The 288,358-nt window shown below is 34.3% G+C and overlaps 28 protein-coding genes and 1 pseudogene across 34 annotated transcripts; 17 read left to right on the top strand and 12 right to left on the bottom strand.

Annotated features, from left to right (window-relative positions):
* The first annotated feature begins 16,172 nt into the window (after positions 1–16,172).
* On the top strand, positions 16,173–17,959 carry LOC145643189 (polygalacturonase-like). The gene is made up of 3 exons (XM_081694342.1): positions 16,173–16,658; positions 17,127–17,645; positions 17,738–17,959. The coding sequence occupies exons 1-3, from the start codon at positions 16,212–16,214 to the stop codon at positions 17,957–17,959; spliced, it is 1,188 nt and encodes a 395-aa protein (XP_081550468.1). The 5' UTR covers positions 16,173–16,211.
* A 1,741-nt stretch (positions 17,960–19,700) lies between these two features.
* Positions 19,701–20,747, bottom strand: LOC145643188 (F-box/FBD/LRR-repeat protein At5g22660-like). Its single transcript, XM_081694341.1, has one exon. It carries the CDS (start codon positions 20,745–20,747, stop codon positions 19,701–19,703), a length of 1,047 nt encoding a protein of 348 aa, XP_081550467.1.
* Positions 20,748–25,481: 4,734 nt separating this feature from the next.
* On the bottom strand, positions 25,482–26,390 carry LOC145643186 (F-box/LRR-repeat protein At4g14096-like). The gene has a single exon (XM_081694340.1). The coding sequence runs from the start codon at positions 26,388–26,390 to the stop codon at positions 25,482–25,484; it is 909 nt and encodes a 302-aa protein (XP_081550466.1).
* A 2,687-nt stretch (positions 26,391–29,077) lies between these two features.
* LOC145643185 (F-box/FBD/LRR-repeat protein At5g56420-like) lies at positions 29,078–30,016 on the top strand. The gene is made up of 2 exons (XM_081694339.1): positions 29,078–29,798; positions 29,907–30,016. The coding sequence occupies exons 1-2, from the start codon at positions 29,078–29,080 to the stop codon at positions 30,014–30,016; spliced, it is 831 nt and encodes a 276-aa protein (XP_081550465.1).
* Positions 30,017–33,009: 2,993 nt separating this feature from the next.
* Positions 33,010–35,915, top strand: LOC145643184 (polygalacturonase-like). The gene is made up of 4 exons (XM_081694338.1): positions 33,010–33,456; positions 34,189–34,269; positions 34,363–34,467; positions 35,721–35,915. Exons 1-4 carry the CDS (start codon positions 33,010–33,012, stop codon positions 35,913–35,915), a joined length of 828 nt encoding a protein of 275 aa, XP_081550464.1.
* Positions 35,916–40,751: 4,836 nt separating this feature from the next.
* On the top strand, positions 40,752–42,025 carry LOC145641991 (uncharacterized). Its single transcript, XM_081693037.1, has 3 exons — positions 40,752–40,915; positions 41,257–41,385; positions 41,776–42,025. The coding sequence occupies exons 1-3, from the start codon at positions 40,858–40,860 to the stop codon at positions 41,946–41,948; spliced, it is 360 nt and encodes a 119-aa protein (XP_081549163.1). The 5' UTR covers positions 40,752–40,857; the 3' UTR covers positions 41,949–42,025.
* A 3,307-nt stretch (positions 42,026–45,332) lies between these two features.
* LOC145643183 (putative FBD-associated F-box protein At5g44940) lies at positions 45,333–45,863 on the top strand. The gene has a single exon (XM_081694337.1). It carries the CDS (start codon positions 45,333–45,335, stop codon positions 45,861–45,863), a length of 531 nt encoding a protein of 176 aa, XP_081550463.1.
* Positions 45,864–85,911: 40,048 nt separating this feature from the next.
* On the top strand, positions 85,912–86,551 carry LOC145643182 (polygalacturonase-like). Its single transcript, XM_081694336.1, has 2 exons — positions 85,912–86,238; positions 86,330–86,551. The coding sequence occupies exons 1-2, from the start codon at positions 85,912–85,914 to the stop codon at positions 86,549–86,551; spliced, it is 549 nt and encodes a 182-aa protein (XP_081550462.1).
* Positions 86,552–101,479: 14,928 nt separating this feature from the next.
* LOC145643181 (uncharacterized) lies at positions 101,480–102,166 on the top strand. The gene has a single exon (XM_081694335.1). It carries the CDS (start codon positions 101,480–101,482, stop codon positions 102,164–102,166), a length of 687 nt encoding a protein of 228 aa, XP_081550461.1.
* Positions 102,167–102,795: 629 nt separating this feature from the next.
* Positions 102,796–105,176, top strand: LOC145643180 (uncharacterized). Its single transcript, XM_081694333.1, has 5 exons — positions 102,796–103,109; positions 103,170–103,399; positions 103,503–103,940; positions 104,015–104,152; positions 104,401–105,176. Exons 1-5 carry the CDS (start codon positions 102,796–102,798, stop codon positions 105,174–105,176), a joined length of 1,896 nt encoding a protein of 631 aa, XP_081550459.1.
* Positions 105,177–111,311: 6,135 nt separating this feature from the next.
* On the bottom strand, positions 111,312–114,500 carry LOC145641987 (F-box/FBD/LRR-repeat protein At1g16930-like). Of its 2 annotated transcripts, XM_081693028.1 has the most exons (3): positions 114,376–114,500; positions 112,466–114,020; positions 111,312–111,770 (listed from the first exon to the last, which is right to left on the bottom strand). In XM_081693028.1, exon 2 carries the CDS (start codon positions 114,012–114,014, stop codon positions 112,506–112,508), a length of 1,509 nt encoding a protein of 502 aa, XP_081549154.1. In that variant the 5' UTR covers positions 114,015–114,020; positions 114,376–114,500; the 3' UTR covers positions 111,312–111,770; positions 112,466–112,505. The 2 variants fall into 2 exon arrangements, with proteins under 2 accessions (XP_081549154.1, XP_081549155.1); XM_081693029.1 differs by lacking the exon at positions 111,312–111,770 and having other exon boundaries at positions 112,301–114,020.
* Positions 114,501–121,796: 7,296 nt separating this feature from the next.
* Positions 121,797–129,662, bottom strand: LOC145643179 (F-box/FBD/LRR-repeat protein At5g22660-like). The gene is made up of 2 exons (XM_081694332.1): positions 129,645–129,662; positions 121,797–123,335 (listed from the first exon to the last, which is right to left on the bottom strand). Exons 1-2 carry the CDS (start codon positions 129,660–129,662, stop codon positions 121,797–121,799), a joined length of 1,557 nt encoding a protein of 518 aa, XP_081550458.1.
* LOC145643178 (F-box/FBD/LRR-repeat protein At5g53840-like) lies at positions 129,661–131,220 on the bottom strand. The gene has a single exon (XM_081694331.1). It carries the CDS (start codon positions 131,218–131,220, stop codon positions 129,694–129,696), a length of 1,527 nt encoding a protein of 508 aa, XP_081550457.1. The 3' UTR covers positions 129,661–129,693.
* Positions 131,221–145,881: 14,661 nt separating this feature from the next.
* Positions 145,882–151,517, bottom strand: LOC145643176 (protein FAR1-RELATED SEQUENCE 5-like). Its single transcript, XM_081694330.1, has 6 exons — positions 151,186–151,517; positions 148,733–148,965; positions 147,960–148,208; positions 147,216–147,880; positions 146,227–147,081; positions 145,882–146,106 (listed from the first exon to the last, which is right to left on the bottom strand). The coding sequence occupies exons 1-6, from the start codon at positions 151,515–151,517 to the stop codon at positions 145,882–145,884; spliced, it is 2,559 nt and encodes an 852-aa protein (XP_081550456.1).
* Positions 151,518–155,911: 4,394 nt separating this feature from the next.
* Positions 155,912–157,634, top strand: LOC145642517 (polygalacturonase-like; annotated as a pseudogene).
* Positions 157,635–160,663: 3,029 nt separating this feature from the next.
* On the bottom strand, positions 160,664–162,984 carry LOC145641984 (putative FBD-associated F-box protein At5g22720). The gene is made up of 2 exons (XM_081693026.1): positions 161,270–162,984; positions 160,664–161,232 (listed from the first exon to the last, which is right to left on the bottom strand). The coding sequence occupies exon 1, from the start codon at positions 162,926–162,928 to the stop codon at positions 161,369–161,371; it is 1,560 nt and encodes a 519-aa protein (XP_081549152.1). The 5' UTR covers positions 162,929–162,984; the 3' UTR covers positions 160,664–161,232; positions 161,270–161,368.
* A 1,487-nt stretch (positions 162,985–164,471) lies between these two features.
* On the bottom strand, positions 164,472–170,879 carry LOC145641989 (F-box protein At4g22280-like). 2 transcript variants are annotated; one of them, XM_081693034.1, is made up of 5 exons: positions 170,702–170,879; positions 169,414–170,412; positions 168,875–168,910; positions 168,610–168,790; positions 164,472–164,957 (listed from the first exon to the last, which is right to left on the bottom strand). In XM_081693034.1, the coding sequence occupies exons 1-5, from the start codon at positions 170,837–170,839 to the stop codon at positions 164,887–164,889; spliced, it is 1,425 nt and encodes a 474-aa protein (XP_081549160.1). In that variant the 5' UTR covers positions 170,840–170,879; the 3' UTR covers positions 164,472–164,886. The 2 variants fall into 2 exon arrangements, with proteins under 2 accessions (XP_081549160.1, XP_081549159.1); XM_081693033.1 differs by lacking the exon at positions 164,472–164,957 and having other exon boundaries at positions 168,386–168,790.
* A 1,868-nt stretch (positions 170,880–172,747) lies between these two features.
* Positions 172,748–174,432, top strand: LOC145641988 (F-box/FBD/LRR-repeat protein At2g26030-like). Of its 2 annotated transcripts, XM_081693032.1 has the most exons (2): positions 172,748–173,242; positions 173,882–174,432. In XM_081693032.1, the coding sequence occupies exons 1-2, from the start codon at positions 172,781–172,783 to the stop codon at positions 174,278–174,280; spliced, it is 861 nt and encodes a 286-aa protein (XP_081549158.1). In that variant the 5' UTR covers positions 172,748–172,780; the 3' UTR covers positions 174,281–174,432. The 2 variants fall into 2 exon arrangements, with proteins under 2 accessions (XP_081549158.1, XP_081549157.1); XM_081693031.1 differs by having other exon boundaries at positions 172,748–174,422.
* Positions 174,433–175,205: 773 nt separating this feature from the next.
* Positions 175,206–180,767, bottom strand: LOC145641983 (uncharacterized). Its single transcript, XM_081693025.1, has 4 exons — positions 178,902–180,767; positions 177,612–177,865; positions 176,242–176,451; positions 175,206–175,846 (listed from the first exon to the last, which is right to left on the bottom strand). The coding sequence occupies exons 1-4, from the start codon at positions 180,286–180,288 to the stop codon at positions 175,721–175,723; spliced, it is 1,977 nt and encodes a 658-aa protein (XP_081549151.1). The 5' UTR covers positions 180,289–180,767; the 3' UTR covers positions 175,206–175,720.
* Positions 180,768–183,937: 3,170 nt separating this feature from the next.
* LOC145641986 (F-box/FBD/LRR-repeat protein At1g16930-like) lies at positions 183,938–185,900 on the top strand. The gene has a single exon (XM_081693027.1). The coding sequence runs from the start codon at positions 184,116–184,118 to the stop codon at positions 185,649–185,651; it is 1,536 nt and encodes a 511-aa protein (XP_081549153.1). The 5' UTR covers positions 183,938–184,115; the 3' UTR covers positions 185,652–185,900.
* Positions 185,901–188,703: 2,803 nt separating this feature from the next.
* Positions 188,704–191,840, top strand: LOC145641990 (F-box/FBD/LRR-repeat protein At1g16930-like). 2 transcript variants are annotated; one of them, XM_081693036.1, is made up of 2 exons: positions 188,704–189,206; positions 191,475–191,840. In XM_081693036.1, the coding sequence occupies exons 1-2, from the start codon at positions 188,782–188,784 to the stop codon at positions 191,563–191,565; spliced, it is 516 nt and encodes a 171-aa protein (XP_081549162.1). In that variant the 5' UTR covers positions 188,704–188,781; the 3' UTR covers positions 191,566–191,840. The 2 variants fall into 2 exon arrangements, with proteins under 2 accessions (XP_081549162.1, XP_081549161.1); XM_081693035.1 differs by having other exon boundaries at positions 191,472–191,840.
* Positions 191,841–192,067: 227 nt separating this feature from the next.
* On the bottom strand, positions 192,068–195,604 carry LOC145641992 (uncharacterized). Its single transcript, XM_081693038.1, has 4 exons — positions 195,402–195,604; positions 194,053–194,513; positions 192,743–193,346; positions 192,068–192,529 (listed from the first exon to the last, which is right to left on the bottom strand). The coding sequence occupies exons 1-4, from the start codon at positions 195,483–195,485 to the stop codon at positions 192,068–192,070; spliced, it is 1,611 nt and encodes a 536-aa protein (XP_081549164.1). The 5' UTR covers positions 195,486–195,604.
* Positions 195,605–197,945: 2,341 nt separating this feature from the next.
* LOC145556255 (glucan endo-1,3-beta-glucosidase 5-like) lies at positions 197,946–204,100 on the bottom strand. The gene is made up of 3 exons (XM_081617909.1): positions 203,248–204,100; positions 198,866–199,416; positions 197,946–198,778 (listed from the first exon to the last, which is right to left on the bottom strand). Exons 1-3 carry the CDS (start codon positions 203,607–203,609, stop codon positions 198,180–198,182), a joined length of 1,512 nt encoding a protein of 503 aa, XP_081474035.1. The 5' UTR covers positions 203,610–204,100; the 3' UTR covers positions 197,946–198,179.
* Positions 204,101–206,873: 2,773 nt separating this feature from the next.
* Positions 206,874–222,255, top strand: LOC145556254 (protein arginine N-methyltransferase 1.5-like). Of its 2 annotated transcripts, none has more exons than XM_081617908.1 (23): positions 206,874–207,107; positions 210,407–210,524; positions 211,732–211,841; positions 212,594–212,683; positions 212,763–212,825; positions 213,776–213,867; positions 213,959–214,034; positions 214,114–214,200; positions 214,315–214,387; positions 215,456–215,538; positions 215,636–215,671; positions 215,820–215,888; positions 217,554–217,622; positions 217,780–217,833; positions 218,552–218,626; positions 219,116–219,208; positions 219,298–219,401; positions 219,547–219,595; positions 219,679–219,765; positions 220,018–220,123; positions 220,430–220,517; positions 221,565–221,658; positions 221,741–222,255. In XM_081617908.1, exons 1-23 carry the CDS (start codon positions 206,976–206,978, stop codon positions 221,822–221,824), a joined length of 1,932 nt encoding a protein of 643 aa, XP_081474034.1. In that variant the 5' UTR covers positions 206,874–206,975; the 3' UTR covers positions 221,825–222,255. The 2 variants fall into 2 exon arrangements, with proteins under 2 accessions (XP_081474034.1, XP_081474032.1); XM_081617906.1 differs by having other exon boundaries at positions 215,447–215,538.
* Positions 222,256–224,153: 1,898 nt separating this feature from the next.
* On the top strand, positions 224,154–228,318 carry LOC145641982 (uncharacterized). Its single transcript, XM_081693024.1, has 4 exons — positions 224,154–224,289; positions 224,586–224,961; positions 225,630–227,526; positions 228,021–228,318. Exons 2-3 carry the CDS (start codon positions 224,600–224,602, stop codon positions 227,506–227,508), a joined length of 2,241 nt encoding a protein of 746 aa, XP_081549150.1. The 5' UTR covers positions 224,154–224,289; positions 224,586–224,599; the 3' UTR covers positions 227,509–227,526; positions 228,021–228,318.
* An 11,066-nt stretch (positions 228,319–239,384) lies between these two features.
* LOC145556253 (potassium transporter 5-like) lies at positions 239,385–249,465 on the top strand. Its single transcript, XM_081617905.1, has 8 exons — positions 239,385–239,522; positions 241,813–242,038; positions 244,441–244,695; positions 246,344–246,394; positions 247,026–247,286; positions 247,803–247,970; positions 248,179–248,433; positions 248,513–249,465. The coding sequence occupies exons 1-8, from the start codon at positions 239,385–239,387 to the stop codon at positions 249,463–249,465; spliced, it is 2,307 nt and encodes a 768-aa protein (XP_081474031.1).
* Positions 249,466–249,863: 398 nt separating this feature from the next.
* On the bottom strand, positions 249,864–251,984 carry LOC145643175 (uncharacterized). The gene is made up of 4 exons (XM_081694329.1): positions 251,311–251,984; positions 250,854–251,147; positions 250,486–250,741; positions 249,864–250,382 (listed from the first exon to the last, which is right to left on the bottom strand). Exons 1-4 carry the CDS (start codon positions 251,982–251,984, stop codon positions 249,864–249,866), a joined length of 1,743 nt encoding a protein of 580 aa, XP_081550455.1.
* A 4,540-nt stretch (positions 251,985–256,524) lies between these two features.
* Positions 256,525–264,582, top strand: LOC145556251 (uncharacterized). Of its 2 annotated transcripts, none has more exons than XM_081617904.1 (8): positions 256,525–257,310; positions 258,213–258,446; positions 259,605–259,713; positions 260,650–260,695; positions 261,080–261,165; positions 262,349–262,407; positions 263,082–263,190; positions 264,103–264,582. In XM_081617904.1, the coding sequence occupies exons 1-7, from the start codon at positions 257,237–257,239 to the stop codon at positions 263,182–263,184; spliced, it is 711 nt and encodes a 236-aa protein (XP_081474030.1). In that variant the 5' UTR covers positions 256,525–257,236; the 3' UTR covers positions 263,185–263,190; positions 264,103–264,582. The 2 variants fall into 2 exon arrangements, with proteins under 2 accessions (XP_081474030.1, XP_081474029.1); XM_081617903.1 differs by having other exon boundaries at positions 256,528–257,310; positions 264,034–264,582.
* Positions 264,583–266,672: 2,090 nt separating this feature from the next.
* On the top strand, positions 266,673–272,382 carry LOC145641981 (protein FLOWERING LOCUS D-like). The gene is made up of 4 exons (XM_081693023.1): positions 266,673–268,619; positions 270,221–270,982; positions 271,078–271,126; positions 271,206–272,382. Exons 1-4 carry the CDS (start codon positions 266,825–266,827, stop codon positions 271,537–271,539), a joined length of 2,940 nt encoding a protein of 979 aa, XP_081549149.1. The 5' UTR covers positions 266,673–266,824; the 3' UTR covers positions 271,540–272,382.
* The last annotated feature ends 15,976 nt before the right edge of the window (positions 272,383–288,358 follow it).

Genomic DNA, 288,358 nt, shown 5'->3' with positions numbered 1-288,358 from the left:
ATTATAATCATAATCATGTTAATGTTAAAGCATAATAAAAATAGCAAGATCCTAGGCATGATACTAACAAGATTAATAACAAACCCTAGCATGTCACTAAACAATAAAAATCAAATCTTTAACCCTAACATGATACTAACATGAATAAATATTAGGAAGAACATAGGAAGCATCGTAACAATCATATTTAATATTAGAATTACCCTAGACATGATACTAGGAATTTAAAATAACAATCTAAACATGATATCTACATCATAATATCGATTAATCAATTAAAGTACTTACTTTGATGCCTCGTACCTCTTTCTAATAACAAAATACACACGTTAGTAACTTCAAGGAAAAAAAAAACAAACAATTAAATTAAATAATTGAAATAGAGATTTGGGACCAAACCCTCAAAAATTAAAACCTTTCACGTCTAGGGCGAAGGCAACTTCGAATATGGCTAGGCGTCTCTAGATCTTGTGAATGCGGAATTTTGTATGAAAAAGCAAGAAAGAATTGAAGAAAGAAAAGAATGCTAAAGAATTAATGTTTGAGAATTGATGAACGAGAGATGTAGATGATGAATGATTGTAGATGAAAGCTTGTGAATGAAGAGAATTCGTGAATTGGTCTATGAAAACGGAGTTTTTGATACGATGTTTATAGAGAAAATCAGCCAAAAAAGATAATTTAACCAAACAAAGTCTGACGATCGCAAAACAGGATTGGCGCCAACCCTGGCTTAGCTGGCGCTAGGCACCGGTGGCTAGCGTCAGGTGCCAATGGCTAGCGCCTGGCGCCAAGCCAGGTTCCAGGCGCCAAGGCCTGGGGTTGGACGCCAAACTGGATTTCAACGCGTTTTCGAAAATCTGATAAATTTCCCGTACTGGAAGATAAAATAATATAATTTCTTCGAAAATGCTATTTGATCTTGATTAAAACTCTGAAAAGTCAACAAAGTCAACTTATCAATGCTAATTGAATTAGGAATGAAAAGAACCTTCTAGAAGATTCTAGAAGACCAAAACCATTCCTAATTGCATTAGGAATGATAAATCATATTAGGCCCTCCCCTAGATCATTGGGTCGCACATAAAGCTCAAACCGGGCCCAGTTTAGTAAATTGGTCATAACTTCCTCAATATTCATCGGAATCGGGCTTATAATATATCGTTGGAAAGGTCTTTGAAAGCCCTATCCAACTACACCACTATTGGACCCATATCATGGACCAACCAAACTGGATTGGCTGTTTTCTTAAAATAAAGTTTTCAAAAACAGGGAGAAGAGAAAAGAAATAAAACTTTCCGCTACACTAGACCTTTCCACACTTCGTTTCATTCGATTATGATTCGACGTGAAAGGTACTCATCACCGGGTTTGGTTTTGGGGAGACACAAATGGGTGTCTACAAGGATCATTCATGAACCGGATAAACTTTGGGTTAGGATCTTGAGGGCTAGATATTTTAAACGGTCGACTTTCCTCAATAGTATACCAAGTGTAAATGATTCTCCTCTTTGGAAGGATATTCTAAAAGGAAAGGAATTACTAACAAAAGGTATATCTTATAGAATTGTAAATGGGAGAGATATTTGTTTATGGTTTCACCATTGGGTGGGGGATAAGCCCATCTACTTAATCTTGGATAAACCCATTCCTAATTCTATGGCTCATTGGGGTGTTAATCATATTATTGATAATGGTAAATGGAACACTAACAAAATAAAACACATCATTCCGGAGTACCTTTGCAAGCTAATTGAAAATATTCCCCTTCCCTTGTGTGCTTCGGTTAATGATACCCTTTGCTGGAGAATTAAGGCTAATGGCCAATTTAGTATTAGAAGTGCATACAAGTTAGCTTCTAACTTTGTGTCTCATCCTTCTTGTCCTCGTATAAATTGGAAGAAACTTTGGCATATCCCTATTCCTTTTAAGTACAAAATGTTAGTTTGGAACATTAGTCATCAAATTTTGTCTACTACTACGGTTTTGGCTGAAAAAATTCATAATTTTGATCCGGTTGTACTAGATGAAATCTTGATAAAGAAAATCATTTACACTTATTTAGGGATTGTATTAATTCTAGAACTTTGTGGTCTAGGGTCTTCACCTTAAATATATAGAATGGATAAAGAGTTTAATTACCACACTTTTTTCAATATTACTTGGGATGGATGGGTTAATTACAATCTTAATATGAGTACGACTTGGAGAGTAACCTTTTCGGTTGCAATTTGGCACCTATGGAAGGCTAGGAATTTCACGGTTTTTCAGCAAGCAATCTATCACCCACTCTCTTTGTTTAACAAATATAAGCTGGATTTGGATGCTACTGTTAACGCTTTGCAGGGTAAAGGAAAGGTTCCAGCAGTGCTCATTCTGGAATCTAGATGGCAAAAACCAAGTGGATGCTGCATTAAGATAAATACGGATGGAGCATGGAGAAAGAACGGTCAATTTGCAGGAGCTGGAGCAGTTGCAAGACTAGCAGATGGGACTTGGTTCTTTGGCAAATCTTGGAGTGTCATGGCCAATAACGCAGCTCAAGCTGAATTGATGGCTATAAGGGGTGGTATGCAAATGGCTGTCGATGCTCAGCTCAAGGAAACAGATGCCTTATCACTCAAGAAAACTATAGAGGAGGTGGAGAAATATGGAACCCATGAATTGGCTGTCATACTAATGGATATGCAAGCTCTCCTTGATAAAGGCTGCTCCTTTGACTTCAACTATGTCCCTAGGGAGGCAAATCGAGTGGCACATTATCTTGCAAAGATCGCTATAGAATCAGGAGAAGGGGCGCAATTCTTCGATGAAGCTCCTAGACCAGCAAGAGACGCGTATGAAGACGACCTTACCAGAAGCATTTAGCTGCAACTACTGCTATTTTTTGCTGTTGTGGGATGACGGATGGAACATTCAAACTCTAGTTGTTACTGCTTTGAGTTATAAGCTGTTAGATTTGGTTTTGAACTTTGGGTTTTGTGAATCTTATTTGCTGATGATCAGTGGTCAGTCTTGGCCCAAGGATCCTGATCCTATTTTTGTAACTTTGATAATCTTTATTAATTAATGAATCTCCTTCCTTTTTTTTAAAAAAAAATGTACTAGCATTGCTACGTCACCTCTAGCATTGCAAGTTTGCAACAATAACTTCACGTCATTATTAATCAGAAAAAAAAAAAAAATCGAACAATTTTCGAACACACTGAACATCATGGATATAAAATCACACGTCGTACCATCTCATTTAATACTAATTTATGTTCTCTTTATACATATAGATAACTAGTTTTGTGCCCCGTGTGATGTCTATATTGTTTATTGAATTATAAAATAAAATTTTAATCTTTATACGATTTGCTAGATTGTGAAGTATATTATTTTAACCGATTAGTATATATTATAAATGTATGTTTTACGCTTTGAACTATTTCCTTTGCCCAAAAAATATTTTGATACAAAAAATAATTTATTAATTTTTAAGAATTATAATCTAATAATATTTTTAATAAAATTATAATTGAATTTGTACATTTGAAATATTGGTATTTTATCGAAAATAAAACTAATTTTATCCAAAAATTATTTCCAAATAGAATTCTAAATTAACTTTTTTTATTTTATGAGGTCTACTTAAATCTATACAACGTGGCGCGACACTTGGCAAAAAGTTAGAACGCCAAATGTCGCAACCTCGTGACCTGGCTAAAAGAATTAGAAATAAATATGTAGCCTGGATTAAATAGATAAAAAGGATTAACCTCGATAATTTCAACACAATAGAGTTATTCTCTTTATCCTCTTTTTTTTACTAACATTATGGTATGTTTTAGAGTAGGAATCAGTACAACAACTAGGACACAAAATAGTTTGGATCTTTATTCCATGAATCATCAATAACTATATATTAAAAAGAAATCTTGTACAACAATAATTCCCTAATTTTATATAATATAATAACTTAAAATAAAAAATATTGGACTTATCTCTAACACAAATCTAATATATATATATAAACGGGAGTCCCCGAGTTTTTAGAGAGCCACATAGGATTTAATTTTCTTAGCGCCATGTAGGATTATAAATTTAAGTTGTAGCCAATTAAATAAGATATTTTTAATTTCTTTTACAATTAAATAATTCAAATGCCACATAAGCAAAATTAACGAATGAGATTTTAAAGTTTAGATTAATTAAATACAAAATATTATCTTTTGAGATTAGGAATTTTATCTAATATTTTAAAACTAATATAATAACAATTTTAATCACATATATAAGAAAAATACTAGATGAAGCCCGTGCGATGCACGGATGGATCTATTTTTTATTTTATTTTTAAAAAATTATTCATATTTATGTAATTACATTTGTTATTTTATTAGGTGTATGTAATATATCATTTTCTTCGTATTTGTTTTAAAGTATTAGATAAAATTTCTAATCTCAAAAGATAATATTTCGTATTTAATTAATGTAACCATTAAAATCTCATTGGTCATTTATTCTTATGTGGCACTTGAATTATTTATTGGATATAACTATAATTTATAATCTTACGTGGCACGTTAACTAATCTTAGGTGGCATAATCCAATTGTAGCGTTTTAAAAATATTAATCCTGTGTGGCGCTCTAATAATTTTTAAAAAATAAAAATTCTACGTGGCGCTCTAAAATCTCGGGAAAAAACTCCCCTTTATATATATAATATTAGATTTTTAAAAAAAAAAAACTAACAAACCGTGCATCGCACAGGCTTCATCTAGTATTTATATATATATAGCTATAAAATATTCTTAACATAATTTTGATAATTTTCTACATCTTTTTAAATCTTTCGTAATCCTTTATCTTGATTAAAATGATAGTTTAATAATGGTTATTGAAAGTTACCGTAAAATGACTTCCAAAACCTTATTCGATTTTTTTTTTTTTTTCTTTTCCAAATTGAAAGTGAATTTTTTACCCAGCCGGAATTTCCCCGACCTCTTTGTTTCAAAAAAAAAAAAAAAAAAGACAGAGTTGCTTCCTCTGAGGCCGTGACAATGATTGGCTAAGCTCACTTCCAGACGCAATCCTCTCCGAAATTCTCTCTCACCTTCCAATCAAATCCGCCGCCACCACCTCCGTCTTATCCCACCGTTGGCGCCACCTCTGGACCACCATCACCCGCTTCGCATTCACCTCTTTCGACGAGACAATCTCACTGAAATTCTCCACCATCATCGTTGGAATCTTACGACAGATAACCTCTCCGAAACTCCGTGTTTTTTATCTTCAGTTGGATTCGCTCTCTAATTTCTGTGAAAAGGGAGTTTCAGAATCATGCTTCCGTGAAATTTGCTGCCGAAATGTGGAGGAAATCATTGTTAATGGCCCTCATCATGTATACGAAGATTGCTTCCTTGTGATACCCGCATTTGTGTTCAAACTCCAATCTCTGGTAATTTTGGAATTATTAGGCAATCTTAAGTTTAATTTGCTTGAAAATGCAGCAATTCAACTTCCTAGTTTGAAGAAATTAAGTTTGTGCTATCTATTTGATCTTCCTCCTTGGTTAGAGATTCTAATTAGGTCTTGCACTTTATTGGAAGATTTAACTCTGTGTTTCAATTTGTCGCATTTCAATCAACTCCAGAAAACCCCCAATCAATTTTACATATTTGGTCATAATTTGAAGGTGTTGAGAATAGTGATGCATTCACATATTCCAACCCAAAGAACTAAAATATGTATTGATGCACCCAAATTGAGGGAGCTGTGTGTAACGGATCGAATCCAACTGGGTTAGTTGATGCATTTGTTGTTTTGACCCCGGATGAGGACTTTCGAGAGGGTCCGGTTTGGATGGATGGACAAGAGGATTATGTTCAACAGATGTCCATGTTTGTACGAGGAATGTCAGGTGTTAGTAAGCTTGACATTTGGGTACAGGGTCAACCCAATGTATATGATTACCTTTATTGTGTGAAGCATGAACTTCGGCCTGTTTTTCATAACTTAGTCTATCTTGATTAGGTGGAAAAATTTGCTACTTTCTATGCAATGCTTTCCCAACTTATCACAACTTGACGAGTACCACAAAATGAGAGATGTTTTAGAGAACATGAAATGGTGTGAACTAAATTTTGTGCCAGATTGTTTGGTAAGAAAACTCAAGACAATTAAAATATTAGGACTTAAAGGGATGATGATGAGCTCAAGTTGCTTGCTTAAATTCTGAGTAATGCAGTTGTTAGAGCTTCAAGTATCCATTGGTTCCGATACCAACATTCCGCAGCTCCCTGTTCAAGCTTCCAAGGGGCTCATCAACCCTCCCCCATTCCCGTCATACCCCTCCCCCTTCCCGCCAAAGGGGGGCTGGCCGGCTGGCAGTGTGGGTGGTGAAGGGGCGGCTTAGGATTTTTTTTTAAAATAAAACTTTTTATTTCAGTAATTATATATTGTTTAATTATAGTTTTCGTCAAAAAAATTATAGTTATACATTTAATTAAAATCAATAAATTATTTTTGATTATAAAATGATCTGTTTGGTAGGTTTTAGGTCATTTGACCTATTAAAATTAACCACACAAAAATTGGCTTATTTAGTTTTCCTAACAATACTTATAATAAATTAGGGTTGTGCGTGGGCTTGTAACAAAAGTATTAAAAAAAAAAAAATTGATAACAACACATAAAAAAGTAGAGAATATTCTCAAATAATAATACATTAAAATATAAATAAGCTATTAATTTTGAAAACTAAAAAAAAAAAAATACAGGCAACGAATCTAATAAAATTGAACCGGACCACTTTCAGTTATTTGTATTTAGACGCCTTACAAACCTCGGCAACCACACAATAAAGACCGAACAACGCGGCGAGACAAATATTGGCAGGGTCGCCAGGTTGATAGAGCCTAAAGCCTATAGACGCAGCTGACATGCCGCTGCACCCGGCGATAAGAATATCATCCATAGTAGACCTGTTGTTACCACGTAATTTATAGACAACGTTCTTTAATAAGCCCTCTAACAAGGTCGTTGCCCCAAATAAAAGGCCTGTTTGAATCGCATCACTTTCGGGGCTAACAGAGCCGATTTTAAACATTTCGTCTTAGATAGACGCTGGAGGCGGTATCTTTTTTTTTTCTTCCGAGTATAATTCCATAACATTGAATGGATATTTAAACATATACCATATAATGGACTTATCCAATGCTTCCCCTACTATTTCTGTGCCCGATAACCAACCCGGATATCTGCTTGCTCTCGCGTTCTCTGGTAATTGATGGCTTGAACATCTCGTATCTAATTCTCTCGTATAGGCTAAGAGTTGGATTATTCATTATTAAGGTTTTATCAATATCTAACACCTCAAACTCACAATATTTTACGGGTACTATTATTATGTTTTTTTTCTAATGTTCAATGCTCTTATTTATAGCCACAATATGCCTTTCTAGAAGAGCTAGTCCTGATAGAATTCAAATATTATCTTCAACAATAAATTAGAAAACTTATCATAAATTCATAATAGCTACCTTATCATAAAATTATCATTATTAACGGTTTGACAATAGTAAGATATTTTTAGGAAATATTATTTGATTTGGGAATATCTAGATTTATTAGGATATTATTTTCATAACTTATCTTTGGTAGCTTGCAGTATGTGTTTGCGTAGGTTTATGAAACTAAGCACAAGATTGTATTATAATGATTCACCTCTTGAGATTAATGAAAGCAAGTCAGAGTTTACAATTTCACAGGTAAGCTTTCCTATTAGGCCCAAAACACTACGGACCCAACACTTGCAATCCCGTTGTTTACACAAATTTCGAGACTATTCCGTGAATTTGCAGTGTCGAAGGTAGGGACTATATCGTACATCACATATCTAGACCAATGTGACTTGTATTTGACGATGGCAAGATCTAACCGCAGTATTCCCTATCGCAGTCTGATTGAGTGCAGGGTCGTATCCAAGTCCCAGTACATGCCAGCTTCGATCTAGTGAATAGGTCAGATTGTAGAAGGAAAACTCAAATCAATAAATTGTTGCTAGACAAAAAGTCTATTAAACAAATAACAAACCACAATAATTATATATAATTATTTTTTAGTCAATGGAAAGGAAAAGACGGATAAAGCCTAAGATATTTCATCAGAAAACCCACAATATTTAAGCAGTGATAAGGAGAAACAACAACGTGATATGTAACCCTAAATTGACTAGTTGCACGTACAATACATTTCACTCAGTTTTTATGTTAACATTCAATTTTGAACTCTACACTCATATAGGATAATCCTACACAAGACACCAAGTGAACCAACCTCTATACAGCAAGAGGACATTGAGAGTTGCATTCATGTGTTATGACTTATGAGCATGTTGCAACATCTAGACAACCCAACGAGTACTACAAATAAATAATAATGAGCTCCAAATAAAGAAAGATGAATAAGCCATTATATGGTCTCACTATAGAGTGTGGTGAAAAGTGGTGAATGTTCTGAAATTACAGCAGTACAAGACAAAGTTCATTAAGTATTAGGGTCCTCGTAATGAGGGGAGGCTGGGTATAAAATTATTATGTCTCATAAGTAATGACCTTTTGTTGCAATAATAATTATCGAAATAGAAAAAAAAAATGATAGCGGGTGAGTATTTTATGTAAAAATAATGAATGTGGAAGAAGAGATGTATACTTTCCTTGTTTTTTTGGATGCATCTCATTTTTATTAGATGCATCATTTTCTAAATGTGAAAGTTTAATTTAGATGTATTAATTTTCTTTTTAATTAATTAGAGTGTATTTGTGCTAATGCATGGGATATATATGTAAATATATATATTTAGTACTTTTGTATTTTGGGTGTGTTGGTATGGAAAAGTGAAAGCTATGAAAGATATGAATAGGTGGAATATATATATATCATAAGAGTATTCTCCCACTTTTTATAAGGTAGGGAAGTCTATTTATAATATTTATATCCATTATTTTTGGTAAAATTTATTGTCATTAGAATTATTTACGGCCGTGCATTGCACGGGGTTTAATCTAGTATATATATATATATATATATATATATATATATATATATATAATAACTCTTCTATGTGGTAACTATTATAAGGTTAGTCTCACGGAAAACATGTTTTTTTTTTTTTTTTGGTGTGTGTTAGATGATTTTTAAATCAATAATAAGATAATTATTAAATGTTTTTTGAAAATATTTGATAATGTTATGGGCGTTAGCTACATATTTTGAATGATTTTTAGAAAACAAATAGAAGATTATTTTGAAAAACAAAAAGTGGAACTAATGGAAAAAATGAAATGCTATTGAGTTTTCAAATGTTGTGTTGAAAAGTTACGAAAAAGACCAAAATTGGGTACTCAATTCTATAAATTTTCACCGTTTAGGTGAATTTCCCCAAAGAATTGAATGCGTTGGGTTAAGAATTTAGTACCTTTGGTTAAGGTATGTGGGGCCAATTTTGGTCTTTGATTTTGAGATTAATTACTCAATTGGTGTAATTGCTGTTTTCCAGTAACTCAATGAGATTTTTTTTTTTCCAATAACTCAAAAAAGAATAGACTCCTTTTGGCAGGCTCAAATCGACAAATATACAAGGATATATAATAAGAATTCGATTAATAAAGGTTTGTTACCTGTTTATCTTTTCAATAAATGTATGTTCCATGTGTTTTTTAAATATAATTGTTGGAGGTTGATTTGGAATTTCTCGCACGGGGTGGATGTAATTTATGTATTCTTTGTTATGAAATGATTTGAAGTGATTGGTCCTTGTTGCACTCTGATATTTTTGCTGGAATTGCTTTGAAATTGGATTCCGTGGAGGAAGTTATTCGTTTTTTTTTTTTTTTGAGAGAAAGGGTACTTTAATTAGTTAAGGCAGAATAAGAGTTAATAATATTTGTGATTTATACATAAGAAAAATTATAGTCTTGCGGATACTTGTTGGAATCATCTCAATGAATAGATTATTAGTTTTCAATTGTTAGAATTTATAATTATTGGTAATCATATAATAACTAATCAATTACATACTACTAAAAGCGAATCTGTAGGAACACTTAATATTATTAAAAAAATTCTCGCCAAAATTACTTTCTAAATAAAATCGTTATTATATAAAAATAAAGATTGCATTTAGATTATGACCTTTTTTTTTTTTTATAAAATCTAAAATAAACTTCCTAAAATATCAACTTGCACATTATAACTATAAATATTTTCTCTCACATGTTTTAATTGTTTTAATATATTTCATGCACTTTAATAACTGATGAATCGATTCATTAATTTTTATATTATTATCATAATTATTCAACAACCGTGCATTTGCACGGGGGTTTAACCTAGTATATAAAGCTAAACTTTTAGCCAGCTCACGACATTGCGACACTTGGCATTCTAACTTTTCACCAAGTGTCGCGCCACGTTGGAGCAATTTAAATAGACTTCTTAAGATTAAAAAAAAAATAGAATTTTAGGATAAAATTTTAAGTTTAGAATTTTATTTTCGATAAAAGATCAAAATTTATGAGATACAAATTGAATTATAATTTTATTCAAAAAGATTATTAGATTATAAATCTTAAAAATTATCATGTAAATTTAATTTTTTATGTAATAATATTTTTTTTTGGAGCGAAGGAATTAGGTTAAAGTGTAAAACATCTATTTATAATATATACTAATCGGTTAAAATACTATACTTCACAACTTATAGAATTTTATTACTACATAGACCTGTCAATTAGGGCTGAGTCATGAGTCATCTCGGATTGGGTCACTTTAGGTTACGAGTCAAGAAATGTTCAACCCTTACCCAAAGTTTTGGGTTCGGGTCAACTCAACGGGCTTTGAATATTTAATTTATTATTTGTTTATTTTCTATGTACTAAATCGAACATTTCCACCAATATTAGTATTAGTCATTACATGCCTACTAGATAGCAAATCGTCACAAAGCACATCAATAAACTAATTTTGTACCAATGGTATATCTTAAAATTTGACGTATAGATTAAAAATTTTATCTTTAAATTCAATAAATAACCCGGGCATCGCACGGACACAAAACTAGTTAAAAATATTAGTAATCAAATATTAGCACCGACATGCGTGTCTAATAAAAATATAGCAAGTATTTAAAAACGTAGAGAGTACTATAAATAAAAATTAGGTGCATAGATTATGAGAATTAGAGTACTTTCTCCAATCTAAATTAGTTAACAGATTTTGACTTATGACATTTTGTACAAACTTTACTTTTGACTATGAGTTTGTAAATAGCTGACTAAAATATAATACTTAGCTTACCACATCAAGTTCGAAAGGGATTTATTTTTCTCTCCTATGAAATATATACAATACTCTTGATATTTTTGCAAAAATACCTTCATTTTTCTTCCTTATATTTGTGTCCCCATTCACTTTCATACAATGAGATTGAGGTCATGGAGTAGTGACATTGTTTTATGTTGTATCCCCAAAGTTTAGGAATCAAGTTTTATGGGACTCATTTGAGGGATTAAAAAAATCACTTTCATAAACTAATCTTTTTTCATGTACTTATTATGTGTCCTACCCACATGTCTTAAACGCTCTTTGTTTCGTATTAATCATAACACTTTTTTTTATCCGTTTCATATTAATTGCAATACTTGTATTCCTTATAATTGGAAAAGACCCACCGTTATTTTATAATTTCTTTTTTTTTTTTTTTTTAAGGAAAAGACCCACCGTTATTTTATAATTTCTCTCTCCCACTAATTCCACTTTTATAAATATTTTATTATTTTTTTCTTACCAACTCCACTTAAAACTACTTTTTTATTATTATTATTCTTATTTTTCTCTCATACTTTGTTTTATAAAAAATCCTCTTATAAGTCCCATCCTATAAATTTTCTTAAACTTTATAAACACTACTTGTATAATATTGCAATTAATACCCAAGAAGGTATAGGTAAAAATAAAAAAATACAAGAAGTTAGGGAAGTCAATGTGTAGCACACTTATGTAGTACTCCGTATTGGATATGTGGGTAAAAGGACATAAGGTGGATCTTAGGGCAGGTATAGTGGGCTTTAATAGGTAGGTTAATTCTAACTTTGATGTGTAATACATCTAATAATGGACCAGTAAGGATATTAAAAGTTATACTTTATATTTGACATGGATCAAGAGTAGAGGTTGTTATTGGGTAGGGTAGCCCAATAATGATAATAGGGTCAAGGCCAAGCTTAAAGGGCTTTTGATGGACAGGGTATTTAATGGACTGGACCCTTATTGGACAGGGTCAATATAGGGCCAAAATGTTTTTCCAATTTAATTGATAAAGAAAATAGATAATGTAGAAATAATTTACATAGATAAATTTATATTCATATATACTTAACAATGGCTTTGTCTAATATTTTTTTAATTGATATTTCATAGGCCCGCCCATTATTGACCCACGACTCGTATTGGCCCGACCCAATATCTCCTATAAAATGTGACCCTCTTTGACCCAACCTGCACCGACCCTGACCCGACCCGCCCAATAACCAGGTCTAATCAAGGGTGGGTTTTAAAGCATTGTCAGTTTGTCACTCCTTGTATATTTGTCCTGCCCTGCCCGATTAAAAATAAATGTAACGCAGACATTCTATCTACTACTCGTAGTACATAAATTATTATAAACTTACAATGGCTACTCCAAATTATTGTTATGTCTTACCGCCTTCTTTGAATTATATATTATTCACAATTTTACATACTTCTATTTGATTACTTTAATGATTGAATATATATAATTATGTAAGATCTTGTTAAATTTGCATTAATTTATGCTCTCATAATATCATAAATTTTGTAACTTTAATAATACATTAGCAAATGTAAAAGTAGAAGTGCTACAATTGTAGTGAAATTAAAGATTTGTTTTATGTGTGTGTATGACTTTGTAAATGTTGCGTGTGGTGACAAATTGATCTTGTATAGTTGATACATCAATATAGATATGTTGGAAACTTGACACAATTGTTAGATTTTAAAATAACGATCTTTAAATTTTGATTCTGATTTGTGAATCACATTGCAAAAAAATAGTTTAAGTGAACTCATGTATTTTTGTTTGTTTTGTTCTTCAATACTTGTGTTTATTTGTTTAACAATCTAATATACTACGTACATATATCTATATGTCCACTTTTTCATTCTAATTTATATAATACAGTACACAGTAGCCAATATGTGGAGATCCTTTTACATTTACCTTTGACTATTGCTGATTGTGTTGCGCTGTTCACACTTTTCAGATTTTATCGACAACAATTCTCCTTATATGCTTGGGCAACCATCATCTAACGTGGTACCGAGTGACTCTCAATCTGAGTCACTCGGTACCACTTTGAGAAATAAAATGTTATTGCAGCGGTTTCATATTATAAGGAGGATAAGCAATGGGACGACACAATGCAATGTCGAGTGGATTTCTACTTTGTGTAGACTAACTAGATAATAAAGTCCTAATAAACTCAAGTTTATCACTGAAAATAATCAAACCTTATCTTTTATTTATTTCAGCCTAATACTTGTATTTATCCTAACTAATATATTTCCTTTGTTTTTTTAGTTGACACTATCTATTATTATGTTTGTCAACCCATGTTTTTAACGATTAATATCTCTAATTATCAACATTATAAAATTATAAAAAGTGGATATTAATAAAATATACATTGAAACGATAAACAAGATCCCATATGAATTGTTTTATCGTATCTATAAACCACAAAAGCGAGTCAAAGCATGTTGTGTGGGTAGTGTAAAAGTCAAATGATGTCAACTAAAAAAATGGAGGAAGTAGGATACTACAAAATTATATTAATATATTTTTAAAATAGATTTTAATCTATATCTATATCTATATCTATACTTATATTATTTAAAAACAAAAATCATCGTCCCTATAAATTCTTAACAAAACCAAATAACAATGTAGTAGGGTAAGTAGGGTTGAATCCACAAGGAGATGATATTCAATCTAACCTCTAAGAAATTGGAGAAACTAAACTATGTCACGAAATTGGAATTGGGATAAAAAAAATTTATCTAAATTGAAATAAGAATAAAAATCAATAAAAAAAAGGGTTATGGTTTTTTTTTTTTGACTCATCAATGGTACATCCAAGGGTATATGTTTTTTTTTTTTTTTTAACGAAAGGGTATATGTATATGTTTGTTCATTTGATGATAAAATGAGTAATAATCATCGAAATGAGCAAAAAAACTATTAAAATAAATGTTTTAGGAAATTTTAAATTTTATTAAAGAAAAGTTTAACATAAATGTTTGGGAATCTCTATTTTTAACTTTTATCTTTGGTGAATTGAAAAACTTATTATAATCATGAATTTTTAATTACCAAATATAATAGTTATTTTAATAAAAGTATTTAAGTGGAGAGCTAAACGTCGCCCTCGATTTTTCAACTAATGCCCGTAAAATAACATAAACGCATAGAGTGTACCTCTTAGCTTGTATCCGTTAAATATAATTTATTTCCTAATTTATGTTAAAAGAATTAATTTCCTAACTTCCTTTTTTAAAAAAATAAAAAATCCTAACTTCTGTAAAATATATATATATATATATATATTCCTAATTTACAATCAAAATTATACAATTTTGCAATAAAATGCGTATTTTTTAATAGGCTTGATCGCTTGAAGGGGAAAACGTGTAAAGTGTGAAAATTTGGGGGTAAAAGGGGGAATTAAGTAATTAAAGGGTCACATGACCCTCACATGATATGGCCAACGTCGGGAAATAAAAGCCTAACTAGTGAGTTGCCCGGACGTTGCTCCAGGTTGCTATTGTTGTAGACTTACAATCGATAAATTTTAATATAGGCTTTTCAAAACTGAAATCATCATTATTGAGTTTTTTTTTTTTTTTCTTCTGAACGTTGTGGGTTGTATTTATATAAAAGTTTTTATACATTAATAACATAGTGTATTTAGCTTAGATAGTTAAATGGTCATCCTTAATATATAAGGTTGAGGGATCGAATCTTCTTAACCTTATATTTTTATGCGAAATATTATTGTTGGTTTCTTGGTGACATGGCGTTGTTTTAGTGATGATATGGCACTATATGTTTCTTGGTGACGTGGTGTTGTTTAAGTGATGATGTGGCATCATAAGATGTTGGAAAGGTGATGTGGCGCACTTAAAAATAGACTACGTGGCACATCAACGTGTTTAGAAATGATGCATTTAAAAAAGTACCCATAAAAAAAAGTGATGTAAATAAAAAAAATGAAGGGAGTATCATATTACATCACAAATATAAAGGCGGGCCTCTTCTTTGTAGAATGAGAAAGTGAACGTTCAAATCCAACCAACCAAACCCCAATTTAATTGATTACATTCACTTCTTCCCATACAACTTATTCATCAATCATGAATACTAGCATAAGGAATGCTCAAGGAGCATATGATTGTTTCGGTTAGTTCGATTGCAATAATGACAATTAGTTCGGAGAAATTGGGGTTAGGGTTTGTGTGACTCAAATTGAGGTGGTACAGTGTATTAACTAAGGGGAGGGTGGAAATTAGATACATATCATCTGGTAGTTGATCACCATAAGCTTAATTTGTTATCATCTCCCTGTTATAAACTTGTACAATTAATTAATCAGAGCTATTCCCCAGCAGGGCAAAAGAATATCAAATTAAATCCTTCTTACTTCTCTGCCTTATTTCAAGTTATGACCTAGTTTTAATACTTTAGATATTTGCACACATAATGATTCAAGTTAAAAATAGAATCAACGGACGAGATAAATAAGTTTAACTTTTTTTTTTTTTTTTTACTGAGATAAACTATTTTACTGATTAATAAAAAATATATATGACTAGAATCTTATGAAAAATTATCAAATCATCTGGACTAAAAACAATATTATCCATAGTCATAAATTGTACTTCGTATGTGTTTGTATGCTTATGCAACTAGTATCCAACATCTATAAATTAATTATTCTACCTCCAAAATTTCACATATTCTCTTTCTCAACAAAATTCACATATTCTCTTTCTCAAAAAAAATTCACCTATTCTTTTTCTTATAATAATTATACAGTAGCACCAAAATTTTACGCATTCAATCGTTGTTTGTTACATAATAAAAATTATGAAGATCATAATTGTAACATTGTCAATAATTTTAGTGATTCTCAACCTAAAGTTTGTTACCGCAGCTTACAATTATTATGATGTGGTAACCCTTGGGGCAAAACCCAATTCGAATTCGGACTCTACTAAGGCGTTAGAGGCGGCTTGGAATATAGCTTGTGATTCAACGGGCGAGTCGACAATTCATATTCCTGAAGGAGAATACTTTGTTCCAAAATCCCTTAAGTTTTCTGGAAAGGGATGTCAAAGTAGTAAGATTAATTTTGTTATTAACGGAACCCTTAAAGCCCCTAGTGATTTTCGAGTGCTTCAAAACTCAAAAACATGGGTGTTATTTGAGCATGTCAATGGCCTTACACTTTCTGGTGGAGTGTTTGACGCAGCAGGAGCTAAGTTATGGAATTGTAAGAGATCTGGAAAAGAAGCATGTCCTCGTGGTGTGGAAGTAAGTTATTTATTTTCTACATAAAGTAATGCTCTAATTTAACTAGTACGTACCTATTATATATTATTTTTACATTAAAGATCTTTATATGTTATTTGATCTCAGCCCTAAAATTATTATGTCACTCGACATAGTACTCAAAATGTACTTAAATTAAAAAGACATTAGGGCCACACAAATTAATATTTAATTTTAAAAGAATTATATTAAAAAAATTTAATTAGTTTTATTTAATCTTTTACCTTCTAGCATTATTAGTTGTGATTATGAATTTATTTTTTTCCGCAAATTAATATTTAATCTGTTTAACATAACCCTATCTATTTTAATGAAAAATAACCTTTTTTATCTTTCATTTTATTATCACATGCTTTAAAATAATAAACTGATTTATTTATTTTATTAATCTATAGAATATATTAATCTGTATTATATTAATACAACGATTTTTTTTTTTTTGAATTGCAGAGTTTAGGTTTTGTAAATTCCCAAAATATTGAAATAAATGGTATAACATCATTAGACAGTCAGTTGTACCATATTGTTTTTGATGATTGTCAAAACGTGAATGTGCAAGGGGTTACGATTTCTGCCTCGGGCCATAGTCCTAACACCGATGGTATTCATGTACAATCATCAATTGATGTTACAATATCGAGTTCGAACATTGCTACAGGAGATGATTGTATCTCAATTGGACCGGGAACTAAAAATTTGTGGATTCAAGATATCACATGTGGTCCCGGTCATGGTATAAGTATTGGGAGTTTAGGAAAAACGTTATATGAGGCAAAAGTTCACAATGTCACGGTACAAACGTCAACTTTTATTAATACGGAGAATGGGGTGAGAATTAAGTCTTGGGGAAGACCAAGTGATGGATTTGTTAGCGATGTTGTGTTTCAGCATCTCACAATGGAGAATGCTCGAAATCCAATTATCATCGACCAAAACTATTGCCCCAATCATAAGGATTGTCCTGGAGAGGTATATTAGACTATATTTTTATGTTCAATATCTTATTTAAATTTTTTTATTTTAAATCTTATAAAATGATTTTTCTTATTTTTTGTAAATAGGTTTCTGGAGTAAGAATAACTGACATAACATATGACGATATCCATGGATCATCATCAACACCGATTGCTGTGAAATTTGATTGTAGCCCAAAACATCGTTGTTTGGGCATAAAATTGAAGAATATAAAGTTGACTCATGAGAACAAGCAAGCTTCTTCTTTTTGTAACAATTGCGAGGGATCAACTTTTGGAAATGTTCAACCTAAAAGTTGTTTCAATTGATTTTTATATACATTTTATAATACAAAAAAAAAATATGTAGTTTGTTTATACCTTTAATGACCCTCAAAGTTGAATACATACCCCTCTAGTTTTTATGAACTCTTACCTCACCCAAAGAATACTTTTTCATATTACATAATTTGTAAGAGCTCCATCATAACTTATTCTATTTTGATCTATCTATAAGGTTTAGAGTAATTATTTATTAGTGTGACTCTATATAATATAGCTAGTCTCAAAAAACAAAACGTTGTACTCTTTCCTTTTCAATTTTATGAAAGGGCCTGTTCAAATTAAATTTTATGAAAATTTGGAGTATATTGGCCAGTTGATATGAGAGGTCTATCATCAGGAAGAGAACTCAATTTGTCCTCCTTGCTCTCCATTCTATATATAAGCAGGGGTTAGGTAATTGTGTCCTTTAAACTACGCCTTATGACCTAGTGTTAATACTTAAGAAAAATTAAGAATTATTCAAAAAATACCCATTACCAAATTAAGAATTATGATCTAGTTTAAAAGGTAGTTTTTCACAAAAAAATCCATTACCAAATATAGAAATGATCCATTTAAAAAAATACCCATAAAAAAAAGTGATGTAAATAAAAAAAACATCACTTTTTTTTTTTTTTAATGTCACTAATCTATTTATATACAATTTAAGTAAATCATCATGTCAAATTAGAAAACCTAGAGATGAGAATAAAGGTTGAAAACTAGAAAAGCAAGCAAGTTGAAGATGAGAATTGAGGTGGTACAGTGTTTTTGGCCTTCCTGCGCCATCGTTGTCTCCTCCTAAGTGCCGGAGAAAGGTTCAAATTCTTGACGAATAAAATAATTGAAGAAGAAGATGTAGCAGAAAGTAGCAGTAATAAAAACTAGAGAAGCAAGCAAGTTGAGATAAGAATAAAGGTTGAAGAAGAAGATGTAGCAGAAGCAAGGTTGAAAACTAGAGAAATTAGAAGGTTATAGTTCTATAGTTATATCAATACAAGTATAATACTTATTTAATTACAATGTCTAGATAGTCTACAATTTCAACTAACAACCATAAGCAGAAGATATATATAGTGAGTTTAAGAGTCAACAGATCAGACCCAAAACCATCAAGCTAAGTAATTTCTCAAGAAGATTTTAATTTGCACTTGACATATTACTTTTTCTAGCTTTCTTACCAAATTTTATCAAGAACCGACCTCTGACTTCACTACTTCAGACAAACCAAATAACAAACAACAATGTTGAGATTGAACGTATACACAAACTTTGAGTTGTTATTTTATAATGAATTTCATAACCAAAAGACAGCTTACAAACTGCTTGGCTTATTTATAATAATAACCTCGTCGTTGATGAAATGAGCTTTGTTCGTAATCTGCCAGCTTATTACGAGTTAGCTTTTGGATTATCTGATCTTCTGATTTTAAGAAATCATTCAGACTAAGGCATTTGTAAATGAAGATTAACATACCCATATAGAGAAGTAAAAGGACTTTAATAGATAACACTTAATAGAAAAGAGCTAAAGACCATTACATTAATATTGCAAGGCTACATTACGGCATACCCTGATACATATTCAGCATTTCTAGAAACATTGTTAAAGCCTAAACCAAACTATATATATATTCGCCCAAATACATTTGACATGTAACGTAATTGTCTTGTATGTCATTACTTGCTGCTTCGACATGCCTAACAGAAACCACAACCTCACATGTTGAGGAGCTCCGTGGAAGCTTCAACAATGACTTACTGAACTTGCATACTTTCCCCACCGCATATGCTTCATGACTTCATCATCATGTTCATTTCCGAAATATTTCCTATCCACCCTGCCAAAACGTATGAGAAGTTTTTCCAAAGCAATTGCATTACTCAGAATGTATGTCAGAGGCCCGAGTAGTTCATCACCAATGATCTCTAGTCCCGTTATTTGTATAGTCTTGAGCGTACTTGCAAAACAATCAGGAATAGAATCTGGTGCACACCAACTTCTTTGCTCTGTTTTATCATCATTGTCTAAGCACACCTCAAGATGCTCTAAGTTGGGAAAACAGTGTAAAGAAAATATCAAATCCTTTAAGCAATTTGTATTAAGATAGGTGAGATTTGGAAAGATTGGCAGATTCACATGATTAATATATCTCAAAATATTGGTCCAACTCTCTAGCTTCAGCTCAAGGTAGGTAACACTAGACATTCCTCTAACAAACTTGGCCATTTGGCGAAGATATTCTTCTTGTTGTACATGTAACAAGTCATTATCCTCCTCTTCATCATCTAAATACAGCCAATAACTATCATCATTTATCAATCTAATATGTGCGTCGACTAATGTAGTTGGATTCCGGAGAAAGGTATAAATTGAATTGCCATCTTCAATGTAAAGGTAAGACAATTTGGGTGCATCAATTGATACTCTAAGGTGCCACTTCTTACTCGAGGATTCAGCTAGCAGACGTATAGTTAGTGACTCCAAATTAGAACCAACTATAATCACAGCATAACTAGACAAATGTGAGTCTAAATCTAGATTAAAGCCTAAATCCAAATCTTCCAAAAGTGGGCAAGAAGTAATTAGGGTTTCCAACCAAAGAGGGACATCTTTAAGCTTGTTTAGGTTAAGTATCTTCAAATTAGGGAGATTAAAACACAAATCCTCAAATTTAGGAAATTCAAACAAACCCCATAATGTCAAAGTTACTAAAGATTGAGTATTAAACAAAAAAAGCGGGTAAGAAAAAGTAACCATAATACTCTGCTTCAACTTTGATATTCTCCACATTTCGGCTGCAAACTTCTCGAAACCATGATGTTGTCGCAGTGGGTGTCGGATAATCAGATAACTTATTAGTGACATCGAGAACAAACTCGTGGAGTTTCCGACAAGTAAGTTGTCGCAGGATGTGGTTGATTATGGCGGGGTGAATTTTGTATCATCAACAACAGTGGCGGATCAGGATTTCCAAGTAGGGGTAGCGAGCACGCAGTTGTTTAAGAAAATTTTAAAATAAAATTAAAACCGGACTTTATTTTAGCTATTCATATTGAAAAATTCCCACAAAAACAATTAGCAAAATAATAAACTGAGTGGTTTTATTGATGCAATGCAATATGTTAGTATATTGTTATGCTACTTATTAATTGACAATGTGATTTTGGACATGCATACATTTGGCCGAGAACTTAAAACAATTACTAATATATATTATACTTATAAAAAATAATTACGATAAAAATAATAATAAAAAAAAAAACCTACATAATGGTATGAGGTATCAAATTAACTATTTTTAGAAATTAATACTAGGTGATAAACTTACCGCAAAACATCAATCTTGGTAAATTCTCTCTTACCACTGCAGCATTGATAAGCATCTAGTATAAATGTCCAGTATTAATAAATTTATACCGAAATTCTGGGGGTAGCATGTGCTACCCCTTGTTACTACATGGATCCGCCATTGATCAACAAAGAGTTCGACACATGTGATGCCGGTCCAGAGGCGGCGCCATCGGTGTGATAAGACGGAGGTGGCAGCAGCAGATTTGATTGGAAGGTGAGAAAGAATGTCAGTGAAAATGACGTCTTGAAGTGAACTCAACCTATCTTCTTCTTCCCTAGACTTTCTCACTTGTTTTCTAAGATTGTATTCCATAATTTTGCTCATACTCAATCTCAAATTTTCCATCACTATGAGGTCTTGTTAGGTTGAACCAAAAATTTTTATAGGCATTCAAAATTCCTAGAAAATCAGTTGTTTGGTTAATAAAAAAAGTGCAATTCAAAACGAAGGAATTAGCAATTCCAAGGAAATTTCAACTTCCCACATCATAAAACTAATAGCCAGACGTCTTGTTAGGTTGAACCAAAATTTTTTATAGGCATTCAAAATTCCTAGAAAATTAGTTGTTTGGTTAATAAAAAAAGTGCAATTCAAAACGAAGGAATTAGCAATTCCAAGGATATTTCAACTTCCCACATCATAAAACTAATAGCCAGACATTCACAGGATTTTTTTTTTTTTTTTTTTTTTTTTGAGGGAGCTGTTAGTTTAACATGTAGGATTTATTTGAATATATTTGTTGTAGAATAGGATAAAAAAGTTCAATAGATTTATATAGATTTTGTAGGATAAAAAAAAAAATAATTTTAAGTTTTATTTTCAATAAAATTTGGTCTGAGGATCAAACTTTTGGTTTAGAAACTATATTATCATATCATCATATCACTAATATATAAAGCTAAACTTTTAGCCCGGCGACGAGGCAGCGACACTTGGCGTTCGAACTTTTCGACAAGTGTCGTGCCACGTAGAATAGAGTTATATAGAATATTCAATTTGTAGGATAATTGAGTTAGTTTAGAATTTTATTTTCAATCAAACTTGATGAAGCCCGTGCGATGCACGGTTTGTTTGATTTTTTTTAAATAATGTTTTTTTTTTGTATTTATGAGCCTACAATTTGTTATATATTTAGATAAAATTCCTAATATTAAAAGATAATATATAATATTTAATTAATTTAAACTTAAAAATCACATTCGCCAATTTTTCTTACATGACATTTAAATTATTAAATTCTAAAAGAAATTAATAATCTCTTATTTATTTGGCTACTACTAAGATTTATAATCCTACATGGCACGCTGAGAAAATTAGATCCTACGTGGCTCTCTAAAAACTCGGAAAAAAAACTCCCCTTTATATATATATATATATATATATATATATATATATATTAGATTTGGATAGAATTTTAGGATAAAATTGTTAATTTAGAATTTTATTTTTTATAAAGTACCAATATTTCATATGTACAAATTGAATTATAATTTTATATTAAAAAATAATTAGATTATAACTTTCATAAATTATCATATAAATTTATTTTTTGTATCATAATATTTTTTTTTGGAGCGAAGGAATTAGTTCAAAATGTACCACATCCATTGTTTATAATATATTCTAATCAATTAAAATAATATACTTCACAATCTAATATAATTTTATTACTGTGTGTAGACTTGTCAATCAGTCGGGTCACAAGTCATTCAAACAGGGTCATTATTTCAAGTTACGGGTCAAGAAATGTTTTTCACCAATATTATTATTATTAGTCATTACACGTCTACAAGTTTAAATCGTCACAAAAACATATCAATTCCTAACTCATTTTGTATCAATGATATGTTTTAAAATAACACAGGCATCGCACGGGGCACAAAACTAGTATATACTAAAATTGATGTCATCATTGCCTACCTGTCACTTTTTTATTTAATTTTTTCCCTCTAAAATTCAATGATGATGTCATTTTTTTCCTTTATTTTTAAGCTACCCTATTTAACATAACTTTGAAAATATAATCCATTTGAATTTTTAAATTTTAAATTTTGGGTTTTCTACACATAATATGCTATTTAGTTATTTATGAGTTGTTAACAATAGTTAATAATATAATTTAATTGAAATATGAAAATTTTGCACTTTCGGGAATTGTATATTCATATTTAATAACAAATTAGTTAGGAAAAATGAGGAAGTTATTTTCTTTCAGTTGACATTAAAAGTTTATAATTCAATTCTTATTCTAAAACCGTACATCGCACGGGGTTAATCTAGTTTTATTTTCAATAAATGCCTATATTTTATATGTAGTATGTACAAGTGAGTAGTGACCAATTCATAACAATTTCCCAGTTAGCTACCATATGAAAATAGGTTTAACTCCAAATTCATTTTATGGGACATTTAATTTTTCATTTAAAATTTAAATATGTTTACTGGAAATTTCACATTTAAGTTTCAATTGTATTTTAATTCTCCAACCATCTAATTAATGACTATGTAATTCCCAAAACAAAGGAGAGAGATTAGGGTTTTTTTGGCATCGTTGTGGGTTTTTTTTTTTTTTTTTTTTTTTTTTTTTTTGCCTTTTAAAAGTATATTATATATGTCACATAATCAATCAAAAATTATTTTAACTTATTAAAATAATGATAATTTTGAAATTTGACAACGAAAAAGTGGAAATACTTTTTTCTTTTCCTGTTTTTGGTTTTTAGTTTTAAAAAAAAAAACAGAAAAATGAAAACCAAAAATGATGCCAAACAAACTCCTAGTTTATGTTTCTAAACAATGGCTTTATTTTTATCTTCTATTTTTCATATTCAACACACCTCAACTCTCCTCTCTTCTTCAACTCATAAACACTAATTCAACCCAAAATTCATCTCCTCTCATTTTTTGTTTGCCATTTTTTTCCCTTCACGTTACTCCTCTATTATTATGACCAAAAAAATTTTTAAAAACAAAATCAAACTCCCCTAGTATTTTTTAGTGAAAGGATAACTACTGAATGCGAGTTGAGCACAAAGAACAATTAGTTGGGACTTGGGATACTAATTGTAGCAATAAGAAATAGACCGGGAATTATTTACACTTCAATCTATTGCATCATCAATTGGATATGCTTCTGCATAGTCATCAGAATTTACACACCCTACTTTGATTATTTTTTGTTATAGGGGACACAAGAAATCTAAACATACAAATTTTATGAATTATGCCATACAAATTTTATAATTTACTTTGATTTATCTTCAGTCAACTCACTCTTTCCCTGCTCCCCTTTTCTCCTTCTTCATTCCCCTTAAGTCTCTCATACCAAGTCTATGAATTCGACAAATAGCCCAAACCAGAACACTAAGACAGGAGGCAAAACTTGAATTATAGAATTATAGATGTCCTTCAGAGTTCAAACTAAAGGCATTATCAAACAAAAGATATACTTGTATAAACTTAATTAATAGAAAAGAGTAAAAGACCAGTACATTGTAAGGCTACCTTTTGTCAATATCCTGATACATATCCAGCATATAGTATCTCCAATTTACAAGCTTGAATGTTGCATTTGGTAAACCATCAAGGCAATGTGTCAGGTTTGTATGCCCACAGCTACTTGAACACGTACGGTATCGAAAACTACCTGATTCTCTGGTATACCAACCAGAAACCACTTCACACGTCGAGGAGCTCCTTGGAAGATTCAACAATAACCTGCAGAACTGACATTCCTTCTGATCTTCCCCGTTTTCTTTTGCAACTTTGACATGTGCCGCCCCAGAACTTACAACAAGCTTTTTCAAAACAACTGCATTACTCAGAAAGTATCCTAGAAGCCAGAGGTCATCCTCAACTCCCTTGAGTCCGCTTATTTGTATAGTCTCGAGCTTACTTACTAAACAAACTGGAACAGAATCCGGTGCACACCAACTCCTTTGCTCCGTAACACGAGTGTGTGAGGGTAGTAAGCATAGACTCGCCTCAAGATGTACTATATTGGGAAAATAATGCAATGAAAACAGCAAATCTTTAAAGCAATTTGTTTCAAGAAGAAGACGGGTTAAATTAGAAAAGATTGGCAGATTTACAGAATTACGGTTTGCCAAAATGTTGGTGGCACTACCTAGCTTCAATTCAAGGTCGCAAACACTAGACATTCCTCCAACAAACTAGTTCATCCGATAAAGATAATCTTCTGATAACTCAGGGTCACTTTCTTCATAACTCAAGTCAATATGCGCTTTGACTAATGTAGTTGGACTCTTGACAAAGTAATAAACTGAAAAGAAATCAGTTATGCTAATGTCTGCCAATTTGGGTGCATCGATAGATACTTTAATTTGCCGGTAGAGCAATGGAATATATATAGATAATTTCTTCAAATTGGGAGCAATGATATTAAGAACAGAACTAGACAAATCTACTGGATCATCAGATTCATAATCAGAATCAGAACCAAAATCTGATTCGAGGGTGACGAAAACTTTCAAATATTCTAACAACGGGGAAGGCCTTATTAGAGTATCCAACCAGACAGGGACATCATTAACACAAAGATCAATCGTAAGTTTCTTCAAATTAGGGAGATGAATTTTCAAATCCTCAATTTTCGGCCATACAAACCTACCAATTAATTCCAAAGTAACCAAATGTTCAGAATTGAATAGATAAGCGGGTAACCAAAATAAAAAGTAATACTGTGTAAAGATTTTAATAGTCTCCACGTTTCGGCTGCAAATTACTCGAAACCATGATTCTGTCCTGGATTCCAAATAATTTGACAGATCACCAACAAAAGCATAGAGAACAAACTTGTGGAGTTTCTGAGATGTAAGCTTTTGTAGGACGGTGTCGATTAAGGCGGTGGATTTAAGTTCACGGAGTTTAATGCGGGTAATGCCGGTCCAGAGGTGGCGCCAACGGTGGGATAAGACGGAGGTAGCAGCAGCCGAATTGGTAGGGAGGCGAGATAGAATGTCAGTGATAATTGCGTCTGGAAGTGAACTCAATCTGTCTTCCTCACTTCTTGTCCTACTGCTTTGCTTTACATGGTATTTCATGATTTTGCTGTTATCCATTTTTTTTATGAGAATTTGGAGAGTAGTAGCTTTAAAAGAGAGACAAGTTTATTTATTGATATAATGCAAGTGCATATATACAACAGAACGAATATGTAAAGAAACTTCTCCTAATTTGCGCAAAATATTGAGTATATCAGTATCTCCTAATATGGTTAAGTATATCTTCTAATTTTGGGAGATACATCTTCTAGGAAAAATATATCTTCTAATTACGCAAAACACAAGTACTAAATGCAGTACAAAATAACCTAAATGCAGGAATTATTTATTTATATGAAAATAATAAAAGACTAAAATACCCTTATTCATTTTTTAGAACTCAATATATAATTTTAACTTGAACGTAAAATTCAACTTAAAAAATTCTCCATTTCTACGATCTACCTCTGCTAATCCCACGACATTTTGCTAATTCCGAAATTTTTTGCTAATCCCACAAATTTCACATTCATTTTTCCTCCCATCTAAGGTAATTTATATGTGTAATTTTGTTCTTATTGTATAATATTTCGTTCTTTTTTTTTTCGGGATTAATATTGACCCCCAGAAATCTTATCGGGGGGTATTGTTGACCCCTGGAAATCTGATCCAGGGGGTATTGTTGACCCCCGGAAATTTTATCCGGGGGGTACTGTTGACCCCCGAAAATCTTATCCGGGGGGTACCATTGACCCCCGGAATTCTGATCCGGGGGTATCGTTGATCCCCGAAAACACATCCCGACACCCTGACATGTCCTAGAATAGAATTGTATAATATGAAAATTTTATTTTGTTTGATTGTTCATCTATAAATTAGATTTTACGGAAAAAAAAAAAAATTAAAACCTCAAACAAATCGTCATAGTGCACTTCATTATTGTCCATCAATTTGTATAGTATTGAATATTACATAGGATAAAAGGTAAAATAACGGTAGGGATGATTATATTGTTAAGAGTGTAAAGAATTAAATAAAAACAAGGGCAAAATTGGAATATAATCATTTTTTAAAAATTAACTTATTCTGCATTTAGGTAAATTGTTCCTGAATTTAGTACTCCCCATGCAAAATACAGAATAATTATGGTTATCAGTCTTATCCCTGTTAACAACATTTTTGGAAAAAAAAAAAAAAAAAAAAAAAAAACTATGAAATAAAAATACCCATAATAACCTACGTTAATTTTAAAATGAAAAATAAACTTTTTACATAATGAAAAAAGAAATAAAAATGGAATATTAAAGGATACGAGTACTAATAAATTGAAAAATATAAATGGAAACTTCATTTAAAAATACGAGTACTAATAAATTGAAAAATATAAATGGAAACTTGCATCTAAAAAGTATACTTAGGCCCTGTTCTCTCCACCTTAATTTTGCTGAACTGAAATTATTTTTATTGAACTGAAATTATTTTTGCTGAACTTAAATTATTTTTACTGGACTTAAATTAATTTTACTGAATTGAAATTATTTTTGCTGAACTAAAATTACTTTTACTGGTTTTCAATTATAATTGTTCTTTAAGAAAACTGAATTTTACTAAACAGAACTTATTTTTACTGAACTGGAATTAATTTTACTGAACTGAAATTATTTTTACTTAATATTATTTTTTTAAGGTGAAGAGAACAGGGCCAAGGGCCTTAATTATTTAAAATGTACTTAAGTTTCCAAAATTTTCTCCATAAAAAATAAAAAAAAAGTTCCAAAATTGTCAAGTTTAAAAGAAAACACCTTAATTCACGTGTAACATATGAAGTAGAATAATATTATACGGTATTGTAATTATTAAGCCAAATTGACAAAACTATTGTTGACTTAATTACAATATCAAAAAAAAAAAAAAAATCCTCAATGTAGATTTGACATGAAAAAAAAAAAAAAAAAATCACATTCATTTAACAAAGGAAAGTTATTTCAAAAAAACAAACATTGGAAGTCTTCCAAAAAAAAAAGGAAAATATAAACTTTTTAATAATTTTTTAAGAATAATTTAATCAATATATAAGGTCAAGATAGTGTAATGTCATATATAAGGTAAATTATTTAGTAATGGTCGAATGGAGGGTATATTTATGGAATTTGATAGAGTATAAAAACATATTCCTGGGCCTCAACCATCAGCTTAAGCTTTTGGTTGAGATGGTCCTTTAACATAGTATCGGAGTCAGCGTTTATAAATTCAGTTTAGTTCATTTCAGCTCTAATAAGTTCATCAGTTCAGCCAATCTGATCAGACCCTAAGTTTAAAACTATAAGTCAACATCTATAAGGGTTTCAACTTACAAGTACTACAATACAGTTAATACATTTTATTATACTATTTAAGTGCTTAACATACTACAAAAGTTCAGCAAAAAAAAAACCTCGAGTTTTAAGTCCAAACCAGATCATTCCAGTTTAGACTGGGTCAAAATACCCAAAATCTTCATTTTCTTATACATAGGACCAGACTGAAATCAATTGATCTAATCCGATCCATTCCAAGTCTAAATACGGTTGGACCGATTTATGCACACCCCTAGACCCAAGTCCCAGCAGTTAGAGATCATACATTCATACTCACTTGATTTTGACTATTTGTTGGTCAAAGTAAATTGACTAGATAGTGGATACCCTCTTTTCTCTTGACTTCTTTTTTTTACGAAACGAGAAGATAAAAAAAAAATAGAGAGAGTAGTGATACAAAAATTGAGAATGGGTGATAGCAAAATCCTGAAACACTACATCAGAAAACGAACCAGAAGATCAATCGAAGAAGAAGAAACTAAAGACAGATTGAGTTCACTTCCAGACGACATTCTCACCGACATTCTCTCTCTCCTCCCAACCAATTCCGCCGCCACCACTTCCGTCTTATCCCGCCGATGGCGCCACCTCTGGACCACCGTCACCCGCCTCCAATTCACCGCTCTTAAAGCTTCCGATTCCACCGCCATCACCACCGTCGCCCACATATTCCGGCAATTAACTCATCGGAATCATCTCCGCATCATTAATCTCGACTTTTCAAAGTTATCCTACTACCTTAACTTTGATTTATTGAATTCGTACTTTCGTCAATTATCCCGCCAAAATGTGGAGGAAATCAGTATCGAGTATACAATTTCAGAAGGGTATTATCGTGTACCTTCTTGTTTGTTCAATTCCCAATTTCTGGTAGTTTTGAGATTAGAGGGTATGTTTAAGCTGGAAAAACCCCCTAATAATCTAGGGTTTCAACTTCCTAATTTGAAGAAGCTTGTATTGTGTTACATTGTTCATATTCCTTCTTGGTTTGAAACTCTATTTACGTCTTGTCCATTGTTAGAATATTTATGTTTGCATGTCGAATTATTGGAACCCAAGAATGCGCCTTCTCTGAAAATATCTGCTCCCAATTTGAAGTCATTCTATATACATATATTGGGGTTTTCGAGTATGATGAAACGTGCCAAAATATATTTTGATGCACCCAAATTGTAAAATCTTAGTATAATTGATTGCACTTCATTTTACTACTTTATCCGATATCCAACTACATTAGTCAATGCAGAGATTGACTTGAGTAAATGGATAGATGATGATGAAGTTGATGAGGTTGACGATGAAGATTTATCTTCAGCATATGTGCAAATTTGTTGGCAAAATGTTTAGTGTTAGCCATCTTAAGCTAATGGCAGACAGGGATACTAATATCTTGCCTTACCTTGATTATGGGGGTGATGCGTATCTACCAATCTTTCGTAATCTAATTCATCTTGAAACAGGCTTTACTGATGTTGGAATGAGTGGTTGGAGTGATTTGCTATATTACTTGCAATGCTTTCCCAACTTAGAGCATCTTAAGGTGGATATGACCGGTGATCCCCCCTATGCACAGAGTATATGGTGTGATGTACATTCTATTCCAAATTGTTTGGTGAGTAAGCTCAAGACTATAGAAATAGGGAGACTTAAGGGGACTAGCAATGAACTCGAATTATTGGCATACATTTTGAATAATGCAAATGTTTTGGAAAAGCTTCGGTTACATGTTCATATCGAGGAAAAATTTGATCTCAAGGATGCACTGCAAAAGGCATATGAAGTGTGGAAAGAATGTCAGTTTTATAAGGCAGTGTTTGAGCTTCCAAGGAGCTCTTCAACTTGCGAAGTTGTGGTGTCAGGTAGATCTGTATCAGCATCAGGTAATGCCTTACAAAATGGATACCTAACCTGTCAAATGTACATGGGTCCATCAACTTGATATATGCAACTCAGTGTTTTCCAGAATGACAACATATAAGCATATGGGATAACTGCTAAAGGTATTGACTACTCAGTTTGTCTTAATTTTGTAGTTTGGTAACTGTTTTTTTGAGAACTTGTAGTTTGGTAACTTTGATTCACCTAAAAGATGCCTCTTTAAATGCTAGGTTTTGGTTGCAAAGGTATTTTGTGCTGCAATGTATTTGTTTTCTAGTTTATTCTAAATGTTAACTTCTACTATTACTCTGTATAATGGTGATTACAAAATCCTAGTCCTATCACTTCTCTATATGAATATTATGAATCCCTCGGCATATTATTTGGAATTAGTTTAGCTATATATATGGAAAGATAAAAGAGTAGTGAGAATGCAAATGCACTATAGCAATTAATTATTGGATGCAGATGCTTGAATTCTCATGAAAGATCTATAGTCATGTAAGTAATTAAAGGGGGAAAAAAATCAATAAAGCTAACTGAGCTTGTGTTCACATTCAATTATGACTTTGTTTGTCGTTTTATTTTGATGTGAAGTTTGAAGGACTTTTATAAAGGCGAGGAAAGAAAAAGAGCAAGTTGAGTGCAAAGCTTCCTCTTATAATAGTTTGGTGGTTTAGAACCTTTAGATCCTTGAATTTTCTTCATATCTTATACTTTAGTTGTTTGATAAAATTGTAGACTAGCTTAGAACATCCCCTCTTTTCTTGCAATTCTGACTCTTTCCATCAGTAAAAATCACTCTTCTAAGTCTCTCTCTTTCTTTTCTCTTCTCTGTTTTGTTATGGTTGACCTTGATAATGGGTTTACCAATGACAAGCAAGTTCAGTACCATATAGCCACAGCTGAAATTTGCTATTCATGAATTGTATTATAGAGTCAAAGATGAAAGCAGTAGCAGTCATCTGATTTCAGAGGATTTTGTCGTTTAGTCTACTCTTACAACTAATCCGGAATAGAAGTTACAATTGATTGGTGAGAGTGACTTGTAGAAACAAAAAATAAGCCTATTTTACGCCATAGATTGTCTTTTAACACTGAAGTGTAACTTATGTCTTATTGATAAGGTCAGAAATCATTTTGCAGAAAATGGAATGAAACTAACTCAACCTGTTTTTACATGAACCTCTTGGTGTTAAAATGATGCATAAGAAAAGAAGTTTATTGTGTAGTTTAAACTCACCCGGTAATATACTTTGTAACACAACACAGCCTTTTTTTGCACTTTCTAAACCCCTCATAAGCAGGTTGCTATTCCTGTTATGTATTTTAAAGCCAATCCAGCACAAGGTTTTCTCTTAAACAAAAGTAGTACTTATTAATTAGCTGAGGCTTTGCCAAAATTACAGTTGGGAAATCGATTGATGAGAATATGAGATGGTGACAATGGAGCTTTTGCATGGCTTTCCAGGTTGTAGGGTGAATTGACAGTGCCTAAAATTAATCCAATTCATTCAATTGTGATACTTAAGCTGCCTTTTACATTGCTAAAAGTCCAGTTTTCCTTTGCATGTATCTTGCTAATGAGGCTAGAATGCGATATAATTGCACATTTAAAATCTTGTAAATTAAATATCCTGATTAAGCTGATTTTGCCTGTTTATATGTTTGATTGAATTTAATTTTTCTCCTAGTTAATTATATTGGCATAGAGATCAAGGATTTAGCTCAAACCGCTGACAGGGTTAGGGGAGCGAGGGGTGATGCAGAAGAAAGATTATCTTCTGAGGAAAGGGGCGGGTATCAGGGTATGAACTAAGGGGAGGGTGGAAATTAGATACATATCATCTGGTAGTTGATCATCATAAGCTTAATTTGTTATCATCTCCCTGTTATAAACTTGTACAACTAATTAATCAGAGCTATTCCCCGGCCAGCAGGGCAAAAGAATATCAAATTAAATCCTTCTTACTTCTCTGCCTTGTTTCTTGTCAATTCTTTTAAATCTCTATTTGAGTTATGACCTAATTTTAATACTTTAGACAACGGGCGAGATAAATAATATATATATATATATATATATATATATATATATATATATATATATATATATATATATATATATATATATTACTTATCATTTTATAGGAAAACTATTTTACTGATTAAAAAAAAAATATGATTAGAATCTTATGAAAAATTATCAAATCATCTAGACTAAAAACAATATTATCCATAATCATAAATTGTACTTCGTATGTGTTTGTATGCTTATGGAACTAGTATCCAACATTTATAAATTAATTATTCTACCTCCAAAATTTCACATATTCTCTTTCTCAAAAAAATTTCACATATTCTCTTTCTCAAAAAAAATTTCACCTATTCTTTCTCTTATAATAATTATACAGTAGCACCAAAATTTTACGCATTCAATCGCTGTTTGTTACATAATAAAAATTATGAAGATCATAATTCTAACATTGTCAATAATTTTGGTGATCCTCAACCTAAAGTCTGTTACCGCGGCTTACAATTATTATGATGTGGTAACCCTTGGGGCAAAACCCAATTCGAATTCGGACTCTTCTAAGGCGTTAGAGGCAGCTTGGAATATAGCTTGTGATTCAACGGGCGAGTCGACAATTCATATTCCTGAAGGAGAATACTTTGTTTCAAAATCCCTTAAGTTTTCTGGAAAGGGATGTCAAAGTAGTAAGATTAATTTTGTTATTAACGGAACCCTTAAAGCCCCTAGTGATTTTCAAGTGCTTCAAAACTCAAAAACATGGGTGTTATTTGAGCATGTCAATGGCCTTACATTTTCTGGTGGAGTGTTTGACGCAGCAGGAGCTAAGTTATGGAATTGTAAGAGATCTGGAAAAGAAGCATGTCCTCGTGGTGTGGAAGTAAGTTATTTATTTTCTACATAAAGTAATGCTCTAATTTAACTAGTACGTACCTATTATATATTATTTTTACATTAAAGATCTTTATATGTTATTTGATCTCAGTCCTAAAATTATTATGTGACTCGACATAGTACTCAAAACGTACTTAAATTAAAAAGACGTTAGGGCCACACAAATTAATATTCTAGCATTATTAGTCGTGATTATGAATTTATTTTTTTCCGCAAATTAATATTTAATCTGTTTAACATAACCCTATTTTAATGAAAAATAACTTTTTTATCTTTCATTTTATTATCACATGCTTTAAAATAATAAACTGATTTATTTATTTTTATTAATCTATAGAATATATTGATCTGTATTTTTATATTAATACAACAATTTTTTTTTTTGAATTGCAGAGTTTAGGTTTTGTAAATTCCCAAAATATTGAAATAAATGGTATAACCTGATTAGATAGTCAGTTGTACCATATTGTTATTGATGATTGTCAAAACGTGAAAGTACAAGGTGTTACGATTTCTGCCTCGGGCCATAGTCTACAATCATCGGAACTAAAAATTTGTGGATTCAAGATATCACATGTGGTCCCGGTCATGGTATAAGTATTGGGAGTTTAGGAAAAACGTTACATGAGACAAAAGTTCTATTAATACGGAGAATGGGGTGAGAATTAAGTATTGGGGAAGACCAAGTGATGGATTTGTTAGCGATGTTGTGTTTCAGCATCTCACAATGGAGAATGCTCGAAATCCAATTATCATCGACCAAAATTATTGCCCCAATCATAAGGATTGTCCTGGAGAGGTATATTAGACTATATTTTTATATGTTCAAGATCTTATTTAAATTTTTTATTTTAAATCTTATAAAATGATTTTTCTTATTTTTTTTGAATAGGTTTCTATTGCTGTGAAATTTGATTGTAGCTCAAAACATCGTTGTTTGGGCATAAAATTGAAGAATATAAAGTTGACTCACGAGAACAAGCAAGCTTCTTTTTTTGTAACAATTGTGAGGGATCAACTTTTGGAAATGTTCAACCTAAAAGTTGTTTCAATTGATTTTTATATACACTTTATAATACAAAAAAAAATATGTAGTTTGTTTATACCTTTAATGAATATTGTTAAAAACACGTTTGGATTATAAAGTTTAAACCCTCAAAGTTGAATACATACCCCTCTTGTTTTTATGAACTCTTACCTTACCCAAAGAATACTTTTTCATATTACATAATTTGTAAGAGCTCCATCATAACTTATTCTATTTTGATCTATCTATAAGGTTTAGAGTAATTATTTATTAGTGTTTTTTTTAAATCAAATTATTTATTAGTGTGACTCTATATAATATAGCTAGTCTAAAAAACAAAACGTTGTACTCTATCCTTTTCAATTTTATGAAAGGCATGTTCAAATTAAATTTTATGAAAATTTGGAGTATATTGGCCAGTTGATATGAGAGGTCTATCATCAGGAAGAGAACTCAATTTGTCCTCATTGCTCTCCATTCTGTTTATAAGCAGGGGTTAGGTAATTGTGTCCTTTAAACTGCGCCTTATGACCTAGTGTTAATACTTAAGAAAAATTAAAAATTATTCAAAAAATACCCATTACCAAATTAAGAATTATGACCTAGTTTAAAAGGTAGTTTTTCAAAAAAAAATCCATTACCAAATATAGAAATGATGCATTTAAAAAAATACCCATAAAAAAAAGTGATGTAAATAAAAAAAAAAACGAAGGGAGTATCATATTACATCACCAATATAAAGGCGGGCCTCTTCTTTGTAGAATGAGAAAGTGAACTTTCAAATCCAACCAACCAAACCCCAATTTAATTGATTACATTCACTTCTTCCCATACAACTTATTCATCAATCATGAATACTAGCATAAGGAATGCTCAGGGAGCATATGATTGTTTCGGTTAGTTCGATTGCAATAATGACAATTAGTTCGGAGAAATTGGGGTTAGGGTTTGTGTGACTCAAATCGAGGTGGTACAGTGTATGAACTAAGGGGAGGGTGGAAATTAAATACATATCATCTGGTAGTTGATCATCATAAGCTTAATTTGTTATCATCTCCCTGTTATAAACTTGTACAACTAATTAATCAGAGCTATTATTGGGAGCATGATTCTCAGATAGTGGCTCGTTTGAAAAATGATGTATAAGATAATAGGAAAACAAAGGTAAAGGATCAAATTAAACATCAAACTGTGAAAACTTGCTGCTTTTCTTGTCTGTATAGTGTTTGGATTTTATATTTAGATTTCTGAGAATAGGTAGTGATGGGGGTTTTCATCTAACATTAAGAACTCCGAAGACGGTGCAGAAGCTATACTTGCTGATGATGGAGGTTAGGGAAACCTCTGATTCCCTTTTTGTTCAGACTGCTAGGGCAAGTGAAAGCTGCTTTTGTTTAGTGCACGAACTTGCAAACTAGTATGGCTTGAAACAAAAGTAAAGGTACCGAGACTCACATATGGCATTGCCAATCTTCTGTCAAATTATTTGTAAAAATTAAAGTTCAGGTAATTTAAGTAGGAGTGTAGGACATCTTTCAGAAAAATTCTTCATTAATATTTATATGGCTAGTTTGTTTAGCACAATACTTGATCACAAGTGATAAACGGACTCCTTCCTCTGCTCCACTTTAAAGTCATGTTGAATTACCGCAAACCTGATGTGCAGCATCAGCCATCACTATCTAGTTAGAGAAGTTTTTCTGACTACGCTGTGTTCAAGATTGTCATGTTAATTACTTAACCACCAGTACATGCAACCTGAAATGTCTACCCTGTTAGCACATCCACGGCTATGATTGTGGCGCTGCAACCACCAATCAGGATTCCCATCTAAACTTTAAAGACATTAATAGACAAAGCACTTGCAGTGAGCTCAAAAATGATCTGCAGTGTTTGCATTATGTCCTGTTGATGCTCTGTCTAAACCATCATCTGTAACTTGCTGTCCTCTGCTGGTTTGAGTACCTCTAAATAGTTAAAACCTCACTCTTTGTTTCTTTGTTTAACTTGATGTCTTACTTATTGTTTGTGGAACCATGTTCGTAGCAAAGTCAGACACTCAGACTACTGTGCTATTCATGTTGGAGTGCATATAGAGGCGCATATATAGCACCTATTTGTATGCATGCATATAGGAGGGTATTATGGTTTTTTTTTATTTTTTGTTTTTTTTTTTTTTCAATTTGATGTTTTTCTACGTGGAACATTTTTATGTGCTATTATGCATGTATAATGTACCATTAAAGTTTTAAGTTGTCTTAATAGTATTTTTTGTGTACTATTATGCATGTAGTGATACTTTTTGTCATCTTATGTCGTTGATTATTTTCTCCTAAAATATCTGCCACTTGTCACCTAATGCATGTAGTAGTACATTTTATCATTCTACTCGTATTTGTTTCTAAAGCATATAGGTGCTATGCGCCTATAGTTATTGTTCATGTTGCACCAACATTTCAGCACTATGAGTTTGACTATTGCTGGAAGTGCAGTTACACGATTTGTAAGAGCATGAATTATATACAAACTACAAAGTATATAGTAAGCTAAAAATATCATCTTAGTAAGATAATACATAAGATGGTGAAGAGTATCATGATATTCGTGGCAACGAGTTGCACAAAATCATTTACTACGTCTACAGTATGTTTAATTGTTTAGGCACCATACTGACATACTGTACATGATTCAATATTATGCATTCTTTTTGCCTATCTCTTATGAATAGAGGTGTCAATTTGGATATGGCCTGTGAATTACTGCTTGCAAGAATAAGATTAAAACACTTCTAGTAAAATCTTACAAGAATTATTTTGGTTTAAAATTTAATCATATGTTAAGAACATCTTGCAAGTATTAAAAGGCGTCAATTGTATTTTGGTTTAAACTTAACATCCTTTCGTTTTGTTCAAGGAGAGTAAAGGTAATTGTTATTAGGAAATATTTTAAATTACCACCCAAAAATGTAACCATTTTCAAACTTACTACCTGTTTAATTTTTATTTAAATTACCACCCCTTAAATTAAATAAATTCTTAGATTATCACCCAATTCAAAAATCTGGTGGATTTTCTGTTTGTGGGCCCCAAAATAAGTTTTAGGTTGAGCCTACAGACGAAAAATCCACCGGATTTTTGAAATAGGTGATAATCTGAATATTTATTTAATTTAAGGGATGATAATTTTAAAAAAAAAATTAAACAGGTGGTTAGTTTGAAAATGGTTACATTTTTGGGTGGTAATTTAAAAATTAAACAAGTAAAAGCCAGGCAGACCCAAACGCCAAGCTAACCGATAGCCAGGCTAACCCGTATAAGCGTGGATGCTCGACAATTAATAGGTGCAAAAGAAGCGACTAATCGATCGAGCTAGCTACATTATATTACTCCCCATTGAAAAGCGCAACCTAGCTAAGTGTTAGAGATATGATATATCGAAAAATATATGTGATATATTTTCCATATAGATATTGTTATGAGAATAATATATTTAATATTATCTTATGTTAAGATATTATTTAGAGAATATATATGTCATTAGGATATATGATATATCTTTTAGTAATATTATATCGATAAATAATAAACAAGCCATACAAGCCATTCTATTCTCTCTTCGCACAAATTTTGTCACTAAGCTTTTGTACAACTAAACCATTGAGATGATGAACGTAATGTACTGCTATTTCTGTTTTGAAATTATGAAAAATCAAAATAAAACATGCATGTGTATGACGACCTTGTGTTTGTACGTCCTCTTAAGCATGAGATTTTAATTGAAATTAGAAAAAATTATAGTGTATCAATTTAATTTGTGGTAATGTTACTCTGCAAAACTAAATTACACTTGTTTCAGTTTTGATTTTTGAATGATATATAACGATTTGGTCGATTATCCCAATTATGAATGATTTGATTTTGTTTTACTTTCACTATTTTTATTTAGTCACAACACTTTCATTTATTGCACTATTTACTTATTTAGTGACTTTTAATTTTATTTTTGGAAAAATTGCCCGGAATAATCCGACCTTTGCCTCATCCGCCCAAAATAATCCCACCTTTCGATTATTTTTTAATAATCCGACCTTTTATACCAATCCGCTTTAAATGGTCCCAACCGGTCATTTAACTTGTTATAGCAAGTTACATGACACGTGTCGGCATTTGATTGGTTTAAAAAAATTAAAAGAAAAAATAAAAAATTTATAATTAATAATTAATTAAAAAACCACTTGTTTCATAAAACTAAAAAAAAAAAAAAAAAAAAAAAAATCACCCCCACCACGGCCACCAGCCCACCCACCATCCACGGTTGTCCACCCCCACCAACCCTCCTCTCTGCCTGCCGCCCGGCGCCGGAGTGTCGCGCCGACTTCTCTCCCCTCTCCCCGTTGAACCGCCGACTCCTATCCCCCTCCCCCTAAACCACCAACCACCATCGAAAAAACCCTTCCTCCCAATTCCGACCTTCATTCCCTCCTTCCCCTATCCCTTTTCTGACTCCATTCCCTTCCCCTATCCCTTTTCCGGCCCTTTCCCCTTCCCCTCACCCCGATTTCGGCCCCCCTCCCCTTCCCATGCCCTAGTTTCGATTTCGACGACCACCCTTCTTTTTACGTAGTGCGCCTTGGTTTGGACGTTTGGTGGCTTAGAATTGACGAAATGAGCCGGGGTAGGGGCGTCGATCGGCGCTGGGCTGATGACCGATCTGGGCGCCGGAGTTGGGGTCTGGAACGATGATGGGCGGGGAGGTTTCTGGCTCAGGCTGGTGGTGGTGTTAGATTTTAATTATTTTTTTAAAAAGTTAGTTTTAAATTTGTTAATTAAAATTAATTAGTAATATCTTTTCTTAAATAGAATTAAAATTGAAAGTTATAATTTTAATCAATCACGTTGTGACAAGTGTATATTAAACTTAATAAGAAAAAAAAATTACCTAATCAACCGGTTGCAGGTCACTTGGGTCCATTTGAAGCAGATTGGTATAAAAGGTCGGATTATTAAAAAATAATCGAAAGGTGGGATTATTTTGGGCGGATGAGGCAAAGGTCGGATTATTCCGGGCAATTTTTCCTTTATTTTTTGAGGTACTTAATCATCTAAAGTACATCTTTTTAGTTTAGATTTAATTTAAGAAAACATTTTGTGTTGTAGTTAGTTTATACTACGGAAACTGCGTAATACTTAACAAATAGCAACTGCAAAATTATAAATAAATACACTCTCGTGGTCTACATTAACTATAGGAAAATTTTTAAATTACCACCCAAAAATGTAACCATTTTTGAACTAATCATCCGTTTAATTTTTTTATTTTAAATTACCACCCCTTAAATAAAATAAATGATCAGATTACCACCCAATTCAAAAATCCAGTGAATTTTTCGTTTGTGAGCCCCACCAAACGCTTATTTTGACCCTTTTGACTGATTTTTTCCCCTGATTTTTCTCTTTAAAAACGCTCTCCTACATTTTTTCTATTTGAAATTTGGTTGAATTTGGTGAAGGAAATGTGAATTAAAGTTTAGAGAACATTTTTAAAGAGAAAAACCGGGAAAAAAATCTGTCAAAAGGGTAAAAATAAGTGTTAGGTGGGCCTACAGATGGAAAATCCAATGAATTTTTAAAATAGGTGATAATCTGAGCATTTATTTAATTTAAGAGGTGGTAATTTAAATAAAAAATTAAACGGGTGATTAGTTAAAAAATAATTACATTTTAAAGTGGTAATTTAAAAATTAACCTTGTTATTATATGTTTTTGAGAAATAACAGATAATTCGAAACTATTACACCTGCGTAATTGTTCCCGAATCTTCTAACTAAATACTCAAAAATGATAATGATTTGATTATCGAATCCATTTCCAACAAAATACAAATACTCTTATCAAACATGAAACATGTTTTAGGCTTTTCTCAAAAAAAAAAAAAAAAAAAAAAAAAAAAAAAAAAAAAAAAAAAAAAAAAAACCATGTTTTAGGTCGGTAAAGGAATCGAGCACAAGACAGAAGCATCCAAAATCAACTAAATCATTAATAATACAAACTAGCTGGATGGTTAACATAATGAGGGTGGTGGACTCGTGGTGTTATAACAGTGGATAAGGGTTGAGTGGTTAACAGTCTTAATACTGTTACAAAAATATCAGGTTGGTAGGTCCTTAATAAGGTTTTAATGGTCATTTACTATATCCATGTCGGCAATCATTTAAATATTATAAATTTTCAGATCAAAATAATGGGCCGTAGCTCCACAATAAGCATCATAAATACTGCACCTTAATTCATATTTATATTGAAAGCATACTTTTTTCTAAATATTGTGTTTTCTTTGTCTTTATATCAAAAATAAAAAAAAATGGCAATTGGTAACAAGAAAAATCTTTTGGCCATCTTTGCCATCCTTGCATTATTAGGTAATTAAAATCCTAGTTTTTTTCTTTAATTATCATTATACCGCCTAAAGATTAAAAATTTTGTTATTATATTTTTGCATTAAATCTTCAATTATGACTAAACCAGTTCTAATTATAATTCGATAGAGACATGTTTTAATGTTTAAAACTGGAGACAAGTTTTTTAAAGCAAATCAAAGTCGGTCAAAGTTGTAATTTAATAATAGCATATAAATGCTAAATTAGTTTACTTTTAAAGGAAAGTCAGGAATCACCATTTTCTATTTTTATGTAATTCGACATTATTTCTTTTGGTCATTTAATTAGTAGATTAATTGTAATTCATATTTTGATTTTTGTAGTGCAAGTAATATCCGCTGAAAGGACTTTTGAGGGAAAACTACAATGTAGAGTTATCGGAGAAGAGTGTGGACTGGTACATCATTGTTGCAATGGTGGAAAATGTTCTGATAAAGGAACATGCATATATGGTAAGTTATATTATCCTACATATTTTTGCATTTAAAAATATACGTTATTTTCTAATCCAAAAAATTAATCATATTATTAATATGATCATATCATATGCATTGTTACTATAACGTTTCATTTGTTAAATTGTTTCCAAGTACTATTTTGCATTGTATAAGGAATAAACCGAAAGTTGTAGAATTAGTGAAGAACACACTTAAACATAACATATACTTTGTACTCCCTCCGTCTCTTTATTAGAGACCCCTTTCTAACATTTATTACTTACATAATAAAGAGAAAGGAGACGGCAAGAAAGGGGACTCTAATAAAGAGACGGAGGGAGTATATGTTATTGAATTACACAATATTTAAGCTAATTAATTATGTTTCATTAAAATTGTTGACAGATCCTAGCAGTAGTTGCAAGGGTGTAGGAGAAAGTTGTGGGCTGTTCGATGACTCTTGCTGTGATACATTAGTTTGTTCATCCACTTTTTCTCAAGGCAAATGTGAGCTGCCAGAAGACAAGATGCAGGAAATTCCCCACATTGTTATGGGCCGTTTGTTCAACAACATTTGAGCATATTATGTTTTAATTTGTTGCTTTAATTTTCAAGCATGGTTTGGAAATTAATTACATGTTTTCTTCATTATGTTTAAAATGGTGTATAATTGGTCCTTGATCCAAGTTTTGTTGCTATTACAATAATAAAAAAAGGTTACTTCATGTTATTATCTTGATACCATTTCTCACAAGACTAATTAATCCATTCACACAGGTCAACATTTTTTTGTTTTTTTATTTGAAGTATGTTGGACCTTAATAAAACGACACTTCTTGTAAGACATGTTAATCCACTTACACAGGTTAACACTAGAGTGAAAGGTAAACCCCCCCGCCCCCCCCCCCCCCCTCGAATTTGTAAACACAAAGTCACATACACTATGTATAAGAGTTCTCCACCAAATATGACTAGTTTCATACTAAATTTTTAATAAACTATCCATATGACTATGTTTATCTTAGGTACAAAATACAAATATTTATCAAAGCAATACATTTGAATAGTGCAAAAGTAAAAAAATAAAATAAAAAATGAAATACTCGAGAATAGTGAGATTGAGGGATAGAGGTGTCAATTCAGGTGTCCGAATCGGGTTCGATAAAGTCCAGTCAGATCTATTATCTGTTCAAGTTGAAATACAAATCGGATATTTTTCGGGTCAGTTTTAAGTTGGGCCTGGTGTGATTTTAACACCTCCACAAGTGAGTATAACGTTATAGGGGTTGGCCCAAAAAGAAAATTAAAAGGCCCATATTTCTGTTTAGCATTCATTCTTCCATGAAAACCACTCCACTAGTTCATCTTCATCTCTTTCTCCTTCTCCTTCGGCGCTTTGTAATTTCAAACCCAAAAATAAAAAACCTTGAAAACTCCAACAATGGCGGCAGTAGCAGAAGCACCAGGTTGAAGAACAACAACAATGGCGACGATCGACTCAGCTCACTCCCCGACGCCATCCTCACTACTATTCTCTCTCTCCTCCTAATCAAATCTGCCGCCGCCACCTCCGCCTTATCCCGCCGATGGCGCCACCTCTGGACCAAAATCACTGACCTTCAATTCTATTCGGAGCCTTCCTCCGTTGTCGACTGCTTCTTGGGGCAGCTCACTTCTCCGAAGCTCAGAACTTTCAGGGTTAAAACCAAATTAGTTGCATACAACTGGGAATCAATCTTTGCTCATCTTTGTCATCGAAAAGTGGAAGAAATTAAGGTTTGTGATAGATATTATATTTACGATAATATTTGTCACAGATTAGGATAATATTGTATATATTTGTGATATACTTTGTATCCTTATCATAATAGGATATGATTACGACCCTTGTAAACCCTTTTATATATTATTCAATGGTACACACTCCAACCAAATGAGTTTTCCCGAAATCTAACATGGTATCAGAGCCAACGTGACATAGAGGTCACGGGTTCAAATCTCATCCACCCCTTCTTCAAAGTGGAATTAATTCGCGTAGGTATGGGTGGGCCTGTGTTGCATCCACATTTCAAGCCCAAAGGGTCTTTCATGTGAGGGGGAGTGATAGAGTATAAAACATATTCCTGGGCCTCAACCATCAGCTTAAGCTTTTGGTTGAGTTGGTCCACTAACATGGTATCAGAGCGTATAGGGATCATCTGACAGGTTGCGTACAGGGAGATGATATGGCATATTTGCTTCTATATGTTGATGATATTATTTTAGCTACCTCATCTGACAGGTTGCGTACAGGGATCATCTCTCAGTTGCAAACTGAGTTCCCTATGTCTGACTTGGGGCCTCTGAGTTATTTTTTGGGTATCGCAGTAACCCGAAAACCATCTTATTTGCTACTTTCACAGGAAAAGTATGCCCAGGAGATTTTAGAGCGTGCAGGTATGGCCTCTTGTAAACCTGCAACCACTCCAGTTGACACTAAGTCCAAACTTAGTGCAGATGCAGGACCACCTTTTCGGGATCCTACTTTGTATCGCAGTTTAGCAGGTGCTCTACAGTATCTCACTTTCACCGGCCAGATATTTCTTATGCGGTACAACATGTGTGTCTATTTATGCATGATCCTCGGGAACCTCATTATGAGGCACTGAAACGCATTCTGCGTTATGTTCAGGGTACCATTGATCACGATTTACATTTATATCCTACTGTTTCTCATCGCTTGATTACTTACACTGACGCTGACTGGGGAGGTTGTCCAGATACCCGACGTTCCACTTCGGGCTACTGTTGTTTTCTGGGGGACAACCTCGTTTCTTGGTCATCTAAGCGTCAGCATACATTGTCTAAGTCGAGTGCAGAAGCAGAATATCGAGGCGTCGCAAACGTTGTTTCTGAGGCATGTTGGCTTCGGAATCTATTACTTGAATTACATTGTCCTCTACGGCAGGCTACTATTGTTTATTGTGATAATGTCAACGCTATCTACCTTTCTGGCAACCCGGTACAACACCAACGCACCAAGCATGTGGAGATGGATATTCATTTTGTTCGCGAAAAGGTTGCGTTGGGGCAGGTTCGGGTCCTACATGTCCGTACTCGGTATCAGTTTGCAGACATTTTCACCAAAGGCCTACCTCGGGAGTTATTTTTGGAATTCAGGTCCAGTCTTAGCGTACGACCTCCTCCCGCTACGACTGCGGGGGTGTGATAGATATTATATTTACGATAATATTTGTCACAGATTAGGATAATATTGTATATATTTGTGATATACTTCGTATCCTTATCATAATAGGATTACGACCCTTGTAAACCCTTATATATATTATTCAATGGTACACACTCCAACCAAAGGAGTTTTCCCGAAATCTAACATTTTGTGTTGGTGGTGTTGTAGATATTCCTGCACCTTTATATGTACCTGCTTCTTTTTTTATTGCCAATCTTTGGTGAAATTGGATTTATTTTGCATTGAACTTGATTGTTCATTTACCTCAAATGATGTTGTTAATCTTCCTAATTTGATGAAGCTTGGATTGAGGCCCAAGATTTGATGAAAACCCTGTTTAGGTCTTGCCCAATGTTGGAAGATTTATATTTGTTGTTTGATTTTTATGGGGATGATCATTTTGTTGATATTGCTGCTCCCAATTTGATAACCTTGTTTATAGAAATAATGTCTGAAAGGGAAATATCACTTGATAAAGTCCTGATAAATGCGCCCAAATTAGTGAACCTTACTATAATTGGATCGTATGGGTTTTATTGTTTCGTTGAGAACCCTACTATGTTAGTCAAAGCATCCATTGATTTGTTTTTTGGAACAGATAATAACAATATGGGTATGCAGGGAGAAGCATGTTGTAACCAGATATCGAAGTCTATCAAAGGGATGTCTAGTGTTAGCCACCTTAAGCTAAATAGTTTTATCAACCTATTTACTTACCTTAATTCTGTAGGTAATGGGGTTTATGCCAACATTTCATAACTTAGTCTACTTGGATGCTAACCTTGCTAATCTTAGTGGTTGGAAGGATTTGCTTCTTTCTTTACAATATTTTCCCAACTTAAAGCATCTTGATGTGAGTAAAATAGGGTTTGAATCAGTGGAGCAAATGGATTGGTGTGCACCTGATTTTGTTCCGGAATGTTTATTAAGTAAGCTTAAGATAATAAAGCTTGAAGGGCTTGAAGGAAAGGACAAGGAGGTTAAGTTGCTAGAGTTTATTCTAAATAATGCAATTGTTTTGGAAGAGCTTCACGTACACTGTAATCACTACCATTCACTTAAAGAATCTCGACTATGGAATGAATACAAATTTTGTGAAGCCTTGTTCAAGCTTTCAAAGAGCTCCTCAACTTGCAACGTTCTGTTTGAAGGTAACTATATCAATGCATCAAGAAATGACTTCAAGAATGGGGTACTTGATTGTCAAGTTCGCTACGTTGAATCAAGTTGTGCACTGAATTCTTCTGGTGCCAAAGACCGATAGTGACGCATCTGGGTAGCAGGTATTGATAATCAATTTCTTTGGATGTTGTGTGTGTGTGTGTGTGTGTGTGTGTTGTATTTCATCATATAAAAACCTTGTTATGTATTAGTGACTATTACATGTTAAATTGTTCCATTTGTAAATATGGTTTTTGCTTTTGGTTTTGGTGTATCCATCATCTAATTGAATCTGGTGACCTGAAATGTGATTGTAGAAAAGACACTTTGGGAATTCATGAATCATAATTGACTAATTGTACAAATGACATTCTGGAATTCAAGAATCATGATTGTAGAAATAACATTTTTAGACTTTGTAGTAATAAATAATCTGTTTCAGGGAGGATTTTTGTTTTCTAGTCTTCAACTCTTTTACTACTATTTGAAACAAGAAATTGGTGTTGATTAATGACTTTGTAGAAAGCCTATATATGGAGTATAATTCTTGAAGAGAAGAGCTTCTATATGACTGATTTTATGGCATATGTTGGCTTAAACACTAGTGTAAGCAGCATTTTATGTGTCTTATCAGTGAGACAAGAAAAATTTTCACCTTTTTTTTTTCTTAAATTTTTAAATGAAGCTAAGGTCTTTGTTGGGCAAATTGGAATAAAGGGCCTATGTAAATGAGAGGCAAAAGAAAATTGGACATGGGACTAAGGGAGGACGCATACTTTTGATGGATCTGAAGTTGGTTTATGTATTTTTTGGCTGTTTGCTTCAAGTTAGTTGATGAAATCACATAATTGGCAAGGTGGGAGAGATTAATTGGAGAGAGATCAAGGGTGATAGCTCTGCTGATGGTGTTGGGTGAGGATATAGGAGATAGTCGGGTGAACCGGTGAAAGAAAATAGTCGGGAGAATAGGTGGCTCATAGAAGATAATTTTTTTTTAATTTTTGTTATTATGTGAATTCAGGCTCCGGTCTCCTCACCTATTTTTCATTTATTTTAGGCGTTCAATTAAGATCGATAAGGGCTATTAATTGAAGAAGGCGGGGATGGGCTCTTCATGTAACTTGCAGAACTCAGAATATGACTTAAAGAATTTTTTTATATTTATTTCATCGGTAATTTTTAACAGATGGAGGGAAGCTTGTGGATTTCCCTCTTTTCAAAGTATAAAAGCAATATGCAACTGATTTCATTGATTTAATGGCGATTGGTAAGTGGAAGCTGTCCTTGTTTTGGGGGAATTATTAACTAAAATAGCTTTTAACTGAAAGAGGAAAGTTCCTATTTCTTTTTAATAAGCTAAAGAATACCTCTGTTGGTGGGAAGTGTTAAAAAGTATACTGATATGAATATTAGTTTTAAGTAGTAAAGAAGAAAGTGTTTGGTAGATATGAGGGAAAAGAATCTGTCTACAGGCGCTATCCCAACTGCATTTGCCTGAATTGTGAGCTTCATGCTCCTCACTGACGGTTTGAGGCACATGTTTTACAAAGTTTGAGCTGCAGGTAAAACGAGTGTTAATGCTTGTAGGTTGGTCTCAAGAGGGTTTGTTGAAATTTCAATTTCTTGTAATTAATACAACTTTGACTCATGAGGATGGAATTGGTCAGTGATAGAAATGGTGGTAGGATATGACATCTTAGGCTTGCTCCTCATGGATAGTCTTTTCTTGAACACCTTGTACATTTGCATCTCTCATCAGATTAAAAATAAGTAAACATTTTGATATATATATTTTCTGGATGAAGCTAATTGAGTCTGTGTTAAATTTTAATTAAACTTGCTCATTGATGGTTAATTTGGAACAGATAGTTAGGATTCCACTTTTCTGATCTGCTAACAGGATTAGGGGAGGAGGTGTGAGGCAGAAGAAAGAATATCATCCTAACAAAGGGTATTGGAAGGGGAGAGTAGTGACTAGAGAATAGCTTCTGGTACTTATATATCTGAAGATTATGTTATAAGCTAAAGCTCGTATCAGTACCTAACTCATTTGAAGTCAAAGAAAAAGGTTTTTTTTTTTTAATAAATAAATAATAATAATACTAAGACAAAGGCAAAGGATCAAAGTGATAATAACCTGTTTGCTACTTCTCTTTATGCAATTATGCCTGATATAGCTATACCTTAAATTACCAGAGATATTTGCTATTTATGGCACAGTCAATGTTTTTTTTTTCAGAATCCACTGAGGGGCTGTTTGGTATGAGTTTTTGATATGGGTGGAAACAGAATCAACTTACCGTTTCCCTTACCATGTGTTTGGTTGACAAGTAAAGAAACAAAATCCGTTACCTTGTGGTAACCGTTTCCACCCTTTTGTTTGCAGGGTAAATCTTGGGGAAACGATTCACGTTACTTGCCTCTATCACAAAAGACAAATTATTTTCTTTCTCTCTCCTCTTGATCTTCATTTTTCATGAGAATTTCCAAATTTTTTTGACAATTCAGTTGAGAATTCTCCTAAGAAAACTGCTATTCTTCATATTTTGCTCCATTTTTTACAATCTTCTACCTCAAATTTGAAAGTATTTTTTAATTTGTAAGTTTATTTAGTATGATTGTGTGTTGACATTTATTCGACACTAACAATTTAATTATACATTAATCTAAGATTGATGATGTTAAAGGAGTGTAAGTTATCTTGTCAATCTATATTGTGTTGCACACAAAGTGTTGGATGAATTGTTTAGCTCAGAAAACTACGTGTCATAATTGCTGCGATTATGATGAGTACTTTATCTAGTGATAGTGTGATACTTTTATTTATGCACACAAGCTGTGATGAAATGTTTAGCTAAGTTGAGTTTATCATCTTCTTGTTTTATTGCCCTTATTTGATTACTTGTATATTCCCAGATGTTGCAACATCAAGTTTTCCAAATTCACTATATTTTTATAGCAACATTATTCTCATCTTCGGATCTTCCCATTTCAATAATTACACGACACTACTTTTATAATCTCGGGACTGGCTAGTGCATGGTCTAAAGCGGAAGAAAGGGAGCAAAGAATGGATGAAAAAGTGAATAAGGTTTTGGATGAGGAGATGACATTAGATGAAATTTCTCCATCCAAAACTTTAGAGAATGCTAGAATTCTTATGGCAGAAGAACATAACCTCCGCATCTTCTATCAAGCGCCAACTAATATAAAGAAACAATATGCAATTGATCTCCTTAAGAAGAAGTAGAAAGTTTTGTCAAAAGTTGTTATTAGAGTTAATGTTTCAATGGTTTTTAAATGTTTTTATATATATATATATATATATATATATATATATATATATATATATATATATATATATATATATATATATATATATATATATATATATATATTTATTTTATTTTAAGAATACTATAATTTCAATACAATTGTGATCAATAATTTATATGACTTTGCCTATATCTAGCATTTTTATTTTATTTTTTTTGAATAGATCTAGCATATGATATATTATGGTAATTGTTTATATATATATATATATATATATATATATATATATATATATATATATATATATATATATATATATATATATATATATATATATATATATATATATTAGTGTTGCTCTACATTGCATAATGTGTAGTAAAAATTAGCCAAGACAACAAAAAATAAAAGGATAACTATTTGTTTCCAAGTTATCTATGCCAAACAAAAGGAAACGGATTGGTTATAATTGTTTACGTTTTCTTAGTAATACCAAACAACTAGTAAGGGTAACACTATATATTACCCTTTCCCCTCCTAATTTGTTTCCATTCCCTTACATTTATTAATTTGCTACCAAACACCTCCTGAAATGTATATTCCCTGAGTCAATATTTCAATCTTACTCTGATCCCAGTTGAAAAATATAAATTTGAATGTTTGACATTTGCTGCTGCTTATATAATAGAGATTTTATTTTCATAAACAAGTATGCTATAGAAATACCAATTAAAAGAGGAAAAGTCAAGGCAGAAAACAGAGTTTAACAAAAATAAGAGAAAATACAAGTTCATCAAATTGATAAACTTGTAATGTTTATCTAAGGGTATAATTGTCACATTATGCATTTAAGTATGGGTAAGTTTGTACTTTCACTGATAAAACAAGTTAACATTGTTAACTTTCATGAACACTGCTGTTAATTGAGGACAGAGTATTTGAAGAACGTTAATGGCGAAATCAGCAATCTTCAATGGTGAAACTGAAGCTTGCGAGCAGCATCAATGGAGGAGGATGATACCTCTTCCCTTTGGGGTTAACCATGCCCATTAATTTTCCACTTTCTACTAGGGTTTTCGTTTTATCGAAAATATGGTGATTGACATTGTGGTTCATAAGCAGCTTCAATGTAAGAAAGAAGAATGCATCAATGGAGGAAAGAGGAAAGCATGAGAAGCTTCAATGGCAGAAAGAGGGAAACGGCGTTAATGACGGTTTCTTGGGTAGTTTACAGCTGGATGTTGATGTGGCCCATTTACTGTTCGAGTTATTTACTAAATAGCCATTTGATAAACATAAAACATTAATCTTGAAGATCAATGGGGGCCGGCTCCAAAAATAAAGGAAAAAATAATACAGGTATGCAGAAAATTACTAACCTTTGGCAAACCAAGAAAACAGAGAAGAAATAAATTAGAAAGAAATCAGTTATTATCAGGGCAAGGAGAGGGGTCATGATTTGGAGTTGGGTGATCAAAGATGTTTTTCGAGGTTTGCCATATTAGGGGAGAGGGGTAACAGTGAGTTAAGTTATAAAAAAGTTGTTAGTAGCTTGAAGGAGAACTTAGTTTGTTTTTTTAGGGAAAAGCCGAAAAGCTCTTTAATAAATTGAGTTAATTAGAGAGAGATAATCATGTTGAGTATTTTGATGAGTGATTAGTTGTAGTTTTGGGAGAGTGCCCTTCCCCTTGAAAGATTGGCAAGGCTGTAATTGGTGATTACATTGATTAGCAGTAATGCATATATATCTCTGATTGTTCTTCCTGTAATTTTCTTCTTCCTCCCTTCGTTCCTGTCCTTAATTTCGATGTTTGGTCACTTATCTGAGCTGACGACTGATAGCATTTTGATATTCCCCAGCAGGGCAAAATAATATTAAGAGTGAAAAGGGTAGCAAATAGCATATGTTTGTTGCAGAAATGCTCCCAGCTGCCTGATGTCAAGGATCCAAGACGGATTTAATTGAGTTGCCTTTTTGTAATGCTGCTTACTGACTAGATTTACCTGGTTTAAAAGCTTCAAACTGTCAGGAGCTAATTTGATGTTTGGTTCAGGTTTTGTTTGTAAGTGCATGTTTTGATCCATGTTATCCTTGTTTCATGCTTGTTGCTTCTATACCTTACTTTGCTAGTAAATTTTGCTATTGTTTCTGCACTTTCTACGAACTGGTTAGTGTCCACTAAGGTTTGCACCTCCTGAATCAATTTTTCCATATACTCTAATTCTACTTGAAGGAACACGTACAGTACAGATTTAATTGAAGGAACAAATTACAGATATGATTGCTTTAATTATAGTATCAGTAGCTGATATTCACTGAATCACTGGTGCTTGTTCTTTACTGATCACAAAAAAAATATGCTAGGGAATTAATTAATTAAAAGAGGATCATAAAAGTCAAGAGGAAGGTGAATTGCTGAAAAAAATTATGATGAATTCATCTAGGGGAGGGGTTGGCATTGATGAATTAATATCGAAGCAGAGAGATTAAGAAAGGGTACATATTAGCTTCCGGTTTGGATTGATTTCAATACTTCGTACTCTCGTATTAAGGCATTCTTGTCACAGTTCGTTCCTTTATATGAACAGAACCACAAGGAAAGGCTTTAATATTACAACCTGCATTTGAGTATTTATGTTTTATGACTCTAATCGACGTATCATTTTGCCATTTTGGTTGTGCATTCGACTAAATTTAGCCTGAGGATATTATTGAGGGGTTTGCAACACCTAATGCCTAGGCTTCCTTGGTCTACATATGGTTTCTAGCTATTTTGTTTCAGCCTAATATGTTATTAGGAAATAATGGTGTAATTGTGTTTGATTAATGCAGAACAAGTCAATGAAATTAAGAACGAGAAAAACAATAAAGAAGATAAACAAAGAACACAAGGATTTACGTGGTTCGGTCAAAATAGATCTACATCCACGGGTGGGGGATTCGAGACCTTCTTCACTATAATGGAGAAAGAAACAAGAGAATAATACAAGGAGTCCTAAATCTAATGGCTCAAAAGGTATGATCTAATTGATCAACTAAAGGGTCCTTTTATAACACAAGGAAACCTAATAAAACTCTAAAATTGTTCCCCAAGTATACTCAAATAGCCGTCATAGAAAAGATATAATTTTAGGAAATATTCCATAAATTATCCTAGAATAACCTAACTACCGAGCTATAGCTCGGCAGCTAGCTCATACCTACCGCAAGTCTTCATAGGGCCGAGCTATAGCTCACTCGCATACTCGCATAGAGCTATAGCTCGCAGCCTCGTTGCAAATTTCCAACTTCGTCAGGTTTTCCTAAAACGGTCATAACTTTCTCGTTTCTTATCGAAATTGGGCATATGACCTATCGTTGGAAAGATCTTGAACTAAAGCATAAATAAGGGAGAGGTACAACTCACAAAGGGGTGGGTAAGCGAAGGGAGCGTCAAAAGGTATAGACACCTCCATCACAATCGGTTGTTGAAATTCGGTAGCCGACATAGCCAAGGAACTTAGCTATGTTTGTACCTAGCAACAAAGTTCATCACTTGAACACACACATTAGCATTATTATTTAAATAACAAAAAAATGAAATAAAAAAGGAAGTAGAAAAAAAAAACAAAAAGAAAATTGGGTTGCCTCCCAATTAGCGCTGGTTTTTAAGGTCCCGCACGACCCTACTCAATTCGTCAATCGGAAGAATCCAATGCCTTGAGTAACTTATCATATGCCCCTGCAAACATATCATTGAGCACCACATATGGCTTGATAGCAAGCACACAAAACTTGAAATACAGGGGGTTAGAAAAAATAAAAGAAAAATAATCGGAAAAAGAAAAGTTAAAATAAAAAGGAAAAGAATGTATATACCTTACCCCTGCTTGCCCCTTAGGCAATGTAGACATTTTTGAATAATCATCAAGGTCCACATGACCAAGTGTATCATGAAATGGAGACATTTTGAGAAAGTATGGAGGATTTGACATAATGAATGAAGGAACTAGATCAAGCCTATGGGTAAATGGGATATGAAAGGGAGATGGGTTAGGCTTAACATAAATGTTTTTACCTTCAACTTCACCCTCATGAATAAGCTTGTCAACAAAATTTTCGACTACCAAAAGATCCAAAACCATTGGTTTCTCAACCAAGGACTTCACGATAATTGGTTGTTCTTCCTTCTCCACTACCTCTATATCATCATTCCAAAAACTTTCACCATCAGAATCATAAATAGATGGGAAATTATTCTCCTCTATTATACTTTCATTTGACGGGGAGTAAATATCATGAGTCAAATTAGCGCTTTCCTCCACTGAAATACAATCCTCAAAACCAATATCATTATCATCATGTATCACCTGTTAGTTAGTATATTGTTGCACAACAAGTAATTCAATAGATTTTGAAATACGTTGACAATCATGCATCAATTCATTAAGCTCCTCATGCTGATAAACAATAAACTCATTCATCATATTAAAAAGTTCCCTACACTCCGATAAATTGGGTTGAGCATAATTATCCACTTGGGGTTGGTAAGAGGAATTAAAATCATGCATATAAGACTCACTAGGGTAATAAGAATTTTCACAGGAATTCATGCATATATTTTGTGAATGTTGATAATCATACGATGCATCAAACATAGAAACATTAGCATTACAATACCCAGAATTATAATCATATTGCCCTTGATAATTCAGATCATTCATCCCATACGAAATATAATCATACCACTCCATGAAAACACAATAAGAGTAAAACAAAAAGTAAGTATATACACAATAAAAATAAGAAAAAAATATATATATACAGATTAGTCTCACCAAATAAGAAGCTAAAAAAAATTAAGCTGTCTCCCCGGCAACGGCGCCAAAATTTGATAGGTTGTCGTACACCTGTCAAAAATAAATTCCTAACAAAACCAACTAACAATGTAGTAGGGTAAGTAGGGTCGAATCCACAGAGAGATGTCTATTCAATCTAGCTTTCAAGGTATGGAGAAACTAAACTATGTCACGAAATTGGGATAGAAAAATAGTCTAAATTAAAAGAGGGATAAAATAATTAATAAAAAGACCTAGGGTTATGGTTCACCATGTTTATAGTTCTAAATCTATCAAATATCAATAACAATTCAATCAATCAATTATCTAGAGCAATTGCTAAGCCTACGGTCGGTTCTTAACGCTCTCAATTCAACATATGCAGTTCGGTCGCTAACATAATCAGAATTGCTAATTGTAGGTAAGCCTCTAAAAGTAAGATCTTTCGACTCAAACTCTTATTAACAAGAATTAATCAAACAATTGATCAGGTTGCAAGATTAATAAGAAAACACTATCAATTAGAGATATCAATAATCAAATCATAAATAATATCAATCAAGAATTAAAGTATAAACATGGATTCCCAAACCCTAGAAATAAACTACTCTAGCATGAAATAAATAATAAAAACTAGAAATAATAAAGAAAGCATGATTAAAAGTAAAGAAGTATAATTACCTCTATAAATTAAAGTAACAAATTCAAGGACAAATCCATGGAGGAATCCATGGAGTTGTCCATGAAAAACTAGGTCTAGAGAGAAACTACAATGAACGTAAAATAAAAAGTATAAAAAGGCATAAGGGAAAAATAATATCCCTTGGAGTATTTAAATTATCCTAAAACTAACTAAAAATAATTAAAGAAAAGTAAAACATAAATTACACAAGTTGTCAAACAATTGGACAATAGAAGATGACGAGGCACGAAGATGCTCGATGGAATCGAGGGCCAAGCAAAAGACGTGCTACGATGCCCCTTGCTTGCTGCTTTTGTGGGTAAACTGGAGCTATAGCTCCCTGGTCGAGTGAGCTCTCGCTCGGGGCTGCTATTGCTCGAGGCCTATGCGAGCTACCTTGCGAGCTCTCGCTCGGGGCTATTGGGCATTGTGTCAACTTCACAGGCTTGTAACTTCTGATTTATACGTTGTATATAGGCGTGTAACCTACTGTTGGAAAGCTCTTCAAGTCTAGTTTCCAACGCAACTTGAATCACTTCAATCCAATTTGTATAACTCAAGTTATGATCAAAAGAGTGAGCAAAGGTCAGTTTTTGCCACTTTGTAAAACACCGTTTTACTTCGTTTCTAGCTCAAATTCATTTCCGAAAGATGCATAGCAACCCTTGTGGATATTATATTCATTCCTTATGCATATAAATCTCAAAATAATATTGCACAAATATATATCCTTCATTGAACAACCTCGATTCATCGACTTTTCATCCTTTCATTGTCCTATTCAACTCCAAACACTACGAAAGCGTCCAAATGTCTATCAAATCACCTGAAACATTAAGAAAAACACAACCGGAGCGTAATAGAGTACAAAATAAACAACTTATGTATTTACGACCTAAAAAGCAACAAAAGAACTAAAAGATACTATAAACTTAGCATAAACGTGCCTATAAACTCTATATAAATATGACTCATCATTGCTTTGACTAATTTCGTCGAATTTTGGATAGAGTAATAATCTGAAGTGAAGCTACTTACTGTAGGGAATAAATTCAAGCCTTAAAAATCCCACTAGCCTGAACCCCACTGTGATCATACACTAAAGTACGGTGGCGTCCAAAAGGGAAGAAGATAGAGAAAAAGAGTCGCCAACAAGTTTTTTAAAGAACTTGTAAACCGTTCATAGGATGAAGGTTACATCCCTTAACGATCCAAGAGATCGTCAACTCCATAAGGTCTAGAACCAAATAAGGGTTCGGGGATGAAGGTACAAATCTAACCTAAAAGAGATTGAACCTGCCCTAATAATAGGCCTCTACTTTATTCTGATCGTATTCATGTGCGCTTTCTGATTAACACGCAATCAATAGGATTAACCTTAAACATGTTTAATCTATGTTGGTTGAATATTAATGCACAAATAAACTATTATTGGTGATCACTTGAATTATAATCACATTAACCCTAACAAGATTATTAATTATCTTATTAAGCGTGATTGCAAGTACAAATTCCCTTTAAACATGTAATAAAGGTGATCAAGCAATAATAATAAAATATCAAGCAACATAATCAATAATAATAATCATGAACAACTATTATAACAAATTATAATTAAAATAATCATGAACAATAACGAATATCATAATCATAGCAATCATAATTAATAATGATCATAATAATCATAATTATAATAATATTCATGTTAAAGCATAATAAAAGTAAGATCTTAGGCATGATACTAACAAGATTAATAACAAACCCTAACATGTCACTAAGCAATAAAAATCATATCTTTAACCCTAACATGATACTAACAATCATAAATATTAGGAAGAACGTAAAAGGCATCGCAGGAATCATACTTAATATTAAAATTACCCTAGACATGATACTAGGAATCAAGATAACAATCTAAGCATGATATCTACATCATAACATCAATTAAAAACCATTAAAGTACTTACTTTGATGCCTCGTACCTCTTTCTAATAACAAAATACACGCGTTAGTAACTTCAAGGAAAATAATAATCAACAATTAAATTAAATAATTGAAAGAGAGATTTGGGACCAAACCCTCAGAAATTAAACCTTTCACGTCTAGGGCGAAGGCAACTTCGAATATGGCTAGGTGTATCTAGATCTTGCGAATGCGGAATTTTGTATGAAAAACAAGGTTTAAAAGAAAAAGATGAAAGAAAGAGATGAATGAAAGAATGCTAAAAGAATTAATGATTGTTGATGAAAGCTAATTAAAACTAATTGTTGATGAGAATTCGTGAATGATAGATGTAGATGATGATCGTAGATGAATGAATTGTAGATGAATAAAAACGGAGTTTTTGATATGATATTTATAGAGAAAATCAACCAAAAAAGATAATTTAACAAAACAGAGTCTTATGCTCGCAAAACAGGATTAGCGCCAACCCTGGCTAGCTGGCGCCAGGCGCCAATGGCTAGCGCCTGGCGCCAAGCCTGGTTCCAGGCGCCAAGGCCTGGGGTTGGACGCCAGTCTTGATTTTAACGCGTTTTCAAAAATACGATAAGTTTACCGTACTGGAGGATAAAATAATATAATTCCTTCGAAAATGCTATTTGATTTCGATTAAAACTCTGAAAAGTCAACTTATCAATGCTAATTGAATTAGGAATGAAAAGAACCTTCTAGAAGAATCTAGAATACTAAAACCATTCCTAATTGCATTAGGAATGATAAATCATATTAGGCCCTCCCCTAGATCATTGGGCCGCATATAAAGCTCAAACCGGGCCCAGTTTAGTAAATTGGTCATAACTTCCTCAATATTCATCGAAATTGGGCTTATAATATATCATTGGAAAGGTCTTTGCAAGCCCCATCCAACTACACTACTATTGGACCCACATCATGGACCAACCAAACTGGATTGGATGTTTTCTTAAAATAAGTTTTCAAAAACAGGGAGAAGAGAAAAGAAATAAAAACTTTCCGCAACACTAGACTTTCCACACTTTCGTTTCATTCGATTATGATTTGACGTGAAAGGTACTCATCACCGGATTTGGTTTTGGGGAGACACAAATGGGTGTCTACACTTACATAAAATGTTTCCAAGTTGGGTGCATCGATGAAGATTATAGGCCGATGGAAGTGCTTAAATGCCATCATCTCTATTCGCAATGACCTCAGATTCGGTGTTGATATATTTAGAACAATCTGGGGTTCGGGTTGGTTTATATAGTCCCAGAATATCAAATCTGCTTCTATCAATTGTTTCAAAGACTTAAAAAGACTCCCCATAAACTGATAAGGACAAGTGTTATCAAGATAGTCTAGATCAATCTTCTTCAAATTAGGAAGTTGAATATCTGTATTTTCTGGTAAATTAAACTGAATTACACCTTTTAATATCAAAACTACCAGATTCTTGGAAGAAAACAGAAACGAAGGAATAGGAAAGCAATCCTTAGAATCAGAGAGATCCGATTCAATGATGATTTGCTCCACGTTTCGGCCACATACTTCTCGGAAACATGTTTCTGCAACACTAGGTTTACATAACTTAAACAACGAACGTAACTGAAGTTTGAAAACATGGAGTGTCTGAGATGTCAGTTGTCGGACGATGTCGACAACATCGTTGGAGATTATGTTTGAGGCTAGTTCGGAAACGTAAAGTCCATCATTGTCGAATTTGAAAGAGGTGACACCAGTCCAAAGGTATTGCCATCGATGGGATAAGACGGAGGTGGCTGCGACGGAATTGATTTTGAGATGAGAAAGTATATTGACCAAAATATCATCTGGAAGAGAACTCAAATGATCTTCCTTACTCTTTATCCTCTCGTAGACTTTAGAATTGCACATACTGCAGAATTTCTCAGTTTCTCTCCCTTGCTTCTTGTCGATATAAGAGATCTATTATATAAGTTGAGGGCTAAGGTGTAGGAGTTTATAGGTACTACGCAGCGGAAAAACATGAATCATATTCAATCAAGTATCAATCCCAAGAATCACATGCATAACACACAAGACACATAATCATACCTTTGACGCGTGAATTCCACAAAGCTATTTGACAGGCAAATCAGGGAGAGAATAGATCCCCAAGCGTTGCTCCTGTACTTAGTCCATGAGATTTGAACGAGCCGTCCACCAATACTAGATTGGTTGAGTGATTGAGGAAAACCGCGATCACCACCTTTATGGACAACCGACCACCGCACGAACCACCATCACCGCGAGACACCATCGACGCCAATAAGGAGGAGGAGAGCCGTGTGAGAGAGAGGACTTTGAGAAGGGTTGGGTTTCGTGTTTGCTAATTAGGGTTTGATCACACTGATCAGTTAATTCCTTCCTTACTGCAAACCTAGGCACCTAGTCTATTTATAATCTCATTATAATTAGACTAGGGCACGAAGCCCAAAACTCCTACTAATCCACTACATGGTCGGCCACCTAGAGTGATGAGGCCCGTGATGGGCCTCGTCCTCTAATCTCGATCTAGCCCCTTTGTGTGACCTTATAAGATCCGTCCAATTGGGCTTTGGCCTATTTTACTAGTCCAAAGATCGTTAGTACCTCTAGCTATGGCAAAACGACGACCCAAAAGTACGAACTTAATTATCTCCATAATTTGATCCAATTATATATCTAGTAATTGCACACGACGAAGACACAACTCCTTCAATCTCCCACTTGTCTGAGACAAGGGTGCAATATTCAAATTTTTCTTAAGTCAATATATGTGTCGATTTGATAATATGATTGCATCACATGTCGAGATCATATTAATCTACAAATCGTTTCTTGAAATCTGAGTTAGAATTACAAAACCAAATGATTACTGTGTAATGCATTTGAACGCGGCCACGTATTTTCTGAATTCTCCCTCTTCAAGCGGCCATTACACATTTCCTAATTTAATAGGTAGACTCTATCCAATCTTGTGGCAACATGACTCCCACTCAACTTCTGAAATAACCGGGAAACACCCTTTATAATCTCCAGTTACGGCTAGACGTTTGAGTGTACCACAGCCACAACATCCATTGAATGAAATCAATGTTCCACTCATGTCAAAGGAATCCACTAATATATACGGAAGCTCTATACTTGAACTTCAAAGTAGGTCAATAGTTCGATCATGCATCATTCATGCATATCCAAGTGATTGACCGAGTATCACTATGCCCCTATAGCCCATGAAACTGCTCTATCCAATCAATCTTACATGCTAGTTCATTTATTGAAATCATTTATGTCCACTTTAATGATCTCGAACTAGGAACTTTAAATAATATATGAATTTTGTTCACCTGTGGGGTTTCAATTCACCAGGTCATCAACCTGATGAGCCCATCAATTCATAATTATTTTGGACATTTTATTTAATTTCCAAAACCATAATTAAATAAGAGAAATAATAATTTCTATTTAAACATAATTCTGCAAATTAATGTATTTCTCATGTAATATGCTTTCTCAAAACATATACAACTTAAATTTCATAACTTGCTTCAATCCTAAGACTTTAATATGACTCTCATATCTTAGTCCATGGAAGGGGTTTAGTGATTTCTCACTCATAATAAAACTTTGCAGAACATGACCTTCCGCTGGTCAATGATCTCATAATTGAGGTGATATCTCATATCCTTTTGTTTGGATTTGTGATGTGACTCTGGCTCCTTTGTTCTTGGGCAAAGGTGACCTGTTAGTCACATGAAATTTCAATTCGAACTTCCTCTAAAACTATCTAACTATAGTTTAATACACATATTCTAACATTGAGTATGCAACAATGCTCTGCTTTGAACTCTTCAAGCTCACTGTCCTTTTCCATCCAGATACAAATATGCATTTAGATCACCATCTAGAATCATCTTGCCTGTTTGGTACTTGCATTCGTGTAATCTTTTGACAACTTGCTTAAATTACCATTTAACATAATAGCTAGAAGAGTTCCTTTTAGTGCTTCTCAAGTACTCAAGGATCTGTTCTTGGTAATTCTCCGTATGCTTATTCTGAATTTGCTTGAAAATTGTTACATATGCACAAGTCACATGCAACATCTTGCTTTTTATATTTCATGGCACATATAATGAATCCTTTTGCAGAAGCATAAGGTACATTATCCATACAACTCAACTCTATTAGCTTTTGAAGGCACTGAGTCTTACTGAGTGTGTTACCATGAAACATGGGAAGACATCCTCTCTTAGAGTCTTGCTTCATGAACTTGTCAAGATCCTTATCAACATAAGTCTCTCGATTCATTCCAATCATTCTTCAAGATTCACTTCATGGATCTTAATTCCTAATATGTACTCAACATCTCCTAAGTCTATCATATTGAAACAATCTTTATAACCACTGCTTGACTTATTCAAGCATTGATATATCATTTCATATGAACTGTATGTCAACTACATACTAGACTAAAAGGATCAATTGCTCCCACTAAACTTCTTGTCTCTACAAGAATTCTTTCATTCTACTAAGGAAATCAAACTGTTTGATTGCCTAATCAAAACGAATGGTCCAACTCCTTAATGTTTACTTCAATCCATAAATGAATTTCTGAAGTTTGCAAAACTTTCTAGGAATTTCTGGATTTCAAAACTCTTAGGATGTATCATATACATTCTCACCATCAAGAACATTTCATGAAAGTGATTTTGATATCTATAACTAGAATAATCCGAATAGGCTTACCCAACTAATAGGTTTGACCCTATTTGTAAGACTATTATGGACTAACACATTTTTACAAACATGGAGTCCATATTGGATTTCATGGCTTTAAGCCATTTCCTGAGTTGGCACTTATCCAAAGCTTGCTTGTAGGCATGGGTTCCAACCATTCCAATAGGAAAATTTTATAATCCACCTTTTCTCAGAATTTCAACAAACTGTTTGTTTTTTTATCCCAAGTAACCTACAATAGGTATGAGCGACAATAGAATTATTCTCTTCAACTCTTTGAAGCCTTTCATTCTAGTGGGACAATAGAAGCCTCGCTAGTTGAATTAGCTTGCTTCGACACATGTTTTATCAAATCAGCTGATTCCATATGTCTTCGTCTCTGATGTAGTGTTATCCACATCCATTTGTTGCTCGTCTCGAATCTCATCGAGATCTAACTTTACTCCCACTTGGCTTTGTAGGAAGACATTCTTTCTATAAAGACATTATCGCGAGAAACAAACACTTTGTTCTACGCGATTGTAGGAATAATACCTCTTAGTTTCCATGAGAAAACCCATGAAGAACTATTTTTCTGATTTAGGGTGTATTATGTTACCTTTGTAAACATTTTACATTGATTTCATATCCCTCAATCCTGTTTAGAAAAGATAACTTTTGGAACATTTCCAAATCATAACTCTTATGACATCTTTTCTACTGCTTTGGTCAAGTTTCTTGTTTAGTATATTCGCAGTTGTTGTTGTTCTAATGCATATCCTCAAAACGATATTTGTAAATCATTAAATCTTAGATCGAACAATGGCAAGCAAAGTTTGATTCCTTCTTCATAAACATACACTTTAATTGTAATGTTTCTGGATTGTGAATTTAATTCAACAATTCCCTTTAGATGATCATTCCTTTTTGAGTTAAATATTTATCACAACAATCATATTGTGGTGTTAAATTGTTTTATCTCAAACTGATTTTACATTTCATTTTGGAACTTTGAACATTTCAATGTTTCCAAGCTTTACTTCATTAAGTAATTATCGATATATTTACTTAAATCGTTAGTAAAAGCAATGAAATAGTTAAATCTCTTTGCTAATTTTGAACTTATTGGTTCACATACATCATATGTATGAGTACCAAAAGGTCATTTTAGCTTCTTTTATCCCTTCTACTAAAAGGCAACTTGATCATTTTAACTTTTATCAAGCATGACTTCTAATTCTCAAGTGATTCATAATCATATAAGAATATGAGTCCATCCATAACTTTGGATGTGCAAATGGTTAATGTGACCTAACTTTACTTGTTGTAAGTAAGTGTATTTTGAATCATCTAAACTTTTATTTTTGTGATCTACTTATATCAATGTCATAAAACAAAATTAACTCATATCTAGCAAAATAAATGAAAACAATTTATTACCTTGGTCATGGATCAACACTTGTCCAAGCCAAGTAAACCAAATTCAGTATTCAAAACAAGAAAACCGAAATATTGTCTCATCAAAACTGGAAATTGTTCTAAAATCATGATAATTAATCAAAATTTAAAACTATGAAGCTATCTCTGGCCACTTAAACACTTCTAGTGAACCTTCAAGCTCCATTTCCATGCTAGCTTCACTTATTTGCAGTTCCTGCGCAACATCACTATGTTAAGCACTGCAACTTGGTATCACATACCTAAGTGAAAGTTAAATGTTTATAACATCATACCTGAGGTTGATGCTCCATTCTTCTTGAGGAAGTCATGGTATTTCTGGAAATTTCGCTTCCAATGCCCCTTCTTCTTGCAGTAAAAGCATTCACTTTCACTTGCAGCCTTGGGCTTTGGAGTCGTCTTAGGCTTTTCAGGAGCCTTGGCAACTTGCTTGCCCTTGCTCTTGGCACTAGCCTTTTGCCCCTTCTTCTTGAAACTCTTTCCCTTTTGAATCATAAGAACTTCCTTCTTAGGTTCCTTAGGGATTTGTTTCTCAGCACTAACCAGCATTGCATGCAATTGATTCATAGTCTTTGCAGTGGCAGTCATGTTAAAGTTCATGATAAACTAGTTGAAACTTTCTGGCAGTGAATGGAGAATGATGTTTGTTGCCAAATCATCGCTATATGGGTGCCCCAGTTTCTCCATACTTTGAATTAGGCCGATCATTTTGAAAACATGATCATGAACTGTGGCTCCCTTCTCCATCCTACAATCCAGAATCTCACGATGGAGCTCATACCTTTCAACTCTAGCTTGTTTCTTAAACAAATCTTTGAGTTCTTGCATGATTGAATAGGCATCCTGGTCCTTAAAACTCTTTTGAAGACTAGGATCCATGGTAGCAATCATTAAGCAAGTGATAGGTATAGCTCTGTCATGAGCTTCCTTGTGCTTCTTGATCTCTGCCGCAGTTGGATTTTCTGGCAGAGGTCCTGGTAATAGGGTATCAATGATATCCTCTTTACCCTCAGATTTCAGAACAAGTCTTAGCATTCTTTCCCAAGTGGAAAAGTTCTCCCCTGTCAACCTATCCTTCTCAAGGAATGGTCGAAGGTTGTAAACGTTGTTGTCATTGTGGTTACAGCTACCCATCTATGTCAAAATAAGGCAAAGTTTAATAATTATGTTTAATTTAAAATTAAAGTACCATAAATGCATTCATTTGGTAACTTTAAAACACTTTATTCAATAATTAATTGATCCCAATTGAATTTAAGTGATTCCAAGATCCTTTATTAGTGTAATAATTGACCGGACTTTGGCCCTACCATCAACCATTACATTTTCAAGGTGAGTAAACTCTTTACTGATTACAACTCTTGTAACTCTTGGTTGAATAATTAATCATCACATGTTTAATTATTACCCTTAGCTTCAAGGTTCTAAACTCTTTAGGTAACCTTGTTGAGCATAACCAATTAAAAGTGTAAAATTTGTTTTACCCCCACTCCCCTAAGATATAATATGACACCCAGCTTTGGCATGACCCATCATAAATATCAAAGGTTTCATCGGGTTTTTAATTGGAAAAGCAATCTCAATATTACTGGGACCTAGATTTATTATGTTGTGATTATTTAGTGAACTCTAGCGCATCATCAAGCAACATAAATAAAATCTAACATGCATAATCTACTAATGCAATAAATCATGACATAGTATGGCCCCTTAGTCATGAAAAAGCTCCCACTTGAATCATCATGGATCTCCATCCACCTTGCTCCTTTGGGCCTTCACTTCATGGGCTTCTTTGGACCAACACTATTTAAATAACTATTCTATTTACTTTAAATAAAAGTTACAAAAATACTTAACGGTACGCAGACCGTAATTAGATTACAAAAATACATCACGATGCGCAGATTGTATTTAAGAATCTATGGGCCATACTAGTCTATATATAGCAACATAATATCATATATTATAAAAGTGCCATATAATAAATCACTCAACATGCTTGTCTAAACTACAATATCGATTGTTCATAATAAAGTCAATGCATTTCCTAAAATATCTCATATTTAAATCATAATTAGATAATATCATATATTATTCATGACCGTTCATAAAATATCATATAATTAATTTAGTCATGATCATGAGATAGAATCAAATCATATTTTAATCTAGAAAGATAAATCATATTTAATCTTTCATGATTATCCTAACAAATTTAGGAGATTCTATCCTAATTACTAGCCAATCAAATAATTTTAAAATCAATTATATCCTAATCTAATTATGGGATAATCACATTATTTAAATCAATTATTATCCGTTTGGAATATGCTCAGAATATATATCCTAGTCAATCTTATCCAAAATTAACCACTTTAATTAGGATAATTACCAATTTAACAACTTTAAATATGGATAATATCAAATATAACAACTTTTGAATATTTGATTTTGTCCTAAAATAAGAGATTTTATCCAAATAAAACCAATTTTATCTTTTAAAATAAAAGATCATATTTTCAAAATATTTTAACTTATCTAAAATAAAACTGATTTTATCCCAAAATAATTCATACTTATCTTGAAATAAATTTAAAATAGGATAACTTTTTTTTTATTTTTGAAAAGCCGCAAGCCACCACCGCCGGCCACCGTGGTTGGCTAGCCGAAGCTAGCCACGGTGGCTGGCTGCCATAACAGCAGCGGGCAGCTGCTCTGGCAGCCGTGGCAGCAGCCGTGCAACACTTGCACGCTGCTGCCCACAACCACCCCGACCGCCTGCCCTCCCTCCCTCCCTCTCGGACTGCCACCTGGTCGGCAGCCGCCGTGGTTGCGCCACCCAGCCGCGTTTGCCGGCCACCTAAAATAATTTTTTTTTTGTTTTAATTTAATTAAAATAACACTTATTAAAATTAAATTAAATCAGTCCAAAAGATTAAAATTAAATCACATTCAACTTTAAAATTAGGGTTCTTCATAAAACTAATCCCAATTTAATTCTAACTTTTAAAATTAAATTGATGATCATACACAAAACACTTTTATGCATAAATCAATCCGATTAAAATTATGAATCATAAAATAAATCGAATTAAATCAAAATCAAGCACAAAAATCATATTTTAGGGCTAGAATTTTCGAAAAAATCGAAATTTTAGGGTTAGGGTGTTCGAAATTTTCGAACAATTCACTAGTAGAATAAATGTGATGGGAAGCGGTTATAGGCAAGCGGTTTACAAAATCCGCTTCCCATTAGATTAATAAAAAAATAAAAAATAAATAAATAAAAAAAAAGGGAAGTGTAATGGCAAGCGGTTTTGGCGCGAACCGCTTGCCTTTTAACTAATGGCCAGCGGTTTGGCCTTGAATCTCTTACCATTAGTTAAATTGGCAAGCGGTTCAAGGCTAAACCGCTGGCCATTTAAAAAAAAAAGCGGGAAATACCCTTTTCTTCTCCTCCCTGCGAAATTTCAGCGCACTTTACTTCTTCGTTCTCACTTCACTCCTCCTCTCTGTCTCCCGCCTTCACTCCTCCTCTTTGTCTCCCTCGTCCTCACCTCTCTTCTCACTTCTTCAGATTCCGGCCACCACCACCACCACTCCATTCATATTCAATTTTTTTGTATTTGGCTATTAATTGAAGCTGCTTTTGGGGGTCGTGGGTCGAGGCTGCTAGTGGCTGGTGGTGGGTCGAGGCTGCTGCTGGTGGTTGCTCGAGGCTGCCGGTGTTTGGTGGTGGTGCATGTTCGAGGGTGTTGTTCAACCGAGCCCAAGCACGCATTCTTCAATCTTCAATCTTTGTCTTTCTCACTCTCAAATTAGGGTGAGTTCTTGCTAAATTTTAGTTTCATATGTATTAATTAGTATTAATTGTTTGGTATTCCAAAATTTCAAGTTAGGGTTTCAAGTAGTTAATCCAAGTTTCATATGTATATATATATTGTTTGAATTTGAGTAGATTTGAATGAAATTTATGAATAGAATATATATTAGTTAACATTTTAGTTTGTTAAATGTGGTTGGTAAATTGCAATGTATGAATAGAATATATATATAAGTAAATAAACTTAGTTTGATTTTGTATGTATGTTAATTTAATTATTAGCCCTATTTAAATTAATGAACTTGTTTATTGTTGAATGTCAAATAAATGCAAATAATATTGAACGCTTGCATCATCATTTGCCTAGATACCCGTTTGAGTCTTTCTCAATAGGAGAAAGTCTTGAATAGTCCCCAGTTGGGACTGTTCTTGGACGTTTAATCTCACTTAGGTAGTGAATGTATGTCTCTTTTTCGATTTTAAGGAATATCCGGGCTTCTCATTTTCTCACCATGTTCTCTGGGTACATATGTAGGTAAGTTATTACCTACATCGTGTACTTGGAGAACTGGGGGGAAATGCTGTCGGATTTTCCTTAAAATTGAAAAGTTGACATACATTCACTAGTGAGATTAGACGTTCAAGGATGGATTAGGTTGGAGTGATAAGGACCTTTTGGGAGCATTCATTTTTACGATTTATGGATGATATATATGCTATGTACTTTGATTACATAATATATGTTACATTTATCATTGATTGAAATGTGTTGGTATGTTTAAAGGCAATTTAAATCGTCAATGGATCGCGGTTGGATGTATGGTAGACGTGATATATTGGAATTTTTTAATGGGGTTCAAGAGTTTTGCAAGAGTGCTTCACAGTATCAGCTTAGAACGGGTGTCAATTACCTTTATTGTCCTTGTGTCAATTGTAATAATGTCATAAGGGTCAATAGTGTGGATACCATCATGGCTCATGTACAATGTCATGGGTTTAGGCCTCAATATCATGTTTGGGTTTGGCATGGTGAGAAGGGATCGTATAGGGAGAATGTTGTTGGCAATGAGACGCATGTTGAAAGTGCCGAGATTCATGTTGAAGAAGAAAATGGGAGTGATGATGGTGGTGAAGGGGATGACACCGAGGATGGTGGTGGTGATGATCACTTGGATGAGATGATGCGTGATGTTGAAGGTGAATTTGGTGACCGACCTGATGTATTTGAGTCATTATCAGAGGCTGCCAAAAAGCCTTTGTATCCCGGGTCCAAAAAATACACAAAACTCTCAGCCGTGCTTACACTATTTAACATTAAGTCTAAGCATAACTGGAGTGACACTAGTTTCACTTCTTTGTTGACTGCGTTATGTGATATGTTGCCAGATGGGAATGAACTTCCTAATTCCTATTATTATGCAAAGAAACTAATGTGTCCATTTGGTTTGGAGTATAAAAAGATACATGCATGTCCTAATGACTGTGTTCTGTATCGAAATGAATATGTAGAGTTGGAGGAGTGTCCACGTTGCGGTAAGTCGCGTTACAAGCGATCAAGCTGCAATGCTGGTAGTAAAGGACCTCTTGCCAAGGTGTTGTGGTATCTTCCTATTATTTCAAGGTTAAAGCGTCTATTTTCAATACCAAAAGACGCCAAGAACCTGAGATGGCATGCTGAGGGAAGAAAGAAAAATGGTTTGTTGAAGCATCCTGCTTACTCTCCACAATGGAAGAACATCGATATGAAGTTTAGGGCATTTGGTGGTGAAGTCAGAAATTTAAGGCTTGGGTTGTGCACGGACGGTATGAATCCATTTGACACTCTTAGTACTAAACACAGCACATGGCCGGTACTTTTAGTGATCAACTTGCCTTCGTGGTTGTGTATGAAACGAAAATATATAATGCTTTCACTTTTGATAACGGGGCCAAGGCAACCTGGAAACGACATTGATGTTTACCTTGAGCCCCTTATTGATGGTTTGAGAAAGATGTGGGACGAAGGTGTTACCGTTTATGATGCCCATAAGAACGAGATGTTTCTTTTGCGTGCTGCCCTTATGTGGACCATCAATGATTTTCCTGCATATGGCAATCTGTCCGGGTACAAGAACAAAGGGCATAAAGCATGTCCCATTTGTATTGATGACACACCGAACGTGTACCTTGACCACTATGGCAAAGATGTGTACGTGAGGACCCGAAGATTTCTTAGGCGCGATCATCCGTATTGTAAGCAGAAAAAGGCCTTCGATGGAGAAGTTGAGGAGGGGGTTGCGCCTAGGCCATTGAGTGGAAAGGAGGTTTATGAGAGAGTGAAGGGTATTCCATGTGTTTTTGGTAAAATAACGAAACCAATTGACCCACACGCTCTCTTTAAAAAGGAATCAATCTTTTGGAAGCTTGAGTACTGGAAAGAACATGATGTTAGACATTGTCTCGATGTGATGCATATAGAGAAGAATGTTTGTGATGCAATTCTGGGGACAATTATGAACATTCCTGGAAAAACGAAGGATGGCAAGAATGCGCGGTTAGATTTGCAAGAGTGGGGTGTTCGTCCGGAGTTGTGGGTTCAAGCTAAGGTAGGGATGGCAAAGGTTAATGAAAAGGGAAACGAAGATGGTGGTCAAAACCGTAAGGGGAAGCGCAAGGACAAGGCCACGGGTATTGCAAAGAAGAAAGGTGATGGAAAAGGAAAAAACCAAAAGGTGTATTTACCTCCAACTTGCTACACATTATCAAAGGAAGAAAAACGGAGGTTTTGTGCTTGTTTGTATGACATTAAGCTTCCTTCTGGGTTCTCGTCAAACATGAAAAGGTTTGTTTCCTTAAATGGAGAATTGAAGTTGACAAGTATGAAATCCCATGATTGTCACATGATGATGCAAGTTTTCCTACCGATTGCACTTCGTGGAATTTTACCAAAGCACGTGAGAGAAGTTATAACAAGCCTTTGTGGGTTTTTCAATACAATCTGCAGCAAAGTTCTTGATCCCTTTACACTTGATGCTCTCCAGGCGACTGTTGTGGTAACTTTGTGCAAATTTGAGATGTTTTTCCCACCTTCACTTTTTGACATAATGGTGCATTTGATTCTGCATTTGGTCCGTGAGATTAAGTTGTGCGGTCCAGTATTTATGAGGTGGTGCTACCCTTTTGAACGACACATGGGTACACTGCAAGATAAAGTAAGAAATCCAGCCCATCCGGAAGGCAGTATGATACAAGGAATTGTGTCCGAGGAGATTGGGAATTTCGTGGCAGAGTATGTTGCCGTTGCCGTTGTCGAACCTATTAGGCTTCCTACATCCCGACATGAAGGGAGACTTGATGGTCATGGCACAATTGGGTCAAAAAGGATATGGGCTGCTCGAGATCAAATCATGCAAGCTCACTTATTTGTGCTTCATCATATTGCGGAGGTTCACCCATATTTAGAAGAGCACATGGATAGTTTGCGTGTTGAATATCCATCAAAAGGGGAAAGAGCACTAATGCAGTTGCATAATAAGATGTTTGTGAAGTGGTTCCATGATCGTGTGATGCGTCAATTGGATGAGACTGTGTCTGATACAATAAAGTGGCTAGCTTCTGGTCCAAAGGAAGATGTTCATTCATTTGAGGGATTTGATATAAATGGGTACACATTTTGGACTGAAAGTCGGGATCAGAAATCCTCATCGACTCAAAATAGTGGTGTCACTCTTGTGGCTTCATCAAGAGAGTTTGCAAGTGCGAAGGATACATCACCAGTTGACGCACTATTATCATACTATGGACGAATTCAGGAAATATGGGAACTAGATTACCGTGACTTCAAGGTTGGTCTATTCAAGTGTAAATGGGTCGATAATAATAGGCGCAACGTGAGAAATGATGACTTCACTCTTGTAGATCTTGGCCACTTGCGGGATAGTCTTGAACCATTGATCCTTGCATCTCAAGCTAAGCAAGTGTTCTATGTAACTGACCCGTCCGATCCAAGATGGTCCATCGTCCTGTCTGGCAAAAGGAGAATTTTAGGGGTTGGAGAGGTTGAGGACGAGGAAGAATATGATGCATTTGATGATTCTCCCCCTTTCACTGCTCCTACACTTGATGTAGCAACTGATGTAGATGATGATGCTACTTATATTCGATCTGACCACAATGAGGGAATACACGAATGAGGTACTTTTATTAATGCATGTTTTATTTACTAAATATCTTATGCTCCAACAACTTTGTTTATTTCGGGAAGTGTTTTATTTTTTTGTATTTTCAACGTATAAGCATGTAATATGAACTAAATATATGAATTGTTTAGAGGATTATATATATATGTGAATTTGTTATGAAACCAAAGAAGTTGGGTAAGTGTTTGTCTTTCATCAAGCCTCAAAATTGATTGTCATACTGATGACTAACAACATGCTTTGCTTGTTTACTGTAGGTGTGCGCATATCATGGATCCTGATGAGAACCTTCATTCTGATGAGGATATAGATGATGATGATGGTGACGAGTTGTATGATGTTAATAAGGAGACGGATATGGGGGAACCGGAAGACCAAGCTTATGACCAGTTCCAACATAAGCTTGATGAATTTGAGCGTATAGCTGAAACTGCCCCACCTATTGATGATAATGTGGTTACCGAAGTTGTAGGTGATTCACATTGTGAAACTCAAATGCAAAGGCAAGTGAAAAAAACCGGTGGTGGAGAAGGGGTAAAGCCACCGGTGAACAGAAGGAGTAGGGGCGCAACTAAAGCTTTCAAGAAACCCGGCATTCCTATGGTTCTTGAGTTTGATGAGTTAGGTCAACCTACTGGCCTTGATATATTGATTTATTTAATAAAATTGCCTTGAGTTTTATCATAGCATGACTATTTTAACTTTGTGTCATTTTAGTGTGCGCAACAAGACAACGGCGTTAACTGTGGCCTATACGTGATGAGGTTTATGCATGACATAGTCAATAGGTGCACTGAAGCCCAACACATTGAGGAGGTACTTGTTTTTACTTTTTTCCGATTTGATTTCTGGTAAAAGTCGTCCTAAAACTAAGTATAATGATAATTTGCTATGATTCCAAACATTAGACACCTAAGACAAGTTGTAATTGACATGTTATGATAAAGAAATAGCTCATTAGATAAGAAATGTAGAAATCGGGCAAAGTAGTAGTGAAATAGGCGATTATGGGTAAAAGTCGTCCTAAAACTTAGTAGAATGCTAATTTGCTATGATTTCAAACATTAGACACCTAAGACTAGTTATAATTGACATGTTATGATAAAGAAATTGCTCATTATATAAGAAATGAAGAAACCGGGCAAAGTAGTAGTGAAATAGGCGATTTTGGGTAAAACCCGTCCTAAAACTTAGTTGAATGCTAATTTGCTATGATTTCAAACATTACACACCTAAGACTAGTTATAATTGACATGTTATGATAAAGAAATAGCTCATTAGATAAGAAATGTAGAAATCGGGCAACGTAGTAGTGAAATAGGCGATTTCGGGTAAAAGCCGTCCTAAAACTTAGTATAATGGTAATTTGCAATGATTTCAAACATTAGACACGTAAGACTAGTTATAATTGACATGTTATGATAAAGAAATTGCTCATTAGGTAAGAAATGTAGAAATTGGGAAAGTGAGCACCCGAGGCAACTACAGCACTCGAGGCAACAACCTCGGGTTATGCCAGGCAGTTGCAAGCAGCCAGCCACCAAACTGCAACAGCTGCCAGGCAGCCGCATCAGCAGCAGCAGCAGCCTAGGCAGTTGCAGCTACAGCAGCAGCAGCCTAGGCAGCTGCAGCTGCAGCAGCCACCAGGGAGCTGCACAGGCAGCTGCAACAGCCACCAGGCAGTTGCCGCAGCCACCAGGCAGCTGCCTAGGCAGCTCCTGCAGCAGCCCAGGCTGCATCTGTTCGAGAAACTGAGTCGTTCATGCAATTTTGTGTAATTTTTACGTACTTGCATTGTTAGTGTATTATGGGCAATGTTTGTGAAAAAAAATTCCAAACGGAAAAAATGTAAAAAATGGGCAAGTAGAAGTGGAATAGGCGATTTTGGGTAATTGTCGTCCTAAAACTGAGTAAATTGATCTTTTGCTATGATTTAAAACATTAGACACCTAAGACTAGTTGTAATTGACATGTTATGATAGATAAATAGCTCATTAGATAATAAATGTAGGAAACGGGCAAAGTAGTAGTGAAATAGGCGATTTTTGGTAAAAGTCGTCCTAAAAATTAGAAGAATGATAATTTTCTATGATTTCAAACATTAGTTGTAATTGACATGTTATGATAGATAAATAGCTCATTAGATTAGAAATATAGAAAACAGGCAAAGTAGTAGTGAAATAGGCGATTTTTGGTAAAAGCCGTCCTAAAAATTAGAAGAATGCTAATTTGCTATGATTTCAAACATTAGACACCTAAGACTTGTTGTAATTGACATGTTATGATAGATAAATAGCTCATTAGATAAGAAATGTAGAAAACAGGCAAAGTAGTAGTGAAATAGGCGATTTCGGGTAAAAGCCGTCCTAAAACTTAGTAGAATGCTAATTTGCTATGATTTCAAACATTAGACACCTAAGACTAGTTATAATTGACATGTTATGATAAAGAAATTGCTCATTAGATAAGAAATGTAGAAATCGGGCAAGTTAGAAGTCAAGTCGGCGATTTTTGGTAAAAGTCGTCCTAAAACTTAGAAGAATGCTAATTTGCTATGATTTCAAACATTAGACACCTAAGACTAGTTGTAATTGACATGTTATGATAGATAAATAGCTCATTAGATAAGAAATGTAGAAAACGGGCAAAGTAGTAGTGAAATAGGCGATTTTTGGTAAAAGCCGTCCTAAAAATTAGAAGAATGCTATTTTGCTATGATTTCAAACATTAGACACCTAAGACTAGTTATAATTGACATGTTATGATAAAGAAATTGCTCATTAGATAAGAAATGTAGAAATCGGGCAAGTTAGAAGTCAAATAGGCGATTTTTTGTAAAAAGTCGTCCTAAAACTTAGTAGAATGCTAATTTGCTATGATTTCAAACATTAGACACCTAAGACTAGTTGTAATTGACATGTTATGATAGATAAATAACTCATTAGATAAGAAATGTAGAAAACGGGCAACGTAGTAGTGAAATAGGCAATTTTGGGTAAAAGCCGTCCTAAAACTTAGTAGAATGCTAATTTCCTATGGTTTCAAACATTAGACACCTAAGACTAGTTATAATTGACATGTTATGATAAAGAAATTTCTCATTAGATAAGAAATGAAGAAATCGGGCAAAGTAGTAGTGAAATAGGCGATTTTGGGTAAAAGTCGTCCTAAAAATTAGAAGAATGCTAATTTGCTATGATTTCAAACATTAGACACCTAAGACTAGTTGTAATTGACATGTTATGATAGATAAATAGCTCATTAGATAAGAAATGTAGAAAACGGGCAAATTGGTAAAAGCCGTCCTAAAACTTAGTTCGTTGAATGCTAAATCGGGCAAGTTAGAATGATGTTTGAAATATTTAACATATATATATTATTATTTTTTAATTATTTGTTTGAATTTTATGTAATATATGAATGATGTTTAATGTTTGGTATTTTTTTCTTTTCAAAGGTTTGTAAGATTCAAAGGGAAGGCCCTTTGACAAAGGAAGAAGTTGATGAAATTCGCGACATGTGGGCTTTTTTTGTGACATTCGATGGCATCTAGGTAGAATATATAATATATATGTGTTAGTTAGATAATGAATTTGATTGAGTTTTTTTTTTATTTTTTTATTTTTTTATTTTTTTATTTTTTATGAACAATTAATATTTAATTAATTAGTTACCATATATATCTTTTTTATTTTTAGTATGTAGTAAATCCATATGTACATTATATTACTTATTTGTAATTAGTACTATACATTATTTATGAGTTTTATATATGTTATTATTATTATGCATTTTATAGTTATCGAATTATTATTATTCCAAAATTTGTAATATTTTTAATTAATTATTATTAATTATTAATATTAATTAATAATATTAATTAATAATAATAATATTAATAATAATAATAATTTTTAAAAAACTGGATTAATGTGCATATCAAAACAGGTCACTAATAATATTATTATTATTAATTATTATATATATTAAAATAAATAAATTAAAAAAAAATACAAATGGGAAGCAGTTTGGCGCCAAAACCGCTTGCCATTTGCACTGCACATAATCTAATGTGAAGTGCAAATGGCAAGCGGTTTTGGCGCCAAACCGCTTGCCATTCCCCCCAAATGGGAAGCGGTTCTGAACCGCTTGCCATTTACATGGCAATTGGCAAGCCCCCCAAACCCATGCGGTTCAGAACCGCTTCCCATTTGGAGGTTTGAACCGCTTCCCATAATGTTTTTTCTACTAGTGATTAGGGCTAAAATTCGGTCTCTTCATGGCTATTTTGAGCATAATTAAATCATATTTAATTGATTTCAAAAGTTTAATCACATTAAATATAATAATTGAACCATAATTAAATTAATTTCTCCCTCTTAATTGATTATAAAATTAACGTGGACATCAAATAATCGTATTATTATGATCTAGCGCGTTCATGCAAGAGGCTAACTGATACCACTGTAGGAGTTTATAGGTACTACGCAGCGGAAAAACATGAATCATATTCAATCAAGTACCAATCCCAAGAATCACATGCATAACACACAAGACACATAATCATACCTTTGACGCGTGAATTCCACGAAGCTATTCGACAGGCAAATCAGGGAGAGAATAGAGCCCCAAGCGTTGCTCCTCTACTTAGTCCACGAGATTCGAACGAGCCGTCCACCAATACTAGATTGGTTGAGTGATTGAGGAAAACCGTGATCACCACCTTTATGGACAAACGAACACCGCACGAACCACCACCACCGCGAAACACCACCGGCGCCAATAAGGAGGAGGAGAGCCGTGTGAGAGAGAGGAATTTGAGAAGGGTTGGGTTTCGTGTTTGCTAATTAGGGTTTGATCACACTGATCAGTTAATTCCTTCCTTACTGCAAACCTAGGCACCTAGTCTATTTATAATCTCATTATAATTAGACTAGGGCATGAAGCCCAAAACTCCTACTAATCCACTACATGGTCGGCCACCTAGAGTGATGAGGCCCGTGATGGGCCTCGTCCTCTAATGCTCGATCTAGCCCCTTTGTGTGACCTTATAGGATCCGTCCAATTGGGCTTTGGCCTATTTTACTAGTCCAAAGATCGTTAGTACCTCTAGCTATGGCAAAACGACGACCCAAAAGTACGAACTTAATTATCTCCATAATTTGATCCAATTATATATCTAGTAATTGCACACGACGAAGACATAACTCCTTCATAAGGACTTAGGTGTTGGTATTGGTCCTTTTTTTTACAAAAAACAATGGTATGGATGCTAATACCTGAAAAATAATCGAGAATTATTCAAGATTAAATTTATAAAATTATAAATGTTTCATAGCATGGTTAACATAATTATAATTATTGATATAAATAGAGAATATACGTAGATATGACAAAGATATTCTCAATTCTCAAACAAATATATCTCCTATACAAAATATTATACGGATATTCTTTCAAAAACAAATAAATGACAATTTTTTTTATAGTAAAAAGGGGATTTAAATAATTAAAGAAGATCAATTTTCGCCAAAATTGATAAACTTTGAGGAAAAGGACCAATAGATAGAAATTCATCCCATCCCCTAGCATCTCACTTTGCCACAATTTAAATAATTAACATATTTTTTATTTTTATTATTTTTTTTTACAAAAACAAAATCATCATAATATTAACCAATCCAAAATTAACAAATAAAGTAGTTGAATTAATCAAATAATTGAAAAAACTTAGCCTCAGAAGAAAAAAATATATTTTCCTAATAAGGTTCTTGAAAAATAAGAGATAGACTTGCAAAAAGAAAACATCAAGTCATGAAACTCAAGATATTACGTACAAGAAATATAAAAAATGTTTATTAAAAAATATCGTGCATAAGCCTAGTCACATTTAATCTATTTAGAACCCATAATCAAAAGTATACACGATGTAATAAGTAGAAAAATCCTTCAAAAAATAAAAGTAATAAGTATATGTATATTAAAGAAAAAATGAGTTGCAATAGATAGACTAATTATTATTGATCAATAGGTATACAGAACTTATGCACAACAGATAGGAAACAATATTCCTAATATATATATATATATATATATATATATATATATATATATATATATATATATATATATATATATATATATATATATATATACACACACTACGTCGTATCTAAAGCTTTTCCAAAACAAGTGCATTACTTAGAATGTACTTTAGCAACCTGAGTTCATCATTAACAGCTCGTTGTTCGGTTATTAGTTCTATCGTCCTGAGCTTACTTAAACACTCTGGTACAACCATTAATTGCAAAACAGAAAATTAATTAAAATAATGTCACATTACAACTATTTAGGGATAATTTGGGAATATTTGATAAAATTTCACTTACTAAAAAGAGAAAGTAGAATTGTAATTTTAAAATACCCCAAAAAAATAGGAACGAATGTAATTAAGGGACGGAGAGAAGAGTAAACTATCCATTACTAATCAGTAATTAATTCTCACGTTATTCCGAAAACAAGATTGATGATATTTCCAATTGAATACTCTAATGATCCACCTTCCTCTCTAATTCAATGGTTAGTTGTGAGTATGTAGTACTTTTTTTATTTATTATTTTAATAAAAGAAAGTACAACCAAAAGTAGGTTACTATGTTTTTAATCAATATGATATGCCATGAAGCAAAAAGGCACAAAAACTTAGCGGTTTCCAAGCATCAAATTAAATAAAGCTCTCGATCAAATGGGTTTGTTAATTGCATACTACAGATTGATCAATTGCCATCAAATTTGTTCTCGATCGATCACTAATAGCAGACTAAACGAACAAATCCCCTGAAACAAAAGATGTATAACTTTGATATCTTCTTAATTAAATTCAATAGACTGCTTAGCTTAGCTTGTGCAGTCACTGTTATATATACATATATGTAGCAATTGTGGCCGCAGTAGCAAATTTCTTAATACTCAAATAGTTCAACAACATACATAAATTAGCTAATTCTAAATATAAAGCATGATAACATTTTGAGTCATATACACACCATAATAACATGTCATACTGAGCACATGAACAATTAAGCTACTATTAAATTAACAATGTATGTTGACAAAGCAATAACGTGAAATAAATAACAAGGTTTTAGGCCGTTGAGACTAGGGCTGAGCAAAACTACCCGAAAAACCGAAAACCCGAAAACCCGTTCCGTTACCGTTCCGAAAATTAGGGTACCCGATCCGATAACCATAACGGTTCGGGTACCCGTTCCGATAATTTGTTATCGGGTATGGTTTTTGGGTATCATTTTAAAATTAACGGGTACCCGTTCCGTTCCGATAAGCAATTATATATTTTGTTTTTTTTCCTACTTAAAAATCTATCTTTTCAATATTTAAACTCTTACATTACTTCATAATCACTATAAATATCAATAATTAGTAATGTTATTAATAATTTGGTCAAGATCATGTGGTATTGTTGTTAATTAGTGTTAAAAAATATCATAATAACTAATTATTTAAGTTTAATTATCACTATTGGATACTTTATAGGGTACCCGATAACCGTTCCGAAAATTCGGGTACCCGAAATCCGGGTACCCGAACTTATCGGTTCGGGTTATGGATATCACTTTTAGTGATATTGGTTATCGGGTACCCGAACCGTTAGTACTAACGGTACGGGTACCCGTCCCATGCTCACCCCTAGTTGAGACACATCGAGCACTTCTGAGAAGTGATTCTAAGCATAAAACAAATAAAAGAGAACGAAATTATTAGAAGACAATACCTGTCATGCCATATCAAATGGGCTTTGGGGAAGTCTGATCCGATCGAGGTATAAGGGTAATTCCATTTTGCCATTCCTCACTTGATACTTCAAGTCCACAATCGAACGCAATCTTACAAAGATTTGCAGAAATTACACACTTCCCATAATCGAACAAAATCATCTTACAACTTGAAGATGCCTTGGCTAGAAGGAAGAAAGACTTGCAGAAATTACATACTTCCCATAATCGAGCATCTTCCTCGGTAGTGTACTCATGGGATCCATCATGGGATCTTTAAGGTGCCTAAAGTTAGGAAAGCGTTTCATACAAAGTAGCAAATCCTTCCAACCAACATAATCCAAATCGTTAATAGATGTTCTAGATTAGGAAAGGTTATCATACGCCCGAGATTTACATAATTAAGGTAACGATATACATTGGTCAGCTCATCATCTAGCCATAGACAAAGCTCTCTAACACTAGACATTTGCCCGACTAACTTGAATGTTGTTGTGGTTCCAGCCCAATTTGCAATATTCATATATTGCTTTTGGACTCATGTATTATGGGCTCTTTTTCATGGACTTGTTAAGTCTTATTTTTGGTCCATATTTTGCATGACATTTGTGGCTTCCCTTGGAAGCTTTAGTTGGGGTAATTTTGTGGCTAGCAAGTGCCCAAGTGAGCAGCAAGTAGCTGATCATTCATTCACACAAAATAGAGAGAAAGTGAGGGTTTGAAGAAGGGCATCCAACTTCGGAGTTTTTTGGAAAGCTTCTTGTAAACTGACTGTTGCCGAAGTTTCCACCGTTGGATCGTGCTAAAATTTTGACAGCTTAATCCTGACATCAAGGACTTTATTTTGGACGGTTGGATCGTTGTTTTAAGTTCTGTTTTGGTCAGAATCTTCTTCGGACTGAATTGATGTCTTTGGGTGAGTTCTACTATGTTGCTCTCTAATTTTGATCTCTTATTGTTTGTTGTTGTTTGTGGGTTGTTAAATCTTTTGTAGACTGATTTGAGTTTATTTTACCCTCAATTATCAATAAGAGAATCTAGGGTGGACTCCTTAAACAATCCCGTGGTTTTTATCCTTTACATTGAAGGGGTTTTCCACGTATAATCCGTGTGTGTTGATTATTGTTGTTTCTTCCGATTATTGTTGGTATTTTTGTTCATTTGCTACTGCTATATTGCTGTCTTGGTGTTGCTATATTGGTTGTGTGAGTAATTGGTTTGATTGGATTGAATTTTGGTTGATTGTCTTGGTTGTGTGACATAGTGGGTGTCGTAGTGACCCCTTTCCGATCCCTACAACTTGGTATTAGAGCCGGAATTTATTTTGTCATGGTATGGAGTTGACTAGTGGTAGTTCGATGGTTAAATTGACATCAACCAATTATTCAATTTGGAGACCTATGATGGAAGATTTGTTATATTGTAAAGACTTACATGAACCAATAGAAACAACCACAAAGACTAATGGTAGCATTGTTAAACCAACAAAACCTGAAAAGATGGATGATAAAGATTGGGTAAAGTTGAAAAGGAAGACTTTAGGGACTATTAGACAATGGATTGATATTAGCATATTCAACCATGTGTCACAGGAGTCCGACCCATATGATTTGTGGAAGAAACTTGAAGGTCTTTATGAGAGGAAGACCGCTCATAACAAAGCTTCATTGATTAAGAAACTTGTTAATTTGAAATTGAAGGGTGGAAAGTCAGTTTCTGAGCATCTTAATGACTTCCAGGATATTATTAACAAGTTGACTACTATAAAGATTGTTCTTGATGATGAATAGCAGGCTTTGTTTTTATTGAGTTCTTTGCCAGATAGCTGGGAAACTTTGGTTGTGACTATTAGTAACTCTGCTCCGAAGGGTGTGATATCATTGGATGTGATCAAAGAGAGCATGTTCAATGAAGAAATCAGAAGAAAGGAGATGGGAGTTGATAATTCACAAGCTCTTGTTATTGAGAACAGAGGAAGAGGCAAGAGTAGGGGTCCCAAAGGTCGTGATAACTCAAAGAGTAGGTCCAAATCCAGTGATTGAAGAAATGTGACTACATGCAACTACTGCATGAAGCCTGGTCATATCAAGAAGTATTGTTTCCGTTTGAAAAAGGAACAAAGAAAGAAGAATGATTCACAAAAAGAGGGAGATGATAAAAACACTGCAGCAACAGCTTCTAAGAGTGATGATGAGGTCACTTTGATTTGTGCAACTAGTGAGTGTCATCATGTTGATAGTTTAGACACAGAGTGGCTCGTAGATACAAGGGCTTCATACCATTGTGTTCCCAGGAGAGAGTACTTCATGAACTATAAGTCTGGTGACTTTGGTAGTGTGAAGATGGGAAATCAGAGCTCAGCAAGAATTGTTGGGTTAGGTGATATTCGTGTGAAGACAAGTGTTGGGTGCGTGCTTACATTGAAGAATGTGCGCCATATTCCAGATCTACGCCTTAATTTGTTGTCTGCTAATGTTCTTGATTTAGAGGGCTTCCGACATACTTTTGGTGATGGTAAGTAGAAGTTGTCTAAGGGTTCGATGACAGTTGCTCGAGGCGAGTTGTGTTGCTCTTTGTATAAGACATACTTGACTGTATGTTCTGGTGAGCTGAATGCAGTTGAAGAGAAGAATTCTCCTAATTTGTGGCATCGAAGATTGGGACATATGAGTGACAAGGGATTGAAACTTTTAGCAGGTAAAACACTGATTCCTATTGATAAAACTGTTTCTCTTGACCCTTGTGATCATTGTTTGGCAGGAAAGCAACATAGAGCTTCCTTTTCCAGGAAGTCTACTAGAAAGCAAGCTAAGTTGGAGTTAGTATACTCCGATGTTTGTGGTCCCATTGAAGTTGAATCTCTTGGTGGCAATAGATATTTGTCACTTTCATTGATGATTCTACTTGAAGAACTTGGGTGTATATGTTGAAGACAAAAAGCCAAGTGTTCAAGGTCTTCCAGAAATTTCATGCCATGGTAGAAAGGGAGACAGAAAGAAAGCTGAAGCGTCTTCGAACTGATAATGATGGTGAGTATACTTCGAAAGAGTTCAAGCATTATTGCTCCCAGCATGGCATTAGACATGAGAAGGCAGAGCCCGGTACACCACAACACAATGGAGTTGCAGAAAGGATGAACAGAACCATAGTGGAGAAAGTGAGATGTATGCTTAGAATGTCTGATCTTCCTAAGACATTTTGGGCTGAAGAAGTTCAGTGTGCCGTGTATTTGATCAACCGTTCTCCATCAGTTCCTCTTGGTCTTGACATTCCTGATAGAGCATGGAAGGGGTGTGATCCTTCATATTCACACCTGAGAGTCTTTGGATGCAAGGCATTCATGCATGTGCCGAAAGATCAGAGATCGAAGCTTGATTCCAAGACCAATTCATGTGTTTTTGTTGGCTATGGTGATGAAGAGTATGGTTTTAGACTATATGATCTTGAAAAGAAGAAGGTTGTGAGAAGCAGAGATGTAGTATTCTTTGAGCATGAGAAGGGTGCAGATCTTCTGAGTACGAGGTATACTCCTACTTCAGATTTGACTTTTGATACTACTGATGATGTTTCTTCTCCTATACCTCCTGTAAATCAGCCAGCAGATGAGAATGTTGAGGAGAATCATAAAGATGTTGGTGAGGTACAACCTGATGGTGATGTACCAGTTCATGATGATGTTGATCTTGATGAGTTTTCATCAGATGAGGAAGAATTTCATGAAGAAGAGGTTCATGAGCAGGGGGAGCAGCCTACCCCTCAAGTTGAGGATACACAGGTTCAAAGGTCAACCAGAGAGCGTAAACCTTCAACAAAGTAACCAAGCTCAGAGTTCATTCTACTCATCGATGATAGAGAGCCAGAAAACTATCAAGAAGTGTTGTCTCTTGAAGAGAAAGATTTGTGGCTCGATGCAATGAAGGAAGAAATGGAATCCTTACAGAAGAATGAAACTTATGAGTTGGTGATGCTTCCCAAGGGCAAGAAAGTCTTGAAAAACAGGTGGGTTTTCAAGAACAAGAAAGATAGTGAAAAGATAGTGAAGCGCAAAGCCAGATTGGTGGTTAATTAAGGGATGTAACCAGAAAAAGGGCATTGACTTTGATGAGATCTTCTCCCCTGTTGTCAAAATGAATTCTATCAGAACTGTGCTAGGATTAGCTGCAAATCTTGATCTTGAGTTGGAGCAGCTTGATGTTAAAACTGTTTTTTTACATGGTGACTTGCATGAAGAAATCTACATGGAGCAACCTGATGGATTTGAAGAAAAAGGGAAAGAAAAGTTTGTTTGCAAACTGAAGAAGAGTCTTTATGGGCTTAAACAGGCACCAAGGCAGTGGTACAAGAAATTTGATTCGTTTATGACAAGCAATGGTTATAAACGAACTTTGGCAGATCCTTGTGTGTATATTAGAAAGTTCCCTGGAGGTAACTTCATCATCCTTCTTTTATATGTGGATGATATGCTGATAGTTGGACAAGATATAGAAATGATTCAAAGTTTGAAGAAAGACTTGTCCAAGTCATTTAACATGAAAGACTTGGGTCCTGCAAAGCAAATCTTAGGCATGGAGATTGCTCGTGACAGGAAGGCTGGAAAGCTGTGGCTTTCACAAGAAAAGTATATTCAACGGGTGCTTGAAAGGTTCAATATGAAGCATGCCAAGCCTGTTAATACACCACTAGCAACACATTTCAAGCTAAGTAAGAGAGCTTGTCCAAACTTTGTTAAGTCTTATTTTCAGCCCAATTTGCAATATTCATATATTGCTTTTGGACTCATGTATTATGGGCTCTTTTTCATGGACTTGTTAAGTCTTATTTTTGGTCCATATTTTGCATGACATTTGTGGCTTCCCTTGGAAGCTTTAGTTAGGGTAATTTTGTGGTTAGCAAGTGCCCAAGTGAGCAGCAAGTAGCTGATCATTCATTCACACAAAATAGAGAGAAAGTGAGGGTTTGAAGAAGGGCATCCAACTTCGGAGTTTTTTGGACAGCTTCTTGTAAACTGGCTGTTTCCGGAGTTTCCACCGTTGGATCGTGCTAAAATTTTGACAGATTACTCCTGACATCAAGGGCTTCATTTTGGACGGTTGGATCGTCGTTTTAAGGTCTGGTTTGGTCAGAATCTTCTTCGGACAGAACTGCTGTCTTTAGGTGAATTCTACTCTTTTGCTCTCTAATTTTGATCTCTTATTGTTTGTTGTTGTTGGTGGGTTTTTAAACCTTTTGTAGACTGATTTGAGTTTATTTTACCCTCAGTTATCAATAAAAGAAGCTAGGGTGGACTCCTTAAACAGTCCCGTGGTTTTTATCCTTCACATTGAAGGGGTTTTCCACGTATAATCCGTGTGTGTTGATTATTGTTGTTTCTTCCGATTATTGTTGGTATTGTTGTTCATTTGCTACTGCTATATTGCTGTCTTGGTGTTGCTATATTGGTTGTATGAGTAATTGGTTTGATTGGATTGAATTTTGGTTGATTGTCTTGGTTGTGTGACACAGTGGGTGTCGTAGTGACCCCTTTCCGATCCCTACAAATGTGTCCCTTAGACAATAATTTTCTTTCCCAATAGCCTCATTCCAAAGCATGACAATCGATACTTTGACTAATTTCGTCGGATTTTGGATAGAGTAATAATCTGAAGTGAAGCTACTTATTCCAAAGGCCTCCAAGTTGGGTGCATCGATGAAGGTTTTAGGTCGTTGGTTGTGCTTATCTGCCATCATCAGATTTGGTGCTGATATATTTAGAACAATCTGGTGTTCGGGTTCGGTTATATAATCAGAGAATTTCAAGTCTGCCTCTATCAAATGTTTAGAAGAATTAAATAGACTTCCCATAAACTGATGAGGCGGGGTGTTAACAAGATAATTCAGATAGATCTTCCTCAAATGTTTAGAAGACTTAAATAGACTCCCCATAAACTCAACCGGTCTTCCCTGCTCAACCTCCTGGTACCACCCATTCTCCTCAATGTAGCAATGCGGAGTTGAATAGATGTATTAAATCCTTCTTACTTCTCTACCTTGTTTCTTGTAAAATTCTTTTAAATCTCTATTTGAGTTATGACCTACCTTTAATACTTTAGATATTTGCACACATAATGATTAAAGTTAAAAATAGAATCAACGGGCGAGATAAATAAGTTTAACTTTTTTATTTTTTTTTATATATATATTTTTTTCTTATCATTTTATAGGAAAACTATATTACTGATTAAAAAAAAAAGTGACATATGATTAGAATCTTATGAAAAATTATCAAATCATTAAGACTAAAAACAATATTATCCATAATCATAAATTGTACTTCGTATGTGTTTGTATGCTTATGGAACTAGTATCCAACATCTATAAATTAATTATTCTACCTCCAAATTTTCACATATTCTCTTTCTCAAAAAAATTTCACATATTCTCTCTTTTTATAATTATACAGTAGCACCAAAATTTTACGCATTCAATCGCTGTTTGTTACATAATAAAAATTATGAAGATCATAATTGTAACATTGTCAATAATTTTGGTGATCCTCAACCTAAAGTCTGTTACCGCAGCTTACCATTATTATGATGTGGTAACCCTTGGGGCAAAACTCAATTCGAATTCGGACTCTTCTAAGGCGTTGGAGGCGGCTTGGAATATAGCTTGTGATTCAACGGGCGAGTCGACAATTCATATTCTGAAGGAGAGTACTTTGTTCCAAAATCCCTTAAGTTTTCTGGAAAGGGATGTCAAAGTAGTAAGATTAATTTTGTTATTAACGGAACCCTTAAAGCCCCTAGTGATTTTCAAGTGCTACAAAACTCAAAAACATGGGTGTTATTTGAGCATGTCAATGGCCTTACACTTTCTGGTGGAGTGTTTGACGCAACAGGAGCTAAGTTATGGAATTGCAAGAGATCTGGAAAAGAAGCATGTCCTCGTGGTGTGGAAGTAAGTTATTTATTTTCTACATAAAGTAATGCTCTAATTTAACTAGTACGTACCTAGCTATTATATATTATTTTTACATTAAAGATGTTTATATGTTATTTGATCTTAGTCCTAAAATTATTATGTGGCTCTACATAGTACTCAAAACGTACTTAAATTTAAAAGACGTTAGGGCCACACAAATTAATATTTAATTTTAAAAGAATTATATTAAAAAAATTTAATTAGTTTTATTTAATCTTTTACCTTCTAGCATTATTAGGATTTGGGGTTGTTATTTTTTTTTTCTGCATTTTAATATTTATTCTGTTTAATATAACCCTATCTATTTTAATGAAAAATAACCTTTTTTTATCTTTCTTTTATTATCACATGCTTTAAAATAATGAAATAATTTATTTATTTTTATTAATCTATAGAAAATAATAATCTGTTTTTTTATATTAATACAACAATTTTTTTTTTTTGAATTGCAGAGTTTAGGTTTTGTAAATTCCCAAAATATTGAAATATATGGACATTGCTACAGGAGATGATTGTATCTCAATTGGACCGGGAACTAAAAACTTGTGGATTCAAGATATCACATGTGGTTCCGATCATGGTATAAGTATTGGGAGTTTAGGAAAAACGTTACATGAGGCAAAAGTTTACAATGTCACGGTACAAACGTCAACTTTTATTAATACGGAGAACGGAGTGAGAATTAAATCTTGGGGAAGACCAAGTGATGGATTTGTTAGCGATGTTGTGTTTCAGCATCTCACAATGGAGAATGCTCGAAATCCAATTATCATCGACCAAAAATATTGCCCCAATCATAAGAATTGTCTTGGAGAGGTATATTAGACTATATTTTTATGTTCAAGATCTTATTTTAATTATTTATTTTAAATCTTATAAAATGATTTTTCTTATTTTTTGTGAATAGGTTTCTGGAGTAAGAATAAGTGACGTAACAAATGACAATATCCATGGATCATCAGCAACATCGATTGCTGTGAAATTTAATTGTAGCCCAAAACATCGTTGTTTGGGCATAAAGTTGAAGAATATAAAGTTGACTCACATGAACAAGCAAGCTTCTTCTTTTTGTAACAATTGCGAGGGATCAACTTTTGGAAATGTTCAACCTAAAAGTTGTTTCAATTGATTTTTATTTATACTTTATAATAGAAAAAAAAAATATGTAGTTTGTTTTCATATTATAAACTTTAAACCTTCAAAGTTGAATACATACCCATCTAGTTTTTATGAACTCTTACCTTACCCAAAGAATACTTTTTCATATTACATACGGAGTAATTTGTAAGAGCTCCATCATAACTTATTTTATTTTGATCTATTTATAAGATTTAGAGCAATTATTTATTAGTGTTGACTCTATATAATATAGCTAGTCTCAAAAAACAAAACGTTGTACTTTTTCCTTTTCAATTTTATGAAAGGGCATGTTCAAATTAAATTTTATGAAAAATTGGAGTGTTTGAGAGATAGCCGGATATCATCACGAAGAGAACTCAATTTTTCCTCCTTGCTCTCCATTCTCCTATTGAGAACTCAATTTCACTCCTTTGTTTCTTCTAAATTCTCCAAAATCTCTACTTCGTACTACGTATTACATAAGCGGGAGTAAGGTAATTGTGTCCTTTAAACTGCGCCTTATTACCTAGTGTACTCTTAATACTTAAGAAAAATTAAGAATTATTCAACATTATATTACTATAAAATCTATTAAAAATAAAATATTACTATAATATTATTGACTACCATACAATAAACATAGGCAATTAACGTAAAGACACTAATAATGGTTATAACAATTTTTTTTTTTTTTTTTTGAAAGAAATGGTTATAACAATTTGATATGGAAACAAATAAAGACCTTAATATTTTTCAAAAATTTAGGGAAAAAAAAATCGTAGAATACTATATTTATAAACTTAAATATCTTACCGTATCTTTGTATAAATAATTTCTCATATTAGTAATTACTTTTTGTAATGTATAATCATTAAATATAGTAAGAAAAAAAAATACATGAATATGTATTTTTCAACTTAACATAGTTGGTGAATGAAAAAATATTATCTTTGAATAAAAAAAAAAATTCATCAAGGTTCAAAATAGAAGAAAGCAATATAATATGTATTAAAAAAAGATTAAAAAAAATTTGTTCAAAAAAAAAAAGATTATAAATATATATATATATATATATATATATATATAGCTTGATTTAAGATGAAATAAAAAAAAATAGATTTTAAATTAATACTCTGTGACAAAGATTGAAAAACCGTGCATGCATGACACGGGATCTAACCATATATATATATATATATACATAAGGTAATATTATACCTAGCCCTTGTGTAGTGAGTGTATTTTTGTCATGCTTTTATAAATTTATACAATTTTCAAGAGTGTTTTTAATGTTTATATGTAGCCCTAAGGACTATGTATAACATTTCAAAAAAAAAAAAAAAAAAAAAAAAAAAAAAAAAAAAAAAAAAAGCCAATTTATAATAATATGAAAAAGATCGAGATAGTTTTTATCTTTTACTAAAACGGTACAGCTGCCCATACTAAATTCTAGAAGTATAATTCTGCATGAAAACACCAACAGTGACTCGCTAGGATATACACAAAATAAAAAAAAAAAAAATCAAGTAACAATACGAAGTAACAGTTTTACCTATGAAAAAGTACAAAATTGATAAGAATCTAATATATTTTGGAGTTTTTTTAAGATAGTTGTTATTGATAAGGATTGTACAAAATTCTCCTTATGAATCATGGGGTGATAAAGGCACAAGTTTGTTATCACCTACCTTCACAAAAATAATAGAGACTGCAAGAGAAGAGACCAGCTACACTGCCACCCTTTCTACAAGAAGCAGTGTCACCTATTACTCTTGCATACAGTGTATTGACAAAGGCGAACTATAACACAACAAAGGCCGGTAATTTTCGGCCTAATTTAACTATTTAGGTAGCTTATTGCACCACTAATTACCTTAGGTAACTCTGACTTCACAAAATCCTCATATGGTTATTAATACTATGAGATTAAAATTTCAACTAGCTCCTCTAAGTCCAACAAATACAAATTAAGCTTAATCATCAACCTTCATTTAACATGTAGGTCAAACTTTATAAATAATAAATCTTGAGCATATGTTGTAAAACAAACTTACTCTATTGACTACTACTGTTTGATTCTTGCATATTCAATTTGAAGCAAACTTTTAATACTGATGTCTTATGGTTTTGACTTTTGAGACCCTCAATTGTCACAATAAATCAAAGGCTTAAATGACAACAAACAAAAATTATTTTATATTACATCACAAAAGTTAAGGAGTTATGTCTTCGATAAGTGCAATTACTAGATATAGCAAGGATCACTATTATGGAGATAATAAGTTCATTCTATAGGGTCGTCAATGTTTGGTGCTAGATATGACAATTGATCTTTGGGCTAGCTTAATGGCCCAAAGACTTATAGAATGGATCCTACAAGGTCACACATAAGAGTAATGGGTTAAACAAGTTAGAGGCCCATTATTGGGCCTCACGAGTTCATGACACACCATGTTGATGATTGGGCTTGAATAGTTAGAAAAGTCTAGTGGGTTTTGGACTTGACATGGTTTATTTCTAGATAAAATCTATAAATATAAACCATGCCTAGGGTTGCATGATATAACAATTGATACAGTAAATTGTCACACAAGCAACCAAGTATCCCAAAACCTTAATTCTCTCTCTCTCTCTCTACTCGGCCCTCTCTCTCTCTCTCCTCCCTGTCCGTACGGCTCTCCCTTGTGGGCGGCGCGTGTGGTGGCACGTGGGTGGTGGTGTGGTGTGTTCGTGGCTCGGATCTCCGTTGAAGGTTGATTGAAGCGTTCAGTCACAACTAACTAGCATTAGTGGAGGTTTAATCCGTGCTCGTGGACTAAGTAGAGGAATCACACGTGGGGTTCTTGTTCTCCTTATTGTTCTTGCTTGATCACTTGTGGAATCACGCTTCAAAGGTATTATTCTTACTCTTTATGTGTTATGCATGATATCCTTGGTTAGGTGCTATATGAATATGATTCATGATTATTTCCGCTGTGTAGTACCTATTTTTCCCTACAGTGGTATCTGTTAGCCTCTTGCAATTACATATATTGAGTATTAAACCTTTGTTAATCCACAATTTTAATTCAATTAGGAGGGAGAACAATTTAATTATGGGTCAATTATTATATTAAATGTGATTTAACAATATAGAATCATTAAAAGTTGTTTAATTTGCTTCATATTAGCCCTAATTTGATCCGAAAATTGCCCTATGAAGTTCAAAAAATTCGAACCCCCCCCCCTAATATTTCAAAAATTTCGAAATCAAGAACCCTAATTTATGAAATTTGTGTTTTTTGATTTTGATTTAATTCGAAAGTTTTATGTTTAAAGAATTTAATCTAATTGATTTCATGATAAATTGTGAATTTTTCATGATCAACCTATTTAGTTTAAAAGTTAAATTGAATTGGGATTAAATTCATGAAGAACCCTAATTTTAAAATTGAATATGATTTAATTTTAAAATTAGATGGACCACATTAATTTTAATAAAAATGTTTTGTTTTAAATTAAAAATTAATCAAAAAAAAAAGGGATTGAGGTGCGGCGGCCGCGGCTGGGTGGCGCAGCCACGGCGACTGACGCACCGGTGGTGGTCCATGAGGGAGGGTGGGCTGGGCACAGGTCAGTCAAGGGGCAGCGCAGCAGTGCACCACCCCGATGTGTGTGCTGCTGCTGCTGTCCGCGCGTCGCTGTAGGGGCAGCGCACACCGCAAGGTGTGTGGCCACCGTGGCCGGCTTCGGCTGGCCACACCACGGTGGCTGACGCGGCTTTTTCAAAAAATATATATATATTTTATTTTATTTTGAATATAATCAGTTTTCAAAATTAAAAAAATTAAAAGATAAGTTTTGACTTTGAAAAGATAATTAACAAAGTTAAATTTGTTAATTTTGTTAAGAAAGGATAATTATGGAGCAAAAGATTCTATTTGGATAATAATTGATTAAATAATGTGATTATCCCATAATTATTTTAGGATATTAATTGATTTAAAATATGTGATTGGCAAGTAATTAGGATAGAATCTCCTAAAAGTTAGGATAATCATGGAAAAAAAATATGATTTATCTTCCATAATTAAAATAAGATTTGATTTTATCTCATACCTAAATTAAAATATATGATATTTTATAATTGGTTATGAATAATATATGATATTATCTAATTACAGTAATTAATTAAAATATGAGATATTTTAGGAGCCATGTTTCCTTTACTGTGAACATTCGATGTTGTAGTTTAGGAAAGCATGATGAGTGATTTATTATATGGCATTTTATAATATATGATGTTATATATATTGCTATATAGACTAGTATGGCCCATAGATTATAAATACGATCTGCGCATCGTTTCGTATTTTTGTAATCTAAATACGGTCTGCGTACCGTTAAGTATTTTTGTAATTTATTTTATTTTATTTAAGTAGTAGATAGAATAGAATAGTATTACAGGTTGCAGTTAATCCAAGAATCCATGGAGTGGAGGCCTAAAGGAGCAAGATGGATGAGATCCATGAAGGTTCAAGTGGGAGCTTTTGCTTTATTAGTTTTCTTAGGATTAAGGGGACATACTATGTCATGTTTTATTTATGCATTAGTAGATTATGCATGTTAGATTTTATTTATGTTGCTTGATGATGCGCTAGAGTTCACTAAACAATCACAACATAATGAATCTAGGTCCCAGTAATATTGAGGTTGCTTTTCCAATCAAAAACCCGATGAAACCTTTGATATTTATGATGGGTCATGCCAAAGCAGGGTGTCATATTATATCTTAGGGGAGTGGGGGTAAAACAAATTTTACACTTTTGATTGGTTATACTCCACAAGGTTACCTAAAGAGTTTAGAACCTTGAAGCTAAGGGTAATAATTAAACATGTGATGGTTAATTATTCAACCAAGAATTACAAAGAGTTGTAATCAGTAAAGAGTTTACTCACCTTGAAAATGTAATAGTTGATGGTAGGGCCAAAGTCCGGTCAATTATTGCACAAATAAAGGATCTTGGAATCATTCTATTCAATAGGGATCAATTAAATTGAATGAATGTTTTAAAGTTACCAGTTTTATAATCTCTTATGGTACTTTAAAAGGTTATTAAACATAATTATTGAATTTTGCCTCGTTTATTTTTGTTTGTAGATGAATAACTTATACGACAACACAATTTTACCAATGAAACTAAACTTAAGGCTGAATCTCATAAACTTCAGAGAATGGGAAAAGGAGTTGAGAAATGTTCTCACAAGCCATGGGCTTGAATCTCGTTTATACATTCCTGTTGAGAGCAAATACACAGAAAAGTATGGAGCTGAAAGGCATGCTGAAATTGTTTCAGCTGCAGAGAAAATCAGAGAGCTCATTTTAGAATCTATTCCAACTTGTTGGAAAAGAAGATTCATGCACTATGAGCTAACCATATTGTAAAAATGTCTTCGTGCCATCTGTCGAGGTGGCATAGGAGCACTAGGAAGTGGAGGCATAAATGATCAAAATGTAAGAGAGGTCGTTAACTCGATCCCTCAGATTTACTATTCCTGGACTGACAGTGTAAGGTATGAGGCTTACAATGTTCATTGTAAGATAATGGCTAAAAGACTCATGCCTGGTCAGTCAGTAAGGGCCCATGTAAGGGAATTGATTGAAATGTTCAATCAAATGGATGTCCTTGATTGGGAAACCGATCGATGATGACTCTGCTCATGATATTATTTTGTTCTCACTCTATGATGGTTTTGACATTGTCAAGCTCACTCATAATGATGAGGGATCTTCAGTGACATTGATCAATCTGTTGCTTAACCATGCTGAAGAGTTCCTGAAGAGGAGAGGAAGCGAATGCTTCTTTTGCGGTAGTTGGCCATGCCATACACCAGGGTGTCCCCACTATACACCAGTGAAAACAGAAGGTAAAGAGTTACTTGATGTTTTCGTTGTAGAAATTAATCTTACTTCATCTTCCACTTGGGTATTTGATACCGGATGTGGTGCTCATATCGTTAATAACGTGCAGGGCTTGAAAGAAAGTAAGAAGTTAGCAAAAGGGGAAGTAACGCTTCGAGTAGGAAATGGAGCAAAAGTTGCTGCACTTGCTATTGGAAGCTATCATTTAAGACTTCCCTCTGGACTTATTTTGGTGCTTAATAACTGTTATTATGTACCAACAATAACTAAAAACATTATTTCAGTTCCTGTTCAGATTCTGAAGGATTTTCATTTGAAATAAGAGACAAGTGTTGTTTTATTTCAAAAGAAAGTATGTTACATGCTAACGCCAAATTAATTAATGGTTTGTATGTGTTAGAATATACAACCCATGTCTACAATATTGATCATAAAAGGCAGAAAACAGATGGTTCAAACCTAAACCTATGGCATTGTAGGCTTGGTCACATCAACCAAAAGCGCATCCAGAAATTACACAAGGATGAACTTCTTTCTTCATTTGATTATGAATCATTTGAAAATTGTGAGTCATGCTTGCCTGGGAAAATGACTAAGTCACCCTTCACGGGTATAGGTGAAAGAGCTAGTGACCTTTTGGGACTCATACATACGGATGTGTGTGGACCAATGAGTTCAAAATCAAGGGGTGGGTTTAACTACTTCATCACTTTTACTGATGATTTAAGTAGATATGGATATGTCTACTTAATGAAGAACAAATCGGAATCCTTTGAAAAGTTCAAAGAATTCCATAATGAGGTACAAAACCAACTTGGGAAAACGATTAAAGCATTACGATCAGATCGTGGTGGTGAATATTTAACCCAAGAGTTTGATGAACATCTGATTAATTGTGGAATACTTTCACAGTTAACTCCTCCAGGAACGCCACAGTTGAATGGTATGTGAGAAAGGAGGAACAGGACTTTACTTGATATGGTGAGGTCCATGATGAGCTTTACTGATCTTCACATATCATTTTGGGGATATGCATTAGAAGCAGCTGCCAGAGTACTAAACAGAAGCCCGTCCAAAGCAGTTGAGAAGACACCATATGAGATATGGACTAGAAAAGTTCCAAAGTTGTCTTATCTCAAGATTTGGGGTTGTGAAGCCTATGTAAAACGTTTACAAGGTGATAAACTACAACCTAAATCAGACAAGTGTTTCTTTGTGGGCTATCCAAAAGAAACAAAAGGGTATTACTTCTACAATCGCGAAGATAACAAAGTGTTTGTTGCTCGCGATGGTGTCTTTCTAGAAAAGGAATTCCTATCTAGAAAGCCAAGTGGGAGTAAAGTAGTTCTCAAAGAAATTCGAGACGAGCAACAAATGGATGTGGATAACATCACATCAGAGGCGAGGGCGCATGAGTCGATTAATCATGCGTCGGAGCAAGCTAATTCGACTAGCGAGACTCCTATCGTCCCACTTGAACCTAGTTCATGCGAAAATCTTCAAGGAGTTGGAGAGAATATTTCTATTGTTGCTCCTACCCCACGTAGGTCTGCCAGAATCAGAAACAAACAATTTGTTGAGGTTCTGATAACTGAGGATTCTGAAACCTTCTTATTAGAGAATGAAGAACCCACAACCTACAAGCAAGCTTTGGCGAGCCCCAACTCAGATAAATGGCTTGAGGCCATGAAGTCCGAAATGGAATCAATGTCTGAAAATGAAGTGTGGACCCTAGTTGACTTGCCTGATGGGGTAAAACCTAATGGTTGCAAATGGGTTTACAAAATTAAAACAGACAAGGATGGAAATGCCTACATCCATAAAGCAAGACTGGTTGCAAAAGGATACAGACAGATTCATGGTATTGACTATGATGAAACCTTTTCCCCAGTAGCCATGCTTAAGTCCATTTGGATTCTTCTAGCGATTGCTGCATTTTTCGATTACGAAATTTGGCAGATGGATGTCAAAACTGCCTTCTTGAATGGGTTCTTGACGGAGGAAGTGTATATGATACAACCTGAGGGTTTTGAAGATCCAGAAAATCCTAGAAAGGTATGCAAACTTCAGAAATCCATTTATGGATTGAAGCAAGCATCCAGGAGTTGGAATCTTCGTTTTGACAAAGCAATCAAACAGTTTGATTTTGTCAAAAGTGAAGAGGAACCTTGTGTATACAAGAAGTCTAGTGGGAGCAGCATTGTTTTCTTAGTCTTGTATGTAGATGACATACTACTCATGGGAAATGACATACCAATGCTTGAGTCAGTCAAGGAATGGTTGAAAAGTTGTTTTTCCATGAAGGACTTAGGAAAGGCTGAATACATATTGGGGATCAAGATACATCGAGTCAGATCTCGAAGGATGATTGGATTAAGTCAAGAAACTTATATTGATAAGGTTCTTGATAGGTATTCCATGAAAGACTCTAAGAGAGGATTTCTCCCCATGTCTCATGGCATTACGCTCAGTAAATCTCAATGCCCTAACACGCCAGAAGAGATGAGACGTATTGTTGATAAACCTTATGCTTCGGCAATAGGGTCAATCATATATGCCATGATATGTACGAGGCCGGATGTTGCATATGCTCTGAGTATGTGTAGCAGGTTTCAGGCAAATCCAGGAGAAGCACACTGGACAGCTGCCAAGAACATCCTTAAGTACTTGAGAAGGACTAAAGGAATGTTTCTAGTATATGGTGGCGAAAATGAGTTGGTTGTCAAAGGTTATACAGATGCGAGTTTCCAAACAGATAGAGATGATTTCAGATCACAATCTGGATACATTTTTTGTCTGAATGGAGGAGCAGTGAGCTGGAAGAGTTCGAAGCAAAGCATTGTCGCAGACTCTACAACAGAATCAGAATATTTAGCTGCTGTTGAAGCAGCTAAGGAAGCAGTTTGGATTAAGAGGTTCCTAACTGAGCTGGATATCATACCAAGTGCTCAAAAGGGAATCGAGTTGTATTGTGATAATAATGGCGCCATTGCTCAGCCAAAGGAGCCTAGGTCACACTTCAAATCCAAACATGTAGAGAGGAAATATTACCTCATTCGAGAGATCGTTGACAGAGGAGATGTCAAGATGTGCAAAATTCATACGGATGAGAACATTGCCGATCCACTTACTAAACCCCTTCCACTTCCAAAGCATGAGAAACATGCTAGTGAATCTGGATTGAGGCAAATGATGTAATTAGAAGTTGCATTTATTTTTGGAGAAAAGTAAGTTACATATGTAATACACTCATTTGCAGAATTATGTTTAATCAGAAATTTTATTATTTCTCTTATTTAATGATGGTTTTCAATATTAAATGAAATGTCCAAAATAATTATGGATTGATGGGCTTATCAGGTTGATGACCTGGTGAATGAAACCCCACAGGTGAACAAAATCCATATATAATTTAAGTTCCTAGTTCGGAATCATTAAACTGGACATAAATGATTTCTAATAATGGACTAGCATGTAAGATTGATTGGATAGCGCAGTTTCATGGGCTATAGGAGCATAGTGAGGCTCGGTCAATCACATGGATATGCATGAATGATGATCGAACTACTGACCTACTTTGAAGTTCAAGTATAGAGCTTCTGGATATATTAGTGGATTCCTTTGACATGAGTGGAACATTGATTTCATTCAATGGATGTTATGGCTGTGGTACACTCAAACGTCTGCCTGTAACTGGAGATTATAAAGGGTGTTTCTCGGTTATTTCAGAAATTGAGTGGGAGCTTTGGTTGCCACAAGATTGAATTGAGTCTACCTATTTAATTAGGAATGTGTCTTGGCCCCTTGAAGAGGGAGAATTCAGAAAAATGCATGGTCGTGCTCAAATGGATTACATAGTAATCATTTGTTCTGTGAATCTCACTCAGTTTTCAAGAAAATATTTGTAGACTAATATGATCACGACATGAGATGCAATCATATTATCAAATCGACACACATTGACTTAAGGAATTTGAATATTGCGCACTTGTCTCAAACAAGTGGGAGATTGAAAGAGTTATGTCTTCGATAAGTGCAATTACTAGATATATCAAGGATCACTATTATGGAGATAATAAGTTCATTCTATAGGGTCGTCAATGTTTGGTGCTAGATATGACAATTGATCTTTGGGCTAGCTTAATGGCCCAAAGCCTTATAGAATGGATCCTACAAGGTCATACATAAGAGTAATGGGTTAAACAAGTTAGAGGCCCATTATTGGGCCTCATGAGTTCATGACACGCCATGTTGATGATTGGGCTTGGATAGTTAGAAGAGTTTAGTGGGTTTTGGACTTGACATGGTTTATTTCTAGATAAGATCTATAAATATAAACCATGCCTAGGGTTGCATGATATAACAATTGACATACAGTAAATTGTCACACAAGCAGCCAAGTATCCCAAAACCCTAATTCTCTCTCTCTCTACTCGACCCTCTCTCTCTCTCCTCCCTGTCCGTACGGCTCTCCCTTGTGGGCGGCGCGTGTGGTGGCACGTGGGTGGTGGTGTGGTGTGTTCGTAGCTCGGATCTCCGTTGAAGGTTGATTGAAGCGTTCAGTCACAACTAACTAGCATTAGTGGAGGTTTAATCCGTGCTCGTGGACTAAGTAGAGGAATCACACGTGGGGTTCTTGTTCTCCTTATTGTTCTTGCTCGATCACTTGTGGAATCACGCTTCAAAGGTATTATTCTTACTCTTTATGTGTTATGCATGAGATCCTTGGTTAGGTGCTATATGAATATGATTCATTATTATTTCCGCTGCGTAGTACCTATTTTTCCCTACAAAAAGCATTATCATGTAGTTCATGTCCAGTGACATTTTAAAATTGACTTGCATATATAAAACAAAACAATTTAAGCAAAAAAACACATCATAAATCCATAATCCCATATAATATAGATAAGCAAAAGAACCTAACTTTACAATAACCATTGTCCTAGTAGAAGATAGGCATTACAGTTTCAGAGCAAGCTAAGGCTTTGTACATAGACACAAATCTAGTATATAGACTATAGAGAGTGGTTGTAAGCATAAACCAAACTAAATTAATAACAACAAATTCAAAAGGACGTTTAGTAGTTAGTACCTGCTCGCCATATGCATCCTTAGCTTTAATGTTGGAAGAACACTAGAATATATTAATCTGTTTTGATTATTTGTATTAACCTTATTTTTTTATTTTATTTATTTTATTTTTTTATTTTTTTATAAATTGCAGAGTTTAGGTTTTCTAAATTCCCAAAATATTTGAAATAAATGGTATAAACTCATTAGACAGTCAATTGTACCATATTGTTATTGATGATTGTCGAAATTAAAAAGTGTAAGGGGTTACGATTTCTGCCTGGGGTCATAGTCCTAACACTGATGGTATTCATGTACAATTATCGATTGATGTTACAATATCGAGTTCGAACATTGATATGGGAGATGATTGTATCTCAATTGGACCGGGAACTAAAAATTTGTGGATTCAAAATATCACATATGATCCGTTCATGGCATAAGTATTGGAAGTTTAGGAAAAACTTTACATGAGGCAAAAGTGCACAATTTCACGGTACAAACATCAACTTTCACTAATATAGAGAATGGGGTGAGAATCAGTCATGGGGAAAACCAAGTGATGGATTTGTTAGCAATGTTGTCTTTCAACATCTTACAATCGAGAATGATCGAAATCCAATCATAATCGACCAAAAATATTGCCCCAATCACAAGGATGGTCACTAGAGAGGTATATTAAACTATATTTTTATGTTCAATATCTTATTATAATATTTTTCTTTTTTTAAAAAAAAACTTATAAAAGGAAATTTTAGAATATAACACCACAAAAATAACAGAATTTTGATTATAACATTATAAAATTTTAAAGTTTTATTACAACACCACCAAAACTCCTATAAATTAGATTTTACCATCCACTAATGTTTAACGTATTTTTGGATGGAATCCATTAATGAGACCACTAGGGACACGTGTCAATCATGTATTAGTTTTAAAAAAAAAATTAAAAAAAGAAAAAAGAAAAAAGAAAACAACACTAACTCAGCCACTAGCCTACAACCGGCTGCCCAATCCTAGCCGCTGAACGCCAATCCTCAATCGCCGGTACCCTATGTCCCACCATAACCAGCGAAATCAAGCTAACCACCACCCTCATAACCGGCAACAACCATCGCGAAAGCGAAATCCACTGCAAAATTCGCCGCCAAGAAATCGATTTGAGTATGGGTACGGGTTTAAGTATGGGCGTGGGTTGGGGTTTCTGTGGTTTGGCGACGGTTTTGAGTAGGGAAGAGGAGTTCGGGGACGGTGGTGGGTGTAATGTTGTTGTTTCGGCTGGTTTAGGTAAGGGTTACGGTGGTTCGGCGACGGTGTAGGCTGGGGTTTTGGCTGGTTTAGGTTGGGGTTACTATACGGTGGTTCAGCGAAGGTGTGGGTTGGGGTTTCGGCTGGTATAGGCTGGGGGTGAATCTGCTGCAATGGTTTCGGAGCTTCAACGTCGATTTCGGCGGTTAAGGGGCTGTGTATGGCTGACGGCAGTAGGACCGGCGCCGGTGGTGGAGGTGGTGGCTGGGGTAGCATTTTAGGGTTTTTTTTATTTTTTTTTAATCCAATATATGATTGTCACGTGTACATTGTGGGACCCACTTAACGGTTTTTTTGGACGGCAAAGTTAAATGGTGGTGAAACCAATTTTTTGGTTTTTTTAGTGGTGTTATAATAAAAGTTTTTTTTTTTTTTTTTTTTTTTTGTGGTGTTATAATCAAAATCGTGACTTTTTTGTGGTGTTATTTTCTAAAATTTCCCTTATAAAATGATTTTTTTTAATAGGTTTCTGGAATAAGAATAAGTGACGTGACATATGATGACATCCGTGGATCATCTGTGAAATTTGATTGCACCCTAAAACATCGTTGTTCGGGCATAAAATTCAAGAATATAAATTTGACTCACAAAAACAAGAAAGCTTCTTCTTTATGTAACAATTGTGAGGGATCAACTTTTGGAAATATTCAACCTAAAAGTTGTTTCGATTGATTTTTATATACACTTTATAATACAAAATTGAAAATATGTATACACAATAGTTTGTCTAAAACCTTTAATTAATATTGTGAAAAAACACGTTTAGATTATAAAGTTTAAACCTCAAAGTCAAATACAATGATTTACTACTCTAATTTATATGAACTCTTACCTTACCCGAAGAATACTTTTTCATACTCGTATTACATAATTTGTAAGAGCTCTATCATAATTGTTTTGTTTTTTTTTTTAAAAAAAAACACTTAATCTATTTTGATCTAGACAATTATCTATACTTATTTTTCTAGCTTAAGATAATAAGGTTTAGAGTAATTATTTATTAAGGTTGATTGTAGATAATATAGCTAGTCTAAAAAAAACGATAAGTCTTGTATAAGGCGGGCTTATACTCTTATATGATGAGATGGAGACAATTTGAGATAACTATAACAAATTTTAGAGTTAAGCTGACAAAAGGGCCTATTTTCTTAAAATGTATAAAGTCTAGGAAAAACGATAAGTCTTGTATAAGGTTGGCTTATACTAATTATATGATGAGATGGAGACAATTTGAGATAACTAAAACAAATTTTAGAGTTAAGCCGACAAAAGGGTCTATTTTCTTCATTTTTTTCATCTTTAAGGGTTCGTTTGACATTGTTGTGGTTTTCTGTCTTTTGAATTTTTTTTTGTTTTTCTAAATCATATGATATATGTCACATAATGAATAAAAAATTAGTCAAACTTATTAATATTATGATAATTTTGAAAACTGACAACAAAAAGTGAAAACACCTTTTTTCTTGTTTTTCGTTTTTGGTTTTTTGTTTTGAAAAAAAAAAAAGGAAACTGAAAACAAAAAATAATGCCAAACATACAAACTCTTAAATATACTTGGTTCACACTAATTTATTGTGGACCACTTATAATAGAGATACTATGGTCGTTTTATTATTTTAATAAAAAGGTCTTATTAAAATAATGGTCATTATGTTAAAATAAAAGTAATTGTATTTAATAAAGGTCATAAGAGATAAAAAATTTTAAATGAAAATTTAAAAATACCGGTCAATATGAATAATATGGGTCACTAGGTTAAAATTAGGATCATAACATCATACTTTAAGTTTGCAACAATATTAAAAATCACACAAATTTTATTAAAGGTTACTATATTAAAATTAAGGTTACTATATTTAATATAAGGGTTACTATGTTCAATACAAAGCCAGTTACGCACATATAAAACTTCAGGTCCATAATAATATTACTGTGAACCAGGTTCATACAAATTTTTCTGTGCCAAACAAGCCGAGACTATCCGTTTTTTTAAAGAAAAAACAAGTGAAATCATTACATTTGGCACAAATTTTTAACAATTACAAATGTTTATAACTATCCGTTTTAGCCGAGAAAACTTACTCCTATGAACTTTTTTATAATTACTCACGAATAAAAATTTTACTATAGCAATGCCTCCAAAAAAATGTTCCTGATCAATACTGCTACCAAATAATAATCTTAGTTATAATGGAAAAACTAGTAATTGTAAATGTCTTCCCCGATTTTCATTCAAAACACATCATTATAATCAAACCCTACTCAACGACGAAAGATAATAACTGAATACCCAAATGGTGAATAATTGAAAAAGATAAGGCTTAACTCCCTTTTTACTTTGATTCCTTTAACTTTTAATTTATAATGAGTTTAATTGTGTTTAATTCTGTAATTTCAATTTGATACATATTGTTAAGGCTAATATGATTAATTCAATATACTACCTATTACTACGTAGTACATTATAAATGCTTTTAAGGGTAAATTATTCGTTAGGAAAATGATAATTTTTGTAATATATATAAAAGTTCATCTTTGTGTTTGGACGATCCAAAATAAAAACGACAAAATACTCCCTCGAAAGAAAGGGCGAAACCTACCTCGAGAGAAAGGAGCGTACTACCTCGAAAGAAAGGCAATTCTCCGGCCAATATGGCCGACGAACTAATTGATCAATGTGCAAACTTGCGAATCAATGACCTGGAGAATGAAATTGTTGATTTAGGGGATGTGGAGGACAGTGAATCGGAAGTGCGAGTATCCCTAATGTTGGTTGGGAAATTAATTTCTGATCGAACGATTAATGTGGAAGCTTTTAAGGGAACTATGATTCATGCTTGGGCAGTGTCGAAAAGACTGGTAATTAGGGTAATTGGGGAAAATTTGTTTGCTTTCCAATTTTTTCATTGGAAAGATAGAGAGAAGGTATTGGAGGGCCGCCCATGGTGTTTTGAAAATAATTTACTGCTATTGAAAGAAGTGAAAGGGGATGAGCAACCGACGGAGGTGGTATTGACCCACTCTCCTTTCTGGGTTAGATTGGAAAACCTCCCTTTCAACCGTCGCTCTAATGCTGTCGTTGCTGCTTTGACGACGTCTATGGGTGAATTAATGGAAGTGGAGGATGATGACCTTGGACTGGATAAATACAGAAGAGTGAAATTGAACCTGGATGTAACAAAACCTTTGCGACGTTTCTTGAACATGAAAGAGAAAGAAGGGAAGGTGATTCGAATTGACATTAAATATGAACGATTGTCGTTCTTCTGTCTTATGTGTGGTGTAATGGGGCATAGCGAGAAAGATTGCCTTAATATTTCTGAAGAAGAACAGAACTAACCAGGGGTTGAGATGGAGCTTACAGCTGAGAGTAACTCCTAGAAAGGGTCGTCAGAAGTTAATTGAAGAGGTGGAAGAAGTTAAGGCGAACAGGAGGGTGTTGTTTGTGAATAAAAAGAGTTTGTCCAGTGGGGGGGGGGGAAGGTGAAGAGTGTATGAGAGAGGAGAAGCTGGTGGGGTCTCAGGTGGTAGGGGTGGGGATTATAAGGGAGGAAGGAGTCCACTTGTTGGGTCTTGAAGGAAGACAGGACAGTGAGCTCAATGTTGAGTTGAATGAAGAGCATAGGAGTGATGGTTGTGTTGTTGAAACAGAGGATATGGAGGTGGGATATTGTGAGGGGATTAGTGGAGGGGACCAAATTGTTAGTGCGTGGGGCTGCAAGCTGTTCCTTTTTGTTCAAAGTAGGGGAGACTGGTAATAAGAAGCTTGCTAAAAAAGGAGTGAAACTCAAAAAAGATGAGGGGGGGACTGGACAGTTGGGGGGTGAAGGGGTTGGCAGGAAAAGGAAGGAGAGTATGGGGGGTGATTACTTGAATGATGAAGACAATAATAAGAGGGCTCGTAAGGCACACACATTGACCATGACTAAAGTAGCTGGTGTTGGTGATATCCAACCCCGCGAACAACAATGAAAACGCTAAGTTGGAACTGCCGGGGGTTGGGCAATCCCCGGAAAGTTCAAAAACTCCAATCGTTGTGTTGGAGGGAACGCCCAACTTTTGTGTCTGTGATGGAGTCTATGATTGACAGTGGTAGATTGGAGAGTATTCGCAATAGATGTGGTTTTGATGCGGGATTGTGTGTGAGTAGTAACGGGAACTCTGGTGGATTGGGTTTGTGGTGGAGAAATGTTAATGCCTATGTGATTTCTTATTCCTTTCATCATGTTGCAGTGGAAGTGAGAAATACAAATAATGAGCTGGTTTATGCAGTTGTAGGAATGTATGATTGGCTGGAATGAGAAAATAAGTATCATACCTTTGAGCTTATGAAATCTTTAAGGGAGTCGATACATGTTCCTTTACTCTATTTTGGTGATTTTAACAAGATTTTGAGTGAAAAGGAGAAGTACGGTGGTGTGAGAAGAAGTGATAGAGAGATTGACTTGTTTCAGGATGCGGTGGAGGTTTGTGCGTTGAATGACTTGGGGTACAGGGGGAATGTTTATACTTGGCAGAGAGGAAATGATCCTCAAAGTGTTGTTCGAGAGCGGCTTGATAGGTTTATGGCTTGTGATGATAGGTGCAACTTATTCCCACATTCGTTAGTACGACATTTTCCCATGTATTTATCTGACCATGCCCCAATATTGCTCCAAACTGATGGGAATACAAGACGAAGGAAAGGAGGGAAAAAAATTTCATTTCGAGGCCATGTGGCTTGCAAAATCCGAATGCCAAGAGGTTGTGAAGAATGCCTGGGAAAGTAGTTATGGGCTTGCGGTGAGTACGAGGATTGCTAAATGTGGCATGTCTTTATCTACTTGGGCGGAGTCCTCTTTTGGTGACACTAAACGGAAAATCAAGGAGAAGGAAGAGGAGTTGGGGGAGTGGCAAAAAAAGGTGGCTTATGCAACCATGCTAAACAAATGCAGGGAGATTGTTTCTGAGTTGGATGAGTTACATAGGTTTGAGGAGTCCTACTGGCATGCACGTGCTCGTGCAAATGAATTGAAGGATGGGGACAAGAACACATCCTACTTCCACCATAAAGCTAGTCATCGTCATTGTCGAAATCATATTAGTCAACTTGAGGATGAGAACGACATTTTACGTGATGATGAGTTAGAGATGAAAAGAATTATATCTGACTATTTTTCAGATTTTTTTCTTCTTCTTTTCCGACAGATTTTGATGAGGCTTTGACCGGTATTGAGCGTCTTTTTACGGAAGAGATGAACCAGTGTTTGCTTGGTGAACCGACATCAGAGGAAATATTTTATGCTTTATCTCATATGCACCCGAATAAGGCGCCCGGTGTTGATGGTATGCATACATTACTTTATCAGAAATTTTGGCATATTGTTAGCTTTATTAAGGATTGGTGGCATAATGATCGGAACCTCTTTGATATTAATAGAACATGTGTTGTCCTTATTCCTAAATGCAATGAGCCCCGAAAAATGACTGAATTTCGTCCCATAAGCCTATGTAATGTTGTTTATAAGCTGATATCTAAAATGCTTGCTAATCGACTAAAAATAATTTTGCCAAAAATTATTTCCCATCATCAGAGAGTGCGTTTGTTCCTGGGAGATTGATAACGGACAATGCCATTGTAGCTTTTGAGATCTTTCATGCTATGAAGAGGAAGAGGGATGGTAAGACGGGTATTATGGCTCTTAAACTGGATATGAGTAAAGCGTACGATCGGGTTGAGTGGTCGTTTTTGGAGGCCGTCATGAATAGGCTTGGGTTGGATGATATATGGATTAAGAAGGTAATGCAGTGTCTGTCGACAGTGAGGTACTCGTTCAAATGGAACGGAGTGACGGATGGGTGTGTGGTCCCGGAGAGAGGGTTGAGACAAGGCGATCCGATATCACCGTATTTATTCCTACTTGTTTCTGAGGCTTTTTCAGGGCTACTGTGCAAAGCAGCGAGAGAAAAAAATGTTCATGGAGCTCTAGTTTGTAGGGGAGGGCCGAGGATCTCACACTTGTTTTTTGCAGATGACAGTATTCTGTTTGCTAGAGCTACGCTTCAGGAATGCTCTACTATTGCTAATATTATTAGCATTTATGAGAGAGCTTCTGGACAAAAGATTAATTTTGAGAAATCTGAAGCAACGTTTAGCAAGAATGTTGAGGCTACTAGAAGGCGGGATATCCTTAATGTTTTAGGGGTAAAGAGAGTAGCGAGACATGAGAAGTATTTAGGGCTGCCGACGATTATTGGGAGGTCAAAGAAGATGGTATTTTCTTGCTTGAAGGACAGAATTTGGAAAAAGATGCAGGGTTGGAAGGAGAGGTTACTTTCTCAAGCGGGGAAGGAGCGAGGTTCTAATTAAAGCGGTAGCTCAGGCTATCCCGACATATATGATGGGTTTATTCAAAATTCCGGATGGAATTCTCGATAAAATCCATTCCTTGCTTGCTCGATTTTGGTGGGGTGCTAATGGAACGACTCGAAAGATGCATTGGGTTAGTTGGGAAAAATTATGCCTCCCTAAAACTCTCGGTGGTATGGGCTTCCGGGATTTGAAGGTTTTTAACCAAGCCTTGCTAGCTAAACAAGGGTGGAGATTGATGACCAATACAAAGTCCCTTGTGTACCAAATGCTAAAACCAAGATACTTCAAGCATGGGGATTTTATTTCGGCTCTTAGAGGATATGACCCGAGTTTTGTATGGAGAAGTATTTGGGGTGCTAAGTCACTGCTCCTTGATGGTCTAAAACGGTGTGTGGGTGATGGCGAAAGCATCAATGTCTGGGATGAAGCTTGGCTGCCGGGTAACTCTGTGACTGTTGTCCCATCTCCGAACTTAACAAGTCCGGTTGATCTCCGCGTGGCAGATTTGATTGATAGGAACGTTGGAGATTGGAATTGGGATATAATTAATGCTCATCTTGCTCATGATGATGTGAATCACATTCAGGGCATACCGCTAAGTATGAGATTTCCAGCTGATTTTCGATATTGGTGGCCGAACAGTGATGGAATTTACACTACGAAATCGGGGTATTGGCTTGGTAGATTGGGTCACATTCGGGGTTTGGAGCTTCACTTTGGGGTCGATAATGATGCAATCTGGAAATTGGTCTGGAGTATGGATAGACCACCCAAGCTTTGCCACTTTCTTTGGCGTGCCTGTTCGGGGTCACTGGCTACTTTGGGAAGGCTCAGGGATAGACATGTTCGGGAGAGTGGGGTCTGTGAAATTTGCCATGGTGCTCAAGAGTCCATTTGTCACGCAATTTTTGAATGCCAAAATGTAAGTCCACTCTGGAATCCTTCAACTTTTCATAGCTTACTGATGGATGCACCAAAGAATTCGTTTGGTGAGTTATTTCTCTGGATGAACACCAAGTTGAACAAGGATGAACTGCTATCTTTCTGTGCCCTTGCTTGGGTAGCGTGGTCATTCTGTAATTCTGTTGCCTTCAATAACCCTTGGAGATGCATTATTAGTGGAGCATTGGGAATTACAAAGCTTGCGTGTGATTATAAGAAATACAATGCAGCAGTAGGTGGTGCTCAGTGTGTTTGCATCTCGCAATAGCTGGCAGCTGCCTTCTTTGTGCAGGGTGAAGGTCAACACAGATGCTGCTATGATCGCAGGGTTTGGTGTGGGGCTGGGTGCGGTGATTCGTGATGGTGGGGGGCAGATTTTGGCAGTGGGTGTGAAGAGATATCATGGTGAGTTTGCTGTGAAGTTGGCTGAAGCAATGACAGCAAGGTGGGGGTTGGCGCTTGCACAGAAGCTTGGAGTAAGTAGAGTGGAGCTGGAAGGTGATGCGAGCTCGGTGATTACTGCTGTAAAGCAGCAGCAGACTGGCAGATCCCCGTTTGATCTTGTTATTGATGATGTTAAGGAGGCAGGAAGTAAGCTTGTTAGTTTTGTGGTTTCTCATGTTAAACGTAGTGGTAACGTTGTTGCTCATTTTGCAGCACATTTAGTTCCCCCTAGTGGATCGAAATATGTAATGTTTGATTTGTTCGGAGGCAGGAAGTAAGCTTGTTAGTTTTGTGGTTTCTCATGTTAAACGTAGTGGTAACGTTGTTGCTCATTTTGCAGCACCTTGGCAGAACTTGATTTGCTTTGATTAATAAAATTCCCGATCCCTATTGCCGTTCAAAAAAAAATAAAAAAAAAACAACTTTGTGTTTGGACAAAAAAATTAAGAAAATTGAAAAGGAAAAAAAAAAACAAACAAACATCAAATCCGCTGAGTTACATCACTAATTTGAGTAATGTTATTCCTCTTTTCTCCTTATTCTACAACTAAACAGATCCTTTATATTAAGCAACAAAGAGAAGTTAAAAGTCAGTTGATGAATGATACATGGATTATTGCAGATTATGGGCATGAAACAAAAGCAAGGAATCTTTTAATTGAGAAGAATAGGTGCTAAATGATAGAATGTTTCTCACTTACAAAAGATGATTAAATCCACACTATTATAATTAGTGAAGGTGAAGCTTGTTATTATATATTCATAGAGATTCTTCATAATTCAATCCAATTAAATCAAGAAAGAGCAAGGTCGTAAATGAACACAAGCTTATTTAGCCTCATGTAAATCTACTTTAATTTTTCATTACGACATGCCAAAAGATGATGTTAAATTTAGAAACAATATGAAATGGGCCTGGGCAACCCAAACAAGGAGGAGGAGAGTTTGGTCCACAAACTAGGCTTTGGAGCTTCCATACTAAAACCAATTGGCAATAGTAGGAGGTACTCCTCTACCTTATAAAGTGAAACCATTTCTCCTCTTTCTCCAATGTGGGACACTCATAAGTGGGCTACAATGGGCTTCAACACTCCTCCTCACTTATGAGTGTCCTTAGAACTTCAGAGCTAACTGGATAAGGCCAGATCAATAATCCTCTTAGGGGCTGGACATCCTGTCGAGGTAAATCCTTATCTAGTAGCGATTAAATACCCAGTTTAGAAGAGACCCACAACCTGGGCTCTGATACCATGTTAAATTTAGAAACAATATGAAATAGGCATGGCAACCCAAACAAGGAGGAGGAGAGTTTGGTCCACAAACTAGGCTTTGGAGCTTCCATACTAAAACCAATTGGCAATAGTAGGAGGTACTCCTCTACCTTATAAAGTGAAACCATTTCTCCTCTTTCTCCAATGTCTTTCTCCAATGTGGGACACTCATAAGTGGGCTACAATGGGCTTCAACAGATGACTTGTTTACTTCACCAATTTTCTAGTCTCGACGATGAGACTTGGACAGATAAATACACTAATGTTCAATCCTCAATGTAACCTAAGCCATTAAATCAACCCCATGAACTTTTCTACCTAGGTTTTCTATGAAATCATCAATCATCATTAACTTTGGTTCTTTATCAATAAAAAAAAGACTAAATCACCAATCCCCTAAAACAGAGGATTAATCACTTCCAATTACTTCAAAGATGATTTTTTTTTTCTGCTAACAAACCAGCAGTAACTATCTAAAACAATTGTACTAGTAAAGGTAAATTATAAAATAGATATAACCAAAAAGATAATGAATAAATAATAACAAGGTTCTAAGTCGCTGATACACATCAAACACTTCAAGAAGTGATTCTAAGCATAAAACAAACATCAAAAGAGAATTTTAAAAATCAATACCCTGTCAGTCTGTCACCCATAAGCTTGATTAATGTCGCGTTTGAGAAGCCAAGAACTTCACGGAAAGTCAAATAATAGACTGGAGATTTCACATATCAGCTTTATCACTTGTCAATTCTCCTAAAACTCTACATAATGATTAAAATTTAAATTAGAATCATCAGATTTATCACTTGTAATGGTAGATAGCTCTAGAGATAAATAAGTTAAATGTTTTTTTTTTTTTTAATCTTTTATCTTATCAATTTATGGGAAAACTAATACTTCGTATTATGATTAGAATCTTATGAAATCAAATCATCCAGACTAAAAACAATTTTATCCATGATCATAAATTGTACGTGTTTGTATGCTTACAACTAGTATCCAACATCTATAAATTAATAATTCTACTTCCAAAATTTCATATATTCTTTCTCTTGATAATTATACAGTAGCACCTAAATTTTACGCATTTAATCGTTGTTTGTTACATTGTAACATTGTCAATAATATTGGTGATCCTCAACCTAAAGTCTGTTACCGCAGCTTACAATTATTATGATGAGGTAACCCTTGGGGCAAAACCCAATTCGAATTTGGACTCTTCTAAGGCGTTGGAGGCGGCTTGGAATATAGCTTGTGATTCAACGGGCGAGTCGACAATTCATATTCCTAAAGGAGAGTACTTTAATCCAAAATCCCTTAAGTTTTCTGAAAAGGGATGTCATAGTAAGATTAATTTTGTTATTAACGGTACCCTTAAAGCCCCTAGTGATTTTCGAGTGCTTCAAAACTCAAAAACATGGGTGTTATTTGAGCATGTCAATGGCCTTACACTTTCTGGTGGAGTGTTTGACGCAGCAGGAGCTAAGTTATGGAATTGTAAGCGATCTTGAAAAGAAGCACTTCCTCGTGGTGTGGAAGTAAGTTATTTATTTTCTACATAAAGTAATGCTCTAATTTAACTAGTACGTACCTATTATTATTTTTACATTAAAGATCTTTATATGTTATTTGATCTCAGTCCTAAAATTATTATGTAACTCAACATAGTACTCAAAACGTACTTAAATTAAAAAGACGTTAGGGCCACACAAATTAATATTTAATTTTAAAAGAATTATATTAAAAAAATTTAATTAGTTTTATTTAATCTTTTACCTTCTAGCATTATTAGGATTTGGGGTTGTTATTCCGATATATAGTCATATATTGTACACCGTGGTAACTTATTCTAAAGAGCTCGTGATTATGAATTTATTTTTTTCCGCAAATTAATATTTAATTTGTTTAACATAACCCTTTGTTATCTTTTATTTTATTATCACATGCTTTAAAATATTAAACTGATTTATTTATTTTTATTAATTTTTATTAATCTATAAAATATATTAATAGTTTAAGTTTTGTAAATTCCCAAATATTGAAATAAATGGTATAACGTCATTAGACAGTCAATTGTACCATATTGTTATTGATGATTGTCAAAACGTGAAAATGCAAGGGGTTACGATTTTTGCCTCGGGCCATAGTCCTAACACCGATGGTATTCATGTACAATCATCAATTGATGTAACAATATCGAGTTCGAACATTGCTACATGAGATGATTGTATCTCAATTGGGCCGGGAAATAAAAATTTGTGGATTCAAGATATCACATGTGGTCCCGGTCATGGTATATGCATTGGGAGTTTAGGAAAAACGTTACATGAGGCAAAAGTTCACAATGTCACGGCACAAACGTCAACTTTTATTAATACGGAGAATGGGGTGAGAATTAAGTTTTGGGGAAGACCAAGTGATGGATTTGTTAGCGATGTTGTGTTTCAGCATCTTACAATGGAGAATGCTCGAAATCCAATTATCATTGACCAAAAATATTGCCCCAATCATAAGGATTGTCCTGGAGAGGTATATTAGACTGGAAAGGTATATTATACATCAATGGCTGTGAAATTTGATTGTAGCCCAAAACATCGTTGTTTGGGCATAAAATTGAAGAATCTGTGAAATTTGATTGTAGCCCAAAACATCGTTGTTTGGGCATAAAATTGAATAATATAAAGTTGACTCACAAGAACAAGCAAGCTTCTTCTTTTTGTAACAATTGTGAGGGATCAACTTTTGGAAATGTTCAACCTAAAAGTTGTTTCAATTGATTTTTATATACACTTTATAATACAACAAAAAAAAAAAATATGTAGTTTGTTTATACCTTAATGAATATTGTGAAAAACACATTTAGATTATAAAGTTTAAACCTTCAAAGTTGAATACATACCCCTCTAGTTTTTATGAACTCTTACCTTACCCAAAGAATACTTTTTCATATTACATAATTTGTAAGAGCTCCATCATAACTTATTCTATTTTGATCTATCTATAAGGTTTAGAGTAATTATTTATTAGTGGTGACTCTATATAATATAGCTAGTCTCAAAAAACGAAACTTTGTACACTTTCCTTTACAATTTTATGAAAGGGCCTAGTTCACATTAAATTTTATGAAAACATGGAGTGTCTGAGAGGTTTGTTGTATATTGGCCAGCATATCATCAGGAAGAGAACTCAGTTTGTCCTCCTTGCTTACCATTCCCCTATTGAGAACTCAATTTCACTCCTTTGTTTCTTCTAAATTCTCCAACATCTCTATTTCGTACAACGTATTATATAAGCGGGGGTTAGGTAATTGTGTCCTTTAAACTGCGCCTTATGACCTAGTGTTAATACTTAAGAAAAATTAAGAATTATACAACATTATATTACTATAAAATCTATTCAAAAAGAAAAAAAAATATTACTATAATATTATTGACTACCATACAAGGTAAAAACACTAATAATGGGAGTTAAGATAACAAATGGTGTTAAAATTACATATATAATGGGAGTTAAGATAACAAATGGTGTTAAAATTAAGATAACCCACTGGAAAAACACAATATCTGAAGTTAAGAAGCCCTTCAGAAACTTGAATTTATATTCCTGCCATACTAGCTTGAGCTTTTTTACATACATTGTTGGTTCGAACATCTATGAACCAACAATGGTGTTCCTTCAGACCCCCAACCATAGTCTCTTTCCCCAACCTCTCTAGCACAACAATTTCTAAATTTTTTGCTCCTCCATTTCTTGGCAACAATGGTGTATTTTTTTTGTATACACGAAGTACTAGTACTACAAGCATTCTCTTGTAGAAAGGCAACAAAACGAGAGGAAAAAGGCTTTAAGTTCAGTATATGTGAGTTGTAGCAAAAGAGCAATTACAATTGATCAAAATAATAGAATTTCTCCTATTATTAGTAGACGAAACCTGTGGGGATAAAAGCGAAAGTTTGTTATCTTAATTACAAAAAATAACAGAGAGATTGCAAGAGAAGAGACCAGCTACTGCCTCTCTGCCACCCTTTCTACGAGAAGCAGATCCCTACGCAGTGTTACCTAATACTCTTATATATCCCCTACATACAGTTTATTAGGCGAACAATAACACAACAACAGTGATGCTTGGTACAATTTAGGTAGCTAATTGCATAGAACTCTGGCTTCACATAATCGTCATATGGTTATCAATTCCATCAGATTAATATTTCAACTAGCCTCCCCTGAGTCCAAATTAAGCTTAATCATCAAACATTCATTTAAAATGTACCCAAGACCTTTCAGATACAGGGAGTAAATCTTGACATTCAAATTAACCTTAATCATCAACATTCATTTAAAAAAAAACTTTATCTACTGACTAGTACTGTTTTTAACCTTGCTAATTAATTGGAAGCAAACTTTTAAAGGAGTCCTGTGTCTTTGAGACCCTCAATTGTCCTGACAAGCCAAAAGCTTAAGTGACAAAAAACACGAAATATTTTCTTGTACATTAAACAAACATTATCATAATAGTTCATGTCTAGTAACATTTTAAAGTTGACACAAATGTAACACATTGGTTGAAAGCAAAAACTAAACTTGATTTGTTAAAACAAATTCAAAAAGAAATCTAGTAGTCAGTACCTGCCAGCCATATGCATCCTTCAATGGTGGAAGACTGCTGTCAATGAACCTTACAGATAAGCTTTCCGTTTTTGAAATCAAGATCACTTGATGACCTAATAAATCTGCCAGAAAACTCAACATCACAAGTTGATGAGCTCCTTGGAAGCTTAAACAAGGATATACAAAACTCACGTTCCTTCCAGAGTTTTTCTTGTTCGGAATGTCCATCAAACCAAGCATCCAAGTAAAGCTTTTCCAAAACTTTTGCATTACCTAGAATGTACCCTAGCAACTTGAGCACACCAATACTCCCACTAAGTCGTAGTCCCTTTATCTTTATCGTCTTGAGCTTACTTATCAAACAACTAGGTACAATATCTGGTGCACACAAATTCCTCTGCCCCATTTTGCTACAATAATCCATATCATACAGCTTTACCAAAAGATGCTTCAAGTTGGGAAAGCATTGCAGCGAAACCAACAAATCCTTGCAATCATTAAGATCAAACTCCAACAAGGTCGTTTTAAGACGCACTAGATTAAAAAAGATGGGCTGATTCACATTCACACAAAGATAAGCGAATATATTAAAATGCCTCTCCACCAATATCTTAAGGTTGCTGATACTATACATTCCTCTAAAAAATTCGGAGAACCGGTGAAACTCCTCCTCATCATCAAAATCAAATTCATCCTCTTCTTCCTCCCTCTTCAAGTCAATACAAGCTTCGACTAATGCAGTTGGATTACTGCGAAAGGTGTAAGGTAAAGTGCAATCATAGCTATGACCTATTTCAAGGTGTGTCAATTTGGGTGCATCAATAGATATCTGAGAAACACGCGATGTACTCATAGTGCGAACCTCTAACTTCAATGTCTTTAAATTTGGGAAATTAAGATTCAGAATAGGCATTCCAAAATAAGGCTGGTCGAGATCAAACATCAAAGTTAAGTCTTCTAATAACGGCGAAGATTCAGATAAAGACCCCAACCAAGTAGGCACTTCATGAAGAGAGCGTAAAGAAAGTTTCTTCAGATTAGGAAGTTGAAGTTTAACAACTCTATCTTTATTCCAACGCTCAAAGTCAAGCATACCAAATAATTCCAGAATTACCAGAGATTGGCAACTAAGCAAACAAGCAGGTATTGGAATGTAATATTCATAATCTTCCCCATTAAAGATCAATTGCTGAACATTTCGGCGGCAAATTTCATGAAAGCACGATTCTAATTCATCAGGTAGATATGAAGAGTTTATGGACCTGACCTTAATTTTGAATGCCTCGATTTTCGGGGAAGTAAGCTGTTGTAGAATGTTGTTAAGGAAGTCGGTGGGGTTTGGTGTTTTGACATTGTAGAGATCAAAGCGAGTGACGCCGGTCCAGAGGTGGCGCCAATGGCGGGATAAGACGGAGGTGGAAGCGGCGGAATTGATTGGAAGACGAGACAGAATATCGGTAAGGATTGGGTCAGGAAGTGAACTCAATCGATCTTCTCCATCATCGGTTGAACTCCTGCAATGTCGTCTGACAGGGTTGAGGCTATGCCGGTGCATATTTTCGGCCATATTTTCCTGAATTGGAATGATGTATGAATTTCAGGCTTATAATTACGGAAGAGATCAATCATTAATGCTAAATCTTCTACTAATAATTGAAATGATGTATGAACAGCTCTTTTATTATGCCAATCATACTCAAACTCAAGAACACCAAACAATATCAAAATTACCAGAGATTTGCGATTAAGCAAGCAAGTAGGTATTGGAAATAATTCAACATGTTCATTTTCCGCATTATATATAAATGAATTGCTGTACATTTCGGCGACAAATTAAGATTCTATTTCATCAGGTTTAAGTAAGTAGGTTATGGAATCAACCTCAATTTTAATTAACAATTTACAATTAAAAAAATTAAAAACTAAACCTGAATCGTCGTCTGTCGAATTGAAGAGAGAAGGCGAGCAGCCGACTGCCGGAGGACGGCCAACGGCGGATCTTCAATGAGAGTGAGGAGAGAGGAAGAAGTTAGGGATTTAAACTTTTTTCTGAAATTAAATTGGGGGATGAATTTTAAAAGAACAAAAAAAAAAGGTGCTGGGTTTCGAACCGCTAACTTATGGGCGTGTTCGGCAAAATATAGCTGTGAAGGTAGCTGTAGCTGTGGAGGTAGCTGTTAGCTGTGTAGGTAGCTGTTAGCTGTCAACCTGTTAGCTGTGAAGATAAATAATTTAGATATGAGTGTTCGGTAAAGTAGTGTTTGACTAGCTGTTACATATAAAAATCAATTTTTTATTTTTAAAACTATAGATTAAATTTTCAACAGCTACTTGAAAAGCTACCTCTAATTTCAAAAGCTAATGTTTCTAACTTTTCACAAAAGCTACCTCAACCACTAAAAGCTACTCTAACCACTACTTTGCCAAACACTCACATTTTTTGTTGAGTAGTGGTTTGACTTGGTCAAACCACTAAAAGCTACCTAAAATCTACTCAAAAGCTAACGTCGAACACGCCCTATGTCTTACAAATAATAAGTAAGAAAATTTACCAGTAGAATGCTCGTTATATAGCAAGTGGGTTAGCGCAAAGTTTACTACTTATAGCTATTAATTTTATTTTATTTTTTTTAATATTTTTGTTAAAAAAACCTATTCGTTTTTTCGGATCTAATATAGGTTCAACTGGAACCGTTATTGCCATTGACATACTATAAACCTCTAAAATTTGGGGAGCAACGTTCAGATAGTTTTAACTTAGTAGTGATTTTTTCTTCAAAAAAAAAAAAAAACTTAGTAGTGAATTTATTATGTAACATTAACATACTCTCGATGCAACAATTCAAATTTACAATATAAGTAACACAGTTTTAACTTGGTGTGCCACTACTATTGAAAAAGAAAGAATATAGGCGGATTTTGGGGGTGGCCTGCCTAGGTCATCATCCGGCCCATGACCCTAAAAAATTATAAAATCACATTCTCCATTATTTATGTTATCCACCATTGTTCCCGCTCCAATTAAATTACCACAAATTGGCTTCATCACCATCAATTAACATCATTTTCAATCAATCTAAGATTAATTTCTACACAAAAAAAATATATTATTTATTGATGAATAAGGCCTTATTCACTTCACCTTAAAAAAAATAATTTCAATTCAGTAAACTTCAGTTATCTTAAAGAGAATTATAATAGAAAATCAGTAAAAATTAATTTCAGTTCAACAAAATAATTTCAGTTCAGTAAAATTAATTTCAGTTCAACAAATATAATTTTGTTTCAGTAAAAATAATTTTAATTCAACAAAAATCAGGTGAAGTGAACGGGACCAAATCTGGGTAGAATTGGTTTTAGGATGATATAAATTGGGGAATATTAGAGGAGCGAAGACGGCGGTTGCAAAGTAATTTACGGCGTCGTCGCCTGGTCAGAGGAGAGAGAAGAAGTAATGGGGATAATGGCAATAGCTTATTATTTTGTTGGAGTGGATAAATGAAAGCATTTTTATTTCTCAAGTAAAGTTGGTTAAATTACCACTTATGCCATTAATGAAGTGGGCTAAATCTCAACCATTGGATTTGACAAATTTAAGGGTTGTAATTGCTTCTCACCCTTCTCACATCAAAAATATACTTCATATACTGGTATGTAATAATGAATTTCGATGTTCAATAATAGTTGTAAAAATAAATGATTGATTTTTTTTTTAAATAAAACAATGACCCTAGATATTATTCGGGCCAAAAACTAGTACAGAGTAGAGTAAAATAATTATGAAAATTGAAAAGAAACCAAATATCGAATCCGCTTATCTGAGTTACATACTGGTTAGAGTTATGTTATTCCTCTTATCATTCCTCTTATCTCCGTATTCTACAATTTAGCAGATACTTCATATCGAGCGACAAAGATTGAAGTTAAAAGTCTTAGTTGATCAAGGACACATGCAATTGTAGAATATGGGCATGAAGCAAATGCAAGGATTCTTTCAATTGAGACGATTATAATTAGTGAAGCTTTATATATATTTATAAATATCCTTCATATTTCAATCCAATTAAATTTAACCATAAAAGAGCAAAGTCGTAAATGAACACGGGCATGATGAACATAAGCTTATTTAGCTTAGCCTCATGTATAGTTTAATTTTTCATTATGACATGCCAAGACTCAAGAGACAACTTGAATTGTTTGCTTCACCAGTTTTCTAGTCTCGATGATGAGACTTGGTCATATACTTACACTAATGCTCATTCCTCGATGCGACCTAAGCCATTAAATCAGCCCCATTAACTTTGCTAGCTAGGTTTTCTATGATATTATCAATCATCATTAACTTTGGTTCTCTGTCAATATTAAAGTAAGCTGTGGTAGGATGTTAGTTGAGGAAATCGGTGGGGTTTGGTGTTTTGACTTTGTAGAGATCAAAGCGACTGACCCCGGTCCAGAGGTGGCGCCAACGGTGGGATAAGAGGGAGGTGGAAGCGGCGGAATTGATTGGAAGGCAAGAGAGGATTTCAGTGAGGATTGCGTCTGGAAGTGAACTCAATCGATCTTCTCCATCATCGGCGACAAATTAGTGTTTGCCTAGCAAACCGGGTACCCGGTTAAAATTTTAGGACCCGGACATGGAATTGATTAGAACCAGGTCCTAAAATTCGGATCCGGAATTGGAATTGGTTCAACCGGATCCTAAAATTTATGAATTGGCCCGGTATTGGAACCACCGGGTACCGATTCCGGTTCCAGGTGTCCACTTATGTATGTAATTGTTAAAATATAATACAAATTATAATTCTTATTTTAGTTAGGTTCATTTTTAGCGTTTAATAATATTTACATATGCATTAAGCTATTTGTATTTATGTTAGGTATTAATGATACTTTTTTAATTTACAAATTAGATACATTCTACATATTTTTATTATTTATAAAAAAAATTTTAGTTTAGCATATATTAGGTAACCGGGTACCCAACCGGTTCCGGTTCCAAAAAGTTGAGAATTGGAATTGGAATTGGTTATAACCGGGTCCTTAATTTATTACCCGGAATTGGAACCACCGGGTGCAATTCCGATTCCGGACCCGCTGGTTCCGGTTCCAATTCCGGGTATCCGAAATTTTTGCTCACCCCTATAAGTGAGTAGGTTATGGAATCGACCTCAATTTTAATTAACAATTAACAATTAAAAAAATAAAAACTAAACCGGAGAATTGAGCAGCCGGCGTCGGTCGACGGCCAACGTTGATCTGAGAGTGAGGAGAGAGGAAGAAGTTAGGGTCTCAAACTTTTAATAAATTGAGTGTTGCTTTTTTCTGTGATTGGGAATTGGGGAACGAGTTAAAACATACAAACACAAAAAAAAAAAAAAAAAAAAAAAAAAAAAAGAAATTGTTGTGATTCGAACCTTTTGTCTTTAAGATGGTTTTTAACTTAATAGTGAATTTATTATGTAACATTGACATACTCTTGATGCAACAATTCCAATTTACAATATCTACAACATAGTTTTAACTTAGTATGACACTGCTATTGACATATTCTTGATGCAACAATTCCAATTTACAATAGATGTAACATATAATTATTGCTTTCCACTATCTTAATTTTCCTTTCTTTTTTTGGGTAAAGAGGACCATGACCAGACTACAACCCTCACTGTTTTTTTTCCAGTTTTTTGGGCTAGGTTTTAGGGGTAAAGAAGAGGTTAAGGGAACCGCTATCCCAACTCCCCAAGCACCCTCACTTAGTTGGAATCGAACCCCAAGCCTCTATGATCTAAGGTAAGAAACTTACAACACTTTGTTGATATCTTATTTTCCTTATTTATCATGTAAAATTGTCAAACATGACCTTCTTTTGAGAACGAATTTAAAGGAGTAAAAATAAAACATGACAGTCTACAAAATGAATTAGAATGCACTTTTTTGACACAAGAAAAGCGACACTTAAAATCAAGCAAGGTTATGTTATGAAGATATTCAAACATGAAAATGACTACTCCCTTTATCCCTTAATGTATGACATGAAAATGACTAGTACCTTTTCAGTTATATATTCAAATAACTTGCATGACTATGCAATTCGGTTTTAACTTACAGATTTTGATCCCCTCAAAAAAAAAAAAAAAAAAAAAAAAAAACAAAGATTTGGATTTACAATGTCAAATTTCAAGATTTATTAGTGTATTGTCAATCTTATTAAAGTACTTCCCTTTTTTTTTTTTTTTTTTTTTTTTGGAAACGGGTTACTCACATCATTATTGTAATTGCAGAATTCTAAACATTTTTCGAGTAGAGAAAGATTGAGATAATTTATATATAAAATAAAAAGTGATGCATCAAAATTGAAACTTCCTTTTATAAAAAGTGATGTATCAAATAAAAAATGGAAAAAAAATACTCCCTTCGTCCCCCATTGATAGTCACTTTTGCCATTTTTAGTGACCCAAAATGTTAGTCACATTTGTTTTTTTCAAGTACCATTAATATTATTTTTTTTACCACAAAATTATCTCCCTTTTGCAAAAATATTTGTGCAAATTTAACTTTTCCATGTAAATTTTACTTTCCCATGTACTTTAATTACTTTCTTTCTCTACTTTTTTCCATACCCAATGTAAATTTACTTTTTCAATGTACTTTTGCTACTTCTTATTTATGTTTATTAATTCCCGTGATTTTCTACCAAAAGTGACTATCAATGGGAGACGAAAAGAGTAATAAAATTTGAACTAGTACCCACATCATGTGCAGATATAGGGCTAGTATACACAGCTTGAAGTCTTCACATGGGCTAACTTACAAAGTTAATTACACGAGCCCATAGCCCCATAATATAAACGTTGGGCCTTAAATAAATATTAGTACTTGAAAATCCCAACAAAATTAAGCAATAAAGTATGAAGTTTATTTCAAATGACATGAGGCAAAGTGCTCTCAATCTGTTTCCAAGCTTTATGGGTAATATATGAACATGAAAACATCAATTACTCATTGGCCATATTTGGTAGTTGACTTTTTAATGGCTTTTTGGTTAGCTTTTGACTTTTTTAGGTGGTCAAACATCAAAAAAATGTGTTTTGTAATTAGCTTTTTAGTCAGCGAAAAAGCTGGCTTTTAAGACAAAATAAAAAAGCTGCTTTGAGTACCTTTTTTGTTGGCTTTTGGCTTGTTGGCCCACAAATTATCTAATAAACAGCCAACAACCAACAATTAATTTACCAACACTTTTATAAACAGCCAGCTTAAACAGCCAATTTCAAAAGCCATTATAAACAGCCAAATATTCCAGCTGGTCAAACAAGCCAAGTGAACCAGCCAACAGCCAACAGCCATTTGCCAAACAAGGCCATTATCTTACATTGCGTATAATCTAATGACTAATGATGTGTATGTTTATCTTTTACTAATACCGTTGCTCGTAACTAAATTATTAATACAAATTTTTGTATGCGACTGGCCACATGGTGCGACAGGACTACTTATAGGGTGTTACTGGTTTTGTCAGGGGTTACTTGTATTCTGGGGTTACTTGTATGAATGTTACTAGTTTTGGTCAAGGGTTACTTGTAGGGTGTTACTGGTTTTGTCAAGGGTGACTTATAGGTGTTACTTGTTTCATGAGGTTACTAGCACGGGTGTTACTGATTATGGTCAGGGATTACTTATAGGATGTTATTGGTTTTGTCAGGGGTTACTTGTAGGTATTACTTGTATTCTGGGGTTACTTGTAGGGTATTACTGATTTGGTATAGGGTTTTGGTCAAGGGTTACTTGTAGGAGTTACTCAGAATACAAGTAACACCTACAAGTAACTCATACAAGTAACCCCACGATACAAATAACCTCATAATACAAGTAACACCCTACAAGTAACTCATACAAATAACCCCATAATACAAGTAACCGTAGAATACAAGTAACACCTTATAAGTAACCCCTACCGCACTGAAAAACCTCTGAATTATTAATATTAAAGAACTAATAGAAGTACGGAGTATAATTCTGCCTGCGAGGCCAACAGTGGCTCACTAGGATGTCACTTAATCAAATACAATGGAACAAAAAAATGCTAGGGAGAACTCCGTTATAAACTTGGAGTAACAATAACAGCTAGTTCTATCAATGAACAAGTAATAATTATGAGAGCTGATTGCATAGCATGGCTTAGATGCTACTATTCATAATCACTAGAAAAAATACAATCTCTTGGAAGCTTGGAAAAGGCTTCACTGGACTTATATTTCTTCCGCCGATCAAGCTTCCTTGCATACATTGTTGATCAGAACATCTATGAGGAACTCCACAATAATTGTCGACCAAGTTCTTTTTTCCCCAATCCCTCTGCCCCTCTCTAGCGCAATATCTTTTAATTGGCTTCTTTTTTTGGCTAGTCTACTATACACGAAGTACTACTATATTAGTAACTACAAGCATACTTTTATAGCAACAAACAAACATCAAGCAACGAAAGGAGAGGAAAAAGGCCTAGTTCAGTTCAGTATGTGTGACCAGTGACTTGTAGCAAAATAGCTCGTGGATGATCACAGAGAACATATTTTTAAAGATGGTTGCAATTTATCAAACTAATAGTACAATTTTCTCCTTGGTAAATGACTCATGGTATATTGAAAAAGGGGAACTATAGCAGAACAGGGTAATATTTGGCCAAATTTAACAATTTAAGTAGCTAATTGCATCGCTAGCTCTGGCTTCCCAGAATTCTCATTTGGTTAATAATTCTATGAGATTGATATTTCAACAAGCCCGCTTGAGTCCAACTAATACTAATTAAGCTTAATCATCAACATTCATTTTTAACTTTAGCTCAAACATTTTAAATAGATAGAGTGATAGACAGAGAATATCTTGAGCATGTTTTTTAAAACAAACTGTAAACTGACTAGTACTGCTTTCTGAGTACTATGGATTTCAGACACTCTATTATCATGAAGTTTAAGCTTGGTGATAACAAAGACGAATTACTTTCTTTAAAACTGAAATTACAAGAACATTAGTAGTTCAAGCTCCTTAGCATTATAAAATTGACATGCATAAACCTAAACAATTCTAGTAAGAAAATACAGAATAAACCATAACCATACCATATAGACCGAGAAGCAAAAGATCAGATCCTGACTTTACATTAGCCATTGTCCTAGTAGAAAGAAAGGTAAGTTTACAGTTTCATAGCAAGCTAAGGCTTGTACATTGACACAAACCTAACACACTGATTGAGAAGCGTTTGTAAGCACAAACCAAATTAAATTTATCAAAGCGATTTCAAAAGGAATTTTAGAAGTCAGTTCCTGCTGCCTGCTAGTAATGTTGGAAGAATTTGTCATTGAAAGGTAAGCCTTCCATTTTTGAAAGTATTACTTGAAGATGTAATAAACCTACCCGAAAACACCACCTCACAAGTCGATGAGCTCCTTGGAAGCTTATACAAGGACCTACAGAACTCACATTCCGTCCAGAGTTTTTCTTGTTGAGTACATTCCTGAAACCAAACATCTAAGTAAAGCTTTTCCAAAACCTTTGCATTACCTAGAATGTACCTCAACAACTTCAGCCCACCAGTACTCTCAGTTAGTTCTAGTCTCTCTATCTCTATCGTCTTGAGCTTACTTATCAAACAACTAGGTACAATGTCTGGTGCATGCCAATTCCTCTGCTTCATTTGGTGACCATAATCCATATCAGCGAGCTTTATATGAAGATGCTTCAAGTTGGGGAAGCATTGCAGTGAAACCAACAAATCCTTGCAATCATTAAGATCAAACCCATACGACAAGCTCGTTTCAAGATGGACAAGATTTGAAAACATGAGCAAATTCACATTCACAGAGAGGTAAGCGAATATATTAAATTTCCTCTCCACCAATATCTTAAGGTTGATAATACTACACATTCCTCTAAAAAATTTGAAGAACCGATGAAACTCCTCCTCATTAAAATAAAATTCATCCTCATGTAGTTCTTCCCCCCTCTTCAAGTCAATATAGGCTTCGACTAATGCAGTTGGATTACTGCGAAAAGTGTAAGGTAAAGTGCAGTCATAACTATGATCTATTTCGAGGTATGTTAATTTGGGTGCATCAATAGAAATCGGAGTTACGCGCCCCAGCGAACTCACAGTGTGAACCCCTAATTTCAATGTCCTTAAATTCGGAAAATTAAGATTCAGAACAGGCATTTGAATTTCAGGACCGGCGAGATAAAACACCAAAGTTAAATCTTCTAATAATGGGGAAGATTTATATAGAGACCCCAACCAAGTAGGCACTTCACGAAGATTGCGCAAAATAAGTTTCTTCAAATTAGGAAGTTGAAGTTTAACTAATCTTGTTTTTTTCCAATACTTAAACCACCCAAGCGAAACATAATATTCCAAAATAACCAAAGATTGGCAATTCAACAAACAAGCAGGTATTGGAATGTAATAGTCATAATCTTTCCCATCAAAGATCAATTGCTGAACATTTCGGCGGCAAATTTCTTGAAAGCATGATTCTAATTCATCAGGTTTATACGAAGAGTTTATGCGCCAGACCTGAAAGTTGAATACGTCGATTTTCGGGGAAGTAAGCTGTGGTAGGATGTTGTTGAGGAAATCGGTGGGGTTTGGTGTTTTGACTTTGTAGAGATGAAAGCGAGTGACTCCGGTCCAGAGGTGGCGCCAACGGCGTGATAAGACGGAGGTGGAAGCGGCGGCATTGATTGGAAGGCAAGACAGGATTTCGGTGAGGATTGCGTCAGGAAGTGAACTCAATCGATCTTCTCCATCATCGGTTAAACTCCTGCAATGTCGTCTGACAGGGTTGAGGCTATGCTGGTGCCTATTTTCCTGAGGGGATTGGAATGATGTATGAATATCAGTCTTACAATTACGAAAAAAGATCAATCATCAATGTTAAATTTTCTAATAACGGGGAAGACTACTTCTAGAAGGAAGCTTTAAAGTAAGTTGATCAGTAAGTTGATCAGGTTTAAGTGAGTAGTTATGGAATCGACCTCAATTTTAATTAACAATTAAAAAAATATAATAAAAGAGAGAAGGCGAGCAGCCGGTGCCGGTCGATGGCCAACGTTGATCTGAGAGTGACGAGACAGGAAGAAGTTAAGGTCTCACACTTTTACTGGGCGTTTGGATTACGAGGATGGGAGTTTAAAAGGTGGGAATAAGATTGGGAATTAATTGATTGCAATAAATGAAAATATGTCAATACCTTTTTTTTGATAATGGGTGAGAATATATAGGGAATAAATAATAATTTTACAAAAATATCCTTACTAAGATTATTATTTCATGTTTTCAAAAAAAAAATATTATTTCATTCTCTTCATTAATAAGGGCAAAAATGTTATTTTCACTCTATTCTCATTCCCATCCATTTATTACTTACCCTCCCTAAATAATAAAATGGTGGAAATTCACCCTTAAAAATGTTAAATGCAACCCCACTTTACTTAGCGCAACCTTCTTTCCCTTCATTTTCTTAAAAAAAAATCATAATAATATGCACTGTACTTGTTTCTCTTTTCCTAACCTTATATAAAAGTGATTAACAATTTTAGAGAAAAGTATTTTTCTTGTGATAAGTGTATTTTAATCAAACTAATGGCTTCTAGTATATGATGATTCTGACTTCGAACACTACGTAAGTTTGTCATTTTTTTTCCCCGGATTTATCCCATGTAATATGTATGAAACATATAACTTTATTTCCCACAAATCAAATACAATAGTATAACCATTTCACGCAGATTGAACAAAATATGTAAAGCTATTTCATACATATCGAACAAAATACTTTAAATTAAGAGGGAGCCCCAGTTGATCTCAAAGATTAACATTCTAGTTTATCTCCTCTCACAATTTTATGCATTGAAATATGTGTTAATTTATTATTTTACTTTTATCATTTAAAAAATAAAAGACAATAATTAGGTTGTGAGAGGAGATAAATTCACAGAATTTATTTCAAAGAGAAATTTGAATTTACCCTTAAATTACTTTACAAAAATTGAACAAAGTAATTCAAACTTCAAACTATTTCTAAGCAGCGACAAGAAATGAAAGGAAGCACCATCATTTGTCAAGTGCTCCTAAATAAGAGGCCCAACCAAAAGCTATCAAATATGGAGTAACAATTAGAAATACTGGATATGGTTGTTGGTCATTGAAAGCTAGAATGAAAGACGAACGAGTGTTTAATTTCAATGGCGGCAAAGCTACATGGTTTTTTTTTTCATTATTTTAGAACTTGAGAAAGCTCAATTAATAATTCAACTTGTATTAATTGTTGAAGAAATCTCAAGTTCTAAAATAAAATAGCAACTTGTTCACCTCAGCACTAGTAATATACACCATAGCAAACACGTACTATATACCCCACTTTTAAGAAATTAGTAATTCTTATAATCTATATGTTTTGATTGTGTATATAAAATTATAAATATTGCTCTAATTCTTCGAATATCCAAATTTTGCTCCATTTACAGATTCAAATTTCGCAACAATTGAATAGGGAACCCAAGCAAAGGGGAGAACAGAAAATAAGCATGAATGGAAAATGAAATAGGAAAGGGTAATTTGGGTATTCCAGGGGGGTGTGTTAAGTAAGTAAGGGTTACGTTTAGCAACCATGTTAAATAATCTCATTCCCAAACCCGTTTTTATTCCCATTCCCACCAACCAAACAAGGCTTATTTTTTATATTGGGATTAAAACTCCCAATCCCGCCCTCAAATCCCACTTACCAAACACCCTTAGTAATAAATTGAGTGTTGATTTTTTCTGTGATTGGGAATTGGGGAATGAGTTAAAAAAACAAACAAATAAAAAAATTGCTGGGTTTCGAACTCTGACCTTTGTCCTAAAGAATAATGCTTTCACCAGAAAAACGCGCCTTGTATAGTGAGAATAAACGCACCAGAAAAGCGAGTACTTTTTTTTTTTTTTGTGGTTAAACCTATTCGTTTTTTCGGATTCAGTGTGGCTTCAATTGGAATCGTCATTGCCATTGACTTACCATAAACCTCAAAAATTACCTTTCAAAGGCCCCTAAACATTTCATTATAAGAGGTGTTAAGATAGTTTAACTTTGTAGTGAATTTATTATGTTACATTGACATACTCTCGATGCAACAATTCCAAATTACAATATCTATAACATAGTTTTAACTTAGTATGCCACTGCCATTAACATACTCTCGATGCAACAATTCCAATTAACAATAGATGTAATACATAATTATTGCTTTCCACTATCTTAATTTTCCTTTTTTTTTTTGTGTAAAGAGGACAATGACCAAACTTCAACCCTCACTGTTTTTTTTTTTAAAGTATTTTCGGCTAGGTTCTTAGGGTAAATAGGAGGTTAAGGAAACCGCTATCCCAACTCCCCAAGCACCATCACTTGGTTGGAATCGAACCCCAAGCCTCTATGATCTTAGCCGCTGAGGTAAGAAACTTACAACACTTTGTTGATATCTTATTTTCCTTATTTGACGTGTAAAATTGTCAAACATGACCTTCTTTTGAGAACAAATTTAAAGGAGTAAAAATAAAACACAACAGTCTACAAATTGAAGTGATGCAGTTTTTTTTTTGACACAAGGAGGCGACACTTAAAATCGAGCAAGGTTATGTTATGAAGATATTCAAGCATGGAAATGACTACTCCTTTTATCCCTTAATGTACGGCATAAAAATGACTAGTTTCTTTTAAATTATATGTTCAAATAATTTGCATGACTATCTAATTCAGTTTTAACTTAAGGGTTTGGATTTACTAAGTCAATTTTCAAGATTTAAGTTTATTAGTGTATTGTCAATCTTATTAAAGTACTTCCTTTGTTTATTTATTTATTTTTTTTTTGTTGCATCATTATTTTTTTTTTAAACAGGTTACATCATTATTGTACTTGCGTAATTCTAAACATTTTTTCGAGTAGAGAAAGATAGAGATAAAATAAAAGGCAATGCATCTAAATTAAAACTTTCTTTTCAAAAAAGTAATGCATCAAATAAAAACGGAGAAAATAGTAAAATTTTAAACTAGTGCCCACATCACGTGCACATATAGGGCTAGTATACACAGCTTGAAGTCTTCACATGGGCTAGCTTACAAAGTTAATTACACAAGCTCATAGCCCCATAATATAAACGTTGGGCCTTAAATAAACATTGCTCCCTCCGTTTTTAAATACTTGCTCCATTTCTCAATGCGCGGAGTTTTAGGAGAAATTGGAGAAAATAGTAATATATATATGAAGGTAGTGTGGTAGGTGGAAGAATAAAAAATTGTAAAAAGCAAAAGTAGTGAAGAGGATTAGAGGAGAGAAAATATGTGGTGGGTCCACTAGGTGAGAGAAATTAGTTAAATATTGTAAAAACTTTCAAAATAAGGAAATGGAGCTAGTATTAAAAAACGGTCAAAAAAGAGAAGTAGAGCAAGTATTTAAAAACGGAGGGAGTACTACATTAGTACTTAAAAATCCCAACTGTTTCCAAGCTTTATGGGTAAATATATGAACATGAAAACATCAATTACTCATTATCTTATATTGCGTATAATCTAATGACTAATGACGTGTTTATCTTTTACTAATACAGTTGCTCATAACTAAATTATTAATATTATAGAAGTATACCTAGATTATCCCCGTGCAATGCATGGTTTTTAGGGCTGCAAACGATCCAAGCCGAGTCGAGTTTTTACTTGTTCGAGCTAAGCTTGATAAAGATTTCAAGTTTTCGAACATGCTCGAGCTTGAACGAGCTTCATAATTTTGTGTTCGAGCTTAATTTGTTCATTAAGGTTTTGTCTTGTTCGAGCTCGGCTTGAGCTTATTCGTTTGTGTTTGCTTGAACAAGCTCTAATGTGAACGAGCTCAATTAAGCTAATATTAATCAACTTCGAAAAATTATAAGTATACTCCAATCAGAAAAGTCGTTTGATGATATTCATCATAACAACAAGATAGGCAGTAATAAGTATTTGATATTATAAATGAGAAATTTGAGCAAATATACTATTCATTTTCTTAACAATAATACTCCATATATTTTAATTTTATATGATACTCCGTATTATTAACATGGCTAATTTGATTATATACGATAATTGATTATAATTGATTTGGTTCCACATTAAAATTGTATTATTTTAAGAATAATTAAAACAGTGAAATTAATTGTTTCGAGCTTGAACGAGTTATAAATGAGCATATGAACGATCATATGTACGAGTTTTAACGAGCTATGAACGAGTGTTTGTGAACATTAACAAGCCGAGCACGAAGGTGTTCGAGTTGGGCTCGTTTACTTAACGAGCCTCATATTTTTGTTCAGGCTCGTTCAATACTTAATAAACAAGTTTTGACCGAACTTTGACCGAGCTTGTTCGCGAGTTGTTCACAAACGTATCAGCTCATTTGCAGCCCTAATAGTTTTAATAAAAAAAATTGTAGTGTAGCACTTGTATATACAATTAGTTTTTTCAATTTTGATATAAACTCATTGGAAGGAGATTTCTTGAAAATAAATATACGACTATACATAGTAGTTTAAATATTTCATGAATTTTTTGGACGTTTGAATATTAGTGATAAGGAATTGAGGAGAGGAAATAATACGGAGTAGATCTTCAAATCAATAGAAAGGTATAAAGTTGCTATTCAATTTACTATACTCCGATTTTCTAGATTAAAGTTGTTGAAATAATTTTTTATTTTTTTTTTGTAAAGAAGTTGTTGAAAGCATTTACTTAGCTTGTTTATGAAATATCAGAAAAAAAAAAAAAAAAAAAATCTAAACTAAAATTAAAAGTATCACAAATAAATAATGACATCATCAATGGTTTTAGGCGGGCAAAATATTTCATAAGAAAGCGACACGCGTGCAGTTTTGAGGAGAAATAATGTCAGCAATGTTTTGTTTTAGTATTAGTTAATATAGTCTGCTTGCGATGCCAACAGTGGCTCACTAGGATGTCACTTAATCAAATACAATGTAACAAAAAAATGATAAGGAGAACTCCGTATTAAACTTGGAGTAACAATAACAGCTAGTTCTATCAATGAACAAGTAATAGTTATGAGAGATGATTGCATAGCATGGCTTAGATGCTACTATTCATAATCACTGGAGAAAATACAATCTCTTGGAAGCTTGGAAAAGGCTTCACTGGACTTATCTTATATTTCTTCTGCCGATCAAGCTTTTCTTTACATACATTGTTTATCAGAACGATGAGGAACTCCACAATAATGGCGTCCCCCCCCCCCCCCCCCCCCCCCCCCGCGCGCCAAAACCAAGTTCTTTTTTCCCCAATCCCTCTGCCCCCCTAGCCCAATATCTTTTAATTGGCTCCTCGGTTTTTGGCCTGGCTAGTCTATTATTACGTTATAGAACAAGTAATACTACTATATTAGTAACTACAAGCATACTTTTATAGCAATAAACAAACAACAAAAGGAGAAGAAAAACGCCTAGTTCAGTATATGTGACTTGTAGCAAAATAGCTCGTGGATGATCACAGAGAACATATTTTTAAAGATGGTTGCAATTGATCAAAATGATAGTACAGTTTTCTCCTTGGTATATGTATCATGGAGTATTGAAAAAGGCAAACTATAGCATAACAGGGTAGTATTTGGCCAAATTTAACAAATTATGTAGCTAATTGCATCGCTTACTCGTACTAGGTAGCTATGGCTTCACAGAATTTTCAAATGGTTAATAATTCTATGAGATTGATATTTCAACAAGCCCCCTTGAGTCCAACTAATACTAATTAAGCTTAATCATCAACATTCATTTTAACTTTAGCTCAAACATTTTAAATAGATAGAGTGATAGACAGAGTATATCTTGAGCATATTTTTTAAAACAAACTGTAAACAGACTAGTGCTGCTTTCTGAGTACTATGGATTTCAGACCCTCAATTGTCATGAAAAGTTTAAGCTTGGTGATAACAAACACGAATTACTTTCTTTAAAACTGACATTACAAGAACATTAGCCATTGTCCTAGTAGAAAGAAAAGCAAGTTTACAGTTTCATAGCAAGCTAAGGCTTGTACATGACACAAACCTAACACATTAATGGAGAAGCGTTTGTAAACACAAACCAAACTAAATTTATCAAAGCAAATTCAAAAGGAATTTTAGAAGTCAGTACCTGCTGCCTGCTGGCCATATATATCCATCCTTAATGTTGGAAGAATTTGTCATTGAAAGGTAAGCCTTCCATTTTTGAAAGTATTACTTGAAGATGTAATAAACCTACCCGAAAACACCACCTCACAAGTCGATGAGCTCCTTGGAAGCTTATACAAGGACCTACAGAACTCACATTCCGTCCAGAGTGTTTCTTGTTTAGTACGTTCATGAAACCAAACATCTAAGTAAAGCTTTTCCAAAACTTCTGCATTACCGAGAATGTACCTCAACAACTTCAGCACAGCAGTACTCCCAGTTAGTTCTAGTCCCTCTATCTTTATCGGCTTGAGCTTACTTATCAAACAACTAGGTACAATGTCTGGTGCATGCGAATTCCTCTGGTGACCATAATCCATATCAACGAACTTTATATGAAGATGCTTCAAGTTGGGGAAGCATTGCAGCGAAACCAACAAATCCTTGCAATCATTGAGATCAACACTATCCAAGGTTGTTGTAAGATGGACAAGATTTGAAAACATGAGCAGATTCACATTCACAGAGAGGTAAGCCAATACATTATAAGATTTACGATACTTCTTAACCTCTAGCTCAAGGTTGTATATACTAGACATTCCTCTTAAAAATTCAAAGAAACGGTGAATCTTCTCATCCTCATCTTCATCTTCATCTTCATCTTCATCTTCTCTATACTTTATATACAAGTTAATGCACGCTTTGACTAATGCAGTTGGATTATGGAAAAATTTGAAGGGTAAAGGCGCTAAATGGTAACGAAATATATGATTTATTTCAACGTGTGTTAATTTGGGTGCATCAATAGATATCACATCAACACCCGGCTCCTTATAACAAGCCTCAACCATCAACTTCAAAAACTTTAAATTCGGGAAACTAAGATTTAGAAGAGGCATTGTGTTTGGAAGCTGCCCATAATCAAAGAGACCAAACATCAAAGTTAATTCTTCCAACAATGGTGAAGATTCAGATAAAGAATCTAACCAAGGAGGCACTTGTCGAAGGTAGCATAAAGTAAGCTTCTTCAGATTAGGAAGTTGAAGTTGAACATCTCTATTATAGTAAAGCGAACCAAACAATTCCAAAATTACCAGAGATTGACAACTAAGCAAGCAAGTAGGTATTAGTAAGTAATCTTTACAATTCTTTTCCTCATTAAAAATCAATTGTTGTACATTTCGGCGGCAAATTTCATGAAAAAATAATTCTACTGCATCAGGTCTATAATCGTATAAAGTAATTATGGACCTGACCTGAATTTTGAATACGTCGATCTTCGGGGAAGTCAGATGCATTAGGATGTTGCTGACTATGATGAGGAAGTCGGGGGGGTATCGTGGTTTGACATTGTAGATCTCAAAGCGAGTGACTCCGGTCCAGAGGTGGCGCCAACGGCGGGATAAGACGGAGGTGGAAACGGCGGAATTGATTGGATGGCAAGACAGGATTTCAGTGAGGATTGCGTCTGGAAGTAAACTCAATCGATCTTCTCCGTCATCGGTTAACCTCCTGCGCCGTCGTCCCACAGGGTTCAGTATATGCTGGTTTTCGGACATTTTTTTCTTGAGGAGTTGCAAAGGTGGATCTTGGGTTAGAGACCCTAGAATATGAGAGGATTTGGAAGATGTGTGACTTTGAGTTTGGACTTTCAAATTTGGGTTTTTTTATATAGTAACTTTTTTTTTTTTTCTTTTCTACGTTGTGCCTCAACATATATCACTTTCTACACTGTAACCCCAATATATTTTTTGTTTCCATACGATAGCCTTGCCGTTATCCTACCGTTAAAAAATTTCGTTAGTGGGGTCCACTTTTCATTATTAATATTTTTTTATCGATTTGTGCGTTGAAAAAAATATTCCGTCAAAGGTTTCGGGGGCTATTTTGGTCCTTAGGGATCTAAATTGAGCTCGGATTTGGCACAAAAAATAACGTAAATGTCTCGTTTTGTGTGTTAAACTGTGAACACGTAAATCGAGACATTTCTTAATAAGCAAAACGAGGCATTTACGTTATTTTTTTGTCAAATCTGAGCTCAATTTGGACCCTTAAGAGCCAAAATAGCCCCCGAAACCTTTGACGGAATATTTTTCAACGCGCAAATTGATAAAAAAATATTAATAATGGAGAGTGGGCCCCACTAACGGATTTTTTTAACGACGAGGTTACTGTAAGGAAACAAAAAAATATATTGGGGTTACAGTGTAGAAAGTGATATATGTTGGGGTACAACGTAGAAAAGTGAAAAAAATAGGGTTATTATATAGAAAAACCCTTCAATTTTTTTTTTATTTTTTTATTTTTTTTGAACTTTCAACTTACTACGAAGTTACGGTTACGAAATAAGGGTTTGTTCACATTTACTTCATTTCATTTTATTTCTGCTCCAATCATTTCAGTGTAACACCTAATTTCTCTCTCTCATAAAATATTCTGCTCAGCTCAAATCAATTTAGTTCAGTTTAGCTCTAATCAGTTCAGTTTAGCTATAATCAGTTCAGTTTAGTTCAGTTTAGCTCAATTCAGTAAATGTAACATGCCCTAAGAGTTCAATTCAATTTTCATATATCTTTGTTGGAAATGACTCAATGAGTCCCTCACTTACTCCTCAATCTAGGGATGTCAATGGGGCAGGGCGGGGCGGATATTGGCCTTCCCATCCCCATCCCCACCTAATATTTTCATCCCCATCCCCATCCCCGCGGCGGGTCCAATTTTCATCCTCATCCCCGCCCCACCGGGTACAACTCCAAAACCATCCCCGCCCCACCCCCACTTGGATATCCATCCCCACCTAATCCCCACCAAAGACCCGCCTAATCCCCACCCAAGATCCACCTAATATCCGTATCTCAAATACACAATCTTACATAATTAATACGAATTATAAAATAAAACATTCTATACACATTTTTGTGTTATAATATAAGTGTCGTACAAAGTATTATAATTAATATTGTATTTCGTTCATGTAATTATTTTATAAATAGAATAAAAGTATGTAATTTTGCTTTAAAAGATATATATGGGTATGAGGTGGGGATAGGGCAGGTATGAGGTGGGGATGGGCCATGTACGAAGTGGGGGTGGGTGGGGCGGTGTGGGGATGGGGCGGGTACAACTTAAAATCCACCCCCGCCCCATCACCCATGGTGGGTATGGTTTTAATCCCCATCCCCGCCCCACCACCCGCCAATCCGAGACCCATCCCCGCCCCATTAGGGCGGGGATGGGGCGGGTCTCCTACTTGACCCGCCCCACTGACATCCCTACCTCAATCGTCACAAAGTCCCCAAGTCCAAAACTTAGTTCACGATTTCACCTTATTTCCGTACGAGTATTATTTATTAGAGTGTACCATTGCATACGCGACATATATTTTATATTAAAAAAACTAAATATATAATATAAGAAAAAATATATTTCAAATAGGGAAGGTGATTTGATGTAGTAACTTGGGCCATTTTTTTAGAGCTGTTGTGATCTGATTTTCTTTACAATGCTCTGTTAAAATCTGCTCTATTGAGTATTAGTAATCTGCCAACACCAGTTTTATTCGGCTGAAATTTTATATTCACTGCTTTGCTTACCAAAAAAAAAAAAGAAAAAAAAAAGGTCTTACTCTTATATGTGGGTGGTCACATAGAGGTTACCCATTCTGTGTTATACCGGTTACTCAGATAGTGTCATAAGTCTATTTTTTGATCTTTTACAATCAGCTATTTGGTGAGGCCAATCGCGCAAATAGTATGTTGTGCTTTTGTGAGGTCAATCGCACAAATAGTGTGTTGTGCTTTTTTTTTTTTAATATGAATAGAGAAGTGGAAATTGTTTATTGGATAGTCTCCAAAAAATATGCATATTGTATAATTGAAGGGTTGGGGATTTAGAGTGCGTGCTATGGTGAATAATTGTTGATAAAGGAACTGTATATCCGTGCTAATGCACGACATATATTATACGCAGAAGAAAATAACACAAAGTGAAATTTTAGTAGTGTTAAAAAAAAAGTGAATTTCAAAAAATAAATAAATAATATAGTGGAATGGGTACTTGGGTAGTTATTGGTTTGTAAAAAAATTATACACGAAAGAAAATAACACAAAGTGTAATATTAGTAGTGTTAAAAAAAGAAAAAAAAAGTGAATTTCAAAAAATAAGTAAATAATATAGTGGAATGGGTACTTGGGTAGTTATTGGTAATTTTTCTTAAATAAACCTGGTCCACAATAACATTATTGTGGACCAAATTTATCACGTGACTTTAGTCACTCTCAGCTCAACTGATCAGCTCAGCTATTTACTCTCCTCTCCTCTCCTCTCCTATCTTTTCTTACATATTAATTGCTCCAAATTACCAAATTAATTGTTTCCTTTATTTTCTCAATTAATATGACACTTTCTCTCTCTTCCCTTTTTCCATTTTCTCTCTCCTCAGCTCGAGTTCTTCAATGGCGAGAACCAGAGGAGGTGCTACATTTCAACGAAAACGCGGCCTCCGTTCTTCTGCTACAAAAGTCGACGAACCACAACCTTCAGGTAATCTTCGTTTATATCTTTTTTTCTGCAATATTTAGTTGATTAATTGTTGTTTTCTTTAATTGAAATTATTTGCATGAATTTTGTATGAATTTTTGTTTGAATTTTGTTTCGTAGTGAAGATCTAGGGTTTTGCGATGCTTGATTGTTATTTCGTTCAACTTTGATTGTTTTTTGTTTTCTGATTCAATTTAATTGATAATGTGTTGTTGTCGATGATTATTTGTGTAAATTTGAGCTGATTATTTGTTGTTTTTCTTTAATTGAAACTATTTGTATGAATTTTTGTTTGAATTTTGTTTTGTGGTGAAGATCTAGGGTTTTGCGATGTTCGATTTTTATTTTCTTTCAATTTTGATTGTTTCCTTTTTTTCATTCAATTTTATTGTTAATGTGTTGTTCTCGATTAAGATTTGTGTAATTTTGAGCTGATTAATTGTTGTTTTTCTTTAATTGAACTATTTGCATGAATTTTGTTTCGTAGTGAAGATCTAGGGTTTTGTGAGGTTTGATTCTTATTTTGTTCAATTTTGATTGTTTTTTGTTTTCTCATTCAATTTTATTAATAATGTGTTGTTCATGATGATGATTTGTGCAATTTTGAGTTGACTAATTGTTATTTTCTACTTTATGATATATTTAAATGTTTTGGGATAGTAATTTTTATAGATTATATGTTTGTCTAATGTATCTAGTTAGAAGTTTAGAAAAGAATGAGCATTAAACTAGCTAACTGTCACTTGATTGGTTCCTGTTAGTACTAACAAGTAACAATTTGTTAATTTGAATGTAACTTTGATAGCAATATGTTTCATGTATGATTTGTGAATTGTGCTTTATATTCAATAATAATAAAAATTGTCCAACTAATGAGGCCTTGGCTTATTAGGTAAAACTAAGGAATTGTGGATTCATGCTTAATGCTTGAAATTGTTTGAATAAAATTTATGATATTATTCAGTGACAATTTATAAACCAGATTCTTTGCTAGCTGTTTATTCAACCATAATACTTGTTGAGTGCTTGTATCTTGTTCATGCTTTCTCTTTTACAAGGGAAGGGCGATTGAATGAGCTTGTATCTTGTATCTTGTATTTTCTGGTTACTATTGTTTCAGTAAGGTTACTATAATATACATTTTGATTTCTTTTTGTATACAAATGTTGCCAAAGGCTTGAAGAAGAATACTAGAGCTAAAAAGAAAAAGAATGTTCCTGAACAAGATGTTTCCAGAGAGCTTCATGAGCATCAGGTTCCTGCAACTGGTTCACCATCGTCTCAGCAAAAGAGAACTCGTGAAGATGAACCTGAACCTAGTGTTGAAGCTAATGCTCATGTTCGTGTTAAGAGGCAAAGGATAAGAACGAATAAATCAACAGTTGAAGCTGGTGGTGATGTACCTACGTAAGTAACTTTGTTTACTTTGGAGTGTTCTAAAAAAATTAGATTCAACATGCATGTTTGTGTGACTGTGCATTATTATTGCTATTTTGCAGATTGCGACCATTTAGAACTAAATGTAGGCCTTTGCAATTGGTTGACTTGATGTCTAACTTTACTGATGATCAAAAAATTTATGTGAATGAAATCGGCTTTGGAGGGTTGTTATCATTGAAGTTGAAAAGGAATCCTACTAGTATGTATAGGTGGCTAATTGATTGTTTTGACTGTGGTAGCTGCATGTTTTCAATAGACAATAGTAAGGAGTTTGTGGTCACTGAATATGATGTGTATGATTGTAGACACCTAAAAATGTCTCCCCAAAACCAAACCCGTTGATGAACAACCTTTCACCGCCACTATTGGTCGGGTTTAGTATTTAATCCCGAGAGTGCTTAAAAAATCGTATTTTATTAAATTCATATTTTTGAACAGTCCATGGATTAGTCTTGATGTTTGGTAAAAGCATAGTTTTAATTTCAGCCCAAAGTTATTAATTAATTTTTAGCCCAAGCCTTTTTTATTTTATTGTTTTATTATTTATTTTTGGCCCAAACCCTTTATTTATTTTAATTTAATTATTTTCTTATTTTAGCCCGAATAATAAAAAGTCAGAAAAGGCCCGAAATTATCAATCGGCACTTAAAGTGCTGAAGGAAATTAGGGTTAAAAATGTATTTAGACGGAAAAACAGGCTGGAATTTCCCGCGCCACGGCAGGTACCTACCGTGTCACGGGAATCCTTCCCGTCTGACGGTGGGATTTCCCGTGACACGGGAGGTCTGCCGTGACACGGGACATTCCGTGTCTTTTCCGCGTAAACCCTTAACGCGTTTTTTATCCCGTTTTCTGAAAATTTCCCGCGTCACACCAAAAATGTACCGTGTCACGGGAAAGTGTACCGTCTGACGGTGGAGCTTCCCGTGTCACGGTACAGTTTGACCGTGTCACGGGATACTTTTTTAGGGTTTTTATCATTTTAGGGTTCCGTGTGCTCCCTCAGCACAATTTCCCTATAAATACCCCCTCATTTCTGATGAACGGGGCACCGAGTAATTCTCTGATTAATTTTCTCTCTTCTATGCTTTAGCCTAAACACTAGCCTACCCCTTTTCTACTTCAAAATTCCTTCTTCGAGTACTCAAAGGAGTCCATACTTTACTCGTGGTTCTATCCTTAAGCCAAGGCGTGAAAGGTAGAACTGTTTGAGGGTTTGGTTTTGGGGAAAGCATATCGTGCTTAGCTCCTTGACCTAAGCAACGTTCATTATGCAATAATCAGTATACGTGCTTAGCTTCCAGACCTAAGTGACGTTCAAAATCGCTTCTTTACACCATATGTGATGCTTAGCTCCATGACTTAAGTTCATTCATCTATCGTGTCACATGATGTAATTGTCCTTAGCCTCCTGGCCTAAGAACATGCATCATGCATACATTATTTTCAGGACAAACAATTCAATCCATACGAATCATTTCGTCTTGCTCAAGGAGGAAGTTCAAAACTTCTCTCCCTTTTCATTATTTTATTTTGGGGAAGTTCAAAAAACTTTTTCCAAGTTTTCATCGAAGGAAGTTCGAAAATAAAAGTTCAGTTTTCACATCTTTCTTTTTCGGGAGAAAGTCGGTACCCTCCACTCATGACAAAAATTGACGGAAAATTTTTGCTTTTGCATCTTCGTTTGCTTGTGTCTACACACACACATATACACACACACACACACTCACAAGTCATACACATGTCATGTCACATCAAGTCAAACTTGGTCAAGTTAGTGGTCAAGTCAATCACAGTATATACGAGTCCATTGACAAATTTATTTTTGCAGGTCTTATCTACAGCCCACGTCCGGGGATAAACGGACCATCTACAGCCCACGTCCGGGGACAAGCGGACCATCTACAGCCCACGTCCGGGGACAAGCAGACCACCATCATTTCACGGCGCAAGGTTCTCGATACACAGAGACTTGCAATCTCATCATCTTTCGACTTTCCTCAAGCATGGAAAGTATTATCCGGTGGATTTTTCTTCAAGTATAGAAAACCGCCAAATCGGCTTTCCTCAAGCATGGAAAGTATTATCCGGTGGATTTTTCTTCAAGTATAGAAAACCGCCAAATCGGCTTTCCTCAAGCATGGAAGGCACTATCGGTGGAATTCTTCAAGCATAGAATGACACCATATTCATCAGTCGGCTTTCCTCAGGCTTGGAAAGCGTTATCGGTGGATTTTTCTTCAAGTATAGAAAACCGCCAAGTCGGCTTTCCTCAAGCTTGGAAAGCGTTATCGGTGGATTTTTCTTCAAGTATAGAAAACCGCCAAGTCGGCTTTCCTCAAGCATGGAAAGCATCATCGGTGGATTTCTTCAAGCATAGAATGACACCAAATTCATACGTCGACTTTCCTCAAGAATGGAAAGTATTATCCGGTAGGTTTCTTCAGGCTTAGAAAACTACCAAACTCCTCAGTCGGCTTTCCTCAGGCATGGAAAGCGTTTCAACAGACGTCATCCGGTGGATTCCTTCAAGCATAGGAAGCTACCAAGCTCATTTGCCACCAATACACTGGTGTTAGATAAGCATTCTATCCCTTTACTCTTTTATCTGTAGAACTAACATTATTCTGCAGGTATCGGCGTATACAGAATGATTTAGGATCGCAGAACGTCTTAAATCATTCTCCGTCCCTATCGGCTACTTTGACTATCGTTTTCGAAACTGACGTTTCTACAAACTCAGTCAAAGTGGGGGCTTCTGTAGACACCTAAAAATGTCTCCCCAAAACCAAACCCGATGATGAACAACCTTTCACCGCCACTATTGGTCGGGTTTAGTATTTAATCCCGAGAGTGCTTAAAAAATCGTATTTTATTAAATTCATATTTTTGAACAGTCCATGGATTAGTCTTGATGTTTGGTAAAAGCATAGTTTTAATTTCAGCCCAAACTTATTAATTAATTTTTATCCCAAGCCTTTTTTATTTTATTGTTTTATTATTTATTTTTGGCCCAAACCCTTTATTTATTTTAATTTAATTATTTTCTTATTTTAGCCCAAATAATAAAAAGTCAGAAAAGGCCCGAAATTATCAATCGGCACTTAAAATGCCGAAGGAAATTAGGGTTAAAAATGTATTTAGACGGAAAAACAGGCTGGAATTTCCCGCGCCACGGCAGGTACCTACCGTGTCACGGGAATCCTTCCCGTCTGACGGTGGGATTTCCCGTGACACGGGAGGTCTGCCGTGACACGGGACATTCCGTGTCTTTTCCGCGTAAACCCTTAACGCGTTTTTTATCCCGTTTTCTGAAAATTTCCCGCGTCACACCAAAAATGTACCGTGTCACGGGAAAGTGTACCGTCTGACGGTGGAGCTTCCCGTGTCACGGTACAGTTTGACCGTGTCACGGGATACTTTTTTAGGGTTTTTATCATTTTAGGGTTCCGTGTGCTCCCTCAGCACATTTTCCCTATAAATACCCCCTCATTTCTGATGAACGGGGCACCGAGTAATTCTCTGATTAATTTTCTCTCTTCTATGCTTTAGCCTAAACACTAGCCTACCCCTTTTCTACTTCAAAATTCCTTCTTCAAGTACTCAAAGGAGTCCATACTTGACTCGTGGTTCTATCCTTAAGCCAAGGCGTGAAAGGTAGAACTGTTTGAGGGTTTGGTTTTGGGGAGACATTTTTAGGTGTCTACAATGATGTATTTTGCCTTCCTTTGAACCCTAATTATGTTGAGGAGATACCTCGATCTGCTAATAAAAGTAATCCTGAATTTGTTTTCAAACATAATTGGAGGTTGAATTTTGGGTTGGCAGATGAAAATGACCAAATTCCACTTAATTTGTTAGAGGATAGGATACCTACTTTAGATCAAGGTGGAGATGAATTTAAGCAACTCTTTGTTATGCATGCAGTATCCTCTTTTTTGGCTCCTACTTCTAACCGAACTGCTGATCGTAGGATTGCTAAGGCACTTGATGATGTTGGACAAATTAAAAATTTGAATTGGTGTAAATATGTTCTTGAAAAACTGTGTGAAGGTGTTAAAAGTTACCAAAAAGGAGAAATTCAGAACTGTTGTGGTTGTATTTTGATGTTGGACATTATTTACTTTCATAGGTTGAAATTTAGGAATGTTGAATTAAGTACTTCTTTACCCTTAATTCAACATTGGAATGATGAGTTGATTAGGGACATAATTAAGAAGGAAAAATTGTCGAAAAGTTTTGGGTCAGGGATTTTGCTCTGTGATGTGTATCCTGTTAGTCGTAAGCTGAATTTTCAGGATGCTCCTGTGGGTACTACAGGGGGAAGTGTGGGAAATGTTGAAAATGTTAGGGAGGGTAATGATGTACCTGGTTGTAACACCCCAATAATTCTCCCTTTTCCAAACCACTTACTTTAAATAAAAATAGAGGAGAACCATTGGCATGTTACCGCCACGTGTTAAAACGTTAAGGCTTTATCAAAGTATTGCAGCGGAAAACCAACTTAAATATTAAAATAATATAATTTAGAAGACCAATAAGTCAAAGCTTACAAATTGGAACCATAAAGGCCCTTATTAAAACCAAACCAATATTCCAAATCCCAAAACATAATTAAAGTAGTAAAACATAAATAAGTTCAACACAAAGAACGAATACTCTCAATCACACCAATCCCTTGACAATGCGTATGTCAAATCACCGAATTTCACATCATCAAGCTAACCTGTGCAATACTACTCCCCAATAATACAAGTGTAATAATTGGATCATCACAGGGTTATTGAAAAGCGAAGGCCATGACCAAAAGAAAACACATATAAAAGCACGCAACCAACTTAGCTGAGTACATACAAGCTACAACGTACCAAACCTAGCATGCTCAACTAATTAAAGTAAATAAACATACAACCCGAATTCATTAATCAAGACTCCACATTTAAACAATTCAATCGACTCAACATACTTGCTAATCAATTCCAAAAACTTGACTCTTTATATTTAATTTAATTAATTTAATTTGGAGTAAGCAATAGACGAAGTTGTCCAATCCACCAAATCATTTTGGTCCCAAATGACCATTTAAAATAAAAGTTTAGCGCGATGCAAGAATGGGCGCGACTGCATTCTCACAAAGTTAGTCTAGGATCCCATCTAACTTTCATTATAAAATAAAAATGTAAATACCAAAAGAGAAGAGGACATGTTGATCAAACAAGCCTCGGAAAGCCACAGGCTACCACCGTGTACCCCAACCCATAATTGTCAATACTCTAGAAGTGCACGCTTTCTAGAGTTTTATTGCTCATCCATGTTTCACTTTACGTGATTACAATTTTAATTAATAGCCGACTCAATCAAATAGACCATACATAAAAATCATACATCAATTTACTTTTAATCTTATTTAGGACAATGGTGATCACATCACAAATTGACCTTTAATTTCATTAAACTTCCAAATTATCCAAATTGTTGAACATAGTCAACCCACCTAGCCATTTTGGCGTAATCCACCTTTACTCAACATACTAACAAGTCATGATTGAGTAATAAAATAAAATAATAATAACCTTGTGGAATAATTAATAAATTCATTCCACTTAAACCATTCAATTCCAATCCTTTAATAATCCAAATGTGGTTAACAAACCAATCCAAAAAAAATATGCTTGTATCAACATTCCATACAAATAATTAATCCAATATAATTCAACATACTTGCACCCATAATTCCATACAAGCATAATTAATTCACCAAAACATGCCTCATAAACATAAATACATGAATTAATTAAATATATAACCAAACAATTTTCATCCAAGTGTTCTCTAATCATGAAACTAAGTTCTTTTCTTTGGTACCTAAACATGATACTACTTACAACGAAGTAGACATGTACGTACCTCGTATAAACAATCCTTTGTGCCACTTTTAATCACTTAAAAGTCTCCTAAGAAATAATCAATTCCTAGAAAACAACCAACAACAATAAATTAATACTTAACCAAATTTCCAGCAATATAATTTAGATTAAAAGTTCTTAAAACTCCATTAAAAACATGTTTTTATGGTTAATTAATCATTATAAATACAATAGGAACAAAAGCCCCAAATTAATTGCTTATTAGAACCCTAAAATCCCAATTTGATTAAATTAAAACCCTAGGTTTATAAATTATAAAATCTGAAAATATATAACACAATTAAAATCTGAAATGATAGGTTTAAGCTATCAAAAACATGATTTTGATACTAAAAATATAATCTTTATACCACAAAATCAAAACCCAAAACAATTAAATCAATTCTAAGCAAAACTAAAAAAAAAATAAAAACAAAGGAGGAGGAAAGGGGAGTGGGCCATGGTGGGCTGTCGGTGGGTCGCCAGTGTCAGGTGGCCGGCGGCAGGGGGGTGCGCCGGAGGTGGCTGGGCGGCAGGTGGTGTGAGTGAGGGTTTCCTCACGTGAAGGAGGAGGAAAGGGAAAAAGAAAAATAAAGAAAAGAAAAGAAAAAGGAAAAAGAAGGGGAAAAAAATAAAAGAAAAGAAAAATAAAGGGAAAATAAGACAAATAAAATAAAGAGAAAAGAATTTACTAACCTTTTTGTGTCGGAAAAAATTTGGGGATGTATGGGGTATTTATAGGAGAGGGAGTGGTGTAGTTGGGCCTCATAAAATTAATGGGCCAATTAAGTAAGTAAGATGAGTTTGGCTTTGTTTATTTGGACATGAATTATAGAATGAAGGTATGTATAAAAATTTGTACCAAAATAATTTTCGACCCAAATTAAAAATTGAAACTTTTGAAATTAAATTCCGGAAAAATACAAATAAATATTATAAATAAAATATAATTTCATTTATAATATATTTAAAAATACGGGGGATTACACTGGTACAATACAGTTTAATTTCCCACCAGGTTCGATGTCAGATCATGAGATCCATTCATCTGCTATTGATGTAAGGAATAGCTGACTTTTATTCTTTTCTTTTTTTTTTAAATTATTGGATTTGATTTAAATATTTATACATGATTTTTTTTAATCTCTTTGCATCCTGTTCATGAACAATTTTTGTTCATGAAAAGAGATATGAATGTGATATCTTGTTTTTACAATGACAAGATAAAACAGATTCTTCTTTCACGCCGCAATGAGATCCACAATGCTCCTGGTATTAATGTGTCTCAGGATGATCTGTTTTTTTTGGATCCTCAAGTTCAATCTGTGATTGATGAGATCTCTGAACTTGCTATTTGGGTGACAAAAATGCCCGAGGTGTTGGATCAAGTTTCTGCATTTGACCACAACAAGACAAATGAAGGGAGGGAGGAAATTAGGGGAACTTTACCTGTGATTGGCTTTGAAAATATTATTACAAATGGAGGGTCCAGGTGTTCGATTTCTTTTAATTGGAAATCTGATGAAAGGCTTATTGTTATTTCACACTTTTTGAAGTCAAATAACAAGGAAATGAAGTTATTGGATCCATTAGTCCTAGAGATTGTTGACTATTGCATTATCAATGATTCTTGTTTGCCTCCTAAGTAAGTAAGCTTTTGTTTGATTACATTGATTTTCTTTTATTTTTTTATTTATTTATGAAACACTTTTTTAATTCTTATTTTATATTTTTTGACACAGTGAACTATTGGTATGCTTTCATGAAAATCATTTGATTCAAAGGCAAGAGTTCTACACATTAGGAGAGCCTTCTGAAATCATGAGCAATAGTATTTTGGATTGTTGGGCGTTGCTTCTCAATGAAAATCAGAAATTTCTTAAGGATGGACCTCGAAAATTGTACTTTGGTTCTTCAATTAGTGTGAGTTGTTTAATTATTTCAATGTTTATACATGTTTTTACTTTTCACTTATTTTTTTATTTGTTTAAATGTTATGAAGGTTACAATAGTAGAAGCTGCCGGCAGTGATGACAATTCACAACTAGTGGACAATGTATATCAAGAATTGGAGGAGTGGATGAAAATAGCTTGCAATAATTTTGATTTGTCAGAAGTGGTTTCTTTTTTTTATGATAATATAATTCCTTTTTTTATGTTGTAGTTACCTATATTTAAATGAGAGTGCATATTGTAAAATACTCTTAGAAAGTCTACATTATAAATTGTTTTGGTTTCTACCGGTACTTTTTATACAATTGTTTTGGTAGTTGTATTTTTTTTTTTTTTTTATGTTGTAGGTACCTTTATCACAATTACAAATGATATGTGTGTTTTTTTATTGCTAATTATGATATCTTTGTTGCAGATATTTTTACCTTGTCTTTGTGGCAATCACTATTGCTTATTTGTGGTGAATTTGACTGAAGGACAAATTCAGTTTATTGATAATCTGAATTATGATGAGGATGGTCGTAACTTCTTGAAAAAGTTATCTAGTCTCTTGGTATTACTTTCTCACTCTTCCATATTTTCACTGTTTTCTTGTCTAAAGGTTTTGATAGTGAGTTTTAGTAATTAGGATTTGGACAAATTTTAAACTAGTTTACATGTTATAATGACTCTTAATAGATCATTTAATGTGACTGTGATTTGATTATATGATTTTTTGGTAGTGTGATATGATCAGTACCTTCTTTGATCAAAGACTTACTCAATCTGGAGCTATGGTTGAATATGCTTTGGAGTTTCCTACTTTGAATTGGAGATCTAGCAGACTGTAGACAAGAAGAAGAAAGGAAAGGCTTAAGATATCATAATTTTCTAAAACTAAGCAAGGAAAGGCTTAACATTGTGTAACTGATTTTTAAACTTAGTTGTTATCATAATTTTCTGAAACTAAGCAAAGTACTTTGAAGAATGTATAGCTAATTAGTATTCATTCAACTTTTGTGTAGGTTATTGAATGAAGAATGGAAAAATATTCATTTTGTGTAAACAAGCTTTTGCCAATATTTTATGAAAATGGTATATTGTTTGTTTAATTCAATTATTAAAGATCTCTGTTATCTTATGTTAAAATAAAGTCACTATATTATTGATAAGGTCTTTGTTTGGTTTAAAAAGGTCACTTCATTACCATAGGTCACTATATGTTAAAATAAAGTCACTATATTATTTAAAAAGTCTTTGTTTGGTTTAAAAATGTCACTTCATTACCATAGGTCACTATATGTTAAAATAAAGTCACTATATTATTTATAAGGTCTTTGTTTGGTAAAAAAAGGCCACTTCCTTTTCAATATTTTATAGTGTCAAAATTAAGGACTATGTTTTAAATTAATGGTAATTATCACAGGTCACTATATGTTAAAATAAAGTCACTATTTTATTAATAAGGTTACTATTCTAAATATAAAGGTAACTAAGTCAAAATATGGACTATGTTAACTAATGGTAATAAACTAACAGTATAAGGGTATTATATAAAGATTACTATATTAAAATAAAGATCACTATATTGTAAAAAAAAGTTTACTATTCCAAGAAGTATATATCTCAAAATTAAAGGTTACTATGTTAATCATAAAAGATACTATATCATAATAATCAGTATTTAGTTTTAAGATTTGAGCATTTCATTTTCTTGATTTGTTATCTGTTGATCACAGGAAACATTGAAACAGCTTTAACAACTAAAAGGAGCCTTCTGTGTAGGACAGCAAACTACCAATTAACAACAAGTTTACGCATTGTTTGGATAGCAAAGTAAGAAGGAAAAGAAGGGGAGGGAAAATGGAGGAAGGGAAGGGAAAAGAAAGGGAGGGGGAGGTGAGCTTCATTTTCCCTCCAAATCTCTCCAATTTTGGAGAGATTATGGTTATTATAGAGAGAGGGAAAATGGATCCCTCCCTCTCCTTCCCCTTCCTCCCCCCAATCTTTTACCCAAACAAGAGATTTTGCCCCCCTCCATTTCTCTTCTCTTCTTTTCCATCCATTTCTTCCTATCCAAACACAGTGTTAGAGAAAAAAGCTTTGTGTATAAGGTATTACAATACTCATGTGCTTTATTCCTTGTTTCTTTGAAAAGCAATAAGTACAATTAAGATCAAATCAAAAGACATTATACTATAACAAAGGACACTATGTCAATCATAAAAGACACTATATCATAAAAAAAGACACTGTATCTTAAAAAAAAGAAACTATATAAGTATTTAAAAGATATAAAGTTTCCAAGAATGAAATTACAAATAAAAGGTAACCATGTAACAATTCAGGTTACTATGATAAAAAAATATTGTTCTTAAGATAAAATTTGATGTCTTAAGACTATCAGAGCATATACTTATTATTAATATTTGGTGTTTTGGCACCAAATTCTCTATGTTTCCTCCTCTTCCCCTTTTTCATGTAGTCATAGCTTCCTGGAATCCTTTTATTTGATTGGCCTCCTTTAGTTTTTGCACGAGCTGGGTCTAGTACTTGAACCACATTAGATGAAGTTGCTTCTGAATTCTCTTCTACACCTGTAGTGTTCTCAGAATGGTTGTCAGTTGACTTCATAGCAGAAATAATCTCATCAATTGCACTTGAATCTTTTGCCTAGCTTTCTTCTAAGATTTTCCTTGCTTTTTCAAACTTGTGGCTCTTAAGGATTAAACTATAATACTTCCTCACCATGTGTAGCCTCCAGGGTGTGAAGTTGTTTAATGTCCCCTTCTTCCTTTGCTCTGCCTCAATACTCTCCCAAACTTTATCCTTAGCCACTTTAGTCCACCTGACAGATATGTATTGCTCTGGGATTTTTTCAACAAAATGCATGTGTAAGATTCTAAGGCTATGGAAGCATAACCAACCTGACTCTTCAAAATTCTTGCATGGACATTGAATTGTTTGGTTAACTGGATCATAAGTTACTGCTTGAGTTGTGCCATCTCTGCCTTCAAGGTACACTTGGTAAACCATTTTGTCTCCATTAATGAATAGCAGTTTAGTTTGAGATCCAATGGCTAGGTTGAATTCTTCTTCAAAGTCCCTGAATAATGTATGTGTATAAACCTCAGCAGCATGTATTAGTAAGGCAGACATTGGATAGCTTGAAGTAGGAATCGATTTTATGCTATTGAACTCATAAAAATCCTCATTCCTTCTCCAAGTCTTCACTATCTTCTGAAATATGTTGCATAATTCTGTCAAACTTGTTTTCTTGTTTGCTTTGAATCCCACTGCATGATTTGTGCTCTCACTTCTCTGTGATGACAAGATTCCTGCGGAGAAAAAGTCCTTACTTAGAGATGTTGACCACTTGTGCTTTAGTGAGTATAACCTTTTGAACCAACTATTGTTTTTCAGTTTGTACTTTGTCATCATTGAATGCCAACATACTTTAAACTGAGCTTCATTAATACAACCACTCAAGCATTTCATGAAAGCAGCTTTGAATGTATCATCACTCTTCAAAACTCCAAATCTTGTTACAACATTTTGAATCAAGTGCCATAGACATAATCTATGTCTAGTATTTGGAAATACCTGCACATTTTTATACAGTTACTATAGTTTCAAAATTGGTTATTGCATTTAAAATATAGGTAACTATATAATTTTAGTACAAACATATTTAGATGTAGTGGTATTCAAAAAGTTCCTTCAAAATTAGAAATTACCTTTGGTATTGCTGCTGCCATGGCTGCATCTTGGTCTGTAAATAGTGATACATGACATTTACCACCCATTTCCTTTTTGAAGGTCTCAAATAACCACACAAATGAATCTGTGGTCTCATCACCAATAAAAGAACAAGCAAACATAGTGTTCTTCCAATGGTTGTTTATTCCTACATAGGGTGCACAGATGAGGTTGTAACGATTAGTCCTATATGTGGTGTCAAATACAGTGACATCCCCATATATTTTATAATCTTCAAGCATCATGGAATCCCTCCAAAACAAGTTACAAACCCTTCCATCTGAATCCAACCTTACTCTGAAAAAGAAGTTAGGGTCCTCAGAATAAGCTTCCTGTAGTTTGTCACAAACTACTTGAGAATCTCCTCCTTCAATGGCCTTTATTTTCAGTTTATAACAATAATTCATGTGGTCTTTCACTGTATGACCAATAACATCTTCTCCACCAGCTTCATTTGATATGTAATTAAAGGATTCCATAGGTCTTAGTCCAGATTCTTGCATGGCCTCAATCACTTGCCCTTTAATTCCAGTTATTGCACGCTCTGAACGGTGGAAATGGTTCCATTGTGGTCTAGTGAGTGGATGATTGTGCACCAACACATGCTGAACTATCTCAAATTGCCCTTCCTCATTCAATTTTGCTGTTATCAAAGCATTACAGTTTGTCCTTGTTATTAGAACTCTCCTACTTTGTCTTGTTTTTTTTTTTAACCGAAGAACTTTCCTCTGTCAAGAGTTCTTCTGCAATTTTTTCCTTCTTTTTACCAGAATTTCTTAATCCTGCTGCAGAACATACAAAGAACTTTTTGGTGATGATATCTTTAGTTCTAATTTTGCTTGTTTGTTTTGCTTTTCTAACACTAAAACCAACTGCAGCAGCATGTTGACAATACAATTCATGAATTTCCGCAAGTGTTGCTCGAGTTTCTCCTACTAACCAACCACTAATCTCATCGTTATTACTTGCACCTGTTATTTTAAAAAATAGATCACTATACTATCACTAAAGGCAACTATGTTACTTAAAAGTGGCTTTGCATGTCAGAAAAGCTTTAACAAGCATCATATAAGTACAATGTATTTATTTTTAAAAATAGATCACTATACTATCACTAAAGGCAACTATATTACTTAAAAGTTGCTTAATTATGCATAATCGCTTAATTTTCAATCAACATAAATTACACTTAATCGCTTAACTTTCAATCATCATAAATTACGCATAACTGCTTAATTCACAATTACGCATAATTCAATCAACATAAATTACGCATAATTCAATCAACATAAATTACGCATAATTACTTAATTTTCAATCAACATAAATATGCATAATCGCTTAATTCATAATTGCATTATATAATCGCCTAATTCAAATTATCAAATTAAAACCTAAATGTCTAATTTAATCTTCAAATCAAACAATTGCATAATCGTTTAATTCACATTATCAAATTCTAATATGAATTGCATATAAATATATCGTATAATACCTTGAGGTTTCATTAGAGATTGATTTTCCTCATGAACTTCATTCTCATCCTCAGCTTCAATAATAGCTTGTTCTTCATCTTTAACAGCTTCGTTCAGATCGAAATTGATGACATTAATATCGAAGTTTTCTATAGTGTCCTGTATACTTCGATTTAGATCCATTTCAATTGATTGTATAGAAGAATTCTCCATGAAATTTGAAGAAATTGATTGATTAAGAAGAAAATAAAACCTAGAATTGAGTATAATTAGAAGTAGAGAGATGAAAATTCGAGCTCTATTATAGTTGTTAATGGCGTTGAACTGGGAAGGAAATTAGTAGGTTGTGGCAGAAGAAATGGCTTGTGAAACAAGTTAGTGGACTGGGCTGTGAAATAAGTCAGTGGGATGGGCTGTTCAGTGGGATGTGGCACGTGAGACCATAAGGTCCACCCAAGAATTTTCGAGTTATTGGTTAGTAAAAAAATTATACACGAAAGAAAATAACACAAAGTGTAATATTAGTACCGTTCAAAAAAAAAAGTGTAATATTACTAGTGTTAAAAAAAGGTTAATTTCAATAAATAAATAAATAATATAGTGAAATGGGTAATCTACTAGTTATTGGTTAAAAAAAAAAAATCTCAAATGCATGAGATTTGAGTTTTGGAGGGCTGTGATGAATTGACTTTGCAATTAGTCTTTGTAGATCAAATTATTAAAATAAGGTTTTTTTTTAATTAAAAAAAAAACCAAATCAGATTATTTGAACTAAACAGGGCTAAAAGTTATTTGAAGATTTTCAATAATTGGGTTTTTTTTAGGTCATTTGGAATTGAATATTTTTTTAAGAAAAAAAAAATTATTTGTGCTATTCTAGTCTCTTCATTTCCTAATAATCACAATACTTTCCTTTTTCATATGTTGTAGAATAATTGAAACACTTTGTTATTTGGTAAAGATCCCCAACGATTTTATTACGGAGTATTTCTCTCTTACCAACCCCACTTACACTAACTTTTTTTTATTAATTTTCTGTCCTATTAACAATTAAATTTTAATTACTTTATATTAAAAAAAAAAAAAAAAAAAAAAAAAAAAAAAAAAAAAACTCTCCTTTAGGACCTCACTGTGTAATTTTCCTAAAACTTTGTGCCATCCCTACTTTTGCAATTATTACAAAACGAAAGAGGAGTACTTATTTTTAAGTGAATTGGTATGAACGACATAAAAGAAGTACTCCGTAAAATACTCCCAATGTACGGATTAATAAACTTGGTGTAACAATAACAGTTCTACCAATGAACAAGTAATAGTAAAGAGGGATAATTGCATAGCATGGCTTAAATTCTAACGTTCATAAACACTAGCTAGAAAAAGTGAAAAACACAACCATCTGAAGTTAAGAAGCTCCTTGGAAGCTTGAAAAAAGCTTCACTGAAACACTAGCTTGAGCTTTTTAACTTACATTGTTGATCCAAACATCTATCATCTATGAGGAGCTCAATAATGGTGTTCCTCCACGCCCCAAACCAAGTTCTTTTTTCCCCATTCTTTCTAGCACAATAATTTCTAATTTTGTGCTCTTCAATTTCTTGGCTAGTCTGCATTCTTATTATACAGAAAGTACTAGGAAAACTCCTCAATTTTTTTTTATTGTGTCAAAAAAAAATACAAGTATACTTTTATAGAAAAATCAAACTTCAAGTAACCAAAGAAGAGGAAAAAGGCTTAGTTTGGTATATGTGACTTGTAGCAAAAGAGCTCGTGAATGATCTCACATGAATCTCGGTTGCAATAGATAAGAATAATACAATTTTCTCTTTGATTTTGTAGATAAATCATGTGGGGATAAAAGCATAAGTTTGTTATAAGCTACCTTCACACAAATAACACAGAGATTGCAAGAGAAGAGACCAGCTATTGCAAGTTTTGCCACCCTTTCTATGAGAAGCAGCGTTAGCAGCCCCGTGCAGTGTTACTTCCTAATACTCTTATCTATCCCCTGTGTACAGCGTATTGAAAAAGGCGAACTTTATAACACAACAGTGGTAATTTTTTGCCCAAACAATTTAGGCAGCTAATTGCATAGCTTAAGACCTTAAGTAACTCTGGCTTCCCAAAATCCTATGATTAAGCTTTAATTAGTATTAGACCGATTTTCAACTAGCTCCCCTGAGTCCAACTAATACTAATTAAAGCTTAATCATCAACATTCATTAAGCAAACTTTGTCTACTGACTACTATTGTTTTCATCCTTATTCCTTGCTAACTAAATATGAAGCAAACTTTTAACACAGTCGTGGCTTTGAGACCCTCAATTGTCACAACAGGTCAAAGGGTTGAGTGCCAACAACAAACATGAATTATTTTCTTGTACATTATAAGAACATTATCATAGCTGTTCATGTCTAGTAACATTATAAAATTGGCGTGCATAAATAAAATAACAATTCAAGCAAAAAAATACACCATAACAATTCTCCGTCAAGGTTGTATATACTAGACATTCCTCTGAAAAATTCAGAGAACCGGTGAATCTCCTCATCCTCATTAACCTCAAATCCAACAGGTTCCCCTTCATCTTCACCCTTCCTCTTCAAATTAATGCATGCCTCGACTAATGCTGTTGAATTATGGCGAAAGCTATAAGGTAAAGTGGAGCCAAATACATGATTAATTTCAAGGTGTGTTAATTTGGGTGCATCAATAGATATCTCATCAAGGCCCGGCTTCGAAGTGTAAGTCTCAACTACCAACTTCAAAGACTTTAAATTCGGAAAATAAAGATTTAGAAGAGGCATTGCATTTAGAGGCTGTGCATTACATAAGAGATCAAACTCCAAAGTTAATTCTTCTAACAAAGGGGAAGATTCATGTAAAGATCCTAACCAAGAAGGCACTTCATGAAAGATCCAAACTCAACTAAAAATCAAAACAATTATATTAAGGAAAATATAAAAGTTAGAGTATAACTAATTTAGCAGTTGGAGGTAGCCACTTATTGAACTTTTGAGCTTTCTTTCTATAAGCACGAGGATTCTTCTTACTTTTTAGCTTGCATTCTATGAAGCCAACAACAAGCTGCTCAAGCAATGGAGAAATACTGAGCAAGTGCTGACCGAGTTCCATCTCCGAGGAACCTCCACTAAATTTCAGCATCTCAATGAACTTGAGGCTTGGATGACGTACTTTCCCAATAATGTTAAGTAAGTTTTTGTGATAGTCATCCTACACAAATACAAATTCAGTTTAGCACATAACAGTAATTGAAACACAAATGTATATCTACCACCAAGAATATAGATAGATCACCTCATCAGGATCAGGATCCACCTCCACACTGTTCAACTACAAAAAATACATAACAGAATTAGTATGAATATAGAGGATGCCCCACTTTCTCATGATGGCTTTTGTTTCTCACATGGCATTTTCGTAAATAAACCAACAATTTTATTCAACTGTAGAGCCCACAATAATGAAAAAGTTGTTGATTTATTCACAAAAATGCCCCCATGAGAAACAAATTTGTTTCTCATAATGGCATTTTCGTGAATAAATCAACAACTTTTTCATTATTGTGGGCTACACAATTAAATAAAATTGAATAAAGTTGTTGGTTTATTTACGAAAATGCCATGTGAGAAACAAAATTTGTTTCTCATCATGAGAAAGTGGGGCATCCTCAATATATACAACTATAAAATTAAATCAAAGGAGTTAGAATTAGTATACAACTATGTATTAAGATAAAAGGAGTTATACACTCTGCATCAATACACCAAATCTTGCGTAGAAAATAAGTACGGAACCCAACATTACAACCACAGTTCAAGTTCAGCAAACAGCATCGACATTTCAAGCCCCAACCTTCAATTATTCAACACAACAGGGACAAGGCAACTTATACTACCTCCGTTTCATATTAGTTACAACTTTGGAGTACTATTTGTGAGATATAAAATATTCCAAAGTTGCAATTAATATGAAATGAAAGTAGTACATGAAATTCGAAAGAGTGATCAAGGAAGGGTAGGCATGGACACTGAACAGAGATGCCAATGCATAGGTGGGTGATAGGTCCAGTAAATTCCTTAACCCTACTCAGATCACTTTTCTGAACATGAGATAGATAATCTCAACTAAGAATCACAAGGAATGCTTTAATTTTACCTTAATTGAAAATTTCTGGAGGGATGGAGCAGCCTTTATCAGCATGATTAGCCAAAGGTAAGGGTGAGAATTCCAACAATCTGGTTCCACTTCAACTTCCAACTGCTCAAGCTTTATGAGTTTAGGAAGTTCCAGCAGGTAATCTACGGAGAATTCTTCTACGCAAGAATCAATATCCAGCTTAAGCCTCTTGAGTTGAGAGATGCAATTGATAAAAAGCCGAGCTCCATTGCTTAGGTTATGTATTTCAGAATACTTATGTATAGCTGGAAAAGTGTAATTTCTGAGACTAACACCCAATGATGAAAAGTCCAGATGAAGGCGAGTAACCTTGTTTGTAAGCGCAATTTGAACCCACCTATTGACGGCCTGATAGCTACTACCAGTTTTGGATTTGAAATTGAAACTAAAACGAATTGTTAGCTCATCGAATGTTGGCTTAACAACTTCCAAAATACGACTTATTCCCTTTGCTAGGATGGGCTGTCTTAACCTTAGTCTAGAACCATAATCATATTTAGCGGGATATGAAAAGATCAATTTGGAGCCAATGCTTTTAGTCCACAAGTTGCACCATCTACGGGAAGGGCACTTGTTGCCATGGCTTCCCTCAAGGACAATCGAGACAAATATATGACACACAATAATATCATCGCTCAACCGGCTGAAATTGACGACTACACTCGGGCACTGCACATGAAATCAGTGACGCAATCAATATAGATCGAGTATATTCTATGTTACTTGGACTCGGATGAAGTGTCAAATTAGACACGGGTGTCCAAGTACCGGACTCGCCCATTTTCTTGAAAAAAGTTTTGTTTTTAGTTAAAAACTAGTTTCAGTCCCGTGCAATGCACGGTTATTATTAAATTTTATAAAGAGTTGTTGTATTGAATTTTATAAAAAAAAAATAATAATAAAAATAAAAAATAAAAAATTAAACTCATAATACTAATTCAAAAATAAATATAAGTAACTCTATCAATGTCAATATATATATATATTATATCTTAACAAAATGATTTTATTTTTAATTGAATTAAACATATTGCAAAAGTAACAAAATTGAAAGAAATAAAAAAAAGTTAATAGTATTATTGAAGACTTAAATAATATATATATAGCAGAAATTAATCATTTTTTTTTCTTTTTTCTCTCTCCAAAACCCGGGTTTCTGATCTCCTTCGAAAGACAAAGATTTTTCGACCACCTTCGAAAGACAAGGGTTTTTCAACCTCCTTCGAAAGACAAAGTTTATCTTCTCTTTTCGAGGGAGAAATTTCTTAGTTTTGTAGCATATCTAATGGATTGTCGTGAAATTATTTCGTTGGTGAAAAAGTTATCAAGTTTTCGAATACGAACAAATGAATCAGAAGGAAAACATCCTCACGGCTACAAAGGATCGTTAGATTGTCTCTCCAACAAGGCTGTAATTTTCAGCGATATAAGCGGGAGATGCTCCGCAGTGCAAGATCTACTCGACGATCGTAGTTTTTATGATAAAAAATTTTATTTGATTCAATATCTTATGTATTTGTTAATCCATTTGTTAACGTCGAATCTCTATTATTGTAGATGTCGTATGACTTTTAATTAATGAAATTTTTTTGCTATTCAAAAAAATAATAATAATATATAGCAGTATTGTTTAATAATAATTACCTCATTTTTTTCACAAAAATAATACCAAATAAAAGACTACTTATATGTAAAAATATATTAGTTGGGTTTATATGGAGAATTATTATTGTTAAGAATTTTAATTGGAAGAAAGATATTTTAAATTATTATAAAATGATTTCCTTAAAGATTCTGCGTAAAAATGGAAAATAAAATGGGCGGAAAAATTGTTAATGAGATTGTGACAAGTGTCATTTTAGATTCGCTTTTAGTATAGGTTAATTGATGAAGTATCCAAGTGTCGGTGTCCGACACGAGTCTCGTGTCAACACGGACACGTGAGGTAAATGAAAGAGTCCGAGTAACATAACTTGTATATGACAACGAAATAAGTTATTGTAATAAAACAATGACAAGTTCACCTTTCGCAATGGTAATGGTACTGGTTGCCATGTTCTTGGAGCTGTCTTATTATTAGTCTTACGCTTACTGCTACGGTTACGCTTAGGTAATTCCGCGGCTAATTGACTTAATTCAGATCTCTTACGCTTAGCAGACATAATTAGCGCAGTTTTTTTGTTGTTGGTTTATTCAAACAAATATCTGCTACCAATCAAAATAGAATAACATTATTTGCAATTCACGATTTCAAATCAATCCAACGGATGATTTAATTAATTGATCAATTAATGTAAAATGTAAATAATTGAGATTTAGCAAATTTCATATTAAGCAAGCAATCATAATCAATTCCAAACACAAATATATATTTCATAGTTGAGATTTAGCAAATTACATCCTAAGCAATAATAATCAATTCTAAACACGAATATATAGTTAAGATTTAGCAAATTTCATCTTAAGCGAGCAATAATAATCAATCATAGTTTTAATACTTGAGATATTTGCACACAATGATTAAAATTTAAAATAGAATCATCAGGTTTATCACTTGTAATTGTAGCTCTAGAGATAAATAAGTTTTACATTTTTTTTTAATCTTTTATCGTATAAAATTCATACGAAAATTATATTACTGATAAAAAATAAAATAAAAAAAAAAGTGAAATATGATTAGAATCTTATGAAAAGTTATCAGTCAAATCATCTAGACTATAAACGGTTTTATCGGAAAATTAAATTACTGATAAAAAAAAAAAAAAAAAAAAAAAATGACATATAATTAGAATCTTATGAAAATTTATCAAATCATCTAGACTAAAAATAATTTTATCCATAATCATGAATTGTATGAGTTTGTATGCTTATGGAACTAGCATCCAACATCTATAAATTAATAATTCTACCTCCAAAATTTCACACATCCTTTCTCTTAATAATTATACAATCGCACTAAAATTTTCCGCATTTAATAGTTGTTTGTTACAAAATAAAAATTATGAAGATCATAATTGTAACATTGTCAATAATTTTGGTGATCCTCAACCTAAACTCTGTTGCCGCAGCTTACAATTATTATGATGTGGTAACCCTTGGGGCAAAACCCAATTTGAATTCGGACTCTTCTAAGGCGTTGGAGGCGGCTTGGAATATAGCTTGTGATTCAACGGGCGAGTCGACAATTCATATTCCTGAAGGAGAATACTTTGTTCCAAAATCCCTTAAGTTTTCTGGAAAGGGATGTCAAAGTAGTAAGATTAATTTTGTTATTAACGGAACCCTTATAGCCCCTAGTGATTTTCGAGTGCTTCAAAACTCAAAAACATGGGTGTTATTTGAGCATGTCAATGGCCTTACACTTTCTGGTGGAGTGTTTGACGCAGCAGGAGCTAAGTTATGGAATTGTAAGCGATCTGGAAAAGAAGCATGTCCTCGTGGTGTGGAAGTAAGTTATTTATTTTCTACATAAAGTAATGCTCTAATTTAACTAGTACGTAATCGTACTTAAATTAAAAAGACGTTAGGGCCATACAAATTAATATTTAATTTTAAAATAATTATATTTAAAAAATTTAATTAGTTTTATTTAATCTTTTACCTTCTAGCATTATTAGGATTTGGGGTTGTTATTCTGATATATAGTCATATATTGTACTCCGTGGTATTTTATTGTGTTTAATGTTCTCTTATTAACTTATTCTAAAGAGATTATGAATTTATTTTTTTCCGCAAATTAATATTTAATCTGTTTCACATAACCTTTTTTTTTATCTTTCATTTTATTTTATTACACATGCTTTAAAATATTAAACTGATTTATTTATTTTTATTAATCTGTAGAATATATTAATATGTTTTTTAATATTAATACAACCATTTTTTTTTTTTTATGAATTGCAGAGTTTAGGTTTTGTAAATTCCCAAAATATTGAAATAAATGGTATAACCTCTTTAGACAGTCAATTGTACCATATTGTTATTGATGATTGTCAAAACGTGAAAGTGCAAGAGGTTACGGTTTCTGCCTCGGGCCATAGTCCTAACACCGATGGTATTCATGTACAATCATCAATTGATGTAACAATATCGAGTTCGAACATTGCTACAGGAGATGATTGTATCTCAATTGGACCGGGAACTAAAAATTTGTGGATTCAAGATATCACATGTGGTCCCGGTCATGGTATAAGTATTGGGTTTTTAGGGAAAACGTTACATGAGGCAAAAGTTCACAATGTCACGGTACAAACGTCAACTTTTATTAATACAGAGAATGGAATGAGAATTAAGTCTTGGGGAAGAACAAGTGATGGATTTGTTAGCGACGTTGTGTTTCTGCCCCAATAATAAGGACTGTCCTGGAGAGGTATATTAGACTATATTTTTATGTTAGATTTTTTTTTTAAAATCTTATAAAATGATTTTTCTTATTTTTTGTGAATAGGTTTCTGGAGTAAGAATAAGTGACGTAACATATGACGATATCCATGGATCATCAGCAACATCAATTGCTGTGAAATTTGATTGTAGCCCAAAACATCGTTGTTTGGGCATAAAATTGAAGAATATAAAGTTGACTCACAAGAACAAGCAAGCTTCTCAACTTTTGGAAATGTTCAACCTAAAAGTTGTTTCAATTAATTTTTATATACACTTTATAATACAAAAAATATATGTAGTTTGTTTATACCTTTATTGTGAAAAACACGTTTAGATTATAAAGTTTAAACCCTCAAAATTGAATACATACCTCTCTAGTTTTTATGAACTCTTACCTTACCCAAAGAATGCTTTTTCATATTACATAATTTGTAAGAGCTCCATCATAACTTATTCTATTTTGATCTATCTATAAGGTGTAGAGTAATTATTTATTAGTGTTGACTCTATATAATGTAGTTAGTCTCAAAAAACGAAACTCTGTACTCTTTCCATTTCAATTTTACGAAAGGGCCTAGTTCACATTAAATTGTAGCAAAAGAGAAGGAAAAAGGCTTTAAGTTCAGTATATGTGAGTTGTAGCAAAAGAGCAATTACAATTGATCAAAATAATAGAATTTCTCCTATTATTAGTAGACGAAACCTGTGGGGATAAAAGCGAAAGTTTGTTATCTTAATTACAAAAAATAACAGAGAGATTGCAAGAGAAGAGACCAGCTACTGCCTCTCTGCCACCCTTTCTACGAGAAGTGTTACCTAATACTCTTATATATCCCCTACATACAGTTTATTAGGCGAACAATAACACAACAACATATGGTTATCAATTCCATGAGATTAATATTTCAACTAGCCTCCCCTGAGTCCAACAAATTAAGCTTAATCATCAACATTCATTTAAAACAAACTTTGTCAATCATACACTTCTAAAAGGAAGCTTAGCTCTTGAATCATGCCAATCATACTACTCAAACTCAAGCACACCAAACAATTCCAAAATTACCAGAGATTTGCAATCAAGCAAGCAAGTAGGTATTGGAAATAATTCATCATGTTCATTTTCTGCATTAAAAATGAATTGTTGTACATTTCGGCGACAAATTAGTGTTTAAGTGAGTAGGTTATGGAATCGACCTCAATTTTAATTAACAATTAAAAAAAAATTAAAAACTAAACCTGAATTGTTGTATTGCCGAACTTTCGAATTGAAGAGAGAAGGCGAGTAGCCGACGCCGGTCGACGGCCAACGGCAATCTGAGAGTGAGGAGAGAGGAAGAAGTTAGGGTCTCAAACTTTTAGTAATTTGAGTGTCGATTTTTTCTGTGATTGGGAATTTGGGAATGAGTTAAAACAAACAAACAAAAAAAACAAAGAAATTGTTGGAATTCGAACCTTTGTCTTTAAGATTTTTTTTAACGTAATGGTGAATTTATTATGTAACATTGACATACTCTTGATGCAACAATTCCAATTTACAATATCTATAACATACTTTTATTATCATAGATGTAACATAGTATGCCACTGCCATTGACATATTCTCGATGCAACAATTCCAATTTACAATAGATGTAACATATAATTACTGCTTTCCACTATCGTAAATTTCTTTTTTTTTTTTTTACAGTATTTTCAGCTAGGTCTTTAGGGGTAAATAGGAGGTTAAGGGAACAGCTATCCCAACTCCCCAAGCACCCTCACTTGGTTGGAATCAAACCCCAAGCCTCTATGATCTAAGCCGCTAAGGTAAGAAACTTACAACACTCTGTTGATATCTTATTTTCCTTATTTGCCGTGTAAGATTGCCAAACATGACTTTCTTTTGAGAACGAATTGAAAGGAGTAAAAATAAAAACACAACAGTTTACAAAATGAAGTGATGCACTTTTTTTGACACAAGGAAGCAACACTTAAAATCAAGCAAGGTAATGTTATGAAGTTATTCAAGCATGAAGGTGACTACTCCCTTTATCCCTTAATGTACGGCATAAAAATGACTAATTCTTTTCAATTATATGTTCAAATAATTTGCATGACTATGTAATTCAGTTTTAACTTAAGGGTTTGGATTTAATAAGACAAATTTCAAGATTTAAGTTTATTAGTGTATTGTCAATCTTATCAATGTACTTCCTTTTTTTTTTTTTTTGGTTGAATCATTATTTTTTTTTTTTTTTGAAACAGGTTACATCATTATTGTACTTGCGTAATTCTAAACATTTTTTCGAGTAGAGAAAGATAGAAATAAAATAAAAGGCGATGCATCTAAATTAAAACTTCCTTTTCAAAAAAGTGATCCGTCAAATAAAAAACGGAGAAAATAGTAAAATTTTGAACTAGTGCCCACATCACCTGCATATATAAGGCTAGTATACACAAGCCCATAGCCCCATAATATAAACGATGGGCCTTAAATAAACATTAGTACTTAAAAATCCCAACAAAATTAAGCAATAAAGCATGAAGTTTATTTCAAATGACATGAGGCAAAGTGCTCTCAATCTGTTTCCAAGCTTTATGGGTATTGAACATGAAAAGTTGAAAACATCAATTACTCATTATTTTATATTGCGTATAATCTAATTACTAATGATGTGTTTATCTTTTACTAATACAGTTGCTCATAACTAAATTATTAATACTACGTTATAGAAGTATAATTCTGCATGCGATGCAAACAGTGGCTCACTAGGATGTCACTTAATCAAATACAATGTAACAAAAAAAGGCTAGGGAGAACTCCGTAGTAAACTTGGAGTAACAATAACAGCTAGTTCTATCAACGAACAAGTAATAGTTATGACAGATGATAATCACTGCAGAAAATACAATCTCTTGGAAGCTTGGAAAAGGCTTCACTGGACTTATCTTATATTTCTTCTGCCGATCAAGCTTCTTTACATACATTGTTGATCAGAACGATGAGGAACTCCACAATAATGGTGTCCCCCCCCCCCCCCCCAACCAAGTTCTTTTTTCCCCAATTCCTCTGCCCCCCTAGCCCAATATCTTTTAATTGGCTCCTCGGTTTTTGGCCTGGCTAGTCTATTATTACGTTATAGAACAAGTAATACTACTATATTAGTAACTACAAGCATACTTTTATAGCAATAAACAAACAACAAAAGGAGAAGAAAAACGCCTAGTTCAGTATATGTGACTTGTAGCAAAATAGCTCGTGGATGATCACAGAGAACATATTTTTAAAGATGGTTGCAATTGATCAAAATGATAGTACAGTTTTCTCCTTGGTATATGTATCATGGAGTATTGAAAAAGGCAAACTATAGCATAACAGGGTAGTATTTGGCCAAATTTAACAAATTATGTAGCTAATTGCATCGCTTACTCGTACTAGGTAGCTATGGCTTCACAGAATTTTCAAATGGTTAATAATTCTATGAGATTGATATTTCAACAAGCCCCCTTGAGTCCAACTAATACTAATTAAGCTTAATCATCAACATTCATTTTAACTTTAGCTCAAACATTTTAAATAGATAGAGTGATAGACAGAGTATATCTTGAGCATATTTTTTAAAACAAACTGTAAACAGACTAGTGCTGCTTTCTGAGTACTATGGATTTCAGACCCTCAATTGTCATGAAAAGTTTAAGCTTGGTGATAACAAACACGAATTACTTTCTTTAAAACTGACATTACAAGAACATTAGTAGTTCAAGTTCCTTAGCATTATAAAATTGACATGCATAAGCCTAAACAATTCAAGTAAGAAAATACAGAATAAACCATAACCATATCATATAGACCGAGAAGCAAAAGATCAGATCCTGACTTTACATTAGCCATTGTCCTAGTAGAAAGAAAGGCAAATTTACAGTTTCATAGCAAGCTAAGGCTTGTACATTGACACAAACCTAACACATTGATTGAGAAGCGTTTGTAAGCACAAACCAAACTAAATTTATCAAAGCAGATTCAAAAGGAAATTTAGAAGTCAGTACCTGCTGCCTGCTGGCCATATATATGCATCCATAATTTTGGAAGAATTTGTCATTGAAAGGTAAGCCTTCCATTTTTGAAAGTATTACTTGAAGATGTAATAAACCTACCCGAAAACACCACCTCACAAGTCGATGAGCTCCTTGGAAGCTTATACAAGGACCTACAGAACTCACATTCCGTCCAGAGTGTTTCTTGTTTAGTACGTTCATGAAACCAAACATCTTCTAAGTAAAGCTTTTCCAAAACTTTTGCATTACCTAGAATGTACCCTAGCAACTTGAGCCCACCAATACTCCCACTAAGTTGTAGTCCCTTTATATCTATCGTCTTGAGCTTACTCATCAAACAACTAGGTACAATGTCTGGTGCATGCCAATTCCTGTGCTTCATTTTGCTACCATAATCCATTTCTTCGAGCTTTACATGAAGATGCTTCAAGTTGGGGAAGCATTGCAGCGAAACCAACAAATCCTTGCAACCATTGAGATCAACCCTATCCAAGGTTGTTGTAAGATGGATAAGATTTGAAAACATGAGCAGATTCACATTCACAGACAGGTCAGTGAATACATTACAATACTGCTGCAACTTTAGTTCAAGGTTGTATATACTAGACATTCCTCTGAAAAATTCAAAGAACCGGTGAATCTCCTCATCCTCATCCTCATCTTCAACTTCATCCTCATTTTCATCTTCAACTTCATCTTTATCCCTATAATAGAAGTTAATGCACGCTTTGACTAATGCAGTTGGATTATGGCAAAACTTGTAGGGTAAAGGCCCTAAATGGTAACCAAATATATGATTTATTTCAAGGTGTGTTAATTTGGGTGCATCAATAGATATCACATCAACACCCGGTTCCTCATAACAAGCCTCGACCATCAAATTCAAAGACTTTAAATTCGGGAAACTAAGATTTAGAAGAGGCATTGTGTTTGGAAGCTGCCTATAACCAAAGAGACCAAACATCAAAGTTAATTCTTCCAACAATGGTGAAGATTCAGATAAAGAATCTAACCAAGGAGGCACTTGTCGAAGGTAGCAGAAAGTAAGCTTCTTCAGATTAGGAAGTTTAAGTTGAACATCTCTATTTTTATTTTTCTCCCAATCATACTCTAGCGAACCAAACAATTCCAAAGTTACCAGAGATTGACAACTAAGCAAGCAAGTAGGAATTGGAAAGTATTTATCACAATACTCTTCTCCATTACAAATCAATTGCTGTACATTTCGGCGGCAAATTTCATGAAAGAATGATTCTAGTTCATCAAGTTCAATAACTAAAGTAATTATGGACCTGACCTGAATTTTGAATACGTCGATTTTCGGGGAAGTCAGATGCATTAAGATGTTGCTGACGATGCTGAGGAAGTCGGGGGGGTATCGTGATTTGACATTGTAGATCTCAAAGCGAGTGACTCCGGTCCAGAGGTGGCGCCAACGGCGGGATAAGACGGAGGTGGTAGCGGCGGAATTGATTGGAAGGCAAGATAGGATTTCGGTGAGGATTGCGTCAGGAAGTAAACTCAATCGATCTTCTCCGTCATCGGTTAACCTCCTGCGCCGTCGTCTCACAGGGTTGAGTGTATGCTGGTTTTCGGACATGTTTTTTTGTTGTGGTGTTTGCAAAGGTGGTTTTTGAGTCAAGAGACCAAAGGGGAATAGGGGATTTGTCAGTTTGGAATAAGAATGAATTTCAACTTGTATTTTGTGGGGAAAAAAAAAAATTGTACTACCTCCGGTTCATTTTACTTGCAACAAAGGACAACTTTACGCAAACCTAGACAAAACTTTTAGGGGGCGTTTGGTTCGCAGAGTGGTATAGATTTGGAATCAGGATTAGGGTTAAGGTAGTATCGGGTTGAAACTTGATACTTAATACCATGTGTTTGGTTTAATTTTGGAATGAAATATCATCCCTTAATTTCATATATTTGATACATAAGGGAATGAAATGAGCCAAACCCACCTTTCCCCCAAGGTTTCTAAACCTCATACCTCATGGGTTTGATGTATGGGTTTAAAAATTATATTTTTTACAGCCAAACATATGGTATGGGTTTTGGTCATTCTAAACCCATACCTAATACCTATAATCCGCGAACCAAACACCCCCTTAAGGGGCTTTAAGCATGTGAAGATTAAGTAATTAATGGAGTAAAATAGGAGGAAAACCATGTGGAGTCTTTTTTTAATGGAAAATTTAACAACAATTAACCAACCTTTGCTCCATTCTCTCAAAATGAACCAACCTTTAAATCTGCCCAAAATAAACACAAGTTTGCCTTTATTCTCCCAAAATGAACCGAACAGGTCACCTTACCTATTATACCAGGTAAAAATCCACGTGTCATTAAATCATTGGTCAAGGCTTCTTTTTCTTTTTTTTTTTTGTTTTTTTTTTTATAATTTTTACAAAAAAAAAAAAGAAATTTAAAAAAAAAAAAAAAAAAAAAAAAAAAAAAAAAAAAAAAAAAAAGCCAAACACCCTTCCAAATGCCAGCCACCCCACTACCACCCACTCAAAGCTTGACCCCCTGCCCTCAGACCCGCCCAGAACCCCCTCCTCCGGTCGCCGGTGCCAGCTGTACCCCATTAAAGCGACTGCACCTAAGGAAGAGGTTGAATGATGATTCCAACAATGGTGGAGAGGAAGATTGCGAGGAGTTGCCATGCATTTCTGGGTTTGAATTTGATTAAAGCTCCAAAAATGCAAACTTGTGTTTATTTTGGGCAGATTTAAAGGTTGGTTTATTTTGGGAGAATGGAGCAAATGTTAGTTTGTTGTTGTTAAATTTTCCTTTTTTAATAAAGTAAAAGTAGTGGGAAAAATTGGTGAGGTGAAATTTTCCTACCCAAATTATTCTGACTTTTCAAATGGGTGGGAATTCCCTCCCTTTTTTTTCAGCCAAATTGAGGAGGGAGTCCCTTTTTTTTTTTTTTATGCTTTCCCACGAAATTCCCTCCCAAAATTTCAAGGCAATTTTATAAAATTTGCCAAATACCCCAAAACCTGAACTTCATACCATTCAAATCAAATCCCCTTATAAAAAGAGGAGTTTCCAAACCACATTACTGTTTGTTTATCAACACTAATTAGTAATTACCATAAAATGTCATATACTAGATATAGGCAAACTGGAAGGCAAAGTCACATAAATTGTAGATTATAAAATCATTGAAATTCTTGCTTTTCGAGAGAAAAGAAAACATTCAAAACTCATTGAAATTAACTTCAAACAAAATTTTCTACTTCCTCCGTTCTTTTATTATTGCACCACTTGCCTTTTTAGGAAGTTTCACAAATATTGCACCATTTCCTCTTTTGGAAAAAAATTATTTGTGTTCACACTACAAATACCCAACATACCCTTGCTTTTTCAAACTTACTTTTTAATTTATCAATATGTCACATGGACAATTTTGTATTTTTACATTTCTCTTACTTTTTTCCATTGCCAAAATAATTGTACCCAACCCCTATGGTGCAATAATAAAAAAACGGAGGAAGTATATCTTCTTAAGAAGATCAGTCGCATCATCTTCTTCATCACTCTAGACATTCAATGGTTGTTATCAATCTCTTGGTCCATATCTTCCATAGCATCAACAAACGACTCACTTGCATCTCCCACTACAACAAAGCAACAAAAAAACTATATTAACAAGTCGACAACCTAGCTTACAAACTGAACCACACATGCACATAAAAAAAAAAACAAAAAAAAAAATAAAAAAAAAAACAAAACACAAAAGCACCAGATTTCTCCATACTACCCATATTTCATAATATTATTAAAAAAGAGATTCGCACTCAAGTCAATTTTTTTTTTTTTAAAAAATAAATAAATAAAAACAAAAAAACTTAACTACTCACTTGGAAAGTTGCAAAAATAAAACTTTGTTAGCCAAAAAAAAAAGTTTACTTCCTAAACACCATGTCACACTACCACGTGGCCTGCTACATTAGCGGGAACTGCCACGTGGTAGCAAGGGGGGGGGGGGGGACAACAGTATGCAGGGATCAAAAGCAGGGGATCAGCAGAAGAGAGTGGGGGCAGCAGCAGGGAAGCAACAGAAAGGAGAGGGGCAGCAGCAAAAGAGGAGAGCAGGAGGGGAAGTAACAGCACGAGAGCAACAAAAGAGGGGCAGCAGGAGCATTAGGGGAGAAATTAGATATATATGACATTTTATGGTAAGAAAATGAATATCAAGACAGCATCGACAAAGAAGAACCCAAATTCTTCATCCCAAGACTAAATCACTTTGTTTCTGATAATTCACTAAGAACTCATGTTAACCATAAAAATTAGATACACAAATTCCAGATAAAAATTACTCAGATATTAATCATTAACATAAAATAAATGAATGCATGCTTCCATAAAGACATATCAAACCATATAAATGCCCCTCCTGAATCAGAACAAGAACAGCAAACAATAGTCGGCATATCAAAGAGCAAAATTCAACCTTTCATAAGACTAAATTGTTCTGCATTAGTCTATAATTTTTTACTAGAATTTTAGAACTTAAAGTTTTCTTAGTTTTGATTAAGTAGGTAGTTTTGTTTTCTTTCTTTCTTTCCTTTTTTTTTTTTTATTTTATTTTATTTTATTTTTTTATTTTTTATTATAGCTTTTCCAATTTTCCCCCTCTTTTTATTTGCTTCTGTGTTTCTATGTGATTGCAGGTGGTTGAAGTTGCCATCCACGATCATCAACTCACCCAGAAAGCATCACAAGCAACATAGGCAGATTGGTCCGCAAGCACCCTGCGGAGTGCAGTAGTCAGCCGCAACCAGCCTGCGGCTGGTACCTGATGCTTAATAAAGAAAAAAAAAAAAGAGAGAGAAGAGTACTGCTGCGAGGACAGAGTAGTCCGCAATCAGGTTGCGGCCCATGACGCTCCACCGCAGCCATAACGCGGTACAGAGTTCGCAAGGTATTAAAAAATATATATATATATATATTAATACCAACTCTAAAGTATTTTTACATGTTGATAATTACAGATCGTAATCGCCAAATGACATAATTTTGATAGAAATCAATCACATCATAATACATTTAAGAGTCATTTATTACCTTACTATGCACAACTAATCATCAAGATTATAAGATTAAAATGCCTCTATATCAAACGTTGAGTTGCATTGGGTTATAAAGCAGAAACAAGTTAATCTCCTTAACACCAAATCATCAATTCATCACATAAATTCTCACTCAACCTACAAACACCCTTTTATTAAACCAGTTGAAGACACGACATCAGAAGCAAGCAGAAGGGCCAAGGCTATTATAAAAGTATGCTTGTAGTTACTATTTATTAGTAAATACTAAATAGTAACTACAAGCTAAGCATACTTTTATAGCAACAGACCAAACCTCAAGAAAAATAGTACAATTTTCTCCTTGGTAGATAAATCATGGCGTGTTGTAAAGGCGAACTATAACACAAAAATGGTAATTTCTTGCCCAATTTATTAATTTAGGTAGCTAATTGCATTGCTTACTCGTGCTAGGTAACTCTGGCTTCATAGAATCCACATATGGTTAAAAATCTCTATGTGATTGATGTTTCAACGAGCCCCCTTGAGTCTAACTAATTAAGCTTAATCATCAACATTCCTATAGCTTGTAGCTCAAACATTTTAAATAGACAGAGTAAATCTTGAACATATTTTGATAAACAAACTTTGTCTACTGACTAGTACTGCTTTCAAACTTTTAACACAGAATTCCCGTGGCATTGAGTGCCTCAATAGTCACAAAAAGTTTAAGGCTTGAGTGGCAACAAACACGAATTACTTTCATTAAAATTGACATTACAAGAACATTACATTAGCATTTTCAAAATTGACATGCATAAAACAAAATAATTCAAGTAAGACAATAGACCATAACCATACCATATAGATTGAGAAGCAAAAGAATCCGACTTCACAATAGCCATTGTCCTAGTAGAAGAAAGGCAAGTTTACAGTTTCATAGCATTGACACAGATCTAACACATTGATTGAGAAGCGGTTGTAAGCTTAAACCAAACTAAATTTAACAAAGCAAAATCAAAAGGAAAATTAGTAATCGGTACCTGCTGGCCATACATATGCATCCTCTAATGACAGGTAAGCCTTCTGTTTTTGAAAGTATTACTTGAAGATGTAAAAAAGCACCCGAAAACACAACCTCACAAGTCGATGAGCTCCTAGGAAGCTTAAACAAGGACTTACAGAACTCACGTTCCTTCCAGAGCTTTTCTTGGTCAGACTTTTTTTCAAAACTAACATCTAAATCAAGCTTTTTCAATACTTTTGCATTACCTAGAATGTACCTTAGTAACTTGAGTGCACTAGCATTCCCACTAAGTCCCTTTATCTCTATCGTCTTGAGCTTACTTTTCAAACAACTTGGTACAAAATCTGGTGCACGCCAATTCCTCTGCTCCATTTGATTATCACAATCCATAATGACATCTACCCAAAGATGCTTTAACTTTGGGAAGCATTTCAGTGAAACCAACAAATCCTTGCAATCATTAAGATCAAACATATACAAGATTGTTCTAATATTGACTAGATTTGAAAACAAGGGCGGATTCACACTCAAAGAAAGGTAAGTGTATACATAACAACACTTCTCCACCTCTAGTTCAAGGTTGTATATACTAGACATTCCTCTGAAAAATTCAGAGAGCCGGTGAATCTCCTCATCCTCTTTAACCTCAAATCCATCCGGTTCCCCTTCATCCAGTTCCCCTTCATCTTCACCCTTCCTCTTCAAATTAATGCATGCCTCGACTAATGCTGTTGAATTATGGCGAAAGCTATAAGGTAAAGTGGAGCCAAATACATGATTAATTTCAAGGTGTGTTAATTTGGGTGCATTAATAGATATCTCATCAAGGCCCGGCTTCGAAGTGTAAGTCTCAACTACCAACTTCAAAGACTTTAAATTCGGAAAATAAAGATTTAGAAGAGGCATTGCATTTAGAGGCTGTGCATTACATAAGAGATCAAACTCCAAAGTTAATTCTTCTAACAAAGGGGAAGATTCATGTAAAGATCCTAACCAAGAAGGCACTTCTATAATGCGGAGTAATAAAAAAAAAAAAACACGGAGGGAGTAATAAAAGTACATATCATGAAAGGTCCAAACTCAACTAAAAATCAAAACAATTATATTAAGGAAAATATAAAAGTTAGAGTATAACTAATTTAGCAGTTGGAGGTAGCCACTTATTGAACTTTTGAGCTTTCTTTCTATAAGCACGAGGATTCTTCTTACTTTTTAGCTTGCATTCTATGAAGCCAACAACAAGCTGCTCAAGCAATGGAGAAATACTGAGCAAGTGCTGACCGAGTTCCATCTCCGAGGAACCTCCACTAAATTTCAGCATCTCAATGAACTTGAGGCTTGGATGACGTACTTTCCCAATAATGTTAAGTAAGTTTTTGTGATAATCATCCTACACAAATACAAATTCAGTTTAGTACATAACAGTAATTGAAACAGAAATGTATATCTACCACCAAGAATATAGATAGATCACCTCATCAGGATCAGGATCCACCTCGACACTGTTCAACTACCAAAAATACATAACAGAATTAGTATGAATATATACAACTATAAAATTAGATCAAAGGAGTTAGAATTAGTATACAACTATGTATTAAGATAAAAGGAGTTATACACTATACAGTTGAATCAATACACCAAATCTTGCATAGAAAATAAGTACGGAACCCAACATTACAACCACAGTTCAAGTTCAGCAAACTGCATCGACATTTCAAGCCCCAACCTTCAATTATTCAACACGACAGGGACAAGGCAACTTCTGTTTCATATTAGTTACAACTTTGGAGTACTATTTGTGAGATATAAAATATTCCAAAGTTGCAATTAATATGAAATGGAAGTAGTACGAAATTCGAAAGAGTGATCAAGGAAGTGTAGGTGTGGACACTGAACAGAGATGCCAATGCATAGGTGGGTGATAGGTCCAGTAAATTCCTTAACACTCACTTTTCTGAACATGAGATAGATAATCTTAACAAAGAATCACAAGGAATGCTTTAATTTTACCTTAATTGCAAATTTCTGGAGGGATGGAGCAGCCTTTATCAGCATGATTAGCCAAAGGTAAGGGTGAGAATTCCAACAATCTGGTTTCACTTCAACTTCCAACTGCTCAAGCTTTATGAGTTTAGGAAGTTCCAGCAGGTAATCTACGGAGAATTCTTCTATGCAAGAATCGATATCCAGCTTAAGCCTCTTGAGTTGAGAGATGCAATTGATAAAAAGCCGAGCTCCATTGCTTAGGAAACTTGGGCAGTATAAAGAGCCTATAGAAAGTTGAGATAAAAGGGGAACATAATCTAGTTCAAGGCATTCCTCAAAATCACTACTGTATCTCAAATATATGAGATTTGGTGATGAGATCTGAATCCTTTTATAAAAACAATCTACAAATTCTAGGCTCTTCAACTTAGAGGATTGTGTGCAGACTCTAATATTATGCACAAAACTTGATTCCCACACAGCTAAGCGCTCAAGAGATGGACAGTTTGACAGCATACAGTCGATAACCTCCCCCGAAACATTTATAGACTTAAAGCAAACATCTCTAAGGTTACGTATTTCAGAATACTTATGTATAGCTGGAAAAGTGTAATTTCTGAGACTAACACCCAATGATGAAAAGTCCAGATGAAGGCGAGTAACCTTGTTTGTAAGCGCAATTTGAACCCACCTATTAACAGCCTGATAGCTACTACCAGTTTTGGATTTGAAATTGAAACTGAAACGAATAGTTAGCTCATCGAATGTTGGCTTAACAACTTCCAAAATACGACTTATTCCCTTTGCTAGGATGGGTTGTCTTAACCTTAGTCTAGAACCATAATCATATTTATCGGGATATGAAAAGATCAATTTGGAGCCAATGCTTTCAGTCCACAAGTTGCGCCATCTGCGGGAAAGGGCACTTGTTGCCACAGCTTCCCTCAAGGACAATCGAGACAATATATGACACACAATAATATCATCGCTCAACCGGCTGAAATTGTCGACTACACTCGGGCACTGCACATGAAATCAGTGACGCAATCAATATAGAGTATATTCTATGTTACTTGGACTCGGATGAAGTGTCAAATTAGACACGGATGTCGAAGTATCAGACTCGCCCATTTTCTTGAAAAAAGTTTTGTTTTCAGGTAAAAATAAAGTGTCCAAGTGTCGGTGTCGGTGTCGGTGTGTCCGACACGACTCGTGTCGACACGGACACGTGAGGTAAATGAAAGAGTCCGAGTAACATAGCTTGTATATGACAACGAAATAAGTTATTGTAATAAAACAATGACAAGTTCACCTTTCGCAATGGTAATGGTACTGGTTGCCATGTTCTTGGAGCTGTCTTATTATTAGTCTTACGCTTACTGCTACGGTTACGCTTAGGTAATTCCGCGGCTAATTGACTTAATTCAGATCTCTTACGCTTAGCAGACATAATTAGCGCAGTTTTTTTTTTTTGTTGTTGGTTTATTCAAACAAATATCTGCTACCAATCAAAATAGAATAACATTATTTGCAATTCACGATTTCAAATCAATCCAACGGATGATTTAATTAATTGATCAATTAATGTAAAAGGTAAATAATTGAGATTTAGCAAATTTCATCTTAAGCAAGCAATCATAATCAATTCCAAACACAAATATATATTTCATAGTTGAGATTTAGCAAATTACATCCTAAGCAATAATAATCAATTCTAAACACGAATATATAGTTAAGATTTAGCAAATTTCATCTTAAGCGAGCAGTAATAATCAATTCTAAACACGAATATATAGTTGAGAATTAGCAAATTTTCATCTTAAGCGAGCAATAATAATCAATTCTAAACACAAACATATAGTTGAAATTTAGCAAATTTCATTTTAAGCGAGCAATTCTGAACAATTCATCTCAACAATAATAAAATTAAAACATGCATACATACTTTTGAATCCAAAAATAAAATAAATTTTGCTCAACTTTACCTCTGAAAGTTTGTTCTGGTATTATTTGTTCACTGTTTCTGAAAGTTTTGCTGAATTTGATTTTATAATATAGAGAGGACAGAGAAAAATGGGGTTTTCTTAATTCCAACACATATTTATATGCTCAGCCGATTTTATTGGAATTTTATTTTCCAAAAATTCTTGTGTGGACTGGTTTACATTAACCATTAATGTGAACCAAAGCCCATGCCAAGCGGCCCAAACCTCAAACCGTTACTTTTTACCTCCCAACCAACCAAACTTTTGGGAATTCGTAGAAATTACAATTTAATAGAAATTGAGATTTCATGAGAATTTTTATTACGATCTTGTTAACGAGCGCCCCGGGGCGTTAGTTAAGGATAAATTATATTGGTTGAAATGGTATTAAGTTAGGAATTCATGACAAAATCACGCGTCGTTCGATGTAATTAATGTTAATTTTACTCTAATATTTGTACTTTAATTTTCTTATCTAACGCCCCGGGGGCGCTCATTAGCTTTTTATATTCAACTAAAACATTACTCCCTCTGTCCCTAAATACAAAACATCTTTTTAGCATTTATTACTCCCATAATAAAGAAAAAGAGGTTTTGAAGGGACAAAGGGAGTACATTGCAAATCACAAGTACACTATAATTATATCAACAGTTTATTTTTTGTACTGTAGTATTTTAAAGTTACAAGTACAGTATATTACATAACAAATTACAAGTACTGAAATACATATAGAGAGTACCAAGTTAAACTTTGTTTAGTGACGATATTGTCACCTTCCAACCTTAAGGTTGAGGGTTCAATCTTTACTAGAGACACTTTGAGGGAGGGGATCCCTTACCCTTACCCTTCCCCTTCCCCCTCACTGGCTCACTCTAACGATTGAAAAAATTCTAATACCTCCGTTACATATTATCCCGATCCAATTTTAGGGGTTATACTGTTTTAGACAAGCATTTTCGATCCAACCCAACCCAATATGATGGACTTTCTGGGTCACCCGCCCTCCCAATCAAAAAGGCCTAAAACACTTACACTTTGTTTGGATAGGAAGAAATGAAAGGAAAAAAAGAGAAGACAAATAGAAGGGGACAAAATCTCTTATTTGGGTAAAAGATTGGGGGAAGGAAGGGGAAGGAGAAAGAGGGATCTATTTTCCCTCTCTCTATAATAACCATAATCTCTCCAATTAGATTTGAAGGGAAAATGGAGCTCCCCTCCTCCTCCCCCTCCCCCTCCCCCTCCCTTTCTTTTCTTTTCCCTTCCCTCCCTTTTTTTTCCCTTCCCTTCTCTTCCTTCCTTCTTTGCTATCCAAACAAAACGTTAAATTACTTTTTAACTCCTTCAAAAGAATACGTATATATGATCAGAAATTGAAGTCACACTAACAAAATTCTTTCCTTCACAAATGAAACTCCAAGAGATTGATCCCAGCAACAATGGCAGACGCCTTCGCCGGAAACTAAACAACGAAGAACAAGATCGATTGAGCTCACTTCCAGACTCCATTCTCACCGACATACTCTCTCTCCTCCCAACCAATTCCGCCGCCACCACCTCCGTCTTATCCCGCCGTTGGCGCCACCTCTGGACCGCCATCACCTGCTTCCAATTCGACTTCGATCTCTCCGAACAAACCTCATCAAACATCCTCTTAATCGTCAACACCATCTTACATCAGATGATCGCCCCAAAACTCCATGGATTTCATCTAGTATTTCCTTCGGAATCTAACTTAGATCAACCTGATGCTACTGAACAATGCTTTCGAACAATTTTTCGCCGAAAAGTTGAGCAAATTGTGGTCAATGCAGGATTCAGGAGCTTCTTTAGGGTTCCTGCTGCTTGTTTGTTTGATTCGCAATCTCTGGTAAGTTTGAAATTGATTGGTATGCTTAAGATTGAATTGCCTGAGAATGTTGAAATTCGACTTCCTAATTTGAAGAAGCTTAGTTTATGCTATCTTCTCGATGTTCCGATCATGTTGCGTGATATGTTTGAGTTTTGTCCATTATTGGAATATTTGCAATTGAGTTTTGACTTGATTTCTTTGCCCCAATCCCAGAATCCACATTCTTTGGTGAATGTGTTTTCGCCGAATTTGAAATCTTTAGATATATGTATGAATTCGTGGTGGCATTTGAAACGAAGTCGGATTTTTATTGATGCGCCAAAATTGGCAAACATTAGGATTAGTGATTGTTATTCAATTTATAACTTTGTCCAAAATCCAACTTCATTAGCTAGTGCTTGTATTGATTTGAGAGGGAATTCAATAATCGAGTCTAATGATGATGAGTTACAAGATGAAGATGATTTGTATGTTAACGGAATGTTCGAGTTTTTGGAAAGAATGTCTAGTGTTGACAACCTCGAGCTAATAATGGTACGAAAACGTACCAATATATTTACCCGTCTTGGGGTGGATATGCCAATCTTTAATAATCTAACGCGTCTTAAAACAAATCGTTTCAAGGATTTGATGCGTTGTTTACCTTATTTTCCTAAGTTAGAGCATCTTGAGGTGAGCTTATGTTCGGAAGATTATGATGTTCCAATGGAAGAGAGGGATTGGTGTGCACCAGATTCTGTACCAGATTGTTTGGTTAGTAAGCTTAAGACTGTACGAATAGAGGGGCTTGAGGGGACTGATGATGACCTTAAGTTGCTAGCGTACATTCTATGCAATGCAATGGTTTTGGAAACTCTTTGCACAACAATTCGTTCCAAGGCCGTGCATAGAATGGGTTCTAAAGTGTTGAAGGAATGCCAATTCTATAAATCCTTGTACAATCTTCCGAGGAGCTCCTCAACCTGTGAGGTTGTGGTTCCAAAGAGAGTGACAGCATCAGGTTGTTTCTTCAAAAATGGATATGCAACTTCTTGCTGTCCAAATACCAATATTTAAGCTGTTATAGATATTTACTACTCAATTTATAATTTATTTTACTGATACAATGGCTGTTGTATTTTCTGTCTGTTACTTCTTTTACTTAATGGCGGTTGTAAATAATACAAGTTATTGTTGGCTTATATTATTCGTACAATGGTTATTGTAATTACTAAATGTTAACTTTTTTTACTCATACAATGGTGGCTCTTTGATCCATGTATGCATAAAATTGTTTACTGTAATGGGAAAACATACATCATACACATGAATTTAGCTTTGTTAGACATACATTAACAAATCAGGGGATTAAGATGCTTGAATTCTCTTTTTACCTTTGATTTTGTTTTGAGGTTATTTGACGAAATTATAGACTAGCCTTGAGCCCAATACAAATAAGGAAGAAGATAGCAAAGAATAACTATGCTAACAGGGTGTGAGACTGAAACCTTGGACATTGTAGAATCTAGTTCTCTCTTTCCATATATGTTTATGGTGTAAGGTGTATTCTAACAATAGTATCATTTCTATGCAATCAGAGCTCATAGATAATTTCAGTGAAGCACATAAAATACAGCTTATCTCTGTCACTAGCCTTACTGCTCTATTTAGCTGCTCTTAAGTTCAGATTCAAAATCTTAGCCGCTTCTTTATACTGCAGCAGCCTCAAATTGTCGCCCCAAACTTCCGAAGAGAAAGCACATTCAAAGAATGAGTGTTACACTTTTTCAACTGGTTGTGACACAAAACACAATTAATACCACATTAAATTCAGCATTAGCTGAACCTCTCTGTTGTGTACAATTCATTCTGAAATACAAACAGCATAAAAAAAATTAAAAAAATTTTAAAAATAAAATAAAAATTCCCCGCATTTTTAAACGTAGGAATTAGATGTTCTGAATGGTAACGACATTGTTAGCATGGATTCATTAGATTCAGAGAGATGAATATTACATCTTTATAAAAAATGAGAAAATTAGGGAATCTTGAAAGAGTTGTTTTAAGAAACTATTACTCCCTAAATTACAGGACTGTTTTTACTAATTCTAAAACTAAAAGGGGTTCAAATCAAGTCGACCATCCCAGCTTTAATAGACCATCACTTACCATCAAATTAGTTAATTCCATTAAACAAACAGTAAATACCTTCACCAACAAAACTTTTGCCATTTTCAACTATTATTTCTAGCAACAGCGTTACAGTAAAGACATCCAAGTCCATTTAGGCCAAAAAAAGAGATGGGTGCCTGAATGAAAATTCTTTTGCTGCCCAATGTAGTATAGCAACAACACTAAATCCATGCGACCTTCAAAGTACCCAGTATTTGTAAGACGTATGCAAGGCCATCCAAAGCAAATTGGTCAATGCAGAATCATACTAGATGCTGATTCTGAAGCAATCAATGTATCATTCCTGTGAACTAAGTACGTGACAGTCGCACAAACTGTTGATGCTCATCTCACCAATGACCTCAGAGCAGCCTCAACATCAGCAAGTGGCTGACCAGCATAAAGCTTTAGTTCTCCCTTCCTTAGAACAAATACTTTGTTGTCAAGAGTTTCTGCCATTTCTTTGAATTCCTGTATCATGTTATGAATATATGGACAGTTCAATATGCCTTGCCTACCAGTGATATAAAGGTTTATGCACAGCTATGCAGAAAAAAAAAAATTGTTGTAATAAGGTATTGCTTTCATTCCTATAAATTATACATCACTATTATCCTTACTCCTTAGTAGTTTACATCTCCATCATTCTAATAGTCTTACAAGTTTTTTGTTAAAGGTATCATTAATGCTGGAAAATCACACATTATAGTTGTTTAATTTGAAAAAGGGTAGGATAGAAATTTGGCCTATTATTTAGGGACGGAGGAAGTATATCAGATAAATATTTCAGGTTATGGATAGCAACCTCAAGATACTACTACTGTTTCCGTGACCAAAAAAAAAAAAAAACATATTTTGAGTTTTACCTTTGTTGAAATAGGAGCAATATCTACAGCAGCATCAGGTAGATCCTCAAAAGCTGATTCCAGAAGATAACTGAAGTTATTAGCATCATTGCGATCTTCAAAAGCAACAGTGTAAGATGAGTAAGACTGATTCTCTGCATCAGTGTAGATCCTTATGTTATAGAATCCCCGCTGTGCTTCATCACCTATACCATTTTGCATCAAAATGACCTAGAAAAAGTGTTTTTCGTAAGGACAAATATGGATATTTTAAAAGTTCTGTATAGTAAATTGGGAGGGAAAATGACAGATAAGAGCTGTAAAGATTTGCTACAGGTTTCCCAGTTTAAAAGATGAACAGTTGGCAAATGCTATCACAAATCCACAAAAGCAAGTGAGTTGAAGTAGAGATTCATATTTCAGAGGAGCACAAAATACACTTTAATTAAATTTCAAAGCTATTCTGAGATTTCTGACAGCAAAAAATTAAGATAATTTACAAAAATGTACTGTTTAAAACTACATTCATACCATAAAACTGTGGATTGAAGATTATGGATGCAACACATTTGAAATTACTACTATTGCTTATTTAGATAATACTTTGCATCATTTTCCCGTAAATAACAATCTACAACAATCCAAGCTGCTATTACAATAGTCTAGACTAGAATAAAGACTACGCAAATAAGGCATTCAGTTCAAAGTTCAACATGGGACATAGAATGCATATGTTAGAGTAAGTTCAAGAGCATAGCAGCTTATAACAGAGGACTTTAGGGGGGGGGGGGGGGGGGATTCCAATAAGAAAGAAAATTTAGCATCCAACAAAATTCAGAAAGTCCAACAACAAAAAAAAATTGTTCTGTATTGAAGGATATACAATCTCTGTCCAAATTAAAATGCTATTCAAACAATATATCATAATGACAATTATTTTTCAAGCACTAGTGCCTATTTCTTTGTTAAGAGGTTTAGCGAAAATGGAATGCTTAATCAAAGCATGAATAAAAATACAGATCCATGTCCTAGCTCAACCATCAATACTCCAAAATACTTGCAAAAACATTAGAAAAGCCTCCCATAGTCCCATCTGCCTCAGTTATTTCCCTTTCCAGTAATCAGTAATAATAGTAGGCAAGACGTCACAACATGAGCATGTAATATTTCTACATAAAATTGTCTGCTTCACACCAGTAAACGCAAAATACTAAATTGTAGTAAAAAAATTCAGCTTGCAAGATCCATAAGTTAACTGACTAGATTCTTCCATTTAGGACCTGATTAACATAAATATTTATATATATTCCTTGATGAAAGAACATGATTAAGCTCGAAACAAACAGTATGAAAAAATGAGCAACAAAGGTTGGACGGAGTTATCTACTCACAAGAACATATGGAAGTTTTGACCACCAAGGATTAACATTCTCTAGGTCATCCTTATCAATGCTCCGGGGTAGTTTGCTTTCTAGTTTGTTAGAATTGGATGGACCTTTTCTTCGTGGCATCGTAGGTGACTCGGATGTTGTTGAGGCAGCAGGATCAGTCATCTTCTTTTTGCCTTCAGTTGCAACAGTGCTGGACACTTTGCCTCCGGATCCCTTGTCCAAACTGTTTCCATCACTAGAGTCCTGGACAAGACCTAAAGATTTAACAAATAACTGAAAGATGTACAAATAATTTTTAACAACTGCAAAGTTAAGACCTAGTGAATCCGATTAGTGTAAACTATATGCCAGCACTTCTAGAAACAGCAATTAGATGACTTGAATGCCTTGAAAGCAATAGAACCATATAAGAATGTTCAAAGAGGCATGAAAAAATAGCCATCCTCAAGCTTTCCTTCTTGAAGTTTACGATCACACCATAGCTTTTTCAGAACGTCTTATAGGTTGAGCTTTCAAATTTCCTTTAAATAGATGGCTACAAATACATTATATATTTTTTACCATTGTATGAAGCACAACTACTTTATCTAAATTCTTCTATTATTCATATTAGGATAAGCAACACAGCCTTACATTTCTTAGTTTCAAATCTTTCTCAGCCACCTCCATCAAGTCGACTCTTTAGTGTATAGCTATCTTCATGCTAAAAGTTTTTATTCCCACGAAATTATTCAGCCCAGTTTGTAAGACAAGAAAAACTACATAATTATCAAGGAAAACTGTATCAAATATGGTGGGCTTTGTTGGGTTATTTGTAAAATAAGCAATGAACTTAGGTAACTATTTGTTATTTACTCAAATGAGTAATCAACAAATCCACACTATGCCTCCATGACAACAACTTGTGATGAAAGAGTACCAATTTAACTCCCAAAAACTCAGGTAACAAAATCTACACTATAACTCTATGGCAACAAAAGCTTTATCAAAATAAAATCATTTTCTTTTATTCTTCACACCTATTGATGGACCTAGGTCCTAGCTCTCTGCCACTAGAATTGAAGCTTTCATATATCATATATGTTGCACTATCCAAAAATATTTGTCAAGTCATGATATTAAGCTCCTATACAAAGGTAACAACTTAAGAGCCATTTTCAAATATAAAAGGAATAAAAAAGAAAAAAGTAATACTACTAATCTGAAAGAAAGAAACTCGGCAATCATATTTGACAAACATAAGAAGGCTAGAATATATATTAGTTGACAGCTCATGAAACACCAGATTACCTTTTACAGGTTTGGCACCCTCATTTATTTCTTTGCTCAACTTTTTTGCTGTCCTGTTGCTTCCCAAGGCAGATGAACCATTTCCTGGTTTGGCACCCTCATTGCTTCCCTTGCTTGCTTTTTTTGCTGTGTTATTGCTTCCCGAGGAAGTTGAGCCATTGATTCCCTTGTCCAACTTGTTTCTTGCACCATTGCTTCCAAACCCTTTCCCAGGGCCTTTCAATTGTGCAGAACTTTGAGGTACTGGTATCTTCCCTTCTTTATCCATACCATTATTGCAGTTTTCAGGAATCGTTTCCTCAGTAACATCTATTATCTGACTATTATCATTACCACTTCCCGTTCCCTCGACTGGTTTTTCATCATTTCCACTACTATGTTTCTCTCTTACATCATCAATATTTTGAAATCCTTTAGGTTTCTCTTCAGGTTTAGTCAAATGACTTCTAAATTTATGCTTCATCTTAAACAATAACATACTATCTTCTTCTTTACCATCCAAAGCCTTATTTTTCTCCTCCTTCCCAGACCCCTCTGATTTATTTAAAAAATTTACATTCAGCGAAGGTGCTGGATATTTTTTCTTCAACTTACTTAACCGTACATCAACTTCCTTCACAATACCACTATTGATCTTAGAATCTTTACTCTCAAAATCCTCAATATCATCGTCATCATCACTCACATCATCTAAATCTGCTTCTCCATTCTCTACCTTCTTCCTCTTTTCAGCCTTTCTTACCTCCCACGCCATCTTTCTAATTTCAGAAATCTTTGCTTCCATTTCTGACTCATCCACGTCCAAACCAGCCCAATCCTTCAGAAAAGTATTCCCATTAATTCCCACTGCCCCTTCTCGCATCCCCAGCCTAAGCTCCTTTTTCCTATCCCCAACTACCAAATTCCCATTATTCTCATCAGACTTATTAGAACCCATTACCCAAACAGCAACAACCGTCTGTAAAACGAATAAACCCACAAATGAACCAACAATCTTAACAATGGTACTGCCTGAAATTCCACCAAAACCCACCAAATTTGGAGCCTCTGAATCCCTAACAACTTCTAGTTGACTCAAACCAGATTCATTCTCTGATTCTTCGACAAAGCTAGAACCCGATTGTTCCTTAGTGGAATCCAAAGGAACCTCAACATTTGGTTCAATTGGCTGAATGGGAGCTTCTATATGATCATCCAAAGGAATATTGTAGGGTTTAGTAAGGGTTTTAAGGATCTTAGGGCGCAAGTAGTTTTTCCTCTTAGCACGCCTCAAAGACGAAGAGGGTACACGAATCGAGCATCGAATTATCGTTTGTCTAGGTGATTTGTGAGCCTTGTATGAGACAAAGGTGGCAAAGGGATAAGGCAAACTCGCCAATGCCACCATTTATCCCCAAAAATCAACTTAATCAATCTTATCCTTCTATTTCAATGAAAAGTCCAATATAATTCTCAATATTCAATCAAATTAAACAACCAGCAAACAATTGAATACTTACTATATTGCTACTTTCATTATATTGCCAATAATAACTCAATCAAACAAAATTGAAGAACCCTAATCCCCCATTATTAAAAAAGAAAAAAAAAACCCCAAAACAGCAAATCATCAACCTAAAATTCCCAAATGTTAAAGACAGTAAATTCCTCTTTTTTCATAAAATTAGCAATTAAATTAGGCCAAAGTAACAACATACAGAACTGAAAGAGATGGAAATCCGTTGAAATTTCTCAGCAACAAAAGCTTATATTCGATACCAGGGTGGTGAATTTGGAAGCAAAGGTGAACTCGGCAGCGTCGTCTACTTCAGAAGACCACAGCACAGGTAGAGTGAAAAAGAGAGGGAAGGAGAGGAGGAAGAAAGATGCATAGGAAATTGCATTATTTGAATGGGCTTATCCCCCAAATTGGGGTTTTCAATTCAGAAATTTCGAGTTAGGGTCTGTTCTCTTACTTTGAAATTCATGTCAGGTCAGGTCAGTTCAGTTCAGTTCAGTTCAACTTCTAATTTCCTTCTCTTATAAAATTTTCAATTCAGTTCAACTTCTAATTTCCTTCTCTTATAAAATTTTCGGTTCAGTTCAGCTTCTAATTTCCTTCTCTTATAAAATATTCAGTTCAGTTCAGTTCAGATCAGCTCAATTCAGTTCAGTTTAGTTTAGTTCAGTTTAGTTTAGTTCAACTCGGTTCAGTCAATGAGAACACTCCCTTAGCCCCTCAATTACATATTTAAAAAGTTTATAATGAGACGAATCTAACAAGATTTATTTTGATAATGTTTTTAATTATTACTCCGTAAATTAGATCATACCAAATTAGATAATAAAAATTCTTATCAGACCTTATTAAAAATCAGACCAAATCTCCTTATTTCAGGTGAACAAAACAAATCCTAAACCTTAATTCTACCATTTTGGTGAGGTTAATGTTTGACCTGTTTTGAATTTTTAAAGAACACCATATTTCATTAATTAAAGTCATACGACATTCACGATTAACAATTGACGATAATGAAAATATATTTAACAAAATCAAACAAAATTTAATCGGTTTGATATGTGTTTGAATATTTTTCTGATTTAACCTTAATTATTTTATGATAAAGACTAGTATTATTTTTATTTTTTTTCTAACAAGAAGTTCATTGAACGAAGAGCAGATTACAATCTTAAGGGCTACTATCAACATACACACAAACATGAAAATAAAACCTTTATGAACCTTAGTTGAGGCACCACATCTAAACAAACCCATAAACAACCAAGGCATGGAGTCGTGATAAAGACCACTAATTGCATAACGCCATTGACTTTGGAGCCTGAAAAACCAAAAGAAACTAATTGGAACTTTATTGTGGACTAAGAATTGCCAAATTAACCGAAAAAATCGAGATGGACCGAGTGAAGAAAACTAAAACTTGAAAAAAAATAATTCGAAAGGGAAGTTGTAGAGACTACCACCAACTGAAAGAATGCACCGTGTTGTAGAAAAACAGACTATTTTGGTCAATCAAGATATTGACTGGACTTGCTTCATTTCTTAGCTAGCGTGCGGTCGAAACGAAGTTTTTAGCAAAAAAAATAAAAGCTTTTTAACAACTAAATTTGGCAATAAAATTTTAAAATATTGTTAAATAGCAACGAAAATAATTTTTTTCATTGCCTAATTAATTAAAAGCGACATTTTATGCTTTACTTTTTAATAATTAATGGCTACGTGTTTTTGATTTATTGTTGTTTAAAACAAATTGTCTTACTAGTTGTTACTAAATGACATCATATTTTTGTATTGTTGCCATATATATAGCAACAAACTATGACAACTTATATTTTATTTGTATTGATTTAGAAACAAATTAAGTCAATGAATTTTTGAATTGTTGCCATCAGAAATAACTCATCTAAACTATTGTTGCTAGATGATAACGTATTTTTTATTTGTTGCCATTTACTAATTTCAATTAATGACAACGGAATTTTTATTTGTTGTCATTGGAGATATTCTTCTTATTATTTGTTGCTATAATGAAATCAAATTGTAGAAGTAGTTTATTGTCATTGGAAACAAGTGTTACAGTTTGTTGTCAATTTATGTAAGCCACTTTTATATTTGTTGCCATTGGAAATTCTCTTCTTAGGGTCTGTTCTGTTCTCCTTATATTCAGTTAAGGTTTAATAAGTTCTATTAAGGGTTATCCAAGTACAAATTACAACTAAAATAAGTTTTAACAAGGTCTAATAATGTTCAGATTCTCTGTGTTGGGGTGTCGAGTGAGGGGTTATTGGTACGGGATTTCATTGACTCTGAGAACTTATGTTGGAAGGTGGACTCACTTTCTGAGGTTTTTTTGCCTTTTGAGGTAGAAAGAATTTGTAGCATTCCCATTAGTTCTCGTTTGCCGTCTGATTCTCTGTGTTGGGATTTGGATTAAAAAGGGTGAATATTCTGTGAAATCGGCATATTGGGCCTTGTTCGGTGATGCTTGGAGTAGAGAAGAGGTTGCTTCGACTCATGCCTGTGCGATTTGGAAGAAGATCTGGCAGCTTAATGTGCTTCCTCGGGTTAAGGTTTTCGCTTGGAGAGCTTGTCAAAATGCTCTCCCAACTCGATGTGCAATTCAATCCCGCATTAAGGAGTACGACCCGGACTGCTCTCTGTGTTTTAGAGACTTTGATACTACTTTACATGCTTTGAAGGAGTGCAGATTTGCGAAGGAAATCTGGGGTAAGTCGAATTTCTCTTTTGTTGCTTCGCTAAGGGTGTACAATGTGAAGGATTGGTGGGAGGCTTGCTTCCTTGAGCTCGATGAGGTTGAGGTGGAGAATGTTATTACTTTGTGTTGGGCTATTTGGGGAGCGAGGAATGCTAGGATCATGGAAGGTGAGGTGAAAGAGGCGGGGGAGGTCGTGAGATATGCCCAGCAGATTGTTGGGGAGGTCTTGGACGTGCGTGAGGGGAAGGGTGGAGGAAAGCAGGTTGGAGTTGGGGCATGTATGGTCCCTGCGGTTTGGGCAAAGCCGGTTGGGAATGGAGTTAAGGTGAATGTGGATGCGGGTTTCATGGGTGAGCTGGGGCATGGGCTGGGTGCTGCTGTTCGAAACTGTGATGGCACTGTCTTGGCTGCGGGGGTTGTGCAGGGGAAAGAGAGGTGGGAAGTGCGAATTGCGGAAGCGAAGGCTGTTGTTTGGGGCTTACAGATGGCTGCGAAGTTGGGAGTGCGGAGTGTGATTGTGGAAAGTGATTGCCAGCAAGTTATTCAAGCACTGAAGAGTCATGCTGTGGATGCTAGTGACTTTGGCCTCATTATTGAAGATATCTATGGATTATGTAATGGTTTTGATAGTGTTAGTTGGTCTTTTGTTAAAAGGGGAGGGAATAAGCTAGCTCATTCTATTTCTCACTTTCAGCCTTGGGAAGTAGGGCAACGTTTGTGGTCAGACGGTATCCCGTCGTTTGTTCTTGATGTAGCTTTGGCTGATTTATCTAATTGAGTTCCCCTCAGTGGGCTTTTCGATAAAAAAAGAAAAAAAAAATGTTCAGATAAGTTCACATCACGAAAATAGAGACTAATTTCAATTCAATCTCTAATTTAGAGACTGACTTGCCGTTTGGTGTGTTTTGGACCAAACTCTAACATCCCTAATCTTTAGCGTTCTTCTGTAAACGACCCAGAAGATCAATTGAGGAAGAGTGAAGAGTGAGGAGTGAGATTGATGGAGAAATTGAGAATGGGGGATTGCAAAATCATGAAATATTATTCCAGAAAACGACCCAGAAGATCAATTGAGGAAGAAGAAGACAGATTGAGTTCACTTCCAGACGCCATTCTCACCGACATCCTTTCTCGCCTCTCCATTGATACCGCCGCCAAGACCTCCGTCTTATCCCACCATTGGCGCCGCCTTTGGACTGGCGTGACCCGCGTTGATCTCTATGTTTGCAATCAGTCAGATTCCACGGCCAAAATCAGCTACATCCTTGGCCAGCTTACTTGTCGGAAACTCCGACACTTTGGTCTCACTCTCGAAGATCTGGAAGAGGGGTCCAATCCTTCTGCAATTTGTGTATCAGAATTAGAATCATGGTTCCACCAAGTTTTCAGCCGAAATGTGGAAAACATCAGTGTAAATGCAGAGTATGATGTTCCCTTGTTATTACCCGCTTTTCTGTTCAATTCTCAATCTTTAGTAACTTTGACAATACTGGGTGTGCTTAAATTGCCCAAAATTAAAGATGTGTGTGTTAATCTCCCTAATTTGAACAAGCTTACCCTAGACGAGCTTGATAATTTCCCTCTTTGTTTGGAGAATTTAATTAAGTCTTGCTCACTTTTGGAACATTTGGATTTAGTCTTTGATCTAGATTTGTCTAGTCATGTTGTGAATATAATTGCTTCTAACTTGAAGTCATTGTCTATAAGTAATTTAAGTATGCTAAACAATACCCGGAAAACTAGAGTATATATTGATGCTCCTAAATTGGCAAAGCTCAAAATTCAAGATTGGAGTTCAATCTACTACTTTCTTCAGAATCCATCTACATTAGTCAAGGCCAGTATTCAGTTGGAGAATGATGGGGGGTATGATGGGCTGGAATTGGATGGTGAGCAGGATTACGGCTCATTATCTGGACCACGAAAAGAATATATTTGCCAGATGACCAAGTTTTTCGGAGGATTATCTAGTGTTAGCAAACTTGAGCTGAAGCTAGAGAGTTGGACCAATATTTTGAGATACTTTAATTGTCTGAATCTGCCGATATTTTCAAATTTAACCTGGCTTCAAACAAATTGCTTTAAGGATTTGCTGATTTCTTTGAATTATTTTCCCAACTTAGAGCATCTTGAGGTCGACTTATGGTTACTTGATGATAAAATGGAGCAAAGGAGATGGTGTGCACCGGATTTTATTCCAGATTGCTTAGTAAGTAAGCTCGAGACTATACACATAAGTGGATTAAAGGGCATTGATGATGACCTCAGGCTTCTAGCATACATTCTGAGTAATGCAATTGTTTTGAAAAAGCTTCTTGTAGATTTTAGTACAGTGGATGGGGCATATGTTGAAAATGAACGTGATAAAGCATATGCAGTGTGGAAGGAATGTCAGTTATGTAGGTCATTGTTAAACCTTCCAAGGAGCTCCTCGACGTGTGAGGTTGTGGTTTCTGGTAGGTTAGTCGCAGCATCAGGTAATCCCGTACAAGGCGAATTCCTTACAAGTCGAATTTATTTGGGTAAATATACCTGACAGATGCAACTTGTTTTCCAATGCAACATTCTAGCTGATGGGTTGCAGACTTGCAGGTATGAGTGTATGACTATTGACTACTAAGTTCTGATTGATTTTTGGTTTATGCATAATTACATGTAATTTTGGTTTAGGCATAAAAATGTTTCTAGAAATGCTGGATATGTATCAGGGTATCGTAGCCTTGCAATGTATTTTACTCTTTCCTATAAAGTTTATATGATATATTCAAGTTCGTTTACTTCTCTATATATGGCTATGTACGGTAAATCTTTCATTTATTAATGCCTTAGTGTATGTAGTATGAGCTCTGAAGTACGTCTATAAATGTAAGGAGATAATCCAAAGGCTCACTAGTGTATCAATAGATTAAGAAGCTTAAATTCCGAAGCTGTTCTAAGCTGATTTTATGACTATCTTTCCCTATACATCAACATGTATAGCTGACTAATGAGAACAGGGTTCTTCACAACTTGTGATCTATTTGTAAATATTAAATAGAAAAGTATGGCAGAAGATCAAAGTAAGAAACTGCTAGATATGTTTATCTGTATAGAATCTATAGATATTTGACATCTTATATGGGGTGGGGATTTTTTTTTATACATGACGGTTTCTGAGGAGAGGACAATGCTGAAGCTGAATTTACTGGTGATGGGAGTCTAGGAAACCTGTATATTCCCTTTCTGTATAGAATGCTATAGTTAGGCAGCTTCTCTTTGTGCTTAAAACAGTCAAACTCAACTTCTTTCTACTTTATTATTTATTTTTCTATTTGTTTATGTTAAATACAATGTAGAATGGTCAGTAGATATTAAAATAAGGTACTAGGGATCAAATATGACCATGATACAGCACCTCTTCAGAAAAATTGTTCAGTCTACTTCCTTGTGGAAACTAAATTGCAGGTGAAGAAGTTAGAAGTTAGGTATATACAGCACATCTTCAGAAAAATGTTCAGTTAGTTTAATACTAAGCTTTGCTAAGCACATTATTGCATATCTGCACAATTAGGAATAACCAGAGCCTCATTCATTTGTGCCATTCTCATACTCTGAATCATTGCCAAATCGCCATAAGTATGATGTGAAGATTGTTAACCGAACCATCACTGGCTAGTATGATAATATCCAATTATAAAGAAGAAAACTATTTACTAGGGAGGTTCAGTGCTGGGACTGGTATGTTTCTTGAACTACCAGCAGTTGCATCTGCTCTGTCTTCTCCATTTACTAGTCTGTAGCTTTGATTGGGCCTGTTAATGGACCTCATGATTTCTTGATATAACTATTGAGCAGAGAAATTGGTGTGCTCCTAATCTTGCACCAGATTGTTTGATAAGTAAGCTTGAGACAATAGCAATAAAGGGACTTAAGGGGATTGGTGATAACCTCAGTGTCTCAGCCTGCTAGCGTACATTATGTGTAATGCAATTGTTTTAAAAATTTTAGCTAAGATCAGTTAGATGTCCTTATGAATGTCTGGGATTTTACTAATAATGAACTTGAAACAGCATATGCACGGTGGATGAAAATGTCGCTTTTGTAGGTCATTGTTTAAGCTTTCAAGGAGAACCTCTGCTTGTGAGGTTTTGTGGTTTCAGGTAGGTCTGTCACAGCGTCAGGTAATGCCTTAAGTAACGGATACCATGCCAAGTATAAGTGGGTTGATAGACTTGATGCATGCAACTTTTTGTATCACAAATGCCAGCTTTCAAGTACGGGGCTTACAGGTATTGGCTTAAGAATGCTTCCTCCGTAAGTGTTATCGAGCCACTACAGAATTCAACGGTTCAATTTATAAATTTACACACACACTCAAGCAGCAAACACTAGGAAAAATTACACTTGGATGACGGGTTTGATCTCATCTAAGTTGGAAGTTAAATTAGTAAACAGCCCGAGCTTATTATACTGTTGTGTACGTGCATGATATTCATGAAGCTATCAACAGGCAGGTATGGCAAGATAATCCATGTATTGTGTACGTACATACAGAGGCAACATATATGACTATAATTTATTAACATCCATTTGTTAGTTGTATGCTTTATATTATGTTGATATTATTACATGACAATGTTACAATATAAGAGCAGCTTTGGATTATATTAATCTTAGTCCACACAAAAACAAAACAATGATTTTCCTGTGCTAAAAGCAGGATTAAAGGACCCTAACCCTACTTTATATCCATGACCAATGTAAATGCACCCATCACTCACTGATACACCTCCATAGATGGTAGCTCCAGTATCATATGACCATAAAATATGATTATGAAAAGAAAAAAAATTCAAACAGAGTATCGAATAATTTGGACAAAAATTAACGATGAAAGTCAGTGATATTCATAAAAAATTACCTTTAATTGGGAAAATCCTTTTTATTTTTCATTATTCTCTGATTATTTTTTTTTGTTGTTATTATGACTTTATTTTTATTTTTTTGCTTTTGAAAAATTAATGAGAGGTAAAACGGTTTTTTTTTGTTTTTTAAAAATGAAAACCAGAATATGGCGGTTGGGAGTGGGTTGCGTTTGGGAAGTGATGGTTTGGGTTGGGTCACGTTTTCGTTTTGGGCGAATTTTACAACTTGACTTCTTTATTGGGCTAGTGTTGCATGTAGAATAGTTGCACAAGGGTGTAGCTTAGACCAATTACTCTTAAATAAATGCTTAAGCACACCTTATTCGACCCCAACTTGGACCTAACCAGACCTAAAGCTTAGGTACGAAATGTTCATTTTTAGCCTTGGTCCGGTCCGACCTGACCCCATGATCAAATACTTCCTCCGTTCTTTTTTATTTGACCCGTTTTGACTTTTACACTATTCACCACCCCTCCTTTGACCGTGTTTTGTAAATAATATGTAAGGAAAAAACATATTATCATAATAGATAACTTTTATATTTTTTAATTATGGAGAATTAAAGTTATTCACTGTTAAAGTTTTGGATTGACAAGCATAATAAAAGAAACGGGTCAAGTAAAAAAGAACAGGTAGATATTCTTATGCCCAGTTGCCCACATCCCACTTGATTTGGACAATTTTGGTCACTGGACTAGCCTCCTTTCTTTGCCTTCTTCTGTAAACTCCGGCACCTAAAGAGAAAACACAGAGTGAGAGTGATGGAAAATTTGAGAAGGGGTGATTGCAAAATCATGAAATACTATACCAGAAAACGACCCAGAAGATCAATTGAGGAAGAAGACGAAGACAGGCTGAGTTTACTTCCAGACGCCATTCTCACCGACATTCTCTCCCGCCTTTCAATCCATTCCGCCGCCACCACCTCCGTCTTATCCCACCATTGGCGCCGCCTCTGGACCACCGTCACCCGCGTTGATCTCAAAGTTTACAATCGACCACAATCCACGGCCAAAATCAACTCCATCCTTCCCCAGCTTACTTGTCGGAAACTCCGCCACTTTTGTCTCACTCACGAAGAATCGGAAGAAGGGTTCAATTCTTCTGCAATTTGTGTATCAGAATCAGATTCATGGTTACACCAAGTTTGCAGCCGAAATGCTGAAAATATCAGTGTAAATGCAGGGTATGATGTTTCCTTTTCATTACCCGCTTTTCTGTTCAATTCTCAATCTTTGGTAACTTTGGAATTACTGGGTTTGCTTGAATTTCCCAAAATTAAAGATTTGTGTGTTAATCTCCCTAATTTGAACAAGCTTACCCTAGACCAGCTTGATGATGTCCCTCTTTGTTTGGAGACTTTAATCAAGTCTTCCTCACTTTTGGAACATTTGGATTTAGTGTTCAATCTAGATATTTATAGTCATGTTGTGAATATAATTGCTTCTAACTTGAAGTCATTGTCTATAAGAATGCTAGACAGTACTCGGGACACTAGAGTTTATATTGATGCACCCAAATTGGAAGACCTTAAAATTAATGATTGGAGTTCAATTTATTACTTTCTCCGGAATCCATCTACATTAGTTAAAGCGTGTATTGGATTGAAGAGTGTTGACGGGTATTTTATGGAATTAGAAGGTCAAGAGGAGGATGAGCAGGATTACGGCTCATTATCTGGACTACGAAAAAATTATATTCGTGAGATGACCAAGTTTGTTGGAGGATTATCTAGTGTTACCAATCTTGAGCTGAAGCTAGATAGTTGGACCAATGTTTTGAGATATTTTAATCTGCCAATCTTCTCAAATTTAACCTGTCTTAAAACAAATTGCTTTAAGGATTTGCTCATTTCTTTAAATTGCTTTCCCAACTTAGAGCATCTTCAGGTCTGCTTAAAATTAAATGATGATAAAATGGAGAAAAGGAGTTGGTGTGCACCAGATCCAGTTCCAGATTGTATAGTAACTAAGCTAAAGACTATACTAATAACGGGACTAAAGGGCATTGATGATGAACTCAGGCTTCTAGCATACATTCTGAGTAATGCAATTGTTTTGGAAAAGCTTCTTGTACATATTTGTACAGTGGATGGGGCATATGTTGAAAATGAACGTGAACAAGCGTATGCAGTGTGGAAGGAATGCCAGTTTTGTAGGTCATTGTTAAACCTTCCAAGGAGCTCCTCGACGTGTGAGGTTGTGGTTTCTGGTAGGTCAGTCACAGCATCAGGTAATGCCGTACAAGGCAAATTCCTTACATGTCAAATGTATTTGGGTGAATATAACTAAAAGATGCAACTTGTTTTCCAATGCAACATTCTAGCTTATGGGTTGCAGACTTGCAAGTGTTGACTACTAAGTTCTGATTGATTTTTGGTTTATGCATAATTACATGTAATTTTTGGTTTAGGCATAACAATGTTTCTAGAAATGCTGGATATGTATCAGGGTATCATAGCCTTGCAATGTATTTTACTCTTTTCTATTAAGTTTATATGATTTATTCAAGTTCGTTTACTTCTCTATATATGGCTATGCATGGTAGATCTTTCATTTATTAATGCCTTAGTGTATATAGTATGAGCTCTGAAGTACGTCTATAAATGTAAGGAAATAATCCAAAAGCTCACTGGTGTATCAATAGATTAAGAAGCTTAAATTCCGAAGTTGTTTTAAGCTAATTTTATGACTATCATTTCCCTATATATTAACATTTATAGCTGACTAATGAGAACAGGGTTCTTCACAACTGATGATCTATTTGTAAATACTATATAGAAAAATACGGCAGAAGATCAAAGTAAGAAACTGCTAGACATTTTTATCTGTATAGAATCTATAGATATTTAACATCTTATATGGAGTAAAGATTACTAAAAAAAGGTGGGGTGGCCGAGTGGGTTTTTTTTTTTTTTTTTTACATAAAGAGTGCTGAAGTTGTATTCCCTCTGTGATGGAAGTTTAGGAAACCTGTATATTTTCTTTCTGTTTAGAATGCTAAAGTTGGCAGCTTCTCTTTGTGCTTAAACAGTCAAACTCAGATCTTTGCTAATATCCAATTATAAAGAAGAAAAGTATTTACTAGGGAGGTTCAGTGCTGGAGTTTCTGTATTCAAGACTGGTATGTTTCTTGAACTACCAGCAGTTGCAACTGCTCTGGTTTCTCCATTTATTAGTCTGTAGCTTTGATTGGGCGTGTTAATGGACCCCATGATTTTCCTGATATAACTATTGATTAACTTGTCTGGTTTCTTCATTTTTTAGATTGTTTGATAAGTAAGCTTGAGACAATAGTAATTAAAGGACTTAAGGGAGTTGGATAACCTCAGAGTCTCAGACTGCTAGCGTAAATTATGAGTAATGCAATTGTTTTAAAAAGCTTAGCTAAGATCAGTTAGATGTCCTTATGAATATCTGGGATTTTATAACCAATGATGAACTTGAAATAGCAGATGCACGGTGGATGATAATGTCGCTTCTGTAGGTCATTGTTCAAGCTTCCAAGGAGATCCTCTGCTTGTGAGGTTTTGTGGTTTCAGGTAGGTAATGCCTTAAGTGACAGATACCATACCAAATGTAAGTGGGTCGATAGACTTGATATATGCAACCTTTTGGATCCCAATTCCCAAATGCCAGCTTTCAAGTACGGGGCTTACAGGTATTGGTTTCTAAGTTCCTGTTGTTTTCTATGTATACATATAGTTTTGTTTGGGCTTAACAATGCTTCCTCTGTAAGTGTTATCGAGCCACTACGGAATTTAACTGTTCAGCTTATAAATTTACCCAAGCAGCAAATACTAAGAAAAATTATACTTGGATGACGGGTTGATCTCATCAAGTTGGAAGTTAAATTAGCAAACAGTCTGAGCTTATTATACTGTTGTGTACATGTCATGATATTCATGAAGCTATCAACAGGGCAGGTATGGCAAGATAATCCATGAATTATGTACTTACATACAGAGGCAACAGAGCAACATATTTGACTAATATTAGCAACATCCATTAGTTAGTTGTATGCTTTATACTTTGGATTATATTAATCTTAGTCCACACAAAAACAAAACAATGATTTTCCTGTGCTAAAAGCAGGATTAAAGGATCCTAACCCTACTTTATATCCATGACCAACGTAAATGCATCCATCACTCACTGATACACCTCCATAGATGGTAGCTCCAGTATCATATGACCATAAAATATTACCAACCTTTGCATCAATGGCATAAATAGGTCCTGTTACATTATTGGTTGATCCCGCGAAAACCACCCCATTAGCCACCGTGACAGGGCCTTGTGTGGAGGCATTGCTAGGGTTCCCTAAAGACCATAACACCTTACCAGTTGAAGCTTCCATTGCCACCCATCCACCTGCGGTAGTGCTTTTGTTAGAAGGACTAAGGATGAAATTCTGTTGATCGGTGTTGGCTATGTTGGTGTATACTCTTTTTCCGTCTGTGGCTGATCCCCAAATACCACCTCCTCCCAATCCTCCTGGTCCAGCTTCCTACATTATTTTGACGACACACATGTCAATGCACAACTTTGACCATTAATATATTTTATATTCTAGTAGTAAAAAAAACATAAAAACAAAGTTAATAACATGAAAATATATATTGTGACTAATCCAATAACATGTTACAAGATTAATAAACGAATAATGCAAAAGTCAAAATGATACACTTAAAAAAATCACAGAGTAGTAAAGTAATTATACCGTACTCCAAACCAGGTCCCCAGTGTCCCTATCGAGAGCCCAAGTGAACCCACTTTTTTGAGTAGCAACTGCAATATCCTTCCTAGTAGAGTTAATCTTAACAGTAAGTAACATCGGTGCCTCACCAAAATCAGCATCAGGGTTAGGCCCTGGAGGACAATCAGGACTACTAGAGATATTATGACAAGCAAAGAACCAAACATCATATCCACCTATTTGGTGATACCATTTTATGCTTCCAGTGTCTAAATCCAAGGCCAAAAATGAATTAGAGTGATTTTCAGGCTCTACACACGACGTCGTGTTAGTAGGGAATGTTTGGTTGTTTTCTCTTTCCGAGCAGTCTCTAATTCGTTGTGGGGCGGAGTAGAGGTTCCCGGTGGCTATGTACACAAGTTTTCTTGGTACGTCGATGGGTGGACTACTTCCCCAAATCGCTGCCCCGGCATACTCCCCTCGTTGTCCATTGTTGTTAGGTAACATGTACGTTTTCCAAAGTATGACACCAGTTTTAGCGTCTATTTTAACAAAGCTACCACGAAAGTGGCAACATTCTTCTATGCTTCTTTCTTCTTCTAGTGATGATACTCCCACGTAGAAGGCCCTGAAATGGAGTAAAATTAAGGATTTTAGGATCTTAAGGAATAGATTCATTGCCTCTCACCATCACTATTACAATTAAACCTACTCTCCTTACGAAGTTACACGTTAAGTACCACGTATTCGCTTAGACATTCTCTCTTACTCCCTCTTTTTTCTTTTCTCTCTCTCTTTTTTTTTTATTATTTTTTTATTTTTTACGGGTACTTTAAAAATAAGATTGAATATGTAAGTAATTGTTAGAATCGTTCAATCGTCTCAACGCATAATTTTAAAATAACTTTTTTTATTATTTATGGTTATAAATAGCTAAAGATATGATAAGTCATATATATGCATTGACAAATGTGTTGGTCAAACGGGGGCACTTAAATAAATAAATAACCGAGGGATCAATAAGTAGCGATGGTCAAAGTAAAGTGGATGAATAATGTCAAAAGTAAAACTAAATTAAACAAAATAAATAAATTAGATTTAGACAGTTAGGGTCGGTTCTGTTCACCTTATTTTCACTTATTTAAGGTTTAATAAGTTGATTTAAGTTCATATAAGTTCTTTTTTGGAAAAATAAGTTCTAATAACAATTACTCAAGTTCAAATTGCAACTTAAATTAATTTTAATAAAGTATAATAATTTCATATAAAAATAAAATAAGTTCAGATAAGTGATAATCAAGTGAATTGTACACGCCCTTAATTTAACGAAATACCTGTTGTAATATGTCCCAGACATGGTAATAAGACTATCAATATGAGCATCCAATTTAGTCATCCAAACCAGTGAACCATCGTTGATTCTTAGACCAAGCACATAACACGGTCCATAAAGGCCAACAATAAGTAAACCCAAGTCCGGAGCCACCGTAGGTGTTGCCCGAGCCACGGTCACATTCACATTAACAATTAAGCCCGTCGAAGGGATACCGGTGAGCTCTTGAATGAACTGCTTCCACACTAGGGAACCACTAGAAGCCTTAACTGCATATATATAGCCATCCCAACTAGGAAAGTATAAAATTCCATTATATATCGCTGGGGTTGCTGTTATATCATTTTGAGCCTCAAATTTCCACTTTAGTTTCATATTTTGAACAGTTTTTGGATTAATCTTGGTCTCTTTTGAAGCATATCTCATGTTTTGTAGGTCACCTCCATGATTTGGCCAATTTTCCTATCATAATCAAGAATTAACAAGCATGATGATATGATTATGTTTGTACAGGAAGAATAATGTCATGATACATACACTCTTTGCCCTTTAATATTCTCTTCATCTTAGATAATATTTCAATTTTAATTAAAAAATAAATAAATTAGGCTATATACCGAATAAAAAAAGTTTAGTGGTTTTAATGGTTGTTTAAATATATCTTAGATGATCAATTAACAAATACAACAAAAAGAAATAGTACAAACAAGTTTTGATCAAAAGATTAAGTTATAATTAAAGTGAAAATCTTCAATATGTCAAAGTTATGTAATTTTACTAATTAGCAACTATCATATCCCATATTAAAATAATCAAATTTGTGCATGGACAATCGTAAAAGTCAAATGGATGCAACTATCTTCTTCCCCAACTCATCACTTGCCAAAATTTCATCCATCCCATCATAATTGGGCAGATAGTTAAGGGACAAATCTCAACCAACCCACGTTTATCTCTACGTAAAGGGGGTGATGTAGTAGTAATGTGCACCTAAAATAACAAAACCGCTCTGAGTTTTTACAAACTCTTCTAATATTGTTGGTGTATATAAATTTAAAATCTAAAGTATGCATTGCGTGTATATAGATCTAGTTATAATCTAGTTAGTCCGTACATTTAACTAAGAAATATCCAAAACACGTAGTTATATTGACACATGTACAAGAAAATACCCTTATTTTCACCCTTCAGATCACCACTCCAAATTTTGTTTTTAATTTCTTATGTAGATTCACATTTTCTTATAGAAGGAGTGCTTTCAAAAATTAAATTTTAGGCAATATATATAGAAGAAATAAAGAAAAGAAAACATAAAAAGTAATAGAAGAAAAATAATTAGAATGAACTTACTAGGGAAGAATTTACAGTGACAAGAATCCATAAAAACGCAATAGGTAGGAGGAGGATAGAAGAAATGCTTAATCGTCTTGCCATTTTCAAATCAAATTAAACAAGTTTAGTTATGAAATCATATGGAATTAATTAGATAATGTCCCTGCCTCAATTTTATACTAGACATGAAATAATGATCAAACTTATTTTTAATTACTACGTTAAGCACTATGACTACTACCATTACGTATTATTTTAAGCTTGCTTTTTTTTTTTTTTTTTTTTTTTTTTTGAAGAATATTTTAAGCTTGCTTCGTTCCTTCGAATTAGTCATTGCATATTTCGTAATCAACCATTTTAATTTTTTGACTTTTGGACGGTTGTGACTTGCAAAGATCAATCATCATATATAATACGAAGTATAAAATATGAAATGTGCTGATTACACCAAAAATATAAATAAAAAAAATTGTTGATGTTTGACACTAGGTTAGATTAATATCAGGAAGTTTTTTTTTTTTTTTTTTTTTTTTGAAAGAAAATTAATATTATAAGTTTACCAGCTTAATTATAAGTTGAATTTGCATTATGTAGATTTTTTTCCAGCATATACATGTATACGTGGACAAAGTCGAGGGACTACACGTGGCGAAGTTATTTTTCTTTGTGATTAATCTTGCTACTCAATAATATAATTTACTCTCTATCACATTAATCTACGTATCAAATCATGTTGCTAGCATATGATTTTAGAAATTCCAATAATATTTGACGAAAAAATTCCACTAATCTATACTTAGTATTTAAAAACACAAACCATAATTTTTCATATGACACATGTCATCACAAGTTACTCACTACCACATATGACACATGTCACCCCTTTTGATTTTTTTGTTTAAGTCTTTATACATTCTATAACTTGCAAATACAATTAAGAAAATAAAGTGTTTCATTTCCATCATAATAAAATAAAGTTGAACCAATTGATATACATCACATAAACATATGAATTGAATTATATAAAAATTGTCTTTTCAACTAATAGACTTAAAATATAACTTAAACCAATATGTCATTTCATACCCTACAATCTTCATGTATATATACGTATCTAAATTCCTTTATATTTATCCACAGTTCTACCCTCATTCTTTTTTTCCTTTTAAGTTTTATCAATGAAACAATTACTTCGTATTTCATATCAAAAGTTTCAACTATTGAAAAACATACCTACATATCAAATAACCTAAATAAGAACTCGTGCATCGAACGGGCCAGAAGGCTAGTTAAATAAATACGTAACACCCAAATCCTACTTAAACATCATTTGATACGAGTATGATGTTTCCCATAATTTATGCAAGTATAACTTTTGACTAATGCCATTTATGTAATAAATTAATAAATAATGATAATTAACAAGTCATTACTCATAACTCATAAGTGTAGGCTGGCCATTCTGACCATGACCAAAACAAATGTACTCGTAATACAATAGACTTGCTTGGCAAGACGTTAATCAAGCAACCTGCTAGAAATTTTTTATGTTATTTGAAGAAAGCAATTGCAAGCATTGACAGAGAATAGATGATAATCTTAATATAGTATTTCCTCATTCCCTTTATATTAATTGAAACAAAGAGAGGAGGCACAGATTTTAAGGCGAAAAGAGAGATAGAGAGAAATAAATACGGAGTATAGGAACCCATGTAATAAGGAGAAATAGAGAGAAAACATGTGCAAATAGACTAATAGAGTAATGTTGCAATATTTGTGAAACTTTCTAAAATGAAAATTGTTGCAACATTAAGAGAGCGGTGAAAGGTAATCGATCTAAGGCATAAGTATTATAATAATGTATATGCCTTGTTTTACAAATTATTAGTAAAGCAATACAACAACTATGTATTTAAAACAAGGGTATGAGACTTATCTTAGGTCCTAGAGGTTTAGTGTTCGAATTTCATCAAATGTGGGTATGTGGAGATACATGGAGAAAATTAGGAATATCTTCTCATAAGAATGTGTGGTTATCTAAGAAATTATAATCAGAAAATTTATTATCAATTATAAGGTCGATATCTTGAGTCGGAGAAGAAAAACCGAGAGATGCAACATAATCTGCTACTTTATTTCATTCGCGAAAAAGTATGTTGAGACTTGAATCTCTGAAAGATTCTAGAGCGAAAAATGATGGGGTCTTTTATGTATAAGAAGACAATCACGAAGTAACATGGTGGAAGATTGATTTGAGCAGCAATGGTGCCTTGCAATTGACATTAACAAAAATGCCTTTGATATTAGAACAAGATCATAGGCTTTGCTTTAGGTAGATGAACATTGGCACCTTATATGCTTTTTATAGAAGAAAAAAAAAGAGATAATATAGCACTTGCTACATGTCAGAAACTCCATTGCTACAAGGACATCCTCCGTTCGTTGCTCCTCAAATTGCTTGAGAACTCGACACTTTGATTGGATTCTATCGAAAGCACGACTTTACTTTGGTCAAGCTAAGGTTTCCCATCATATGATCAATGTATCTATCAAAAGCACAGTTATACTTCCCTTGTTTATACAGTTAGTACTCTTATTTCAAAGAGTTAACAAGCACAATTGCTTTGTCCAAATTCTAAAGATTGTCAAGTATTTCATCTTAACACGAAGTATTTATCTTAAAACCATTTCAATCTTCAGAATGGTACAACCTATTCTTCACAAAACAGTCTGATCATCAAGAAAAACAAAATACAGAAAAAAGGGAGCGAAAATTTGAGTATTTCAGCCCAGAATTTACAGAATGGTAACAACCATTATGAACATTAAGAATAAAAGATTAGCAGCAGCTTTTACAGAACCATAACTTGAACCAGACCCGGAACCTGAGCTACTGCTTGCCCCTGCACCTGGATCACTCTTGATCTGAACAATAAATCGACATGTCCCAGCAGACGGATCTTTTGTTGTGACAGCAGAGATACCACCAGGGAACTGACATGCCTTATCCTGCTGGTTTTGTTCCTGATAATACATATTAAACGCGTAAGATATATTTCCTGGTGCATCCAGATTACTGCATGACGTTCCATACCCAAGGCTCGTACAATCAGCATGTCCACAGGCATAGCTCACACTCGACACTACTTGAGGATCACTTATATTAGCTGTGGAAGACAAAACACACCATTTTTTGTCCAGATATTCTACCCCTTTTGCTGGAATCAGAGTCCCAGTCTTTGTCAATCCAAGGTTAAGCTGGTACTTTGGGGTCCCGTCATAGTTGAAGATCCCCCAATGCCTCTCAAAGTTTCCTGGTAGGATACTTTTGTTATCTTCGTCGATGAGGCTAAACAGGTAAACATCGATAGGACCACTGGGCCTCATAGGCGTACCTGTAACGAGTAAAAAAATAACATTATGGACATGCACTAACATTATCCAATGAAAGTGTTGTTATAACAATATACTCTTGATATTACCTTTGCCTCCTGAGAGATGAGTAATTAACCCTTGATTGAACTTCCGAGCACTGGTAGGATTAGCATTCCTGTCTCCATCAGTAGGCCACCCAATCTCTCCTACTATGATTGTCATGTTAGAAAATCCATTCTTCTGAAGGGACCAAACGAGTGTGTCATAGTTAGCATCGAAAACATTGGTATATGTCTTTCCATTGTCATCCAAGGGAGATGAAAATCCATCAAAGAAGGCGTAGTCTACAGGGAAATTGGGGTCATTGTAGAGGCTTATGAAGGGATATATGTTTATGGTGACAGGACATGCATTGTCATTCAAGAATTTGATGATTTTCAACATGAGATCACTGATGTCAGAACGAAAGTCCCCACCAGAAGGGACATTGGATGCAGTTTCATATACATCAGCATTTAGAGGGATAGTGACCTTCACTTGATTGGCTAGGCCAGCTTTTATTAGTGCTGATTGGATGTTCTGAAGCGCGGGAAGTGTCATGGCATCATAGGTTCCATTCAATGTCTTCAAAAATGGTTCATTGCCAACCGCAACATATCTGATGGAAAATGAAAAAAAAAAACACAAGAACAACAATGCTACAGCATTAGAAGTCAGAATAGAGCTCTAACCACATAAACCTTTAAAACATTTGTTAGTGCTCAAGTGTGTATGAGAGATATATTACTCCATAAATTTTCATGAATTGGAAGACGGAAAAAAATTTCTAGATCACGATATAAGACAGGCTCATCATCAATTAGCTCTTTTTCACAAGAGACATCCTTTCTTTCTTATCTTGCACTAAAGGATCATGCATCCATGCTGATATTTTACAAAGTATAAGGTTTCAAAAGCTCAAAACAATTTGACAAACTTGGTAAATCGTAGAGTATCTAGTTTATTCAAATGAACAAGATACAGTATATAATTGGAACAATTTTGATAGATATTATAGTTTACGATAATATTTGTCGCAGAGTTAGGATATTTTGTATATATTTTTGATATATTTTGTATACTTATCTTACTAGATTCCTAACGAGATTAGGAATAGGATTGTAACTCTATATATTATGATCAATGGTACACACTCCAGGGTGAGGAGTTTTCCCGAAATCTAACATGGTATCAGAACCCAGGTTTGTTGGGCCGTTTATAACTGGGCATTTGTCAAGCCCAGGTTTTTTTTCCAACTTCCCTTGGTTTTTTTAATTTTTTTAATTTGGGACCTTCGTTTCCGCAATTTTATTTTTTTCCTATTTACTGGTTAATTGATTAACCAACTACTCTCCCCACTTTGGCAACATCACATGCCAAATAGCCCAAATCATGGAGTGCAAACCCAACCTCAAGTGCATATGGGGCCAACTATCCTAAATCAGCCCATAACACCCACTACTCCCCCTTTTCACGTGAATAAGGGGACTTCGCAGCCTTCGCAGCAAGGCTGCGATATGGGCTCCACACCCGCGGCTCACCCGCGGCCCACTCTGCCCATTTCACCTTCTAGAGCTGCTGGGCCTCTATCCCCTTCTTCAGGCCCGCACTCCTCCCCTTCTTCCTCTGGGCCTTCCTCTAATGCACAGTTCACTACTCCAACCTATACTCCCCCTCCCTTGCGTGGCTTGCAACCCATACAACCAACTCGACCTCCACCTCCTTCCCCACCCATTACTCGTAGTAAACGGGGTATTTTCAAGCCTAACCCAAAGTATTCTTTGAACTTGTCTGTCAATACCTTGGGTCCCCCTCATCAAAAATCACCACTTCCAAAATCATATAAACAAGCTTTAAATGACCAAAATTGGAATGCGGCGATGAATGATGAGTATAGTGCTTTAATTAAAACAGGGACATGGGAGTTGGTGCCTAGGCCTGCGGGGGTGAATATTGTTAATTGTATGTGGCTTTTTAAACATAAATACAAGTCTAATGGTGACCTTGAAAGGCACAAAGCTCGTCTTGTATGTGATGGCAGGTCGCAGGAAGTTGGTGTGGATTGTGATGAGACTTTCAGTCCGGTAGTTAAACCGGCCACTATTCGCACTGTTCTCAGTTTAGCTTTGGCTAAAAAGTGGTCGATACATCAATTAGATGTCAAAAATGCTTTTTTACATGGTGATTTGCAGGAAACTGTTTATATGCATCAATCTCCGGGTTTTGTTGATCGGAGGGCTCCCTCTCATGTTTGTCGGCTACGCAAGGCTCTCTATGGTTTGAAACAAGCTCCTAGAGCTTGGTACCAACGTTTTGCGAATTTTCTCATCAAATTGGGTTTTGTCATTGCCAAGAGTGACAATTCTCTTTATACTTTCCGGCAGGGTGATGATATGGCATATTTGCTCTTATATGTTGATGATATTATTTTAGCTACCTCATCTGACAGGTTGCGTACAGGAATTATATCTCAGTTGCAAACTGAGTTCCCTATGACTGACTTGGGTCCTTTGAGTTATTTTTTAGGGATTGCGGTGACCCGCAAACCCTCTTATTTGCTACTTTCACAGGAAAAGTATGCACATGAGATTTTAGAGCGTGCAGGTATGGCCTCTTGTAAGCCTACAGCTACTCCAGTTGACACTAAGTCCAAACTTAGTGCAGATGCAGGACCACCTTTTCGAGATCCTACTTTGTATCGCGGTTTAGCAGGTGCTCTTCAGTATCTCACTTTCACCGGGCAGATATTTCTTATGCGGTACAACAGGTGTGTCTATTTATGCATGATCCCCGGGAACCTCATTATGAGGCATTGAAACGCATTCTGCGTTATGTACAGGGTACCATTGATCACGGCTTACATTTATATCCGACTACTTCTCATCGATTGACTACTTACACTGACGCTGACTGGGGAGGTTGTCCCGATACCCGACGTTCCACATCGGGCTATTGTTGTTTCCTTAGGGACAACCTCGTGTCTTGGTCATCTAAGCGTCAACATACTTTGTCTAAATCGAGTGCAGAAGCAGAATATCGAGGCGTCGCAAATGTTGTCTCTGAGGCGTGTTGGCTTCGTAATCTTTTACTTGAGTTACATTGTCCTCTACGGCAGGCTACTATTGTTTATTGTGATAATGTCAGTGCTATTTACCTTTCTGGCAACCCGGTACAACACCAACGCACCAAACATGTGGAGATGGATATTCATTTTGTTCGAGAAAAGGTTGCTTTGGGGCAAGTTCGGGTTCTCCATGTTCCTACTAGATACCAGTTTGCGGACATTTTCACTAAAGGCCTACCGCGAGAATTATTTCTGTAATTTAGGTCTAGTCTTAGCGTACGTCCTCCTCCCGCTACGACTGCGGGGGTGTGATAGATATTATAGTTTACGATAATATTTGTCGCAGAGTTAGGATATTTTGTATATATTTTTGATATATTTTATATACTTATCTTACTAGATTCCTAACGAGATTAGGAATAGGATTGTAACTCTATATATTATGATCAATGGTACACACTCCAGGGTGAGGAGTTTTCCCGAAATCTAACAAATTTTATAGCAAGCATCAAACACCAAGAATACAGAATGATCGATATACATTCTTCTGCCCACGATTTCCTATTAAACAACCAAAAGAGACTAATACTGTCACACACAACACAGTAAAACTCTCATTCCTACATCTGCCACTTTGTTACTCCAAAATCTCATTTTCAAAAATCAAAAAAAGGAGATGTGTAAATAATTAAGTTCATCTCATAAGAAGAAGAACCTTCAGTATAAACATCGCAAGCTATGAAGGTGGAGAAAGGCGGTGCACCTGTCTCCTCTTCAGACGAGCCTCGTGGTTTCGGTTTCTGTTTTGGGGGCAGGCTAGCACAGCATTTGCATTTGAAACCGAAAACTTCAAATTTTCAAACTTCTTTGGGGAGTATGGACCTAAAGGAGGGTTGGTATTGCTAGCACACTAATTAACTATAATTCCCTTAGGACTTAGTCTAGAAGTCTAGCTTGCAAATATACATACATGCTTTATCAACATATATGTCTACAATTCTACTACAAGGCAACAGCCAACAAATTAATAAGGCAAATTAGGCAATAACCCAAACTAGAAGAAAATCTTTTGAATTGCTCAAATAGAAGAAACTGTACGAATTAACTAATGAAAAGGAAGAGAATAACTTCTCTCTTGATTGAAATTTTTTGAAACAGAAGTCAATCAACTCTTGACCAGTACCTTTAATTTAACCAAAGTACCCTTTTGTATAGACAGCCACAAATTTTTGGATAGTAGACATAATTTAATCTCAGGTCTTAAGTATTACCCCGAACTTCACCAACTACGACATACAAACAGTAGGCATAAATTTAATGATCTTTACCAAACACAAAAATCAACAATAATATAAAATCAATAGTAAAAAAAATAATTAATAGTACCTGACATTAACTCCATGAGAAGAAACATAAGTGGACAAATTTTTGGCAACCCAATTTTCAGCAGCTTTCATATCACTTGACAAAGGAGCCAACAAATCATTTGGAATACCAATCATAACCTCAATTCCTGATTTTCCCAAAGCTTTTAAAGCATAAGGATCTGGCTCAAATAACTTCACCTTAGTAATTCCATTATCTTTTAACAATTGAACCAATATATTTCCTGGTAATGGATGTGTTGCTTGTGTTCCCAAATTTACCCCTATACTATTTCCATTTACACCCATCACCATTAAAATCAACCCCACCATAACTACCATGCACCTTACTTCACTATATAAACACCCTCCCATCTTCTTCATAATTTTTTTGTGGGAAAGTTTAAAACTTTTTTTTCACTAACCCAATAGAATTGAAAGTTTGAAACACTTGGGTTTTTCTTACAAAATTACATAAAAAAAGGGGTTTTTTACAAAATATTGTGGGAAGTTCTAGAAATTCAAATTTCAACACTTAGGAATTTATTTTTATGGAATTAATGAAACCCACAAAAGGGTTTTTCACAAAAAGAATAAAAATTTGTGGGAAGATGGAAATATATGGCAATTAATTGCTGGTTAAGTATTATGAGTGGTATCAGAAACAGGGGAAAGGTGAATTATTGTTGGAAAAAGAGAGAAAAAGGAATCAAGAATGAATATTTATGTAGAAAATGGATTATTATGATGAAATGATTGTAGGAAAAATAGGAAGTGGGGGCAGTAGTAAAGCTAAGTAGTGGTATGTATATGTATATAAAGAGGAGCAAAACAAAGAAAAGTAAAGGCAAAGTTGATACAACAATAAAGTGATGAGAAAGCAGGGGAAGGACAGGGGAATGAAGTGATGAAACAGAGGAAGAATGTTGAGCTTAGCAAGTTATCATAATTGTGCGCCTAACCAAAAAGTTGGATTTTTCAAGTCTTAATCAACATGAGATAATATTTTTTTTTTCTTTAACATCAAGTTTACCTTTGCATAGTGGTTAAGGTTCTAGTTTTGGTAAATCTTTTGTGTAGTAGCTTTATATTTCAATCACCAAAATAAAAAATCCTTTACATATACTCGTCTCGTAAGAGCAATACAATAGTTGAATTATGATCCGCGATTCCGCGGTAATATATCCCTACTTAGGGCATATTTTCATTGACTGAGCGGACTTAAACTGAAATGAATATTTTATAAGAAAAGGAAATTATGAGCTGAACTGAACTGAACAGAACTGAACTTATTAGAGCTAAACAGAACTAAACTGAAAATAATTGTATGAGAACAGACCCTTAGTTAATCTTAGTAATATATTTGTAATTAAACCAATCATAAATTGTACGAGTAATTAGGAGAATGAAGATCACCTTAATTAGGGATATTGCTTATATATAATGAATAAATACACAACCTAGTTAATGAAATGACCTCCGAGAACTTGAAGGGGACCATATTAGGTATTACTAATGTTTTGCTTCAAGTTTAAAGGGAAATTATCAATTACTATTAGTTTTGAGTCTAGCAAGTACCAGACCAGGCTCAATCAGCAACCATGCACGTGTGACATGACACATATGCATAGTATTAATCCTTCATTAACCTTGAAAATATTTAATTAAGAACTTTAATCAAGCAATTAAACAGAATCTGAGGATATGTAGGCATGTAGTGGGGACACTTGCCACTTCTGTATTGCACATGTAATTAAAATGGATAAAGAGGCTTCTAGTTCTAACTTTGTTTGTAGCGAAGGGAAGGGATTTTTTTTTTTTTGGCTCTTTTAATTTAATTTAATTTTAATACGGAGTATTAAACAAGAATCTTTCCCTCAAAATAAATAAATAAATTCCCTAAAAAAAAAAAAACCGGAGTATAGAGAAAGTTTCATGTGAAATTCCTAGGATAAGCTTTATCTTGTTTGATTTGTTTAACTACATATATAAATATATTATACTTCCTCAATTTATACTATTGATGATCTTCCTACTTCAATAATTTTATCATACTAGTACTTCAACAACAAGTTTTTGTCTAATACTTATTATTAACAATTATTTTGATAACTACTCTATCCACTACTAATTGACATTTACTTGCTACTCCAAAATATAATCCCAACACCTTTTATTATTTTACTCCATACTAAATTACATGTAATACTCCCTTTAAAATTCCACCAGTTCAATTTAATTGTATTAATATGTGAGATGAGTTTACTTTATGTTGAAGGGCCCTATGTGTGTTGGAGGTGTGATGCGGTGGCTAATTCAAATACCTTTCAGTTACAATTGACAAATTGATAAGATCATCACCTGAAAGTTCTTTAAGGATACACTTGTAAAGTACATATTCCAAGCAATCAATTATAAGTGCATCCAAAAATATGTGTGTATAGCTAGCCATTCATACAAGAGTTTGTGAGTGTGACAACTATTTTTATAATCTACATTATTACACCAAACAACCTGGGGTATTTAACTTTGTCAAAGAAGTTACTTGTAATTTTTTTTAAGTATAAAAGTGGACTATTTGTGTTAAGATGTTATTTTCAAATTCGTGTTTAACTTACATAATTTTCTTTGTAGGTGTGTTGGATTGCTTTAAGTTTTTGTAGGTGTTTTATGAAAGTGCAAATTATCTCAAATTAATTTTGTGAAGTAGGGAGATAAGAAAAGGGAATTGTTTTTTAATATTAGAAATTAAAATTCATATTCATATATGGTTTATTTTACTGTATAAAAGATAAGACTAACTAATTATGTTCCATGTCTATTTGGAATTGTTCATTTTATACTAATATTACTATGTATTTATTATTTATAATCCCCAACAAACCTCATTTACAAACTACTGTTTCAAATTATGCCCTAAAAAAAGGAGGGAGTAACACTTAAGTGAAGTTGAATGAAACACCATTTGGTTAGAAAATTTTCTATGAACATTTTCTTTTGATTTCACATACACCTACAACTTTAGATAATCTATAATGCAACACTATTTAAAAACCTGGCCATAATTTAGATATTTATATTCTAGATTATATACAAAATGTATTAAAATATATATTACCACATCAAAGAAACGGACTAAATCATTGATACTCATTAATCTGTCGAAAATTTTCATATTACGAACTCATAACGTGATAACGTTTTAGAGTAACTATAGTTGTCACTGAGTGACTCAAAACCCTCACCAAAATACTTTCTTTCCTATTTTGAAATAGCTTACCATTGTGAATGATGACTCATGAAGTTAGATTTCTCCCTCTTTCAAGTCACTGACCGCCTCGACACACAAGCCCAATGACAAACAAGGAGATGACAAATGGTAAATTTTTGCTTAAAATTAGAAAGAGAAATTGTGAGCTATTTCACCCATGTGAATGCTGATCCTTGCAATTTTTACCGATGGTTAGTTATGAATTTGTAAGCGATAGTCAATGAATGTAGGATGATAAATTTACCGACCGGCAATTGACTCAATGACTTGACATTGATCCGACGGTCCCACTCCCACCCAACAACCCAAGCAAATGACTGAACCATAACCCATGTGCTCTTAACTCCAAAACCCTAAATCATTCTCATTTCATCTTCATTTAAACCCTAACCCCTCCCAAAACCCTATTTTCTCCCCCCATTTTTTCTTCTTCTTCTTCTCTCTCTACTTTCTCTCTCTTCCCCAATCGGCAGCAGAAGATGCCGCTTGGTGAAAGAAATGGCGACAAAGAATCCCGCTATTGCGGCGTCGAAACCGACTTCAGCAATGACATGCCGCAGCTTCTTGAGTACAGCATTAAAGGCGGATTCGACTTCGTTCTTGCTACTTTGGTTCGTATCAAATTCCTACATTTTTCCTGTTTATATTCATTCATTTTGATTTTTGAATTGTGGGTTTTGTTTGATTTGATTGTTTTTTTTTTATTTGGTGACTAAATTAGCTGTTCACATTTTAATACATATGTGTATAGTCAGTCAGTCACCTAAATTGATTTGATTTATGGCAGCTAAAAAGTTATTATTATACTTTTAATCATCAATGTGGGGGTTTTATTTCACTTTGGTGGGCTGTTATTCAGCTATATTTTGGTGTACATTGTTGGAATTGAAATTGGTTATTGCTGATTTGTTGTTGTTCAATGTAATGTCAATTATCGGTTTATAAAGAGCAAAATGTTCGGTAATAGTAAAATGCTGCTTAGTAAACTAGTGTGCAAACCGGTTCCTGCGTAATAACTTAGCAGCAGGGCTGCTATTACTTTGTGCCTAAGCCGACCTTGTATACTGTTATTAGCAAATTACACTGATTTTATAAGTTTTTCGACTGTAGGAAGTATATATTATGATGAGAGTTTATAGTGTGATTGGTGGAAGAGGATTGATTCAGTTTAGTCCCCTTTAGCAAGAAGTTAGTAAATGGTGCATATTGGAAAAATGGAAAGATTTTTCGTTGTATTGAGATTATTATGACATTATCCCACGATTCCCACCAAAGGATACCCTTGGTGAATAGGAGCTTCTGGGGCGTCTTCTACTGAGCTACTCAGTGTGGTTTCTGATGAAAACTTTGCTTTAGTTTTAGCTCCTTTATCTTCACGAGGCTACTTCTGTTTTTGAAGGATTACTTAAGTTCTAGCCTTGAGGTAGTCCTTATTAGTGGTTGCTCTTTGGGCATAAGGCTTCAAATGTTGGTATAAAAGGATTAAGGATGGTTAAAGATGTTTGTGGTGAATGATCAATTGATCAGCTAGCCACATCTGAATGTGTGAATATTCAGCAAGTCACTTAAATGGACATGGTTATGGCAGAAATATGTGCTGAATTATTTGGGTTTTACGTTTTACATTCACCTATTCTATTTCCTTGAGCTACATTGACAAAGGTGAAAGCCAATATGGAACGATTAAAAAGAAATGGAAAGTCTTTGTATATACTGTCAGTGTATATTTCTTATAGTCTTAACTTAAAGATGATTGATTAAAGATTTTAATGATAAAAAAGAAGATAAAGATTGTATACTAATTCATCAGATGAAAAATAGGATTTAGTAATTAAAGTGTAGACCTTGCCAATCTGATCCCACCCTAAAACCCAAACTCTGCTTGAAATCGCTTTTCTTGACTTGGCCCAACTTGATAGGACAATAATTGTGTATAATAAAGATTAAATGATCATAATAAGCGAAATGCAATAGAATTGATGTGACTTGACCGGCTCAAGCCCCCCCCCCCCCCCAACCACAAAAAAAAAAAAAAAACCCTTATTGTGACCCGAAATCTGATTTCCACCACTTAAGTGGAATAAAATTCTATAAGTGAATTCCAATTTCAGATTATTCAGCTCTTTATGTCATATATACTCTCCTTTAGTATATATTTTATACTGTTGTAGGGGATTGTTAACTTCTTATGTCTGTTATAGACTATGCAAGTAAATCAAGTTTGACTGTCTGCGTCTTATGGAGGCATTTAGTCAAACATGAATATGGTGACTAATTAGCCAGTCACATGTCAGCTGAATGGTTGAATTTGTGTGGTTGGTCAGTAAGCTCACCGATAGCATCAAGATGATAAAGCCAATATAGTGAAGTTGGTATAAGCAAAGCTTCACTTTCTGCCTATCATCAACATTTGTATTTTGCTTTTTCTATTGAAAAATTAATTGAGTTTGAAACATTGAAAAAGATTGCTACACATGTTTGTGTTATTAGATCTTTTTTTTGTAAATATATGTCTCATGAGCTTGATTGCTTGATTTCATCTTAACTATTTAAAGCATTTAAAGAATATGTGTGATTGTATGCCTTTCTATTATTGCACTCTTAGTTAGTACAGTAAATGAAGTCTGACTGTTTGCATTCTTAAAAAACTTATAGTTATTCTTGGATCTGGTGGCTAATTAGCCAGCCACATATCAACTAAATGGTTGTTTTCATGTGTGGTTGGTCAGTAAGCTCACCAATAGTATCTAGTTGATAAAGCCAATATAGTGAAGTTGGTATAAGCTAAGCTTCACTTTCTGCCTATCATTAACATTATTAATATTTTTAACAATAAAAATCAATTGAGCTCTAAACCATTGAAATTAATGTTGCACATGTTTGTGTTGTTAGTCTCTTGTGTAATTGTCTCATGTATTTTATCACTTGATTTCACCTATTTAATTGTTTAAAGCATTAGGATTAAAACACATATAACTACCCCGTTTGTAGGAAATTCTATTGTTGCTCTTGTAGTACTATTAAATGAAGTATGACAATATGCTTTTTTACGATCTGGTGGCTAATTAGCCAGTCACATAACAACTGAATGGTTGTTTTCATGTGTGTTTGGTCAGTAAGCTCACCAATAGCATCAAGATGATATAGCCAATATAGTGAAGCTGTTGGTATAAGCTAAACTTCACTTTCTGCATGTCATTGACATTATTATTATTATTATTTTTTTTATTTTTTTTTTTTGAAAAATCAATTCTGCTCTAAACCTTGAAAATTAATGTTGCACATGTTTGTGTCATTATTCTCCTGTGTACATATGTTTCATGAGCTTTATCACTCAATTTCATCTACTTTATTGTTTAAAGCCCGAAGGAGTAAATATGTATGAGTTTATGGATTTCTATTGGATCTGGTGGCTAATTAGCCATTCACATATCAGCGGAATGGTTGTTTTCATGTGTGGTTGGTCAGTAAGCTCACCAATAGTATCAAGATGATGTAAGGAGTATAGTGAAGCTGTTATAACTTTTTTTACAAAGCTTCGCTTCCTTTCTATCAACAACATTAATATTTTGTTCTAAACCTTAAAAAAAAAAAGGTGCTGAACATATTTGTTATTAGTTTCTCTTGTAAATATGTCACTTACTTGATCTCATCTGGTTTTTCCCCCCCCCCCCTTTTCTTTCAATTTTTTTAAGCATTAGGGAAAGCATATATGACTTTCTGACGTCGATTTAACAGTATGTTAAATAATTTGTTGCATTTTCCTTGAGGGGAAATGTACTTAAGATGCCTTTAAATTTTTATTATAATTACACAGCAAACTATATAATCAGATCTGGCTTTGATTGTTATTCTGTTTACTTTCTTGCTCATTTTGTTTGAAAAGTAACCCCCTAATTTGATTCTGTAGGTTGATCCTGCATACCGGCCAAGTCTGGAAAGTAGTAACAATCTGGGATCTGGTGCCCTGCCAGTAGCTGGGTCAGACTTGGTTTTAAGCCCTGCTCAGTGGAGTAGTCATGTTGTTGGTATGAATCTTTTTTATCATCATAATGATTGTATTTGCATTATTTTCTTTAATTTTATTTGGAAATTCACTCACCTTTATTCAATTTATCTTAAGTCATTAGCAAAGTTGCTTATGGAGAAACTTAGGCATATGGGTTAAGCATCATTCTTAATGTCTTCTCATATTTACTTGATTTTCATATGAAGCTATTCTTTTGTTGGCTTCATATCGGATTTGGAGGAAGGTAGAATGGCTGTATGGGTTTTTCAATGTTTCAAATATTCTATGATATGGATCTATGCCTGCAGCATTTGTCATCTAGATGTTAATCTTTGTTTCATAGTCTCAATTAAGTTATTTCTCCCTCTGTTTCACTCAGGATTTCATAGTTGCAAATAATACCCTAATTATTTTTTTTTTTTTTTTTGTAGTTATAGTGTATTTTAGCAGAGTAGTACAATTAGTGCATAATTTGATAATAAGCATTTGAGGGGGACTTTTGAAACATTCTTAATATGGAAAGATTCAAGTCTCAGGGAAATGTGTTTTGATTTATCAATTGAATTAGCTAAATCATGTGGTCCAATTGATAGTTTGATACATCATTTGAAAGTAATTATTGCCTCAAGTATGTTGCAATGTCAGGAAATAAACATTATTTTCCTGAATAGCAGTAGATTATGAGTGAATATCTGATGGTAGAGGATGAGGATGGACCCATTGACTTTATAGTGTGGGGATATTAGTCATGGGATAAAGTGATTTTTTTTACTGTAGATTGTTTTAGTTGGGATTAAGAGCTAGCATGCATAATAGTTTGTTGAGGGGTTTCTTTGTATGAATCTAATATTCACATACCTTATCGGTTGTGGGCACCTCTTTATTGGAAGTGTGGTATTGTTGAATTTGTTAGAAAAATGTTACTATTGTTTCCAATTGGATAAGTTATAATATTAATATCTGCTATCAAATCATGTCACTTCAACATTTTATTCTGTGGGGATTATCTGGTTTTTGCATTGGACTGTGATTAGATTTCTGAACAGCTCTGATTACTTATTTCGATTTAGAAAGTCTTGCCATGTTATTTTAACAAGATCTTAATTCACTAATGTGATATCGTTGTTTTCAAGTCTTCATGCTCAATCTTGTATTGAAGCCAATGTTGTCTGTTGTTGTGGATCTGCTTAAAAATCATAAATACCTAAATCTTTTCTTTATGATAGGAAAAATCAGCTCATGGATTGACTTGGATTCCGATGATGAAATCTTTAGGAGAGATTCTGAGATCTGTCTGAAGCAAGAAGTTGCTTGGGCTTCCCATCTCTCGCTACAGGTTTGTGAATGTGCCCCAATCCTTTGTGCGTGCATGTGTGTGTGTGTGTGTGTGTGTGTGTGTGTGTGTGTGTGTATGTGTGTCAGATGCCTGAGTTTGGCCTAAATGTCTTCTGATTCATGTCTGCGTATTATAATGGAAAAGCTTTCTTCTGTAAAAGATTTGCATGCTGCAATTTTTTTCCTAATTATTATTTGTCCTATATGATTGTCGAAGCTGCACAGCATATTTGATATATGATACATGTAGCACTGATATCTGAAATGATAAGAAGATTTGATCTTTTTCTACTTCAGAGAATTTTCAGACATTTAGTAACTTCTGCTATATAAGCATAAAGTTGTGGCATTGATCTTTTCACTAAGCTGTTATCTGTTAACGTAGGATGAGCTTGTTCACACTTCGTTCTAAAGGTTTGTAAATTTGAGAATGTATCCCCCGCTAGTGGTTTTTTTTGCTCATGTATTCATGAGTATTAATGGTCAAACAATTGTTCATTACCAAGATGAGAATAGATTCTACATTCTTTTGCTGTGTTCTGTCTTTGTTTGCTTGCTGTTTCTTCCCTGCTTGCCTTTTCTAGGACATATATGATCTAGCCTTTCCCTTCATCAATCAAATCTCTTTTGTTATCTTATTAAACAGGCTTTGACCAAGTAGAAATGATTGTTGATTTGAAATTTGCTTATTATGATGTTTATTTCCTTTACAAAAGGAAAACATTTGGTGTTGAATTTTTACACGTTTAACAGGCATGCCTTCTTCCAGTCCCTAAGGGTCAGTCATGTGCCAATTATTCAAGATGTGTGAATCAGATTCTGCAAAGCTCAAACAACATGCAGGTAACTTTTTGAGGATCTTTCTGTTGTGAAATATCATCTACATATCTTATTTAATATTCTTATCAATGTTTTACTACAGTTGTGGCTCAGAATTCCTTTGAGAAAGCACGAAGACGGTGACCCTATGGATGATCAATCATTAGTAAGTGATGCCCTATATTCTCCTCAATTTTATTGCATTGCATTTGGAGAGGTGTTTAATACAAAGTAGATGGAGAGATAAGTGTTGGTTGGATCTAATTTGTGAATTTGACTAGTCAATTTTACTCATTTGTAAGAGGAGTGTATTGAAGTAGTTTTGCTGAAAAGATAAAATTATAAAATACTCTGTATAACCCTTAGAATATCGATTATTTACCTTACGCAACATTGAAAGAAGATACACTTATGCCCTTAGGTTTTAGTTTATCATTCCACAACTGACTTTTCAGCTGGGTTGTCAAAGATTGATGGAATGGAGACAAGAGGATAGGCTGAAAAGGAAATATGAGTTTCTATTTTTGACATTTGGTTGGAAGTTTGAAGTTAGTTTGGAACAAAGAGTCGAGAGAGTATTAAATTTGGCCATTACTTACACAGAATCTGCTATAATGCTGGTTAAATTTCCTATTATGATATGCTATCTGCTAATTGCCAAGGCCCAACAGATCAAGGTCGGTATTGATTATCTGGTTATAAATTAGTCTGTAATTAAAAAAAGGCATAATATGCAACTCAAAACCTTCTGAGGCCACCAAAACTTTGTCTTCTTTTCATGAATAGGAGTACACAATAGAGTGTTGAAAAAGCTGTATGTGCACTGAAATTTATATTAGGTTTGATTAGCTGTTGTCGATTTGTCGTAACGTAACTGACGTTAGACTTCCTCACATGCAAATTGTTGAGTTGAATGTGCCATAGCTTACCGTAACCAAGGTTGGACTTTTCCACATGCATATTGTGTTTGATGTGTCTGAGCTGAGCGTACCTGGAACTTCCAGTGAAGTATTGAAATATCTTTTTGATTCTTTGGAGAAGACTTAGAGTCCTTACTATTGTTACTAGTGCAATTGTAAAACTTTTCACTTAGCCCTTGTCTTACTTCCAATACAGGGTGGAGATCCTATTGATTCTTGGGAGACATGGAATTCATTTCGTCTTCTTTGTGAACATAACAGCCAACTCTCAGTTGCGCTTGATGTCCTGTAAGTTACATGCCACATTTTGACCGAGTGTGATGATTGATACGTGATTCACTAGAATTTTGTTGAGCTATTATTTTATTTTTCACATCAGGGGTTCCCTTCCATCTACAAATTCTTTGGGTCGCTGGATTGGAGAGCCAGTACGAGCAGCGATTATTCATACTAATGTAAGTTAAGTGGATTTCTTCTTAACTGTTTTACCTGTGTATTGTTTGCATTTTCACTGTGATGTTTGCTTGTTGACAGTCTTTTCTTACAAATGCTCGTGGGCACCCTTGCTTATCAAAGCGTCATCAAAAGCTACTCACACAGTTCTTCAACCATTCAGTACAGGTAGCTCCCTGAATTCATTTAAGTGATTCTGGTTATATAGCCTTCAATTCTGTTGACATCTCTTCTAATGGTTGCTTGTACCCATTTGTGGCTGTATTTGAAACTTATGACCAGGTAGTCATTTCTGGAGGATTGGCACACCCTGTTCCTATAAAATCACTGGAATCAGCTACTAATGATGTTAACAGTGAGTTTCTGAATTTGGTTGCAGATGGTTTGGCATTTTGCTTTATAATAAATTGTGCTTTTGACTTTGTGAGACATAGGGAAAACATAAAAATGGTTGTAACTGTCAATGTATTTTATGCAATGGTTTCAGAAACTGACATCTTGCTTGTCTTCAAAGGTCTCAGGTTTTGGAGAGTTAAATAATCATTTTTTTTTCTTTGAGAGTTGATTAATCAAGACAATTTTTATATTCAATTGTGAACAACTTTCTCTTTAAATAAGAAAAGAGACTTTCTAAGCATTGTTATTAAAATCCCGATTTAAATATTAGAATCTTACGATTTTATGATTCATGTATATCATACGATTCGATTTACGATTCTATTCAATTTTACATATTTTTCTGAACTAGCGAAATCCTTACAAGTAAAAAACATGTTTATATAGGTTTTTATAAATATATATTGTCAAGTATTGATTGCTTAATGGTTAAATAACTATTATCTGTCAATAATTAACTCATAATTTCAATATATTTAATTAAATTTATATTTTACGTCTTGATTATTCATGTCGGTAGAATCTTATGATTCTACGATTCGATTTTACGATTCACTTTTACGATTCGATTCTGATAGCCCCTTCCGATTCAAAGTAGAATCCCGATTTTAATAACTTTGTTTCTAAGCATTTATGAATAAAAGGGTTATTGCTTATTTATTTATTTATTTATTTATTTTTATTTTATTACATTTGGTAGTACATGTATGTCTAATTTAGTGATGGATTGTGGTGGGTCTCATCACTCGCATAATGACCATTGTTATAGCTTTTTTCTGATAATCTTGTTTTCATTTCTGATGAGTCAATCACCTTATTTACTTAGCAACATCTCATAGTGTGGATTTAATATAAAAGCCTTTGCTATTTTCTTTGTTTTTGATCCCATTCTGTATGAATTTCCCAAGCCACTGAAACTGATGCTTTGGGTGTACATTGAAATCTAATAATTCACTTCTAACTTTTATTTCTTGGTTATAATATTTTTTCATCTTGACTTATGATAGCTTTCTCTTAGGTGATGTAGGGCATCCTTTGAGAGCATACTTGTACTATATTGGTTATCTTTACCAAAAGATGGATCCACTCCCGGAACAGGAGCTCTATGAGGTAGTGCATCAGTTTGATTCAGTGTCTGAATGTTATTAGTTCTCAAAATTTTGAAGGTTTAAATGCCCTAATATGTCCTTTCTCTTTCTTATTGCAGCTTAGTTACAGGGACTTTTTGCAGAGTCCATTGCAGGTAACTTGTGTGCTTCCGTGTTGCATTTTAAGTTGGTTATCATAACATCTCTGATTTCATATAGGTTAGAGGCCTTAGAGCAATCACGACTTGTTTCTTTTTATTCTTTTTCTTTGCACGGCTGTATTACTCATGTTGCTGTTTGCAGCCTCTTATGGATAACTTGGAGGCGCAAACGTACGAGACATTTGAAAAGGATACAGTAAAGTATCTTCAGGTGAGACTTTGTTGTTGTTGTTTACATTATAGTCTATAATCTACATGTATAAGCTTCCGTTAATGTTGATAAGTTTGTTGCTGTATAAAGGCTGCCCATTTACTGATCCAGTAGCCGCTTTGTTGGCGACTTTCATTCTTGCCAAGCTATAACTGCTATTATTGATAACACAATCATTTTGCACGTGATATATGAGAAGTATCTAGTTTGGCAATTTCATTTCCTCTATACTTTGCTAATTTTTTGTTTGGGAACCCTTTGGCTGACTAGATTTGGAAACTTATAAATTTTATTTACCATAGGAGTCATCAAATTTAGATTTTGTAGGGAATTTTGAATTTCTGGCTGGTATGTGTTGAGGTTGCCCAAATCAATGTGTCATGTTTGCTTAACAAAATTTAGATTTTGATACCAGTGAGTCCCAATCCTAGAAAGCCCATTTGATGTGTGCTCAATAAGTTTAGGAAATTGATCCAGTGAGGCCCACTCCTAGGAAGCCCGGGCTTTTTTTTTTCATACCATATGAACAACATGTCTTTCTTAAACTTTATCAAGGATGATAACAATGACTATCTCATCACCCACAACCATCAGCATTGTCGCTATTGCCTCCTCTTCTCCCCCTAGTTGTCGCTTCCTCTACCCAGCATTTCCATACTTGCTCTCTTTCTCAGTTTCTCCCACCATAATCGCCACTGTGCATTGCAATTATCACTACCATGACTGATGGAAAGGTGCATCAACTTTTATTCTTTTCAATCTGTATATCAATAATCGTTTTTCACCACATAATATCTAGGTCTAGAACTTAAGTAGGAAAAAGCCAAAGAGCAACTTTCCGATGGTTCATGATCAGAAGGACAAAAAGGTGATGTTAGGGGTGAGGGGAATGTGATTGATTTCAAGGGAGTATATAAGAGAAAGAAGTAAGATAGAGGGAGAGGATGGAAAGAGATAATAATGGAGGGAAGATTTAAAGGAGAAAGGTGAGAGAGAGATCGAGTGTAATGAAAGGATGGAGGTGTTGGAGAAGAGGAGAGAGATGAATGATAGATTGTGGTAGAAAAGAGAGTGAAAATATGGAAGCTAAGAGGCCACGATGAAGGTGGGGAGAGAGGCTGTTTTGGGGAGTAGGAGTGTGTCAAAGTGAAAAAGAGTTGGTTAAAGTGAGGAGTAGATCATAGGTGTTGGGATGGGGATGGGGATGGGGATGGGGATGGAGGGGGATTTTACTTTTTCACGGACACTAAGTTTATGGTATTGAGCAGTGTATAAGAAAACTCAATGTGCACTACGGTGATGGGGGCCCTGTTTTGCTTAGTTGTGCCTCATTGAAGTGAGGTGCACTATGTAATAATTCAAATAAATTGATTGATATGCATCTCAAAGTTCTGTATGCCTCCTAGATTATTTTTTTAAAAAAAAGCGCTCTATCCCAATTGCCTAGCGCCTCCACGCCTTAGTTGTGCTTTTCCATTCACTGGTATTGAGTTGAAAAATTATCCATTTAACACATGGGTTTGACTTCTATCCCCAGAGGCAAACTAAGAAGGCCTTAATTTGTGCTTTACTTTTATGAAAATTATATACTTGTATTATATTTGACAACTCTATTTGGGCCAAGGGAGTATGTATTCTCATGTGCTGATGACTTTTCTTGGGCAGTATCAAAGGGCGGTCGGTAAAGCTTTGCTGGACAGGATTCCTGATGAGAAAGCATCCAGTGTAACCTCTGTAAGTGATATGTAATATTTTTGCTTTCTGGGCTGGATGCTAGCATTTCTGAATTACATCTGTAAAATATGTGTTTATGTGCCTTTTTTTTCCTCTCTACCATGCGTCCAATTGGACTGTGACATTATTTACGGATATCTAAATTTATTGTTGCCAGGTTTTGATGGTCGTTGGAGCTGGAAGGGGGCCTCTTGTCAGAGCATCTTTAGAGGTTGGTCTGGATACGATTCTAGAATTCTGCTTGATGTTTTGATTGCCAAAATGTGGGATCTTGTTATAATTGCCTCAATGTATATTTTTATAATATCAACAGAAAATTTATAATTATTTACGGTTAGAGATATTAATCATTGAACTTATGGCTTGCAAACGCGACAAAGGAAATGTGTCAACTAAAAAACGGAGGAAGCATATTTGGGATATTTATGGGTGGACAAACATTATCATTGTGGGATTTTAGTGAGAAAAACAATATCACAATCCAGAAGTATTTTTATGTACTATTCTCCTACCCTGTGCATACACGAGTATAAAGCTAGATTATAAATCAGAGTTAATTGTTTGTGGACAAAGCGTTATCACTTGACGTGACTTTCCTGGTAACGTTTGTGAGTATAGATGCTGTAGAGTGCACTCTGGCTTCACATTTACTTCTATTAAAAAGTTTTACATGGAAAAAAAAAATCATGAGTTACGATATCCAGTCATTTATGACAAATGCTTCAAAACTTGCCTAGCTATTTCAGATAGCCTGTTAAATTTGGTGTCTATTGAGCATGTGGGTTCCTTAGTTCTAATATTGGTCAGTAGTCCTTGATAGGCCTGGATAAAGTGTTTTATAGGAGTTGATTTTAGATTTTCTTATAATTTTTTACATTAAGATCATTCTGTACCGCTTTATTAATTTTTCTAATTTGTTTTGAACACAGGCAGCTAAAGAAACAGGCAGAACTTTAAAAGTTTATGCTGTGGAGAAAAATCCTAATGCTGTGATAACTCTTCATGTAAGTTGCATTTAGTTGTTCCAGCTTGTTACAGTCAACTGCCCAACTTTATCTGTTGTTTTTGTAAATAATCTTCTTTGTTATGGATTTTGTGTTAACTTAACCATTTAACAAGTTTCTTTTGTTTTCTTAAAAGTTGATATAATGGGATTTGATAACTGAAATAAGGTGTATGTGATTCTTGCTGTCTACCTTTTTGCTTAGCTTTGTAAAGTTGGACTTTATCATACCACTTAACTTCATTGATACCACTTAACATGTTGCAACTTATGAGAGATGTGCCATCCTTCATGATTAGTGGTGTTCTATGCTATTTCTTTACAAAGAGAATTTCATATAATTTAACTTTGATTTATATGAGGCTATTTGCTACTCCTACCCCAGATTAGTTGCAGTGTTGCACATAGCAAGTTGAGAATAGCTCTGAATGATTATTGTTATTGTTATTTTATTATTTTAATTAATTATTTATTTATATTTTAAATCCAGAGCCTGATTAAACTTGAAGGATGGGAAAAAATTGTTACCATAGTGTCTAGTGACATGCGTCATTGGGATGCCCCTGAGAAAGCTGACATTTTGGTAAGTTTTCTGTGGGAATGATATTGTGTTCAAATTCTGTTCATGTATTCTTGTTATTTACTCTGCTCTACTTACTACATTGGTTTTAGGTTAGTGAGCTGCTGGGTTCTTTTGGTGATAATGAACTTTCTCCTGAGTGTCTTGATGGGGCTCAAAGATTTCTGAAGCCAGATGGCATTTCTATCCCATCATCGTATGTATCAGATACTAAATTTTGCCTCGCTGGATTTGGATACTGATTTTGTTTAGTTTTAAATTGTCATCAAATTGTTGCTGCTGAAATTTTAGATGTAGCTAGGATTTTAACATTTGTTGATGGCATTTCTGTTTTCACTCAGGTACACAAGTTTTTTCCAACCCATCACAAGCACCAAGTTGTATAATGATGTATGTACCTTTGGCATACTAATCTGACTTTGTCAATTTCCTTCCCATCATCTAACTTGACTTGCCTTTTGCTTCTGGTATAGGTTAAAGCACATAAAGATCTAGTGCACTTTGAAACTCCTTATGTGGTAAAATTACACAAAGTAGCAAGGCTTGCTCCATGTCAGCCAGTAAGTTCCTTACCTCATATCCATTTCCATGGCCCGGAAAAAAAAATTATGAAAATGATATAGGTTCCTACCGCCAAAAATAAAATAAAATTAATAATAATAAAACAAAAGTTACCTTTTTGTGAGCTTGGATCCTTCCTATCCTGTCTTTTTGCTAGTGAAATTCTTTTAACTTACTCTTTTGCTATCCATAGCTGTGCTGGTAGATTAATTGTTCTTGAGTAACAATATTTACTTGTTTGTCACTTACAGGTCTTTACTTTTGTCCATCCTGAATATTCTCCAAGCAATGACAATCAACGTTATACGAAACTTAAGTTCGAGATACCTGAAGACACAGGGTCGACATTGGTTCATGGTATATCTAATTGCCAATTTACAGTTATGGTGAATGAAATTGTATAATCAAGAGTTTAAAATTGTAATCTGGAAGAGTAGCTAGCTCTGTTAATTTACCTAATAAGACTGCTTTGAATACTAGGGTTGTGTTGGTGCTTGATATAGTTACCAGTTCACGTCATAATTAATTTGTATCTGTTTTATCAAGGGACCAAATATATATATATAAGCTTGACCGTGCTTTCTTTTCCATTCAATATTCATTTCTTTGTTTTATTCAAAGAAATTTTTAGTAAAGAGCTTTGCTGTCTATTTTGCTTGCCAGGGTTCGCTGGGTACTTTGATGCTACTCTCTACAAAGATGTACATCTTGGTATAGAACCAACAATGCCAACACCAAATATGTTTAGCTGGTATGTGCTATAGCTCTCTTTCCAGTTATTTTCCGAGTTTTGCTATTAAGCATCGACCCCCTCTTTTACTTCTCCCCCCAAATTGTCAGACAATATGCTAGGTTAAGATTTGTGTGTTAAAATATTGATGGCCTAAATATAGTTAGGGATATCATTGGGGTCTGTATATGTTGTATTTTTTGTACTCTATATGGTATTCTAATTTAGGAAAGGTTTTAAGTAGGAAACAGCCGATGTTCAATGTAGTGTTTCACTAGAGAGTAACAATTTACAATGTATATGTAGTATTACTTGCTGTTATGTTGAAGTAATGTGAAATATATGTTGCCGTTTTAATTTCTCTTGCCTTTTATAGTCAACTGTTGCAGTTTTATATGTTTTTAAAAGAAATATGATGCGTTTCTTGTCGGTGCTTCTGGAGTGCTGAGTTTTAATGCACTTTTGTTTGATAATATAATTCAGAGGGGATGCTTGCCTCTTTACGACCTCTGATTGCTATTTTTAATGTGATTTGCGTGTTTTAGTTTCCATCGTATTATTTGAGTAGGAGACTTTCTGTGTTGTGTGCTTGATTTTGGTATGGTTGCATGATAAACAGAGATGAGGTGCTGGGTGTAGGTTTTAAAATAAAATGAAAGGATAAACTGCTTACCCATTTGTCTCAGCTTTCTGCTTTGCCTCTCCGTTGGCCTTTTCCATTTCCACCCTCTTACCCATTTAGGTTTTCTAGTTACTGACTGAATTTCCTTTCATTTCAAAATTAACTTCACTTTTTATTTTGGAGTATCAAAAAAAGAACTTCATATTGTGTTTTCATACTCTTCCCTTGTCTATAATACCCTCTTTCAATTTTTATTTCATGTGTATATTCTATTCCTAATTTTTGTACCAATCTTAAGTGGGATATCACGGGAGTATGGGACAGGAGTAGTATTTTGCTTATATTATGCATTGGTTGAAACGAGTCTTAAGTTTTATTATTGCTTTAGCGCACCCAAGCTCCGCATTGAAGTCTGCTTAATGATTCTCTGCTTCTCGCTTGTTTAGGTTTCCTATCTTCTTCCCATTAAGGGCACCAGTGTGCGTACGTCCAGGAGTCCCTCTAGAAGTTCATATTTGGCGATGTTCAGGTTCAACAAAGGTAAAATCCCCCTTCTCTCCCTTCCCTCTTACATCACTGATTTCAACTGACCTGAGCTGAGTTGGCTTTCAATTGGATGCAGGTTTGGTATGAGTGGTGTGTTGCTTCTCCTTCCTCGTCACCCATTCACAATAGCAAAGGGCGATCATACTGGGTTGGTCTTTGATTTGTCAACCCTGTAAATCTAGCTTTCAGAAGGGCACATGAAATGTTAAGACTTACGCTTTCAGGAGTGAAATATTGAAAGCAGATACTATTTCATCAGAAAGACAGTGACTTGCAGCAACTCTAGTCTTCCAAGGTATAGGAAGAAACCATCTTATATCTGCAGCGAAGGAGAAGTATAAAGGTCAAGAGCATTTGCCACAAGTCTTTCATGAGCAGAGGTGGAATTTGTGTTCCTGCAAACCAGACCAAGATGTGTTAGATTTTACCTGAGCAGAGAAGTCGCGGTTGTACTCCGAAAGCCATATACATATAATTTTCTTAAAATTTTCATGCTACATTGAAAGCATTGTGCATTCATTCTTTCAAGTTTTTGTAGCATATTAGTGTTGTATCATAGACACAGAGTGAATAATGGTAGTCTTTCTATTAGATCTATTTAAGCAATTTGTCCCATATAAATAACCATTTCATCCCATTTCAATATTCATCTTTACAAATGGAATTTGACTCTGATTTTTAATATTTGTGTTCATTAAGTGTTAGATCGCTGGTTACTTAGGATTGATATCAAAATTTTCAACTTAAATTTATATTAATTTTTATTTTTATTTTTTTTGGAAATGCTTTTAGTTTAAACTCTTCTCTACCATCTAACTCCTTTGCAAACCAAAATACTTGAATCCATAATGTAGAAATGATTCGCTTTGATAACGTAGCTCAGAACAATCAGAAAATTCAAATTCTCGTTTCCTCAATTGAAGCTTGTGGCTAAGGTTGAGTACTTCGTTATACGGGTAATTAGTTGAATATTTCAAGCAAGAATTAACCTAGCTTATACCCTATGGTCTCTTCTAGCTTGTGCTTCTACTCTCTCCCATTCAAGGGTTCCAAACCTTGTGATGGCTTTAGCTTAAGCATGTGTTGTGATTAAAGTAAACTTTCTTGATTAAATTAGTACTTTGTGTAAATGCTTTGGATATAAAAGGTTAATTTAGAACTAACTTTTAATCTCACCTTTTGATTTATGTAAATGGTTGAAAACACTTTAAATACAAACATTCTAACTACATAATTTATTTAAGTAAATTAATTGTCTCTGCAATTAGGTAGTGTTCTATTCACTTGACTTTCATATATCTTATACATAGTATTATCTTACCGCATTAGTTATGAACTTATTAGCTATAATCTGAGCTAGTCTAAATTTGTCAACCCTTATTAGACCATATTGGATCTTACCAACTCCTAATAGACCTTATCAGCTTATCTAAACTTATATTATCAGAACTTATCAACCCTTATTCAGCTTTATTGGTCCTTGTATATGGTGCTATTAGACCTTATTAGAAATTATTTTTTCTTGCCTTATTTTATAAAAGCTTATCAACCTTAATTTTATATAATTTGAAATTATTAGCCTTAGGATGTCGAATTAAAGAGGTACATGTTTGAAAATACACACAAATAATGTATTAGTGCATCAGACTAATTAGAGTATTACTTTCCTAAATCTATGTGCCAGTCAAACCGATATTTCTTTTCTATTACTCAATATCTTAATCATTTCAAATCATTTTCCTAAAACAATGTGTTGTTCAAATTTACATAAGATTAAAGTTTTTATCAAATTAAGCAATCAAATTAGATTTTAGCTTTGATAGCTGTTGTGCGTGGATTGAAAAAGCTTTTATGGAGGCAGTGAACTTTGTACTGGCTGATACTATTTTTGTTTATAAATTTGCTTTTGCTTTGTGTAATAAATAAATAAATAATCAAATCAGATAAACAAAAGGAAAAATTGTTGGGAATAATCAGACCTTTTGAAAATAATCCCACCTTTCGATTATTTTTTAAACATCCGACCATTGAGAGCAGATTGGGAATAAAGGTCGCCAGATTGGGTATAAAGGTCGGATTATTAAAAAATAATCTAAAGGTGAGATTTATTTTGAGTTGATGAGACAAAAGTCAAGATCATGCCCGCCAAATTTTCCTTAAAAAATAGACAATATATTACGCACATATTGAGTCTGTCAATCAAATAAGCAAAAATAAGAAGACTGGGGGCCTGTTTTTATTTATTTAATTTCATTTCAATCACTTCAGTTTAGTTCAATAAATGTAAACAGGCCCGGAGTAGTGCGTATAAAACCTTTACCATAGGCAAACATCTATAGAGTACTCTTGAGTCTTGACCTAGTTAAACCGACGTATAATCGGATCAAATTACTCTTTATCTTAAACGTTTCTTAAAAGGGTAAAATCGTAGAATTACTCTTATCGGACGAAGGAGGAAATAGTACCATATTTTTCATCTACGATATTTTTGCATTTTTTTTTTTAGGTTAAGTGAGGTTTAGTTCTTATCATCATAAACATAGATTTGTCCTATTTCTTTTTCTCAGATTCCCAATCAACCGCACTCCATTCATATTTCTCTCTTCCATTGAAGCAGCTTCTAAGGTAAAATATTTCTTTCTTTTTGTAATTATTATAGAATTTCAATTCCACAATCTAGGGTTTTCTAGTTGATTTTATTCTCGTTATACTAAATCAATTTAGGGTTTTTTCTAGACTCGATTAATTACTAAACAAGAATCAAATTATCCTGATTGAACTATGATCCTGGTTTGATAATTGAATCAAATTTGGTTGATAATGTGTTGCTGAACCCTTTAATGTTATTATCGTACTATGATATTGGGATTTAATTGCTGTTAGATTTGCTTAAGTTTGGGATTTTTTTGAAATTGTTGCAGTGGTTTGAATCAAGATGTATAATGGGATAGGGTTACAGACGCCAAGGGGTTCTGGAACAAATGGGTATGTTCAAACCAACAAGTTTTTGATTCGGGGGAAAACCTCGAAAGTGGTTACGGATGGAAACCTGGGGTTTGGCCCTGATCAGGGTATGGGTGGTATTAGCAAGAAGGCCAACAAGGAGATTTTGGAGCATGATCGAAAGCGTCAAATCGAGCTTAAGCTTGTGATCTTGGAGGATAAGCTTAGTGAACAGGGTTACACTGATGCTGAGATTGCTGAGAAGTGTGAGGAGCTTCGGCATAAGCTCGAAGCGGAGGCCTCTGCTATGGCCGAAAACGGTTATGGTGGTGGCGCTATTGATTCGGATAGGAAGTAAGTTACCGGGTTGTTTTTGTTTTGATGTGATATTACCATGAATGTGTTGGCGTTGGCCAACATGAATTATTTGTGACTTATTTGTTGCTTGTTGGAATGTGAGGTTAGCATAGTGTATCCACGATCTTGTTTTGTGTACATGTTTGATTGATTAATGGGGAGTTATGTATTCGCTATATGTTGGAGTTTATTGCATGTTTCTCATACTTTTGTGAGTATCGATTTAAAGTAATTTTGATGATGATATTATTATATTATGAGCTGGTTAACTCATAGTCCGCAGAAGAATTCTTGTTTAAGATTGAAATTTTGGATTTATGCTGGAACTTATTTTTGTGATACTGTAATTAGATTTTTAGATGGTGATCGATATAATTGAAAAGATTTTAACTCTGAAAATTATGTTATACTAACGCATTAGAGACTAAGACACTTCATCATTCAATTGAATTTGTGTGATTCCTGTGTGCTGATAACAACATTTAACATATCATTTGTACTCCGTAACAGAAATTAATTCTATGGTCACTGCCTGTGGATGATTTTTCATTTTTCCTATATTGAACTGTCCATACACTTATAAATTCAATATATGGTCAAGATAGGGAGTGTTGATAAAATCATTTTGTTTTAATTTTATTAAAAAAAATTCTTTCCTTGCCCAGGGTATCAGATACAGAAACTCACCAAATTGCAGCTAGGAAGGAAAAGCAAATGGAAAAATTAAGAGCAGCTCTTGGGATTGAGGATAAACCTGCTGATTTAGATATTGAGGACAACGACGAAAGGGAAGAGGGTGAAATTTTGCATGATGATGAGTTTGTGAAGACTGAGAAGAATTATCAAGATGATGATGAAATTAATAATCAAGAGGGGAAACCTAAAAAGCAAGAAAACAGGAAAAGGCATGGCAGTGAGTCTTCTGATCCAGAAAGTACAGATAACAGCAGTGATTCAGAATCTGATTATGATCGGAAAACAAAGAGAAAGCAAAAGTCTACCAGGAAGTCCAAGAAAAATGTCTCTGACGATAGTGACTCTGATTCTGATAGGGATCAGTCTTACAGAGGGCGAATGAAGGATGGAGACAGATATGCTAGAGCATCAAAAAGGCGTGATTCGAGCAGTGATTCTGATGATAGCAGTAGGTCTCCTGGTCACAAAACTATGAAATCCGAGCGACATTTGCCAAAAAATAGACATAATTCTGGCAACGAGCATGCTGATACTTACAAGAAGAGAGCTACATCTGATAGAGAGTTGAACAGGGGCAAGAGACATGATTTAGATAGGGATGAGGGCAGGAGACATGAGGATGATTACTATAAGAGCTCTGATGACTCTGGTTATGGTACAAAAGCACTAGAGCCTGAAAGAAGTAAAATAAGTAGGAGGTATGATCCCGATGAAGATGCTGTTGATTCAGATCAAGAAGAAATAAGGGATAAGGGTCGTAGAAGAGGAAGGCACGATTCTGAGAATGATGATTCTGATGTTGAAACAGAAGAAAATGAAAATGTGAACAATAAAGAGAAGCAATCAAGGTATCCAAGAAGCCAAACTGACTCAAAGAAAGGAAGTGAGAAGGAGCCTGGTAATCATGCAGAGCGAAGTAAGCATGAGCACGGTGACAGCAAGAGGATGAATAAGAGGGTCGAAGATGAACAAATTTATAGGAAGCACGAGAGACATGAGGCAGAAGATGGAATTAGGATGCGCGAAAAGAGATCAGAAGGTGAGCATGTTAGTAGTAGAAGACATGAAGTTAGGGAGGAAGACTTGCAGGGAGGCAGAAAGCATTCAAAGAAGGAAAATATTGACCTAGATAGGAGAAAGTGGGAGAAGAAGTTGGAAGAAGATCCTGAAAGGAGAAAGTCAGATGGGGACAAAGATGACTACTTTCGGAGAAAGATAGAAAGGGAGGAAATAGATTTGCATGAAAGAAGAGAGGAGGATGAGTCACTAAAGAGAAAGCTGGAAAGGAGCAAGGATGATGAGGAGGATGGATATAGAAGTAAAAAGCGTGGCAGACGAGATGAAGATGAATGGGTTGGAAGAAAACGGGAAAGTAGGGAAGATGATGGGAAGTTAGTAAGGAATCTGGAGAAGAGAGAGGGAGATGAGCGTGCTAGCAGAAAGTTAGAAACGGAGGTGGATGAACTCAGAAGTAAAAGACGTGAAAGAGAGGAGAGTGAGCTGGGAAGAAGAAAGAGGGAAAGTAGGGAAGAAGATGGTAAGCTAGGAAGGAGTTTGGAGAGGAGGGAAGAAGATGATCATGCTAGCAGAAAGAATGGGAAAAGGGAAGAAGAACAGGAAAGCAGTAAGCGGCAGAGGCAGGATGAAGACCATGGAGGTAAATATCGGGACAAAAGAGATCAACAGCAAAAAAGTAAAAATGAAAGGAAGGAGCAAGATAGGTATGAACGCAAAGGCAGGGAAATGCTGGATGAGGAAGATCGCAGAAAGAAAAGGCATGAAAAGGAAGAAGATTCTCCAAGGAAGCATGAGTCAAACCGACGTGATGATGGTCATAGGAGACGTTGATTTTGCTGGAGCTGATAGGTAATATACGTCCATCTAATAATCACTTTGTAGTTTTATTATATCTATAATTTTGAATAGTAGTGGACACAATTATGTTAAAAAAACCAATGAATTGCATGAGTACATGGTCCATTATGTGGGGCTTTCATCACTAACTGATGGGCATTATAGATAAAATCTAAGCCAATTTTAGGTTTGCTCTATCCTGTCTCTGATATATGTTTGCACTTCGTATCACTGAGTAACCTTTCAAGCACTTTTAGAGCAAGCTACATAAGTGCAAACAAACATGTACATTATTTGGTCATGTATCATGTTTCCTTTGCTGATAATAGTTTGTCATAATCACATGGTGGAGTTGAGTATATTGGAACAAGATTAGTCTTGCTCTATCTTAGTTTATTTGCAGTTCAGTTTCTATATAATTGCGCCCAATTTCCCGTGTAAGGCTTAGCTAGTTTAGTGTGTCAAGAAAAATAGATCACTTAAGATACTAGTCCTTGTCTTGGCAGGAGGAACAGTACAACATGCAGGAAGCTTGTAGATCTGCTGGTGATTTTTTTATGCAATTTCAATGCTTAACAGAAACATCCAGAATCTTACACGCTTAATATCGTTATGCTCTCTTTCGCTGTATTTTTTTTTCTTGGTTGTAACATCATCCTTTCAGGCTATATGTATATGTTGCCTACTTTTGTAATGCTTATTTTGAGCTCTGGCTATTTGTTGATGGCTAAGACATCTGCTGTACTGGTTTATCCAACAACTTTTGTTTTACATTTTAAGCAGAATTTTTGTATTACTATTTCACTTGTGAGCAGAATTTCTGCTTTGTTGGTGCTAAAAAAGGCGAAGATTTTAGGTTTTTACTTTATGGTATGTGCCCTTCTTTCTCTCTAGTCTTAGCTTTCTCATTGCTAGTGACAAAAGTTGCTCGTACTCTAAATTAACCTCATATTAAAGGGGTACCTAACTCATTTTTTCCATAGTAGTAGTAATAGAAAAGAACAGATCACTATAAACTTTAAGCAAATAAAACATTGAGGAGTGTATTATTAGCCATGAAATTCGTTGTCCGAGTTCTCTTCAGAAATAAGTGGTGAAGAGAATTTTATTAGACTTTAGAAATTTCTTCCCTACCATCACAAATGCTAAAATCGTCGATCTTTCATTGGTACTTGATAGTTTTAGTGACTTGGTGGGCAGAGGCACACATTGTCACTATATGTCTAGATATAGAGTTGGATGTGATAGATTTGGCAAAATTATGGTTACTATGTTGATTTCTAATGAAGAAACTCAAATATTTATTTACAAATTACAGTGTATAGCCATTAAAGTTCAACTTTTTTTTTTTTTTTTTTTTTTTTTTTTTTTCTTTCTTCTTTTTTATTTTTAATTAAGAAGTAAGATACATTTTTTTTTTGAAAGCAAGAAGTAAGATACATAGAGCAGCTTAGGAATGTCTTATCCAAAAGTAAAAAGTAAAAAATAAAAAAAAATTGCTATCCATAAAAGGGCTATATCTTGGTGTGTCAGAGTGGAATATCTAAGAGAGGCAACATAATGTGTTATTCAATTTCTTTCACGGTAAATATGCGAGACCTGAAGACCTAGAATGAATCCAAAATGTTCTTGACATCATCCATTAGCGGTTGGAGTTTTCACGCGCAGTTATAGTGACCTTGCAAAATAATAATAACAGTAAGATTATCATCTTCAATAAAAATATGGGTGATATTAGACCATTACGAAGGACAATGTCTTCAACAAGAAATGATGGGCAAGAGCCTAAATTATAAGAACAACTAGCAATATGATTCCCTAAATGGTACCAAATAACAACACCAAATATCAAAATTGCGTTTACAATAGCCCACAGGAGGGGAGGACCAAGATATAATAGGAGGGAGGGTTGGACGTTAGTAGGAACATACTTATTGCTTGAAGGCCTTGAACGGTGGATATCATTCAAGATAAAATGAGCCTACCATTCTTAAAAAAGATAAAAGGCACGAATGTAGATAAACTTAAAATGGCCAATTGTAGAGGGAAGAGTTAATGTAGTTCCTAATGTTATTTTATTTTATTTGAGACACATATATCATTTGGATCTAGCTAACGAATGTCTCGGGACGTTGGATAAACATTTAAAATATTACCTCAAGTGGTATTAATTTGGAAAAGCATGACAAAATCACGCGTTGATCGGTGTAATTAATGTTATTTTTTAATTTCATTCTTCTACTTTTAGCTAGCTTATCCAACGCCTCCGGGACGTTCGTTAGCATTTGCCATATCATTTAACTGGACAAATAACATGGTTATGATGAGGTTAACAATCATAACATTATTATCAAGTTCTTCTCTGGACTAGAAGAATAATTTAACAAATTTTTAAGGATTTTGCTAACAGCGTTCGTAGGGTGTTAGATAACTAATATTGCTTTAAATAGTAGAGTATTTAATTTGGAATGCATGTCAAATCACGCATTAATCAGTGTAATTATTGTCTTATTTTACTTTAATCTTGTAACTCTTAGTTCTCTTATATAGTATCTTGGAAGCGCTCATTAGCTTCTAATAATTTTTAATATTATCCTCATTAATACTTTTGCATGAACCACAAATGCACTTTTTATTCTTAAAATAAGTTAGCAATGTTTAATACTAGCCCAATTTTCTTTTTAACATAACATTTTTTTTAATATATAAAAAGATTATAAACAGTCATAATATAATTTCACTACTTACATGGTCTCCATTTTTACTTTTTTAATTTTTCTCTTACATCTCTTATTTATACTTTTTTTTAAGGGAAATTCCCATTGGTACACTCGTGGTTTTGACTTTTCCCATTGGTACGCTCTAAAATTTGTCTTCCCATCGGTACACCCAAGGTTTAGTCTTTTTCCCAACCGTGACTAACATCGTTAAAAAGTATTTCATTAAATTAAAATAATTAAGGAAAAGACTATAATACCCCTTTTAAATATCTAATGTCTCGATGTGCGTGTCGAAAATTGTTCGGTTAAAGTTTTGGAAGTCATATTAGTCTTTAAGGATCTAAACCTCGAAATTAGCAAAAAAAAAAATAGCGCAAATGTCTCAGGTGCGTGTCAAAAATGTCTCGGTTTACATGCCATTACTTTTTTGTGATAGTAATTGTTCGGTTAATGTTTTAGGGGTCATTTGGATCCTTTAAGATCTAAATCTAACTCGAAATTGTAAAAAAAATTGACGAAAATGTCCCATTTTGCGTCTCATGAAAAACAAAAAAGAAATATCATGACGTGCAAAATGAGATATTTTTGTTAATTTTTTGACAATTTTGAGTTCGATTTAGATCCATAAAGGATTAAAATGACTCCTAAAACCTTAATCGAACAATTATTATCACAAAAAAGTAATGACACACAAATCGAGACTTTTTGACACGCATATGAGACATTTGTGTTATTTTTTTTTGCAAATTTCGAGGTTAATTTGGATCCTTAACGACTAGGACTCCCAAAACTTTAACCGAATAATTTTCAACACGTAAATCGAGACATTAGATGTTTAAAAGGGGTATTATAGTCTTTTAATTATTTTAACTTAATGAAATACTTTTTAACGGTGTTAGTCACGGTTGGGAAAAAGACCAAACCATGGGTGTACCGATGGGAAGGCAAAAATTTTAGAGTGTATCAATGGGAAAAGTCAAAACCACGGGTGTACCAATGGGAATTTCCCTTTTTTTAATTTATCAAATCTCAGTTAAACAATACTATAACAAGTTCAACTTAAATCATATAAAACCCCGTGTGAGTTAAAATGTTGCATTTTAAAAAAAAATGGAAGGAGTATTTGGTATAAAGAACAATATATATGTATCAATATCTATTACCCTCGTCACAATAAAACTTTGTGGGAAAAGTGGTATATTATATCACCATCAATGGAATTAGTCTTACGTAATTACATAATTTTATGAATTGTATCAAATCGATGAAGCATTAAACTATTAACCTACCATTATCAAGCTTATTAAACGTCAATAATGTTCAAAAAGAATAATTTTATCAATCAACTATACTCTTACTAATTAAACATTAAACTATAAGCATAAATTGGGTGTGATAATTTTATCTAGTGAAGTGAATTATTTTATTTTTCAATCATCTTAGTATATATTGACTTTTTGGTTGGCACGTACTTGATTTTGTTTGTTCATAAATTTCAACTATACACGAGATAATTAGATTCTCAACGGTTGATAGAGATTAATAATTGTATAGAATATGAAGAAATAATTTTCCTAAAATAATTGAATAAATATAATGTACAATTAAGTACAAATAATTGTACCAATTGAAATAGGCTACCCATGTATAGCAGTGTTCAATCCGTGTATGCAAAAATTCAACTTCTGGCAGCCGTGGCAAATTCTTATTACTCAATGAGTGCTTCTCCAAATGCATAATTTCATTAAAATAAATCAAAATAAAGGTCAAATTTTGTTGTTTTGCTCCAATCTAGTAAAGATATTAATCAATAGAGATATTATTCTCTCAGATCTTAATAATATGAAGCACTTCATAATTTTCTACTTCATAATTTATACTTTATACGTTTTTTTATTCAGCTGATACGTTTCATTCTATACATAACTTCAACAAATAATAATTATTAAAAGTGAAGGTTAACTTGGCAAGCTTAAAGCCAAAATAACCAAATATTGAGAGTTCTAGCTAAAATATTTGTTTTAGAGCCCGAACAATTACCTAAGGCATCGATGATTAGAAATTAGAATACTACGGAGTAAAAAAAAAAAAAAAAAAAAAAAAAAAAAATTAGATTAGGACGAGATTAATCTTAGCTTTGTCCTTGGGATAATAATAGCTACACTATACATTAATGATGGGATTGGATTGCTATGCTATGAACACAAATAACACGATTGTTGAGAGAATTTGCTTAGAGGAAGAAGATTATAAAATTGATAACCCTCATTTTGCCACCTTTACAGATTTAAGATTTTATTTAGAAATAAAATAACAGTTTATACGATAATTTCTTTTTGATTAATTATATAGTGAATTTATGGTTAAAATTTAGTTGTGCAAGAAAATACAAATAGATACTATATTATGGAATGAGGGGAATACTTCAATTCGTGATAAGAATACATGATTTCCCTTGGCTCTTTGAAAAATAGTAATATGGAAATTATTTTAGTTTATACACTAATTAACTAATCAATAATAGAAACTATCAGTTTTCAAAAATAATAGAAACTATCTACTATAATCATTGTCTAGAAGTACAATTATTTCCATTTAATTGGCTTATTTAAAAGCAAAAATAATTTAGGAAATTATATGGTGCAAAGTATATTTCCTCATCTCAAGTTTTAATTCATAGAAGTACCGCTAGGTCTTGATTTAGTGACAAAAACATGTGTACGATCATTTGTAATGTTCTTGTGGGCAATTATGGGCATTGTAACTTAATTGCAATTAAAAAAAAAAAAAAAAAAAGGTTTTAATAGTGGTGGAGTTTGTTTTATGTGATTTAGGCTAATTGTTTTTATATACCTTGGTTTAATACAAGTATTAAGATGATGTAAGTATGTTTGTACACTTGTGTTATTGTTTCCTAAGCTATGTATGTTGACATGACTTAAAATTTGAAATGCTCAAATGGTTTTTTGTAGTTTAAAATTATTGGTTATGATTTCATAAATGGATTTGCCAACCTATAAACGATTCTTTGACTTTATATGACCCATAGTTTTGTACAAGTAATTTGTATACATATATACCAATAATATACCATGTACTGTTGGAAATAGTTTTACTCGTGAATTTGTACGATTAAGTCAATCCTTCGTACATCAAAAGTGACTAGGTTTTCAATTAGTATTTTAATTTTTAATTTATTTTTCTCTAGAGGCATATTGTATATGTACGCCTTAGTTGGAGGCTGCCCCGGTTGATTTATTTTTTTAATTCACAAAATTTTTAATCTGTTGGAAAGTATAGTACTTCCTCCGTATTTTCTTAAGTGTTACACTTTAATTACTCAAAACAAAATAAGTAAATAAGAAGCAAGTGTTAAATAGAGAAATAAAAAGCATGGTTAATCTAAATTAGGGAAGGGGAAGGGTTTCCATGGAAGCTACTCCATTCAAAGAGACCATTTCCACCATCATTTTTCAGCGGCTTCACCGCCTAATTAAAAGAAAACCTTATTATGTTGAAGAATAAACCTCTCAAGTGTCAGCACATGTAAGTGTCCCACATTGGTTGAAGAAGAGAGAATTAAACACTTTATCACTACTAGAAAACACCTCATTTCCGACGGAAAAATTCCGTCGAAAATACCTCAAAATCCGTTGGAAAACACCTTTCCGACGGAATTCCGTCGGAAAAGGTTGTCAGAAAAGGGTTCGTAGGAAATAGGGTCTTTTCCGGCACCGGCAAATCCGTCGGAAATCTCCGACGGACGCAATTCCGTCGGAGATTTTCGAGGGAAATTCCGTCGAAAAATTCATTTATGAAATTAAAAAAAATACGCCGCGCCACCACCGGCACGGCGTATCACCACCTCCAATCGCGTTTCACCACCCTGTCCAACCCTAAACCTACCTAAGCCTAGATCTTAACTATCCTTACATGGCCTAACCCTAAACGGCTAAACCCACCTAAGCCCAAACCACCCCCCCCCCCCACAAACATAGACCTAACCCAGCGGCCAGCGCCACCCACCACACACCACCAACCCACCAAACCCAGATCTAAACCCGAACTACGTCCTACCTAAACCTATATCTAAACCCACCAACCATGGTCTACCTAAACCCGACCCACCCACCACAGTCCACCTAAACCACCCACCACCGCCCACCTAAACCACCCACCGCGGCACCAAAACAGCCCCAACCATCGTAAATATTAAAAAAAATCGAAAAAAAATCCAACAATTTTTTTAAAAAGAGATACATACCTTATTCCACCTCCTAAACCTCGATATTGGGTTTATGAGGCGAAATTCGACCATGAAAACTCTAGATCTAGACTTTTCATGGTCGAATTTTGCCTAAAAACCTTCGTTATTGCGCCGTTGATGTTCATGTGTGGGTTGTTGTTGTTGCTGTTGATGGTCGATTTTTCACCTCGAGGAAAAAGAAGACAGGAAGGAGAAGGACCGAAGGAGAAGAGGAAAGAGAAGGGGAAGGACCGAAGGAGAAGAGGAAAAGAGGAGGAGCAGTAAGAAAGGAGAGCTAAGAACGAAGGAGAGGAGAAGAGGAGAGAAAAAGAGGAGGAGGAGAAAAGGAGAAAGAGAGGCGGAACGGTTCTGGGAATTTAGGGCAAGGGAACGCGTTTTAGGTTTAAGTAAAAAAGTTTTATTATTTTTTATTTTTAAAATTGTATTCCGACGGATGTAAATTCGGTCGGAAATTATAATTTACGACGGAAAAATCCGTCGGAAAGCACATATATTACGGTGGAATTTTTTTCCGTCGGAAATTTCCAACGGAAAAAAAATCCCTCGAAAATTTCGCAATTTCCGATGGAATTTCGTGTCCGTCGCAAAGATTCCGTCGGTATTCAGCAGTTTTCTAGTAGTGTATAAGGCTAAGGGGCTACTCCTCCTATTTCTATATGGTTTTGGGATGGAACCTCCTTGGACTTGTGAAGTGGACTCTCTCTCTTAGTTTGCGGGTGCAGCCCAGACCCGTGTTTAACATGGTATCAGAGCTAGGCCCACGGTATGGGACCTCTAATGTTTTGAGTATATTTCCAGGCCCAAAGTTTGGGACCTTTAATGGCAATTAGTATTCTAGTTCAAATTGAATTGGATCAAGTGATCCTTAAGTTAAAGGGACCTTACATGTGAGGGGGAGTGTTGAAGAATAAACCTCTCAAGTGTCACCACATGTAAGTGTCCCACATTGGTTGAAGAAGAGAGAATTAAACACTTTATAAGGCTAAGGGGCTACTCCTCCTATTGCCATATGGTTTTGGGATGGAACCTCCTTGGACTTGTGAAGTGGACTCTCTCTCTTGGTTTGCGGGTGCGGCCCAGACCCATGTTTAACATATTATAAATAGAGAAATAAAAAGCATGGTTAATCTAAAGGGGAAGGGTTTCCATTTGCAAGTGTTTGTTAACTTTGGTTCCAAGGACAGATCTAGGATGTATACATAGGGCGGGGCATATAAAATATGAAGTAATAGAAAGTTATTACCGGGAAAAAAAAAAAAAAGTAAAACTATAGGACAAAGGGAAAAAAAACAAAATTGCTTGTGGGATTAGAACCCAACACCTACAATAGCATAACAGACACTATAAGGCTTGAAAGCCAACTCAGCCAAGTATATTCAATGTAACAACTAACAAGAATTATTTATATATGCTGAATTTATCCAGCATAGGGCGGGTTGTGGCCTGGGTAGGCCCGCCCCTGGATCCGTCATTGTTTGGTTCCTCCATTGAAACTCTTCGATATACAAGTATGGAGGAATGAATGGAAGACAACAACCTCTCAATTACAATTTTACCCCAAACGTTATAGCATGTAAAGACAAATATAAACTCTTGATTGACAAATTTTGTTAATCAAATAGATCAATTTAATTGTATTTTCTCGCCGTATGGAATTTTTCTAACAAATACTCCGTATTATTAATGTTTTGGACAGTTTATCAGAGCGTACACCTTTATTTTTGGTTACATATATGAATACACTTAGTCAGTTCACTTTTAGTTGTAGCATTTTTTACCGAAAAGCTATCACACTTTTAGCCAAAGCGATCCTATACCCTAGAGGTATAGACTGCCAAGTTTTCTTAGCTTGCTTATCAAAAGTTAATTTAACTTATACTTCCTCCTTATTGCACGTTTCCCAAAATAAAATTTTTTAATGGTTAATTAACAAAGTTAAAGGATGTGTGATTAAGATAGGAGAGATAAGTGGGATAATTCACTAATCAAGGTCACCGCCCACCACTACCAACTGTCATGGCTTCTCCCCGACACCACCCACCAACAGCAACATCCACCCATCCCCGAAACCACCACCACCCTATACCGTAACTCCCTCTCACCCACCGCAACCAAAAACCAAGATTTGAAACCACCGCAACCAAAAACGAAGATCTGAAACTGACGCAACCAAGATCTGAAATCACCGCAACGAAGCTCATGATGTGTGCCATTTATGGCACTCTTAGGCTAGGTTTTCTTCATATTTTTATGCTCGTTTTTAGTCTTTTATGTCTTATTTTTAGGGAATAATGCTTGATTTGTGTGTAAGTTTAGAGAAATGCGTGCTTTTAATGGTTTTCTTATTATTTTATTCATTTCTTAGCTATTTCTCCCGCTTCTCCGTTTATTTGACTTGTTTTGTAGGTTTGTCCAGTTTCCAGGGATTTGATAATCAAGGAGGGAGCTCAAGTGCATTCAAGGAAGTTAACGGAGCCGAGTTCGAGAAGCCAAGCATGCAAGTCAAGCAACCAATCAAGCTCCGCATCCCGGAGCAACAAAGCAACAGCCCTGAGTAACCGTGCAACGTAGCAACACACCCGAGCAGCCACGTAGCCCAGCAGCGTTGTCGTGCACCCAGTAGCCGCGAGCGCGGGCCCTAGCCCCTCGGGCGCGGGTTCGCTGCCCTGTTCCAGCCTCCGATCTCCGCGGGCGTGGTCGAGTTCCCGCGGGCGCGACTTTCTGGGTTTTATTCGCATTTTAGTTTCTTTTCTCCGTTTGTTTATATATTGTACGGTATTCTTTATTCTTGAGACATGAAATTCTTTAGATTAGAATAGTTTCTCTTTTCTCTAAGGAGGATTAGGTTAGTTTAGGAGTCTCTCTCTCTCTAGATTAGGAGTAGTTTTAGAGAGAGAAAGTGAGGAATTTCAATGGTGATTGAGAGATTGAAGATACAAGGGTGACAATTGTGTTGAAGATCTTCTCTATTATCAATGAGCATTCTTAACTCTATCTCACCTTATTGCTTTGTTTAATTTCATGTTTGTTTGGTTTAATTTGATGTTTGATGCTTGATTAGTGTAATTGTTCTTGATACATTGTTGATTCTTGATTTCCATAGTTGATAGATGATGATTCTTGAATAGTTGTTTGGCTGTATGATTGATAAATTGTGATTAATTTGGGAATTGTGTTGATTGATTGTAAAGATTAAAGTGATTAATGATGGTTTGCATGTGTGTAATTCGATTAGGCCTTGAGAATTATGCTAGATTGCATTGTAATTGCTAATGACACGACCAATTGATTTAGGAATTGCAATTATTGATTGGTTTTGATTGTGATTATCTTAGTTTGTTATTCATAGTGAACCCTAGCTTAACAATTAGGAGATAACTCTTTGATTCCAATTGATTGCTCTTATCATTAGTCTTCACAACCTTTGATTGACATGCTCTTCCCAAGTTGTTTCAATTAACATGATTACTGGTTGATCCCCGTTCCTAGTGTTTTATTTCCTTAGTTACTTGTTTTGTTAGTTGTTAGTATTCTCTCTTTATCTTTGGCTTCGACTTAGCTTAGGCACCCAAATCAAAAGCATTTGAACATAACCGTTCCTTTGGGTTCGACCCTTGACTTGCCTCTATACTCGTATTTAGGTTTGTTAAGTGTTTATAAATTTAGTTTGACTGAGGGAAGATTAGATAACAACCTAGTTTTCCCCTTGTCAGCTCACCCAATTCGCAACCACCACAAAACCACCCTTTACACACTCTCTCACCACTGCAAACCCTAATCAATATTTAATTAGGGTTTCAATTTCGAGGAAGATCAGCGACTATATCATGGAAAAGGAGGTCGGTGACTTGATCGGCGATGGTTCTAATCAAAGTGAGGAAATAAAGAAGCAATGTTAGGGTTTGGGTGGCTGGGACTAGGGTTTTAATTTCTAGGGATCTCGGCGCGGTAGGGGTAGGTTTGGGCGACAGAGGCGACTTGGGTGGGGAATTTCGCGGCGGCAGGAGTTGAGGGGAGGTGCTCAGGGGGGTTTGGGGCTGGCCGGTTGGGTGGGGGATTTCGGCTAGCCGGTGGATTCGGGTCGTCGTTGTGAGAGAAGAGAGAGAAAAGCAGTGGTGGTGGATGGGGGCGGCTACATGGCAAGTGAGAGAAAAGTTGGTGATGATGGTGGTGGACGTGGTTGTGAGGGAGGAGAGAGATTGGGATGGGTTTAGATAATTGATTAATTAATTTTGGTTAATATGTTAATAATCTATAATCTTAATTATTTAATGTGTGTTAGTAAAGCTAACTAAGGGTACATTGGTCATATTAAGTAAAAAAAAGTTACTAAAAAAAGGGAAGTTTTAGTTTGTTGTAAATAATGTGTAACATCCACTTTTGGAAAATGTTGCACATAATGCATAACGAAGGAAGTATATATCTTGAGCTAACCATGAAAGTTTATTTTCGAAATTTTTTCTGATAAAAAATATTAATGATCAGATTTATTCATGACAAATGTAAAAATCAACATGTAACATTTAAAAGTAAACATACAAGACAAAATGATATGCATAATTTATTTCATACGGTACTCGTAGTATTCTAAAAAAGGCAGTTAAGTCGTTGACTTTAAAAATGCTCAATAATTGTATTAAAAAAACCTTGAAAACTCCTACGGCTCATGAAATCTGCCAAAAGGCCAAGAACAACTCCGCATCTAATGGAATCATTAACAATTAATTTATTACATGTTTAGGACCCACATTTCTAGCTTCTCTTTATAAACCCTTTCATCACCCTTCTTCCTTTACTTCTTCCTAGTTTGTAAGTAGCTTCCCATGTTTTAGTGTTTAACACCAAACACACAAAAAATTTACAAACTAAAAAAATTATTGTAAATGCCAAAGAGTAACATAAGCAGCAATCCTGATTCTGATGAGGGTCAAGGGAAGACGACAAGGTTGCGTCGTCATGATTCCCTTGATCTTGAATCCTCTAATGTCAAAGGCCACCATGCCGGAGGGCATTCCACAGCGGTATGTATCATTTTATCTCTGTAGAGTTTTTTCAAAATTAGTTGTCATGTCGTCTTAACTTTATGTATTAATGTATCATTGAACAAGTTTAATTTATAGGCCGGGTTTATATGAACACTTACTAAAATTGTAGTGTTATAATTGTAGAGGTCGTAAATCAAAATGTTCGTTCTGATTTAGTGTTTACCATTGAACTATTGTGTTGTCTAAAAAATAAGGTGAGTTATTGTAAAAGTCAAGGGTTGTAATAGGAATAATATTGAAGAAAGTTTAGGGAGAAGATCTAATTTCGAACGTAGGGACTAATATATTTAATTAGTACCTTAATCAATCTTTAAAAGTAAATTAGTATTGAATAATAAAGATTCGGTATTATTCTGTTCGAGGAAATTAAGAATATGACTTAGCTAGGAAACCTAGGAATTGGTGAATTGGTGTCTACAAATAATGTAACAACTATAAATTGGTTGGAGATTGGAGAAGCTAGCTTAGCTTCATGATGCATGCATCTTTAGAATTCTAATATATTGTTATTTCTCTGAGTATTTTGTTTTTTAAACGCGAAGTTGTTAGAATGAAATCGCAAGAAAAAAAAGTAAATAAATACTTTGTATTATATCACTTATATATAAAGCCGGTCTTGCAGCCAGATCATGAGACAACGACACTTGACATTTCAAATTTTCACCATCGCTTGGAGCGCAAAACTAATATTTTGATTCAATAATTAAATTATAAGATATAGCATTTAATTTGATAGTTGGGATTTTATTTATTAAAAAAACAATTATATTACTAATTAGATTATTAAGCGTAGCCAAATCTATGTTAGATATATAGAGTTTAATCATGCTAGATAATCATATAAACATCACCTATTTGGCTATTTACAAGTTAACTTTGTGTTTATAATAGTATACCATACACAACATTTAAAAATGTTTTGTCTTCCAAAATGGGTGAGGTCATTCACAAATCGATAAAATATGATTTATTTATTTATATTTTTAAAAAAAAAAATTTAAATTTTGGCTGATTTAAATGTCCCAAATGAAGAAAATATTTGTTTTTGCTAGATATTTTATTTTAACTGTCCATAAGACATAAATATCCCTTATCTATAAAAGTATTCTAACAAATATGAGATTCTTTCCATAATTAAATTAAAATATTTTTAAAATTTTAACATAATGAATGATATATGTATTTTTTTTTTATGATGCAAAGAAAGCAAAAAGAAAGACGTAAAAGTTGTGTTTTTTTTAAGCAACTAAGCTACTCCCTCCGTCCCATAATATAATTCATGTTTTCCTATTTTGGAATGTCAAAATATTGTTTCTGTTTCTATTTTTAGATAATATGTAAATACACTCACTTTTTTAACTTTATTCATTCGACTTCATACATTACCCTTGAATTTTACACATGCTTTGTACTTTTCTCCGCTACTTTTTCTCTATAACATTATACTTTTCACTTTTAGTAATGTATATCATCCAATTTCTCCTCCTATTGTTTAAATAATATGAAAAAATACTAACAAGAACTATATTATGGGACATATGGAGTAGTAATTATTTTTACTTCCTCTGGTTTTTTTAGTTGACATCATTCTATTATCACGCTTACCAACGCATGTTTTTTACGATTAATATATTTAATTATCAACATTGTAAAATTATAAAAAGTAGATATTAATAAAATATACATTGAAACGATTCAAACAAGATCTCACATAAATATGGTTTATTGTATTTATAAACCAAAAAAACGAGTCAAAGCGTGTTGTGTGAATAGTGTAAAAGTCAAACGGTGTCAACTAAAAAAGCGGAAGAAGTATAATCTAGCATGTGCCCATGGATTGATAGACAAAACATATTAATTAATTTATACTCCCTGCGAGTCTTGTTAGGAAATTTATAAAGTAGGGAGTATCATGTTGTAATATCGTACTTACAACTGTTAGTCTGTTAACCATATGATACTCACGGCAAATCCAGATTCAATGCATTTCTTCACCGAAAATAATAAAATAAAAATCAATGCATTTGAATTATGTATGTAGCAAACTTGTAATAAAGCTTAATATGATTACGTACAAAAAAAGGTTTATCATAAACAAATCTTAAAATCTCCATAAATATGCTATTGCCAAAAAAAAGGGGATTAAAATTTTCATAAATAAATAGTTTAATATTGATCTAATATTTTTTTTCGTTGTGTTTCAAAAAATATTTCTTCTTTTGTTTTTCTTATTTTGTTTGTATGTTTGTGGTTTTGGGTTGAACAGAATGCAAGTTGGGCAGTGGTGCTAAGTTTGGCCTTTCAAAGTCTTGGTGTTATATATGGAGATATTGGTACTTCGCCTCTTTATGTTTATGCAAGCACCTTCACTAGCGGAATTAAGCATAAAGATGATATTTTGGGAGTTCTTTCTCTCATATATTACACCATTACTTTACTACCCGTTATCAAGTATGTCTTTATCGTCTTACGGGCCAATGACAATGGAAAGGGTATGTAATAATTCAACCTTTCAACATTTTTTTTAGATAGTTTCAAGATTGTTATTACAACATTACCTTGTATTGTTTGTTGGTTGATCTGATCTATTTATATCTAACTCATCTCATCGCATATATAAGTATATAATTAACAGGAAAAAAGTGAGAATTATTATGTACATATATTTTTCTTTCACAAAATAAATTATTGGTATATATAAACAAAATTGAATTTTAATACCTAGAAAAAAATTCAAGAAATTTAAGAAGTTTATATAATACGTCATATATATGAATAGGCCTAGCTATCTAATATATAGTTCATTTTATAACTTTTCTTAAATTTTGTCTATTTTCTTAATTTCGATGCACAACAATTATGATACTAAATCTCATCACAATGTTGATTATATTTTATTCTTAAGGAGATGTAATAAGTAGATTATAAGAGTTGTTTTATTTTTGTTTTTATTATAAAATTAGAATATTTTTAAAAGCCATTGCAAATTTGCAATTAAACAAAAAAACACTTTTTCAATTTTATCTTTTCTGTAAAATAGTTGATGGATTTTCTCTCAAATCTTAAGTACCTTATCAAAAAAAGAAAAAAAAATCTTTTTTTTTCTACTAATATTATTTTGCTCCAAAATAACAGACGGGGTGACCGTCTTCTTACAAAATTTGGTTAATCGGTATTTTCTTCGATAATTGAACAATTATTTAAAAACAAAGGGAGTAAATATAATGATTAGGGTAGTGGCATTGTTTAGGAATATTCCAAAAGCAATTTTAAGTATTTAAAGTACACTTGGCATTATTAAATAAATGACCATAAGTGACATTATTGATTATAATACTACAGTAGTAAGCTAAGCTAGTACGGCATTGGAGAAATGCGTAAGCAATCGTGTCCTTTTATTTGTATAACGTTGTACTAGTATCTACCTGAAATTAATTCTAATCTAATCATTAATCATTAATCAATCATTATTATAATCAATAAGACCGAGTTCATCTTAAGCACTCCTTGACCATACAATCTTACCAACCTAAGGTTATTATTTACACCCAAATACCTAGCTGTATATAAGAATCTCTTCTAATATACTACATTACTTCACAAAATAAATTATAAACTATAGTACTTATGTATAATTCTTCTAATATAGTATAATAATACTTCTTTTATTTTTAGAATTACAATGTAAAACTTTTAACACTTGTCATTTTACATTTTACACTATTAATATCTTAATTATTTTATAGTTTAAATTATTAAAGTTTATATTGTAAAAGCATCTATTGAAACGAATTTAATTAGATCCCATATAATAATGTTTTTCTTAACTTATAAAATACGCAAGACATTCAAAAGAGAGTACATGAATAGTTTAAAATCTCAAATATTGCAATTAAAAAAGAGGGGATTTTTTTTAATTCTTTCTTTGACAGGTTAAATTTGTTTGTTATGTAGTCAATAAAGCTCTATTTGATTTTGTCATTTTTTTTTAATTTGAAGTTAAATGAACTTTTATTTTATATGAACCGTCAATGAAATTATATTATCTTTTATTTATTCTATACTTGTAATATTTTAATTGAATTTATTTCATTTGAAATTTTTTTCGCATTTATTTTATTGACTTTACTTTATTTAAAAAATTTTAATTTTTTTTTTCTAAACTCATTTAATTTTATAGCATATTTTTTTTTTAAAATTAATTTTTTTTGTTTATATTTTTTCTGAATTTATATGAATAATTTTTCTTTTGAAATAAGATACTCCGTGAATAAGTTAAAATAAGATGAAACAAATATACCCTTAATTCCTTATAAAAAATAAATTTAAAAAAAAAAAACCTTAATCTTAGCAAAAAAAATTGATAATTATAAAAGAACGTATCCTATTTTGAATTGTTCAATGTTGTACAATAACTTAATATACTACCAATCATCTACTAACAAGCCCATGATCAAGCCCACACTAAAAGGCTTACAAATCATAATACACATAGTACACACTAGTTAATAAACAAGACCAACCTTTCATATTCTTTCCATGTGGGACAATGCTCCCACAAAAACTTACTTATTGAAGACACTACATACAACAATTATTTCAAGAATTAAAATGATGCATGGAGTACAAATATATTCTATTAAGCTAAGTATGTGCATCATGTTCTCTAGTAGTGTATATAGCATCTAAACATTCTCCACGGTATACATTGCTCTTTGCAATTTGAAGAAATAAAATGTGAAAAAGATAAATATTAGTATAAATTTTATATGATGCACTCGGATGTATAATATTGTAATAATGTAAATTCGATTCTATCAAAAAAGGATTAATTGTAAGATTTTAGAGGTGTCGTTGATTAATTTATGTTAGGTTTCTTTGTTTTTACTTATAGGTGGAACATTTGCCTTGTATTCCCTTCTATGTCGAAATGCAAAAGTTGGTTTACTACCTAGTCAACAAATTGAAGATCAAGAAGTATCGAACTACCAACTTGAATTGCCAACCAAATGCAATCAATTAGGTGTATCATTGAAGCTCAAAACCTTCTTGGAAAACAACAAGCTTTCCAAGTACATTCTTTTGATTGTTACAATGCTTTCTACTTCCTTGGTCATTGGTGATGGTGTCCTCACTCCATCCATCTCAGGTTTTATATCTTTCCTTATAAAGTACGAGTCAATTACAAATTACGTTACTTTAAGTTATTCAAAGTAAACTTATCCCCCGTTCAAAAAAAAAGAAAAAAAGAAAAAAGGAAAAAAAGAAAAAATGGTAAACTTATCCCCTATAGCCGCATTTGTAGCAGTTTTAGAGGAAAGCTACTACCTTTGTTTTATATTGTTTGCAACGATTAGATATTTTCCTCTCTAATTATGTCAAATCGCTGCAAATAATATGAAACGGGGGTAGTAGTTATACTTCAACTTGTTCAGTTATAGATGTCGTCTGACTTTTATTTAATGGGTTGATTTTTATTTTATTTTTTTAAAAAAAATGTTATTAACTAGTGGTCGTAGTGGATGTTGAAGAAAGAACTAATATTTTTAAGAGATATTTCACTGTAACTTGTTGAAATTAATATAAGTGCGCACATTATAATTTGAAGTAGTAGAATCAATTAACCTATACTAAAAACGAACCTAAAGTGACACTTGTCATGATATCATTAAAAAATTTCCTGCCTTTCTTTTTTCTTTCTTTCTTTATTTTTTTTTTTTTGCCAAATTTGAATGACTTCCAATTTTTTACCTACAATAATACTTATTTCCATTTTAACAACACATTTAATCCAATCATACTCAATTAATTTTTTTTTATTATTTTTTAAACATATATTTTATATAATAGGAATCTTTTAGTTACAAATATAGTAACATAGATTAAAATTAAGGTATTGAAATACTTCGTATATATTGTTTTTTTGAAAACAAAATACTTCGTATATCATTATCCAAGATTATTATAATATTATCAATTTTTTTTCTTCCAACTTAAAAATTATTTTAATTAAAAATAGAATAAAATATTTTGGTAGCATACTTTGTATAAATCTTAAAATTATGCATAACGTTTATAAGAACAACCAAACAAAATTATTTTATTATTTATATGTTATAATTGGATTTGCACTTGTCGAGACACAACTTTAACCATCAATATCCTTAATTAAAGACTATTATTTTGTTACAAATATTTTTTTTTGATAAATTGTTGTTAAATTAACATCATTCTTTATAATTTTTGTTATAAAGTTTAATTATTACTGTGCATGGCAAGGGACTTAACCTAGTTCTTCACTAAACTCCATTATGTATATGTCATTATCATTATATAAAATATTTTAGCTATCATCCATGAGAAATGAATTTTTAATTGTCTTAATTAGAATACTTAACCTTAATAAAAGTCAAATTTGGACAACTTTCTTTTTGCTAGGCGTATCTTTTAGAATAATACTTTACTTGTGACAATGACTATTAATTTGACATAGTTTATATTATAAGAAATTAGTTCATTTCTAAAGACCATAAACAAAATAATCTGCTTGTATGATTTAATTTTCTTTTGTCCGTTTTCTTTACTTGTCCTTTTTTTATATCTTCAAGAATTTAAAACGTTTCTAATTATAATAATTGAAGCTAAATATTTTCAAAAATACTAAAATAATCTCAAATGATGACAATATGGACGTCAAAAATGATAGATGTGTATAATTGTGACAATAATATTTGCTTATGACAACTTGTGACCTTTATTAGCATCACCCTAATGATAATCTACTTTTTAATCTCCAGTTTTATCAGCTATTAGTGGGTTAAAAGGAGCTTCGCCTGTTTTTACTGAAGGTATGTATAGTCTCTACTCTCTAGTCTTTTTTTTCATCGTTCATTATTATAATTCATAGTCAAAGTAAAGTGTATGAATAATGTCTGTATATGTTAGGCTTGGATGAGCCAATTTTAATTTTAGGCATGGATGGCCCATTTTGAATTTTAGATAATAAAGGAATATTGGGTTGTATATATATGTTTTTTTGGTGTTTCACCCGGTTCACCCTTTGGGCTAATTTGGGTTCGGAGCTTAGTTCAAGGTGATTAGGTTTTAGTTCTCTCTCAAATGTTGTTACGAGGACCGAACACACAGTACTCCCTATCAAAAACAACTCCAATCACCACTGCATCAACAACCAATTGGTTGGGTTGCATATATAAATTTTTTGGTGTTCCTCCCGGTTCACCTTTAATTTGGGCTAATTTGGGTTCAGAGCTCAGTTCAAGGTGATTAGGTTTTAGTCCTCTCTCAAATGTTGCTTTGGGGACCGAACACACAGTACTCCCTATCAAGTACAACTCCAATCACCACTGCACCAACAACCAATTGGTTGGGTTGCATAAATATGAAAATGTACTATATTTCTTTAATTATATATTGCAGTTGAACAGTATTATTTAAAATTTGTTTAATTTTGTTTTGCAGGAAGAGTTGTTTGGATATCAATAGGCATATTGGTTCTACTATTTTCAGCTCAAAGATTTGGGACTGATAAAGTAGGATATAGTTTTGCTCCAATTGTAACTGTATGGTTTGCATTTAATGCTGGAATTGGTGTCTACAATTTCATAAAATATGATCCTACTGTTATTAAGGCAGTAAATCCATGGTACATTATTCAATATTTTAAAAGGAATGGTAGAGATGCTTGGATCTCCCTTGGTGGTGTCTTCCTTTGTATCACAGGTTTGTCATATCTCTACTAACTCATGATTTTATACAATGTTCTTTCAATATATATATATATATATATATATATATATATATATATATATATATATATATATATATATATATATATGATATTAGGATCTAAGCATTTATTTCTAACTATTTGATGAATTGCTAAAAGAGTTGTATCTAGTTAATTTCCCCGATAAACAAAATTTGTTTATCTGGGGGTATAATTATCTTTTCAAGTATCAGTGGAGGGGTACATGTGTCTTTTTATGAACTAGTTGAGGGGTACATGTGTAATTTCCTCACCAAACAGTAAAAACAAGTTGCAAACAGTAATTGGACAGCTCACCAAAAGTACTGAATAATTGACCACGGTTTTTCAATATATTTACAAAAATGCCATCAGATTAACAAAAATTTGTTTTCGTTTATCTAGCAGATAAACTTGTATTTGCCCATTGCTAAAATCTGATATTGATAAGTTTGTTACTTACATAATTCACATTGTCTTTGTATATGCAGGGACTGAAGCATTATTTGCTGATGTTGGACATTTTTCTGTTAAATCAATCCAACTAAGTATGTCTTTTGTTACATATCCCGCGCTTATGCTAACATACTCGGGGCAAGCTTCATTCCTTCGCTTGAACCAAAATCTAGTTAAAGATACCTTCTATGAATGCATACCAGGTGAATGATTATGGTTACTCTTATTTTTTCTTCTACTGATCTTATCGTTTATGTATTTTATCGTAAATAACAATGTACTTTGTATACAATTGTGACATATAAGGATATAACACATTATAGTAATATGCTTTTATGAATGGTGTTTTCATCTAACATAAACAAACAGTATATCTTACATACCTTAATTTGGTTTAATTTGTTTTATCAGGTCCATTATACTGGCCAATGTTTGTCATAGCTGTTCTAGCTACAATCGTAGCAAGTCAAGCCATGATATCGGGAACTTTCTCTATCATCCAACAATCTCTTGCTCTAGGATGTTTCCCTCGTGTTAAAATCGTTCATACATCTGCCAAATATGAAGGCCAAGTTTACATCCCGGAGATTAATTACTTCCTTATGTTGGCTTGTGTAGGTGTCACACTTGCTTTTAGAACAACCGAAAATATTGGTCATGCCTATGGTAAGTTACCTTAAATCTTTCTTCAATTCATTTTACTTTTTTTTGTGTCATATATTTCTAATATCAAATCATGTGACAGGTATTGCTGTTGCACTTGCTGAGACGATTACATCAGGTTTCATGGTGCTTGTTATACTCGTTATATGGAAAAAACACATAGCAATAGCCATCATATACGCGTGCTGCATTTGGTCAGTCGAGTTGGTTTACTTGAGTTCGGTGCTCTACAAGTTTCCTCATGGTGGATATTTTCCAATAGCATTAGCTAGTGTCTTTCTTGCCCTTATGGTCATATGGAACTATGTATATCGAAAGAAGTACCACTACGAGATGGACCACAAAATCTCTCCTAATACATTTAGGGATCTTGCTAATCAAAGCAATTGTAGTCGTATCCCAGGGCTAGCAATCTTCTACTCCGAGCTAGTTGATGGAATCCCTCCTATTTTCGGTCATTATGTGGAGAACATCTCTGTTTTACACTCTGTACTTGTCTTTGCATCAGTTAAGTCTTTGCCTATTAGTACAGTTCCACCAGAGGAACGATTTCTGTTTCGTAGAGTGCACCCAAGGGACCTCTATGTGTTCCGGTGTGTGGTAAGATATGGATACACTGATGCTCGTAATGAGGAAGAGCCTTTTGAGAGGCTATTAATTGACAGATTGAAGGAATTTATGAAGGACGAGTTTTGGGTTTATGTACAAATGGATCATCCCGAAAGCATTCAAGTCCATGAACACGACGAAAGTGATCAAATTCACCATGGTGATGGTAACCAACATGTGCTAACAAGGGCTCAAGAGGAAGTGTTGGAGAAAGATATCGAGGTGATCGACAAGGCATGGAATGCAGGGGTGGTACATATGATGGGTGAAAGTGAAGTAACTGCTAGCAAATCATCTGGTATTGGAAAGAGGATTGTCATTGATTTTGCTTTCAATTTTATGAAGAAGAATTTACGACAAAGTGATAAGATGTTTGATATTCCTCGTAAGAGATTGCTTAAAGTTGGGATGACATATGAGCTGTAGAAATGGTGAAGGTTGATAATCAACTACATCTTCAAGCTAAGGCAACAACTTCTAATTCAATTGGATTGATGACATTGTGGTGTATAACACTTAACTACATATATTTATGTGTGTAAAATATATTTTGATTTTAATTTGAAAAAGAATATTTTGATTTTAACTTTTCATACATATATATATTTATTTATATATATGAAAATGCAATTGTGAGTTGTGACAAGCATTAATACTTATACCTATTGACTTGTGTAAAAAAAATACCTATTACACTATATATTGTGTTAAACGGTTATAAATAATGCCATGTTTGCATATTAAAAATCAACGTTATAAGTTTTTTTTTTTTTTTTTTTTTTTTTTTTTTTTTTTTTTTTTTTGAGAGAAGTCGGACTCATGTATTAATCAAGGGATAAAAAATCCGAGAGTACATAAGGAGAAATCTCCAAAGGAACGTGATTAATCCAAGTTTGTTCAGTACCAAACGGGATTAATCTAGCAAGATGATGGGCAACAAAATTGCCATCTCTTTTGACATGAGACCAAACAAGAGAATTAAAACTACTACTTAGAGATAAAATATCATCCAAAACTCCATCAAAATCTGAGAAATAAATTGCAGCATTTGACAATCTGTTGGTGAGGGTCTGACAATCTGATTCAAGGATTACATCTTCAAAACCATGTCTTCTTGCAAGTTTCACAACCATAAGCATTGGTTTCCCTTCTGCGATCTCAGGGGGCCAGCAGGCACGCACCCTTCTCGTAGTCGCAAGTAAGACCTCCCCCGCTGAGTTTCTAGCCACAACACCCAACCCAACCCATCCTTCTCCTACAAGGCACGTGTCTACATTCAGCTTCACAAGACCATGAGCAGGGGCCACCCATTTTGAAGGACTCTTCTTAATCTTGCTTGGAGTCTGCTTATAAATCATTTTCCCGTATGTATTTCCCAAACTCCTCCACAAGCCTTTGCACTCTAGCTAGAAGAATAGTGTTTGGTGTGGCTCCTCCTTCAAATACCCACCTGTTACGCTCCCCCCATGCTACCCATGCTAAGAAAGCAGCTTTTTGCACAAGTTTAGCATCCACTTGCTTCCACCTCACCACCATATCACACATTGTGCCATTGCAATCATCAAGGAATTTTATACAGCCCCCATCTTCCCATAACTCATGCATTCTCTCGCATCCAAAAATAGCATGTGCACTTGTCTCCTCATCCAACCCACACCACGAGCAGTGTGACTCATCCAACAAATGTCTCGCTTTCAATAACCTTTTTGTAGGCAAAGTATTAGTGCAAAGGCTCCATAGAAAATGCTTCACCTTAGGTAACACCTCCATCCTCCAAATATTCACCCAAGCAAGGTGGAAGGCATCAAAATTACATCCCATCCCAAGCATATATGCAGTCTTTTGCCGAGTACAACCCATCCTTTGAGAACGCCCAAGTGAGAATGTCATTGTTTGCACTTGAATTCAGAAGCAGGGAGAGAATACGCTGCTGATCCCTCTCATTGAAGATCGTAGAAATAAGATCAGCCCTCCATTCCATCGTATCCATATCCACTAGATCACTCACCCACCTGATTCCTTCTGTCTCCTCACTTGTCACAAATCTCCCCTCCGCATCCGCTAACCAAGGATCACTCCAAATATTTACCCTTGCACCATTTCCTACCCTTCATATCACCCCTTCATTGACTAAAGCTTTAGTACTCCATATACTCTTCCAAGAGTAGCTTCCATCGTACCCCAAATAGGAGTCTAAGAAGGAACTTTTCGGGTAGTACTTAATTAGCCTTCATTACCCTGCCAAGAAGTGAGTTTTCCCGAGTGACCAACCTCCAAGCTTGCTTACCCAAAAGTGCATCATTGAAGACTTCCAAATCCCGAAAACCCATACCACCTAAACACTTAGGTGTGCACATCAGCTTCCACGATTTCCAATGCACCTTTCTACGAGTCCCATTATCACCCCAAAAAAACCGAGACATTGCGGATCTAATCAGATTAGTCACCGAACAAGGGAATTTATAAACCCCCATTAAATACGTCGGAATAGCTTGTATTACCGATTTAAGGAGGACTTCCTTCCTAGCCCGGGACAACAATTTTTCTTTCCACCCCTGCAATTTCTTCCAGATTCTGTCAGTTATAGCCCCAAAAATAGCCTTCTTTGAACGACCTACAATAGTAGTCTCATGTTTGTCAACCTGTCGCATATTCAAAACACCCATCAATTCACATTTTTGCTCGGCCCTCACCCCTTTACTAAATGAAACTTCCGACTTCTCATAGTTGATTTTCTGACCGGATTCTACTTCATATTTGTTGAGAATATCAACTATCACTTCGCATTCTCTTCGGTTTGCTCTAGCAAAGAGTAAACTATCGTCCGCAAACAAAAGGTGTGAAATTGTAGGACCACTACGACTTGCTTTTGCTCCATGGATTTCCTTCGTGTGTACTTTATTATTCAACATATGAGAAAAAGCATCAGCAACCAAAATAAACATGTACGGGGATAGGGGATCCCCCTATCGGAGCCCCCGAGACGGAGACACCGTACCACAAACTCTACCATTCACCAAAAAAGAGTATGAAACCGTCGACACACACTCCATGATCAAGTTTACCCATCTCTCATCAAACCCCATCGTCAAGAGTAACTTTCGGAGGAAACCCCATTCAACACGATCATAAGCTTTACTCATGTCAAGCTTTAGAGCAATCGTACCTCTCCTCCCACGACTTCGCTTTTTCATAGTATGAAAAAGCTCTAAAGCTATAAGGGCATTGTCAGTAATGAGTCTTCCCGGCACAAATGCACTCTGATTCTCCGAGACTATCTTCGGAAGGATGATTTTGAGTCTAAGTATGATGGTCTTTGAAACTAACTTATATAATGCATTACATAGGCTAATAGGCCGAAATTCAGACATTAACGTCGACTTACTAACCTTAGGAATAAGAGCAATGTTAGTTCCATTGACCATACTTGATGACAGTGACCCATGAAGAATGTTGCAAACAAAATTTGCCACATCGTCTCCCACTATATGCCAAAAGCGTTGATAGAAGACTGCATGCATTCCTTCAGGCCCCGGGGCCTTGCACGGGTGCATTTGTTAAAGTGATTTGTACACCTCCTCCTTCGTATAAGGGCGCAATAACTCTGCAATATCCTCATTAGTGACCTTTGCGCTAACATGCTCCAAAACTTCCTGTATGTTCAAGCCTTGGGGGTTAGAAGACGTGAACAAATCAGAGTAATAAGCACTCACAATTTGCTCTAATTTCTTTTCATCTTCCTGCCAGACGACATTCGTATCAAAGAACCCTTTGATTCTATTTTTCTTTTTTCTTTGGGAGGCTTTATGGTGGTAATAGCTTGTATTTCGATCACCATCACGCACTTCTAGAACCCGTAACCTTAGGAACCAGTAGGCTTCGTGTTTGCTATGAAGATCATCAACGGTTTTTTCAAGAGCCACACTCCTAGCACAACTTGCTGTAGTGATCGGTTTCCTCTGCTCATCCCTTAATTCGTCCTCAACTTTGATAATCTGCTGCCCCAGATCATCGAACTTTGTTTTACTCCACTCCATCAGGTTCCTGCCCATACAGTTTAGCTTGCTGACCATATCTAATCCCTCTGCCTTGGACCATGCCTTGCGCACCTCGCTTTCACAAGATTCATCCAAAAGCCACGCTGTTTCAAACTTAAACCCGATGCTCTTCTTACGCTTCCCCTTCCTTTGTTCCTTCGAGCGAATTACAATTGGAGTGTGGTCTGAACAGTAACGAAGGAGATGCTCTACAAAAACATTCGGATAAAGATCACACCAAGATGAAGAGGCCACAAATCGATCAAGTCTCTCCCTAACACAAGTATCAGTTGTCTTCCCTTTCTCCCATGTCCACCATTGTCCTTCAAACCCCAAGTCTCGCAGCTCACAAGTATCAAGAACCTCTCGGAAATTTTCTATTTCCTTCCTCTCCCTATCCGAACCTCCTACCTTCTCCTCGTATGACAGCAATTCATTAAAATCACCTCCAATAATGATCGGAATATTCGTCTCATCACAAAGGTATTGAATCAGTGACCATGTATGATGCTTATTCTCGGCCTCCGGCCATCCGTATATTCCCACAAACCTCCACGTCACCTCACCCTTCTTAACATCCCCACATATGTGATTTTGGGAGTAAAAAAAAAAGTAAAATTGGTCGCCTCCTCATTTCAAAATAGGCATAGACCGCCTGCTTTCCCTCTGCTAGCTACACCAAATGCATTAGTGTAACCAATTCTATCCTTAACCTTCTCCACCGCATCTTTACTAATCATGGTTTCGGAGATAAAAACCAGATCAGGGGCAATAGTAGAGCTCCATTACGAAGCCTACGAACTGTCTCGGGGTTGCCCATACCCCGGCAGTTCCAACATAATATACTCATAATGCTTGACGGGGTTGGTCCTTGCCAACCTCCGTCTGAAATAAGGATGAGTGTTGCACATGCGGGACGATCTTGCACCTCTTCCCCTCACCTGCTCCATAGCTCTCTCCATCATCATCATTCTCTCTCTCTCAACTCTCTTCATCAAAACTGTCCTAGTAGCAATTTCACCACCATGCATATATCTCCATCTCCCCGTCTCCACCAGTACTCCCACTTCTTTTCTTCAACTTCACACCCTTTTTCTTCTTCTCAGCACTGAACATGAATGGTAAAGTGATATTAATGCCCTCACTGCTTCTACTAGCACTCCCACTCCCTTCCTCAACTGCATCTTTTTCTTTCACACCTTCCCCTTCCCTAATAACAGTCTTCCCAGCCACAACTATCTCCCCACCTCCCCCTGCACCTTACTGGAATTGGCCAGACTCTTCTCTGGCGCAGCATATGCCACACCCAGTTGCTCTGAACTAGCATTAAAACTCCCAGGATCATCCTTCTTAACAAAAAGTTGCACCTCTTCCCCTCACCTACTCCATAGCTCTGAACGTTATAAGTTGATGAATGAATATTATACTACACTTATTCTCTCTTATTCGTTCCGTTCTTATAAGTTACACACTAACTTGCACGTAGAGTTTTATAGGAATTTCTAGAATTAAATATTAGGATATAGGATGAGGAAAATAATAAAGAATGTAACAATAAAGACGATCAAGATAGATAAATGATTAAAATATAGAAGTGGAGATTACCTTTAATTTATTTTATTTTTGTAAAATTTAATGATCAATTCAATCAACGAATAATATTATCTCGTGTTCATTCAATTTATTGTACTAAATATAGTAGCTTTGAAGTTATTGAAGGTCATCCTAAATAACAAATTGAAAACTAATTTTTCATACAAAACTAATAACAAAATAATCTAAGTAATAAACTATTAGAAATTGGTGGGGTTGATGTCACTAGTTTAAAGTTTAGGTTGTCTAGCCCTGGTGGCTTGGACAAGTTTGCTAGACACGGTTTGAACCTCTAAGTTTAGGTTGTTGTTGTTGTAACTATTATTATTATTATTATTATTATTGCATTATTATAATCATTAAATAATATTATTAACTATTATTTATTTATTATTATTATTAAATATTATTTATTTATTATTATTAAATATTAATTACTTATTATTATTAATTATTATTATCTTTCAATAGTAGTTATTATCTTTAAATATTAGTTTTTATTATAAAAAATCAATTATTATTATTATTAATATTATTAATTATTATAATTATTATCATTATTATTACTATTATTATTATTGTTATTATTAAATATTATTTCTAATTATAATTGTTAAATATTAATTATTAAACTATAATAATTCAATATTAATTATTATTCTTAAGCAGAGCAACTCTAAAGAACGGAGCCTCAGTTGCAAAGGAAGAAAAAGAAAGCTGAGAAGAAGAGTTGACGAGTTATTATTGTATTACCAAAATGGCTACTTTCATACCCCTCCTCCGTTTTTTACGGCCATATTTTATTACTTGTTCCATTTCATTTTTAGAAAATTTTAACAATATTTTCCTATTTTCCTCTCCACTAGGCTTCCATCATAAAATAATACTTTTTATCATTTCTCCTAAAATTTTGTGTTCAAAAAAATGAAACAAGCAATAAAATACAAGAGAGTAATAAAACTTTCAAATGGAAAAAACAAAAAGAACTGAAAGGAGGTTAAGTCGCAATTTCAAAAGAAGGAGGTAAATACAAAATGTCAAAGTAGAAGGTACTAAAGATTTGGTTCAAGTCTTGAGAACGCAACAACAATTGTTGAGAGAGAGCGTTCTCTTTGACGTATGAAAAAATATAGAAATAGAAAGAGGAAGAGGAAAGAGATAGTAAAAAATGATGTAGATGAAATAAAATACGATGTGTTGATAGGAGAGACGCAAATTTTATGCTACTCCTGGAGTACCGTGAGCATATAGTACTCCAAGTTTATAAAATTTATGTTATTTTAATATGAATTTTTTGTTATTTTAATTTATATACATGTTATTTTTAAAATAAGTATATGTTATTTTATATTTGCATGTTTTTTTCAACATTGATCCTTTTTGCTGTACTATAGATTTATAAATTCATGTTATTTTGATGTGAACCTCTTATTATTTCAATTTATATACGAAGTATATGTTGTTTTTTAAATAAGTACATGTTATTTTTATAAATGCATGTTTTTTTATGCATGATGTTGAAGTAAATAAGTGAATAACATATTATTTTAGCAAAATAACATAAGGTTTTAAATAAAATAACGTAAGACTTAGGTAAAATAACTCAAGTATATTGGGTAGGGTCGTAGGGAGTATGTACTATTATCCAAGAGTATATAATACTAATTGTAGGAGAGAGAGTAAAAAAGACGATATAAATATCCTCTTCAATAATCTTGCTCTAAGGAGATGAGTGGTGACCCTATTAAAATCGGGACAGTAAAAGTGGAGCTGCCCCCAGTTAATATGCCATATTAACAAACTTTGTTAATATGGCTCTTTCTCTCCTCTCCTCCAAAAGCAATTTGTTCTCTCTCCTCCCCTTCCAAAGCACTTCAGACTCACTCCTTTACTCAGCCATAGTTGCAGGACCACCCTCGAAGTTATAATTCGACCGGGCAAACAAAAGACACCCTAGTTGCAAAACATGTAAAATTGGGGCCATATTAACCCTTTAGGGGAAGGAATATGCTCGTGCGGCGATGTTAATGGTCGTGGCGGTGGCGCTAATGGTCGAAATGGTGGTTTCAATGGTGTTGTGGTGGTCGCGCAATGGTGTTAACGATAATACAGTGATCGCGCGATGGTGTTAACGGAAGTACGGTGGTCGTGCGGTGATGTTGGTGGTCGTGCAGTGGGTGGTGCGTAGGGTTGTGAGGTGGTGACAAGTGGGTTGAAGGTGTAGGTAGAGAAGAGAGAAAGGGGGTAAAGCTAAGAAAATACAAAAATACCCTCAAATTAACATTTTCTCGTAAAAGTGTACAAGTTATTAGACTTGTTACAGACTGTTATACCTTAAATTCTGTACTAAAAAAAATCGGTCGCAATCGTTATCCATCATCATGAGATCACTTCCAGTCTTCCACACAAAAATGGTGATCCTACTTAATCCTTTCTTTACTTCTCCAAAAAAAACCCTCTCTTTTCTCGCTGAATAGAAAAGGATCTATCAATCAATCAAATTGTGATTTCTGCAATTTCCCAAAATCCCAATTGTTCTGTAATTTTGATTGCCAATTTTGGAGCAAATGCAAATGCGATATTGTGGAAGCCATGAAATTTTCAAATTACCTACCAATTTCTATAATTTCCCTTCTACCAGGTTATTTTTCTGCAATTTTAATTTCAAATAAATGGCCCCTTTTTATATTTATGGGATTTACAAGTTAATTTCCGCTTATTTTATTGCTATTTGCATGATTTATCCGTTTAAATTAAGTTTATGTAAAAGTTGTTATTTTAAATTTTCTAGCTATAATAGAATACACTGAGAGTTTAAATTCCAAATGTTGAAATTAGTAGTCATGTTCATAGTGTAATGTAAATTAGTAATGTGACAACTGACGGATTCACGGATGGGTAGAATAGTAGGTACTTGTAGCAGGGAGCTGCTGTGTAAATGTAATCGATAAGTGTACTTTTATTGTCCTATATTTTCAGTTGTGAGTACTTTACTTTATCAGCCATTCAACAATTCTGTTAAATGATTGTATTTTAGCTTTAATTTCTAATGGTTTGGGAAGGAAAATTGTATTTGATGTGTTATTTGTGATTTATGGATTTATCATGGTAAATATTTTTTACAAAGTATTTGGAATGACAATATAATTGGTGAAATCTTGTGAGATTTATTCTCATCAATTGGTTATGACCTTCAAAGCACGAAAATTCTGGGATTTGATATTTTCCTCGTTTCGAAACCCCAATTGTTTCCATGCTAATGAAGTCTGGATTTGGCTGTGACTTGAGGCTTTCTTGTTTCCGAAACGTTTCTATTTCTGTGCTGCATAGTTTAATAAGATTATGAATATGTAATGGATGTTATTATCCTTTGAATTCATGGGTGAAAAATATCTACTTCTGAGCTTTGATGACCTTATATTTGTTGCATTTAAGATTACTTCACAGTTTTGATGTCTAGTCCTTTGTGTTTATATTCATTAATTATGATGATCATAATTTATGCAGACATATGTTATTGAGTTTGACAATCTTGTTTTTCAGGAAGGTGGTTGATGTCATCCAAGTTATTAAAGACGATTCTACCAATTCAAAAGTAAAAAGGGCTCTTTTAGGAGCCAAAAAGAAGGAAAGAATCAAGTTGCCTTCGTACAAGAATGCTTGTGTTGGCGAAATGTACCACATTAGTCAATTTTTGAAGCACCCAACTGGAGTTGAAGCAATGCTTAATGTAAATGCTCTTGAAAGTTATGTTCTGATCGATACCAACACATATAGGTACTGTTTGTTTCTTGGTTCTTATCTTCTTCAATCATGTTTATTTTATCATTGCGTTTTCTTGGTTAACCTATCATTCTTGGGGATTTTTATTGTTATGTTTCTCAAAATTATGATTTTTAGATATCATGTTGTGAAGTTTGTTCGATAAATTAATCATCTTGGACTGTCAGTATACTTTTATCAAAAACACCATTCTTGTCTATTTGGAAATTGTAATCATGCTGCCATGTAACTGCTTAATATGACTTAATTTTTAGACAATCTTCTTAAATTGGGGAATTTATAAATTTTATTTGATGTCATCAGCCAGTTTGTTCGATCATTGTGCCACTTATTTGTGATAGCTTGGTAGGAGGGGACATGATCAGAGTTCCTTGAGCTCTTTGATTCAGTATTTAGGAGTGGAGAGGAAGGAAATTTATCATGCACATTCTGATCTATTGATAATGTAAAGGGATCACTATGCCCTCCTATACCCTGCTTCCCTCCGCTTGATGATAAATTATTGAACAATGGTAAGAAATGGTGCACTACTTTCCTTTCTTGCCTAGTACCATGAAAACAATTTCAAACGTAGGATTAGAAGAATAAAGAAAGAAATTGACCATCTAACGAAGAGATGTTACATCAAGCACATTTGGAGTTTTTTGACCTGGATTAAAGTGACTGATTATGGTTTGCAAGTTGCAACCATACATTGACAACCATTTTTAGCAGGGTTTGTGGAGGCCAAATGGAACAATCACTAAGATTGGGCCTGTTTTGAACTATGAGACATTTAGTGGTATACTGGTATGGTACCTTGTTAGAATTTTGTTCATTCTAAACTTTGAAAATTCTTTGGTGAGTTAGTGGGTTTATCTTAGCAGACCGGCTTAAAGCACTAATTATAACAAAAGAACCATGGCATTGTAATTAACAGGGAGAGGCTTTGGGCCTTATCCTTGGGATGATTCAAATTACTTCTGAATTTCTGATCACAATCAATTTGATTATTAGAGAAACCATCCACATTTTGACCACGAAAACAGAAAAAGTTTTCATTGCAACCACCCACCGTAACATTCAAAAAGATCGCTGGAATTTTGATGCCTTCATTAATGTCCTTATGCTGGAAATTTGTGGACATAACATTCCTATGTTTTATCTTTGTAGGTGCAAGCTTCCACCAATCCAACTTCTGAACTTTGAGGTGGCCCCTGTCCTGGACTTGGAAGTGACTCCAGCCAGTGAATGTTGCATTGTTGAGCTGCTGTCTTGTAAGGTTAGTTGAAATCTTGAGCTAATTGCGAAAGGTTCATTTATTATTATTATTATTATTTTTTTCCGGGGGTGGGGGACTGGGGAGTGAGGGACACAATTGTTTGCCACTTGCAAACTAGTGGCTAAAAAGTTAATTAAAAAGAATGTTGGTTTGGACATGAAGAAGTAAATTGTTATTAGTGCAGCGTTCCTGTGCCTATAGTGATTTGTGAACAAGAGAAAAGATATACTGAAGCACATGAATTGTATGAGTGTAAATGTATTGGGGCTTTGGATGGAAAGGAAGATTCTCTATTTAGGTGCTTTCTGCATTGTGTTTGTTTCGATATACTGTAGTGTCATGCTTTTCAACTTAAAATTTTCTTGGTTTTATCCCGATAAAACTGAAATCTAGCATGATCAATATTCCATTTTACATGTTCCTTTTTCTGCTTATGCTTGCCTTTACTAAATTATAAAGGTGCTGTACTTTATTTTATTTTTTTAGAACATCCTTGAGGTTTTTCCTTCTTTCCTGTCTTTCTCCTTAGAAGGTCTTTCTTCACTCATCAATAGAATATATGACCTCTCCTAGAGCAAAATCAACCACAATAACAACGATAATGGTATTTCCTTGTTCTTTTGACTGATGTCCAAAGAACGGGAACAGCATAGGAATTGCAGATTTGGTGTAACTGAACAATAAATGTGGCTGTGAAGGAACACATATTAAAGAGGAAAATAGGAAATAATTGTGTAAAAATGGCTAGGGTATGATGAATTCCATGACACCTTAGGCTTCATTCTCAATTTGGCTGCCATATTTTGTAAAGGAAATTGCCAACTTGTACGTTCAGTTAGAGTACTCAATTCTTGCTTTATGCCTGTTCATGAGCAAAGAGAAAAGTAGAAAACTTATCTATGTAAAAGCCACTTATTTCATTTTTGTGCATTGCAGTTTGAGGGCTCAGAAATAGTGGAGAACCAGAACCAATTTTTCTCAGGTTGGCTTGAATCCAAATCTATTCACTGTGCTAAATGTATCTATTAACACTTGCTGCTGTACCCTTCAGACTTTCAGAGGATATCCCTTACTGAACTAAACATATGTATTTGGAAGTAAAATATTAGAATTATGACTTGCTACACACATGCACACACGCGCAAAAGAAGGTGGATTAATATCTGCTGGTTTCACCTGTGAGTTTTATTCCTTAAATTTTGTTTATATATATTTATATTTATTTTTCTGGAATAGATATTGTTTTCGTTGCTTACTGCAACTACAATCTCCCTCTAGAATGTCAAGATTGTAGATGCAAAAATTGTTAGCATCCTGGATTTCAATTGACTGATCTGCTATCTCTAATGTCTGCTTTTGATTGCAGCAACCATGAAAAATTTCATTAGTTGGAACATAACTGGTTCAGAATCATTTCTGGAGGTTGATGTGAAGTTGAATATCACTCTTGAGGTCTTAATCCTTTCCTTTCAATACATTTAATGAAAAATATTCCTATGACATTTCTGTTAATAAATTTAACTGGGAAGGTTATTTTCTAGCTTCTGGAGGTCTTGATCTGATGTGTATTCATCAATAGCTTTATGATTAGAAAGTGTTGTATCTTTCGAGTGCTACACTTTGATGGTCATGTACTTGGTGGTTAGGGACATTCTTTTGTCAAAGTGCTCAATAAATGCTATGAAAATGCTCAAGATTGAACCTTTTTTTTTTTTTTTTTTTTTTTGACAGGAAGATTGAACCTTGTTTTAGGATGATTCTACTTAAAAATCAACTTTTCTGTTCTGTAGATGCCCTTTTTGAAATCAAATTCTTTGCATCTACAATAATATGATGTATGGTATAGGACTCCTGGGAATAGGAATGTCTGTGAAAATTACACATTTTTGTTAATGCATTAGCAACCAATTTGATCATGACTCGTGCGTATGAGAAGCAAGACCAGTCATTAAAAGAAAGCCAATTTAATCTTTAGTTATGTGATTTCAACTATAAATCTATAATAATAGTTTCTGTTGACTTGTTAAGCCCCTTTAATTTTAGGTGCTATATTGCTATTTGTCCTTCCAAGTACCCTCTTTGTCTTGGTTTATCGTTCCAAACCCCAAGTAATACTGAACATATAACCAATCCATTTGCTTTAGCACCATAGTAAGTAAACTATGTACTAAAATTCTTTCAAATTTAACTGTATGAAAATACTTTATTTTATCTACTACTCATTATTATCGTGACATTCATGTCTTTGATGAACACTGATCAATAGCTCATTATCTAATTCACCTACTGTGTTGATTTAAGAGCTGCCTTCCTGGCTTCTCGCTCACTTGTCTATCAACCTCAAGTGTCAACCCAAAAAAATCTTATGATGCTAAATTGCTAATGTTATCATAGACCATTATACAAAGTTGCTATTTGTTTGACTTTAATTTGGATTTTTTTTCTTAGTATCAATTTGCATTGTCATTTTTTTTGTAAAATTACTTATTCATGATTCTGTTTTTAAAATTTATTTTTGTTTGAACGACTTTCGTTCACTGAACTTTATAACTTCCCATCAAGTTCTGCGACAGTGATGTATCCCATCTTTTACTCTTTGGCAGTGGCTGATCAAGCTATATATTTTTGCATGCAGATTTACAATAGGCCCTTTACACTGTTGCCTGTATCTACTGTTGAACGCCCTGGAAATTTGTAAGCAAATTAATCTTATCTTTTCATCTTATACACTTCCATTTTGTGATATAGCTTCTCCTTTAGCAGTTATATTCTATACAGTGTGCAACATGAGCCGAATGCATGTATTAAATGTAACAAGTAGATTAGTGGACAAAAAGGTCTTTTCACTGCATCATTTTTATCTTTCAGCTTGATTTGTGTTTGACTTGCTTTGAGTGGATATAGGCTGCCTAGACTGTTTATAAACAACAATTCCAAATCCTTAATCCATGGGTATCAGCTATATATGGTTTAACTTTTAAGTGGAGTTTTTTTTTTTCCCCCTTTTGGGAGAGGGGAATCATGTGTTCATACTTCATCCGTTTTTTTTATAGTTACAATATTTTGACTTATACAGTATTCACATACGTCACTGTGACTAACTTTGATAATTTATATTTGAGAAAAAAATAGTCATGTTGGGATATTATTAGAAACATTTTGATTTATACTTTCATAATATCATATTTTTGTATCCTGTCAAAAAAAAAAATCATATTTTTGTAAAGTTTACATGTGGATAATTAGAACAAAGTAGTTATTATTATTAGTAGTACTACTATTATTACTTTCGTCATCAAGAAAAGCTTTACATCTATCTTGTTTTTGAACTTTTTTGTGGATGCTTATTCAGTGTTCTTCACATGCAGAGTTTTGCAGGCACTCTTGGACAGGTTTGTTCCTCTTCTCTTGCAGCAATTGTTACAAGACTATGATGCTTGGATTACACAACAACGTAGAAATCTTCCATAACTCCAGGTTGGTAGTTTGGTGTATATAGATGGTATACTATAACCAAGTGTGCTTTCTGGTGGTGCTTTCTTGACAACTTCGGTGAACAATGGGTCTAACTATTTGTTCACATAAATGGAACATTTTAGAACATTAATTTGTTATCGGTCATGAGTATTATGAAAGAACTAGTCTTCTGGCCCGTGCAATGCACGGCTTGTTCATAGAAAATTAAATTGAGAGACCAGTGAGAAAATACCAATAAATAATTATGAGTGTAATATGTAAATAAAAACATAATTAAATAAATAAAAATTTTGAGACTTTAATTTAAAATGAGACTTAATAGAAAGAAGATGGAGAGACTAAAATCAAAGAGAGTAATTAAAAAGGTTGAATTAAAGAGGGGAGATGAAGATGAAGTGTTTAATGAAAGAGTTAAGAAAAATTGTATAATAAAAAATAAAAAATGTAAAACGACATGTGGCATGTTGAGTTGAAGAAGAAGATAGGGAAGTGTAATAAAATGATGACACATGTTTTTTTTGGTTTGCCTTTTTAAATACTAAGTATAGATATAGATATAGATTTGCATACCAAACCTTGTGATTATTGGATTTATTGTTTGCTTCATTTTTCCATTAAAATAACTGTTGGACGCTTATAAATTCTGTTTTGTGTTCTCTCTCTTTTGGTTTAGAATGATCATTTATTAGTGAAAAGTTTGACATATATTTTGCAACCAATGCATTATTTTGGGTTTCATAGTGCAAGTTTTAGTGATTTCAGCATCATTCTTTATATAAACCTTATCTACCACTCTACCAGACTCTTGTTAATCACAGTGCTTTATTTGTGGAATATTTGCAGGTAAACTTCCTTGTCGGCTCAGTTTATTTGTCTACTGCAATGCAAGTTTGCTAACACCGGCATCTATAGGTAGCAATTCACATGTGGATCCTGGTGGAAATTGATCAAGTTGGAAAACTTCAAAGATGGATAAGAATGTGCCCGATTTGCCAGTTAGAATTATAGTGCTAAAACCTATAGATCACATAGGAGGTAAATAAATGTTGGAATTCTCAGAAGCAGAAGCTGCATGAGTGATTATGTATTTGGCTGATGAAATCCGAGCTTCTGAAACAGTGGAACCTGAAGAGTGAATTGGATTCAAACATCACACTAACATTGCATTGCTGTAAAATGCCGAGAAAGAGTTACTGAACTTGAACGGAGTAGCAAAATAAACAAAAATACATGTGAACGAACTAACTTACAAATATCACGGATAGATCCAATGATTTATGTAAGCAAAGCTTTATGTGAGAAAAACTTTCAAATCCGAAAGGGTGTTGAGTAGTCAATACTTGCAGCTCATGTAATTGATGAGCAATCAACCAAAGTTCAGTTGACGCGTAATTGTAAGGTATTTGAAGTTTTAATTTATAGTTTATATTGATATCCCACCTGAAAACACAATTATGCCAGCAAAGCTGCTTAGATGCTTGAACAAGGTAATGCAAAGCTCCTCTTACATTTGATGGCAGCTTTTCTTTCATCCGTGACCATAGCAAAACTGAATGTACTCTAGAAATTTGAAACTGTCTTCGTTTCCCTGATCTTATTAGCCTACTGATTATAAACGTCTTGAGCTTCCTAGCCAAACAATCAGGGGCGAACTATCTTCGTTCTCCTGATCTTATTAGCATACTGATTATAAACATCTTGATCTTCCTAGCCAAACAATCCGGGGCAAATAATGCATAAGCCATAACTGCAAACCACTACTTTTAAGGTTCTATGCACTAGAGGACTAGACATACCATGAACAAAATTGGACCCTCCATATTTTTTTTTTTTTTTGAAAACAAGATTGCCTCATATAATAAAATGGATGCGCCAATTAATTTGTCTCATTCAATTTTTGTTTATTCGCACCACTTTACAATTTTACATCTCTTGTGCACCACAAAAGACAAAAAAAATGAACCTCGCATGCTTTTATAATAAAAATGATATGAAGTGGAATACTACATAAGTATTTCATTTGTCAATAGCTGCATGACTAACTCATTGTATTCATGAGAAATTGATAAAGGGGTTGTTTCACAATCGGTTGTTGGTTAATTTGTTTGGCTTGTTTGACCAACTAAAAATATTAGCTATACGAATTGACTTTATAAGTTGGTTGTATAAGCCAGTTGCTTGCAAAAGTGTTTGGCAAAATTAATTGTGCTTGTTAGTTGTTTCTTAATGAAAAGTTAGGTCAATAGAAAAAGCTACTTTTATTAGCTTTTAGCTTTTAGTTGATAAACCAGTTTAAAACCCAACAAAAAAAGGCAATAACCAAAAATAATTTTTGGCAATTTGATCAAACTAAAAAGTCAAAAGCTAAAAACCAGACAAAAAGCTATGCCAAACACCACAAAATAAACTAAATTTAGATTATTGTCTTTTGTCTTTGGTTATCAAACCCCCGGTAACTAAGCCTTTTGGTTATGAAATTTTACTTCGAACACTTAATATATTTTTTTTTAATTAAACCCTCGAACACTTAATTCATTACCCCTATTTTGCTCTTTATCACCATAATAACATTATATTATTTTTTTTTTCGAATCAAGTATTAGGTATATATATTAAGCTTTTTAGGTGAAATAAACAAGGCATAATAAGGGTTTGTTCTTTTTAGCTTAATTTCAGTTCAGCTCCAATAAGTTACTAATTGCCTTCTCTCGTAAAATATACGTTAAGCTCTATTCAATTAAGCTCTAATCAATTTAGTTCAATTCATTTCACTTTAGTTTAATTCATCTTAATTTAGTGAATATGAAATGGCCCTAACACCCCCAATTAATCATCTATGATTAATCTAATATATCATATCATATCATCATATCATATAATAATAACTAATATATAAAGCTAAACTTTTAGCCAGGCCACGAGGCAGCGACACTTGACATTCTAACTTTTCGCCAAGTGTCGAGCCACGTTGGATAGATTTAAATACACTTCATAAGATAAAAAAAAGTTAGTTTAGAATTCTATTTTGAATCAAATTTAAATAGAATTTTAGGATAAAATTATTAATTTAGAGTTTTAATTTCAATAAAATTAAATTTGAGTGTCGCGCCATGTTGGATAGATTTAAATCGACTTCATAAACAACCCGGGCATCGCACGGGCACAAAACTAGTATATATATAAAGGGGAGCTTTTTCCCGAGTTTTTAGAGAGACACGTAGGATCTAATTTTCTTAGCACACCATGTAGGATTATAAATTTTAGTAGTAGCCAATTAAATAAAAGATTATTAATTTCTTTTAGAATTAAATAATTTAAACGCCATGTAAGCAAAATTGACGAATGAGATTTTTAAGTTTAAATTAATTAAATATTATATATATTATCTTTTAATATTAGAAATTTTATCTAAATACATAACAAGTTTTAAAAACATTATTTAAAAAAAATCAAACAAACCATCGCATGGGCTTCATCTAAGGTTTGTCAATGGTAGAAACGCAGCAAGTGGCGCGCCAAAATACCAAAAGGATCATCTCCTTTAAACATCTTTTTCTCTCTCCTCCGCCATTGTTGTCTTCCTTGAATAACTCAAAGAAATTCCAACACTTTCTTCCTCATTATCACTTCCAAAATGCCCGAAAACAACCACTCTTCCTTCTCTTCACTCAACGATAACCTCCTCGAATTCGATCGTTTTGTCAACCCTAACCCTAACCCTAATTCCGATGACTTAAACCCTAACAATGACAATAATAATCCAATTGAACATTCGAATTTAATTTCTCAATCGTTTTCGAGCTTCAATGTCAGCTGTTCTGAGCCCAGTACGTCCAGCAATCTTCTCACTCTCACTATCCCTCGAAAACGACGTCGTGGGAGGCCTCGGAGTACGCTTCCTTCTTACAAGCAGGTATTTTCGATTCCTCAAATTTATGGTAATTCTGTTGGTGTTAGTAATGGTAGCTCTGTTAATGCCCAATTTTCGAAACCCAATTTGCAATTGAACCCTAGTTCAGTAGATTTGTCTGAGGATATTATTGTGATTAATCGGGAAGCTACGGCCGAGGCGCTGACCGCGCTTACGGCCGGGTTTCCTGCTGATTCTGTTACTGATGAGGAAATTGATGCTGGTGTGTTGCCAGTAGTTGGGGGGATTGAACAGGTTAATTATATTTTGATTAGGAATCATATAATTACGAAATGGAGGGAGAATGTGTCGAATTGGGTTTCGAAGGAGATGTTTCTTAATGTTATTCCGAAGCATTGTCATTGGCTTTTAGATACCGCGTATGATTTTTTGGTGTCTCATGGGTATGTTAATTTCGGGGTTGCACCGGCGATTAAGGAAAGGTTTCCGATTGAGCCTAGTAAGGGGAGTGTTATTGTTATTGGGGCGGGGTTGGCTGGATTGGCAGCTGCCCGGCAGTTGATGCGTTTTGGGTTTAAGGTGACTGTTTTGGAGGGAAGGAAGCGTGCTGGAGGTAGGGTTTATACAAAGAAGATGGAGGGATCAAATAAGGTTGCTGCTGCAGATTTAGGGGGGAGTGTTTTGACAGGTACCCTTGGCAATCCACTTGGGATTTTGGCCCGGCAATTGGCGTATTCCCTTCATAAGATAAGGGATAAGTGCCCTATATATCGTGTTGATGGATCACCAGTTGACCCTATTTTGGATTCTAAGGTGGAGAATGCTTTTAATAAGCTTCTGGATAAAGCTAGCCGCTTGCGGCAGTTGATGGGGGAGGTTTCACAGGATGTATCTTTAGGGGCTGCATTGGATACCTTTAGTCAACTGTGTGGGGAATCAGTTACCGATGAGGAGAAGAACTTGTTTAATTGGCACTTTGCAAATTTAGAATATGCAAATGCTGGTTTGCTTTCGAAGCTTTCTCTTGCATTTTGGGACCAAGATGACCCTTATGACATGGGTGGGGATCATTGTTTTTTGTCTGGAGGAAATGGAAGATTGGTGCATGCTTTGACAGAAAATGTACCAATCATGTATGAAAAAACAGTTACTTCGATTCGCTATGGTAGTGATGGTGTTCAGGTCACTGCTGGAAACCAAGTTTTTGAAGGTGAAATGGTTTTGTGCACCGTCCCATTAGGGGTGTTGAAATCTGGCTCCATTAAGTTCGTACCTGAGCTACCTCAGAGGAAACTTGACGGAATAAAGAGGTTGGGTTTTGGGTGTTTAAACAAAGTTGCCATGCTCTTCCCCCATGTCTTTTGGGGCACAGATCTTGATACATTTGGTCATCTATCTGATGATCCTCTTCGCCGAGGAGAATTTTTTCTTTTCTACAGCTATGCAACTGTTGCTGGTGGACCTCTTTTAATAGCTTTAGTTGCTGGAGAAGCTGCACACAAGTTTGAGTCAATGCCTCCTACCGATGCTGTGACGCATGTTCTTCAAATTCTTAGGGGTATGAAATCCTTCTCAGTTTCTTACCACATTATTCATGACTTGAAGCAAGCGGTTCTGCTTCAAGCTCTCGCTTGGTGTGCGTTCATAATCATCGGCTTCCACATTACTGTATCTGATATCAGTTATATTCTGTATTTCTTGTTTATGAACAAAATCCCTCACTTATCTTTCTGCTTGTCCAAAAATATAATTTTTTGTCCTGTGAAACAGCTGTTGCTAATCGTTATAATTTTAGTAAAAAGACTTTAGGCCTGTTTGGTAAACAGTGTGTTGCCTTCAAATTAGCCTTTTGGACCTACTTTAGCGGATTGAGTGGTCAAACCAGATAATCCTATTGTTTGTTGATGAACAGATTAGTACCAAACTGCTGATTCTCAAATTGCTCAATATAGCAGTGGTCTGTAATTAGCAGTTTGGAATCTCATTTAAAACTTCACACTTGCCCATTAGCTTCCATTCTTAGCTGTTTAGCTTCTCCATCCTTCTGCTCAACATGCATTATATATAATGTATGTTGAAATTTTAATAAATTTAACCAAATGAGAGTGATGCATGAAAATTTAACCTTGATTGATATTTCTAATAAGATATTTTGGCGAGTAGACCCTGTAAAAATATTTTGTTTAGATCTAATAGATGTGCTTGATTGGTCCTTATAGTATGTAATCCTAGTTGGTTGTTGGAGTCTTCATGCATGTAAAGCAATTCTTGGAGAGTTAGATTTGTTAGAGAATTGAATATGGATTATAATATTCAAAATTACATTTAATGGTCATATCTACAAAATTTCAATGGTCTTTCTCTTTCAATGCTACAGTAGAATTTCTTTCAATTATTCATTATTAGTAAAATGTACTTCGTATACCTATATTTATTTTGGACTCGCCATATTATAAAATGATATATTTTGTATTTGCTATCAAAAATTCCAATGCCAACAATAAATTGTATCGATGTCCTTATTGGTTATTTCAAACAGTCATAGTAGCTATTAACTATATACCAAACACTTATAGACAAACAGTTTATACAATCAACTAGTCAAATCAGTTGATGACACAAATGGATAATCGCTTGAACTCAAAGGAGCTCGTATTACAAGAAATGGAATAGGCTCCTGAAAAAACAACTAGATTATGTACTGTTAGGTCTAAAAATCTGAAATGTGAAGAATAAAAATGCAGGAGTACGAGTGTGTGACTGAGAACCCCACAGCAATACAGCATGTCATGTGCTGTTAAATTGTTGATCGAATTTTTATTAGTAATGATTACCATTTCTTAACAAAGAAATAGAACATGTTGTAACAGCTATTGGCATAATGGCTACACCATGCTAATGTATTGATACTGCTCGATTTTTTTCTGTGGCTGAAAGCCTGAAATTGAAGAACTTGTGTCATTTAAAATTAACTTGGTAGACTAGGGAAACAGAAGCTATATTAATGTGTGCTTGATTGTTTCCTTGGCCTTCATCGTTGTGTCTTCATTGGGTAGTGGATTCTTGTGCTGTGGTTGCATGATGATTGATTTTCGCAGTGTACTCAGATTTGCATTTCATCACTGATTGATAGTCCTTTTTTTCTAAATATCCATATAGGAATCTATGAACCACAAGGAATCACCGTCCCAGAACCTATCCAAACAGTCTGTACCAGATGGGGCAGCGACCCCTTCTGTCTGGGTTCTTATTCTAATGTAGCCGTAGGTGCTTCGGGAGATGACTATGATATACTAGCAGAAACTGTGGGAGATGGTAGACTATTTTTTGCCGGAGAGGCAACAACAAGAAGATATCCTGCAACCATGCATGGAGCCTTTCTCAGTGGTCTTCGAGAAGCTGCCAACATGGCACATTATGCTAGTTCACGATCTTTGAAATTTAAAATTGAGAGGTGTCCCTCCAAAAATGCTCATACATGTGCTTCACTTCTTGCCGATCTTTTTAGAGAACCTGATCTAGAATTCGGGAGCTTTTCTGTTATTTTTGAGAAGGATAATGCTGACCCCAAGTCAAGTGTTATTCTAAGGGTTACTTTCACTGAACCTAGAAAGAAGAGCCAAGATAGTTCAAAAGCTGATACGATGCATTCGAAAAAATTGCTTTTCCAGCAGCTTCAATCACATTTCAATGATAAGCAACAAATTCATGTTTACACATTGCTAACTAGACAACAAGCACTTGAGTTGAGAGAAGTCAGAGGTGGTGATGATATGAGGTTGCATTACCTCTCTGAAAAACTCGGGATTAAGTTGGTGGGAAGAAAGGGTCTCGGTCCCACAGCTGATGCTGTTATTGCTTCCATTAAAGCAGAAAGGGGCAGTCGCAAAACTGCTTCACCTTCTGTAGCTGTGAAATCAGGTGTTTTTCATAGCCTAGTTTCAATTTTAAATTGCTTTCTATTATATTTTTTTGTTATTCGTTGGAATTCATTAACATATTTTGTTTTGCTTTAGAGGAAATGTTAAGACCCAAAGGATCTGCTGAAAAGCGGAAAATGATCAGGTATGAGTTGAAAGATTTTCTAATTTTCATCCAGTGTAGCTCCTTCCAACTCTTTTACTAGAGTAACTGTCCATTGCAGGAAAGCTAAAGTAATTAGAAACGGTAGTGTTCCAGTGCCATCTAATTCTGGGGGAAATTACAATGGCCTCATGCTACATTCTAAAGGGGAAGGTAGCAATGGCTTAAGCACCCCTCTCAAAGTAGCGTCTAGTGAAAGCTCCCCAATGTCATCTGAGGCAATTGGTCGTGCTGATGTGCCAAATTCTTCTGAAGCTGTAGGCTGTGACAATGGGTTGTTGCCTTCTAATAATGCAATCATGGATGTTGAGACTAGTATCACTGCTCCGCGTTGTTTGAATGTGTCCTTTGACAAAATTCCAGAAGACAAAATTGGGTCTTCTGAATTGTCGTGATCATGGTATAAGGAAACCATCTGTTAATTACTTAATTGGTTGCTTCTGATGCTACTAGTTCCACATGAAGATTGACTTGTAGACGACGTAGTGTAACTCTCTTTCACGGAGTTGGGTTGCTGCGTACTCTGGTAAAACCAATCACCTGCGGATTCTCATATTTTGTCGTTGCTTGTACAACTTTATACCTTGGGTCAGTTTGCTGGTAAGGTTTGGAAGGGTTTTTGGTAAATGTGGATTGACATGTGACTATGTGACCCAGACCTCCTGCTTTGAAACCTGAAACATCTACAATCTTGTTATTGAAGAGGTATGAATGCTACCTTCCAATATTGCAATTTCAAGAAAATGAGCGACAATTGTAGTCGATTCCTTTGAGAACTTATCCATCCTCGGCTAGAAAAGTGACATACATTTGGGAAGTGTATTATTCATCATTCATCCTTATTTATGGCGTGACTTGACTCTACAGTCTAGACTCTAGACTATCTAATTGAGCTGTATTTGGAGCTTGAATATGTCGTAACTTCTTGAGAATACTGAAGCTAGATTCCGGAAGGAGATGGCAACAACGGAGATTCCCCGAGAGCAGCATTTGTTACCACCCCTTCAGCAACTTTGGGAGGGCAATTGTAGGAGTTTGCACTCTAAAAAGAGACCGTGTAGAATTAAGTTTCTATTTAGATTCACCTCTAGATAATCAGCAGCAGCCCACGTAACAGTGTACTTGTTGTGTCTCATGGAAGTGAAAAAAGACGGTCATTGTATGTTGATTCATTGTAAGCTATTGTTGTTGTATAGTATTTCGAATTAATGGTAATATTATTAAAAAGATTGTGGTAAACTTTTCTTCCTTTGTTAAGTATTGATTGATCATTGTACTTTTTGGATTATATCATGGTTCTTTATATACAGGCAACCCAAAAACAATTAAGGACAAACTTGCTTAATAAATGCACCAAATAAATCATTTTTTTAAAAAAAATAAAGAGACATTTGAGATAATTTTTCATCTCTACCATTCTAAAAAGAGAAAAGATGATTCGGGCAAAAAGGATAGTTGAATAGTATATCGTTTCCTAAAACTCCCTCCATGTCCCAACAACCCTTGTTCTCTTTTGTTTTTTTTACTCTTTATGTTGTTTGGTAGGTGTGTTTATTCGATCACTCATCACGTGTCAATGATTTTTTTTTCTTTGATTTTATTTATGGTCTTTGTTTTTTCACTTTTTGCTATAAATGATAAGTGTGTTGTGTTGTTCAATCAGTCGTCACGTGTGTTAATTAATTTTTTGTTTTCCTTTTTTTCAATTTTTTTTTGTTTTATTTACAGGCTTTGTTTTTTTTTTGCTAGCAATGTTGTATCTCATCACTGTCGACCTTGTTACATACATCGCATCACCATATATATTTTTTTTGGGAAATTCTCAATGGTACTCATCAGGTTTTTATTTTTCTCAATGGTAAACACAAAAATATTTAATTATCTTTGGTAATCTATAATTTGTAGAACTAATTCAGTGGTAACATTAGTTAAGCATTTTAAGAAAATATTAACCATAGTTAATGTTTTAAAAGGGAGGGAAAAGCAAAAGGACTAAAATACCCTTTTAAACAAAAACCCACCACCCACCTCTTCCCTGCCACCCCAGCTCCTGGCCGCCCAATCCAACCCCCTGCTCCTGGCCGGCGCCGGTTGCGCCCACCAAGACCCATCCCTGGCGTCGGCGCCAGGCTGAACCCCTGCCCTTCGCGTCCCCTAAACCACCCAATTCCCACCCCCGTAGATCACAGCACCGCTAACTCCATTAACATCAAAATGCGCAGGTAAATGGAGGCGTAGATCAAAGGTGGCCGGAGGGACTTAGAGTTTCGCGACGGTATCCAGCGAGGGTTCCGGTCGGTGGGTGGCGGGTGGCGCTTGGGGTGGTTGTCAATGGAGATCGGGGCTGTTTGGGGTTTTCGGTTAGGGATTTCGTGGGGTTTGTGGTTGTGGGAGATCCGGGAGGGAGTAAAGGGAGGCGTCGCTACAGGGGGAGGGAATCGGCGCCGACGCCTGGGGAGGGAGGTCTGGGAGCGGCCGCCGCTGGTGGGCAGGTGGATTGGGTTTGGGTGTTGGGCAGTGCAGGGTGGAGTACGATTGGGTTGGTGGGTGAATTTTTTATTTATCCTTTTTAATTGTTAAAAAAAAAATCTGATTTTTAAGGATATATTAGTCATTTCGCCTTTAGTTAACTATGGTTAGCTTTATAATTATAAATTAATCTCATAAATGTTACCACTAAATTAGTAACACAAATATCTGATTACCAAAGATAATTTATTTTTTTGATGTTTACCATTGAGAAAAACAAAAAGTTTAAGAGCACCATTGAGAATTTCCCATTTTTTTTTTTTTTTGTGATAATTCTCAATGATAAGATTTATGCATAGTTATAGGAGTAGTCAAATCGCAATTGACAAAGTTCAACATTGTTAAGATATGTACAAGTGTTATAGAGTATGGGTCTTTTGGCATGTATTATTTATTGATGTGTATAGTTATCGAATTACTGTTCATGTTTTGGATTTTGTGACTGTGTATATAAGTAAATCTTCGATCTCTATAACATTCTAAAAAGAGAAAAAAATATTTTGGACAAAAAGGGTAGTTGAACAGTATATCTTTTCCAAAATTCCCGTCTATTTTTTTTTTTTTTTGCTCTTTAGGTTGTTTGATAGGTGTGTATATTCAGTCAGTAATCACGTGCCAATGATTTGATTTTTTTTTTGTTTTATTTATGGTATTTGTTTTTTGCTATCAATGGTAGGTGTGTTGTGTTGTTCAATCAGTCGTCACGCGTGTCAATGATTTTTTTGTTTTCCTTTTTTTTCTTATTCTTTTTTTTTTGTTTTATTTATAGTCTTTGTTTTTTGCTAGCAATGTTGTGTCTCATCAATATTGACTTTATTCCACACGTCGCATCACCATTTTTTTTTTTTTTTTTTTTGTGATAATTCTCAATGATAAGATTTATGTACAGCTATAGGAGTAGTCAAATGACAAATTACAAACTCTGCATTGTTAAGATATGTACAAGTGTTATAGAGTATGGGTCTTTTAGCATGTATTATTTATTGATGTGCATAGTTAACGAAAAACTGTTCATGTTTTGGATTTTGTGACTATATATATAAGTAAATCTTCGATCTCTCTAACATTTTAAAAAGAGAAAAGATGTTTTGGGCAAAATGGGTAGTTGAACAGTATATTGTTTTCCCAAAAGTCCTTCCATGTCCCAACAACCCTTGGCCTTTTTTTTTTTTTTACTCTTAAGCTTGTTTCGTAGGTGTGTTTGTTCAGTCAGTCATCACGTGTCAATGATTTTTTTATTTTTTTGGTTTTATTTATGGTCTTTGTTTTTTGCTAGCAATGATAGTAGTGTTGTGTTGTTCAATAGTCGTCACATATTTCAATGAATTTTTTATTTTCCTTTTTTTTTTCTAATTCTTTTTTTTTTTTTTTATTTATGGTCTTTGTTTTTTGCTAGCAATGTTTTGTCTCATCACTATTGACTTTTGTTCCACACGTCGCATCACCATCTTTTTTTTTTTTTTTTTTTTGTGATAATTCTGATGATAAGATTTATGTACAGCAATAGGAGTAGTCAAATAGCAATTGATAAACTTCTGCATTGTTAAGATATGTACAAGTGTATAGAGTATGGGTCTTTTGGCATGTATTATTTATTAATGTGCATATTTATCGAATTACTGTTCATGTTTTGGATTTTGTGACTGTGTATATAAGTAAATCTTCGGTATCTCTAATATTCTAAAAAGAGATAAGATGTTTTGGGCAAAAAGGGTAGTTGAACAATATATCGTTTTCCCAAAATTCCCTCCATGTCCCAATAAACCTTGGTCTTGTTTTTTTGAGTAATGCTACACATACAATGCTAGTATGTGTAGGTCCACATACAACACCGTTGGGTGTGTGACACGTTAAAAGTGAAGAAAAAAAAAAAGAGGAGGAAATAAGGGGGGGAAATGCGGAAAATAGGTGGGCAAATTGGCACCATGAAGAATCGTGAGTGGAAGAATTCCCGGGTAAATTGGCTTCATCTCTTCCCCTCAAATTTGGGCAACACTTTCAATGGAACTTCACAATTTATATATATATATATATATATATATATATATATATATATATATATATATATATATATATATATATATATATATATATATATATATATATATATATATATATATATATATACCCATGAACAGCAGTGAAGACAATAGAGGAGAATCAGCCATTAACTATGGCGACGAAGTCAGGAAAAAAGGGGAAAAAATCGAAAGTGGAAAAACAATAAAAATAGGGATTTGGGCATGAAGATGAGCTGAAAACAAGGGGAAAATGGATCTGGATAAAGAAATTGATGCGAATTAGAGTTGAATGAGGAGAAAAAACAGAGAAATTGAGGTGGTGTTGTAGAGCGCGCCCCCATTGATCTTTTTGATCAATTTAACTTGTCAATCAAAATGGCTCTTTTTGAAATAAAGTGAACAGCAAACGTCCACATAAGGGTGTTATGAATGCCGGTACTTAGTCACCTGCTGAGTAGGTAGGAAGCGATTTAACGTGCGTTAGTTTGTTGTAGCTAGTAGCCGAGCGTCAACGTCAAGTTCTTATCCCATAGATTTGTCTTATTTATATCCACATAACATGTGGAATTCAAAAATCCACACTTCCTTCTGCTCCATTGTTAGTTCTAGCAAGTGATCTCGCAACGAGAAGCTCGATGTGAGTGAATTTGGTATCGAATCAATCGGGTTGTTGGGTAAGTCGAATACACATTAAGTTCATTTTTTATTTTAAATTTGATTGATTTCAAAAACTTTGTTGATCCTCACACAAAAATGTAAGCAATTTAGTTAGATAATAATGAATTTACTTGGTCTATATCATCCATATTAACAAAACGATTCAACTACTCGTATAGGCACCCAGATATGTAATTGATTTTTTTTTACTCATAATAACAAATAATTTTTTTTATACGATTTTTTTTAAACACTGGATTAAATACCTTTATAAAATTATTAACCAAAATCTGAGTTATAAAAATTGGTATAACTAAAACATAGCAAAACCAAATCTGAATAATTAAAAAAAAAAAAAATTAAACACATCAAGTAATAGTTTTATAAAATTATTAACCAAATCTGACAATAAAAAATTGGTCTAAATAAAACATAGCAAAGCCCATATATACACAATAAAAGTCGAATACAAATTAACTGCATTACATAATACATACCAAAGCCCATATATATTCACAATAGCAGTTTCAAAATTAAATTGCTTCACAATTTAAAGTGGGTTAACTGCAGTGATGATTTATGGGGTATGGGCCATAGGGTAGATGAAGACATAACGGACAAATTTGACGTAACGTTGTGAGACATAAATTTGGGATACGTCGTTACTCAGCAAAACACACGTAGATGTGCATATGTGGCAAGGTTGCTGAGTCAAAATACGTTCAATTACCCAAATGCCCCAGGTTTAATGATGAAAAAGACGATTTTACCCTGTTGATTGACAAAACAAATTGATCAACTTGTATTTTGCCGGTGTTGTAGGGTTGAGAAGAAAAGAAATACGGACTTGAAACATTGATAGTGGAAAATCAACATAGGAGAATCATGCTTTGGTGTTATATTCTACCAGAAAATTAAAAGAAAATATCAACATTAAAAAGATCAACATTAAAAAAAAAAAAATTGGAGTAATTGAAGAAGATGGCGGCGATAAGAGAAGACCAAAACTCTTTTTTTTTGGGTATTTTCAGGAAGCCAAATAAAAAAAAATTAAAAAAATCAATTTAAAAAGTTAGTGGTTGAAATTTTGAGAAAAAGTTCAAATTTTGGCTGAAACTTTTTGTTGAAAATTTGGTTTTGGGAAAAAGTGGGCCTCATTTTGTGAGCCAATGAGAGTTTTCCAGCAGTTGTTGTATGTGGGCCTTCACATACTAGGCTTGTATGTGTAACCTTTTCGTATTTTTTTACTCTTTAGGTAGGTGTGTTTATTCCGTAACTCATCACGTGTAAATGATTTTTTTTTTTTGTTTTATTTATGGTCTTTGTTTTTTGCTAGCAATGGTAAGTGTGTTGTGTTGTTCAATCGGTCGTCACGTGTTAATGGTTTTTTGTTTTACATTTATTCTTTTTTTTTTGTTTTATTTATGGTCTTTGTGTTTTTGCTATCAATGTTGTATCTCATCACTATCGACCTTGTTCCACACGTCGCATCACCTTCTTTTTTTTTAGTGTGAAAATTCTCAATGATAATATTTCCGTACAACTATATGAGTAGTCAAATCTCAATTGATAAACTTCTGCTATGTTAAGATATGTACAAGTGTTATAGAATATGGGTCTTTTGGCATGTATTATTTATTGATGTGCATAGTTATCGAATTATTGTTCATGTTTTGGATTTTGTGACTGTGTATATAAGTAAATGTTCGATCTCTCTGACATTTTAAAAAGAGAAAAAATGTTTTGGACAAAAAGGGTAGTTCAACAGTATATCGATTTTCCAAAATTCCCTTCATGTCCCAACAACCCTTGCTCCTTTTTTTTTACTCTTTAGGTTGTTTGGTAGGTGTGTTTATTGAGTCAGTCATCACATGTTAATGTTTTTTTTTTTGGTTTTATTTATGGTCTTTGTTTTTTGCTAGCAATGGTAGGTGTATTGTGTTGTTCTATCAATCGTCACGTGTTTCAATGAATATTTTATTTTACTTTTTTTCTAATTCTTTTTTTCTTGTTTTATTTATGGTCTTTGTTTTTTGCTAGCATTGATGTGTCTCATCACTATTGACTTTATTCCACACGTCGCATCACCATCTTTTTTTTTTTTTTTTTTTTTGTGATAATTCTCAATGATAAGATTTATGTACAGTTATAGGAGTAGTCAAATCGCAATCGACAAAGTTCAACATTGTTAAGATATGTACAAGTGTTATAGAGTATAGGTCTTTTGGCATGTATTATTTATTGATGTGCATAGTTATCTAATTACTGTTCATGTGTTTGGATTTTGTGACTGGGTATATAAGTAAATCTTCGATCTTTCTAACATTCTAAAAAGAGAAAAGATATTTTGGGCAAAAAGGGTAGTTGAATAATATATCATTTTCCCAAAATTCCCTCCATGTCCCAACAAACCTTGGTCTTGTTTTTTTGAGTGATGCTCTACACATACAATGCTAGTATGTGAAGGTTCACATACAACACCGTTGGGTGTGTGACACGTCAAACGTGAAGAAAAAAAGAGAGGAGGAAATAGGGGGGAATGGGGAAAATAGGTGGGCAAATTGGCGCCATGAAGATTCGTGAGCGGAAGAATTCCCGGGTAAATTGGCGCCATCTCTTCCCCTCAAATTTGGGCAACACTTTCAATGGAACTTCACTATTATATATATATATATATATATATATATATATATATATATATATATATATATATATATATAAGCCATTAACTATGGCGACGAAGTCAGGAAAAAAAGGGAAAAAATCGGAAGTGGAAAAGCATGAAAAATAGGGATTTGGGCATGAAGATGAGCTGAAAACAGGGGAAAATGGAACTAGTTAAAGAAATTAATGCGAATTAGAGTTGAATAAGGATAGAGAAACAGAGAAATTTAGGTGGTGTTGTAGGGTTGAGAAGAAAAGAAACACAGACTTGAAACATTGATAGTGGAGAATTAGCATAGGACAATCATGCTTTGGTGTTACATTCTACCATAAAATTTTAAAAAAAATATCAACATTAAAAAAAAAATTTAAAAAAAAAAATTGGAGTAATTGAAGAAGATGGAGGCGATAATAAAAGACAAAAACTCTTTTTTTTTTTTTTTTTTTTTGGTATTTATCAGAAAGCCAAATAAAAAAAAAATTAAAATATAAATAATTTTCTGTAAAAAAAAAAAAGGCGAAAAAAAAAATTCAATTTCAAAATTTGGTGGTTGAAATTTTGTGAAAAAGTTCAAATTTTGGCCGAAACTTTTTAATGAAAATTTAGATTTAAGAAAAAGTGGGCCCCATTTTGTGAGCCAATGAGTGTTTGCCAGCAGTTATTGTATGTGTAGCTTTTTCGTGTTTTTACTCTTTAGGTTGGTTGGGTACGTGTAAATGATTTTTTTTTTGTTTTATTTATGGTCTTTGTTTTTTGCTAGTAATGGTAAGTGTGTTGTGTTGTTCAATCGGTCGTCACGTGTTAATGGATATTTTGTTTTACATTTTTTCTATGTTTTTTTTAAAAAAATTTATGGTCTTTGTGTTTTTGCCGTGTCTCATCACTATCGCCCTTGTTCCACACGTCGCATCGCCATCTTTTTTTTAGTGTGATAATTCTCAATGATAAAATTTCCGTACAGCTATATGAGTAGTCAAATCTCAATTGATAAACTTATGTTATGTTAAGATATGTACAAGTGTTATAGAATATGGGTCTTTTGGCATGTATTATTTATTGATGTGCATAGTTATCGAATTACTGTTCATGTTTTGGATTTTGTGACTGTGTATATAAGTAAATGTTCGATCTCTCTAACATTCTAAAAAGAGAAAAAATATTTTGGACAAAAAGGGTAGTTGAACAGTATATCGGTTTTCCGAAATTCCCTCCATGTCCCAACAACCCTTGCTCCTTTTTTTTTACTCTTTAGGTTGTTTGGTAGGTGTGTTTATTGAGTCAGTCATTACGTGTCAATTTTTTTTTTTGGTTTTTTTTTATGGTCTTTGTTTTTTGCTAGCAATGATAGGTGTATTGTGTTGTTCTATCAATTGTCACGTGTTTCAATGAATTTTTTATTTTACTTTTTTTTCTAATTCTTTTTTTTTTTTTATTTATGGTCTTTGTTTTTTGCTAGCAATGTTGTGTCTCATCTTATTGACTTTGTTCCACACGTCGCATCACCATTTTCCTTTTTTGTGATAATTCTCAATGATAAGATTTATGCACAGTTATAGGAGTAGTCAAATCGCAATTGACAAAGTTCAACATTGTTAAGATATGTACAAGTGTTATAGAGTATGGGTCTTTTGGAATGTATTATTTATTGATGTGCATAGTTATCGAATTATTGTTCATGTTTTGGATTTTGTGACTGTGTATATATGTAAATCTTCGATCTTTCTAACATTCTAAAAAGGGAAAAGATATCTTGGGCAAAAAGGGTAGTTGAATAATATATCTTTTCCCCAAAATTCCCTCCATGTCCCAACAAACCTTGGTTTTGGTTTTTTGAGTGATGCTACACATACAATGCTAGTATGTGTAGGTCCACTGTCCACATACAACACCGTTGGGTGTGTGACACGTCAAAAGTGAAGAAAAAAAAAGAGTAGGAAATTAGGAGGGGAAATAGGTAAAAGAGGGGGAAAATTAAGTGGGCAATTAAATTTGCGCCATGAGGAATCGTGAGCAAAAGAATTCCAGAGTAAATTGGCGCCATCTCTTCCCCTCAAATTTGGGCAACACTTTCAATGGAACTTCACAATATTATATATATATATATATATATATATATAATATTGAACAGCAGTGAAGACAACAGAGGAGAATCAACCATTAACTATGGCGACGAAGTCAGGAAAAAAAGGGAAAAAATCGGAAGTGGAAAAACAAGAAAAATAGGAATTTTGGCATGAAGATGAGTTGAAAACAGGGGAAAAATGAAACTGGATTTAAAAAATTGTTGCGAATTAGAGTTGAATGAGGAGAGAAAAACAGAGAAATCGAGGTGGTGTTGTAGGGTTGAGAAAAAAAAGAAACACGGATTTGAAACATTGATAGTGGAGAATTAGCATACGAGAATCATGCTTTGGTATTATATTATACTAGAAAAATAAAAGAAAATATCAACATTAAAAGATCAACAATTAAAAAAAAAAATTGGAGTAATTGAAGAAGATGGCAGCGACAAGAGAAGACCAAAACTTTTTTTTTTTTTTGGTATTTTTGAGAAAGCCAAATAAAAAAAAATAATTTTCTTTCCAAAAAAAATTTCAATTTCAAAATTTAGTGGTTGAAATTTTGGGAAAAAGTTCAAATTTTGGCTGAAACTTTTTGTTGAAAATTTTGTTTTGGGAAAAAGTGGGCCCCATTTTGTGAGCCAATAAGAGTTTGCCAGCAATTGTTGTATGTGGGCCTTCACATACTAGGCGGCCCACATACTAGGCTTGTATGTGTTGTCTTTTCGTGTTTTTTTTTTTACTCTTTAGGTAGGTTGGTAGATGTGTTTATTCGGTCACTCATCACGTGTAAATGATTTTTTTTTTGGTTTTATTTATGGTCTTTGTTTTTTGCTAGCAATGGTAGGTGTGTTGTGTTGTTGAATCAGTCGTCACGTGTGGCAATGAATTTTTTTTTTTTGTTTTTTTTTTCTAATTCTTTTTTGTTTTATTTATGGTCTTTGTGTTTTTTGCTAGCAATGTTGTGTTTTATCACTATCGACCTTGTTTCACACGTCGCATTACCAATTTTTTTAGGGTGATAGTTCTCAATGATAAGATTTCTTTACAGCTATATGAGTAGTCAAATCTCAATTGATAAATTTCTGCTATGTTAAGATATGTACAAGTGTTATAGAGTATGGGTCTTTTGGCATTTATTATTTATTGATGTGCATAGTAATCGAATTACTGTTCATGTTTTGAATTTTGTGACTGTGTATATAAATAAATGTTTGATTTCTCTAACATTCTAAAAAGAGAAAAAAATGTTTTTGACAAAAAGGGTAGTTGAACAGTATACCGGTTTACCAAAATTCCCTCAATGTCCCAACAACCCTTGCTCCTTTTTTTTTACTCTTTAGGTTGTTATAGAGTATGGATCTTTTGGCATTTATTATTTATTGATGTGCATAGTAATCGAATTATTGTTCATGTTTTGGATTTTGTGACTGTGTATATAAATAAATGTTTGATTTCTCTAACATTCTAAAAAGAGAAAAAATGTTTTGGACAAAAAGGGTAGTTGAACAGTATATCGGTTTCCCAAAATTCCCTCAATGTCCCAACAACCCTTGCTCCCTTTTTTTTTTTACTCTTTAGGTTGTTTGGTAGGTGTGTTATTCAGTCAGTCATCACGTGTCAATGATTTTTTTTTTTTTTTTTTTTTTTTTTTTTTTTTTTTTTTTTTTTAATTTATGGTCTTTGTTTTTTTGGTAGCAATGGTAGGTGTGTTGTGTTGTTTAATCAGTCGTCACATGTTTCAACGAATTTTTTTTTTTTATTTTACTTCTCTTTTTTTTTTTTTTTTAATAGGAAATTTTGATTTTTACCACCTTCAAATAACGACTTTATTGAATTTACCACCTCCAAAAAAAAAAAAAGATTTACTTTACCACCTCATAAAAAAAAATTAAACATCAGTTTTCCCACCTAAGTCTAACTCCGGTGACGGAAACTGCCAGTGGGGCCCGCCATAATAGCTAGTTTTTGAAATTATCCCCAAATTCTCCCGATTTCCCTTTGATTTAAACCTAACTTCTTCATTTCTACATCTATTTCGTGAAGATTGAAGTTTTTTTTTGCCATTTTCTTCACAAATTCTGATTTTGGGTGATCCTTATCAATCCCACATCCTCAAATTATCAAATTATTGAAGATTGTACTCGGCCCTGAATCAATTGAACTGTTCGACGACAAACAGCGAAAAGGTAAGCAATTTTCATGAATTCTGTTGTAATTTTTTGCAATTGTTTGCGTGATTATGTTACAATTGCTAAGTATAATTGAAATTGCATGTTTTCTGTTATTAATTCAACCCCAATTTCATATTGTAAATAATTAGGGTTCATGTAAGTGTAAATTAATTTGGGGGTTTTTGATATTTCAATTGGGCAGTAAAATTAGGGTTAGATTATGGTAATTGTGTTCAAATACAATTAACTTCAATGAAAATTTGGCAGTAGAAATGGTCACACTACCTCTGAATTACGAGAACAATTTTTTTCCAGAAGTCGGATCTATTCTTCGTCGTCGTCTGTTTTCTGAAACCTCTGTCATATAACAATCAGGTTCAGGAAACAGAAATTGAAGCAGCTCAGGTACGAGTAATTGTTGCTGCTCATCCACGGATTCGGTATTTATAAGATCAAACACGTTTTTGTTTGCAATCCTTAAGCCATTAAGGATACAAATCAGACCAAAAACCAAGCTATAAGCAAATTATAAGATGAACTTTGGCTCATTTACTACCCAAATTAAGGATTTGTGAAGAAAATCGCAAAAAAAAACTTCAATCTTCAACAATTTGATGTGGAAATGAAGAAGGTTGGTTTAAATAGAAGGAAAATCGAGAGAATTTGGGGATAATTTCAAAAACTAGCTGTTATGGCGGGCCCCACTGGCGGTTTCCGTCACCGGAGTTAGGCTTAGGTGGGAAAACTGATGTTTAATTTTTTTATGAGGTGGTAAAGTAAATATTTTTTTTTGGAGGTGGTAAATTCAATAAAGTCGTTATTTGTAGGTGGTAAAAATCAAAATTTCCTTTTTTTTATGGCCTTTGTTTTTTGCTAGCAATGTTATGTCTCATTACTATTGACTTTATTCTACAAGTCGCATCACCTTCTTTTTTTTTGGGTGTTATTTCTCAATATGATAAGATTTATGTACAGTTATAAGAGTAGTCAAATCACAATTGACAAACTTCAACGTTGTTAAGATATGTACAAGTGTTATAGAATATGGGTCTTTTGGCATGTGTTATTTATTAATGTGCATAGTTATCGAATTATTGTTCATGTTATGGATTTTGTGACTGTGTATATAAGTAAATTTTCGATCTCTCTGACATTTTAAAAAGAGAAAAGATGTTTTACGCAAAAAGGGTAGTTGAACAGTATATCGTTTTCTCTACATTCCCTCCATGTCCCAACAAACTTTGGTCTTGTTTTTTTTACTCTTTAGGTTGGTTGGTAGGTGTGTTTATTCAGTCTCTCATCACTTGTAAATGATTTTTTTTTTTAGTTTTATTTATGGTCTTTGTTATTTGCTAGCAATGGTAAGTGTCTTTTGTTGTTCAAGCAGTCGTCACACGTTAATGAATTTTTTGTTTTACTTTTTTTCTAATTTTTTTTGCTTAATTTATGGTATTTGTGTTTTTGCTAGCAATGTTGTATCTCATCACTATCGACCTTGTTCCACACGTCGCAATCACCATCTTTTCTTATAGGGTGATAATTCTCAATGATAAGATTTATGTGTAGCTATATGAGCAGTCAAATCTCAATTGATAAACTTCTGCTATGTTAAGATATGTACAAGTGTTATAGAGAATGGGTCTTTTGGCATGTATTATTTATTGATATGCATAGTTATTGAATTACTGTTCATGTTTTGGATTTTGTGACTGTGTATATAAGTAAATGTTCGATCTCTCTAACATTCTAAAAAGAGAAAAAATATTTTGGACAAAAGGGTAATTGAATAGTATATCGGTTTCCCAAAATTCCCTCAATGTCCCAACAACCCTTGCTCCTTTTTATTTACTCTTTAGGTTGTTTGGTAGGTGTGTTTATTCAGTTAGTCATCACGTGTCAATGTTTTTTTTTTTTTTGTTTTTGGGGGTTTTATTTATGGTCTTTGTTTTTTGGTAGCAATGGTAGGTGTGATGTGTTGTTCAATCAGTCGTCACGTGTGTCAATGAATATCTTGTTTTCCTTTTTTTTTTCTAATTATTTTTTTTGTTTTATTTATGGTCTTTGTTTTTTGTTAGCAATGTTATGTCTCATCACTATTAACGTTGTTCCACATGTCGCATCACCTTTTTTTTTTTTTTTGGGTGATATTTCTCAATGATAAGATTTATGTAGAGCTATAAGAGTAGTCAAATCTCAATTGATAAAATTCTGCATTGTTAAGATATGTACAAGTGTTATAGAGTATGGGTCTTTTGGCATGTATTATTTATTGATGTACATAGTTATCGAATTATTGTTCATGTTTTGGATTTTGTGACTGTGTATATAAGTAAATCTTCGATCTCCTTAACATTCTAAAAAGAGAAAAGATGCTTTGGGCAAAAAGGGTGGTTGAACAGTATATCGTTTTCCCTAAATTCCCTCCTTGTCCCAACAACCCTTTATTTATTTTTATTTTTTTTTAACTCTTTAGGTTGTTTGGTAGGTGTGTTTATTTAATCATTCATCACGTGTCAATGATTTATTTTATTTTTTTGGTTTTATTTATAGTCTTTGTTTTTTGCTAGCAATGGTTGGTGTGTTGTGTTGTTGAATCAGTCGTCACGTGTGGCAATGAATTTTTTGTATTTCTTTATTTTTTTTTCTAATTATTTATTTTTTTGTTTTATTTATCATCTTTGTTTTTTTGGAGAGAGCCCTAGTTGCTCAACGTGAGAAACAAGTTTGTTCCTCACAATGGCAGTTTTGAAAATATTTTGATGTTTTTCACTTACTGAGATGTTGAGTCGGATTTCGTGGGGACAGCTTATGTGTCAAATTGGTTGAATAATGGCGTAACAAGAAAACGGAATAACAGAATTAGCTGAGCTCCTCTCACCACTTTCTGAATTAGTTCACAGCTCTCCTCAACTCTATCAGAGCTCATAACCTCTCCTCACCTGCCAGATGACTTAATTGGGTCTTCAAGTTGTCGGAAATCCGTCGAAGATAACAGGTTGGTGAAGTTTTCTATTCTTTCTTCTTCATCCCTTCATGTTAATTTTTGTTCTGATCTGTTGTTCTGGTTCTAGGGTTTTGGTCAAATTGAATTCACAATTGAGACCGAAATCAGAATAATTGAAAGTAATGGGGTTATGCGTTGACATTCCTATGTTGAAATGGTACAAATTGGCTGAAAATGGGTAATTGATTTTGTTTTAAAGGGTGTAAAATGGAAAATATGAGAATGTGTTGTTGTCTTGTTACTGCAAAAACGTGTTGTCTTGGTCGATTTTTCATACTTTTTTAAATTGGTTGTAGTTACACAGACTATGGTTGTTTTAATTTGTACAATAATGATATGTAATGCGATCTGTTATAATGGGGTTTGAAGTTCTGATAATTGTTGATTGATTTTGGATAAAAATTCAATTCATACTTTATAAAACTATGTTATAGTCTTGTGTGATGCCAAAATGTGTTTGTTGAATTGTCGTACTTTGTTCGGAGAGTTATGATTGTTTCAATTTGTATCATAATTCTGTTGGTGTTCTGCTTTTGAAGGGTGGAAGTGAATTGTTTTTGATGTTATAAGAGTGGAGTTAAGTTTAGGAGGATATTCATATGGAGGGTATAGAAGACATAGTTCTTGCAGATAGTGTTAGTAAAGATGTTATAAGGGGCAGTAATGTTGGTGTTGGTGATAGGGGCAGTGGAGTTAAGTTCAGGAGGAGTAACATTGATATGTTGGAGGGTATTGATATGGAGGGTATTGATATGGAGGTTTTAGAAGACACAGTTGTTGCAGATATTGTTAGTGAAGATGTTAACATGAATGTTGGGTATTTATCCCCCTTGAATACAATTCAGACAACTCACACTGTGGTTGGTAGCAACGATATGGCAGTTGGTAGCAATGACATGATAGTAATTGTTGAAGAGCCTAAGGAAGGGATGGTCTTCCCTTCTACGGAAGATGTTGAAGCCTACTATAAGGAGTATGCTGAGCAGATGGGGTTTGGAGTGTCTAGGGTTCAAGGTGTAAATTGTAAGAAGGACAACAGGAAAAAAAGAATAGCTAACACGTGGAAGTGTGAGTGTTGGGGAAAACCAGACATGAGGGCTAGAAGGGAAGCCAAGAAGAGGGCAAAGGCAATGGTTGTTGGAGGTTCAGGTGGTTTAGTTGATGGGGTGGTATGTGAGGATCAGTTACATAGTATGAAGAGGACTTCGAAAAAGTGTGAATGTGAGGCCCGTGTTTATGCTAGAATGAATGAAGATGGCTTGTGGGTGTTGAAGACAGTGCACCTAGAGCATAATCACCAGAATGATCCAGCAAATTCTAAGCTTGTGAAGGAGTACCGCATGAAGCACCTGACCCCATCTTTGAGGAGGACGTTGATGGATTACTATGAGCTAGGTGTACCAGTTTCTCAAATACACGGTTGCATGGCATCCAAACGAAAAGCAGTGGACAAAATGCGTCTCACCGTCAAAGACTTACAACATGAGGTGTACAAGGAAAAGCGGTTGAAGATGGTTGGAGGGGACTCGGTGGCAATGATGGAGTTTTTTGGAAAAATGCAATCCGACAACCAAAATTTTTTCCATGCCCAACGGTTGGATAAAGAAGGGAGGCTTAAGGATGTGATGTGGGTGGATGCAAGAAGTAGGGTTGCTTATGAGGACTTTGGGGATGTGGTATGCTTCGACGCAACATACCTAACAAATGAGTATGAGTTCCCATTTGCAAACTTTGTTGATGTGAACCACCACGGGCAATCGTTGTTGTTGGGATGTGCTCTTGTTTCTCATGAAGACTGCGATACTTTTCGGTGGATATTTCAGCAGTGGCTAGCTTGTATGAACAACAAAGCTCCTAGTGCCATTTTGACTGACCAAGCGACAGCTATGCGGAGGCCCCTAGCTGAAGTCATGCCAAACACGATTCATCGTTGGTGCATATGGCATATAATGAGCAAGATCCCTGAAAAACTTGGCAAGTGCGCACGGTAAGTGGCTTATGAAATTATTAGTTCATATTAGGTGTTGTCTGACTTCAATGAGTACAATAATCTGCTATATGAGTTTAATATAAGTTAATTAAATTTTTTGGTTTTATTTTTTTT

The sequence above is a fragment of the Chenopodium album genome, chromosome 8 (assembly GCF_948465745.1).
Source record: "Chenopodium album chromosome 8, dcCheAlbu1.1, whole genome shotgun sequence".
Classification (NCBI taxonomy): Eukaryota; Viridiplantae; Streptophyta; class Magnoliopsida; order Caryophyllales; family Amaranthaceae; genus Chenopodium; species Chenopodium album.
This window is presented reverse-complemented; position numbering and strand designations above follow the sequence as displayed.

Coding starts and splice junctions, on each gene's coding strand:
- LOC145641990 (XM_081693035.1), top strand. CDS start 188,782: ATGGAAAATTTGAGAAGGGGTGATTGCAAAATCATGAAATACTATACC. Junction 189,207..191,471: donor AATATCAGTGTAAATGCAGG/GTATGATGTTTC, acceptor AACTTGAAATAG/CAGATGCACGGTGGATGATA.
- LOC145641982 (XM_081693024.1), top strand. CDS start 224,600: ATGTATAATGGGATAGGGTTACAGACGCCAAGGGGTTCTGGAACAAAT. Junction 224,962..225,629: donor GCTATTGATTCGGATAGGAA/GTAAGTTACCGG, acceptor TTCCTTGCCCAG/GGTATCAGATACAGAAACTC.
- LOC145643176 (XM_081694330.1), bottom strand. CDS start 151,517: ATGCCTCTTCTAAATCTTTATTTTCCGAATTTAAAGTCTTTGAAGTTG. Junction 148,966..151,185: donor CTTGACGGAGAATTGTTATG/GTGTATTTTTTT, acceptor ACTCAATTCTAG/GTTTTATTTTCTTCTTAATC. Junction 147,881..147,959: donor AGAACTCTTGACAGAGGAAA/GTTCTTCGGTTA, acceptor CTTTGATAACAG/CAAAATTGAATGAGGAAGGG.
- LOC145643181 (XM_081694335.1), top strand. CDS start 101,480: ATGGCCGACGAACTAATTGATCAATGTGCAAACTTGCGAATCAATGAC.
- LOC145643186 (XM_081694340.1), bottom strand. CDS start 26,390: ATGGATAACAGCAAAATCATGAAATACCATGTAAAGCAAAGCAGTAGG.
- LOC145641986 (XM_081693027.1), top strand. CDS start 184,116: ATGGAGAAATTGAGAATGGGGGATTGCAAAATCATGAAATATTATTCC.
- LOC145556255 (XM_081617909.1), bottom strand. CDS start 203,609: ATGAAGAAGATGGGAGGGTGTTTATATAGTGAAGTAAGGTGCATGGTA. Junction 199,417..203,247: donor TCTCATGGAGTTAATGTCAG/GTACTATTAATT, acceptor ATTTTCCATCAG/ATATGTTGCGGTTGGCAATG. Junction 198,779..198,865: donor TCATCTCTCAGGAGGCAAAG/GTAATATCAAGA, acceptor TACTCGTTACAG/GTACGCCTATGAGGCCCAGT.
- LOC145643180 (XM_081694333.1), top strand. CDS start 102,796: ATGAAAACGCTAAGTTGGAACTGCCGGGGGTTGGGCAATCCCCGGAAA. Junction 103,400..103,502: donor GCTTGATAGGTTTATGGCTT/GTGATGATAGGT, acceptor TGGGAATACAAG/ACGAAGGAAAGGAGGGAAAA. Junction 104,153..104,400: donor TAAGGCGCCCGGTGTTGATG/GTATGCATACAT, acceptor TCCCATCATCAG/AGAGTGCGTTTGTTCCTGGG.
- LOC145643184 (XM_081694338.1), top strand. CDS start 33,010: ATGAAGATCATAATTCTAACATTGTCAATAATTTTGGTGATCCTCAAC. Junction 33,457..34,188: donor CATGTCCTCGTGGTGTGGAA/GTAAGTTATTTA, acceptor GTTGTGTTTCAG/CATCTCACAATGGAGAATGC. Junction 34,270..34,362: donor ATAAGGATTGTCCTGGAGAG/GTATATTAGACT, acceptor TTTTTTGAATAG/GTTTCTATTGCTGTGAAATT.
- LOC145643188 (XM_081694341.1), bottom strand. CDS start 20,747: ATGTGGAGAATATCAAAGTTGAAGCAGAGTATTATGGTTACTTTTTCT.
- LOC145643178 (XM_081694331.1), bottom strand. CDS start 131,220: ATGTCCGAAAACCAGCATATACTGAACCCTGTGGGACGACGGCGCAGG.
- LOC145556251 (XM_081617904.1), top strand. CDS start 257,237: ATGCAAATGCGATATTGTGGAAGCCATGAAATTTTCAAATTACCTACC. Junction 257,311..258,212: donor TATAATTTCCCTTCTACCAG/GTTATTTTTCTG, acceptor CTTGTTTTTCAG/GAAGGTGGTTGATGTCATCC. Junction 260,696..261,079: donor CCAGAACCAATTTTTCTCAG/GTTGGCTTGAAT, acceptor TTTTGATTGCAG/CAACCATGAAAAATTTCATT.
- LOC145641989 (XM_081693033.1), bottom strand. CDS start 170,839: ATGTCTGCTAAGCGTAAGAGATCTGAATTAAGTCAATTAGCCGCGGAA. Junction 168,911..169,413: donor TCCAGAAATTTGCAATTAAG/GTAAAATTAAAG, acceptor TATTTTTGGTAG/TTGAACAGTGTCGAGGTGGA. Junction 168,791..168,874: donor TGGATCCTGATCCTGATGAG/GTGATCTATCTA, acceptor GTATTTGTGTAG/GATGATTATCACAAAAACTT.
- LOC145641992 (XM_081693038.1), bottom strand. CDS start 195,485: ATGGCAAGACGATTAAGCATTTCTTCTATCCTCCTCCTACCTATTGCG. Junction 194,514..195,401: donor TCACTGTAAATTCTTCCCTA/GTAAGTTCATTC, acceptor TGATTATGATAG/GAAAATTGGCCAAATCATGG. Junction 193,347..194,052: donor TCTGGGACATATTACAACAG/GTATTTCGTTAA, acceptor ACTCCATTTCAG/GGCCTTCTACGTGGGAGTAT.
- LOC145643185 (XM_081694339.1), top strand. CDS start 29,078: ATGGGTGATAGCAAAATCCTGAAACACTACATCAGAAAACGAACCAGA. Junction 29,799..29,906: donor ACATATATTGGGGTTTTCGA/GTATGATGAAAC, acceptor CAACTACATTAG/TCAATGCAGAGATTGACTTG.
- LOC145643189 (XM_081694342.1), top strand. CDS start 16,212: ATGAAGATCATAATTGTAACATTGTCAATAATTTTAGTGATTCTCAAC. Junction 16,659..17,126: donor CATGTCCTCGTGGTGTGGAA/GTAAGTTATTTA, acceptor TTTGAATTGCAG/AGTTTAGGTTTTGTAAATTC. Junction 17,646..17,737: donor ATAAGGATTGTCCTGGAGAG/GTATATTAGACT, acceptor TTTTGTAAATAG/GTTTCTGGAGTAAGAATAAC.
- LOC145556253 (XM_081617905.1), top strand. CDS start 239,385: ATGCCAAAGAGTAACATAAGCAGCAATCCTGATTCTGATGAGGGTCAA. Junction 244,696..246,343: donor CCTCACTCCATCCATCTCAG/GTTTTATATCTT, acceptor TTTAATCTCCAG/TTTTATCAGCTATTAGTGGG. Junction 246,395..247,025: donor TTCGCCTGTTTTTACTGAAG/GTATGTATAGTC, acceptor TTTGTTTTGCAG/GAAGAGTTGTTTGGATATCA.
- LOC145641981 (XM_081693023.1), top strand. CDS start 266,825: ATGCCCGAAAACAACCACTCTTCCTTCTCTTCACTCAACGATAACCTC. Junction 270,983..271,077: donor TTCTGTAGCTGTGAAATCAG/GTGTTTTTCATA, acceptor GTTTTGCTTTAG/AGGAAATGTTAAGACCCAAA. Junction 271,127..271,205: donor GAAAAGCGGAAAATGATCAG/GTATGAGTTGAA, acceptor TGTCCATTGCAG/GAAAGCTAAAGTAATTAGAA.
- LOC145643175 (XM_081694329.1), bottom strand. CDS start 251,984: ATGTTTATTTTGGTTGCTGATGCTTTTTCTCATATGTTGAATAATAAA. Junction 251,148..251,310: donor TTGGGTAAGCAAGCTTGGAG/GTTGGTCACTCG, acceptor GGTGATATGAAG/GGTAGGAAATGGTGCAAGGG. Junction 250,383..250,485: donor GGGGGGAGCGTAACAGGTGG/GTATTTGAAGGA, acceptor ATTTATAAGCAG/ACTCCAAGCAAGATTAAGAA.
- LOC145643182 (XM_081694336.1), top strand. CDS start 85,912: ATGGACATTGCTACAGGAGATGATTGTATCTCAATTGGACCGGGAACT. Junction 86,239..86,329: donor ATAAGAATTGTCTTGGAGAG/GTATATTAGACT, acceptor TTTTGTGAATAG/GTTTCTGGAGTAAGAATAAG.
- LOC145641988 (XM_081693031.1), top strand. CDS start 172,781: ATGAAACTCCAAGAGATTGATCCCAGCAACAATGGCAGACGCCTTCGC.
- LOC145641984 (XM_081693026.1), bottom strand. CDS start 162,928: ATGTCCGAAAACCAGCATACACTCAACCCTGTGAGACGACGGCGCAGG.
- LOC145643183 (XM_081694337.1), top strand. CDS start 45,333: ATGGGGTTTATGCCAACATTTCATAACTTAGTCTACTTGGATGCTAAC.
- LOC145641987 (XM_081693028.1), bottom strand. CDS start 114,014: ATGGCCGAAAATATGCACCGGCATAGCCTCAACCCTGTCAGACGACAT.
- LOC145641983 (XM_081693025.1), bottom strand. CDS start 180,288: ATGGTGGCATTGGCGAGTTTGCCTTATCCCTTTGCCACCTTTGTCTCA. Junction 177,866..178,901: donor GGGTGCCAAACCTGTAAAAG/GTAATCTGGTGT, acceptor TTAAATCTTTAG/GTCTTGTCCAGGACTCTAGT. Junction 175,847..176,241: donor TTGCTCCTATTTCAACAAAG/GTAAAACTCAAA, acceptor AACATGATACAG/GAATTCAAAGAAATGGCAGA.
- LOC145556254 (XM_081617906.1), top strand. CDS start 206,976: ATGCCGCTTGGTGAAAGAAATGGCGACAAAGAATCCCGCTATTGCGGC. Junction 215,539..215,635: donor CGGAACAGGAGCTCTATGAG/GTAGTGCATCAG, acceptor TTCTTATTGCAG/CTTAGTTACAGGGACTTTTT. Junction 215,672..215,819: donor TTTTGCAGAGTCCATTGCAG/GTAACTTGTGTG, acceptor TGCTGTTTGCAG/CCTCTTATGGATAACTTGGA.
- LOC145641991 (XM_081693037.1), top strand. CDS start 40,858: ATGGCAATTGGTAACAAGAAAAATCTTTTGGCCATCTTTGCCATCCTT. Junction 40,916..41,256: donor TGCCATCCTTGCATTATTAG/GTAATTAAAATC, acceptor TGATTTTTGTAG/TGCAAGTAATATCCGCTGAA. Junction 41,386..41,775: donor TAAAGGAACATGCATATATG/GTAAGTTATATT, acceptor AATTGTTGACAG/ATCCTAGCAGTAGTTGCAAG.